The sequence below is a fragment of the Oncorhynchus tshawytscha genome, linkage group LG31 (assembly GCF_018296145.1).
Source record: "Oncorhynchus tshawytscha isolate Ot180627B linkage group LG31, Otsh_v2.0, whole genome shotgun sequence".
NCBI classification, from domain to species: Eukaryota; Metazoa; Chordata; class Actinopteri; order Salmoniformes; family Salmonidae; genus Oncorhynchus; species Oncorhynchus tshawytscha.
In genome coordinates, this window is record NC_056459.1 from 28,448,913 (window position 1) to 28,737,270 (window position 288,358).

The 288,358-nt window shown below is 44.9% G+C and overlaps 7 protein-coding genes across 13 annotated transcripts; 3 read left to right on the forward strand and 4 right to left on the reverse strand.

Moving 5' to 3' along the window:
- Window positions 1-38,180: 38,180 nt before the first annotated feature.
- On the reverse strand, window positions 38,181-46,177 carry LOC112229433 (trafficking protein particle complex subunit 3). The gene is made up of 5 exons (XM_024395257.2): window positions 46,019-46,177; window positions 43,483-43,580; window positions 42,018-42,117; window positions 40,573-40,755; window positions 38,181-39,454 (listed from the first exon to the last, which is right to left on the reverse strand). The coding sequence occupies exons 1-5, from the start codon at window positions 46,058-46,060 to the stop codon at window positions 39,335-39,337; spliced, it is 543 nt and encodes a 180-aa protein (XP_024251025.1). The 5' UTR covers window positions 46,061-46,177; the 3' UTR covers window positions 38,181-39,334.
- A 14-nt stretch (window positions 46,178-46,191) lies between these two features.
- On the forward strand, window positions 46,192-55,716 carry LOC112229432 (zinc finger protein 345). Its single transcript, XM_024395255.2, has 2 exons — window positions 46,192-46,491; window positions 53,174-55,716. Exons 1-2 carry the CDS (start codon window positions 46,317-46,319, stop codon window positions 55,366-55,368), a joined length of 2,370 nt encoding a protein of 789 aa, XP_024251023.2. The 5' UTR covers window positions 46,192-46,316; the 3' UTR covers window positions 55,369-55,716.
- A 5,384-nt stretch (window positions 55,717-61,100) lies between these two features.
- On the forward strand, window positions 61,101-67,722 carry LOC112229431 (geminin). Its single transcript, XM_024395254.2, has 6 exons — window positions 61,101-61,214; window positions 65,453-65,557; window positions 65,676-65,832; window positions 66,058-66,140; window positions 66,479-66,589; window positions 66,721-67,722. Exons 2-6 carry the CDS (start codon window positions 65,483-65,485, stop codon window positions 66,970-66,972), a joined length of 678 nt encoding a protein of 225 aa, XP_024251022.1. The 5' UTR covers window positions 61,101-61,214; window positions 65,453-65,482; the 3' UTR covers window positions 66,973-67,722.
- Window positions 67,723-75,924: 8,202 nt separating this feature from the next.
- On the reverse strand, window positions 75,925-209,397 carry LOC112229211 (rho family-interacting cell polarization regulator 2-like). 3 transcript variants are annotated; one of them, XM_042310415.1, is made up of 24 exons: window positions 208,984-209,397; window positions 121,575-121,695; window positions 112,432-112,587; window positions 110,573-110,651; window positions 106,744-106,767; window positions 106,398-106,451; window positions 94,289-94,438; window positions 94,041-94,104; window positions 93,845-93,888; window positions 93,043-93,168; window positions 92,595-92,743; window positions 91,553-91,682; window positions 90,943-91,221; window positions 88,366-88,799; window positions 87,999-88,263; window positions 86,308-86,477; window positions 83,442-83,610; window positions 83,121-83,253; window positions 82,185-82,349; window positions 77,746-78,012; window positions 76,691-76,893; window positions 76,428-76,511; window positions 76,194-76,284; window positions 75,925-76,099 (listed from the first exon to the last, which is right to left on the reverse strand). In XM_042310415.1, the coding sequence occupies exons 1-24, from the start codon at window positions 209,093-209,095 to the stop codon at window positions 75,999-76,001; spliced, it is 3,570 nt and encodes a 1,189-aa protein (XP_042166349.1). In that variant the 5' UTR covers window positions 209,096-209,397; the 3' UTR covers window positions 75,925-75,998. The 3 variants fall into 3 exon arrangements, with proteins under 3 accessions (XP_042166349.1, XP_042166350.1, XP_042166351.1); XM_042310416.1 differs by lacking the exon at window positions 208,984-209,397 and adding an exon at window positions 143,113-143,310; XM_042310417.1 differs by lacking the exon at window positions 90,943-91,221 and having other exon boundaries at window positions 208,984-209,393.
- Window positions 209,398-230,570: 21,173 nt separating this feature from the next.
- Window positions 230,571-253,623, reverse strand: LOC121841484 (Y+L amino acid transporter 2-like). Of its 4 annotated transcripts, none has more exons than XM_042310182.1 (11): window positions 253,500-253,616; window positions 248,383-248,495; window positions 242,067-242,404; window positions 241,770-241,912; window positions 239,619-239,744; window positions 236,642-236,786; window positions 236,255-236,378; window positions 235,522-235,722; window positions 233,450-233,599; window positions 232,816-232,999; window positions 230,571-232,351 (listed from the first exon to the last, which is right to left on the reverse strand). In XM_042310182.1, the coding sequence occupies exons 3-11, from the start codon at window positions 242,372-242,374 to the stop codon at window positions 232,257-232,259; spliced, it is 1,476 nt and encodes a 491-aa protein (XP_042166116.1). In that variant the 5' UTR covers window positions 242,375-242,404; window positions 248,383-248,495; window positions 253,500-253,616; the 3' UTR covers window positions 230,571-232,256. The 4 variants fall into 4 exon arrangements, with proteins under 4 accessions (XP_042166116.1, XP_042166114.1, XP_042166113.1 ...); XM_042310180.1 differs by having other exon boundaries at window positions 242,067-242,520; XM_042310179.1 differs by lacking the exon at window positions 248,383-248,495 and having other exon boundaries at window positions 253,500-253,623.
- A 2,530-nt stretch (window positions 253,624-256,153) lies between these two features.
- LOC112229430 (stathmin-2) lies at window positions 256,154-269,594 on the forward strand. Of its 2 annotated transcripts, none has more exons than XM_024395253.2 (5): window positions 256,154-256,508; window positions 266,924-267,019; window positions 267,201-267,376; window positions 267,695-267,886; window positions 268,133-269,594. In XM_024395253.2, the coding sequence occupies exons 1-5, from the start codon at window positions 256,490-256,492 to the stop codon at window positions 268,190-268,192; spliced, it is 543 nt and encodes a 180-aa protein (XP_024251021.1). In that variant the 5' UTR covers window positions 256,154-256,489; the 3' UTR covers window positions 268,193-269,594. The 2 variants fall into 2 exon arrangements, with proteins under 2 accessions (XP_024251021.1, XP_024251020.1); XM_024395252.2 differs by having other exon boundaries at window positions 256,158-256,508; window positions 267,198-267,376; window positions 268,133-269,593.
- A 6,832-nt stretch (window positions 269,595-276,426) lies between these two features.
- LOC112229429 (hairy/enhancer-of-split related with YRPW motif protein 1) lies at window positions 276,427-279,554 on the reverse strand. Its single transcript, XM_024395251.2, has 5 exons — window positions 278,999-279,554; window positions 278,533-278,608; window positions 278,321-278,404; window positions 278,038-278,119; window positions 276,427-277,628 (listed from the first exon to the last, which is right to left on the reverse strand). The coding sequence occupies exons 1-5, from the start codon at window positions 279,082-279,084 to the stop codon at window positions 276,904-276,906; spliced, it is 1,053 nt and encodes a 350-aa protein (XP_024251019.1). The 5' UTR covers window positions 279,085-279,554; the 3' UTR covers window positions 276,427-276,903.
- Window positions 279,555-288,358: the final 8,804 nt, after the last annotated feature.

Consider the following 288,358-nt stretch of genomic DNA (forward strand, 5'->3'; position numbering starts at 1 on the left):
ACAAACCACATTGCTACATAACGGCTTTTATTGGGTTAATGTTGCATAAGCTTACGTTTTTAGGTCATGTTTTTTTTTATTTAAATATGTGATGTAGATCTCTGCAATTGCATTTTGACTCAAAACACCCAGGGCATCTTTTGTTTTATGATTCTGGGGACCCTATTCCTTATATACTGCACTACTTTAGACCCTATTCCTTATATACTGAGTCACAAGTTCAATGTGAAGCTTTGAATTGATTTCACCAGTAAAGAGACTTACAGAGAGACACCCAGATTCACAGGCAACTATAGTCTCAGAAATTGTCCACAATGCAAATGGCACCCTATTCCTTATATACTGCACTACTTTAGACCCTATTCCTTATATACTGCACTACTTTAGACCCTATTCCTTATATACTGCACTACTTTAGACCCTATTCCTTATATACTGCACTACTTTAGACCCTATTCCTTATATACTGCACTACTTTAGACCCTATTCCCTATATAGTGCACTACTTTAGACCCTATTACCTATATAGTGCACTACTTTAGACCCTATTCCTTATATAGTGCACTACTTTACACCCTATTACCTATATAGTGCACTACTTTAGACCCTATTCCTTATATAGTGCACTACTTTACACCCTATTACCTATATAGTGCACTACTTTAGACCCTATTCCTTATATAGTGCACTACTTTACACCCTATTACCTATATAGTGCACTACTTTAGACCCTATTCCTTATATAGTGCACTACTTTAGACCCTATTACCTATATAGTGCATTACTTTAGACCCTATTCCCTATATAGTGCACTACTTTAGACCCTATTCCTTATATAGTGCACTACTTTAGACCCTATTACCTATATAGTGCATTACTTTAGACCCTATTCCCTATATAGTGCACTACTTTAGACCCTATTCCCTATATAGTGCACTACTTTAGACCCTTTTCCTTATATAGTGCACTACTTTACACCCTATTCCTTATATAGTGCACTACTTTAGACCTTATTCCTAGTAGTGCCCTACTTTTGATCTATGCAAATGGGCCTAAATCTGATGTCCCAATGTTTTGACCAGATCAGTCAAAACATTGGGACATCAGTTCAGACTACATTCAACATTACAGTGCATGTTAAGTCTGTTTTTGATACGGCAGTACCATGTATTCTCTGGTCTCGTCCTCCTGACTTTGTCAGGCGATGTTTGCAAAGGCTTCACTTGGAAATAATCACCATGGCAGAGTCTTACATCCTTTAATTCCAGATGTAACTATTTGTGTTGTTTTAATGTGCTGTTCAGTCTGTTTTGTTTTACCTCTATGTGTTTTCTTATTATTACCAACTCTAGTCCTTCTGACCAACTCTTACTAACTACTTATACAAACAACAATTACTAACTACTAATACAAACAACTATTACTACAAATTATTACTACCAACTATTACTACCAACTATTACTATCTACAACTACTATCTACTATTACGAACTACTATTTCTACCAACTATTACTACCTACAACTACTACCAACTATTACTACCTACAACTACTATCTACTATTACTACCTACAACTACTATCTACTATTACGAACTACTATTTCTACCAACTATTACTACCTACAACTACTAACTACTATTACGAACTACTATTTCTACCAACTATTACTTCCAACCATTACTATCTACTATTACTACCAACTATCACCAACTACTATTACTAACTACTATTACTAACTAGCATTACTACCAACTATTACCGACTGCTATTACTAACTGCTATTACTAACTACTATTACTACCATTACTATCTACTATTACTTCCAGCCATTACTAACACCTATTACTATCTACTATTACTACCAACTATTACCGACTGCTATTACTAACTGCTATTACTAACTACTATTACTACCATTACTAGCTACTATTACTTCCAGCCATTACTAACACCTATTACTATCTACTATTACTACCAACTATTACCGACTGCTATTACTAACTGCTATTACTAACTACTATTACTACCATTACTAGCTACTATTACTTCCAGCCATTACTAACACCTATTACTATCTACTATTACTACCAACTATTACCGACTGCTATTACTAACTGCTATTACTAACTACTATTACTACCATTACTATCTAGTATTACTTCCAAACAACTACTATTACTACCAACTATTACTACCATCTTTTACCAACTACTATTACTACCAACTATTACCGACTACTATTACTAACTACTATTACTAACTACTATTAATACCATTACTATCTACTATTACTTCCAACCATTACAAATTACTATTACTAACAACTATTACTACCATCTTTTACTAACTACTCTTACTACCAACTATTACTAACGCCTGTTACTACCTACTATTACTAACTACTATTACTACCAACTATTACTACCTACAACTACTAACTACTATTGCTAACTACTATTACTAACTACAACTACTAACTACTAATACAAACAACTATTACTACAAATTATTACTACCAACTATTACTACCTACAACTACTAACTACTATTACGAACTACTATTTCTACCAACTATTACTTCCAACCATTACTATCTACTATTACTACCAACTATCACCAACTACTATTACTAACTACTATTACTAACTAGCATTACTACCAACTATTACTACCTACAACTACTAACTACTATTACGAACTACTATTTCTACCAACTATTACTTCCAACCATTACTATCTACTATTACTACCAACTATCACCAACTACTATTACTAACTACTATTACTAACTAGCATTACTACCAACTATTACCGACTGCTATTACTAACTGCTATTACTAACTACTATTACTACCATTACTATCTACTATTACTTCCAACCATTACTAACACCTATTACTATCTACTATTACTACCAACTATTACCGACTGCTATTACTAACTGCTATAACTAACTACTATTACTACCATTACTATCTACTATTACTTCCAAACATTACTAACTACTATTACTAACAACTATTACTACCATCTTTTACCAACTACTATAACTACCAACTATTACCGACTACTATTACTAACTACTATTACTAACTACTATTAATACCATTACTATCTACTTATACTTCCAAACATTACAAATTACTATTACTAACAACTATTACTACCATCTTTTACTAACTACTATTACTACCAACTATTACTAACGCCTGTTACTACCTACTATTACTAACTACTATTACTACCAACTATTACTACCTACAACTACTAACTACTATTGCTAACTACTATTACTAACTACTATTACTAACTATTATTACTACCAACTATTACTACCAACTACTATTACGAACTAATATTACTAACTACTATTACTAACTACTATTACTAACTACTATTTATACCAACTATTACTACCACCTATTGCTACCTACAACTACTAACTACTATTGCTAACTACTATTACTAACTACTATTACTAACTATTATTACTACCAGCTATTACTACCAACTACTATTACGAACTAATATTACTAACTACTATTACTAACTACTATTACTAACTACTATTACCAACTACTATTACGAACTACTATTAATAACTACTATTACTAAATACTATTACTAACTAATATTACTACTACTATTACTACCAACTGTTACTACCAACTACTACTGACAGCTATTACTAACTAATATTACTAACTAATATTACTAACTACTATTACTACCAAATATTTTCTACCAACTATTACCAGCTGGTACATTTAGTCATAATAGCTGTAAAGAAATATCACGCTGTATATTTTAGCCACCGCCCTGGAGCAACCCACTATAAATAACAACATTTAAAATGTCTGTTAGCATTACATACTGACAGAAATGTTTGCCCCCATGTCGTGCCTGGTGCTTAGGAATCATAACAAAAAGAATCATAAAGAAAATCAAATGAAAACCGGTATTCAAATAGACACATGGCCAGAGGAAGGTAGACTTGTGTTTACAAGGCTGTGCTAAACACATATCGATTCAGCTTCTACTGGGAACGTTCCCCCAAATCTCCTTACCTTTCTGAAACCCAACGTACTCTACAAATAGGATCGGCTATCACAAACAATTATGTAAATATAGCAGATTCAGAGTCTTTCCAATTAGTGAATATAAAGCATGTGTATCTGAGGCCCTTTGCCAATATGAAAGTTGTACATTTGTAGACAGGCTTCCAGCTTCAAAGCCAACAGGACTGCAGTGCTAAACCTGTGTGTAATGTGAAAATCATGCAAAGATATTCATAGACACAATAATATTCCCTTGGACAGAAATGTTGCAACACGGTTAATCTTAACATCTCTGTTTCACTGTGTGCGTGTGGGTGTGGGCGTGCGTTTGTGTTGCCCTCACCCAATCAAAGCCAAATGTAGATGTGTTTAGTGCTCTGTCTAAACACAGCTTTAACACAAGTGTTCGTTGCCATGAGGACACTTGACGTCGTAAAGCAGCAGATCAGCAGGAAGTTTTAGATGTGTCAGTTTTGGATCACAGATGGTCCTCTCACTCATCCTCTTCCACTTCATCCACACACTCCCTCTTCCACTTCATCCACACACTCCCTCTTCCCCTTCATCCACACACTCCCTCTTCCCCTTCATCCACACACTCCCTCTTCCCTTCATCCACACACTCCCTCTTCCCTTTCATCCACACACTCCCTCTTCCCCTTCATCCACACTCCCTCTTCCCCTTCATCCACACACTCCCTCTTCCCTTTCATCCACACACTCCCTCTTCCCTTCATCCACACACTCCCTCTTCCCTTTCATCCACACACTCCCTCTTCCCTTTCATCCACACACTCCCTCTTCCCTTTCATCCACACACTCCCTCTTCCCCTTCATCCACACACTCCCTCTTCCCTTTCATCCACACTCCCTCTTCCCCTTCATCCACACACTCCCTCTTCCCCTTCATCCACACACTCCCTCTTCCCTTTCATCCACACACTCCCTCTTCCCCTTCATCCACACACTTTTCATCCACACACTCCCTCTTCCCCTTCATCCACCACTCCCTCTTCCCCTTCATCCACACTCCCTCTTCCCTTCATCCACACACTCCCTCTTCCCCTTCATCCACACTCCCTCTTCCCCTTCATCCACACACTCCCTCTTCCACTTCATCCACACACTCCCTCTTCCCCTTCATCCACACTCCCTCTTCCCCTTCATCCACACACTCCCTCTTCCCTTTCATCCACACACTCCCTCTTCCCCTTCATCCACACACTCCCTCTTCCCTTTCATCCACACACTCCCTCTTCCCTTTCATCCACACACTCCCTCTTCCCCTTCATCCACACACTCCCTCTTCCCCTTCATCCACACTCCCTCTTCCCCTTCATCCACACACTCCCTCTTCCCCTTCATCCACACACTCCCTCTTCCCCTTCATCCACATTCCCTCTTCCACTTCATCCACACACTCCCTCTTCCACTTCATCCACACACTCCCTCTTCCCCTTCATCCACACACTCCCTCTTCCCCTTCATCCACACACTCCCTCTTCCCTTTCATCCACACACTCCCTCTTCCACTTCATCCACACACTCCCTCTTCCCCTTCATCCACACACTCCCTCTTCCACTTCATCCACACTCCCTCTTCCCCTTCATCCACACTCCCTCTTCCCCTTCATCCACACACTCCCTCTTCCCTTTCATCCACACACTCCCTCTTCCCTTCATCCACACACTCCCTCTTCCCTTTCATCCACACACTCCCTCTTCCCTTTCATCCACACACTCCCTCTTCCCCTTCATCCACACACTCCCTCTTCCCCTTCATCCACACTCCCTCTTCCCCTTCATCCACACACTCCCTCTTCCCCTTCATCCACACACTCCCTCTTCCCTTTCATCCACACACTCCCTCTTCCCTTTCATCCACACACTCCCTCTTCCCCTTCATCCACACACTCCCTCTTCCCCTTCATCCACACTCCCTCTTCCCCTTCATCCACACACTCCCTCTTCCCCTTCATCCACACACTCCCTCTTCCCCTTCATCCACATTCCCTCTTCCACTTCATCCACACACTCCCTCTTCCCCTTCATCCACATTCCCTCTTCCCCTTCATCCACACACTCCCTCTTCCCCTTCATCCACATTCCCTCTTCCACTTCATCCACACACTCCCTCTTCCCCTTCATCCACACACTCCCTCTTCCCCGTCATCCACACACTCCCTCTTCCCTTTCATCCACACACTCCCTCTTCCCCTTCATCCACACTCCCTCTTCCCCTTCATCCACACTCCCTCTTCCCCTTCATCCACACACTCCCTCTTCCCCTTCATCCACACTCCCTCTTCCCCGTCATCCACACACTCCCTCTTCCCTTTCATCCACACATTCCCTCTTCCCCTTCATCCACACACTCCCTCTTCCCCTTCATCCTCACACTCCCTCTTCCCCTTCATCCACACACACCCTCTTCCCCTTCATCCACACCTCCTCTTCCCCTTCATCAACACACACCCTCTTCCCCTTCATCCACACACTCCCTCTTCCCCTTCATCCTCACACTCCCTCTTCCCCTTCATCAACACACACCCTCTTCCCCTTCATCCTCACACTCCCTCTTCCCCTTCATCCACACACTCCCTTTCTAAACACCAAGCTCAGCTGCCAACTCAGCATCTTTATAGAGTTCAGCAGGTGGGGAAAATACCCTGTCAGAATCCACGGCTGAAATCTCAGGGGCTTTGCAGAGCGCCATCCGCCCAGCCCTTAAAAACTCTCCCCCAAATCCCCTAGATCACCATGAGAGAGAACATCTGTGGGCAGAGAGAGGCTCCAGATGAGAACGGACTGGGCCCTGTGTCTCTCTGTCTGTCTGTCTGTGTGCGTATGTGAGCATGTGTGATCGTGTGTGAGCTTGTTTGTGTGTAATTCATTAGGAAGAGGCAGAGCGAGGCTGTTCACATGGCAGACTGCTGTAATTCATTAGGAAGAGGCAGAGCGAGGCTATTCACAGGGCAGACTGCTGTAATTCATTAGGAAGAGGCAGAGCGAGGCTATTCACAGGGCAGACTGCTGTAATTCATTATGAAGAGGCAGAGCGAGGCTGTTCACAGGGCAGACTGCTGAAATTAATTAGGAAGAGGCAGAGAGAGGCTGTTCACAGGGCAGACTGCTGTAATTCATTATGAAGAGGCAGAGCGATGCTGTTCACAGGGCAGACTGCTGTAATTCATTAGGAAGAGGCCGAGAGAGGCTGTTCACAAGGCAGACTGCTGTAATTCATTATGAAGAGGCAGAGCGATGCTGTTCACAGGGCAGACTGCTGTAATTCATTAGGAAGAGGCAGAGCGAGGCTGTTCACAGGGCAGACTGCTGTAATTCATTAGGAAGAGGCAGAGCGAGGCTGTTCACAGGGCAGACTGCTGTAATTCATTTGGAAGAGGCAGAGCGAGGCTGTTCACAGGTCAGACTGCTGTAATTCATTAGGAAGAGGCAGAGCGAGGCTGTTCACAGGGCAGACTGCCGTAATTCATTAGGAAGAGGCAGAGCGAGGCTGTTCACAGGGCAGACTGCCGTAATTCATTAGGAAGAGGCAGAGCGATGACAGGGCAGACTGCAATTCATTAGGAAGAGGCAGAGCGAGGCTGTTCACAGGGCAGACTGCTGTAATTCATTAGGAAGAGGCAGAGCGAGGCTGTTCACAGGGCAGACTGCTGTAATTCATTAGGAAGAGGCAGAGCGAGGCTGTTCACAGGGCAGACTGCTGTAATTCATTATGAAGAGGCAGAGCGATGCTGTTCACAGGGCAGACTGCTGTAATTCATTAGGAAGAGGCAGAGCGATGCTGTTCACAGGGCTGTTCTTTTGGAAGAGGCAGGGCAGACTGCTGTAATTCATTAGGAAGAGGCAGAGCGAGGCTGAAGGGCAGACTGCCGTAATTCATTAGGAAGAGGCAGAGCGATGCTGTTCACAGGGCAGACTGCTGTAATTCATTAGGAAGAGGCAGAGCGAGGCTGTTCACAGGGCAGACTGCTGTAATTCATTAGGAAGAGGCAGAGCGAGGCTGTTCACAGGGCAGACTGCTGTAATTCATTAGGAAGAGGCAGAGCGAGGCTATTCACAGGGCAGACTGCTGTAATTCATTATGAAGAGGCAGAGCGAGGCTGTTCAGGGCAGACTGCTGTAATTCATTAGGAAGAGGCAGAGAGAGGCTGTTCACAAGGCAGACTGCTGTAATTCATTATGAAGAGGCAGAGCGAGGCTGTTCACAGGGCAGACTGCTGTAATTCATTAGGAAGAGGCAGAGCGAGGCTATTCACAGGGCAGACTGCTGTAATTCATTATGAAGAGGCAGAGCGAGGCTGTTCACAGGGCAGATTGCTGTAATTCATTAGGAAGAGGCAGAGCGAGGCTGTTTTTAATTGGGATCATATGTGTGAAGGATGAGAAGGTTTGCTCCCTGCCATGAATTCCTCATTCTCCACCGACTAATCAATAGAACAATCACCTTGCAGCGAATTCCAGTGTGTGTCAATATCTGATTAGATCAAGATGCACTGACACGCCTAGTGGATATGTTTTGATTTGTTTTGGCTGTGTGGAATTGGCAGTATGCAGTGGTCTTCTGGTTTGATATTATTAGTGGAGGAACAGCATTCCATTAACTGTTGTTTTTTTTGTGTATGTGAAGTCACAGACGGAAAGACAGACACACACACACACACACACACACACACACACACACAGACCCTACACATCTACAAATTCAGTATTGAGTGAGAGTGTGACAGGATGCCTTCCATCTGTTTCTACAGGTCTGTGATGGTAGGCTGAACAATGGGTTAAATCTGTTCCTAAAGGTCTGTGATGATAGGCTGAATAAGTGGTTAAATCTGTTCCTAAAGGTCGGTGATGATAGGCTGAATAAGGGGTTAAATCTGTTCCTAAAGGTCGGTGGTGATAGGCTGAATCAGGGGTTAAATCTTAAACTCCTTTGCTAACAAAGGATTGGGTGTATATGTAGATCTCTTTCCTGCAGTCAAATGACCTCGTGTTCTCATGGATGGAATGTTATTATTATTTTTCATAGTTTCATAATGAATATATATATATATATATTTATGTAAACGTTGAAAACCTGTGTTTCTATGTCAAAAGGTTTTGTTATATTTCTGTCTTCTGTGATGTATATAAAGTGTAATATTGGGATACAAACTCAAAATGGAATACATTTCAACTCTATATCTGACATGGTACAGGTGTCTTCTTTATTTAAGCCCATAACCATGTGTGTGAGGTGTATACTTTTGTTTCAAAGTAGATTTGTTTAAGTCTACCACACTCTGTGTGACCCTGATGTAGACCACTGCAGTAAAAGGTTAAACAGGTTGTTGCCAAGTAGCCAAGGCAAGCAAGAATTTGTGGCCACCTCAGCAAACATCATGATTAGGCAGATTTGCCATTGAGTTCTGGGTTAAGATTACATTGGAAATATTTGTACAAAAGGCCGCTATCACAGTGAATTTCCTCTTACATGTTTGCAGTCAGGCAAAAAGGTGAAGTTGGGGGAAAGCCAAAGAAAAGGAAGATGACAGACAGACAGACAGACAGACAGACAGACAGACAGACAGACAGACAGACAGACAGACAGACAGACAGACAGACAGACAGGCAGGCAGGCAGGCAGGCAGGCAGGCAGGCAGGCAGGCAGGCAGGCAGGCAGGCAGGCAGACAGACAGGCAGACAGACAGACAGACAGACAGACAGACAGACAGACAGACAGACAGACAGACAGACAGACAGACAGACAGACAGACAGACAGACAGACAGACAGACAGACAGACGTTCTTAGATGTCGGCAAGCATGTAGAAGGTAGAGTACAGTGGGGTTTTCTCAAGGTCAAACCCAGACAGGACAGTCTACTTCTCTCTGCTCAGAGGGAGAGAAGGACAAACCGAAACAGGACAGTACACCTCTCTCTGCTCAGAGGGAGAGAAGGACAAACCGAGACAGGACAGTCCACCTCTCTCTGCTCAGAGGGACAGAAGGACAAACCGAGACAGGACAGTCCACCTCTCTCTGCTCAGAGGGAGAGATGGACAAACCGAGACAGGACAGCCCACCTCTCTCTGCTCAGAGGGAGAGATGGACAAACCCAGACAGGACAGTCCACCTCTCTCTGCTCAGAGGGAGAGAAGGACAAACCGAGACAGGACAGCCTACCTCTCTCTGCTCAGAGGGAGAGAAGGACAAACCGAGACAGGACAGCCCACCTCTCTCTGCTCAGAGGGAAGGAATACAGGAAGGAATGGAGGGAGGAATGGGTTGAGGTAACCCTAGCTGTCGAGGTGGCCCAAGGAGAAGGCCCAGGCCTGTTTCCAAATGGTGCCCTATTCCCTATATACTGTGGTGTGCTACTATTAACTATGTATGTGTGTCTCTGTGTGTATGTGAGCATGTGTGATCGTGTTTGATCTTGTTTGTGTGTAATTCATTAGGAACAGGCAGAGCGAGGCTCTTCACAGGGCAGACTGCTGTAATTCATTAGGAAGAGGCAGAGAGATGCTGTTCACAGGGCAGACTGCTGTAATTCATTAGGAAGAGGCAGAGCGAGGCTGTTCACAGGGCAGGCTGCTGTAATTCATTAGGAAGAGGCAGAGCGAGGCTGTTCACAGGGCAGACTGCTGTAATTCATTAAGAAGAGGCAGAGCGAGGCTGTTCACAGGGCAGACTGCTGTAATTCATTAGGAAGAGGCAGAGTGAGGCTGTTCACAGGGCAGACTGCTGTAATTCATTAGGAAGAGGCAGAGCGAGGCTGTTCACAGGGCAGACTGCTGTAATTCATTATGAAGAGGCAGAGCGATGCTGTTCACAGGGCAGACTGCTGTAATTCATTATGAAGAGGCAGAGCGAGGCTGTTCACAGGGCAGACTGCCGTAATTCATTAGGAAGAGGCAGAGCGAGGCTGTTCACAGGGCAGACTGCTGTAATTCATTAGGAAGAGGCAGAGCGAGGCTGTTCACAGGTCAGACTGCTGTAATTCATTAGGAAGAGGCAGAGCGAGGCTGTTCACAGGGCAGACTGCCGTAATTCATTAGGAAGAGGCAGAGCGAGGCTGTTCACAGGGCAGACTGCCGTAATTCATTAGGAAGAGGCAGAGCGAGGCTGTTCACAGGGCAGACTGCTGTAATTCATTAAGAAGAGGCAGAGCGAGGCTGTTCACAGGGCAGACTGCTGTAATTCATTAGGAAGAGGCAGAGTGAGGCTGTTCACAGGGCAGACTGCTGTAATTCATTAGGAAGAGGCAGAGCGAGGCTGTTCACAGGGCAGACTGCTGTAATTCATTATGAAGAGGCAGAGCGATGCTGTTCACAGGGCAGACTGCTGTAATTCATTAGGAAGAGGCAGAGCGAGGCTGTTCACAGGGCAGACTGCCGTAATTCATTAGGAAGAGGCAGAGCGAGGCTGTTCACAGGGCAGACTGCTGTAATTCATTAGGAAGAGGCAGAGCGAGGCTGTTCACAGGTCAGACTGCTGTAATTCATTAGGAAGAGGCAGAGCGAGGCTGTTCACAGGGCAGACTGCCGTAATTCATTAGGAAGAGGCAGAGCGAGGCTGTTCACAGGGCAGACTGCCGTAATTCATTAGGAAGAGGCAGAGCGATGCTGTTCACAGGGCAGACTGCCGTAATTCATTAGGAAGAGGCAGAGCGAGGCTGTTCACAGGGCAGACTGCTGTAATTCATTAGGAAGAGGCAGAGCGAGGCTGTTCACAGGGCAGACTGCTGTAATTCATTAGGAAGAGGCAGAGCGAGGCTGTTCACAGGGCAGACTGCTGTAATTCATTAGGAAGAGGCAGAGCGAGGCTGTTCACAGGGCAGACTGCTGTAATTCATTATGAAGAGGCAGAGCGATGCTGTTCACAGGGCAGACTGCTGTAATTCATTAGGAAGAGGCAGAGCGATGCTGTTCACAGGGCAGACTGCCGTAATTCTTTTGGAAGAGGCAGAGCGAGGCTGTTCACAGGGCAGACTGCTGTAATTCATTAGGAAGGGCAGAGCGAGGCTGTTCACAGGGCAGACTGCCGTAATTCATTAGGAAGAGGCAGAGCGATGCTGTTCACAGGGCAGACTGCTGTAATTCATTAGGAAGAGGCAGAGCGAGGCTGTTCACAGGGCAGACTGCTGTAATTCATTAGGAAGAGGCAGAGCGAGGCTGTTCACAGGGCAGACTGCTGTAATTCATTAGGAAGAGGCAGAGCGAGGCTATTCACAGGGCAGACTGCTGTAATTCATTATGAAGAGGCAGAGCGAGGCTGTTCACAGGGCAGACTGCTGTAATTCATTAGGAAGAGGCCGAGAGAGGCTGTTCACAGGGCAGACTGCTGTAATTCATTAGGAAGAGGCAGAGCGAGGCTGTTCACAGGGCAGACTGCTATAATTCATTAGGAAGAGGCAGAGCGAGGCTGTTTTTAATTGGGATCATATGTGTGAAGGATGAGAAGGTTTGCTCCCTGCCATGAATTCCTCATTCTCCACCGACTAATCAATAGAACAATCACCTTGCAGCGAATTCCAGTGTGTGTCAATATCTGATTAGATCAAGATGCACTGACACGCCTAGTGGATATGTTTTGATTTGTTTTGGCTGTGTGGAATTGGCAGTATGCAGTGGTCTTCTGGTTTGATATTATTAGTGGAGGAACAGCATTCCATTAACTGTTGTTTTTTTGTGTATGTGAAGTCACAGACGGAAAGACAGGAAAGACAGACACACACACACACACACACACACACACACACACACACACACACACACACACACACACACACACACACACACACACAGACCCTACACATCTACAAATTCAGTATTGAGTGAGAGTTTGACAGGATGCCTTCCATCTGTTTCTACAGGTCTGTGATGGTAGGCTGAACAATGGGTTAAATCTGTTCCTACAGGTCTGTGATGATAGGCTGAATAAGTGGTTAAATCTGTTCCTAAAGGTCGGTGATGATAGGCTGAATAAGGGGTTAAATCTGTTCCTACAGGTCTGTGACGATAGGCTGAATAAGGGGTTAGATCTGTTCCTAAAGGTCGGTGATGATAGGCTGAATAAGGGGTTAAATCTGTTCCTACAGGTCTGTGACGATAGGCTGAATAAGGGGTTAGATCTGTTCCTAAAGGTCGGTGATGATAGGCTGAATAAGGGGTTAAATCTGTTCCTACAGGTAGGTCTGTGACGATAGGCTGAATAAGGGGTTAGATCTGTTCCTAAAGGTCGGTGATGATAGGCTGAATCAGGGGTTAAATCTTAAACTCCTTTGCTAACAAAGGATTGGGTGTATATGTAGATCTCTTTCCTGCAGTCAAATGACCTCGTGTTCTCATGGGTGGAATGTTATTATTATTTTTCATAGTTTCATAATGAATATATATATATATATATTTATGTAAACGTTGAAAACCTGTGTTTCTATGTCAAAAGGTTTTGTTATATTTCTGTCTTCTGTGATGTATATAAAGTGTAATATTGGGATACAAACTCAAAATGGAATACATTTCAACTCTATATCCGACATGGTACAGGTGTCTTCTTTATTTAAGCCCATAACCATGTGTGTGAGGTGTAGACTTTTGTTTTAAAGTAGATTTGTTTAAGTCTACCACACTCTGTGTGACCCTGATTTAGACCACTGCAGTAAAAGGTTAAACAGGTTGTTGCCAAGTAGCCAAGGCAAGCAAGAATTTGTGGCCACCTCAGCAAACATCATGATTAGGCAGATTTGCCATTGAGTTCTGGGTTAAGATTACATTGGAAATATTTGTACAAAAGGCCGCTATCACAGTGAATTTCCTATTACATGTTTGCAGTCAGGCAAAAAGGTGAAGTTGGGGGAAAGCCAAAGAAAAGGAAGATGACAGACAGACAGACAGACAGACAGACAGACAGACGGACAGACGGACAGACGGACGGACGGACGGACGGACGGACGGACGGACGGACAGACGGACGGACGGACAGACGGACAGACGGACAGACGGACAGACGGACAGACGGACAGACGGACAGACGGACAGACAGACAGACACTTACAGGCATACAAAATCAGTCAGACAGAGAGACAGACATGAAATGACTGCAATGAACTGGCAATATTATCAGAAAAAGGCTGACGATTGATTTTACATTTGTATCTATAGATGATCTAACTAAGATTCCTCCTCAGATTGTTTCTCCTATCTCAGAAAGGGTGGGTCAATGGTTTCACTACAACTCAGTGGGGAAGCTCCCTTCTTGATTGGTCAATAGTAATCTATTATCTAATCAATTCTTAAAATGAGCTGTTTCGTTGACTCAAAGTGCTGTTGGATCCGGTTGTTGTCCTGTCTAACTGCCTAAAAACGAAGGTGGATATAATCTGATTTGTAGAAAATACAATTATGTTCTACGAATCGCTTATATGCAACTTAGGAACCAAGCACCTACAGAGAAATCATAGCAGGCAATGATGACAAGAAAAGAAACGCTTCGCTACCCAGTCATGACGTTTGTTCAGAGGAACTCTGTAGGCTACACTTCCCACTGAGCACAGACGTCAGTTCAACATCTAGTTTAGATTTACATTTGTTTGAGTTGACAATTAACGTTAATTCAATGCGAAATCAACCAAAAATGTCGGTCTGTCATTGGATTTAGGTAAACATTTTCATAACTCCAACAAAATAAAGTGTATTCTTAGATTGATGACTTCTTGCAAATCCAATCAGTTTGATTTGACCTCATAATTCTTGTTTTAAAAAAAACATGGAAACAACTTTGATTCAGCCATTTTTTTTTCAATTGGGTTTGTTGCTTGGACACTGATTTGAAAGGATGGATCTAAAATGGAGACAGGACTGGACAGGACTGTATGCTGTGCTCTGACCTGGACTGCTTTCCTCAGTTCACTGACAGTGATAGATAAGAAAAACAAAGGGGTGGGAGGGAGGTAGAGAATCCAAGAGGAAATGAATATGTCACAGTAACACATGGTCTCTCACAGACCTCCTTGTGTGTTTTACATTCTAGACACTTTTCCCCCTGTTCCTTCTTCCTCTCCTCCCTCTCTTCATGTCGATTGCAATATGCAAGCATAATAGTCTGGGAAATAGGATCAAGAGGTTTATGGGGGAAAATGGCTTGGGCTGGGTCTGTTCACAAATTACGGGGAGAGTGAGACAGAGAGTGAGAGAGAGAGTGAGAGAGAGTGAGAAAGAGAGTGAGAGAGAGTGAGTGAGAGAGAGTGAGAGAGAGTGAGAGAGAGTGAGTGAGAGAGAGTGTGAGAGAGAGAGAGTGAGAGAGAGAGAGAGAGAGAGAGGGAGAGGGAGAGAGAGAGAGAGAGAGAGAGAGAGAGAGAGAGAGAGAGAGAGAGAGAGAGAGAGAGAGAGAGAGAGAGAGAGAGATTGGGCTACAGTAACATGAGCTTCAGGAAACTAACAGAGATAGATATAATTGAGCCGTAGAGTGGAACTGGGAAGACAGACAGACAGACAGACAGACAGACAGACAGACAGACAGACAGACAGACAGACAGACAGACAGACAGACAGACAGACAGACAGACAGACAGACAGACAGACAGACAGACAGACAGACAGACAGACAGACAGACAGACAGACAGACAGACAGACGTAGTTTGTCAGCAAGAGAAAGCCCACAGTAGTTTGGAAAAGAGAACTTGAGATCCATAGTTAGAGGAGCAGTGAGTGCCCTGGAATGAAGGAACATCCTGTTTTCCTGGGGTTTTCCTAAGGTTCCACACACACACCAGGCCACCCCTAACCCCGTATCCTATCTCTGTACTCTTTCCATTGTAGGGTGCAATTGTCCGACCAGCTGTTTATAAACTGTGACACCTATCATCCTTCATCCAAACACAGTAAAGATGGTAAACAGTGCTGATGAGTCTCTCTCTCTCTCTACCTCATTCCTCTTTCTCTCTCTCTCTCTCTCTCTCTCTCTCTCTCTCTCTACCTCCCTCATTCCTCTTTCTCTCTCTCTCTCTCTCTCTCTCTCTCTCTCTCTCTCTCTCTCTCTCTCTCTCTACCTCCCTCATTCCTCTTTCTCTCTCTCTCTCTATCGCTCTCTCTCTCACAGACAGTCTCCTCCTCCTCCCCAACATCCTCCCCACCATCCCCTCCTCCCTCCTCCTCCCCACCATCCTCATCCTCCTTCGCCATTCTCCTCTTCCTCCCTCTCCTCTGCCTCACCATCCTCCTACCCCTCACCACTCGCCATCCTCCTTCCTCCCTTCTCCTCCTCCTCCTCCTCCCCACCATCCTCCTCCTCCCCCCCCACCATCCTCCTCCCCCTCCACCTCTTCCTCCCCAACATCCTCCCTCCTCTTCCTCCGAACCATCCTCCTTCTCCTCCTCTTTCTCCCCACCATCCTCCACTTCCTCCTCCCTTGTGTTTGAATGGTTATTGGGGGGGGGGGTTACAGTGAAGGAGGAAGAAGGTCATGCTTCTCAATGTTTTAGTCTGAAAAACGATATGTCCAAATACCTGGTACTCCAAGATCCAAGACTGACAACAAGGACAGGAGCCAAAATGCATTTGGGCCAGGATTTTCTTTCAACCCATAAGGAAACAACCTTATAATTGCTCCTTGGGGTCTTACGACAGACAGGCCACATAGCTGACAGACAGGCCACACAGCTGACAGACAGGCCACACAGCTGACAGACAGGCCACACAGCTGACAGACAGGCCACACAGCTGACAGACAGGCCACACAGCTGACAGACAGGCCACACAGCTGACAGACAGGCCACAGAGCTGACAGACAGGCCACAGAGCTGACAGACAGGCCACACAGCTCACAGACAGGCCACACAGCTGACAGACAGGCCACAGAGCTGACAGACAGGCCACACAGCTGACAGACAGGCCACACAGCTGACAGACAGGCCACACAGCTGACAGACAGGCCACACAGCTGACAGACAGGCCACACAGCTGACAGACAGGCCACACAGCTGACAGACAGGCCACACAGCCAGGCCCACCGCGCCCTCCACTTCCTTTTCCTATATGACCTCATCTTTCAGCTCCACAGTGGCTCAGCTCAAATCAAATCAAATCAAATCAAATCAAATCAGCTCTCTCACTTCCATCCGGTAGCGCCCCGACCGGATAGGTCGGACGGGAAATGTTCCAACCTTCCCAGTGTCCTGGGAAAAGGAGACTGGCTGAACATGGCTCCAATATAAAACATTTAAAAGTTTGAGGTGCAGTTATTACTATAAACATAAACTTTTCGGTGTGTGTGTGTATGTGGTTGTATGGCGTATGGCTGATTGGTCTGAGTGGTTGTATGGCGTATGGCTGATTGGTCTGAGTGGTTGTATGGCGTATGGCTGATTGGTCTGAGTGGTTGTATGGCGTATGGCTGATTGGTCTGAGTGGTTGTATGGCGTATGGCTGATTGGTCTGAGTGGTTGTATGACGTATGGCTGATTGGTCTGAGTGGTTGTATGACGTATGGCTGATTGGTCTGAGTGGTTGTATGGCGTATGGCTGATTGGTCTGAGTGGTTGTATGACGTATGGCTGATTGGTCTGAGTGGTTGTATGGCGTATGGCTGATTGGTCTGAGTGGTTGTATGGCGTATGGCTGATTGGTCTGAGTGGTTGTATGACGTATGGCTGATTGGTCTGAGTGGTTGTATGACGTATGGCTGATTGGTCTGAGTGGTTGTATGACGTATGGCTGATTGGTCTGAGTGGTTGTATGACGTATGGCTGATTGGTCTGAGTGGTTGTATGGCGTATGGCTGATTGGTCTGAGTGGTTGTATGACGTATGGCTGATTGGTCTGAGTGGTTGTATGGCGTATGGCTGATTGGTCTGAGTGGTTGTATGACGTATGGCTGATTGGTCTGAGTGGTTGTATGGCGTATGGCTGATTGGTCTGAGTGGTTGTATGACGTATGGCTGATTGGTCTGAGTGGTTGTATGGCGTATGGCTGATTGGTCTGAGTGGTTGTATGACGTGGTGAGGGGGGGCTGAGACATTGATTGATGGGGTCTTGTTATAATTCTCCCTGTGTTCGGAACATGTTCGGTCACCGGTATTATTCTGTGTCGTTTTTTTCTTACCACAAAGCCATTCTCAGTTAGAGGTGAAAAGGTGCCCATTGACATGCATGTTTTACGAGCGCTTGTGTTATTGCTAATAAGGTTACCTCTGGAAAAACAAATACACAGTGACACAGCACTCCATCACCTAGGCAAGGCCAGAACACGATGTCACCACTACCCAGACTCCCCAGGGGGCCTAGTGGCCACCCCACCCGGGTGAAAGAGTGATGTATCAAAGGTAGCTGTTGTGTTCCAACACGCGCACGCGTGTGTGTGTGTGTGTGTGTGTGAGGCAGCTTGTGACAGGGGAGTTGAAGAGTGACATGTATTTGGGACCTCGACATATTATAAACCAGCACCGGACCACCTTACACAAGGGCAAGGTGTGGATTGGGGTTCTGTGGCTGAACAGTCCAGCCTTTGAGTCCCTGACTGGGGGACCCTCCCGTCCAGAGGAGGTGCACGAGGGTGGAGGCATCACACAGAGGAGGGTGACTCCCTCTGGGCCTCAGGTGTTAATCCATCACCTTGCCTGCCTGGAGGTGCTCATTGTAAAGGTAAATTCCTCCATGTTTTTCAAAGAAGGTTATAAGGTAACACTTTACAACAAGATTCAATTTGAAAAGGGTAAAGAGATTATAATTACGTTATTAACGGTTATTTAGTCATTTGTAAATTACTTAATTAATTCATTAATAAACTGTTATATCATATTTGTCACGACTCCGACCGAAGGACACTCCCCTTCCCGTTCGGGTGGCGCTCGGCAGTCGTCGTCGCCGGCCTACTAGCTGCTACTGATTATTTCCTCCCCCTCCTTATGTGTTGATTGTGTGCACCTGTTTTGAGTTAGGTAGTAGGCTTTATTAGTCAGCCGGCCCGCAGGGTTCCTTGCGCGGGATTAATTATTGTGATCGTCTGTTTGGTGTACTTGTGTGCACGTCTATGGGTTTTGTGTTTTCCCATTTTGTGGGTTTTCCCTGGACAGTTTAAGTCCCCCTGTTTGGGGCATTTGTTTGTTCAGTACGCCCTGTGTTTTTGTGAGGGTTGGCTTATGTTCAGCGTTTCTCAGTGCATTAAAATAGCACTCCCTTGAACTCTCTGCTTCCTGCGCCTGACTCCTCACCCACTACACTCAGACCGTTGCAACATTGGTCAATATATTGCAATAACTGGTCAGTGTTTGCAAATAGTTAGCCAATATTTACCTCCAGTTATGAACCATTAATTGTATAAATGCACTTACAAAGCTTATAATGCAATCTTGCAATCTTATTTTCAATAGTTGCACAGTTGAACAATATTTATTTTCTCACTTTTGGGTGTGATGCATTCTTGCATGGTTTTCATGATGTGTTTTGACTAACCATTGAAACCCTGATGCCCTGGCCAAATGTACATCCAGGACATTATTCAATTATTATTACCCTTTACCAACTACCAGATTATAATAACACACATTTACCACTTCTCTGTGATAGTCCAAGTATGGTGAACGCTCTGGTGTGAAATGGTAACCGCAATCATTTTGGTTGGTGAAACAGTGGAGGAGGTGGCCTCTCACAACGTTTAATGTGTTGGTCTTCATACCCACCATTCATTGACTGAACATGTTTAACAAAGTGTGGAATCTTCTCTCACACTGTATGTATTGATGAGTACTGCCTATAAGTGTGTCTAAGCGCTGAGTGAACTCATCTATAAATTATTTACCCACATGTCAGCAGCATACAACCCTGCATCCCACTGCTGGCCTGCCTCTATAAGTAAGTATGTCTAACATAATTGTGTGTTAAATCAGCAAGCAGAATATCTATATTCAAAAATACGTTTCATCTAATGATAGCTAGCTGGCTAGCTAACTTTTCCTAGCTAGCTAGGTAAAACAGAGGTGCTAGCTAACCTTTCCTAGCTAGCTAGGTAAAACAGAGGTGCTAGCTAACGTTAGCTAGCTACTTAGCTAGCTGAGCGGAATGCTAAATCATCCAGCAGGAGGATCCTTTACCCTGGACCTACAGTATCTACCACTCTCTTCACTGCTTCTATAGCCCCATGGGTAACCCCATGTCAACGATTAGGTGAATGGATAAGGCGGAGTCAAGAGCAGGACACAGGTATGAGTAATAATCAGAGAATTTACCCAAAAATTAAGCAATGTTCCTACAAGGAAAAACACAAATATCCAGAGCACAAAATAACGAAACCACATGACAACGACAATCACGCACAAAACAGAAGGGGAAACCAGAGGGTTAAATAAGGAACATTGATTATGGAATGGAAACCAGGTGTGTATAATGAAGACAAAAACTAAACGAAAATGAAACATGGATCGGTGTTGACTAGAAAGCCGGTGACCGCCGAACGCCGCCGCCTGAACAAGGAGAGGGACCAACTTCCATGGAAGTCGTGACACCCCATAGCTAACACACACAACTTTCTCCACCGGTACTACACATTCCTTCGTCTCATACCCTCCTGCACACTTCTCACACCTAGGAATCTCCCTCCTGCACACTTCTCACACCTAGGAATCTCCCTCCTGCACACTTCTCACACCTAGGAATCTCCCTCCTGCACACTTCTCACACGTAGGAATCTCCCTCCTGCACACTTCTCACACCTAGGAATCTCCCTCCTGCACACTTCTCACACCTAGGAATCTCCCTCCTACACACTGCTTCAACATGACTGTAAGCTTGGCACCTAAAACACTGTTAGTACTTTCGTAACAAAAGCTCTCACGGGATAGCTGACACATCCTAACTTGATCTTGTCTGGCAATGACTCTGCATCAAAACTCAAAAGGACAGACAATGTTTTCTACGTTTCACAACGCTCTCCATCGGATCTGTGTCGCACCAAATGGCGGGCGTCTCAGACACCGGAGATCTTCATGGTCCTGAGCGCACCAACCCTCTGGACGGAAGAAACAAAATAATCATCATAATTCCACTTCAAGTTACTTTTACCAACTCTTACAGTCCCCCAACCTCTTGTCCACTCAACTTTCCAACACATATGGATCAGCCAGAATGCAAGGATCCATTCTCTCCACAAATCTCACTCCCATTGTGCCAGAATCCTCCTTATCATCACCAGACAACGCTCAAACTTGGCAGTCCTCACTGCAGGTACTTCATCCTCACTCATCTATGAACTACTGGAGCATCTTTTTGCACTTGACGCCAACCTTTCATCACCCATCTCCTTCTCTGCAGTCTTCAATGCACCTGCCACCGCAGATAATTAATCCTCACTCTCGTTACGTTCAATTTCCTTCTATCGCTCTCTCAAAAGTTCCATGTGATTTTATATTCCATATTCACTCAAAACATGTTCCGCCATCTTTTTTTCTTTCATCCGATCTTCCAGAAGCCTTGTGCAATCCCACACTCCATATTTACTCATAACACAGTATGTTCCAATTTCCTCTTTCTTTCCAGTCATCTCTTCTGTCTGGCCTTTGCACACTTCTCATAGCCACGTCCATCCTGATTCTTCACAAAGCACTGTCACATGATGTCACGTGTCATCACAACATTGTGGACTGGTTCCAGGTTGTCGTTATTTCAATCGCATTTCACAGATGGGCAGAGTTCACAAAGTAGTGGGAATGTTTCAGAAACCAGCGAACCACACCCATAATATGTCTTGAGATCTTATGATGAAGCCTTCATTCCTGGAAAAAAAATAAGTATACCAATGCATCATCAGGGTTTCAAACGTGGGGCATCATTTGAGTTGATCATTGGTCTGAAAACCAACCATTTCTGTTCCTGGGACAGAGCAACAATACATCACACCCAAAAGTTAGAAAAATAACTATAATTTAACTGTACAACCATTGTAAACGAGGTTGCATGATGATAAATAGTTAAAGGTTTCAATATTATACGCTTTTGTTTGTGCCTTTATAAATGGTTAATAGCTGGAGGTAAATAGTGGCTCACTATTTGGCAAGCACTTACTGGCTATTGGGTTATTAGATTCAAGAAATCCAGCATTGGCCAGGGTGGATCTATTTACTGTAAAATATATATATATATATTCCCATGAAATAAGTTATTCATCAAATGTATCAATTTGTTGCAGATATTTGAATTTGCTTGAGTGCGTGTGTAAATAGTCCCTGGTGATTTGGTCTGGATTCATGTTAGGTCCCGATCTTGTCTTGGGAACACATCTGGAATCAAATCCAGGTCATTGGCTTTTATGTCCACCATGGTTCTCCCTGATGCCTGCTGGAAAACAGACACTATGATTACATATCAGACACAGACAGATAGATACTTCTCTAGTCTCTTTGCATACTTGATGCAGATACTAGGCCCTTCCAGCCCTGCATGCTTCAGAATTTCCCATGCCAATAGCCCTTGAATTGAATTGAGACAGAGAGAGAGAAGGCCAGGGAGAGAGAAGGCGAGGGAGAGAGAAGGAGAAGGAGAGAGAGAGAAGGAGAGAAAGAGAGAGAGAGAGACAGAGAGAGAGACAGAGAGACAGACCAAGACAGAGCGACAGGGAGAGACAGAGAAAATTATAAGGTAACAGTCTCGTAGGTTATTAGCCATACTGAAACCGTATCATTGTCTTCTCTCTGGCCAATGAAGCCCAGATGTGTTTGTGTGAGTGACGACAGTCGGAGGACCAGACACCATGACCCTTGGCACGAGAGACCTGGCCACCATCCAACTATACGCCAAGCAGGCTTGGGCTGTCACCTGATCCATGGAACCAGGGCTGCTGTTCTTATGTCCGTCTGTCAATCAGTCTCTCTGTCTTAATCTTTATTTTCGTCACTTTCCCTCACTGTCTCTCACTGTCTCTCACTGTCTCTCTCTCTCTCTCTTGCTGTCCTTTATCTATCTCTCTCCATTCAATTCAAGGGGCTTTATTGGCATGGGAAACATGTGTTAACATTGCCAAAGCAAGTGAGGTATATAATATACAAAAGTGACATAAACAATAAAAATTAACAGTAAACATCTCTGTCTCTCTTTGCCTCTCTTTCTCTTTCTCTCTCTCGCTTTCCCTCACTCTCTCTCTCTCTCTTGCTGTCCTTCACCATCTCTTTCTGTCTCTTTCTCTGTCTTTCTCTCTCTCTCTCTCTTTCTATCTCTTTTCCTCTATCTGTCTCTCTCTCTTTCCCTCACCATCTCTCTCTCTCTTTCTATCTCTTTCCCTCTCTCTGTCTCTCCCTCACCATCTCTCTCTCTCCCTCTCTCTCGCTTTCCCTGACCATCTCTCTCTCTGTCTCTCTCTCTCTTTCCCTCACCAGCACTCTCTCTCTCTGTGTCTCTCCATCTCTCTCTCCCTCCCTCCTTCCTCAGTCCAGTGCCATTGTTGAAGTAGCAGCAGGCCCTACCAGGCAGGTTCATAGGAAAAAGGTCCAGTGCTTTATGAAGTCGGTGGCGAGAGCTTGTTATTTATCCACATGCATAAAACAGTCACACATATACATGTGCGTACACACGCAGGGGAATACGCCTACACGAGTTTCCATGCCAAAGCCATAGAGGAACACACGCACACAAACACACAAACACACGCATACAAACACACACACACAAACACAAACACTTATGCACACACACACTCCTTCCTACATACAGAGCCATAAAAATGTAGCAGGTTTTCAGAACAATGTTCACCTTAGGGTGAGGGTTAACAGGGTTAGGGTTAACAGGGTTAGGGTTAACAGGGTTAACAGGGTTAGGGTTAACAGGGTTAGGGTTAACAGGGTGAGGGTTAACAGGGTTAACAGGGTTAGGGTTAACAGGTTTAGGGTTAACAGGGTTATGGTTAACAGGGTTAGGGTTAACAGGGTTAGGGTTAACAGGGTTAGGGTTAACAGGGTTAGGGTTAACAGGGTGAGGGTTAACAGGGTTAGGGTTAACAGGGTTAGGGTTAACAGGGTTAGGGTTAACAGGGTGAGGGTTAACAGGGTTAGGGTTAACAGGGTTAACAGGGTTAGGGTTAACAGGGTTAGGGTTAACAGGGTTAACAGGGTTAGGGTTAACAGGGTTAGGGTTAACAGGGTTAGGGTTAACAGGGTTAACAGGGTTAGGGTTAACAGGGTTAACAGGGTTAGGGTTAAGAGGGTTAACAGGGTTAGGGTTAACAGGGTTAACAGGGTTAGGGTTAACAGGGTTAGGGTTAACAGGGTTAACAGGGTTAGGGTTAACAGGGTTAGGGTTAACAGGGTGAGGGTTAACAGGGTTAACAGGGTTAGGGTTAACAGGTTTAGGGTTAAGAGGGTTAACAGGGTTAACAGGGTGAGGGTTAACAGGGTTAGTGTTAAGAGGGTTAACAGGGTAAACAGGGTTAGGGTTAACAGGTTTAGTGTTAACAGGGTTAACAGGGTTAGGGTTAACAGGGTTAGGGTTAACAGGGTTAGGGTTAAGAGGGTTAACAGGGTTAGTGTTAATAGGGTTAGTGTTAAGAGGGTTAACAGGGTTAGGGTTAACAGGGCTAGTGTTAACAGGGTTAACAGGGTTAGGGTTAACAGGGTGAGGGTTAACAGGGTTAGGGTTAACAGGGTTAGGGTTAACAGGGTTAGTGTTAACAGGGTTAGGGTTAAGAGGGTTAACAGGGTTAGTGTTAAGAGGGTTAACAGGGTTAGGGTTAACAGGGTTAACAGGGTTAGGGTTAACAGGGTTAGTGTTAAGAGGGTTAACAGGGTTAGTGTTAACAGGGTTAGGGTTAACAGGGTTAACAGGGTTAGGGTTAACAGGGTTAGGGTTAAGAGGGTTAACAGGGTTAGTGTTAACAGGGTTAGGGTTAACAGGGTTAACAGGGTTAGGGTTAACAGGGTTAGGGTTAAGAGGGTTAACAGGGTTAGGGTTAACAGGGTTAACAGGGTTAGGGTTAACAGGGTTAACAGGGTTAGTGTTAACAGGGTTAGTGTTAAGAGGGTTAACAGGGTTAGTGTTAACAGGGTTAGTGTTAACAGGGTTAACAGGGTTAGGGTTAACAGGGTTAGTGTTAAGAGGGTTAGTGTTAAGAGGGTTAACAGGGTTAGTGTTAAGAGGGTTAACAGGGTTAGGGTTAACAGGGTTAGGGTTAACAGGGTTAGTGTTAAGAGGGTTAACAGCGTGAGGGTTAACAGGGTTAGGGTTAACAGGGTTAACAGGGTTAGGGTTAACAGGGTTAGGGTTAACAGGGTTAACAGGGTTAGGGTTAACAGGGTTAACAGGGTTAGGGTTAACAGGGTTAACAGGGTTAGGGTTAACAGGGTTAGTGTTAAGAGGGTTAACAGGGTTAGGGTTAACAGGGTGAGGGTTAACAGAGTTAGTGTTAAGAGGGTTAACAGGGTTAGGGTTAACAGGGTTAGGGTTAACAGGGTTAACATGGTTAGGGTTAACAGGGTTAACAGGGTTAGTGTTAAGAGGGTTAACAGGGTTAGGGTTAACAGGGTTAACAGGGTTAACATGTTTAACAGGGTTAACAGGGTTAACAGGGTTAGTGTTAATAGGGTTAACAGGGTTAACATGTTTAACAGGGTTAACAGGGTTAGTGTTAATAGGGTTAACAGGGTTTGTGTTAACAGGGTTAACAGGGTTAACAGGGTTAGTGTTAATAGGGTTAACAGGGTTAACAGGTTTAACAGGGTTAACAGGGTTAGTGTTAATAGGGTTAACAGGGTTAACATGGTTAGGGTTTACAGGGTTAACAGGGTTAGGGTTTACAGGGTTAGGGTTAACAGGGTTAGGGTTTACAGGGTTAGTGTTAATAGGGTTAACAGGGTTAGTGTTAATAGGGTTAACAGGGTTAGGGTTAACAGGGTTAACAGGGTTAGTGTTAATCATCCATATAAAAGATCATTTGACACAGTCCCTCAGTATTCAACCATATAAACAGATCAGTTGACACAGTCCCTCAGTATTCAACCATATAAACAGATCAGTTGACACAGTCCCTCAGTAATCCCATCCATATAAACAGATCAGTTGACACAGTCCCTCAGTAATCCCATCCATATAAACAGATCAGTTGACACAGTCCCTCAGTAATCCCGTCCATATAAACAGATCAGTTGACACAGTCCCTCTGTAATCCCGTCCATATAAACAGATCAGTTGACACAGTCCCTCAGATCAGGTAACACCTCTGATCTGTCTTAATGCAGCTGTAGTAGGGACCTCCTTTCATATGTGGAGAGAAATTACTGTGATACAGGGCCTCTCTCTAACTGTAACGTTGACGCAGGGAGTCAGGAAGCAGGTGCAGTTAGTGAGTTTTAATAATAATGAACGTAGAATGATACAAAACAAAAGTAGCATCTGGACATGAACACAGAACTGCCTGACGAGGGATGCTAGGGAGTGCTGGATAAAGGGGAAGTAATCAGAGTATTGATTGAGTCCAGGTGCGTTTAATGATGCAGCGCACGTGTGCCTAATGAGGGTTGCCAAGGGGTGTGTAAAAATGGGCTGCTAGGACCGGTGGTTAGAGAGGGGGAGTGGGAATAGACGTGACACTAACCCACAGTACCCTGGGGTAGAGCCCATCTACACACTCACATACACACGCATGCACACACACACTCACACACATGCACGCACACACACACGCACGTACACACACACATGCACGCACACACACACTCACAAAAGAGCGATTGAGGCATCTATGTCTCCAGTCACACATGTCTACCACATTCAGCATTGTTCAAATCCTCATCTCACCCGTTATATCCCTGTTTCCCTCCATTCTCCATCCGGACAGTTCAGGGTGTTTTATATGGAAAGTTACACTCACAGATGTAGGCTGTGTCCCAATTCCCACCCTATTCCTGACATAGTGCGCTACTTTTATGGGCTCTGTTCAAAAGTTGTGCACTTTCATAGAGTCTGGTTAAAAGTAGGGCATAGTAGCCTCACAAACGGCGCAGTGGCCTAAGGCACTGCACTGCAGTGCTATCTGTGCCACTAGAGATCCTGGTTCGAGTCCAGGCTCTGTCACAGCTGGCCGCGACCAGGAGACCCATGGGGCGGCACACAACCGGGAGACCCATGGGGCGTCGTCCGGGTTAGGGGAGGGATTGGCCGGCAGGGATGTTCTTGTCCCATGGCGCTCTAGCGACTCCTGTGCGGCTGACGCGGTTGCCAGCTGTAAGGTGTTTCCTCCGGCACATTGGTGTATCTGGCTTCCGGGTTAAACGGGCACTGTGTCAGGAGGCTGGGTCGTGTATCGGAGGACGCACGGATCTCGACCTTCGCCTCTCCTGAGTCCCGTATCTGAGTTGCAGTGATGGGACAAGCCTGTAGTGGAAATAGGGTATAGGGTATGATTTGGGATGCAAACATACTGACAGTCTCTAAAATACTAATAGTGTCTCCTTCAACCATACTGACATTCTCTAAAATAATAATAGTGTCTCCTTCAACCATACTGACAGTCTCTAAAATACAAATAGTGTCTCCTTCAACCATACTGACAGTCTCTAAAATACAAATAGTGTCTCCTTCAACCATACTGACAGTCTCTAAAATACTAGTAGTGTCTCCTTCAACCATACTGACTGTCTCTAAAATATGAATAGTGTCTCCTTCAACCATACTGACAGTCTCTAAAATACAAATAGTGTCTCCTTCAACCATACTGACTGTCTCTAAAATACTAGTAGTGTCTCCTTCAACCATGCTGACAGTCTCTAAAATACAAATAGTGTCTCCTTCAACCATACTGACAGTCTCTAAAATACAAATAGTGTCTCCTTCAACCATACTGACAGTCTCTAAAATACCAGTAGTGTCTCCTTCAACCATACTGACTGTCTCTAAAATACTAATAGTGTCTCCTTCAACCATACTGACTGTCTCTAAAATACTAATAGTGTCTCCTTCAACCATACTGACTGTCTCTAAAATACTAATAGTGTCTCCTTCAACCATACTGACAGTCTCTAAAATACAAATAGTGTCTCTTTCAACCATACTGACAGTCTCTAAAATACTAGTAGTGTCTCCTTCAACCATACTGACTGTCTCTAAAATACTAATAGTGTCTCCTTCAACCATACTGACTGTCTCTAAAATACTAATAGTGTCTCCTTCAACCATACTGACAGTCTAAGAAAAGAATAGTGTCTTCTTCAACCATACTGACAGTCTCTAAGATAATAACAGTGTCTCCTTCAATCATACTGACAGTCTCTAAAATACTAATAGTGTCTCCTTCAACCATACTGACAGTCTCTAAGAAAATAATAGTGTCTCTTTCAACCATATTAACAGTCTCTAAAATACTAATAGTGTCTCCTTCAACCATACTGACAGTCTCTAAGAAAATAATAGTGTCTCTTTCAACCATATTAACAGTGTCTAAAATACTAATAGTGTCTCTTTCAACCATATTAACAGTCTCTAAGATAATAACAGTGCCTCTTTCAACCATACTGACAGTCTCTCTGATACCAATAGTGTCTCCTTCAGCCATACTGACAGTCTCTCTGATACCAATAGTGTCTCCTTCAACCATACTGACAGTCTCTCTGATACCAATAGTGTCTCCTTCAACCATACTGACAGTCTCTCTGATACCAATAGTGTCTCCTTCAACCATACTGACAGTCTCTCTGATACCAATAGTGTGTCCTTCAACCATACTGACAGCCTCTAAAATACTAATAGTGTCCCATTCCCATTCTCTGTCAAGTGAGAGTGAGAGTGAGAGTGAGAGAGAGAGAAGATCAAATAAAGATATAAACCAAGGCGTTATGATAGAATGGGTCAAACCTGTATCATTATAGTCATGGTCATCAAAAGGAAACCTTTCACCAGAGACTCTGGGTTCGAGCCCAGGCTCTGTCGCAGTCGGCCGCGACCGGGAGGCCCATGGGGCGGCGTACAATTGGCGTAGCGTCGCCCGGGTTAGGGAGGGTTTGGCCTGTAGGGATATCCTTGTCTCATCGCGCACTAGCGACTCCTGTGGCGGGCCGGGCGCAGTGCACGCTGACCAGGACGCCAGGTGCACTGTGTTTCCTCCGACACATTGGTGCGGCTGGCTTCCGGGTTGGACGCGCGCTGTGTTAAGAAGCAGTGCGGCTTGGTTGGGTTGTGTTTCGGAGGACGCATGGCTCTCGACCTTCGCCTCTCCCGAGTCCGTGCGAGAGTTGTAGCGATGAGACAAGACAGTAACTACCAGCAATTGGATACCAGGAAATTGGGGAGAAAAAATACTACTAATAAAAAAGAGGAAAGAGGAGGAACAACAGATCAGGGGATATTGGAACCAAAGGGACGGCAGCTTAGCAGTGAGCATCCAAACAGCTGGGAAGAAAGAGAAAGAGGAGGAACAACAGATCAGGGGGATATTGGAACCAGAGGGACGGCAGCTTAGCAGTGAGCATCCAAACAGCTGGGAAGAAAGAGAAAGAGGAGGAACAACAGATCAGGGGGATATTGGAACCAGAGGGACGGCAGCTTAGCAGTGAGCATCCAAACAGCTGGGAAGAAAGAGAAAGAGGAGGAACAACAGATCAGGGGGATATTGGAACCAGAGGGACGGCAGCTTAGCAGTGAGCATCCAAACAGCTGGGAAGAAAGAGGAAACAACAGATCAGGGGGAACAGACAGATGAGCATCCAAACAGCTGGGAAGAAAGAGAAAGAGGAGGAACAACAGATCAGGGGGATATTGGAACCAGAGGGACGGCAGCTTAGCAGTGAGCATCCAAACAGCTGGGAAGAAAGAGAAAGAGGAGGAACAACAGATCAGGGGGATATTGGAACCAGAGGGACGGCAGCTTAGCAGTGAGCATCCAAACAGCTGGGAAGAAAGAGAAAGAGGAGGAACAACAGATCAGGGGATATTGGAACCAGAGGGACGGCAGCTTAGCAGTGAGCATCCAAACAGCTGGGAAGAAAGAGAAAGAGGAGGAACAACAGATCAGGGGGATATTGGAACCAGAGGGACGGCAGCTTAGCAGTGAGCATCCAAACAGCTGGGAAGAAAGAGGAAAGAGGAGGAACAACAGATCAGGGGGATATTGGAACCAGAGGGACGGCAGCTTAGCAGTGAGCATCCAAACAGCTGGGAAGAAAGAGGAAAGAGGAGGAACAACAGATCAGGGGGATATTGGAACCAGAGGGACGGCAGCTTAGCAGTGAGCATCCAAACAGCTGGGAAGAAAGAGAAAGAGGAGAAATATAAACAATGTATCAGACAGGTTGGCCTCTCGGCAGCTGTAGTCAAACCATGGATACATCCCGGAGATCACTCCTTATCTTACCTCTCACGCATACTAGATACAGTTTGATATATGATAACTTGGGGATATTTGTCTTTATTCACATATGAACACAAAATGGCAGCGTTTCAAATGTCACCCCATCATATAATTAGATATTAGTACATATTACACATGTATAATTGAATACCATCTCTGTGAAACCTGAATAATATCATTTTGGAAGCACACAATCACCTTCAAACACTGAACAATATTGAGTTGTTCCTAATCATGTGACCTCACCAGGGCAAACTCAGGACCCTACATTAGGTCCATCAGACATGGGTTTGGAGAAGGTCTCTATCAGGCTGTGGCCAACACTGAGGTTAACATAATGTGGGTTTTTTTAATGGAGAATCATGGCTGCTGTCTATCATCCGTCAACAGGTGACTCCCGTTGTGAAACCATTGGCACAATTGGTAATTTTCCAGACACAAAATCTCTGTCTGGCTTACTGGTCTTAGCCTTAGTCACCAAAGCAAGGTTGTACTTGGCCAGGATGTGGGTGATGATTCATCTCCTGAAAGGCCTTGCAGGTGGATCATACAGTAGCAGATGTCTGTTGTTATTTCAACACAGCCTCAGACCTTCCAATAAGCAACGCTTGTTCATAACATATGAATAAGTATCTATGACACCGCCAACTGGACAACATTCTCAGCAATGACTTCATTCTCACAGACAATTCTAGATCTGTAGACTTCATGTCATCTTGTAAGGTGTGAATTCTGCCCCACATGGTTTAGATGAGGAACTCTCACTGTTCACTAGCACAGCTCTGCAGGACGTACATATGCAAAGAAAGCCGTGAAGATGAGACGATGATGTTAAATCATGTTACCTATATACAGTGACAGACTGGGACCAGAAATCAGCCTACACATTTCTATGTTTCCCCTTGAGGCCTCGTTAGTAGACAAATAATGATCATTTTGTGCAAAGCCCCCAATTTAGACCGGTACACTGGGCTAAAGATGAATCAGGCCCATCTGGCATTTGCCCGACTGCCGTATGGCCAATCCGTTTCTGCCTATGTACTCCAACACACCTGCATCCCTTTCCAAGTGGACTGTATTTATCTCCTAAAATCAGAAGATGGTATCAGACATGCCTCTTCCTTCCACTTCCCTGCCAACTGCCTGAGATTCCTGGTCTGGGATTCCTTATTACTGGAAACAAGCTGTTCACTGTCTTAGTGCATAATCTCCTTCCCAGAAACACACGAAGCGTCATCCGGAAAAATGTCCATACGCCTATCATCTTCCACCTCTCTCCACTGTCCAGACACGAGACAGGCTCAAGAAAAGTCCAGAAAACCCGGGATGCTCCCAGCCTTACCTCACCTGAGAGAATGAGAGAACACTTCTCACCATGGAAGGATCTGCAGCGTTCCCAGAGCATGTCTGATATTCACGGTTTTCTGATATCCCCAAAGGTGGGGTTTTTAGAATGTTTCTCCATCTCTCATTTTGTCCATTTCTCATTTTGTCCATTTCTCATTTTGTCCATCTCTCATTTTGTCCATTTCTCATTTTGTCCATCTCTCATTTTGTCCATCTCTCATTTTGTCCATCTCTCATTTTGTCCATCTCTCATTTTGTCCATCTCTCATTTTGTCCATCTCTCATTTTGTCCATCTCTCATTTGACTCCCCTCATTCTTTGGCAAGGCTTGAAAGAAAAAGACCAAATAAAACAGTAAGATAGACAGGGTAGAATAGATCCAGAATAGAGGGGTGGATGGAGGGCCGGCTCCAGACAGATAAGTGGTCACTTAGGGCCCCATATACACACATACAGTACATTCAGAAAGTATTCAGACCCCTTGACTTTTTCCACATTTTGTTACGTTACAGTCTTATTCTAAAATGGATTAAATAGATTTTTCAATATACACAAAATACCCCATAATGACAACGTAAAAACAGGTTTTTAGAAATGTTTGCTAATTTATGAAAAACAAAAAACAGCAATATCACATTTTCATAAGTATTCAGACCCTTTCCTCAGTACTTTGTTGAAGCACCTTTGGCAGTGATTACAACCTTGAGTCATCTTTGGTATGACGCTAAAAGCTTGGCACACCTGTATTTGGGGAGTTTCTCCCATTCTTCTCTGCAGATCCTCTCAAGCTCTGTCAGTTTGGATGGGGAGTGTCGCTGCACAGCTATTTTCAGGTGTCTCCAGAGATGTTCGATCAAGTTCAAGTCCGGGATCTGGTTGGGCCACTCAAGAAAATTCAGAGACTTGTCCCGAAGCCACTCCTGCGTTGTCTTGGCTGTGTGCTTAGGGTTGTTGTCCTGTTGGAAGGTGAACCTTCGCCCCAGTCTGAGGTCCTGAATGCTCTGGAGCAGGTTTTCATCAAGGATCTCTCTGTACTTTTCTCCGTTCATCTTTCCCTTGATACTGACTAGTGTCCCAGTCCATGTTGCTGAAAAATATTTCCACAGCACGATGCTGCCACAACCATGCTTCACCATTGGGATGGTGCCAGGTTTCCTCCAGACGTGATGCTTGGCATTCAGGCCAAAGAGTTCAATCTTGGTTTCATCAGACCAGAGAATCTTGTTTCTCATGATCTGAGAGTCCTTTAGGTGCCTTTTGACAAACTCCAAGTGGGCCTTCATGTTCCTTTTACTGAGGAGTGGCTTGCGTCTGGCCAATCTACCACAAGGGCCTGATTGGTGGAGTGCTGCAGAGATGGTTGTCCTTCTGGAAAGTTCTCCCACCTCCATAGAGGAACTCTGGAGCTCTATCAGAGTGACAATCGGGTTCTTTGTCACCTCCCTGACCAAGGCCCTTCTCCCCCAATTGCTCAGTTTGGATGGGCAGCCAGCTGTAGGAAGAGTCTTGGTGGTTGCAAACTTCTTCCATTTAAGAATGATGGAGGCCACTGTGGTCTTGTAGACCTTCAATGCTGCACACATGTTTTGGTACCCTTCCCCAGATCTGTGTCTCGACACAATCCTGTCTCAGAGTTCTACGGACAATTCCTTCAGCTTGGTTTTTGCTCCCACAGCCAACTGTGAGACCTTATATAGACAGGTGTGTGCCTTTCCAAATCATGTCCAATCAATTTGATTTACCACAGGTGGACTCCAATCAAGTTGTAGAAACATCTCAAGGATGATCATTGGAAACAGCATGCACCTGAGCTCAATTTAAAGTCTCATAGCAAAGTGTCTGAATACTTATGTAACTAAGGTATTTTTTTATTTTATTTTATTTTTAAAAATTCTAAAAACCTGTTTTCGCTTTGTCATTATGGGGTATTGTGTGTAGATTGATGAGGAAAAAATATAATGTAATACATTTTAGAAAAAGACGAAATGTGAAAAATGGAAGAGGTCTGAATACTTTCCAAATGTAATGTGTATATATATATATAAAATTATTATTATTATTATTTTATCATTTTTTTAGGAACTCAGTCGGGGTCTCAACTTACTGTTGAGAGTTAGAATAGTAGAATACACAAAGTACAAGTTCGTAATGTGGCTGTGCATCAGCAAGATTTCTCTTGTTATGTCAGTCACTGACAGTGACTCAATTAGCCATGTCAGCGAGCAATGTTTAGATTGGTAAATTAGTCTAGCCAGCTATCTAACAGTAGCGATGTGTGGGCAAAATCACTGGGAAGACAGAAAAGTTATACTACAACCTATGTGTTGTGATCATCGTGTTGTTTGCTCTACAACCTGTTAGTTCATATGCCTTGACACCGTGATAAATAGGCCTAAAGGCCGAGACAATAAGACGACACAGTGGCAGAATAAACTCAACCACACCTTTGTTTCATCACAAAACAGAATGTCTGTAACAAACAGCTACATGACCAACAGCATGGTAAACCAAGGGAACACTTCCGACATTTTCAGACTATTAAACAACCATTGATTTATAATCACGGAAAGTTACCGCAAAGAAAACAGGAGCTGCCTCCACCATTCCAGCACCATTTCAACTTCAACATCATCAAATCACCTCTGCTTAGTCTAATACAGTGACAATTAAAAGATACCAAAAAGAATTTAGTCCAATCAACGTAAGCTGAAGAAGATGATGTCGCTGTCCATGGTACTGATGTGTGTGTGTGTGTGAGTGTGAGTGTGAGTGTGAGTGTGTGTGTGTGAGTGTGTGTGTGTGTGTGTGTGTGTGTGTGTGTGTGTGTGTGTGTGTGTGTGAGTGTGAGTGTGTGTGTGTGTGTGTGAGTGTGTGTGTGTGTGTGTGTGTGAGTGTGTGTGTGTGTGTGTGTGTGTGTGTGTGTGTGTGTGTGTGAGTGTGTGTGTGTGTGTGAGTGTGTGTGTGTGTGTGTGTGTGTGTGTGTGTGAGTGTGAGTGTGTGTGTGTGTGTGTGAGTGTGTGTGTGTGTGTGAGTGTGAGTGTGAGTGTGTGTGTGTGTGTGTGTGTGTGTGTGTGTGAGTGTGAGTGTGAGTGTGTGTGTGTGTGTGTGTGAGTGTGAGTGTGTGTGTGTGTGTGTGAGTGTGTGTGTGTGTGTGTGTGTGTGTGTGTGTGTGTGTGTGTGTGTGTGTGTGTGTGTGTGACAGTGCAAGTAGAAGAAACGTGTTGACTCACCATACTTGTAAAGAAACACCAATGTCATCGTCCTCATGTTTACATAACACTCTGTCATACAGTACGTGCTATTAGTATTTGTTGTCCTTGGCTAACTGGCTAAATTGCTTGCTCGCTAGCCTAACTTCCTTTCATGGGCAACAATGCGCCAGGCCAGCTAGTTAATATTAGCCTATTACATCTAGCTACTTTTTGAACTTCCATCCTCTCAGGCCAGGGGCACAATATATAAATCTATGGCTGGATCAGAATAGCCAGTATGAAGAATTATGTAAAACCACAAGTCCAAATCCCTATATCCACGCATGGCTGATTGAGGACAGGGAAGATTTTAGCTAGCTAGCTTGCCACCGAAGGACAATGACACACTGAGAAGCATTTTTTTCTGTAAATGACATTCAGCTTTGATGTGATTGGTGTGAAGCCAAATCCAAACTGGCTTCCCTTGACACTTTTTTTTGGTGCGCCAGGACCAATCACAGTTTAGCTCAACGCTGATTGGGTATTATTTTATACTTTTGTGTAGAATCTCGCATAGGACCCTCAAAAGGCTAGAGCCAGCCCTGGGTGAATGGACAGGTGATGGAAGAAGGATGGGGTATTCAATAAGAGTATAGGCCATCTCAGGGCCATCCATGCACTAGCTAAACCTTCTCTGTCACAGACTGTTATTCTCCATTTGTCTCCCATAAAGACCCTATGGAGGTGTTTAGCTGCTTTTATCAGCCTACATCCTCTCGGGTATATAACATTTGCTGCTTGCTTGCCGGAGCTGTCCTAATAAAGTTTATTGAAAAATATAGGGAGCCATATGTAGAGTGAAGTGTGACGATGGCAGACTGAACAAATTGTGTGTCTGGGATATGAATGATGGTGAGGCTCTCTCCCTCGTGTGTGTTTCTGTGTGCTGTTTAACAACCATGAGACAGACAGACACAGAGAGAGAGGGGGAGAGAGAATGATAGAGAGAGAGAGGGGGAGTGAGAGAGAGAGGGGGGGGGGGGGAGTGATAGAGAGATAGAGAGAGAGAGTGAGAGAGAGAGAGAGGGGGGGGGGGGGGGGGGGGAGTGATAGAGAGATAGAGAGAGAGAGTGATAGAGAGAGAGTGATAGAGAGAGAGAGAGGGGGAGAGAGAGTGATAGAGAGAGAGGGGGAGAGAGAGAGTGATAGAGTGAGGGGAGGGGGAGTGATAGAGAAAGAGAGAGAGAGGGGGAGAGAGAGTGATAGAGAGAGGGGGGTAGAGAGAGAGGGGGAGGGGGAGAGGGGGAGAGAGTGATAGAGAGAGAGAGGAGGGGGAGTGATAGAGAGAGAGAGCGAGAGAGAGAGAGGGGGAGAGAGAGATAGAGATAGAGAGGGGAGAGAGAGAGGGGGTGATAGAGAGAGAGAGGGGGTGATAGAGAGAGGGGGGGGAGTGATAGAGAGAGAGAGGGGGGGGAGTGATAGAGAGAGAGAGAGAGAGAGAGAGAGAGAGGGGGGGAGAGAAGGGGGAGATATACTCCTAACCCAGATACAGTTCTAAGACCTAATGATCTTCAAGTATGAATCGTAACACGTCCAATTGTTTTTCGAGTCAGGAAGTGAAGACAGGAGTGTGTGTGTTTGCTACTGTGTCCTGCGACCATGTGCATGTGCACTCCTAAATTCCTGGGCGCATGTGGAAGAGTGATACAGGTTTTCTCACAGCAACAGTCCACAGTATCCCAGCTGTATATCCCCCTGGTGCACGGCTCTAATTCTGCCAAATGATTTACATGGAACGACTGCACAAAACCATTTCCTCCCCTCTCACTGTCCAATGTGCACATTATCGGCCTACAGTGCATAGCACAGGAGGTTGGTGACATCTTATTTGAGGAGGACGGGCTCGTGGTAATGGCTGGAGTGGAATAGTATCACATACATCAAACACATGGTTTGTTGCCATCCCATTGGCTCCATTACAGACGTTATTATGAGCCTTCCTCCCCTCAGCAGCCTCCACTGATGCATAGACATACCTTATAGGCCTACAGAATGCATATATACTGTATGTGGGTGTAAACTAGAGCAGGAGCTCTTCTTGTCTCACGTTGACAGCCCTCACAGTGTGTCCACTTTCCTCTGTTTATCCTTTCAAATGTCTCTGATTTTACAGGCTGAGCAATGAGTGTCAGCCAGTTAGCAATGAGTGACCGCCCAGTCCCTGCAGGATGGAAAGCAGGCAGACATCATACACGCATTGATTGCATCAAACCTGTCTTGAACTGTGTCTGTCGAGGGGAGGTTGTTTTAGCATTATCATACGTTTCATTTGATGAAATAATGTGCAGTGTAACATACTTACCCACATATGTAAACCTTAATGTTTTTCAATGCCATAAATACCAACGCCACCAAAATCTGAGGATCACCACCCACCCCAAATCATAACCTTCACCATTAAAGGGGATAACACAAAACTGATCTTGGATCAGTGTCTAAGGGGAAACTTCATTTTACTCTCAAAACGGGAAAGCGACCTGAAGAGAGAAATGTTTTTGTAGAGAGTGTTGGGGAATTCAAAGCCCACAGTGACCTCTGGTGGCTACAGTCAGTAGTGCAATCTACTGATTATCTCAAATCATGGAACCGTGTGTGTGTGTGTGTGTGTGTGAGAGAGAGAGAGAAATGGCCAGCTCTGTGAGCTCAGCGGTGATTGACGAGGTGAGCGGTTGAGTTGGTGACTACCGGGTGACATCAGTTCATTCACAGGTGTTACGGACAGAATGGGCCTCTGGCTCAGGAACCAGAGACCTTTAACAACGTCTTGCCTTGCTAGCCCCTTCCAAACACCCTGCCCTCCCTCTCTCTCTCTCACACACACACACCTCTGTTCTTGGCACCCTGTTAAAAATGGCTGTTCCTAAAACATGGCTGTCAGACACACAGGCACATACTTCCACAGGTCCTGATTGCTTCTATGTAACCTGAACAAACCGCCGAGAGGCATTAGGTGTGTGTTATTGTTGCTTGACTGGACAAAGCTGCTCCAGAGGAACAATAGTCCCACAGTGCACTGGGGGGTGTACCCGGCGACCAGCCACAGGGGAGGAGTCTGCGTGACACTTCATTACATTCGTGTGAGGAGACCTGCAACAGGTTAACGAGGCACACAGGCCCTACTATGTTACTCACGGACAAAAGTGTTTTACCACTTGGGGGCCAGCTGAAGCTGTGATTACTGCAGTGATACAGCACACATTGGATATGTCATGATGACTTTATTATTAATGACATCAGCCTACTTCATATACCACTGCCATACAGTGTGACAGTATCTAGCATGACAACAGATAAATATCTTACACACATAGATATTAATAGAATCTTGACGATCTTTCATTTAAAAAAGGTGACAGACAAAAGTGAATATATATGTATGTTTTTATCACCGTGTACAACACAATAGAGACCATCAACTTTGACTTTATGAACTTAACAGAATTGCAAGTCAATCAAAAATCATTATGGTAAGACTCCTGGCCCTAGAAATTAACATATGAGATGAAGTATCCAAGGAGTGTCTCATCAAAGGAGCAGAGATGAACGTTGAATGGTTGGGGGAGGGAGGGGGGGTCAGATGAGCAGAAGGTCAGGAGTCATAGTTCTGCAGAAGGGTGCATCCGTAGAGAATGATAGAGCCCTTTAGTGGCCAAAAAGGCAGTTTTAGCAGGGGCAGCGTCATTGAGGGTGGCCAAAAAGGCAGTTTTAGCAGGGGCAGCGTCATTGAGGGCTTCCACCATGCTTCCGCCATTTCAAAGTAGTCAACTGGGTGGGGATTCCTATGGGTTGTCACAGACACTATAGTGGCAAAGATGAGTCCTCTACCCATCTCTATGGGTACATCTCAAAAACCACCTCTCCTTTACTTTATTTGCACTACTATCGCTGGTAGTTATGAAGCATTTAAAAGTTAATTCCACTCCGAACTATCTTTTGGTATTGTTTTCATTAGTCCACTGTTGACATAGTCTCACAGTGTTTTGCATGTCAGCAGTCAACTTTTCAAGATATTGGACTGTTAAGAAGCAGTGTCACCGGCCAAGTCATCCTGATGTAAAATGCATCATATATGGCAAAACGCATATAACTTCCACCTGTCAGACCTTTGTATTTAGACCAGTGCAGAGGAAGGAAAGGAGACATGGAGAGGAAGATGGATTTCAGACACGCCCAAGGACTTGATTTCTTGATTCTCGCTCTCTCTTTTCATTCAGTCTCTCAGTCAAGGGTTTATCATTATACATCTCTCTCTCGCTCTCTCTCTCCGTACCTCCTTGAGTGACATCAGATTGAGGATGGATGGAGAGCGGGAAGAGAAGAGTGGTGGAGGGTGGTGCTTTCTCCCTCTCTGTTTCTCTCACTCATCGCCAGCCGGAAGGTTCTCCTCCATCCTCTTGATGAACTTCATGCGGATCTCTGTGACATTGTCTCCTCTCAGGGTGTCCTGAGCAAACTTCACATCCACTGCCATCTGTACCTGGAGGAGAGAGGAAGATATTATTCACAACACGTGAACATAATAACATACACTGAGTGTACAAAACATGAAGAACACCTGCTCTTTCCAAGAACGACTGACCAGGTGAATCCAGGTTAAAAATATGATCCCTTATTGATGCCACTTGTTAAATCCACTTCAAATCAGTGTAGATGAAGGGGAGGAGACAGGTTAAAGAAGGATGTTTAAGCCTCGAGACAAATGAGACATGACTTGTGTGTGTGACATTCAGAGGCTCCCCGGTTTGTGTCAAGAACTGCAATGCTGTTGGGTTTTTCACACTCAACAGTTTGCGTGTATCAAGAATGGTCGACCACCCACAGGACAACCAGCAAACTTGACAACTGTGGGAAGCATTTCAATCAACATGGGCCAGCATCCCTGTGGAACGCTTTGGACACCTTGTAGAGTCCACATGGGCCAGCATCCCTGTGGAACGCTTTGGACACCTTGTAGAGTCCACATGGGCCAGCATCCCTGTGGAACGCTTTGGACACCTTGTAGAGTCCACATGGGCCAGCATCCCTGTGGAACGCTTTGGACACCTTGTAGAGTCCACATGGGCCAGCATCCCTGTGGAATGCTTTGGACACCTTGTAGAGTCCACATGGGCCAGCATCCCTGTGGAACGCTTTGGACACCTTGTAGAGTCCACATGGGCCAGCATCCCTGTGGAACGCTTTGGACACCTTGTAGAGTCCACATGGGCCAGCATCCCTGTGGAACGCTTTGGACACCTTGTAGAGTCCACATGGGCCAGCATCCCTGTGGAACGCTTTGGACACCTTGTCGAGTCCACATGGGCCAGCATCCCTGTGGAACGCTTTGGACACCTTGTAGAGTCCATGACCCAACGAATTGAGGTTGTTCTGAGGACAATGGGGGTGGGGGGCAACTCAATATTAAGAAGGTATTCCTACTGTTTGGTATACTCAGTGTAATTCACACTACCGTGCCAACACCCTGTGCAGGCTCTGTTATTGTCTTTTCACATTGTCCTTTTCTAGCACGGTTCCAACAGAGATGCTGGATACGTATCCAGACCAGCTTGGTTAGGCTAGTGTGAAAAGGCCTAAAGAAGCACCATCTATCTTTACCATCTCCAGAGCTCCTCGGAGTACCCCACACAGCAGGTTGGAGTAGACCAGGGAGCTGTGGTTGTCAGGCAGCTCTACAAAGTCCACAAGGGGGTTACTCTCCAGGATGAGGGACAACTCATCCCCTGCTGGGCTCCAGTTGGTCACACTGGGGGTGATGCCCAGGTACATCTTAAACGCCACCTAGTGGACAACACATGCAATCATACAATGGTGTTAGTGTTACAATGATGTTAGTACTGCATTTATAAATGGAACAGAGACTATCGCTCTCATAAGAGTCGTCACTGAATGCAGACACTGACATTGTCACATGAGTTGTACTGAGAGAGAGTTGAAGAGAGAGGACTAGGCCAGGGAGTGGACAATCTTTCTTTACCAGGGTCTCACAACAAGCGATCAAGTCGTTGAGATCTGCCCTTGTGAATGTCTCTTTTAAAAACTGTATGATGGAAGTTCGGTTGTTAGTCAATGTCAAAGCTTGCTAGCGAGAGCTGCCCCGTCTTGCGGTTGAGTTGCTGAAATGTGCATAAACATGGGGACATATGCAACTCTGGTCTCTAAACACTCTCGTCGCAGAGTGCGAAGTCGTCATGTGTCTCCTCCTTGAACATGACTGGTCGCTGGTAGCAAGTTGGCTGATTATCTCAGTCTAAACGGCAGTTGAGGCTACCAGTTCAATATCCAGCACAACATTCCATACTACTGCCTTCCCTATAACTGAACCTACAGTGAGAGGTTAGACCTGTGAAAGGACTTAGTAGCACTGTTAGAACAGAGTGCTGAGGGAGCCTGGATGTCAACCACCAGGTGAGACAAGTAGTGTTTGAGCTTGACAAGTCTACAGCGATTTAGTACTGGGCCTGATGCTCAGGAGTACAGCAGACTACTGTCTGACCACATAGACACAAGCACGAGTTTGTGTTTGTATGTGTGCATGGTCATTCCTTCAGTTTGAACTAAATGTACTTAGGCGAGGGGTGGTTTCACCCTGGGTGTAGGTTGATAATGCTGCCAGGACTATTGTATAACAAAGACAACAAGCAGTGAAGGACAATAGCCCACACACACACACACACAGGGGAAAGCGGCCAGTTGGCTTTGCGGTGGCATAGCTGAGATGCTTCCCTAGCTGAGTGAGTGCAGAAAAATGAAAAGCAGTAGAGAGAAGCTATGAAAGCTCAGAAACTACGCAGACTACTGCAGGTTGGAGTTCAAATTCCAGTCGCTGACTCCCTCGCTCTCTACTAACTCACTCATTCACTCGTTCATAGTCAACCTCCTTCCCTCAGTCTTTTTCCCAGCTCTCTCTCTCTCTCTCTCTCTCTCCTGTCCTTTTCGCTTTCCCTGTCTGCTTCTTTCTTCATATTTTCTTCCCCCTCGCCTCTCTTTTCTGGGAGGGTTCCATGGTCACGCTCTGATTGGCTCAGGGACGTTCCCGTTACCTTAGCGATGACATCGGCCGTTTCTCTGAAATCCTGACACCTCCCAATGCTGGATCGCGCCAAGAAGTCTTCGATGAGACGCACTCCGATATTATATCCCCTGGGAAAAAACAAGAGAGGGGAAAAAACAGTGAGTAAAGAATGGTGCCAAATACTCTACCACTTTAGAGCAGAGATTCACACCTCCCTTAAAGATGTCTTACTCTACCACTTTAGAGCAGAGATTCACACCTTCCTTAAAGATGTCTTACTCTACCACTTTAGAGCAGAGATTCCACACCTCCCTTAAAGATGTCTTACTCTACCACTTTAGAGCAGAGATTCCACACCTCCCTTAAAGATGTCTTACTCTACCACTTTAGAGCAGAGATTCCACACCTCCCTTAAAGATGTCTTACTCTACCACTTTAGAGCAGAGATTCCACACCTCCCTTAAAGATGTCTTACTCTACCACTTTAGAGCAGAGATTCCACACCTCCCTTAAAGATGTCTTACTCTACCACTTTAGAGCAGAGATTCACACCTCCCTTAAAGATGTCTTACTCTACCACTTTAGAGCAGAGATTCACACCTCCCTTAAAGATGTCTTACTCTACCACTTTAGAGCAGAGATTCACACCTCCCTTAAAGATGTCTTACTTTACCACTTTAGAGCAGAGATTCACACCTCCCTTAAAGATGTCTTACTTCTACCACTTTAGAGAGCAGAGATTCACACCTCCCTTAAAGATGTCTTACTTTACCACTTTAGAGCAGAGATTCACACCTCCCTTAAAGATGTCTTACTTTACCACTTTAGAGCAGAGATTCACACCTCCCTTAAAGATGTCTTACTCTACCACTTTAGAGCAGAGATTCACACCTTCCTTAAAGATGTCTCACATTAGAGCAGAGATTCCACACCTCCCTTAAAGATGTCTTACTTTACCACTGTAGAGCAGAGATTCACACCTCCCTTAAATATTTCAGACATGAACACTGGCTTAGTCAGACCTCAACGCTGAATTGAGCAAAGCTGAAAGAGGGAGAGAGCTATAGACAAACATCTGGACCCTATTAAGGAGTAAGATGAGATCGTCACCTGATTGAACCATATTTGGGACGTGCTACAGTAGGTGTATTAGTTAGGCAGAGCAGAAAACCTTTACAGACCCTTTCAGACCAACTCACACACTACATCATTGGTCTATTGGTTTCTAGGGTTAAGTTCAAGAGGGATGGAGAATTTGTCCGTGTGCTGCAGGTTAACGGGAAACTTCAGATGCCGAAAGCAGTAGCTCCACTTTATCCATTTGCAGAGTAAAGGATAAACTGAAAATGAAACGTTGAGGAGTGGCACATTTTACACGTTCACAACAAGCAGCACACTTCACACACACGTGACTCAATTACTCTCCTTGTCTCCTTTCCTTGATCAGTGAAAGGGCTAAGCAGAGTTTGTTGAGAAGAAGATAAGAGACTCACATCTTATCCAGTTGTTTGTTGACCTCCTCGTCGTTCTCATAGTCCTTACACAGCTGGGTTACCAGGGCTCCGTACGTCAGAGTGAACAGCTCAGAGTTCTACACAGAGAAACAGAGATCTATTGGGTGAAATTCCACAGTGTGCAATCACAGCCGCAAGATTTGTGACCTGTTGCCACAAGAAAAGGGCAACCAGTGAAAAACATACACCATTGTAAATACAACCCATATTTAAAAAGTTAGGACACACATTCAAGTTAGTTTGTTTTGTTTTAACCATTTTCTACATTGTAGAATAATAGTAAAGACATCAAAACTATGAAATAACATTTATTTATTTTACCTTTATTTAACTAGGCAAGTCAGTTAAGAACAAACTCTTATTTTCAATGACGGCCTAGGAACAGTGGGTTAACTGCCATGTTCAGGGGCAGAACGACAGATTTTTACCCTGTCAGCTCGGGGAATCGATCTTGTAACCTTTCAGTTACTAGTCCAATGCCCTAACCATTAGGCTACCTGCCGCCCCAATGCAATCATGTAGTAAACAAAAAAGTGTTTAACAATATTTGAGATTCTTCAAAGTAGCCACCCTTTGCCTTGATGACAGCTTGGCATTATCAGAAACCAGCTTCAGAAAGTAGTCAACGGGATGTTTTTCCAACAGTCTTCAAGGAGTTCCCACATATGCTGAGCACTTGTTGGCTGCTTTTCCTTCACTACTCCATGTCTCACAAAGACACGGTGGTTGGAACCAAACATCTCACATCTGGACTCATCAGAGCAAAGGCCAAATTTCCACCAGTCTAATGTCGATTGCTCGTGTTTCTTGGTCCAAGCAAGTCTCTTATTATTATTGGTGTCCTTTAGTAGTGGTTTCTTTGACGCCATTCGACCATGAAGGCCTGATTCACGTAGTCTCCTCTGAACAGTTGATGTTGAGATGTGTCTGTTACTTGAACTCTGTGAAGCATTTATTTGTGCTGAAATTTCAAAGGCTGGTAACTCTAATGAACATATCCTCAGCGGCAGACGTAACTCTGGGTCTTCCATTCCTGTGGCGGTCCTCATGAGAGCCAGTTAACTCTAATGAACGTATCCTCTGCAGCAGAGGTAACTCTGGGTCTTCCATTCCTGTGGCGGTCCTCATGAGAGCCAGTTTCATCATAGCGCTTGATGGATTTTGCGACTGCACTTTCAAAGTTTTTGAAATGTTCCGTTTTGACTGACCTTCACGTCTTAAAGTAAAAATGAACTGTTGTTTCTCTTTGCTTATTTGAGCTGTTCTGCCATAATATGGACTTGGGCTTTACCATTTAGGGCTATCATCTATATACCACCCCTACCATGTCACAACACAACCGATTGGCTCAAACGCATTAAGAAGGAAAGAAATTCCACAAATTAACAAGGCACACTTGTTAATATAAATGCATTCCAGGTGACTATCTCATGAAGCTGGTTGAGAGAATGCCAAGAGTGTGCAAAGTTGTCATCAAGGCAAAGGGTGGCTACTTATAAACTTAATATATATATTTAGATTTGTTTAATGCTTTTTTGGTTACTACATTATTCCATATGTGTTATTCCATAGTTGATGTTTTCACTATTATTCTACAATGTAGAAAACTGTAAAAACAAAGAAAAAAACATGAGTAGGTGTGTCCTAAATTGACTGGTACAGGAGTTACAACACTGTATATAGACATTTTAAATGTTATTTTGGAGCTGAGTGTAATGTTTACTGTTCATGTTTTATTGTTAATTTCACTTTTGTTTATTATCTATTTCACTTGCTTTGGCAATGTAAACATGTTTCCCATCCCAATAAAGCCCCTTATAATGAAATTGAATAGAGTAGGAGAAAACTTAGTTGCCAGCACCCCCTGGTGTAAAAACGTCAAAACTACAAACATCTTTAATTGATTCAAAGACAGTGAATGATTTATTATATTGTAGATAAGTCATTTTCACAAATTAATTCGGCCTTACTAAAGTACGTAGCGTAGACTTGGGTCGGGTACATGGGTCAGCTACCTACGATGAAGAACCAATATCATCGGGGCAAATTTTGATATGCCAATTGCCATCCATGCCAGGCTCATCCATGCCAGGCTAACAGCTCATGTTTAACAAATGCGAAAGGTAACTATGCCCGAATAAAACAATTATAAACACTTACTGGCATTTTAGTAACTAGCTAGCTGCAAACAAGCTGCAGTGACTTAGTGAGTGTGCCATGGTGCTAGAATAGCGAATTAAATGCTAGTTACAATAACTTGCTAGCCAGAATAGCTTCCTGTATTTGTCATTCATTAAATGATCACTGAATATCAAATTTGCACTACAGTTAAGCTGATGTGTCGGTAATACTTCATCAAAACGCGCATTGTTATATTAACACATTAAGCTGTTTTTGGCGGTTAATAAAAGGCAGTTTGTCGTCTAAATTAGCTACCGTTAGTTTAATTTAATACTGTAGCTAGCTAGCATTAATTGAGTATGCTAAGTAGCATTAGCATAACGCGACTCCTTACCATCTTCTTGCCGTCAGTGGTTCGGTTGGATTGCCTTGACATAGTGTATTGGGTTACAGGCTTGTACAGATGATTGAGTAGTTATCCTTTATTTATTCGTTTCTTTGAGAGCGGTCCCTGTGATCTATTTTCTGTCTCAGCTGTCAAACACCCAACTTCCTGAAAAACAGGAACCGGAATCAGCGGAGGATTGTGGGAAATAGCAGCACCATCATCTGGAATACATTTTCTTCCTCTGGCGTAAAAAAAATATAGCTGACAAAAACACAAAGAAACCTCGACTTTCATACCTCTCAAAATGTCAAAACTGGCGTTGTTCAATGTGTATATTACTGAACGGCTAACAGCGGCGGCTGTAGAGATAGCTGGAGTAGTAGAGAGAACAGTAACTGAGTACCAGGAGGAAATCTCTCGTTCAAAGGAGGAGAACGAACGTCTTCGACGTCTGCTGGATTTCAAACCGCACAGAACAGGTTTGTGTTGATTTAACGGTACATCGATCGAATCAAGTACCGATAGTTAATGATGTAAATACCCACTACTTGCTCTGTTCAACTTGAATCAGCAGTATTTGGGGATTTATTTATCAAACAGTAACTAACTAGCTAGGTAAACATCTTGTAAACAAAACATGAGCTAATGTTATTGCATGAGTTTCATAGGACTGGCGTTCTATAGCTCAGCGGGTCCCAAACTAGGGGTCGCGACCCCATGTTTAATTCCACAATATATATATATAACTCAGCAAAAAAAAAAAAAACAATGTCCCTTTTTCAGGACCCTGTCTTTCAAAGATAATTCGTAAAAATCCAAATAACTTCACAGATCTTCATTGTAAAGGGTTTAAACACTGTTTCCCATGCTTGTTCAATGAACCATAACAATTCCTGTGGAACGGTCGTTAAGACACTAACAGCTTACAGACCGTAGGCAATTAAGGTTACAGTTATGAACACTTCAGACACTACAGAGGCCTTTCTACTGACTGAAAAAAACACCAAAAGAAAGATGCCCAGGGTCCCTGCTCATCTGTGTGAATGTGCCTTAGGCATGCTGCAAGGAGGCATGAGGACTGCAGATGTGGCCAGGGCAATACATTTCAATGTCCGTACTGCGAGACGCCAAAGACAGCACTACAGGGAGACAGGACTGACAGCTGATCGTCCTCACAGTGGCAGACCATGTGTAACAACACCTGCACAGGATCGGTACATCCGTACATCACACCTGCAGGACAGGTACAGGGTGGCAACAACAACTGCCCGCGTTACACCAGGAATGCACAATCCCTCCATCAGTGCTCAGACTGTCCGCAATAGGCTGAGGCTGGACTGAGGGTTTGTAGGCCTGTTGTAAGGCAGGTCCTCACCAGACATCACCGGCAACAGCGCCGCCTATGGGCACAAACCCACCGTTGCTGGACCAGACAGGACAGGCAAAAAGTGCTCTTCACTGACAAGTCACGGTTTTGTCTCACCAGGGGTGATGGTCGGATTCGCGTTTATTGTTGAAGGAATGAGCGTTACACCGAGGCCTGTACTCTGGAGCGGTTTGGAGGTTGCGGGTCCGTCATAGTCTGGGGCGGTGTGTCACAGCATCATCGGACTGAGCTTGTTGTCATTGCAGGCAATCTCAGCGCTGTGCGTTACAGGGAAGACATCCTCCTCCCTCATGTGGTACCCTTCCTGCAGGCTCATCCTGACACGACCCTCCAGCATGACAATGCCACCAGCCATACTGCTTGTTCTGTGCGTGATTTCCTGCAAGACAGGAATGTCATTGTTCTGCCACGGCCTGCAACGAGCCCAGATCACGTCTGGGACCTATTGGATCGGAGGGTGAGGGCTAGGGCCACTCCCCCCAGAAATGTCCGGGAACTGGCAGGTGCCTTGGTGGAAGAGTGGGGTAACATCTCACAGCAGGAACTGGCAAATCTGGTGCAGTCCATGAGGAGGAGATGCACTGCAGTACTTAATGCAGCTGGTGGCCACACCAGATACATCATCTTTGTCACTCAATCATTGTAATGTGGCTAACCTTAAATCTAAATTAGAATTATTCAAATCTATTCAAATTCAACCAGAGAGCGCCCTTAAATCGTGGGAAAAGGCTATACTTGACCGTTGCACTTGAATCATTTCCATGGTGAATGGCTAAGCCTGCTATGCTATGAAACCACACACTATTGCAGAGACTTTGATGTTACTGGCCACAATTGATATGGTGAAAACAATGTGTGGGGAGGCAGAGGCACAAAAACTCACAGTACCTTTGTCAGATAACACTATGAAACTAAGAATTGATGCTATAGCTATCAGGCAAGAGGAAACTCTGACTGAATGACTAAAATGCTCTGCAAATTGATGTATGCTGTGAGGGCCGAGATGCATTGTCTTTGGTTCGCTTCATGTCGGGGATGCTATTTACGAGGACATATTCTTCTGTATTACGATTCCCGAGCATGAAACGGCACAGGGGATGTTAAGTGTGCTGCATGCGGCTTTCTTTTTCCCATGCAGTTAAGCAGAAACCACGCCCCGTTATTCAGAGGGGCATTCTACTACGCTCCCATTGGCTAGTTAGCGTTGTCTCACCCACAGGCAGTCAGTGCAGAGACAGTGACCTTCCAAAGTATTGATGGAAAGTGTAATTGAACAATTAGCTGCCTACCATAATGCAGGCCTATGACTATCATGTTTGGTAACATTTGCTCATGTATTTATTTTCAAAGTTTGAAAGAGTTGTACAAATGTCTCAGAGAAGCTGAATTCCCTCAATTGAAGGTCAGCTAAGTTAACCTAGGGTACTTAACGTTACTAGCTTGGTATTTGAAGTTATATTATCATTAGTAGTTTATTATTAGGTAAAAGCACATGCTTATTATTAATAATTTCTCAGATATTTTAGCAAATCATTCATTCGAATACACTATGCTACAGCCATTGAATCTGTCTGAGCATTAAGGGATGTTAATGGCTAGGTCGTGTTATTATATTTTCAATCTTGAAATTCAAGGAATAATGTTATTCATCAGTGACTAAAATTTCGCTCTACGTGATATTCACTTCCGGACTTGGAGAGCGCTCAAAGCATTGTAGAAAACCCCTCGGAATGGTTAGCTCTTTAAACAGGTCAACATTCACAAAGCTGCAGGGCCAGATGGATTACCAGGATGTGTACTCAAAGCATGAGCGGACCAACTGTCAAGTGTCTTCACTGACATTTTCAACCTCTCCCTGACTGAGCCTGTAATACCTACATGTTTCAAGCAGACCACAATAGTCCCTGTGCTCAAGGAAGTGAAGGTAACTTACCTAAATGATTACCGACCCGTAGCACTCACGTCTGTAGCCATGGAGGGCTTTGAAAGGCTGGTCATGGCTCACAACACCATCATCCCAGAAACCCTAGACCCACTCCAATTCGCATACCGTCCCAACAGATCCACAGATGACGCAATCTCAATCACACTCCACACTGCCCTTTCTCACCTGGACAAAAGGAATACCTATGTGAGAATGCTGTTCATTGAACACAGCTCAGCGTTCAACACCATAGTGCCCACAAAGCTCATCACTAAGGACCCTGCGGCTAAACACCTCCCTCTGCAACTGGATCCTGGACTTCCTGACGGGCCGCCCCCAGGTGGTAAGAGAAGGCAACAACACGTCTGCCACGCTGATCCTTAACACTGGGGCCCCTCAGGGGTGTGTACTTAGTCCCCTCCTGTATTCCCTGTTCACCCACGACTGCGTGGCCAAACACGACTCCCAACACCATCATTAAGTTTGCTGACGACACAACAGTGGTAGGCCTGATCACCGACAACGATGAGGAGGTCAGAGACCTGGCAGTGTGGTGCCATGACAACATCTCCCTCAATGTGAGCAAGACAAAGGAGCTGATCGTGGACTGCAGGAAAAGGGGGGCTGAACAGGCCCCCATTAACATCGACGGGGCTGTAGTGGAGCAGGTTGAGAGCTTCAAGTTCCATGGTGTCCACATCACCAACAAACTATCATGGTCCAAACATACCAAGACAGTCGTAAAAAGGGTACGACAAGACCTTTTCCCCCTCAGGAGACTGAAAAGATTTGGCATGGGTCCCCAGATCCTCAAAGTTCTACAGCTGCACCATTGAGAGCATCCTGACAGGTTGCATCCCCGCCTGGTATGGCATCGGACCATAAGGCGCTACAGAGGGTAGTGTGAATGGCCCAGTACATCACTGGGGTCAAACTTCCTGCCATCCAGGACCTATACAATAGGTAATGTCAAATGAAAGCCCATACAATTGTCAGAGACTCCAGTCACCCAAGTTAGGAAAGGCCATTTCTAAGTGACTCCAAACGTTTGAACTGTAGTGTGTGTGTGTGTGTGTGTGTGTGTGTGTGTGTGTGTGTGTGTATGTATATATGTATGTGTGTATATATATATATATATTAATATATTAATTATTTATATATAATTATTTATATATACACTGCTCAAAAAAATAAAGGGAACACTAAAATAACACATCCTAGATCTGAATGAATGAAATATTCTTATTAAATACTTTTTTCTTTACATAGTTGAATGTGCTGACAACAAAAATCACACAAAAATGATCAATGGAAATCAAATTGATCAGGAGTCCAGTCTAAATTAAAGTGGAAAACCACACTACAGGCTGATCCAACTTTGATGTAATGTCCTTAAAACAAGTCAAAATGAGGCTCCGTAGTGTGTGTGGCCTCCCTACAATGCCTGGACATGCTCCTGATGAGGTGGCGGATGGTCTCCTGAGGGATCTCCTCCCAGACCTGGACTAAAGCATCCGCCAACTCCTGGACAGTCTGTGGTGCAACGGCCTCCTCCACGGCCTCCTCCACGTCTCCTGATGTACTGGCATGTCTCCTGGTAGCGCCTCCATGCTCTGGACACTACGCTGACAGACACAGCAAACCTTCTTGCCACAGCTCGCATTGATGTGCCATCCTGGATGAGCTGCACTACCTGAGCCACTGAGTTGGTGGATGGAGCGGAACATGATGTCCCAGATGTGCTCAATTGGATTCAGGTCTGGGGAACGGGCGGGCCAGTCCATAGCATCAATGCCTTCCTCTTGCAGGAACTGCTGACACACTCCAGCCACATGAGGTCTAGCATTGTCTTGCATTAGGAGGAACCCAGGGCCAACCGCACCAGCATATGGTCTCACAAGGGATCTGAGGATCTCATCTCGATACCTAATGGCAGTCAGGCTACATGGAGGGCTGTGCGGCCCCCCCAAAGAAATGCCACCCCACACCATGACTGACCCACCACCAAACCGGTCATGCTGGAGGATGTTGCAGGCAGCAGAATGTTCTCCACGGCGTCTCCAGACTCTGTCAGACTCTACAAGCATTTCGCTACACCACAAGCATTTCGCTACACTCGCATTAACATCTGCTAACCATGTGTATGTGACAAATTAAAAAATTGATTTGTCACGTCTGTCACATGTGCTCAGTGTGAACCTGCTTTCATCTGTGAAGAGCACAGGGCGCCAGTGGCGAATTTGCCAATCTTGGTTTTCTCTGGCAAATTTCAATCGTCCTGCACGGTGTTGGGCTGTAAGCACAACCCTCACCTGTGGACTTCGGGCCCTCATACCACCCTCATGGAGTCTGTTTCTGACCGTTTGAGCAGACACATGCACATTTGTGGCCTGTTGGAGGTCATTTTGCAGGGCTCTGGCAGTGCTCCTCCTGCTCCTCCTTGCACAAAGGCAGAGGTAGCAGTCCTGCTGCTGGGTTGTTGCCCTCCTACGGCCTCCTCCACGTCTCCTGATGTACTGGCCTGTCTCCTGGTAGCGCCTCCATGCTCTGGACACTACGCTGACAGACACAGCAAACCTTCTTGCCACAGCTCGCATTGATGTGCCATCCTGGATGAGCTGCACTACCTGAGCCACTTGTGTGGGTTGTAGACTCTGTCTCATGCTACCACTAGAGTGAAAGCACCGCCAGCATTCAAAGGTGACCAAAACATCAGCCAGAAAGCATAGGAACTGAGAAGTGGTCTGTGGTACCCACCTGCAGAACAACTCCTTTATTGGGAGTGTCTTGCTAATTGCCTATAATTTCCACCTGTTGTCTATTCCATTTGCACAACAGCATGTGAAATTTATTGTCAATCAGTGTTGCTTCCTAAGTGGACAGTTTGATTTCACAGAAGTGTGATTGACTTGGAGTTACATAGTGTTGTTTAAATACACACACGTTATTTATATATATATATATATATATAGATGTAGATATTACTCCAAACGTCAACAGTGAAGAGACGACTCCGGGATGCTGGCCTTCTGAACTATACTGTACTGAACTCTACCTTACTCTGCTCTACTCTGCTGTGCTGCACTGAGGTGTCCAAACTTATGAAACATGAGAATGACATTCATATCCATAACTATGCATTTATGTGTAGTACAGATCAGGGACCCATGATGTAATTCTGTTACCGTAATGAACTTTTAAATCAATAGTTTTTGTTTGACATACATTTTTAAGGTGAAAAAACTCAAAGCGTAATTCTGATGCCATGAAATTTCTCATATATTGGTTGAATGCACGGACCGTAAATCACTCTGCATAAGAGCGTCCGCTGAATGACCCCTATTTGAATGTAAAAACAAACACTTGCAACCCATGCTGGGTATTATTCTAATGAGCTCTGCCCCCAAACAAGTAGAAATTTGGTCGGACCAGAGCGAATCATACACATCTAGGTACGACAAAGTTCAGTACAGTACAGCAGAGTAATTCAGTAGAGTACACTACATTGTACTGTACTTTACTTTGCTGTACTGTACTATACTTTACTGTATTTTACTGTGCTGTCCAAACTTGTGAAACATAGATGTCTATGATTGGTTCGGACGTCCGTGGATGTTGGAATAAAGGCCAATCTGGACCGCACCAAAGAAAGACTATCATGTTGAATAATGCAAGGGAGAGAGACATTCTGACATCAACGTTACCTGTCAAGGTCAGGTCTTGAGTCCGAGGAAAGTCAGAGTCCTGGACTCGGGTACTACCACACTGGATAGACATATGTTATTTACATTTTTTTAAAGTTCAATTATGTATTGATCTCTTAATGATCCCTTTCCTCCCCTTTTTCTAGACCCCCAGCAGCTTACTCTCCCAGTCTCTGAAGAAGAGGTTCCCCCTGAGCGGCAGCACTGTGAGCAGAAGTGGAGCCCCAGTCTGGAGAAGGACCCAGAGCCCACACAGATTAAAGATGAACAAGAGGAAATCAGGACCAATCAGGAGGAAGAGCAGCTTGAAGGGCTGGAGTCTGATACCAAAGACTCCATATTCACCGTCTGTGAGGAAAGTGACTGTGATCCGATGGATTTCTCGAGCCAAATTTCCGAGAGCAGAGAGGGGGATGTGTTATGTGTCCGCATTCCTCAAGAGATCAAAACCGAGCCTGATGGAGAGCTCTACACGGTATCAGAAGCAACCAGTGCATCACACTCCCTCTCAGAAGGATATCCAGGCTGTTCGGCAGCTCATAGTGAAAACAGTGGAAGTGGCAATGAGGTGGAGAGTGAGGGACTACCGTCAGGATCAAAGGCACTGAAATCACCCAGAAAACAAGCAAAGAAAAGACTAAGCTCCCATACCTCTGCTGGAAGCGGGGTGACCACAAATGCTGCTCCTCCGTATTGTTGCAAGTTGTGTGGAAGTACATTTGTATACATTGGTCCTTTAGTTAATCATGTGAAAAATGTGCACACAAAGCTTACTGCAGAATACCGTTGTGGTGTGTGTGAAGAAGTCTTTGAGTCCATAGCAAGTCTGACAGAGCACCTGCAAACCCACATTAAAGCAACACGCACTTGTAATGTTTGTGGCAAATGCTTCCCTAGTGATTCTAGTATGAGAACACACATGGTAACGCACACAGGAGAGAAACAGTATCAATGCAAAGAATGTGGAAAATGTTTCAAAAATAAGGGCTATATGCACTTGCATATGAGGCGTCACACAGGGGAGACACCATTTTGGTGCAAAGATTGTGGTGAAAGTTTCACTTGTAAGGGATACTTGAAAACGCATATGAAGTTCCACACAAGTGAGGAACCACAGCCCACACTGATTAAAGATAAACAACAGGAACTTGGGATCAGACGGGAGGAAGAGCAGCTTGAAGGGCTGGAGTCTGATACCAAAGACTCCATATTCACCGTCTGTGAGGAAAGTGACTGTGATCCGATGGATTTCTCCAGCCAAATTTCCGAGAGCAGAGAGGGGGATGTGTTATGTGTCCGCATTCCTCAAGAGATCAAAACCGAGCCTGATGGAGAGCTCTACACGGTATCAGAAGCAACCAGTGCCTCACACGCCCTCTCAGAAGGATATCCAGGCTGTTCGGCAGCTCACAGTGAAAACAGTGGAAGTGGCAATGAGGTGGAGAGCGAGGGACTACCGTCAGGATCAAAGGCACTGAAATCACCCAGAAAATGGGCAAGCACCCATAGCCGTGCTAGAGGCAAGGTGACCACAAATGCTTCTCCTTATTGTTGCAAGTTGTGTGGAAGTACATTTGTGTACATTGGTCCTTTAGTTAATCATGTGAAAAATGTGCACACAAAACATACGAAAATGTGTGGTGTGTGTGAGGAGGTATTCGAGTCCATAGCAAGTCTGACAGAGCACCTCCAATCCCACATTAAAGCAACACGCACTTGTAATGTTTGTGGCAAATGCTTCCCTAGTGATGCTAATCTGAGAACACACATGGTGTCTCACACAGGAGAGAAACAATATCAATGTAAGGAATGTGGGAAAAGTTTCAAAACTAAGGCATATATGAAATTGCATATGAGACTTCACACGGGGGAGAAACCATTTCAGTGCAAAGAATGTGGAGAAAGTTTCACTTGTAATGGATACTTGAGAGCACATATGAAGTTCCACACAGGGGAGAAATCATATCGGTGTAAGGACTGTGGGCAAGACTTCGACCAGAAGGAACAACTGGAAACGCACATGTGGACTCACCAAGGTCAGAAACCACATGGTTGCAAACAGTGTCCGAAAAGCTTCAAGCGCAAGGAAGAACTGACCAGACACACAGCGGTTCACACAGGAGAGAGACCTTTCAAGTGCACTGTGTGTGGACATTGCTTTGCCACCCCAGGCAACCTGACACAACACCTAACCACTCACTCTGGAGAGAAACCGTATCACTGCAAACTGTGCAGCAGATGCTTTAGAAACAATCCACTACTTAAAAGTCACCTGAGGAATCGTCACAAATGTTATGACAGTGCCATATTGTCAGAAGATGACTTAAGTTCCTCCGTATGATGTGGGAGTGCCCTGTAGTTAAATGCTTCTAGGACAAAGTTACAAAATTGATGTTGGCTCTTACATTGATGTCACCTCACTGTCTCCCATTTAACCAGTAGATACAGATACTATTAGGAGTTTTAACATCAGAATTATCGACAGTGAGAATGAATGGTGCTGGTCAAGGAACAACAGACCTGGACAAATATACTTGACTCTGTAAAGAATAATCTCAGCTAAAGCCCAACACATAGATAGATACATACAGTGCCTTGCGAAAGTATTCGGCCCCCTTGAACTTTGCGACCTTTTGCCACATTTCAGGCTTCAAACATAAAGATATAAAACTGTATTTTTTTGTGAAGAATCAACAACAAGTGGGACACAATCATGAAGTGGAACGACATTTATTGGATATTTCAAACTTTTTTAACAAATCAAAAACTGAAAAATTGGCCGTGCAAAATTATACAGCCCCCTTAAGTTAATACTTTGTAGCGCCACCTTTTGCTGCGATTACAGCTGTAAGTCGCTTGGGGTATGTCTCTATCAGTTTTGCACATCGAGATAAATTTTTTCCCATTCTTGCAAAACAGCTCGAGCTCAGTGAGGTTGGATGGAGAGCATTTGTGAACAGCAGTTTTCAGTTCTTTCCACAGATTCTCGATTGGATTCAGGTCTGGACTTTGACTTGGCCATTCTAACACCTGGATATGTTTATTTTTGAACCATTCCATTGTAGATTTTGCTTTATGTTTTGGATCATTGTCTTGTTGGAAGACAAATTTCATCCCAGTCTCAGGTCTTTTGCAGACTCCATCAGGTTTTCTTCCAGAATGGTCCTGTATTTGGCTCCATCCATCTTCCCATCAATTTTAACCATCTTCCCTGTCCCTGCTGAAGAAAAGCAGGCCCAAACCATGATGCTGCCACCACCATGTTTGACAGTGGGGATGGTGTGTTCAGGGTGATGGGCTGTGTTGCTTTTACGCCAAACATAACGTTTTGCATTGTTGCCAAAAAGTTCAATTTTGGTTTCATCTGACCAGAGCACCTTCTTCCACATGTTTGGTGTGTCTCCCAGGTGGCTTGTGGCAAACTTGAAACAACACTTATGGATATCTTTAAGAAATGGCTTTCTTCTTGCCACTCTTCCATAAAGGCCAGATTTGTGCAATATACGACTGATTGTTGTCCTATGGACAGAGTCTCCCACCTCAGCTGTAGATCTCTGCAGTTCATCCAGAGTGATCATGGGCCTCTTGGCTGCATCTCTGATCAGTCTTCTCCTTGTATGAGCTGAAAGTTTAGAGGGACGGCCAGGTCATGGTAGATTTGCAGTGGTCTGATACTCCTTCCATTTCAATATTATTGCTTGCACAGTGCTCCTTGGGATGTTAAAAGCTTGGGATATCTTTTTGTATCCAAATCCGGCTTTAAACTTCTTCACAACAGTATCTCGGACCTGCCTGGTTCTTCATGATGCTCTCTGCGCTTTTAACGGACCTCTGAGACTATCACAGTGCAGGTGCATTTATACGGAGACTTGATTACACACAGGTGGATTGTATTTATCATCATTAGTCATTTAGGTCAACATTGGATCATTCAGATATCCTCACTGGAGAGAGTTTGCTGCACTGAAAGTAAAGGGGCTGAATAATGTTTCACGCCCAATTTTTCAGTTTTTGATTTGTTAAAAATGTTTGAAATATCCAATAAATGTCCACTTCATGATTGTGTCCCACTTGTTGTTGATTCTTCACAAAAAAATACAGTTTTATATCTCTGTTTGAAGCCTGAAATGTGGCAAAAGGTCGCAAAGTTCAAGGGGGCCGAATACTTTCGCAAGGCACTGTACATACATACATACATACATACAAGTTATAAGCCCCATTACATGCATACATACAAGTTATAAGCCCCCATACATACATGCAAACTATAAGCCCCAATATATACAAACAAACTATAATCCCCAAGACATACATACGTTATAAGTTATAAGCCCCGATAGATAACATGAGGTGCGTTCAGTTCGCTTGAACGTTTGCTACGTTGTGAAACGGTTTGTACTGAAAAGACTGAGGTACATTTGATCCCGTTTTGTGGGTGTGGCTTGAAGCAATGAGTGACATATTTAAACGTCAGCGGCCATGCTGACAGCGTTCCCCAACACACAACCCAAACCCCTCCCAGTTTTTCAACTGGTTGTTCAGTACAGCACCGTTTCCTTCCAATTGAATGTAAAAGCGTACTGAACGCAGATGGTTTCAGGGGGCACGCTAGTTTTTTACGTTTCTGTTCCTGTACATACTGAATTGATATATTGAAATATACTTTGTTGTTATGTACCTTTTTTGTAGTTTTTTATTTAAAAAAAAAAAGTGTTGCAGCCAACAGGTAAAACCAAGAATATGTGTGAAATAATGAATAGATAATGATTTAAATATTGTACCTGTAATTCCCCCCCAAATGAAAAAATGCCAACAAAAATGGACCAGTTGTCTTTTGGTTTGTGGTGCTTTAGAACGTACAGTAGAATCGATAAAACAATATAGTATCTGCTCTCTTTCTCTCCTCTGTCACGCTATGTCTTCTTCCAGAGTTATTACATTTACATTTGAGCAGATGTAAATGGTATGTTATGAATGCTGATCTGCTTTTTACTATTAAATAAAGGCCTTCTTTTATAAATCCTCATGTGAGCATTCTATTTTTACTTTGAGAAGGATGTTAACACTTTGTAAATTACAAAACGGTTCCTGTACATTGTCTCTAAAAAAAATGTTTTAAAAAGGGGGTTCAGGGGGGAATAAACTATTTTGTTAAGGATATTATGTGGCTGCTACAGAGTAGAATGAACCTTCCTTTTATTGAGATAAAATGTATGATTATTACATTCCATTAGGAGTACACACAAAAACCTTCAACGGTAGACTCTGCTAAATGACGATCCCACAAAGCCTCACCACAGATATTGCAATGAGCGAGATGCACGACTTCTCAACACACCTGCAGGGTTGGGGAGTAACAGATTGCAAAAAAATGGTAACTGTGATCCGTCTCTATCAGTGATATAGAATCTAAACAGTGTGATGAACCCATCAAAGTTGAAGAGATTATAGTCTATCAAACATCTAAAGAACAATTAATCACCAGGTGTTGATGGGATTACATCAGAATTGTACTAATTATTTTCTGAACAAGTAGCTCCCTTCCTATTTGAAGTCTTTTTAGAGAGTATTAAAAACAATGTTCTCCCTCCTACAATGAGTCCGGGGTTAATAACACTGATACCTAAGCCTAAAAAAGAAGTGCTGCTCATCGATAACTGGCGTCCAATTTGTCTTCTTAATAATGACTATAAGATATTAGCCTCACTACTTGCAGAAAGAATTGAAGAAGTCCTGGATGCAATCATTGATGAAACACAGTCTGGCTTCATGAGGAACAGACATATTTCTAACATTATCAGACTAGTATTAGACATACTTGACTACTCAGACCTAATAACTGAGGATAGCTTCATATTATTTTTATATTTTTATAAAGCATTTGACACAGTAGAGCATCTGTTCCTCTTCCACTCCCTTGAGAGACTTGGCTTTGGGGATTTTTTCTGTAAGTCTATTAGGACTCTCTTTACAAATGGTAACAGCTCTATCAAATTGAAATATGGCACCTCACCTAGATTTGAGTTAAATAGAGGAATTAGGACAACCTTGCCTAGCTCCCCGTCCTGTTTTTATTAATCACCCAACTTCTTACAAATTCTTTAAATAATAGTCCTGTACAAGGTATTTCCATAGCTGGTAAATAAATTATTATAAGCCAGCTGGCTGACGATACTACACTTTTTCTGAAAGCTGCTAACCAAATTCCCATATCGATCAATGTGATACAATCCTTTTCCAAAGTGTCTGGTCTATTTCTTAACATTAATAAATGTGAACTTATGGCTGTCAAAGATTGTGTGACACCTTCATATTATAGTTTTCCAGTAAAAGAAGAACTTACATATTTAGGCATAACCATTACAAAGGATCAGAAGTCTAGAGGCTTACTAAATTTTAACCCTCTTATTTAAAAAAAACAGAAGAAGCTAAATCAATGGCTAGAGAGGGACTTATCTTGAAAAGGAAGAGACCTTCAGCCTTGGTTATTAGGACTCTCTAGACTAATATATGGTGCTCTGTCTTTATATCTTGACAGTAAAAAAGGCAAGGAGATAGACCAGATGCTTTTCAACTTTCTGTGGAGAAACCGTACCCAATACATTAGGAAAACTGTTGTAATGAACACTTATGAGAATGGTGGGCTGAATTTTCTGAACTTTACTACCTTAAATAATACTTTTATGATCTATTGGCTAAAACAAGAAGACCCACTTATATGTGGAATTTTATTCCTCATAATGTCTTCTCTACTCTCGGTGGCCTTAACTACATGTTGGTTTGCAATTATAATATTGACAAAGTTCCAGTGAAACTTTCTGCTTTTCATCGGCAGGTTTTCTTGTCATGGTCCTTAAGATAATTTAAAAGACAATCTGGGGAAAGAGGAGATCATTGTGCATATTGACTTTGCAGAGAACTACCTGTGTAAATGGCCAATGAGAGACGACATCATATGGTACAGACCACAGCATGTGCTTGGACTTGTCCCTGAGCCACATACAGTGACCAAAAGGCACATGGAGCTGGATGCCTTGGTTTCTATCTAAGCCTTAGATACACTTGGAAACTCACTATATAGTACACACAAAGCAGGCATAAAATCATATATTAAATAAAATTCAATTAACTCTCAATTAACTCTTCCCTTTATATATGTGCTAGAATTTATATTTGTAGCATCTAGTGTAGTCAAGGACAACACATTGTTCTCTTGTTTAAAAGGTGCTAGTTCCAGTGTTTTGGAATCTTACTTGGTCTTATATTAATCAAATGTTTAACAATGCTTGTTGTTCAAAAGGTTTGCAATAAAATATTGTTTTCATATTTTATTTTATTTTTATTTTTTACATAGATGTCATTTCCACCACACCTTGTCATTTCCATCACAACCCATATTTTTGAGGTAAATGAGTATATTATGTATAATTTACATGTATTCATTTGTTTTAGATATGGGAATCATATGGTTGTTGTCATAATCTCACAAAAAGGTTGGGTGGAAATATCTTATTTTTCCTGTTAAACAAATGTTTTCAGCTGTCACCAAGGCAAGATTATACATTCAGGCATCGGGTTGAATTATTCATATTAGGAAAACCTTAAAAATCACTTAAAATAATATTCAATAGAAGTTCATGTACAAATGTATAAGAAATCTGTTATAAATCAATTGTATGATATTTCATTTTCAACTAAAATGGATGTTTAATGACGTGATGGAAATTACATTTGTCTATGGCTGTCTGGGAAAAATGACAAAAATATATACGTTCTGGAATAGTACGATCGCAGCCATTATCAGATATTGTTTCTAGGCAAATCAAAAACAAGTACAATACTGGTAAAACGGTGTTTGAATAAGTTTTAATTTCTGAAAGTTTGCACTGCCAAAGTGCCCGAAGTTGCAGAATCACCCGATCATTAATTAGTGTACCAAGTTTGGTACTTGTATCATAAAGTTGAACGATCTCGGGTATGCTTGGTTCTTATGTGCTGGACAACAGAGGTCATGCCAAAACTCTTATTTTGAAGAATTGACTAAATCCGGAAGAAGCATCACATGTGTCACGTGATTTAACAGGATATTTAAGCTCCTGGCGCGAGGTGGCGAGAAAGAAACGTGACTCGGAGAATTAAAGAAGCAAAAACATCTTCGCTAAAACACTCGCGGAAGCTGCCAAAACAGTGAGTTACATTATTATATGGTTTTCCAAACTGTTTAATTTCACTCAAAGGTCAAATATTCTCAAGTCAGTGAGTGTTTCACACAGAGGATAGTGTGTTATTTATTTTTTAGAATTTGAATGTTAGCTTGGCTGTAGTTTACGTTACTGTACCAGATTATGCCCTACTGAAATTATTTTTGTTTTCTACTTTACTAATTTGGTCCACGTTCTTTTTGAGCAAGACATAGATTATGTTAACTATTTAGCCAGTTGCATTACCCGAAACCTGGTCATACCAAAGATTCAGTTGACTTTCACCTCTGGTCTGGCCATACCATGCCAGCCACCTCAATGCATTTTTGGCGGCTTCTTTCTATTGTTACAATGTTAAATAACCATTTATAGCACACTCTTTCCGTATCAAGACATTCTCGTCTGCATTCTAACGATATTATTTTGTCCTTCTCAAGCCACTGTTTCAACCGTAGTAAATCGACTTTTTAAGACTTTCTCCATTAGGAAAATGTAAACCTGGGAATAAATCCTGAGTAATTCAAGGTAAAAGCGGCAGGTAGCCTAGTGGTTAGATCATTGGATTTGTAACAATACAATTTAAAAAAAAGCTAATCTGACGTTAGGCCAGTGGATTCGGGTCTAATGCTGAGCAATCTGTTTTTGCTTTAATTTAGTTCAAAGGGGAATCTCAATGTAGTGATCGTCTTTTGGTCACAACGTCTAAAGTCCATTCTGACAATAACATGGTTTGTTACTATCAGGACAAATTAATTCAATCACAGCACGTTTTTGGGTTCTTTAAATCGCTTTTACAAATTTTTATTTTAAATATTCCGCAAGTAGAAAATGTTGTTGCTGCTTCCTGTTATGTATTTTAGAAATGGCATAGCTTCAAAACACTGGTATAAAATGACCGTAATCCATATGTTGAAGACTACGCATAAAAATTACTCCGTTAGTACCTTAAACGGCTCACTCATCAACATTTTACCAAGCGATCACTCCATAATGTAGTTGATGAACTTGTTTTACTGTGATCAATAGGCTCGCAGATTAATGACTCAAATTGACGTATGGTAATAGGCCAATTCACTGCTGCTACATGTGCCATTTACGCTCTACAAAGACAAACCACAATGAGCTTGGGTATACTACATATACCTGTCGATAAAATAACCTGTAGTAGCCTTATGGCAGCTCAGCTCCTTGTGGGCCAATACGAAAAGGTAAACGTAACACTTGACTGGATCATTTCAACGAATTATCTCCACATTTAGGCCTAAATGGATAAATGAGTTGGCTCTTATTTCAGTGATTTCTTGACTGCCAAATATCCATTTGTTTCTGGCCAGCGGCTTTAATAAAGAGCACCCCCCGCTGCGGTTTGAATTTCGTAGCTGCCTTCGACAGACTGTCCTTGCGTTTTTGGTACACCAGAAGTACATTCATTTCCAATGACTGTCTGATCGAGGTGTGAGGACGGGCAAGTATGATTAGACCGAAGATGCAAAATCTGTTTAGAGCAACGGACTTCTATATTAACATCACCAATCTGAAGTAAAAAATTAAGTAATTTCACTCAACCCATTGTATAATTTACCATGTCAATTTTGGGTGACACTTTTGTATGTGGAAACCCTATCAAATTAGTGGGTTGGGCTATTTCAGCCACACCTGCTGCTTACAGGTGCATAACATGGAGCACACAGCCATGCAATCTCCATAGACAAACATTGACAGTGGAATGGCTTTACTGAAGAGCTCAGTGACTTTCACCGTGGCACTGTCATAGGATGCCACTTTTCCAACAAGTCAGTTTGTCAATTTTCTGCCCTGATAGAGCTTCCCCGGTCAACTGTAAGTGCCGTCTAGGGGCAACAACTGAAGTTAAATCTAGAATTGGCTTCCTATTTCGCAACAAAGCATCCTTCACTCATGCTGCCAAACATACCCTTGTAAAACTGACCATCCTACTAATCCTCGACTTTGGCGATGCCATTTACAAAATAGCCTCCAATACCCTACTCAACAAATTGGATGCAGTCTATCACAGTGCAATCCGTTTTGTCACCAAAGCCCCATATACTACCCACCATTGCGACCTGTACGCTCTCGTTGGCTGGCCCTCGCTTCATACTCGTCGCCAAACCCACTGGCTCCATGTCATCTACAAGACCCTGCTAGGTAAAGTCCCCCCTTATCTCAGCTCGCTGGTCACATAGCATCTCCCACCTGTAGCACACGCTCCAGCAGGTATATCTCTCTAGTCACCCCCAAAACCAATTCTTTCTTTGGCCGCCTCTCCTTCCAGTTCTCTGCTGCCAATGACTGGAACGAACTACAAAAATCTCTGAAACTGGAAACGCTTATCTCCCTCACTAGCTTTAAGCACCAACTGTCAGAGCAGCTCACAGATTACTGCACCTGTACATATCCCACCTATAATTTAGCCCAAACAACTACCTCTTTCCCAACTGTATTTTATTTATTTTGCTCCCCATTTTTATTTCTACTTTGCACATTCTTCCATTGCAAAACTACCATTCCAGTGTTTTACTTGCTATATTGTATTTACTTTGCCAACATGGCCTCTTTTGCCTTTACCTCCCTTCTCACCTCATTTGCTCACATTGTATATAGACTTGTTTATACTGTATTATTGACTGTATGTTTGTTTTACAACGACAGAGTTTCACATGCAGTATCTGTCGAACTGCTTTGCTTTATCTTGGCCAGGTCTCAATTGTAAATGAGAACTTGTTCTCAACTTGCCTACCGGGTTAAATAAAGTGGTAGGCCACAAGCTCTCAGAACGGGACCTCTGAGTGCTGAAGCGTGTTAAAAAATATATATATAAAAAAATCATCTTTCCTGTGTAACATTCACTACGGAGTTCCAACTGCCTCGAAGCAACTTTATCGGGGGCTTCATAAAATGGGTTTCCTAAAGACTAAGAACTCCATGCGCAATGCCAAGCTTCGGCTGGAGAGGTGTAAAGCTCGCCGCCATTGGCCTCTGGAGCAGTGGAAATGTGTTGTCTGGAGTGGTGAATCACGCTTCACCATCTGGCAGTCCGACAGATGACTGGGTTTGGCGGATGCCAGGAGAACCCTACTTGCCCGACTGCGCAGTGCCGACTTTAAAATATAATGGAGGAATTAAGGTCTTGGCCTGTTTTACATGGTTCAATATAGGCCCCTTAGTTCCAGTGAAAGGGAGGTCAACGCTACAGCATAAAATGATATTCTAGCAGATTCTGTGCTTTCAATTTCATAGCCACAGTCTGCTTGTCAGCCAATATTACCTGACAGTCTGCTGCATGCTTGCTCTACTAATGCCAAGTTAACCAAGTATAATGTGCAAGGCACAAACCCTTTTGTATGACGAGACCTTACAAGTGGTTAACAGGCCTGGAACAGTGACCTCACATCCTTCAAACTAATTATTGTCTACCCGTCCACACCTCGGAATTAACTCTATATTTTCCATATTTGACGTCTGCCTCAATTCAACTTGCTTTGGTTTGTTTACACACTAACTTGTAGTTGTCCATAATGAGCTTTTTGAGAACAGTTCCCACGGTAATTATTTGTTCAAGAATGTCAGCGCGTAAGATGATGACTGAAGGCCAATCGCTGCCCGTGGGAATATAAGGCAGTCGCCCCATCAATGGTGCTCAGAGCAGGATGGACCTGCCCCTTTCCGTTGCCTGGCAGTCAGTTGGATACCAGACATGGGTTCAAATACTACTTAATCTTTCCAGGACTGAGTTTGCGTTAGCCTGTCTGGAGTGCCAGGTCGACTGGTTTTGGACTTTCAATTGGTTCTGTTGCAACAGTAGTTTAATCAAGCACATCTGTAGTACTGGAAATTATTTTGAGTAACTTTTGAACCTTCAGTCAGGCGCGTAGAGCCATTCAGTCACTTCACTTATTTTTGCCATCCCACAATGACAATAACGAGTGTAACCGGAGTAAGAGCAGTTGAATGGCACTATGCCCAGGTGAATGCTCACAATACTTGGGTCAGGGAGTGCAGATTGGGTTGTTTCCCACCAATGTTGTACCTTAATGGGTTCTCAAGGGTGGGGGTGTAACTAATGCCTCACAGACTATGTTTTGCGTGTAATCACATGAATGCTGACTTGTACAGTTTTATTAATTACTTTAAATGCCAAACTGTACAACTTTTCACATGTAACTATTTGAATGTGGATGTGACTTTATGCATGTTATTTTACAGCCTTGTTGTTGGGTGGATCCATTCAAGACCATGGGACCCACAAGGAAAACCCTGCAAGTCCTCCAGCCTTCTGCAGGCAATACAAACCTAGGCAAAGTAATACCGGTATGGGATTCGAATGTGTCACTGACATTGGTGTACTTGGTTAACTAAAGTGTTTTGGTCAAATGTCTACCACCTACCACTGACGTGCAGGTCAGGTAATTAGTTTACATGTGTTCAGACAGGAAAGGTGGCTTTCAAAAGGAAACGGTGGAACGCAGAACAAGCGACGGGCTCCAAGAGGGTGAAGGCTGAAGTTGCTGTCGCATCACCAAAAGCAGAGAATGACAATCGACCCGGCGGCGTTACCAAGGAGACCTACTCGCTAATGGTCAAAGGTATGTTGGTGTTCAAGGTGTTACAAGGACATATAGTTTTTATGGTTGATCGTTATGCTTAACCCATTTATCCCAACAATGTTTCATCAACGTGGACTTGGCTCACATTTTGTCTACATTTATAATGTCTATTATCATCATCCCAGAGCTGAATGTCTTTATTTTATTTATTGATGTATGTTTGTCCGGTAGTTTAATTGAAATGGCCTATCCCCTCTGTTTCAGAAACCCCTCCCTCTTCCTACTGGAAAGAGGTAGCCGAGGAGAGACGTAAAGCTCTCTACAACGTGCTCCAGGAGAATGAGGAGGTCAGTTAATCACTGAAGGCTGCTGACTAATGTTTAATGAACTTGTCCTGTTCCCACGGTTCAAAATGAGTCAATCACATAGTCTCTGGCAACACTCCAGCTGGAACAATGGGTGTTGGTCTGAACTATCCATATCTCTGAAACCATTAATCTCGTGGAATTCTGCCCCATGTTGTCTTTTGGGGCCTTGGCGCATAGTGGTATTTTAGCCATTGACCTTGAGCTGATAACGTTTAACATTTTAGTGGATGGTAAAGTCTGAAGCTACCTTAAAAAAATGTTTTTCTAAAAAAAAATAGTCTGCCACATTGAGTGACTTTATTACCATGTTTGCACAGTTGCACAAAGGCATCGAGACCAAGGATGAGCAGATAGCCCAGCTGAAGACTGAGAATGATGAGCTTCAGGAACTGGTCCAACATGTACAGCACATGGCTGACATGATAGAGGTAAGAGCTGGGACATTGATGGCCACAAACTCCTTTTTTAGTTTCCGTCTCGTTTAAGGTCTATGGTGGATGCTTTTAAATGTAAGGTATTGTGTGACGTTCAAAGCTAATATTCTGTTATCTATTCTCAGAGGTTAACTGGAAAGAGTCCGGAAAGTCTAGAGGACCTGCGACAGATTGCGCTTGGTGCCAATGACAATTTTGAGGGACTAGAAGAATCTGATGCCCCCAGTACCAACAGTGTTTTCACACCCAGGTCTGATGTCACAGAAGATGATGATGAATATGTCACAGAAGATGAGGTCACAGAAGATGATGATGATGTTACAGATGATGATGTCATAGAAGATGATGATGAGGTCACAGAACAAAAGGAAAATTAACCCTCAGGGGAGGATGATTGACTGAATGTACTGGTGAAATCCTTCAGGCGACGCCTGTGCTTCTCACTTAACATTCTGGCATTGATGCCTTTAATTAGTTTATATTTTCTTTGCGTAACATCTGAGGTAATTGCGCAAGATTTTTACTTTAACCATACCCTTTCTACAACGCGGCTATGAAAAGAGGCGCCTCCCTAGTTTTTATTTTACTTTGCTGTTGACTTTTTGAATGGTAATTGTTGGTGGTCAATTACACTTAGGATTTTGTTATAGTGCAGTTTTAATGCACACTGTACATATTCTTCAGGACTGTCCTGTGACGTAAACACTTCATCACTGGGGGCAAACTACCTGCCCTCCAGGACACATACAACACCCAATGTCACAGGAAGGCAAAAAAGATCATGAAGGACAATAACCACCCGAGCCACTACCTGTTCACCCCGCGTCTATCCTGAAGGTGAGGTGCATGAGTGCTTGAAACTTATCTCAAGGCCGTCATTGTTGAACAGCCATCACTAGCACAGAGGTGGCTGCCTACCTACAGACTTGGTATCATTGGCCACTAAGTGGAACACTAGTCACTTTAATGCCACATTTCACACTGCTCGTCTCATATGTATATACTGTATTCTTTACAATCTATTGCATTTTAACTGCTGTCATTGCTCATCCATATTTTGTACTTATATATTCTCATTCATTTACTAGATTGTGTGTATTAGGTTTTGTTGAGGAATTGTTAGATACTGCTGCACTGTCGGCTCTAGATGCATAAGCATTTTGCTACTCACAACACCTGCTAACTGTGACCAATAAAATTTTATTTGACATTTATTTTTACTGCTCTAATTACATTGGGAACCAGTTTATAACAGCAGTAAGTCAACTTGGGTTTGTGGTATATGGCCAATATGCTACAGTCTGTATCCGGGCACTCATCTTTGCAGCTTGACTATTGGCCATATACCACACTCCCTCGGGCCTTATTGCTTACATATACAGTAGTTTTCCAATGCCTTGCCATGAAGGGCACCAATTGGTAGATGGTTAAGAGTATCCCTTTGAGCATTGAAGTTAATTACACTTTGGCTGGTGTATCAATGCACCCAGTAACTAAATGGGGGGGGGTGGGTGGAATAGCGCTAAGCACAGGCAAAAGCCTGGCGGTACACCTGGTTCAGTCTGCTTTCCAACACACTGGAAGACGTATTCTACTTTTCAGCAGGACAATAACCTAAAACACAAAGTCAGAGCTAATGAGTTGCTTACCAAGGTGACAAGATATTTACGAGTAGCCTAGTTAGCTAATTTTCCCCCATCACCTTGAGGCAAACATCTTTAAATGGTCTGGAAAATAACGGTCATGTAAACCCACCCCATTCTGTACAAATGTGCAAAAACGAGGCTACAAAGAGAACTAATGGGGCTGTGACTTCAATCAGGGGTGTGAACAAGGTTTCTATTCAAGCGTTGGTCGACGTGGTAATGGCCCTATAGTATTGGAGTTGAGAGAACTGACCCTCCGTTACATCTTGGCGTGTCGCATGCGCTCATTCTCAAAACCGCTGTTTACTTCTAAGATCACTTCAGCACCGCCCTAAACCCGACTCAAATTCGACACAAACCTTCAAATCGGTATGTAATGACACACTCTTTAGTGTTTCATTTACATTTTAGAGGTGATAAGTTGGACAGATCGAGGGGGAAGCCATTTTTCCCACGACACCTCCTCACTATCACGCATTTAGTTTCGCTTCCGCACCCACCATTTTTTAAAAGACCCGACGGGGCTCATTGCCTGCTTGAATTATGCAGAAACGGGCAGTGTTTTATGTAATTGATTATGTTGGAAATGGGAGAAATTGTGCTTTAAAATGGTATTGACTTTAAGGTTGATCTGGAAGTATTACGTTTTTGGGGCGCTAAAATAAGGGCAATTGTACGGACCAAGGTGATGTAAGAGTTTACGTTTTACTGATCACCGATTTTTCATTGAAACGTAAGTTTTGAGCGTTTTCAAAAACTAATATATTTACACTGGGACACGCTGTATAGTAAAATTCGACTGCGCGACAGACCACCATTTAATATCCAACTTTTTACTTAATTTATTCATACTATTTTATGTTAGTATTAAACTGGTATCTACTTTCTCAAAGTAATCTGAAACAAATGAGACATTTGGTTACAACACGAAGATGTTGGTGAAGAACCATTTTTAAGAGTCTAGGGGTGGGGGGACTGGGCTACGCAATGAAAAGTTGACAGGCCGGTCATTTCTTTTCACTGGAAGGCTAGCCAACTAGTCAACTATCTAATAAACACTTAGGCTACAAGGTTTTTTTTTTTGTAAACAAAATTTAACGGATATCTTGCAATTGAACAAAATGGTAAGGTGGTAATTAACTGGGGACCGTATGCCGATTAATACGGGACGTATTTTTGCTAAGCCGCTTATAAAAAAAGCTGAGTATTTCTGCTGAAATGTCAAACATGCTAATTGCTAACATTTTTGCAACACCAATAATCACAAAACATTGATGGCCTGGTCACGATAACACTGAAGGTAAATTCTTAAACGCTGTTGAATATGCTGATAATACGGGGTGCCACGGTACAGTTTTGACTTAAATCGGCGTGGAAATTATACGGTAAGACTTGACAATGATCAAAAACCAACTGACAGAGCTTGAAGACTGTTTTTCTTTTGCAAACAATGTGGTGCACCGCCGGGACTCTTCTCCAGAGGCAGTTCTGAATAGCCTGGCCTGCTATCTTAGTGGTTTGAGTCAAAAATTTGAGTCTTTCACTCGCGCCAAAAAACACTTCTTCCTATAGTCATTTGATATAGGAGCTTTTATTTGAGTCGGTTTCTCTGGAGACACGAGTGATCCATACCACCAGAGGGTGGAGGGGGACCTGTATAAGTGATTTTGGCCAGACAGATCATCTGCAGAGATGTACTGTAGCTCTCCATGTACGATCCTAAGATTTTACTTTTCTATACCATGTATCACATGTACAAAATGACCTTATTTTTGTGCATATAAAAATCTGCCAATTGTATAAATACTTGATAGACATGTGAAACTAAACTCATATATGCTCTCAATCTACACAGCTGCATTGGTATGTATTACCCCCAAAAGTAGCTATTCTAGGGCAAATCTAAGTATTTGTTTGAATCCAGGTTTCTCTGGAGACCAGTTTTATTCACATCCTCAGAGGGTGGACGGGGACATGTATCAGTGATCTTGACTTGATAAACAGATCACCTGCAGAGATGGAGAACCTTGTGTACTCCCCTATGGTTATAACGGGTTACAAAATCATCATAGATTTATGCTTAGTTCAGGTCAAATCAGCTCATAAAAGTGTGTTTTTTGTGTGTGTGCATATACACACACACACACTACATTCGGAAAGTATTCAGACCCCTTGAATTTTTCCACATTTTGTTACATTACGGCCTTATTCTAAAATGGATTAAATCGTTTGTTTTCTTTCATCTACACAATACCACATTAATGAGAACAGATTATTGAAATGTACGCAAATGTATTAAACATTTAACTGATATCACATTTACATAAGTATTCAGACCGTTTACTCAGTACTTTGAAGCACCTTTGGCAGCGATTACAGCCTTGAGTCTTCCTGGGTATGATGCTACAAGCTTGGTACACCTGTATTTGGGGAGTTTCTCCCGTTCTTCTCTGCAGATCCTCTCAAGCTCTGTCAGGTTGGATGGGGAGCATCGCTGCACAGCTATTTTCAGGTCTCTACAGAGATGTTCGATCGGGTTCAAGTCCGGGCTCTGGCTGGGCCACTCAAGGACATTCAGAGACTTGCCCCAAAGCCACTCCTGCGCTGTCTTACCTGTGTGCTTAGGGTCTTTGTCCTGTTGGAAGGTAAACCTTAGCCCCAGTCTGAGATCCAGAGCAGGTTTTCATCAAGGATCTCGCTGTACTTTCCACTGTTCACCTTTGCCTCGATCCTGACTAGTCTCCCAGTCCCATGATGCTGCCACCACCATGCTACACCGTCGAGATGGTGACAGGTTTCCTTCAGACGTGATGCTTGTAATTCAGGCCAAATAGTTCAATCTTGGTTTCATCAGACCAGAGAATCTTGTTTCTCATGGTCTGAGAGTCTTTAGGTGCCTATTGGCAAACTCAAAGCGGGCTGTCATGTGACTTGTACTGAGGAGTGGCTTCTGTCTCGCCACTCTACCACAAATGCCTGATTTGTGGAGTGCTGCAGAGATGTTTGTCCTTCTGGAAGGTTCTCCCATCTCCACAGAGGAACTCTAGAGCTCTGTCAGTGACGATCGGTGACCGTCACCTCCCTGACCAAGGCCCTTCTCCCCCGATTGCTCAGTTTGGCCGGGCAGCCAGCTCTAGGAAGAGTCTTTGTGGTTTCAAACTTCTTCCATTTAAGAATGATGGAGACCACTGTGTTCTTGGGGACCCTCAATGCTGCACAAATGTTTTGGTACCCTTCCCAAGATCTGTCCCTCGACACAATCCTGTCTCAGAGCTCTAAGGCCAATTCCTTCGACCTTATGGCTTGGTTTTTGATATGCACTGTCAACTGTGGGACCTTATATAGACGTGTGTGTGTGTGTGTGTGTGTGTGTGTGTGTGCCTTTCCAAATCATATCCAATCAATTGATTTTACCACAGGTAGACTCTTAATAAAGTTGTAGAAGCAGCTCAAGCGTCACCAATGGAAACAGGATACACCTGAGCTCAATTTGATAGCAAAGGGTCTGAATATTTATGTAAATAAGGTATTTTCTGTTTATTTTTATAAATTTGCAACAATGTTTAAACCTGTTATGGGGTATTGTGTGTAGATTGCTGTGTGTATGTACAGTTGAAGTCAGAAGTTTACATACACCTCAGCCAAATACATTTAAACTCAGTTTTTCACAATTCCTGACATTTAATCAGAGTAAAAATTGGGTCAGTTAGGATCACCACTTTATTTTAAGAATGTGAAATGTCAGAATAATAGGAGAGAAAATGATTTTCAGCTTTTATTTCATTCATCACATTCCCAGTGGGTCAGAAGTTTACATACACTCAATTTGTATTTGGTAGCATTGCCTTTAAATTGTTTAACTTGGGTAAAACGTATTAGGTAGCCTTCCACAAGCTTCCCACAATATGTTGGGTGAATTTTGGCCCATTCCTCACGACAGAGCTGATGTAACTGAGTCAGGTTTGTAGGCCTCCTTGCTCGCACACACTTTTTCAGTTCTGTCCACAAATTTTCTATGGGATTGAGGACAGGGCTTTGTGATAGCCACTCCAATACCTTGACTTTGTTGTTCTTAAGCCATTTTACCACATCTTTGGGTGTATGCTTGGGGTCATTGTCCATTTGGAAGACCCATTTGCGACCAAGCTTTAACTTCCTGACTGATGTCTTGAGATGTTGCTTTAATATATCCACATTTTTCTCCCTCATGATGTCATCTATTTTGTGAAGTGCACCAGTCCCTCCTGCAGCAAAGCACTCCACAACATGATGCTGCCACCCCCGTGCTTCACGGTTGGGATGGTGTTTTTTGGCTTGCAAGCCTCCCCCTTTTTCCTCCAAACATAACGATGGTCATTTTGGCCAAACAGTTCTATTTTTGTTTCATCAGACCAGAGGACATTTCTCCAAAAAGTACGATCTTTGTCCCCCATGTGCAGTTGCAAACCGTAGTCTGGCTTTTTTATGGCGGTTTTTGGAGCAGTGGCTTTGTCCTTGCTGAGCGGCCTTTCAGGTTATGTCGATATAGGACTCCTTTTACTGTGGATATAAATACTTTTGTACCTGTTTCCTCCAGCATCTTCACAAGGTCCTTTGCTGTTGATCTGGGATTGATTTGCATTTTTCGCACCAAAGTTCGTTCATCTCTAGGAGACAGAACGCGTCTCCTTCCTGAGCGGTCTGACGGCTGAGTGGTCTCATGGTGTTCATACTTGCATACTATTGTTTGTACAGATGAACGTGATACCTTCAGGCGTTTGGAAATTGCTCCCAAGGATGAACCAGACTCGTGGAGGTCTACAATTCCTATGATGTCAAGCAAAGAGGAATGGAATTTTCCAAGCTGTTTAAAGGCACAGTCAACTTAGTGTTTGTAAACTTCTGACCCACTGGAATTGTGATACAGTGAATGATTAGTGAAATAATCTCTGTAAACAATTGTTGGGAAAATTACTTGTCATGCACAAAGTAGATGTCTTAATCGACTTGCCAAAACTATAGTTTGTTAACAAGACATTTGTGGAGTGGTTGAAAAACAAGTTTTAATGACTCCAATCTAAGTGTATGTAAACTTATATATATATATTGTAGAACTGTAATACAGAAGCCAGCTACTCTCAATTACAAGCCTGGACTGTATTAGTGTTTATACTCTGAAAAAAAATAGATTTGACGTAAAATGAATTAAATACCAGAATTCCTATAATATACTTGTTAGGGTGTTTTGGTCTCTACAGCATTTTGTTTGAAGTAACTTTGAAGATTTAGGCATTTTGAAGCATCCTGCCATAGTCCCTACAAAACCCATTGTTTCACTAACAGCGATTGTAATGGTGGCTAAATAAAGAACTCAGCCCTATTGTAGGTCGATGTCTCTCAGGATCAATGGATGAATCACTTTTTGTCAATACAATTAAGTATATTTAACTAAATGTAATATTTCTAAATTAAAATATATGATCAATTTATGGCAAATCAGATTTTTAGTACTAGTGGAATGTACTTTGGAGAAAAGCTGCACATTAAAGGAAATTTATATTTTTGTTTCACAGAATATGCAAATTAACACTTTTTTGCAGAATTAAGTCTGTTTTGGTTGTTTTCTGTTCCAGATGACATTATTTACATGTCTAAGGATGTTTTTTAGAAGAATAGAGTTTAATGAGCCGTCCTCCCCTCAGCAGCCTCCACTGGTTTTGATACTAGGCTAAAACATGAATTAAATCATTACTCTCCCAATAAATTAAACAATCGTCCAACTTATTTTCATAATTATGCAAAAATAAACTTTATTGCCACTTTAATTGAGCAGGGGAAATGAATGTAGTCAGTACTGGAGCAATGTAACATGTCCTTACTGTGTATTTACATGAAATATGATCAATGTCATAACGTTTCATTGTTCAGTCTGACTTGGGAGTTGAATAGAGGCAACATTAATTCATCACGGGTTACTTTTAGCACAAAGAAAGATGGAGACCGCTGCATCGTGGAGAAAAAAACCCCATATTAATTAGTTGTTGAAGTAACGAGTACCAAAATACTGTAATGCTATTCAAGTCATGGGAGAAAGGGGCATTGTTACTCAAAATATAGACCATCATCAACATACACCAGGCCAAACTCAAAGCCATCTTCAGTTTTAGTAACAACTTTCACACATTTCACAGCTTTAATATACAAAAGAACAAATATTATTTCACATATTACCGCCTAAAACACACCTTTTCGTATCGTTATGGCTTTAGGACAGTGCGGTTAGAAGCCGATCTCATGTCACAGGATTAAGATGATAATTCTGATGGTTGTTTATGGTTGTTCTTTGTAGGTGAGCCTGGGTGTAGTGGCCAGGTCAAAGATATCTTCAGAATAAATGTTCATTTTCAGGCTTTCCTTGCGTAATAAAGTAGCGGGGGAAATGCTCTCTGATTATGTTCGTAAATCCTCCAAATAATACCAGCCATCCATCTTACTTAATGTACAAATACATTTAAAAGAGTGGAAAATATATATATTTCCAGTAACATTTTATGTAAGCAAGATCATTCCCATGTTAATGAGTCCTTTTTTTAATGAAACTTTTAAATCAAACATGAGCAAAAAAAACACCAAATATACAATTTTTACATGTGAAATAGTATCTGCATTCTGCCCTCTTACTCAAAAGTAAATTAAATATTAGAATCACAAATGTGATGTAAATAAATTAAGTCGAGAAAAACACTGTCATGCTGAAGAAGCACCGGACTCAGTAGTATAGATGCAACTGGCATAAAAAGCTAGGCAGAGTGCTTATAGCCTCAGTCCTTGACGATTCGAAGCATCATCCACTTAGACAGGCCCTTGGTTCTGCACTGTATAGTTATGGAGAAAGTGCATTCTCCTTTCATACTAACTATCCCTGACTCACACTCACTCCTCGAGTCCAGTCGTACCTGCTTCCAATGAAATAAATCATGATCAAATCTCATCAGTTCCCAGCAAGCAGACATTCAATCTCTGAATGTAGATCCCAGGCATGTGTGAGTAGAGAACTTTGTTTGAAAGGCAGTCCAAGTATGTCTCTCTTCATGTTGTGCATGTTGGAGTGAGAACATTGCTTCCTGGTAACTACTATCTCTAGACTTCCTTCTTTATGCATGTTGACGAGGACCTGCGAGCGTTGCTTTTAACTACCTCCTTCCGAGCGATTTGACTGTCCATTTGTCCCCTAAATGATCTTCCATGGCTCTTGCTTACACCCTCTGACAGAAAGTGTTCAAATGGTCTGTAAAATCCCTGAATCTCAACAGTACATAAGACCAAATAAATCCAGTTCAGAGTATAATGCTATTATATTTACATGTCTGACACAGTGCAATTCGAAAAGCGCAAATAACCTTTTGTCTAATGAACGGCACCTCCTAAAACAAATGAGTTATATAAGGACATCATATATCAAACACAGCCGGGATAATCATCATAAGTTGTGATGGTAGAGATGCTCTGTCTGTGCAGTGAGAGATGGTTTAATAGTGGTGGTCAGAGAATGGACAGTTAGGATTTACACCAGTCTGTTGATAAGGATGAGACGTGGCCCTTCCATGTTTAGTTGGGCTCCTCTGCGTTGATGCGGCCACTCCCCCTAGCTGTGTCCATTTAAACGCATGTCTAGTCTGCATGGCTCAAAGCACAGTCGGGGCGGGGGGTTGTTCAAGGGGGTCGTCCCCCTCCTGTGGATGTGAGGCTCCTAGGTTCATTTAGTTAGTCCTGTGCTTTCAGAAGGCGGTGGTGACGGCGTTCCCTCGCCGCGTCCCCAGTCGTACCATCTCTCGGGGCATCGTGTCCAGCTGCTCATACGCCAGGCGGCCCTCTTCACCTGTATAAGTCAATTAAATTCATCTTTTGCTTAAAACAGACATTGATGGGTTCTAAAAATGGACAGAAGATTTTTTTGTCAAACTGTCACTCACCGAAAGTGAGCAGGGTTTCTATGGCAACATGGCGAAGCTCCTCATCTGCCGAGTTGCACAGTGACACCACCGCCCGGAGGCTCTCTACTGCCTGAGATGGAGAAAGAAACAGAGGGGTTTGATAACCGGTGTAACAGATCCTCTCGCTTCAGAGAGACGTCATAATAAGATGCATCATATGAATATGAAGGGGAAATGTCGGTTCTATAGCTAAAAGTGAAAAGCAACACTAACCTGTAGACAGCTAAGAGCAGCACAGGCAGACCTTTGGGTTTGAACTCCATCCTCCCACAAGGCCTGTGTGTAGCAATCCACCGCCTGTAAAGACACACAGAAACACAAATGAACAAACTCAAGTTACTGCCCAGTCATAGCACCTGTCCAGTATTCTAGGCAGGCTTCGTGACCTTGACAGACAAATGGTGTTTATATTAGGGCTGGGTTTACTTTAGCCTGAGTGGGTCAAGGATCAAGCCTACTGACACACACACACTGACCTTTGACCTGAAGGGTGTGTGTGAGGAAGCAGAGGTGATGTAGGCAGCTGCAGCCTCGCTGAGCTGGGGGTCTTGGTGGGAGAGGAGGGAAGCCAGCGCCCTGAGGGTCTGCTGCCGGGGACACAGGCCGGTGTGTGACACCTCTTCTAATTCCTTTAGACAACGCTCCGAGTCGCCACCGCTCAGGCCCTCCGCAAACACAGCTGAGGGGAGGACAAAATAACTAAATTAACTCACAGGTACTTACAAGCCTAGTTTTGTTCAGTGGACCCCCTCACATGCTGACTCCGCCAGGCAGACGTGTGTCCGCCATCGCACATGTTGATTTGGACCATCCACACCAGATGTGACCAGGACACGTAGGTAGAAATACCAAAAACTATGAACCAACTATTTTAATTTGGGGACAGTTCGAAAACACATGGCACATTCATGGCCATTTAGCTAGCTAGCTTACTGTTGCTAGACAACTTGTCCTGGGATATAAACACTGGGTTGTTAATTTACCTGAAAAACACTCTGACCTTTTTTTCTGGATCTTTGTAGAATTTTGAGCCATTTTGAGTCACACAAAATGGTGTGTTCTCTACTCTTGAGAATTAATCCACAGATAAAAGGGGAACCTAGTTAGGTTCTAGTAATTGTCCCAACGTCGTCCGGGTTAGGGGAGGGTTTGGCCGGGGTAGGCCATCATTGTAAAATAAGAATTTGTTCTTAACTGACTTGCCTAGTTACATCAAATCAAATAATCTCTCCTCCTTCAGTCTTCTTCTTTTGTGGACTTTATATATGGAGGTTGGCAACCAACTTGAAGGTGTATGGGACCTCTGGTATATTACCACCACCAACTATACTGGAGTATGGACCTTAGTTCATCTTTCAATCAACCACGTGGGTATGTACTCCTAAATACCAATGAGATGGAAGAGGCGGGACTTGTCAAAAATTGAACCCAGTTGTATTTTAGCACCTGGCTACGCAGAAGCACGTGAGCAGTTTGGATGAAATGATTGAATAACATGTACGTCAGAATGTGTGTTGGTCCTGCGTCTTACCTTCTCTGGCCACCTGCAATAGGTGTTCCTCCATGTCCTCCACGCTGTGCTCTGAGATGTAGCTGTGGAACTGAAACACTGTGACCATGTCCTGGGACCGGGCCGAAGGGGGGACCACGTCCTGGGACCGGGCCGAAGGGGGGACCACGTCCTGGGACCGGGCCGAAGGAGGGACCACGTCCTGGGACCGGGCCGAAGGGGGGTGGCAGGTAGGGGAGGAGGCCAGATCACTCCTGTCCACCATCTCACTCACCACCAGCCGGATCACTGGGGAGGGAAGAGAGAGGCATCCGTGTGAGATATATACAGTGACAGTGCTGAGACAGCTGTGTGAGATATATACAGTGACAGTGCTGAGACAGCTGTGTGAGATATATACAGTGACAGTACTGAGACAGCTGTGTGAGATATATACAGTGACAGTACTGAGACAGCTGTGTGAGATATATACAGTGACAGTACTGAGACAGCTGTGTGAGATTATAAACAGTGACTACTGCACTACACACCATGGTGTAATTATATATGCAGCATGGACTAAGTCGCTTTGGATAAAAACGTCTGCTAAATGACATTTATATTATATAAGCAATCAGACTTAATCACAAACACACCATACGTGTCATGCACTTTGTATAGAATATATATATATATATATATATATATACAGTGCCTTGCGAAAGTATTCGGCCCCCTTGAACTTTGCGACCTTTTGCCACATTTCAGGCTTCAAACATAAAGATATAAAACTGTATTTTTTTGTGAAGAATCAACAACAAGTGGGACACAATCATGAAGTGGAACGACATTTATTGGATATTTCAAACTTTTTTAACAAATCAAAAACTGAAAAATTGGGCATGCAAAATTATTCAGCCCCTTTACTTTCAGTGCAGCAAACTCTCTCCAGAAGTTCAGTGAGGATCTCTGAATGATCCAATGTTGACCTAAATGACTAATGATGATAAATACAATCCACCTGTGAGTAATCAAGTCTCCTTATAAATGCACCTGCACTGTGATAGTCTCAGAGGTCCGTTAAAAGCGCAGAGAGCATCATGAAGAACAAGGAACACACCAGGCAGGTCCGAGATACTGTTGTGAAGAAGTTTAAAGCCGGATTTGGATACAAAAAGATTTCGCAAAGTTCAAGGGGGCCGAATACTTTCGCAAGGCACTGTATATATATATATATATATATATATATATATATATACATACATACACACTGCTCAAAAAAAATAAAGGGAACACTTAAACAACACAATGTAACTCCAAGTCAATCACACTTCTGTGAAATCAAACTGTCCACTTAGGAAGCAACACTGATTGACAATAAATTTCACATGCTGTTGTGCAAATGGAATAGACAACAGGTGGAAATTATAGGCAATTAGCAAGACACCCCCAATAAAGGAGTGGCAGGTGATAACCACAGACCACTTCTCAGTTCCTATGCTTCCTGGCTGATGTTTTGGTCACTTTTGAATGCTGGCGGTGCTTTCACTCTAGTGGTAGCATGAGACGGAGTCTACAACCCACACAAGTGGCTCAGGTAGTGCTGCTCATTCAGGATGGCACATCAATGCGAGCTGTGGCAAGAAGGTTTGCGGTGTCTGTCAGCGTAGTGTCCAGAGCATGGAGGTGCTACCAGGAGACAGGCCAGTACATCAGGAGACGTGGAGGAGGCTGTAGGAGGGCAACAACCCAGCAGCAGGACCACTACCTCCGCCTTTGTGCAAGGAGGAGCAGGAGGAGCACTGCCAGAGCCCTGCAAAATGACCTCCAGCAGGCCACAAATGTGGATGTGTCTGTTTCTGACCGTTTGAGCAGACTCCATGAGGGTGGTATGAGGGCCCGACGTCCACAGGTGGGTGTTGTGCTTACAGCCCAACACCGTGCAGGACGTTTGGCATTTGCCAGAGAACACCAAGATTGGCAAATTCGCCACTGGCGCCCTGTGCTCTTCACAGATGAAAGCAGGTTCACACTGAGCACATGTGACAGCCTGGAGACGCCGTGGAGAACGTTCTGCTGCCTGCAACATCCTCCAGCATGACCGGTTTGGCGGTGGGTCAGTCATGGTGTGGGGTGGCATTTCTTTGGGGGACCGCACAGCCCTCCATGTGCTCGCCAGAGGTAGCCTGACTGCCATTAGGTACCGAGATGAGATCCTCAGACCCCTTGTGAGACCATATGCTGGTGCGGTTGGCCCTGGGTTCCTCCTAATGCAAGACAATGCTAGACCTCATGTGGCTGGAGTGTGTCAGCAGTTCCTGCAAGAGGAAGGCATTGATGCTATGGACTGGCCCGCCCGTTCCCCAGACCTGAATCCAATTGAGCACATCTGGGACCTCATGTCTCACTCCATCCACCAACGTTGCACCACAGACTGTCCAGGAGTTGGCGGATGCTTCAGTCCAGGTCTGGGAGGAGATCCCTCAGGAGGAGACCATCCACCACCTCATCAGGAGCATGCCCAGGCATTGTAGGGAGGTCATACAGGCACGTGGAGGCCACACACACTACTGAGCCTCATTTTGACTTGTTTTAAGGACATTACATCAAAGTTGGATCTGCCTGTAGTGTGGTTTTCCACTTTAATTTTGAGTGTGACTCCAAACCCAGACCTCCATGGGTTGATAAATTTGATTTCCATTGATAATTGTGTGATTTTGTTGTCAGCACATTCAACTATGCAAAGAAAAAAGTATTTAATAAGAATATTTTATTCATTCAGATCTAGGATGTGTTATTTTAGTGTTTCCTTTATTTTGTTGAGCAGTGTATATACAAAAGTATGTGCACACCCCTTCAAATGAGTTGATTCGGCTATTTCAGCCATACCTGTTGATTGATTGATTTAATTTATTAGAACATTTTTTAAATACACATAAGGGTCTCCAGCCGGTGACACCTCCACATACAATGTAAGAAAATCATCAAGGACAACCCAATGAAGCTTAAAGGTATATTTCCATTGGGGGGGGATGCAGCAAGGTTAGGCAGCAATTGTAGTGGAAACAAACAATGAGACAAAATGGTTGTTTATTTCATAAATTGAGCTAAATAGTTTCCTAATAAATGTCCTAATAAACAACTCTGGACAGGTACATCTCCCTGATCTCACATACCCTTATATACAGCAAGCGATCCCTAATATACAGTGCATTCCCAAAAGCATTCACAGCCCTTTGACGGTTTGTTATGTTACAGCCTTATTCTAAAAATGATTTTAAATTCCCCTCAATCTACACACAATACCCAATAATGACAAAGCAAAAACAGCTTTTCCATGTTAGCAAATTTATAAGAAATAAAAACAGAAATACCTTATTTACGTAAGTATTCAGACCCTTTGCTATGAGACTCAAAATTTAGATCAGGTGCATGCTGTTTCCATTGATCATCCTTGAGATGTTTCTACAACTTCATTGAAGTCCATCTGTGGTAAATTCAATTGATTGGACATGATTTGGAAAGGCACACACCTGTCTATATAAGGTCCAACAGTTGACAGTGCCTGTCAGAGCAAAAACCAAGCCATGAGGTCGAAAGAATTGTCCATAGCGCTCCGAGACAGGATTGTGTCAAGGCACAGATCTGGGGAAGGGTACACAAAAAAATTCCTTGAGTGACCCAGCCAGAGTCCGGACCTGAACCCTGAACTCGAACATCTGTTGAGAGAAATGAAAACACCTGTGCAGCGACGCTCCCCATCCAACCGGACAGAGCGACGCTCCCCATCCAACCGGACAGAGCGACGCTCCCCATCCAACCGGACAGAGCGACGCTCCCCATCCAACCGGACAGAGCGACGCTCCCCATCCAACCGGACAGAGCGACGCTCCCCATCCAACCGGACAGAGCGACGCTCCCCATCCAACCGGACAGAGCGACGCTCCCCATCCAACCGGACAGAGCGACGCTCCCCATCCAACCTGACAGAGCGACGCTCCCCATCCAACCGGACAGAGCGACGCTCCCCATCCAACCTGACAGAGCGACGCTCCCCATCCAACCTGACAGAGCGACGCTCCCCATCCAACCGGACAGAGCGACGCTCCCCATCCAACCGGACAGAGCGACGCTCCCCATCCAACCTGACAGAGCTTGTTCTCGCTTTGTCATTCAGGGGTATTGAGTATGGGTTGATGACAAAAAAATATCTATTTAATCAATTTTAGAATAAAGCTGTAACGTAACAAAATGTGGAAAATGGGAAGGGGTCTGATTACTTTCCTAATGTACTGTATAAAAATATTTTAAAAAAAAAATCACAATATGATACTCAATTGGCATACTAAAATGGAAAAAGGAATGAATAGACCATTTCAGTTTTCACATAGAAATAAGCTGCATTCGCATATGTTGGACACACATAGTTAAACACAACACAGTAGTTATACATTTTAAGACATATAACGAAGAGTGCCTACCTGTGTCAGCTGCGGTGTGTGGGTGTCTCTCCTGCAGTGGGCGAGTGTAGCAGTGGTGCATGTGTTTGAGCACCCGGTCCAGCGTAGCGTGGAACAGTGCACCAGAACCACTACACTCCGACCACAGAGCCATCCGAGCAGGCCGCTCCGACAGCCCTGGGAGCACTGAGAGAGAGAGGACAGACGGAGATTCATTATTAGGTTATAGATAAATGTGTAAGTCAGAAAGACGAAAACACACTGCTCAGTGAATTAGTCCCCTCAAGTCCCACTCCTCCTGTGGGCCTCCCGAGTGGCGCAGTGGTCTAAGGCTGTGCCACTAGAGATCCTGGTTCGAGTCCGGGCTCTGTCGCAGCCGGCTGCCACTGGGAGACCCATGGGGCGGTGCACAATAGGCCCAGCGTCGTTCGGGTTAGGGGAGGGTTTGGCCGGCAGGGATGTCCTTGTCCCATCGCACACCAGCGACTCCTGCCGGGCGCAGTGCATGCTGACACAGTGTTTCTTCTGACACATTGGTGCGGCTGGCTTTCGGGTTCAGTGGGCATTGTGTCAAGAAGCAGTGTGGCTTGGTTGGGTTGTGTTTCGGAGGACGCATGGCTCTCGACCTTCGTCTCTCCCGAGTCCGTACGGGAGTAGCAGCGATGAGACAAGACTGTAACTACCAATTGGATATCAGGAAAAAGGGGTAAAAAAAAAGGTCTCACTGCTCCCATGACTCTGTCCCCTGCTCCCATGACTCTGTCCCCTGCTCCCATGACTCTGTCCCCTGCTCCCATGACTCTGTCCCCTGCTCCCATGACTCTGTCCCCTGCTCCAATGACTCTGTCCCCTGCTCCAATGACTCTGTCCCCTGCTCCAATGACTCTGTCCCCTGCTCCAATGACTCTGTCCCCTGCTCCAATGACTCTGTCCCCTGCTCCAGAGTAGACTACTCACCGTCAGCAGCAGAGGTGATGCTCCCCAGGCGTTCTGTGCTGATCTCTCCCAGTTCCTCTAGCAGCTGAGTCTGAGCTGAGAGCTTCTGGAGCTGGGCTCGACGCTGCCAAGGGCTCCCCCCACTGGACAGGAGCTGTCATTACACACAGACACAGTCACACGTAGTTGTGGCCAATAAATGATGGGAGAGCTTCCACCCCGCACTATTAGATCGATGCAAATTACATTTTACTACAACCGCTTCATAATTCGTTTTCAGTCTGTTAAGTTAGATTGTTATCGATTAGAAATGTTTGAAATTACTGGAACATGTTAATTCACCTGGATGAGATGGTCGCAGTACTGCAGGTGAATTACGATGGCCACGTCCAGGTTCTCGTTGCCGGTAGTGAGAGGCAGGGGGCTGCCGGCCACACTGTTGCCCACCCCGGTGTCCTCCGTCAGGGCTTCACTCAGGTGACACCTGACCTCTGGGTGCGGGCCCCCAGGTCTGTTAAGACAGACAGGAGATACACACTGTCACCAGAAGGAAGCAGCAGAGTATAGAAGTGTAGAAGTATAGAAGTGTAGAAGTATAGAAGTGCACTACAATCACTACTAAAGCCATTAGAATATAACAGTATGTGAATCAGCATGATATGGGATGCTAGAGTTAAATGCAGTACGAATCCATTAATTTAAATCTACAATATGTAATTTTGGGGGGCGACCTGACCAAATTCACATAGATATGTCATTCTCATTGGAAGCAAGTCTAAGAAGCGGTTAGATATGTTCTATATATGCTATTTTTAAGCTTCCAGTTCTTAAGTTTCGGTTTTGCGTTTTTTACTTTCGGGTTTGTACACTAACTTCAAACAGACGAATATACAGGGGAGAGAGAGGGGGAGAGACAGATGGGAAGGGGGAGAGACAGATGGGAGGGGGAGAGACAGATGGGAGGGGGAGAGAGAGAGACAGGGGGAGAGACAGATGGGAGGGGGAGAGAGACAGATGGGGGAGAGAGATGGGAGGGGGAGAGACAGAGGGGGAGAGAGAGAGACAGAGGGGGAGAGAGAGAGACAGTGGGAGAGACAGATGGGAGGGGGAGAGACAGAGGGGGAGAGAGAGAGACAGAGGGGGAGAGAGAGAGACAGGGGGAGAGACAGATGGGAGGGGGAGAGACAGATTGGGGGAGAGAGAGACAGGGTGAGAGACAGATGGGAGGGGGAGAGACAGAGGAGGAGAGAGAGAGACAGAGGGGGAGAGAGAGAGAGACAGGGGGAGAGACAGATGGGAGGGGGAGAGACAGATAGAGGGGGAGTGAGACAGATGGGAGGGGGAGAGAGACAGGGGAGAGACAGATGGGGGAGAGACAGGGGGAGAGACAGAGGGGGAGAGACAGGGGAGAGAGACAGATGGGAGGGGGAGAGACAGGGGGAGAGACAGAGAGGGGGAGTGAGACAGATGGGAGGGGGAGAGAGACAGATAGGGGAGAGACAGGGGAGAGAGACAGGGGATGGAGACAGATGGGGGAGAGAGACAGATAGAGGGGAGAGACAGATAGAGGGGAGTGAGACAGATAGAGGGGGAGTGAGACAGATAGAGGGGGAGTGAGACAGATGGGAGGGGGAGTGAGACAGATGGGAGGGGGAGAGAGACAGATGGGGGAGAGACAGATAGAGGGGGAGAGACAGGGGGAGAGACAGAGGGAGGGGGAGAGACAGATGGGAGGGAGAGAGAGACAGGGGGAGAGACAGATGGGGGAGAGACAGGGGAGAGACAGAGGGGGAGAGACAGATAGAGGGGGAGTGAGACAGATGGGAGGGGGAGAGAGACAGATAGGGGAGAGACAGGGAGAGAGACAGATGGGGGAGAGAGACAGATAGAGGGGAGAGACAGATAGAGGGGGAGAGACAGATAGAGGGGGAGTGAGACAGATAGAGGGGGAGAGACAGATAGAGGGGGAGTGAGACAGATAGAGGGGGAGTGAGACAGATGGGAGGGGAGAGACAGATGGGAGGGGGAGAGAGACAGATGGGGAGAGACAGAGGGGAGTGAGACAGATGGGAGGGGGAGAGAGACAGATGGGAGGGAGAGAGAGACAGGGGGAGAGACAGATGGGGGGAGAGACAGGGGGAGAGACAGAGGGGGAGAGACAGGTAGAGGGGGAGAGAGACAGATGGGAGGGGGAGAGAGACAGATGGGGGAGAGACAGATAGAGGGGGAGAGAGACAGATGGGAGGGGGAGAGAGACAGATGGGAGGGGGAGAGAGACAGATGGGAGGGGGAGAGAGACAGATGGGAGGGGGAGAGAGACAGATGGGAGAGAGGGAGGGAGACAGATGAGAGAGAGACAGATGGGAGAGAGGGAGAGAGACAGATGGGAGAGAGGGAGAGAGGGAGAGAGACAGATGGGAGAGAGACAGAGACAGGTAGGGGGAGCGAGAGAGACAGAGAGAAGGGGAGAGAGAGGGGGAGAGAGAGAGAGACAGAGAGAGGGGGAGAGAGAGGGGGGAGAGAGGTGAGGGAGCAAGAGAGACAGAGAGGGGGGAGAGAGATGGAGGAGAGAGGTGAGGGGAGCGAGAGAGACCGAGGGGAGAGAGACAGAGAGGGGGGAGAGAGACGGAGAGAGGGGGAGAGAGAGGGGGAGAGAGACAGAGAGAGGCGGAGAGAGAGAGAGAGGGGGAGAGAGAGAGACAGAGGGGGAGAGAGAGACAGAGGGGGAGAGAGCGAGACAGAGAGGTGGGAGAGAGCGAGACAGAGAGGTGGGAGAGAGAGAGACAGAGGGGGAGAGAGGGAGTCAGATAGAGGTGGGAGAGAGTGAGACAGAGGGGGAGAGAGACAGATAGAGTTGGGGGAGAGAGAGAGAGAGTCAGATAGAGGTGGGAGAGAGACAGATAGAGGTGGGAGAGAGAGGTGGGAGAGAGACAGATAGAGGTGGGAGAGAGACAGATAGAGGGGGGGAGAGAGAGACAGATAGAGGGGAGAAAAACAGCCTGGGTTAGTCCCACACACATACACAGGCCCAGTAGAATCTCATTGGCTGTGGAGGGACAGTGGGGTTAGCAGACAGATGTTAGAGGCAGATGGAAGGAGACAGACATGGTCACCACCACCATCTCCTAGGCAGGGACAGAGGGGTAGTAGACTAGCGAGAGGACAGGGGAGAGGACTTGCCTCCTCCCATCCCTCCCTCCTGACTCACCCGATACTGTCCGCCTCCATGTCAAAGAACACGGAGCGCTGGAGGGAGTGGTCATCACCCGTGTCATCGTCGTCAAAGTCGGAGGTGTTGAGGAAGTCGAAGCTCTCCAGGGCGCTCTCAACCATCAGAGTGAGGCTGGACGACCTGCTCCTGTGGCCCGGGAGGCGGCACTGAGGGAGAGATCAGACCCTGAAGAACCCTGCAGGGTGTGGGTTGTCTGGTAATGCCAGACTAGGTTGGCCTACTACTGAGGGAGAGATCAGACCCTGAAGAACCCTGCAGGGTGTGGGTTGTCTGGTAATGCCAGACTAGGTTGGCCTACTACTGAGGGAGAGATCAGACCCTGAAGAACCCTGCAGGGTGTGGGTTGTCTGGTAATGCCAGACTAGGTTGGCCTACTACTGAGGGAGAGATCAGACCCTGAAGAACCCTGCAGGGTGTGGGTTGTCTGGTAATGCCAGACTAGATTGGCCTACTGCTGAGGGAGAGATCAGACCCTGAAGAACCCTGCAGGGTGTGGGTTGTCTGGTAATGCCAGACTAGGTTGGCCTACTACTGAGGGAGAGATCAGACCCTGAAGAACCCTGCAGGGTGTGGGTTGTCTGGTAATGCCAGACTAGGTTGGCCTACTACTGAGGGAGAGATCAGACCCTGAAGAACCCTGCAGGGTGTGGGTTGTCTGGTAATGCCAGACTAGGTTGGCCTACTACTGAGGGAGAGATCAGACCCTGAAGAATCCTGCAGGGTGTGGGTTGTCTGGTAATGCCAGACTAGGTTGGCCTACTACTGAGGGAGAGATCAGACCCTGAAGAACCCTGCAGGGTGTGGGTTGTCTGGTAATGCCAGACTAGGTTGGCCTACTACTGAGGGAGAGATCAGACCCTGAAGAACCCTGCAGGGTGTGGGTTGTCTGGTAATGCCAGACTAGGTTGGCCTACTACTGAGGGAGAGATCAGACCCTGAAGAACCCTGCAGGGTGTGGGTTGTCTGGTAATGCCAGACTAGGTTGGCCTACTACTGAGGGAGAGATCAGACCCTGAAGAACCCTGCAGGGTGTGGGTTGTCTGGTAATGCCAGACTAGGTTGGCCTACTACTGAGGGAGAGATCAGACCCTGAAGAACCCTGCAGGGTGTGGGTTGTCTGGTAATGCCAGACTAGGTTGGCCTACTACTGAGGGAGAGACGACCTGCAGTCATAGGAGATTAAACTGGATGTCAAGGCTACAATGAGGCTACAGTCACAATAAAACCTATGTACATAAAACAACTATCATAAACTACCGCTCTTACAAATATTTCAGCAGATAATACTTTTTCATAAAGGTCAACAGAAACAATGTAGCCTCAGCTTGAACTGAAGGTAGCGTAGCGGTTAAGGGGATTGGGTTAGTAACCGAAAGGTTGCTGGTTTGAATCCCCAAGTCGAGTAGGTGAAAAATCTGTCGATGTGCCCTTGAACAAGGCACTTACCCCTAATCGCTCCTGTTAGTCGCTTTGGATAAGAGCGTCTGCTAAATGACTCAAATGTAACAGGTAATGCACCAGGGTTGGGCTCAATTCTGTCTGAAGTCAATTCAGGATTTGAAATGAATTCCTACGGAGAAATGAAATGTCAAATTGAGCTAATATTGCATTGACCTCCAACCCTGTGATGCACACACAGTTGCTTGAGGAGAAAGTACAGGCCTCACCTTGAGTAGGTCCTCCAGGTGCATCACTTCCTGTTCCAGGTCCTGTAGCTCTCTACAGCGTTGTCCCAGTGACTCTAGCCTCAGTAGCAGACTCTGCAGGGTTTCTTCCAGGTTGCTCTCCAGGAAGGCCCGGCTCCCCTCCCCAGCCCAGCTCAGAACCCCCGCCTCGGGCAGAATGTCAGACGATGTCAGTCTCCTCACCAGTTGCCTGGTCAAGCTGCCTGGTTCTTCAGTGTCAAGTTCTACGGGCTTCAGTAGCTCCGAGCTGACAATAGAATACGTTACAATACAACACAATTTCATTGTCCCTCAAGGGGAGATTCGTTTGGCCTCTGCACATCATAAAGACAAAACATCCATCTATTACCTGTCATCTTCATCACCATCCCTGTCCGGCCGAGCGAGGTCCGGACACACACCCCCAGGAGCGGCCGCAGACAGCTGCCTCTCCGAGCAGAGAGAGACGGATCCTCCGTTACACTGGGACTCCGCCCTCTCCCACTCTGACTCCGCCTCCTCGCTGACCAGGCTGGTACTCACGCTGCCGCTGCTACTCTCCTCTTCCTCCTCACCTTCCTCTGCCTCTTCCACTACGTCTGCATGTATTCGAACGGTGACTTCAACGTTGGGGATTTGGGGCTGGGGGCAGGTTTCAGGGGGCGTGACGGTGATTTCGGGGTTGGACTGGCCGGGGGCGAGGCTGGGGGAGGAGACTGAAGTATCGGAGAAGGTGAAGGAGAGGCGCTTGCACTCGGTGTTACCACACCCACTGTTCTCAAAGACGTCATCAGGGAGGGTGGACTGGGGGGGAGAGAGAGAGAGAGAGATGGAGTGAGAGAGAGCGAGAGAGCGAGAGAGCGAGAGAGAGAGAGAGAGAGAGAGAGAGAGAGAGAGAGAGAGAGATGGAGTGAGAGAGAGTGAGAGAGAGAGAAGCATCACAGTTAACTCCTCTTTTCTAGTTCTACACAAGCTGACACATGCCACTCCATGCTAACAATAAGCAGGCACAGCCACAAAGACAGCATGCTAACTATAAGCAGGCACAGCCACACAGACAGCATGCTAACTATAAACAGGCACACAGACAGCATGCTAACTATCAGCAGGCACAGCCACACAGACAGCATGCTAACTATCAGCAGGCACAGCCACAAAGACAGCATGCTAACTATAAGCAGGTACAGCCACACAGACAGCATGCTAACTATAAGCAGGCACAGCCACACAGACAGCATGCTAACTATAAGCAGGTACAGCCACAAAGACAGCATGCTAACTATCAGCAGGCACAGCCACACAGACAGCATGCTAACTATAAGCAGGCACAGCCACAAAGACAGCATGCTAACTATAAGCAGGTACAGCCACAAAGACAGCATGCTAACTATAAGCAGGTACAGCCACAAAGACAGCATGCTAACTATCAGCAGGCACAGCCACACAGACAGCATGCTAACTATAAGCAGGCACAGCCACAAAGACAGCATGCTAACTATAAGCAGGTACAGCCACACAGACAGCATGCTAACTATAAGCAGGTACAGCCACACAGACAGCATGCTAACTATAAGCAGGCACAGCCACACAGACAGCATGCTAACTATAAGCAGGCACAGCCACACAGACAGCATGCTAACTATAAGCAGGCACAGCCACACAGACAGCATGCTAACTATAAACAGGCACAGCCACACAGACAGCATGCTAACAATAAGTAGGCACAGCCACACAGACAGCATGCTAACAATAAGCAGGCACAGCCACACAGACAGCATGCTAACAATAAGCAGCCACACAGACAGCATGCTAACTATCAGCAGGCACAGCCACACAGACAACATGCTAACAATAAGCAGGCACAGCCACACAGACAGCATGCTAACTATAAGCAGGCACAGCCACACAGACAGCATGCTAACTATAAACAGGCACACAGACAGCATGCTAACTATCAGCAGGCACAGCCACACAGACAGCATGCTAACAATAAGCAGCCACACAGACAGCATGCTAACTATCAGCAGGCACAGCCACACAGACAACATGCTAACAATAAGCAGGCACAGCCACACAGACAACATGCTAACAATAAGCAGGCACAGCCACACAGACAGCATGCTAACAATAAGCAGGCACAGCCACACAGACAGCATGCTAACAATAAGCAGCCACACAGACAGCATGCTAACTATCAGCAGGCACAGCCACACAGACAACATGCTAACAATAAGCAGGCACAGCCACACAGACAACATGCTAACAATAAGCAGGCACAGCCACACAGACAGCATGCTAACAATAAGCAGGCACAGCCACAAAGACAGCATGCTAACAATAAGTAGGCACAGCCACACAGACAGCATGCTAACTATAAGCAGGCACAGCCACAAAGACAGCATGCTAACAATAAGCAGCCACACAGACAGCATGCTAACTATCAGCAGGCACAGCCACACAGACAGCATGCTAACAATAAGCAGCCACACAGACAGCATGCTAACTATCAGCAGGCACAGCCACACAGACAGCATGCTAACAATAAGCAGCCACACAGAGAGCATGCTAACAATAAACACCCACACAGACAGCATGCTAAATATCAGCAGCCACACAGACAGCATGCTAACAATAAACACCCACACAGACAGCATGCTAAATATCAGCAGCCACACAGACAGCATGCTAACAATAAGCAGCCACACAGACAGCATGCTAACAATAAGCAGCCACACAGACAGCATGCTAACTATAAGCAGCCACAGCCACACAGACAGCATGCTAACAATAAGCAGGCACAGCCACACAGACAGCATGCTAACAATAAGCAGGCACAGCCACACAGACAGCATGCTAACAATAGGCAGGCACACAGACAGCATGCTAACTATCAGTAGGCACAGCCACACAGACAGGGGGAATCGGGTCTAGCCCTAACCTAGCACACCTCAGTCACATAACCCTCCAGGCTGGACTTGGGCCTGGGTTGGAGGGAGACCAGGTCGCCAAAGGAGCGACTGCGTCTCAGCTTCTCTAACAGGGAGTTCCTCAGACCGTGGAGGAAGGACAGGCGATGCTGGGTCGGGGACAGGCGATGCTGGGTCGGGGACAGGCGATGCTGGGTCGGGGACAGGCGATGCTGGGTCGGGGACAGGCGATGCAGGGTCGGGGACAGGCGATGCAGGGTCGGGGACAGGCGATGCTGGGTTGGGGAGGGGTGCCACTTCTTTACCACACACAAAGGGAGCAGGGGAGGGAGGAGAAACGGGTGAGTGGTGGGAGGGATGCGTGAGTGGTGGGAGGGATGGGTGAGTTAGTTAGCCTTAGCCATTGCATTCATAAACAGACACAAGCTGTTGGTTTCACAATCCAGTCAACACAAGGGCTGTGTTAGTGGGTTAGTGCAACGAGGAATCCTGTGTTGTGAGCAGGCTGGTGAGTGAGCAGTATGCTGCGTTATAAGACAGCAATGGGACTAGGAGTCATAGATCCTTAGATCCATACACCCACTCCCCTCCCCTATCCCACCCCAGGAGGAGGCTCTGTGTGGGACTCACAAAGAAGGACTGGTCCTGGAAGGTGGGTGTCTCTGGCGTGCCCTGGCTGTAGATAGACACTCGTCTCTGCAGGGCGGTGGCCTTGCTCACGTTCCCTGAAGACAGGGTCAGGTCTTCCACATCGAATGGACTGCATGGGGGGAGAGCAGAGAGACAGTCCATTAGAGAACTATAAACTACTAGGTGAATTCTGCTGTAACACTGGTGCAGACACCCAGGTTCTCCAGAAGAGGGCAGCGTTACAGTATAGCTTCATCACTTAGTCAACATTAACCGATGTAACTAACCACCGTAGCATAGTGTAGTTTATAATACTTTATACAACGGGTGGCTCTAAATCCTGAATGCTGATTGGTTAAAAGCGCATTCCAGCCGGTGCCTATTCCTCAAGTTTCCACCAATCTATGACGTTAAAATGCCTACTTATTCTGTTCCATCTGACTGTACAATCCACTGTCTCATCAGCCCAGGTAGGGAAGTTAGAAACTTGATCTTCACTATAAAAACCCTCCAGACATTCTCTTTATTTTAGACTAACATTTAGTTTAACAGCGGAGATTTGTATGAACCTTACTGTCTGTCTCGCTACGTCCTAAAGAATGTTGTGTTTCGGCTACAAAAACAATAGTTCTGACGTTGGTGTTGATGTTTTTCTGCTCCTTGAACACCAACAATAACTCCATGTGAACTTTAACCTCCTTTGATTCAGATTCAACAGTCACTAGTCACACCTTAAAAACATGTACCCCTGTCAAATAGACATTTAATTAAGTCCACTTACAACAGGGGACCCCAAACATTTTTCTTTCAGTGAAGGGGTCATAATATTTTGTAGCTTAAAAGTTAAAAACTATTTTTTTGCTGCATTTGTAGGTAGAAAACAGAAACTCTGTTAATTACAACCCATCTAGTGGCTACCAGAGGTTACTGACGTATCCCCGGTTCTATGAACCAAATGCGAGTTTCTCTCGCACAACCCCATTTTCAAATCAGGCGACCCCACGTGGGGTCATGACCCCTAATTTTGGAAATGCTGACTTACAACCATGTGACCTCCAGGTTGAGTTTGATGGTTCCCAGGTCATTAACGTCTACAGCCACCACCTGAGGCATGGCCGTGAACAGATCCTTGGTCTCACAGATCACACTGCCCACCAGGATGTGAGTGGCCAGGCCCTTCAGCTCCGTCACCTGATTTGACCACAGACAGGAAGTTAGAGGTCAGATCACACTGCCCACCAGGATGTGTGGCTAGACCCTTCAGCTCCGTCACCTGATTGGACCAAAGAGATAGTTGGGACCAGGGTTCAAAGGTAATTTGGCTTCAGAACCTTAGGAGGACTGTGGTTTGCCCTCAGAAATGGTTTGACAGGGGCAACATTCAAAATGAAATACATTGCAGATGCCTGTCAGATCCCCGCACGCCTGGATAGGTATTTAACATATCAGCTAACCAACCGCATCATATGATATAACATTCTCACGTGTACCTTGATGTTGATGAGGTCTGTGATGAGGGGCGTGAAGACCATCTCCTCTCCGTCCCAACTCTGTCTGGAGTTTACCTCTATCTTCCCCTTCAGCTTCCAGCGCTGACGCCCATACCGCATGAAGATCTGACAGAGGGAGGGAGAGAAACAGAGAGAGAGGGAAGGAGGGTGGAGAGGGAGAGAAACAGAGAGAGAGGGAAGGGGGTGGAGAGGGAGAGAAACAGAGAGAGAGGGAAGGAGGGTGGAGAGGGAGAGAAACAGAGAGAGAGGGAAGGAGGGTGGAGAGGGAGAGAAACAGAGAGAGAGGGAAGGAGGGTGGAGAGGGAGAGAAACAGAGAGAGAGGGAAGGAGGGTGGAGAGGGAGAGAAACAGAGAGAGAGGGAAGGAGGGTGGAGAGGGAGAGAAACAGAGAGAGAGGGAAGGAGGGTGGAGAGGGAGAGAAACAGAGAGAGAGGGAAGGAGGGTGGAGAGGGAGAGAAACAGAGAGAGAGGGAAGGAGGGTGGAGAGGGAGAGAAACAGAGAGAGAGGGAAGGAGGGTGGAGAGGGAGAGAAACAGAGAGAGAGGGAAGGAGGGTGGAGAGGGAGAGAAACAGAGAGAGAGGGAAGGAGGGTGGAGAGGGAGAAAGGAAGAGAGAGAGAAAGGAGTTAGAGATAGATGAAAGGCAAAGGAGACAGAAGTCAAGAGCCATGAAACAGTTGTTTTTATGTATTCATAATTGCCATTTTGGAGCCAGTCTGCAGATTGGGAAAGACACAGTTGTCTACTTCTGATGTAGAGAGGGCCTCATTCATATAACTCACCTCATACTGGTCTCCTGGACAGAGACGAGCAAAACCAGCAAGACCTGAAGTGAGAGAGGGATGGAGAGCGAGGGGGGGGGGCAGAGAGAGAGAGAGAGACAAAGAGAGATGAAGAGATACTCATTGCTTGTTTGTCTCCAGTTTTCCCTACCAGATACCTCTACTCTAATGGCTGTCCCACTGGCCGTAGTCTTACCTTTCATTTTGATATGGAACTCCCCCAGCATGTTCTCCAGCTCCCCCTCTAACGTGCTCATATTCTGGGGAGGAAGGGAGAATGATCAGCACAAAAACAAAAAAACAACAGGAGACAAACCAAACCCATTCATCAAACTTTGATATCAGGCACCAGAACTGTGTTTGATCTAAGTGGGTGATCCGTATGGTGCCGGTGAATGGCCTGATGATTACAGAGTATAGTTGTGTATGCGCGTGGATCCACACCTCTGTGTACTCCTTGTATCTGCGGTTGACCTCTGACATGCTCTCTCTGGTGGCCTTGGTGGAGGGAGATGCAGAGAAGGCCTGCTTCATCTTACTGGCTCCCTCCCTCAGCCTGCGCTGGATACAGAATGCCTCATACAGCTCATCCACCTACAGGAGACACAGAGGGTCATAGTTCAAATCGATACACCGTAGCATAGAGAGGGTTACACACTTAGACATGTAGAAAGTACAGAGAGCAGAGGGTTATAGTCTTAAAATACACAACAAAGAGAGGGCTACATATTTTTAACCTAGAATAAAGTATGCCTTTCACAAACACACATACTCTGCACGTTCTGTACCGATCGTGCAATAACGGTCTGGGAAGCTTGTGATGTTCCATTCAGTGTTAACAGACGCCCTGGGCCTGAAACAAGCCTGTGATGTTCCATTCAGTGTAAACAGAAGCCCTGGGCCTGAAACAAGCCTGTGATGTTCCATTCAGTGTAAACAGAAGCCCTGGGCCTGAAACAAGCCTGTGATGTTCCATTCAGTGTAAACAGAAGCCCTGGGCCTGAAACAAGCTTGTGATTTTACATTCAGTGTAAACCGAAGCCCTGGGCCTGAAACAAGCCTGTGATGTTCCAGTCAGTGTAAACAGAAGCCCTGGGCCTGAAACAAGCCTGTGATGTTCCACTCAGTGTAAACAGAAGCCCTGGGCCTGAAACAAGCCTGTGATGTTCCACTCAGTGTAAACAGAAGCCCTGGGCCTGAAACAAGCCTGTGATGTTACATTCAGTGTAAACCGAAGCCCTGGGCCTGAAACAAGCCTGTGATGTTCCACTCAGTGTAAACAGAAGCCCTGGGCCTGAAACAAGCGTACAAATCTAATCCACCCTCCCTTTTACATAAAGATACTAAATATTCAGCATGCAGATGAGTGATCATTTTCTAGAATGCTGCGGTGGCTACCTGAGGGACTCCGTCTGCTTCCGGGGAAGGCTGATTACCATGTCTGGCAGAATGATGTCTCAAACCCAACCCAGAGTCTCAAACCCTTTGTCATAGATTTACACATTTAGATCACAGCACACTGACCGACATCCCCCTGCATATGAACTATGCTAAACCCATGGACTGAGGAGAGAAAAGGGGATAGAGGGCTGGAGAACGACAGCTGGCAAGGACCTCAACATGACAGCAGAACATAATGCCCAGGCTGTGAGCAGAGCAACAACCCCCCCCAAGCCCCATCCTGTGACCTATGCGGTATGTATCAGATGCTCAACATGCTCTGTTCACACCTACTGTGATGGTCCGGGCCAAAACCACACGATAACAACACTAGACACTATGGAACACAAAGATTTTATCTCATCCTGGAAAATACAAGGACTGAGGTCACCTGCCTTTGGCCTAAAGAACCGGAACCCAGACTTCATCAAATGATTTGGAAATACAGACATTGTCATCCTACAAGAAACATGGTTTAAAGGAGATGGACCCACTGGTTGCCCTCTAGGTTACAGAGAGCTGGTAGTACCATCCACCAAACCTCCAGGTGTGAAACAGGGAAGAGACTCAGGGGGTATGCTACTTTGGTATAGAGCAGACCTGATACTCTATTAAATTAGTCAAAACAGGAATATTTTACATTTGGCTAGAAATTAATGAGGAAATGATCTCAACAGAGAAAAATGTCCTCGTGTGCTACCTATATCCCCCCAAAAGAATCCGCTTACTTTAACAATGACAGCTTCTCCATCCTAGAGGGGTAGATCAACCATTTCCAAGCCCAGGGACATGTACTAGTCTGTGGCGACCTAAATGCCAGAACCGGACAAGAACCTGACACCCTCAGCACACAGGGACAAACACCTACCTGGAGGTGACAGCATTCCCTCCCCCATATGCCCCCCTAGACACAGCTATGACAAAACAACCAACGAAAACAGGTCACAACTCCTGCAGCTCTGTCCTACGCTGGGTCTGTACATAGTCAAGGGTAGGCTTCGATGAGACTCCTTTAGTAGGTACCCACAGCTCATCCCTTGACAGTAATACAGTAGGTTACTTTATCACTGACCTCAACCCAGAGTCTCTCAGAGTGTTCACAGTCAGCCCACTGACACCCCTATTAGACCACAGAAAAATCACAGTCTACTTGAACAAAGCTGTTTGCTGATGACCTGGTGCTGCTGTCCCCAACCAAGGAGGGCCTACAGCAGCACCTACAGTGCCTTGCGAAAGTATTCGGCCCCCTTGAACTTTGCGACCTTTTGCCACATTTCAGGCTTCAAACAAAAAGATATAAAACTGTATTTTTTTGTGAAGAATCAACAACAAGTGGGACACAATCATGAAGTGGAACGACATTTATTGGATATTTCAAACTTCTTTAACAAATCAAAAACTGACAAATTGGGCGTGCAAAATTACCCCCTGTCCGGGGGTGTCCTCGGATGGGGCCACAGTGTCTCCTGACCCCTCCTGTCTCAGCCTCCAGTATTTATGCTGCAGTAGTTTATGTGTCGGGGGGCTAGGGTCAGTTTGTTATATCTGGAGTACTTCTCCTGTCCTATTTGGTGTCCTGTGTGAATCTAAGTGTGTGTTCTCTAATTCTCTCCTTCTCTCTTTCTTTCTCTCTCTCGGAGGACCTGAGCCCTAGGACCATGCCCCAGGACTACCTGACATGATGACTCCTTGCTGTCCCCAGTCCATCTGACCGTGCTGCTGCTCCAGTTTCAACTGTTCTGCCTTGTTATTATACGACCATGCTGGTCATTTATGAACATTTGAACATCTTGGCCATGTTCTGTTATAATCTCCACCCGGCACAGCCAGAAGAGGACTGGCCACCCCACATAGCCTGGTTCCTCTCTAGGTTCCTTTCTAGGGAGTTTTTCCTAGCCACCGTGCTTCTACACCTGCATTGCTTGCTGTTTGGGGTTTTAGGCTGGGTTTCTGTATAGCACTTTGAGATATCAGCTGATGTATGAAGGGCTATATAAATAAATTTGATTTGAAAGAGCTGATTCAGCGAGAGAGGAGAAAGGGCAGAGTCAGAGAGAGGAGAAAGGGCAGAGTCAGAGAGAGGAGAAAGAGCTGATTCAGCGAGAGAGGAGAAAGGGCTGAGTCAGAGAGAGGAGAAAGGGCTGAGTCAGAGAGAGGAGAAAGAGCTGATTCAGCGAGAGAGGAGAAAGGGCTGAGTCATACAGAGAGAGGAGAAAGAGCTGATTCAGCGAGAGAGGAGAAAGGGCTGAGTCATACAGAGAGGGAGAGGAGAAAGAGCTGATTCAGCGAGAGAGGAGAAAGGGCTGAGTCATACAGAGAGAGGAGAAAGGGCTGAGTCATACAGAGAGAGGAGAAAGGGCTGAGTCATACAGAGAGGGAGAGGAGAAAGAGCTGAGTCAGAGAGAGAGGAGAAAGGGCTGAGGCATAAAGAGAGATGAGAAAGAGCTGAGTCAGAGAGCGAGATGAGAAAGGGCTGAGTCAGAGAGAGAGGAGAAAGGGCTGAGTCAGAGAGAGAGGAGAAAGGGCTGAGTCAGAGAGAGAGGAGAAAGGGCTGAGTCAGAGCAATGAGGATTTGAAGATGACTCTGACATTTTGTATCAGATGGGGATGTGAAACGAACTCCTCAGCCTTAAGTGTCCCACTTGCGTCGCCTAATTAGCTAGCTTTTGAGGTGGCACGTTCGGCTAAGAGGATGGTTTGTTTGTGAGGCAGACGTCCTGAGTCCGCGCCATGTATGGGCCGAATCAGGAGAAAGTGGTACTCGCTAAGCAAGCAGCGTGACATCCTTCACAATTGCTTGTTCTGATATTTCCTTTAAAAAAAATGTAAAAATGAATATTACTGGACTGTTGGCGCTAAAAACACCAGCAATAACATCTGTAAATCTGTGTACGCGACCAATAAACTTTGATTTTTATCTACTTTCTCCTGAATCATGAGATTTATTCCATCAAAGAGTTTAATTCATTCTAACAATGAAGTCTCCATGTCAATTAACTCTCTATAACAATGTCAAATAAAGTTATTTGAGCTATATAAAGTTAAGCGATTGCAGAGGTGGAGAGTGCAGTAACCAGACCCTCTGTGCCAACTTTACCCTATAGGATTCAGGTCACCAAGTGGTATCTGATGAATGGGGACTTGGTGGAGTGGGCAGAGACAGACAGACAGCCGCTGGTGTCAGGCAGTCTAAGGTGGGATGCCTGCTGGTGTCAGTCAGTATAAGATGGGATGCCTGTACTGCTGTTGCAGGGGAGAAACAATGACACTGCATTACTCTAGTACCATTAGACTCTACCACCATTAGACTCTACCACCATTAGACTCTACCACCATTAGACTCTACCACCATTAGACTCTACCACCATTAGACTCTACCACCATTAGACTCTACCACCATTAGACTCTACCACCATTAGACTGTACATTAGACTGTAGTACCATTAGACTCTACCACCATTAGACTCTACCACCATTAGACTCTACTACCATTAGACTCTACTACCATTAGACTGTACATTAGACTCTACTACCATTAGACTCTACTACCATTAGACTCTACTACCATTAGACTGTACATTAGACTGTAGTACCATTAGACTCTACTACCATTAGACTGTACATTAGACTGTAGTACCATTAGACTCTACCACCATTAGACTCTACCACCATTAGACTCTACCACCATTAGACTCTACCACCATTAGACTCTACCACCATTAGACTCTACCACCATTAGACTCTACCACCATTAGACTGTACATTAGACTGTAGTACCATTAGACTCTACTACCATTAGACTCTACCACCATTAGACTCTACCACCATTAGACTGTACAACCATTAGACTCTACCACCATTAGACTGTACATTAGACTGTAGTACCATTAGACTCTACCACCATTAGACTCTACCACCATTACTGTACATTAGACTGTAGTACCATTAGACTCTACCACCATTAGACTGTAGTACCATTAGACTCTACCACCATTAGACTGTAGTACCATTAGACTCTACTACCATTAGACTCTACTACCATTAGACTGTAGTACCATTAGACTCTACTACCATTAGACTGTAGTACCATTAGACTCTACTACCATTAGACTGTAGTACCATTAGACTCTACTACCATTAGACTGTACATTAGACTCTACTACCATTAGACTCTACTACCATTAGACTCTACTACCATTAGACTGTACATTAGACTCTACTACCATTAGACTCTACTACCATTAGACTGTACATTAGACTGTAGTACCATTAGACTCTACTACCATTAGACTCTACTACCATTAGACTGTACATTAGACTCTACTACCATTAGACTCTACTACCATTAGACTCTACTACCATTAGACTCTACTACCATTAGACTGTACATTAGACTGTAGTACCATTAGACTCTACTACCATTAGACTGTAGTACCATTAGACTCTACTACCATTAGACTCTACTACCATTAGACTGTACATTAGACTGTAGTACCATTAGACTCTACCACCATTAGACTCTACTACCATTAGACTCTACTACCATTAGACTGTACATTAGACTGTAGTACCATTAGACTCTACCACCATTAGACTGTAGTACCATTAGACTCTACCACCATTAGACTGTAGTACCATTAGACTCTACTACCATTAGACTCTACTACCATTAGACTGTAGTACCATTAGACTCTACTACCATTAGACTGTAGTACCATTAGACTCTACTACCATTAGACTGTAGTACCATTAGACTCTACTACCATTAGACTGTACATTAGACTGTAGTACCATTAGACTCTACTACCATTAGACTCTACTACCATTAGACTGTACATTAGACTCTACTACCATTAGACTCTACTACCATTAGACTGTACATTAGACTGTACCATTAGACTCTACTACCATTAGACTCTACTACCATTAGACTGTACATTAGACTCTACTACCATTAGACTCTACTACCATTAGACTGTACATTAGACTCTACTACCATTAGACTCTACTACCATTAGACTCTACTACCATTAGACTCTACTACCATTAGACTGTACATTAGACTGTAGTACCATTAGACTCTACTACCATTAGACTGTAGTACCATTAGACTCTACTACCATTAGACTGTACATTAGACTGTAGTACCATTAGACTCTACCACCATTAGACTCTACCACCATTAGACTCTACCACCATTAGACTCTACCACCATTAGACTCTACCACCATTAGACTGTACATTAGACTGTAGTACCATTAGACTCTACTACCATTAGACTCTACTACCATTAGACTCTACTACCATTAGACTGTACATTAGACTGTAGTACCATTAGACTCTACCACCATTAGACTGTACATTAGACTGTAGTACCATTAGAGTCTACTACCATTAGACTGTACATTAGACTGTAGTACCATTAGACTCTACTACCATTAGACTGTACATTAGACTGTAGTACCATTAGACTCTACTACCATTAGACTCTACTACCATTAGACTCTACTACCATTAGACTCTACTACCATTAGACTGTACATTAGACTGTAGTACCATTAGACTCTACCACCATTAGACTCTACCACCATTAGACTCTACCACCATTAGACTCTACCACCATTAGACTCTACCACCATTAGACTGTACATTAGACTGTAGTACCATTAGACTCTACTACCATTAGACTCTACCACCATTAGACTCCACTACCATTAGACTGTACTATTCATTCTCCTGACCTAGACCAGACAGAGGAAGGCTAACATAGTATTGGCAGTTCACATGATTTTAGTTTGATTGATTTTCTTTTAAATCTGTGGTAATGTCACTTTAAGGAAGTTCTTTAAGTGTTTTTAAAGACTTCTCAGTGGGAAAGTCTCTCTAGAGATCGTGATAACGTATCACCATATTTCTGGGCCTGAGGATGTAGCTCTAAGTGTCACCCTCCTCCCCCCACCCATCGCCCCAGGAAATGAAGGACAGGGTGACTGGGCAGGCTTTTCTAAATGGAGACTGTAGTGAAAACACTGTGTTGGGCTGAGTAAGGAAACAACACATTCTGTGGGCTCCACTGCTCACACCCTGAAAGAGGGACACACACCCACGTAAACACACACTGTGCAACAGCAGCTGAGGCAGGCTGGCAGGCACGCACACACACACGCGCACACACACACACGCGCATGCACACACACACACGTAAACACACACACACGTAAACACACACACGTGCAAAACGTAAACACACACACACGCACACACACGGTGCAAAAGCAGCTGAGGCAGGCTGGCAGGCATACACGCACGCACACACACGCGCACGCACACACGCGCATGCACACACACACGCGCACACACACACACGCGCACACACACACACGCGCACACACACACAGCTAGCAATAGAGGGACGAGCTCTATTCACAAGTGTGTCTTTAATCTTCTGTGGCTTTCGTCCTCTTAGGTTTAAAGAGGAACTCACTAAAAGTAGATTTAACCCACAAACAAACACCAAACATCATCAAGAAAGAGAGAGGACCCAGAGATGACCCAGAGAATATGTCTTTAACCAACCAACATCCAAACCAAAATATAATTCTAATGTATCACACACACACATAAGTTGACCTGCATGTCATGGACTAAGAAAGACTAAAGGAAATCCTCTTAAGTTGTGTTTATCATCTGAGTGTGGATCTACTCTTACAATCTACATTACACCAGGGACTAGCAGAGATAAGGCCTGCAGACACGTCATGTAGTACTCCCTGAGGGGAGGGGACGATCAGAGAACAGGCGGATAGGCCCGGATCCCAAAAAAACAGACAACTTGAGGGACCTGAACTACTAGCATCATAGGGAACAGAAATTCACTTTGATAATGTATAATAATATCTATAAAACGCTCAATAAATTATTAGACAACTGCATCTCATGTGCATTGGCATAACCTTCACACATTTTCTCATGAATAATTTCTTATTAAAGACTTTAAAAGTATAATTTCATTTAAAGTGTGACCCTCTATATGCAAATAGTATGTCTGTCTGTGGGAAACAGTTTATTAATGAATAAGCCAACTCCAAGGGAGGAGGGGCTGTTCCAGGCCAGGCTGTCTGAGGTAGCTCGGGGCTATGTGGCACAGGCCAGGCTGTCTGAGGTAGCTCGGTGCCATGTGGCACAGGCCTCTGTCTGTGGAGGAGGGGACATGTGTTGGGTGACAGGGGGACAGAGACACCACGACATCAAACTGACCAGTGATGTAGTCCTCACACACACTAACAAATACGGACACACACATACTGGAAGAGAATAGGAGGTGCCTGGAAGTCCCAGCTTTTCTGGCCTTCAATATCTTGCCCTCATCGCTCTAATGAGGGCTAGGCAGTACCAGTGAGCAGACACAAGCACGCACACACACACACACACACACGCACGCACACACGCACGCACACACACATCTAAGCAAGGCAACATCACAGGGCTGATTCATACCACCTGCTCCCCAATTACACTTCTCATCTGCAGACAGGGCAGGCATCACTTTGGACTGCCTGGTGTGTTGAAGAAAGGACACAGGGATGGTTGTGCGTCATTCACAGCCTCTCATCTCTGATAGGCGATGGTTTAGTACCTCCTGGTACCAAGGCACCCTGAGGGGGGCCATTCTGTCTCCAACTGGGTAGGTCTTAGTCCAAGAGCAATTACACACACACACGCACGACACCCACGCACACACAGTGACACACACACACAGTGACACACACACACAGTGACACACACAGTCAGTCACACACACACACACACTTAACAATAACTATTTATCCATGTATAGTCCACTTTTCAGGCTGATTTCATGTATTTTCTTCAGAAGGACAAGATAAAGAGGTGACTGCTCTCCCCCCTCCCTCCCACCTGTTGCAATCACCACTTCCTGTTTGGCTCTGCGCTACTTCCTGTCAACACCCGCCGCGGGTGGTGTGTGTACACACACTGTGTGTGTGTGTGTGTGTATACTGCAGTGTGTATTGCAAAGCTCTCTGTATCACTGTTACTGCTGAGATTATAGTCCTGCACCGTTAGGCTGACACACAAGGGCTCACATCACATGTGTGTTAGGAGTGTGTTGACAAGTTGACAGACTGATAATGAGCATGCTGTTAGAAAACATTCAAGTGAAAATCCACAAAAAAAAACGATCTTTTGGTATTGTTTTCATTAGTCCACTGTTGACATAGTCTCACAGTGTTTTGCATGTCAGCAGTCAACATTTCAAGATATTGGACTGTTAAGAAGCAGTGTCACCGGCCAAGTCATCCTGATGGTGAGAAACTGCTGAAATGTGAAACATTTTGGGATTATATCAACAGTGGACTAATGACAAAAATAACAAAAAGATAGAATTTTGAGTGGATTTTCCCTTTAACCGTCTATAGAGTTTAAAGAAAATGAACATATGGAGCAACACAACACTTAAAATGTGAATTAATTTGAACTCCTTTTCTGCCTGTGATCTAATGAGATCAATCAGGCTTTGGATGTAGATTTTATGTTGAGGTAGGCTGTGGATGTAGATTAAATGATGAGGTAGGCTGTAGATGTAGATTAAATGATGAGGTAGGCTGTGGATGTAGATTAAATGATGAGGTAGGCTGTAGATGTAGATTAAATGATGAGGTAGGCTTTAGATGTAGATTAAATGATGAGGTAGGCTGTAGATGTAATTCCCTGACATCATCAGTGTTTCATAGGGCAGTCAGACCGTCTGGTGATTCTCCTAGCGGAGATCTTTATTCACATTGATCTGAGTAGATAGCTATCTGCTGACGGCTGGGCTGGGCTTGTGTTTGTGTGCGTGTGTGTGTGTGTGTGTGTCAGCAATCCGCCACCCAGAGCTAGGCATCAGCTGGCTGCCTACTTTAGAACACTCATGCTCCTAGCATGCATTGTCCCTTGTCAAATTATTTAAAAAATACAACAAAGTCATCTTACAACATTGGACAAAACTGTATATGAGAAATGTTTGTGTTGTTCTTCTTCAGAAAACACCCCAGTTTTCTCATAACTCCAAATTTAGTTCATTCATCACTAGCAATGACAATGTGTAATTCTTGTGTAGAAAGCACTTCTTATTAAATTCATACAATTCTCATACAGTTTACCGTTCACAGAGGACCAAATGATTAATGAATGGAGGAGAACATTGCTAGGTGTAACAATGCTAGGTGTGAGGGACAACAAAACAGCAGAAAATGGTAGCGCTCAACACTAATGAATCACGCAGGCAGCACACCTCTGTTGAAAGGCCTCAGAAACATTACATCATCTGAAGTAATGAAAGAAGAGATACCTTCTGCTTTTTCAAAAGTTGGAAGTACACAGAGTTCAAAAACCTGTTGCTGAGTGTGTAGATAGAGGAGTGTGTGTAAAAAGATTTAACGTCACACTATAATTGGCTCTTCAGAAACCTTAAAGCCAACGTCTCTGTTTCCATGGTTACCTTTGGCACAGGAGCTGTTTTTGGTTTGTGTGTTGTGCTGTGGTTGACTGGTGTTCGTCTGGAGGTTGGACACACAGCAGGGCTACTGGAGAGGAACCATAGAGAATCAGACGGTACATGATAGGGATGCCACCCAATCTGGCAACAACAGGGACACGGCATGGGAAAAATTCTACCCAATCTGGCAACAATAGGGACACGTCAGGGGAGAATTCTACCCAATCTGGCAACAATAGAGACACGTCAGGGGAGAATTCTACCCAATCTGGCAACAATAGGGACACGTCAGGGGAGAATTCCACCCAATCTGGCAACAATAGGGACACGGCATGGGAAAATTCCACCCAATCTGGCAACAATAGGGACACGTCAGGGGAGAATTCTACCCAATCTGGCAACAATAGGGACACGTCAGGGGAGAATTCTACCCAATCTGGCAACAATAGGGACACGTCAGGGGAGAATTCCACCCAATCTGGCAACAATAGGGACACGGCAGGGGAGAATTCCACCCAATCTGGCAACAATAGGGACACGGGATGGGAAAATTCCACCCAATCTGGCAACAATAGGGACACGGCAGGGGAGAATTCTACCCAATCTGGCAACAATAGGGACACGTCAGGGGAGAATTCTACCCAATCTGGCAACAATAGGGACACAGCAGGGGAGAATTCTACCCAATCTGGCAACAATAGGGACACGGCAGGGGAGAATTCTACCCAATCTGGCAACAATAGGGACACGTCAGGGGAGAATTCTACCCAATCTGGCAACAATAGGGACACGGCAGGGGAGAATTCTACCCAATCTGGCAACAATAGGGACACGGCAGGGGAGAATTCCACCCAATCTGGCAACAATAGGGACACGGGATGGGAAAATTCCACCCAATCTGGCAACAATAGGGACACGGCAGGGGAGAATTCTACCCAATCTGGCAACAATAGGGACACGGCAGGGGAGAATTTTACCCAATCTGGCAACAATAGGGACACGGCAGGGGAGAATTCTACCCAATCTGGCAACAATAGGGACACGGCAGGGGAGAATTCCACCCAATCTGGCAACCGCAAAAAGGAGTATAGCCAGGGGGACTCGGAGGTGCAGGCCGATTAACATTAAAGGACGTGTGTGTGTGTGTGTGTGTGTGCTCAAGGCCTTTGCTCTCAGAAAATACATTTGAGACCTCAGAGGTCAAAAGGTCAAACCAGAGTAGTTAACATTAAGGGCGGTGTCCACAACACTGACAATCTATCTACAACACTGACAATCTATCTACAACACTGGTTGATGGTTGGAGAGTATGGTTCAGCTTTGATGGAAGGGTCCATAGCAACACTCATTAGCTGCTGTTGCTAGTGCGTGGGGAGGCTGGCTGAGCTGTCACGGAGTGTGCTGGCATGTGGGGGTGGCACAGAGGGCACAAAGAGAGGAGGAAAAGTGGACGGGAGAGGGCACAGTTTTAACCCTCTCTGAAGCACTTCATGCTCTCGTAAGGCTCTCAGATGGAAGGGTTTTCACTCAGTATGCTGGCTCACAGATTGGGCTACAGCAGAATCTATCCAAGGCAGTGCAGGAACACAGTCTGCTCTGCTAGTATGGAAATACCTTGCTCATGTGAAACTCCAACCGCCTCATGTACCTCTCGATGGTTTTGATTTGCTGCAGACAGAAATAGAACAAGCTAGAGTTAAAATGTGTTGGTGACAAGAGAAGATATTGTCAGTAAATCACGCATCTACGCCTCTAAACCAAGACAGCAGTTAAAACAGAGGATAACATGATCAAAGAGGTTAGACTTTCAGCTGAGAGGAGCCTATGGTACGGTAATCTAATCCCTCCTCTGACTTTACCTGGCAGGGAACTTCATTAAATGTAAACACACACTTCAAAGATCCATCCCATCCCCACTCTGACAGAAAGGTTAGGCAGGCCCTACCCTCCACTCACTCACCTTGTCAAGGTCATACAGGACTCCCTGGGGGAAAAAACGCACACACACACACACACACACACACACACACACACACACACACACACACACACGTTAGTTACTGCACAGTATATGGAGGCACAGCTCACGTCTACACAATTAAACGCAAGGCATATTGTGGTTGTCTGACATCAAAAGGAATATGATTTCTATTAAAACAGCCTCCTCTCATGGAGAAGCTGTCTTCAGTTAGAAGAGCTGAAATGTGTTTGTTCTGTGACTAGTGTAGTAGCTACCAGCTTCAGAACCCAGGTGAGAGGCATCTTATGTGAAATGTCACGATGATGAAACAACACCATTATCATTAACAACATTATCATCAGACTCATTAGAATGAGGAGACAAATCAAATCAAATCAAATTTTATTTGTCACATACACATGGTTAGCAGATGTTAATGCGAGTGTAGCGAAATGCTTGTGCTTCTAGTTCCGACAATGCAGTAATAACGAGCAAGTAATCTAACTAACAATTCCAAAAACTACTGTCATACACAGTGTAAGGGGAGACATGAGGTTCGCTAGCAGTGTTAATCAACCCAGGCCTCTGGGACTACCGTTTCTCATATTGGATCCCAACACTAGCAGTGTTAATCAACCCAGGCCTCTGGGACTACCGTTTCTCATATCGGATCCCAACACTAGCAGTGTTAATCAACCCAGTCCTCTGGGACTACCGTTTCTCATATTGGATCCCAACACTAGCAGTGTTAATCAACCCAGTCCTCTGGGACTACCGTTTCTCATATCGGATCCCAACACTAGCAGTGTTAATCAACCCAGTCCTCTGGGACTACCGTTTCTCATATCGGATCCCAACACTAGCAGTGTTAACCAACCCAGTCCTCTGGGACTACCGTTACCCATATCCGATCCCAACACTAGCACATCTGATTCATATAATCAAGGGCTTGATGAATAGTAAACTAGTCAAGGGCTTGGTGAATAGTAGACTAGCCAAGGGCTTGATGAAAAGTAGACGAATTCAAGGGCTTGATGAATAGTAGACTAGCTCAAGGGCTTGATAAATAGTAGACTAGTCAAGGGTTTGATGAACAGTAGACTAGTCAAGGGTTTGATGAACAGTAGACTAGTCAAGGGCTTGATGAATAGTAGACTAGTTCAAAGGCTTGATGAATAGTAGACTAGCTTAATCAGATGTGCTAGCGGTTGGATAGATCCAACATGTGAAACAGCAGGTAGGTCCCTGAGGACTGGGTTGAGAACCACTATGCTACATAGAAGTGTATAGGACTGGGTTGAGAACCACTATGCTACATAGAAGTGTATAGGACTGGGTTGAGAACCACTATGCTACATAGAAGTGTATAGGACTGGGTTGAGAACCACTATGCTACATAGAAGTGTATAGGACTGGGTTGAGAACCACTATGCTACATAGAAGTGTATAGGACTGGGTTGGGGAACCACTATGCTACATAGAAGTGTATAGGACTGGGTTGAGAACCACTATGCTACATAGAAGTGTATAGGACTGGGTTGGGGAACCACTATGCTACATAGAAGTGTATAGGACTGGGTTGAGAACCACTATGCTACATAGAAGTGTATAGGACTGGGTTGAGAACCACTATGCTACATAGAAGTGTATAGGACTGGGTTGAGAACCACTATGCTACATAGACGTGTATAGGACTGGGTTGAGAACCACTATGCTACATAGAAGTGTATAGGACAGGGTTGGGGAACCACTATGCTACATAGAAGTGTATAGGACTGGGTTGAGAACCACTATGCTACATAGAAGTGTATAGGACTGGGTTGAGAACCACTATGCTACATAGAAGTGTATAGGACTGGGTTGAGAACCACTATGCTACATAGAAGTGTATAGGACTGGGTTGAGAACCACTATGCTACATAGAAGTGTATAGGACTGGGTTGAGAACCACTATGCTACATAGACGTGTATAGGACTGGGTTGAGAACCACTATGCTACATAGAAGTGTATAGGACTGGGTTGAGAACCACTATGCTACATAGAAGTGTATAGGACTGGGTTGGGAACCACTATGCTACATAGAAGTGTATAGGACTGGGTTGGGAACCACTATGCTACATAGAAGTGTATAGGACTGGGTTGGGAACCACTATGCTACATAGAAGTGTATAGGACTGGGTTGAGAACCACTATGCTACATAGAAGTGTATAGGACTGGGTTGAGAACCACTATGCTACATAGAAGTGTATAGGACTGGGTTGAGAACCACTATGCTACATAGAAGTGTATAGGACTGGGTTGAGAACCACTATGCTACATAGACGTGTATAGGACTGGGTTGGGGAACCACTATGCTACATAGAAGTGTATAGGACTGGGTTGAGAACCACTATGCTACATAGAAGTGTATAGGACTGGGTTGGGGAACCACTATGCTACATAGAAGTGTATAGGACTGGGTTGAGAACCACTATGCTACATAGAAGTGTATAGGACTGGGTTGGGGAACCACTATGCTACATAGAAGTGTATAGGACTGGGTTGAGAACCACTATGCTACATAGAAGTGTATAGGACTGGGTTGAGAACCACTATGCTACATAGACGTGTATAGGACTGGGTTGAGAACCACTATGCTACATAGAAGTGTATAGGACTGGGTTGAGAACCACTATGCTACATAGAAGTGTATAGGACAGGGTTGAGAACCACTATGCTACATAGAAGTGTATAGGACTGGGTTGGGGAACCACTATGCTACATAGAAGTGTATAGGACTGGGTTGAGAACCACTATGCTACATAGACGTGTATAGGACTGGGTTGAGAACCACTATGCTACATAGAAGTGTATAGGACTGGGTTGGGAACCACTATGCTACATAGAAGTGTATAGGACTGGGTTGAGAACCACTATGCTACATAGAAGTGTATAGGACTGGGTTGAGAACCACTATGCTACATAGAAGTGTATAGGACTGGGTTGAGAACCACTATGCTACATAGAAGTGTATAGGACTGGGTTGAGAACCACTATGCTACATAGAAGTGTATAGGACTGGGTTGAGAACCACTATGCTACATAGACGTGTATAGGACTGGGTTGAGAACCACTATGCTACATAGAAGTGTATAGGACTGGGTTGGGGAACCACTATGCTACATAGACGTGTATAGGACTGGGTTGGGAACCACTATGCTACATAGAAGTGTATAGGACTGGGTTGAGAACCACTATGCTACATAGAAGTGTATAGGACTGGGTTGGGAACCACTATGCTACATAGAAGTGTATAGGACTGGGTTGAGAACCACTATGCTACATAGAAGTGTATAGGACAGGGTTCCCCAACTGGCGGCTCGCGGGTCATTTTATTTTGTCCCCAAGTTTTCTGAGTCCCCCTCAAAACAAAAGTTGTTTTATTTGTATTTAGTTTTTCATTGTTGGACATAAAAGACTGATAAAACCCCAGCAAATCAGCTCCAAATTATTTACATTTTGTAAATCTGTCCCAAGGTATTCCCACGCATAACAGATACAAATAAAACATGCACAACGCATATAACATAATATGTGATATAAACAAGGTTTGAAATTATTATGTTTTAGTCAAATATTATATCTGTCTGGGCTTTGTGCGGTCAATTTGCAGTCTACAAATTACTTGTAATTACGCTCCTGCCCCCTGACCATCTTCTCAAAAAAAAAAACAGCCCGTGGCTGAATCTAGATGATGATCCCTGGTGTAGGGTGTAGGGCCTATGATGTATTTAGGATTGACATATACTACAGTTAGCGTTAGTGTTGTTGATGACATCCTGTCTCACCAGTCTGGAGTTCCTCTTCATGTCCTTCATCAGAGAGGTGAGTTTGTCCAGCCCTGTCTGGTGCACCTCCAGATACTCACTGAGGGAGAGAAAGGGGAGAGAGGGGAGAGTGGGAGGAGGGAGAGAGAGAGAGGGGGAAGGAGAGAGAGGTGACAAGAGGGAAAGAAAATAGAGAAAGGGAGAGGGGAAAACGAGAAGGGGAGAGGGGAAGAGAGGGAGAGACAAAAGAAAAGGGAGGAGGAGGGAGGGAGGGAGGGAGGAAGGGAGAGGAGAAGAGGAGGGAGGGGCAAGGGAGGGAGAAAGGGAGAGGAGGAGGAAGAGGGGCCATAACTTACTATACAGCTGTCAATACAGACATGTCACCAACGTTATCATATGGGCCATCTGTGTGTGTGTGTGTGTGTGTGTGTGTGTGTGTGTGTGTGTGTGTGTGTGTGTGTGTGTGTGTGTGTGTGTGTGTGTGTGTGTGTGTGTGTGTGTGTGTGTGTGTGTGTGTGTGCCCAAGGGATGGAATCTATGTGAGAGGCGAGGCAGCATGTTTGAGTGATGAGAGGGGGAGGGAAAGAGAATGTGTGTATTAGCAACAGCTTCTATCTCCAAGCCATTAGACTGCTGAACAGTTCATCAAATGGCTACCCGGAAACTGTTTTACGCTGCTGCTAATCTTTGTTTATCTATGCATAGTCACTTTACCCCTACCTACACGAACACATTATCTCAAGTACCTTAACTCTCCTGTACCACCTGTATATAGCCTCGTTATTGTTATTTTATTGGGTTACTTTTTTTATTTGAGTTTATTTAGTAAATATTTTCATAAAACTGCATTTTTGGTGAAGGGCTTGTAAGTAAGCATTTCACAGTAAGGTCTACACCTGTGACAAATAAAATGATTTGATTTGAAAAGAGGGAGAGGAGAAATAGGGGTGTCAGTGGTGTGTGTGTGTGTGTGTTAGGGCTGGGAAGTGTTAGGGCTGGGAAGTGTTAGGGCTGGGAAGTGTTAGGGCTGGGAAGTGTTAGGGCTGGGAAGTGTTAGGGCTGGGAAGTGTTAGGGCTGGGAAGTGTTAGGGCTGGGAAGTGTTAGGGCTGGGAAGTGTTAGGGCTGGGAAGTGTTAGGGCTGGGAAGTGTTAGGGCTGGGAAGTGTTAGGGCTGGGAAGTGTTAGGGCTGGGAAGTGTTAGGGCTGGGAAGTGTTAGGGCTGGGAATTGCCAGGAAACTCACGATACGATGTCATCACTATACTTAGGTGACAATTTTTTATAACCTTGTTTTAAATAGGGAGCCAATTTGTTTTAGGCACTTTTATTTCCATGGCTCTCTGGTCCCTCTGCATTAGACATATAGTATGGTGAGCAATATGTTTGGAACATCGAAACGCAATAAAATCCCAGTATCGAGTCACAATACATATAGATTTGGGAGAATAGTGAGAATTGCAATGCATATTGTATCTGGGGGACTGAGTGGCACAGCGGTCTAAGGCACTGCATCGCAGTGCTAGAGGCTTCACTACAGACCCGGATTCGATCCAGGATTGTATCACAACCGGCTGTGATTGGGAGTCCCATTGGGCAGCGCACAATTGGCACAGCGTCGTCTGGGTTAGGGGAGGGTTTGGCCGGGGTAGGCCGTCATTGCAATTAAGAATTTGTTCTTCACTGGCTTGCCTAGTTAAAAAGATGGAGAACAAGTTATGAAGGAAAAATACTGGAGTTTTGGTGCAGGTACAGCCAGCTAGCGCAAAATAATATTGTGATATTGTTAAAATTCTATGATATATCATCCAAAAATAATATCCCAATATGTAAATGTTTTTATTTTTTCTGTGTGTGTGTGTGTGTGTGTGTGTGTGTGCTTACTCCAAGCCTTGTTTAAGGGCCCCATACACCTCCTCCACCCTCTCGGGCTGGGGCTCTCTGGAGCCGCTGCTGGCCTTGTGCCCTGACAGATGGGGCTTCTTGGGCTTGGACGTGGGTTTCTTCTGCACTGCGGAGTTCCCCATGAATGAGTTACACCTGGACACACACACAGAAACAAACAAAATTGGACGGTTTTCTTTGGGTCCTCAACAAAAGAAATAGTCACAAAGGAGTTTTTTTTTTAAAGTCAATACAGCCATTTTGACTACTCACTCCATATGAGTCATGCAGTTGTCTTTTCATAACAGGATACAGAAAAAGCACACACACACACACATCGCCTAGCGACAGCCCAATCGTCTAGCGACAGCCCTCACGGCAACCTGGCCCCAGTATAGTAGGCGGAGGAATAGGAACCTTTTTATTTTTTATTTATTTAACCAGGTAGGTTAACCAGGTAGGTCAGTGGAGAACACCTTTATTTAACCAGGTAGGTCAGTGGAGAATAAGTTCTCATTTACAACTGCGACCTGGCAAAGATAAAGCAAAGCAGTGCGACAAAAACAACAACACAGAGTTACACATAAACAAACGTACAGTCAATAACACAATAGAAAAATCTATATACAGTGTGTACAAATGTAGAAGAGTAGGGAGGTGAGGCAATAAATAGGCCATAGAGGTGAAATAATTACAATTTAGCATTAAACACTGGAGTGATAGATGTGCAGATGATGATGTGCAAGTAGAGATACTGGGGTGCAAAAGAGCAAGAGGATAAGTAACAATATGGGGAAGAGGTAGTCGGGTGGGCTATTTACAGATGGGCTGTGTACAGGTACAGTGATGGGTAAGCTGCTCTGACAGCTGATGCTTAAAGTTAAAGAGGCAGATATAAGACTCCAGCTTCGGTGATTTTTGCAATTCGTTCCAGTCATTGGCAGCAGAGAACTGGAAGGAAAGGCGGCCAAAGTAAGTGTTGGCTTTGGGGGTGACCCGTGAAATATACCTGCTGGAGCGGGTTCTACGGGTGGGTGTTGCTATGGTGACCAGTGAGCTGAGATAAGGCGGGGCTTCAGCTAGCATAGACTTATAGATTAATTGTACTGGGGTCAGGGGTTAGTCTTCTTCAGAAGTCTACTAACTGCTCTAGTGGCGATGTGTGACATTCACCGACTCTTTATACTATTATCTACCCTACAGTGATGGAACTGGTTTGAATGAATGAAGTCCTCATGATTGACTCTTAAATCTCTAAGATTATGAACAAACCATGAGACAGGTTCATATTCATACATACTGGGTTTCCAATGCAAGTGCATCTCTACCTCTGTGTTTCGCTACTAATTGTATATAATGAAGTAAGGTCAAGAGCTTTAAGAACTAGTGTGTGATAGTGTGTAGTGTAGATGACAGGAACACAGCAGTGGTATCTTCACAATGAGAAACACAGTGACTTCAGGAAACGTTCACCTTGTTCCCTTGACTTTTTACACATCTTGTTGTGTTACAGCCTGAGTTAAAACTTGATTCAGTTGAGATTGTGTCACTGATCTATACACAGCATCCCATAATGTCAAAGTGGAATTTTGTTTGTAGATATATACATTTTTTATGAATAAATAAAAATGAAGCTGAAATGTCTTGAGTCAATAAGTATTCAACTCCTTTGTTATGCCAAGCTTAAATAACTTCAGGAGTAAAAAACGTTGGATGGACTTATTCCGTGTTTAATAATAGTGGTTGACATGATTTTTGAATGACAATCCCATCTCTGTACCCAACACATACAGATAATTGTAAGGTCCCTCAATCGAGTAGTGAATTTCAAGCATAGATTCAACCACAAAGTCCAGGGAGGTTTTCCAATGCCACGCAAAGAAGGGCACCTATTGGTAAAAAAAAAAAAAAGCAGATATCGAATATCCCTTTGAGCATGGTGAAGTTATTAATTACACTTTGGATGGTGTATCAATACACCCAGTCACTACAAAGATACAGGCGTCCTTCCTAACTCAGTTGCCGGAGAGGAAGAAACTGCTCAAGGATTTCGCCATGAAGCTGATGGTGATTTTATCACAGTTACAGTGTTTAATGGTTGCGATGTGAGGAAACTGAAGATGGATCAACCACATTGTAGTTACTCCACAATACTAACCTAAATGACAGAGTGAAAGGAAGGAAGACTGTGCAGAATAAAAGTATTCTAAAACATGCAACCAGTTTGAAACAAGGCACTAAAGTAATACTGCAAAAACATTTACAAAGAAAATAACTTTTTGTCCTGAATACAAAGTGTTATGTTTGGGGAAAATCCAACACAATATGAATACCACTCTTCATATTTTCAAGCATGGTGGTGGCTGCATCATGTTATTGGAATGCTTGTCATTGGCTAGGGAGTTTTTTTAGTATAAAAATAATCGGAATAGGGCCTCTCGAGTGGCACAGCAGTCTAAGGCACTGGATCACAGTGCTAGAGGCATCACTACAGACCAGGGTTCGATCCCAGGGTGTGTTACAACCAGCCGTGACCGGGAGACCCATGAAGCGGCACACAATTGGCTCAGCGTCATCCGGGTTAGAGGAGGGCTTGGCCGGCCGGGATTTCCTTGGCCCATTGCGCTCTAGCGACTCCTTGTGGCGGGTAGGGTGCATGCACACTGACACGGTCGCCAGCTGTATGGTGTTTCCTCCAACACATAGGTGTGGCTGGCTTCCGGGTTAAGTGAGCAGTGTGTCAAGAAGTAGTGCGGCTTGGCGGGGTCGTGTTTCGGAGGATGCACGGCTCTCGACCTTCACCTCTCCCAAGTCCATATGGGAGTTGCAGCGATGGGACAAGACTGACACTACTAATTGGATATCATGAAATTGGGGAGAAAAAGAGGTAAGTACAAAAAATGTAACTGAATACAAATCACAGGCAAAATCCTAGAGGAAAACCTGGTTCAGTCTGCTTTCCAACAGACACTGGGGAACAAATTCACCTTTCAGTAGGACAATAACCTGAAAAACAAAGCCAAAGCTACACTGGAGCTGCTTACCAAGGCGACATTGGATGTTCCTGAGTGGCGTTGTTACAGTTTTGACTTAAATTGGCTTGAAAATCTGTGGCAAGATTTGAAAATGGCTGTCTAGCAATGATCAACAACCACCTTGACAGAGCTTGAAGAATTTAAAAAATAATAATGGCCAAATAAAAAGTTTAAAAATCAGTATATTCATTAGGCCCTAATCTATGGATTTCACATGACTGGGCAGGGGTGCAGCCATGGGTGGGCCTGGGAGGGCATAGCCACACCCACTTGCGAGCCATGCCCAAGGCCAGCCGATCAGTTTTCCCCCACAAAGGGGCTTTATTACAGACAGAAATACTCATCAGTTTCATCAGCTGTCCGGGTGCCTGGTCTCATGATGATCCCGCAGGCACCCGAGTGACGCAGGGTCTAAGGCACTGCATCTCAGTGCTTGGGGCGTCACTACAGACCCTGGTTCAGCGGTCTAAGGCACTGCATCTCAGTGCTTGGGGCGTCACTACAGACACCCTGTTTCGAATCCAGGCTGTATCACATCCGGCCGTGATTGGGAGTCCCATAGGGTGGCGCACAAGTGGCCCAGCGTCGTCTTGGTTTGGCCGGGGTAGGCTGTCATTGTAAATAAGAATGTGTTCTTAACCGACTTGCCTAGTTAAATAAAGGTTAAATAAATATCAAATAAAAGGTGAAGAAGCAGGATGTCCTGGGCGTGGTCTGCGGTTGTGAGGCCAGTTGGATGTACTGCCAAATTCTCTCAAAGAACTTTGGAAGCAGCTTACGGTAGAGAAGTGAACATTAAAATCTCTGTCAACAGCTCTGGTCGACATTCCTGCAGTCAAATCAAATCTAAGTTTATTTGTCACATGCGCCGAATGCAACAAGTGCGCCGAATGCAACCTTACAGTGAAATGCTTACTTACAGGCTCTAACCAAAGGTGCAAAAAAAAGGTATCAGGTGAACAATATGTAAGCAAAGAAATAAAACAACCGTAAAAAGACAGGCTATATACAGTAGCGAGGCTATATACAGTAGCGAGGCTATAAAAGTAGCGAGGCTACATACAGATACCGGCTAGTCAGGCTGATTGAGGTAGTATGTACATGTAGATATGGTTAAAGTGACGATGCAAATAAGATAAACAGAGAGTAGCAGTAGCGTAAAAGAGGGGTTGGCGGGTGGAGGGACACAATGCAGATAGCCCGGGTAGTCAATGAGTGGGAGCACTGGTTGCCTCGGCCCAATTGAGGTAGTATGTACATGAATGTAGAGTTAAAGTGACTATGCATATAAGATCAACAGAGAGTAGCAGCAGCGTAAAGGAGGGGTTGGGGGGAGGCACACAATGCAAATAGTCCGGGTAACCATTTGACTACCTGTTCTGGAGTCTTAAGGCTTGGGGGTAAAAACTGTTGAGAAGCCTTTTTGTCCTAGACTTGGCGCTCCGGTACCGCTTGCCGTGCGGTAGTAGAGAGAACAGTCTATGACTGGGGTGGCTGGGGTCTTTGACAATTTTTAGGGCCTTCCTCTGACACCGCCTGGTGTAGAGGTCCTGCATGGCAGGCAGCTTAGCCCCAGTGATGTACTGGGCCGTACGCGCTACCCTCTGTAGTGCCTTGAGGTCAGAGGCAGCGCAATTGCCGTACCAGGCAGTGATGCAACCATGCTCTCGATGTTGCAGCTGTAGAACCTTTTGAGGATCTCAGGACCCATGCCAAATCTTTTTAGTTTCCTGAGGGGGAATAGGTTTTGTCGTACCCTGTTCACAACTGTCTTGGTGTGTTTGGACCATTCTAGTTTGTTGTTGATGTGGACACCAAGGAACTTGAAGCTCTCAACCTGCTCCACTACAGCCCCGTCGATGAGAATGGGGTAATGCTCGGTCCTCCTTTTCCCGTAGTCCAAAATCATCTCCTTAGTCTTGGTTACGTTGAGGGATAGGTTGTTATTCTGGCACCACACGGCCAGGTCTCTGACCTCCTCCCTATAGGCTGTCTCGTCGTTGTCGGTGATCAGGCCTAACACTGTTGTGTCGTCTGCAAACTTAATGATGGTGTTGGAGTTGTGCCTGGCCATGCAGTCGTGGGTGAACAGGGAGTACAGGAGGGGACTGAGCACACACCCCTGGGGAGCTCCAGTGTTGAGGATCAGCGTGGCAGATGTGTTGCTACCTACCCTCACCACCTGGGGGCAACCTGTCAGGAAGTCCAGGATCCAGTTGCAGAGGGAGGTGTTTAGTCCCAGAACCCTTAGCTTAGTGATGAGCTTTGAGGGTACTATGGTGTTGAACGCTGAGCTGTAGTCAATGAATAGCATTCTCACATAAGTGTTCCTTTTTTCCAGGTGGGAAAGGGCAGTGTGGAGTGCAATAGAGATTGCATCATCTGTGGATCTGTTTGGGCGGTATGCAAATTTGAGTGGGTCTAAGGTTTCTGGGGTAATGGTGTTGATGTGAGTCATGACCAGCCTTTCAAAGAACTTCATGGCTACGGATGTGAGTGCTACGGGTCTGTAGTCATTTAGGCAGGTTGCCTTCGTGTTCTTGGGCACAGGGACTATGGTGATCTGCTTGAAACATGCTGGTATTACAGACTCAATCAGGGACTTGTTGAAAATGTCAGTGAAGGCCTCCCGGGTGGCGCAGTGGTTAAGGGCGCTGTACTGCAGCCCCAGCTGTGCCACCAGAGACTCTGGGTTCGCGCACAGGCTCTGTCGTAGCCGGCTGCGACCGGGAGGTCTGTGGGGCGACACACAATTGGCATAGCGTCGTCCGGGTTAGGGAGGGTTTGGCTGGTAGGGATATCCTGGTCTCATCGCGCACCAGCGACTCCTGTGGCGGGCCGGGCGCAGTGCACGCTAACCAAGGTTGCCAGGTGCACAGTGTTTCCTCCGACACATTGGTGCGGCTGGCTTCCGGGTTGGATGCGCGCTGTGTTAAGAAGCAGTGCGGCTTGGATGGGTTGTGTATCGGAGGACGTATGACTTTCAACCTTCGTCTCTCCCGAGTCCGTACGGGAGTTGTAGTGATGAGACAAGATAGTAGCTACTAACAATTGGATACCACGAAATTGGGGAGAAAAAGGGGGGTAAAATAAAAGAAAAAATAGAAAAAAAGAAAATGTCAGTGAAGACACCTGCCAGTTCGTCAGCGCATGCCCGGAGCACACGACCTGGTCCATCTGGCCCCGCAGCCTTGTGAATGTTGACCTGTTTAAAGGTCTTACTCACGTCGGCTACAGAGAGCGCAATCACAGTCGTCCGGAACTGCATGCCTCAGTGTTGCTTGCCTCGAAGCGAGCATAGAAGTGATTTAGCTCATCTGGTAGGCTTGTGTCACTAGTCAGCTCGCAGCTGTGATTCCCTTTGTAGTCTGTAATAGTTTGCAAGCCCTGACACATAAGACGAGCGTCGGAGCTGGTGTAGTATGATTCAATCTTAGCCCTGTATTGGCGCTTTGCCTGTTTGATGGTTCGTCGCAGGGCATAGCTTCCGGGTTAGAGTCCCGCACCTTGAAAGCGGCATCTCTACCCTTTAGCACAGCGTGAATGTTGCCTGTAATCCATGGCTTCTGGTTGGGATATGTACGTACAGTCACTGTGGGGACGATGTCCTCGATGCACTTTTTGATAAAGCCAGTGACTGATGTGGTGTATTCCTCAATTCCATCAGAAGAATCCCGGAACATGTTCCAGTCTGTGACAGCAAAACAGTCCTGTAGTTTAGCATCTGCTTCATCTGACCACTTTTTTATAGACCGAGTCACTGGTGCTTCCTGCTTTAATTTTTGCTTGTAAGCAGGAATCAGGAGGATAGAGTTGTGGTTGGATATACCAAATGGAGCATGCCAATTGCACTCTCCCTAAAATCTTTAGACATCTGTGGCATTGTCTTGTGTGGCAAAACTGCACATTTTAGGATAGCTTTCATTGTCCCCAGCACAAAGTGCACCTGTGTAATGATCATGCTGTTTAATCAGCTTCTTGACATGTCACACCTGTCAGACAGATGGATTATCTTGGTAAAGTAGAAATACTCACTAACAGGGATGTAAACAAATGTGTGCACAACATTTGAACAAAATAAGCATTTTGTGCATATAGAACATTTCTGGAATCTTACATTTCAGCCCATGAAACATGGGACCAACACTTTACATGTTACGTTTATATTTCTGTTCAGTATAGAAGCCAGTAGTGGAAAGCGCTTACAGATTTACCCAAAAATACTCACAGCTGTAATCGACACCAAAAGGTGGTTCTACAAAGTATTAGATACATTAGATAATTAGGTTTTTCCTTTTCAATAAATGTGCAAATATTTCTAAAAACATATTTTCACTTTGTCATTATGGGGCATTGTGTGTCGTTGAGTGAGTTAAAACAGCTATATAATCCATGTTGAATTCAGGCTGTAACAACAGAATGTAGAATAAACCAAGCGGTATAAGTACTTTGTGAAGGCTCTGTAGCTACTTCCTTATAAACAGCAGGATTATGGGGACACAGTGACAGCAGATTCCTCTACAAGTCAGAACGTACCACATACTGCTGCCTGCCTGGAACCCAATACCGTAAGACGCTCTGGAAAAGCTAAATGACTAACATGTAATGTAGAGCTTCCACAAATCTAGGACAACGTGCAAAATGAGAGCACCGTGCTGCCTTGGGGTCACGCTATTGTAGCTGGCTATGTTACGTTCAGTAGGGCACCGTGCTGCCTTGGGGTCGCGCTAGTGTAGATAGCTATGCTACGTTCAGTAGGGCACCGCGCTGCCTTGGGGTCACGCTAGTGTAGATAGCTATGCTACGTTCAGTAGGGCACCGCGCATATACACACACTTTGATGTTCTAGCCCCATTCCCTTGAGCTCCCTCATTATCTATGTGAGACACTCGTCTGACAGTCGCTAAACGCTTACCCAACGAATTCATGCAACGAAATTACTACATCCACAGTCAGAGAGGGAAGTATCTTTACACTTTTAATGTCACAGGCACAAGTACAGTGAAATGCCTGTTCTTGCAAGCTCTATCGACAAGAATCAATAACAATGCAATACTAAAAATAACAAGGTAGAACAAAAACACACAAAATATAGATATTAAAAAAAGAAGAACATGATAAAGTAAGTAAGAATATGATATTCAGGGTCAGGCAGTTCCAGTGTCATATTTACAATGTGCAGGGAGTGTGCAGGGAGTGATATTAGGTAAATATGCTTCCAATGCTTCACTAAAGAAGACTAAGGTCTGAGTTGAAAGCAGATAACATCTCTCTTTCTCTCTCTCTATCACCATAGCTCTCTCTCTCACCATATCTCTCTCTCTATCACCATATCTTTCTCTCACCATATCTCTCTCTCTATCACCATATCTCTCTCTCACCATATCTCTATCACCATATCTTTCTCTCACCATATCTCTCTCTCTATCACCATATCTCTCTCTCACCATATCTCTATCACCATATCTCTATCACCATATCTCTCTCTCACTCTATCACCACATATATCTCACCCCATATCTCTCTCTATCATCATATCTCTATATCATCATATCTCTCTCTATCACCACATCTCTCTCTATCACCACATCTCTCTCTATCACCACATCTCTCTCTATCACCACATCTCTCTCTATCACCACATCTCTCTCTATCACCACATCTCTCTCTATCACCACATCTCTCTCTATCACCACATCTCTCTCTATCACCACATCTCTCTCTATCACCACATCTCTGTCTCTCTATGAATCACAACAGATGTCAGATAGTGAAGCAGAGGTCTGTGATATCCTCCTATTGTCCAGACTGATACATTCAGGACAAACAGAAATGTGGGAAAACGTGTGTATTTTTAACTTTTACACAAATCTCTGTTGACATCAACACATGATTTAAACCTACTTTCCAGGTTATACACACATGTGTCAGATAAGGATTCAGCCTTCTGTGTCTATGAAAAAAATGAGTTACGCTTAGGCAATGATCTAAGGTCAGCTTTGCATTTACTCCACTAAGAGCTAAGGTTAGAATTCGGGTACGACACACTGATCCTAAATCTGTGCCTAGAAAGCCTCCAGGCCAATATCCACCTCACTATTCCCTTACCGCGAGCGTCTCTCCTGCAATGTGCTGAAGCCGGCGAAGGATTGGCTCCGGATGATCCCATTGGGTCCCCCAGGGGAGTGTGTTCCGGCCGCCATGATCTCTGGGACGCGGGATGACACTCCTAGAAAGCGAGCGAGAGCAAAAGAGAGAGAGATTGGGCTACAGTAACATGAGCTTCAGGAAACGAACAGAGATAGATATAATTCAGACAGACAGACAGACAGACAGACAGACAGACAGACAGACAGACAGACAGACAGACAGACAGACAGACAGACAGACAGACAGACAGACAGACAGACAGACAGACAGACAGACAGACAGACAGACAGACAGACAGACAGACAGACAGACAGACAGACAGACAGACAGACAGACAGACAGACAGACAGACAGACAGACAGACAGACAGACAGACAGACAGACAGACAGACAGACAGACAGACAGACAGACAGACAGACAGACAGACAGACAGACAGACAGACAGACAGACAGACAGACAGACAGACAGACAGACAGACAGACAGACAGACAGACAGACAGACAGACAGACAGACAGACAGACAGACAGACAGACAGACAGACAGACAGACAGACAGACAGACAGACAGACAGACAGACAGACAGACAGACAGACAGACAGACAGACAGACAGACAGACAGACAGACAGACAGACAGACAGACAGACGTAAGAAACAGTAAAAAGATCAGTATGTATTTAAACTCTTCAGTGACCGGATAACAGAGGGAGACCTTTATGGGCCACACAGTGCAGAGGACACTGTAATAAGATTGGTATGTCAGAGAGAGGAGACAAACATGTCAATTCTGAACCTGAATGTTGCTAGTCTGCATCTCAGCCTGAAGTCATCATCTATTTACAGTAGATGGAAACCATTCTACCCTTTATGTAACATGTTGAGTAAACAGGAGCCCCTTCTGAATGACAAGCATTTTTCAAGTCTACATCTATAATCCTCCTGACTCCTGGAAGAGTGGCTACACATTCTCCTTTCTCTGGTCCTCTATTCATGCACCTCGGTTGGAGAGTGAGGGAGCAAAATACCATTGTTAGCTTTGCTCTGTCATTGTCCTTGTTAACACATTCTAGAGACAGGCTAGTACGAGTCTAGAATCTAGACAACTACTTTTATATGCCCTCCATTTCTATTTTTAGCCAACCTGTGCTGTCAGTTAAACTTCAAACTGTCAAGAAGACTATTTGTTAGAGACATTTAATGACTCACTAGAAACCTGGCTCAACATAGAACCACAGGAGAGAGGAGTGGACGCATGTAGCACACTGATAATGATGTTTAACAGCAAGCCCCAGAGGCAGATCCACAATGGACTAAGCACAGTGTTCTGTACAGTATCTTAGAGTCTGTCCTGTCCCCACACCCACACACACACACACACACACACACACACACACACACACACAGGCTGATTACAGGTGTGGGAAACAAACGCAGAACACTGAGAGCGACATGTCAGATCAGCGATGCGAGATTTAAACAGACCTTACAGTAAGAGTAGCAGCCCTCTCTGTCCCTGCCTCACCCAGAAACACAGCTGGATGAGAGATTTAAACAGACCTTACAGTAAGAGCAGCAGCCCTCTCTGTCCCTGCCTCACCCAGAAACACAGCTGGATGAGAGATTTAAACAGACCTTACAGTAAGAGTATCAGCCCTCTCTGTCCCTGCCTCACCCAGAAACACAGCTGGATGAGAGATTTAAACAGACCTTACAGTAAGAGTATCAGCCCTCTCTGTCCCTGCCTCACCCAGAAACACAGCTGGATGAGAGATTTAAACAGACCTTACAGTAAGAGCAGCAGCCCTCTCTGTCCCTGCCTCACCCAGAAACACAGCTGGATGAGAGATTTAAACAGACCTTACAGTAAGAGCAGCAGCCCTCTCTGTCCCTGCCTCACCCAGAAACACAGCTGGATGAGAGAGTGACTCTTTACAGTAAGAGTAGCAGCCCTCTCTGTCCCTGCCTCACCCAGAAACACAGCTGGATGAGAGAGTGACTCTTTACAGTAAGAGTAGCAGCCCTCTCTGTCCCTGCCTCACCCAGAAACACAGCTGGATGAGAGATTTAAACAGACCTTACAGTAAGAGCAGCAGCCCTCTCTGTCCCTGCCTCACCCAGAAACACAGCTGGATGAGAGAGTGACTCTTTACAGTAAGAGTAGCAGCCCTCTCTGTCCCTGCCTCACCCAGAAACACAGCTGGATGAGAGAGGGACACTTTACAGTAAGAGTAGCAGCCCTCTCTGTCCCTGCCTCACCCAGAAACACAGCTGGATGAGAGAGGGACACTTTACAGTAAGAGTAGCAGCCCTCTCTGTCCCTGCCTCACCCAGAAACACAGTGGATGAGAGAGTGACTCTTTACAGTAAGAGTAGCAGCCCTGGATGAGAGAGGGACACTTTACAGTAAGAGTAGCAGCTCTCTCTGTCCCTGCCTCACCCAGAAACACAGTAGGATGAGAGAGGGACACTTTACAGTAAGAGTAGCAGCTCTCTCTGTCCCTGCCTCACCCAGAAACACAGTTGGATGAGAGAGTGACTCTTTACAGTAAGAGCAGCAGCCCTCTCTGTCCCTGCCTCACCCAGAAACACAGTTGGATGAGAGAGGGACACTTTACAGTAAGAGTAGCAGCTCTCTCTGTCCCTGCCTCACCCAGAAACACAGTTGGATGAGAGAGGGACACTTTACAGTAAGAGCAGCAGCTCTCTCTGTCCCTGCCTCACCCAGAAACACAGTTGGATGAGAGAGGGACACTTTACAGTAAGAGCAGCAGCTCTCTCTGTCCCTGCCTCACCCAGAAACACAGTTGGATGAGAGAGTGACTCTTTACAGTAAGAGCAGCAGCCCTCTCTGTCCCTGCCTCACCCAGAAACACAGTTGGATGAGAGAGGGACACTTAACAGTAAGAGTAGCAGCTCTCTCTGTCCCTGCCTCACCCAGAAACACAGTTGGATGAGAGAGGGACACTTTACAGTAAGAGTAGCAGCTCTCTCTGTCCCTGCCTCACCCAGAAACACAGTTGGATGAGAGAGGGACACTTTACAGTAAGAGTAGCAGCTCTCCCTGTCCTTGTCTCACCCAAACAAAGCTGGAGTACAGTGGGAACATTCTCCTACAAGGTAAAGGCTAACAGCTAAACTCATAATATGTTTACAGTAAAAGGTTGTAACCTTGACCACCTCTGTGTTTGGAAGAGGGTAGGCTTTCCCTGGGTGAGTAGCAGCAATCCAGGCTGTATCACAACGGGTCGTGATTGGGAGTCCCATAGGGCGGCGCCCAATTGGCCCAGCGTCGTCTGGTGTAGTTCGTCATTGTAAATAAGAATTTGTTCTTAACTGACTTGCCTAGTTAAATAAAAGGTTAAATAAATATAAAATAATTATTGTAAAAAATCCACTACTCTCTCCAGTCAATAGAAGCTTATAGGGGGGTATTCAATCTGCAGTCCCCAGCAACATGACACCATGCCTGGGCCCAGCACGGAGAGATGTGACAGTGAGACGGAGAGACGTGACAGTGAGACGGAGAGATGTGACAGTGAGACGGAGAGACGTGACAGTGAGACGGAGAGACGTGACAGTGAGACGGAGAGACGTGACAGTGAGACGGAGAGACGTGACAGTGAGACGGAGAGAGACGTGACAGTGAGACGGAGAGACGTGACAGTGAGATGTGACAGTGAGACGGAGAGATGTGACAGTGAGACGGAGAGACGTGACAGTGAGACGGAGAGACGTGACAGTGAGACGGAGAGACGTGACAGTGAGACGGAGAGATGTGACAGTGAGACGGAGAGACGTGACAGTGAGACGGAGAGACGTGACAGTGAGACGGATATGTTCTCATCAGTCCTTCTGGTTGGTATCGATGGCTTTTTGTTGATGATGTGATGTCACACAAGAACCCAAACAGTTTGACCAGAGACTGACCCACTGTAGCCAACACCAGGAGATGTTGAGACAAGACATCTATAATGAGAAGAGAAAAGGTTACAAGTGTGTTAGTGTGTCTATTTGAGGGTACACATGGGTAGTGTGTCTATTTGAGGGTACACATGGGTAGTGTGTCTATTTGAGGGTGAAAGTGTGGGTCTAAAGTGAGAGTCTACAGGAGATTCTGGGCTGAATCTTTGCAGTTCTCATAGTACTCTGTTTCCACGCAACAATAGAAAATGGCTAAACGGGCATCTTCAGAAATAATTTGCAGGCTTGATGTTAAACAGCGTGCTGTTCTCTGTGGTTGACTCTGCTCTGTCTGAAAGCCTTGCTCCTAGACAGAGGGGGGGGCTGGGTAACTAAATGACAGAACCATCATCATCATCATCATCATTCAGTGTTCAGAGATCTGACTGAGCCTTTCTAACAGCCTTGTAGAAGTCGTTCATTTGAAAAACACTTGTAATTTCCGTGAGAAGGAGAACAAATTAAAGCCTGGTGAATGGATGTACAGAGACTAACGACGACTCAGAACTAAATTAATAGAATGGTTTCAGATTGAATTTCTTGGGGCTTCTTAACACTGGCATGGCATCTTTTGATACCACTTCCATTCAACCCCACATCTTGCCAAATGGCAAGGTCAAGAATGGAGAACAGAGCCTCCAGCTAACTCAGAGGCGGGCGTATATGGAGTGGTTAGCGTGTTAGGGTAGTCTAAGGATAGCCAACATTGAGGACTGGAGGGCAGAACTGTCCGAAGTATCTTAACCGAAAGTGACATGTAAGTTTCCACACCACGCCAAACACTTCTAGAACCCTGAATACATTGACTCATCTATTCTACAGATGATCTATTCTCCATCTACAAGTTTAAAACTAGTATGAGAGAGAAACTGGAGAGAAATAGGCCAGAATTCACTTCAAAGTTCAGTTTTAACATCAACCTGGAGAGAACATCTGGAAAGAATCGTATGCCTGTCATCCATCCAAATTCATGTCAAAGCAGTATTTCACATCCAATAAACATCACTACTCACTCTCACCTCAAAAACAAACTACAACTAACTATGTGTCAGGTCAGGAGCATAGACTAATCTAAACACATCCCCTCACACTGAACGATAAAACAGAGCAGAAAGTAACATTAGTTGAACCAACCAGTGAGAATATCCCTCAAAGCGTGGGGTCCTGTTCATAAGGACACACCGTAGCAAAACGTTCTGCAAGAGAAAAGTGTTTCTTATTGGAAGTTCAGGAAGTACTTATAGAACCTCCCCATTTCACTCTGTTTCAGATTGTTCTCTTCTGTTTTGTGCCTAGTGAACACGATCCAGCTTCAACCCTCTTCCCACCAATAGGGAGCAGCTTCATCCCTCTTCCCACCAATAGTGAGCAGCTTTACCCCTCTTCCCACCAATAGGGAGCAGCTTCATCCCTCTTCCCACCAATAGGGAGCAGCTTCAACCCTCTTCCCACCAATAGTGAGCAGCTTCATCCCTCTTCCCACCAATAGGGAGCAGCTTCATCCCTCTTCCCACCAATAGGGAGCAGCTTCATCCCTCTTCCCACCAATAGTGAGCAGCTTCATCCCTCTTCCCACCAATAGTGAGCAGCTTCATCCCTCTTCCCACCAATAGTGAGCAGCTTCATCCCTCTTCCCACCAATAGTGAGCAGCTTCATCCCTCTTCCCACCAATAGTGAGCAGCTTCATCCCTCTTCCCACCAATAGTGAGCAGCTTCAGTGAGCAGCTTCACCCCACCAATCTTCCCACCAATAGTGAGCAGCTTCATCCCCACCAATCTTCCCCCACCAATAGTGAGCAGCTTCACCCCTCTTCCCACCAATAGTGAGCAGCTTCATCCCTCTTCCCACCAATAGTGAGCAGCTTCATCCCTCTTCCCACCAATTGAGCCTTTACCCCTCTTCCCACCAATAGTGAGCAGCTTTACCCTCTTCCCACCAATAGGAGCAGCTTCATCCCTCTTCCCACCAATAGTGAGCAGCTTCATCCCTCTTCCCACCAATAGTGAGCAGCTTTACCCCTCTTCCCACCAATAGGGAGCAGCTTCATCCCTCTTCCCACCAATAGTGAGCAGCTTCACCCCTCTTCCCACCAATAGTGAGCAGCTTCATCCCTCTTCCCACCAATAGTGAGCAGCTTCATCCCTCTTCCCACCAATAGTGAGCAGCTTTACCCCTCTTCCCACCAATAGTGAGCAGCTTCATCCCTCTTCCCACCAATAGTGAGCAGCTTCATCCCTCTTCCCACCAATAGTGAGCAGCTTCACCCCTCTTCCCTTCAACAGAGAGCCTTTCATAAAACACAACGCATCTCTTCCTGAATCCTGATTCATTCCGGGACAGACACTGGGTGGCCCGGTTCAATGAGGCTGCCAGTCAGTCAGTAAGGCTATTGAGGGCTTCTCAGTCACACAACCCTGCATGCCCCATGAGGAGGGGGACTGGGGGGGGGACATCAGAGGGGTGACAGGGGCCTCTCATGGGCACAAGTCTGATCAGTATGTTAACCAGCAGCCTGGCACAAACCCTAGAAGAGACATGCATTGGGAGGGGGTGAAGCAATGGGCTGATGCAATGAGTCAAGGAGGGGCGTGAGGGAGGAGAGGAGGAAGAAGCAAATGGGGGGGCTGACATCCTGAGGACCAGACTCATCATGCACACAGATCTCCCTCTCCTCTTCTTCTCTCCCTTCCTCTCTTCTCTCACTCCATCAATTGCACTCCCCCTCCTCTCTCTCTCTCTCCCCTCTTCCTCCCTTTCAGTACTCAGACTGAAAATCAGACAATCATTCTCTTACACACTCACAGCCCTATTCGTTTCAGTATTCTAACCACAGTTCTCTCTTCCCTCTCCTTTCCTTTTCTTACATGTTAGTCATTTATCAGACGCTTTTCATCCAGAGCGTACATTTTCATTCTGTTTCCTTCTGGTCCCCCATGGGAATTAAACCCACAACCCTGGAGTTGCAAGCACCATGCTCTACCAACTGAGCCACATGGGATTCTAATAGAACTGTTTTTGTTACTCTCTGCCTCGCTCAGACACACACACACAAGCACACCACACACACACACACACACACACACAAATGATGCCGGCAGTGGTTGTGTGTGTGTGAGTAACGATAAAAACTCAGCCCACAGTGTTGGTTAACAACCGGAGGCAAATGTTATATGCCTGTATAAATGTGTATCTCCATAGCAACAGCAGACAATACGGGATGTGTTATGTAAAACAACATGGTTATTGTGGGTCTCACTCTGACAGTGAAGTGGGAGGCCACCTCTGGTCTGAGGCCTGAAGTCTTCCTCTTCTCCCTCTGTGTGTCGAACACACACACACACACACACACACACACACACACACACACACACACACACACACACACACACACACACAAAGCTGATGTATTCTGCATACCGCGCCATAACATGAGACAACCGTGTCGTCAACACCGGAAAAGATAAACGGTTGAGATTGAGAGCCTTGGAATCATTTAAATAATATCAAACTAGAACAATGGAATAAAGGTATACCCAAACGCGCTTCAGCCCAGCTTAAACAATAAGGGGGTGGTCCGGTGCTCAACTGAGGGACCTGAAAATCCCCCCAAAAACATTCCTTACCCCAGGACACTTCAACTGGTGACTATCAGGGAGAATAAAGAAACAGGAGCGCTCTGTTGCTGCATCAACCTGACAAATGTATTGACGGGAGAGACAACACAGTAGGTTTACGTTTCGCCGGGAATCGCCTTCATCAGAGCGTTGAGTAGGACAAAATGTGGGAGGCATCTATATACCCTCGCAGGGGAGTGTCCCACTCGTCATGTCAGTACTGTCAATACTGTCTGTAGTAGTAGCAACTACACAGGTTATTCACACACCAGTATGATCATTATTTAAGATTCCTACACATGCATTCCACTTGAATAACAAAAGACAGGAATAAACAAAGAAAAAGGTATTTACAAACAAATTAGAAATGAGAAATATCTCCGTAATAATTTCCTCACTATACTGCCAGCTCTGGAGGAAACAGAATGTTAAGGTGGAGGCTGAGCCATGATCTGTATTCACGTAATGCTGTGCGATCACATACTTCTGGTGCAGATAGCTATTTGTGTTCAACTAGTCTTCATTTGACCGCACATAGTTACAGAGAGAGGCACTTTGGATCGACTGCTTACAGTAGATTGCGTCAAGCCAAACGTTCTGAATGAACAGCTCTCTTTCTCATATTTCTTTGTAAATACCTTTATCTTTGTGATGTGGAATGTATGTGTAGGAATCTTAAATAATGAATAATAACCTCTGTTATTTACTTTATCATTTATGTTATTATTTATTTATAATTACATGTCATGTAGATCTTATGATCTGACTCAGAGACATCACTACCCATGGTGTGTCATTTGGTGCAGCAAGCCGAGCTTTTACCAATACTCAGTGAATTCCTGCAGTCTAGACTGACTGATGAGGTATACAACAGGGCAGATGGTAACTAACAGCAATCAGCTGAGGGTCAATTAAATAACATGATTCAATTGATCAATTTCAGGTGCCTTTGAAGGAGGGCTGGGAAAAACAATTGGAATTTCACAGGGAATGGAAGATCTAAACAAGTAGATACGGTTTGGAGTGTGGGAATGCCACAGGCTGTGTGTGTCTGGACGGCGGCGACCAAAGTCAGTGTGTGTCACAAGCGAGGCTCACATGAGAGATTCGGAGAGCGAGAGACTCAGAGAGAGACACACAAAGAGAGAAGAGACACAGAGAGAGGGAGGGAGACACAGATAGAGAGAGAGAGAGAGGAGAGACAGAGAGAGAGAGAGGAGAGAGAGAGAGAGAGAGAGAGGAGAGACAGAGAGAGAGACACAGAGAGGGAGACAGAGGAGAGACAGAGACACAGAGAGAGAGAGAGGAGAGACACACAGAGAGAGAGAGAGGAGAGACAGAGACACACAGAGAGAGGAGAGACAGAGACACACAGAGAGAGAGAGATGAGAGACACAGAGAGAGAGAGAGAGAGAGAGAGAGAGAGAGACACAGAGAGAGACACAGAGAGAGAGACAGAGAGAGAGAGAGTCAAACACAGAGAAGACAAAAGGCAACCCAAAAATGTGGACATGTCTTTTTAAAAAATATTCAAAATTATTCTAATTTGATAAAAAAAAATGTCTGAATTGAAATATCAAATGATAATTATGGTATGATATTTCAAGGAGGAACAAGCATGGCAACACTGGTGAACGTGGGGCACAACGTAGCATCACTATGACGACACAACGTAGCATCACTATGACGACACAACGTAGCATCACTATGACGACACAACGTAGCATCACTATGACGACACAATGTAGGAGATGAGTCGACCATTAGTATCTGCTGCCTTGGTTGGCACTGGGAGAGAGAGAGACATAGAGAGGGAGACACACAGAGAGAGAGAGAGAGAGAGAACCAACAAACACCAGCATCTCAGAGGATGACTGTTAAAGAGAGTCACACACGCACATATTTCGATCAAATCAAATCAAATGTTATTGGTCACATTCACATGGTTAGCAGGTGTTATTGTGAGTGTAGTGAAATGCTTCTAGATCCGCCAGTGCAGCAGTATCTAATAATTCCACAACAAAACCCAATACACACAATCTAGTAAAGGAATGGGATGAGAATATATAAGTATAAAACATATGGATGAGCAGTGACAGAGTGGCTAAGATGTAATAGATAGTAAGGAATATATAGTGAAGGATACAGTATACATTATATATGAGATAAGTAATGTGAGATATGTAAACATTCTAAAAGTGGCATCATTAAAGTGACTAGTTTTCCATTTATTAAAGCGGCCAATGACATCGAGTATGTAGGTAGGCAGTCACCGCTCTGTGCTGGTGATGGCTGTTTAACAATCTGATGGTCTTGAGATAGAAGCTGTTGTTCAATCTCTCTGTCCCAGCATTGATGCACCTGTACTGACCCCGCCTTCTGGATGGAAGCGGGGTGAACAGGTAGTGGCTCAGGTGGTTATTGTCCTTGCTTTCCTGTGACATCAGGTGTTGTAGGTGTCCTGGAGGGCAGATATTTGAGAACGCAACCTTAGCTTTGTTAAAATCCCCAGCTACAATTAATGCAGCTTCAGGATATATGGTTTCCAGTTTGCATAAAGTCCAGTGAAGTTCGTCTTGGTATCCGCTTGCGGGGGGATATACACGGCTGTGACGATAACTGAGGAGAGTTCTCTTGGGAGATAATACGGCCGGCATTTGATTGTGAGGAATTCTAGGTCAGGTGAGCAAAAGGACTTGAGTTCTTGGATATTGTTACAATTACACCATGAGTCGTTAATCATGAAACATACACCCCAGCCCTTCTTCTTACCAGAGAGATGTTTGTTCCTGTCGGCGCGATGCACCGAACATCCTGTTGGCTGTACGGACTCCGACAGCATGTCCCCTGCTAGCCATGTGTCCGTGAAACAGAGTATGTTACAATCCCGGATATTTCTTTGGAAAGCAACTCTTGACAAAATTTCCTCGACTTTGTTAACTAGGGACTGGACATTAGCGAGTAATGTACTGGGAAGCGGTGGGTGGTGTGCGCGCATCCGAAGGCTCACTAGAAGACTGCTCCGGCACCCTCTCCTTGTTTTGGGTCGGCCTCTGGAATCAGTTCAAATGCCCTGGGAGGTGCAGACAAAGGATCCGCTTTGGGAAAGTCGTATTCCTGGTCGTAATGCTGGTTGTACTGGCAAGTTGATGTCTCTCTGATATCCAATAGTTCTTCCCATCTGTATGTAAACAACACTTAAGGTTTTCTGGGCTAACAATGTAAGAAAAAATACATTTAAAAAAATACTGCACAGTTTCCTAAGGACTTGAAGCGAAGCTGCCATCTCTATCGGTGCCATCTTGTCATCTGATGCGATCTGGATAGTGTTAGGACAGCTTTTGTGACAGATAACCATTATTAAACACGAAACCAGACTTAAATGAATCGTGATATTTGATATTTTGGGGAATTTCAACAGCCTACTTTAGCCAAGGAAGTGAAATGCCAACTGCTCAAATTCAAATCACATGTCCACAGACCAACAGTAATCTGGTGACCTGGATGTTAAATGTCACGCCACATCCCAAATGCCGGACCACTACTGTTTTATATCTGAGAGGGTCCGACCCTCTGAGCCAGCATCATTCACAGCATCCGCCACATGCTGCCACTCTAACACCTTCTTGTCATTTGTAATGCCCACACTGTGTCAACCAAACAATATATTTTTTCTTCCTTCAACCTCCCCTACAATAACTTATTTTTCACAATGGGTGAAATTTCTTTTTTTAGCCTTCCTGTCAGGATTTGCCGTCATTGGGGTACCTGCCTTTTCTGCATTGCCAAACACTACATTTTCTTGCCAGATCAGACAACGGCAAGTTGGCTAAAGCAGAAACGGACAGACATGCAGGCTCAAGGTTTAGCAGGTTGTTTTCAGTCAATATGCAGTCAATATGGCTGAATATTAATTAGGGGCGTTTTCACTGACTATTTATAGGCAATTATGGGAGTTAAAAGGGTGGGACAAGACGCTGGCTCACGTGCGCAAATGTCGAGTTGATTGTGATTTATAAAGGGAAACTGGCGTGAGACACGTTCGCTCACTGTGTTATGAATCAGAATATTTTTTGGCGCAATCACTCTCTGTGTTTCGTCCATATGCCACCTTTTGATGTGAATCCTCCGCACAGTTTTATAAATGAGGCCCCTGGTCAAGAGAGACTTATTCCTTAGGGACCTGGTCAAGAGAGACTTATTCCCTACGGCCCTGGTCAAGGGAGACTTATTCCCTACAGCCCTGGTCAAGAGAGACTTATTCCTTAGGGAGACCTTATTCCTTAGGTCAAGAGAGACTTATTCCTTAGAGACCGGGTCAAGAGAGACTTATTCCCGGCCCTGGTCACGGCCCTGGTCAAGAGAGACTTATTCCTTCAGAGATTCCGGCCCTGGTCAATAGAGACTTATTCCCTACGGCCCTGGTCAAGAGAGACTTATTCCTTAGGGACCTGGTCAAGAGAGACTTATTCCCTACGGCCCTGGTCAAGAGAGACTTATTCCTTAGGGACCTGGTCAAGAGAGACTTATTCCTTAGAGACCGGGTCAATAGAGACTTATTCCTTAGGGACCTGGTCAAGAGACTTATTCCTACGGCCCTGGTCAAGAGAGACTTATTCCCTACGGCCCTGGTCAAGAGAGACTTATTCCCTACGGCCCTGGTCAAGAGAGACTTATTCCTTAGAGACAGGGTCAAGAGACTTATTCCCTACGGCCCTGGTCAAGAGAGACTTATTCCTTAGAGACCGGGTCAAGAGACTTATTCCCTACGGCCCTGGTCAAGAGAGACTTATTCCCTACTTGGGGACCTGGTCAAGAGAGACTTATTCTTATGGTCAAGAGAGACTTATTCCCTACGGCCCTGGTCAATAGAGACTTATTCCCTACGGCCCTGGTCAAGAGACACTTATTCCCTACGGCCCTGGTCAAGAGAGACTTATTCCTTAGGGACCTGGTCAAGAGAGACTTATTCCTTAGGGACCTGGTCAAGAGAGACTTATTCCTTAGGGACCTGGACCAAGAGAGACTTATTCCTTAGGGCCCTGGTCAAGAGAGACTTATTCCTTAGAGAGACTTATTCCTGGTCAAGGGACCTGGCCAAGAGAGACTTATTCCTTAGGGACCTGGCCAAGAGAGACTTATTCCTTAGGGACCTGGCCAAGAGAGACTTATTCCTTAGGGACCTGGCCAAGAGAGACTTATTCCTTAGGGACCTGGCCAAGAGAGACTTATTCCTTAGGGACCTGGCCAAGAGAGACTTATTCCTTAGGGACCTGGTCAAGAGAGACTTATTCCTTAGGGACCTGGCCAAGAGAGACTTATTCCTTAGGGACCTGGCCAAGAGAGATGTATTACCTAGGGCCCTGGTCAAAAGTAGTGGCGACATGTAGCCTAGTGGTTAGAGGGGACCTGACATGTAGCCTAGTGGTTAGAGGGGTCAAGACATGTAGCCTAGTGGTTAGAGGGGAGACGACATGTAGCCTAGTGGTTAGAGGGTTAGAGGGGCGACATGTAGCCTAGTGGTTAGAGGGGCGACATGTAGCCTAGTGGTTAGAGGGGCGACATGTAGCCTAGTGGTTAGAGGGGCGACATGTAGCCTAGTGGTTAGAGGGGTAACATGTAGCCTAGTGGTTAGAGGGGCGACATGTAGCCTAGTGGTTAGAGGGGCGACATGTAGCCTAGTGGTTAGAGGGGTGACATGTAGCCTAGTGGTTAGAGGGGTGACATGTAGCCTAGTGGTTAGAGGGGTAACATGTAGCCTAGTGGTTAGATGGGTAACATGTAGCCTAGTGGTTAGAGCGGTAACATGTAGCCTAGTGGTTAGAGCGGTGGACTTGTAACCACAAGGTTGTAAAATCGAATCCCTGAGCTGACAAGGTAAAAGTCTGTCATTCTGCCCCTGAACAAGGCAATTAATCCACTGTTCCTAGGCCTTCATTGAAAATAAGAATTTGTTCTTAACTGACTTGCATAGTTAAATAAAAGTAAACTTAAGTGGTGGTTGGCACTCAATGAAAAACAACTCATTTTCATGCACATTTTTTCGCTTGAGAAATACTGCACCAAACATTTTAGCTAGCTAAGACCTCCTCGGCAAAAACGTCAAAATTAATGACAGATTTCTTGATTTATCTTCAATTAATTCTGACTATTTTGAGGAGGTGTTACTGACTATGTATGGTGTCTCGAGAGGGACAAACAACAGCATAACTGTTATTATAAAGGTATTTTAAGGGCGTAAGCTAGCACATGCATTCACTTCCACATAGCCAAGATCTGCTAGGAGCAAACAGAACCTAGTCTGCCAGCACCGTTAGGTAACACAGGCCTGAGCAACAAATATCGCTGCTAAACAAATCACTGCTAAAAGAAACGGAGGAACTTGCCTTACTAAATATGTCCTTTCTGACAGAAAAATACCTACAAGGTACAGTTATGTTAACATTTCCTAGTTACTGTTTCATGTAAAATATATGCATGTATGTATGTATGTATATATATATATATATATATCTACTAGTTATGGTGATGCATTAGATTTATGGGGTGATGCAAATGACTCTTTAGCCCATGACTGAACCTAGAGTGACGTAAATAGAGCTTGACTGGATTGAACCGAATTACGAGCTGCTCGCTCTGTTAATACCACTACTCATCATTACCCTGTAGTGAACTGCTCCGTACATCAGCCTCCGCAGCGGGCCACACACACACACACACGTAGGTACAAACACACACACGCCATGCTTTGAAGTGCCGGAAATTAACAACATTCAATATTCAAAGTGGGAACCATGCTGTGGAGAGAGAGCGAGAGAACGAGAGAACTAGAGAGAGAGAGAGAGAATGAAAGAACTAGAGAGAGAGAGTATGAGAACTAGAGATTGAGAAACAGAGAACTAGAGAGAGAGAGAAAGAGAGAGAGAACAAGAGAAGAACAAGAAAGAGCACTAGAGAGAGAGAGAGAAAGACAGAACAAAAGAGAGTTAACGAGAGAGAGAACGAGTGAGAGAAAGACAGAATGAACAGATAAGTACAGTAGGTGATGAGACTAGGTGATACATTCTATCTGAGGAGGCTCTGGGCTCAGTGGGCCAGCTGTTCAGCTTCCTGCTGCTCAGGTTGAGGATCATCCATGTGGACCCAGTCACCTGCTGTTACAGCGGCTCACGCTTCTACCCAGTCAGCTGTACAGGAGGAGCAGCAGCACATCTGGCTCCAGTCAAGACAAAGACTGCTGCTGCTGCTGCTGCTGATATTAGATTATGAATGTACCGGTGCCACACATACGCAACAGCTATGATAATCACCATGAATGTGACGTAGCGACAGCTATGATAATCACCATGAATGTGACTTAGCGACAGCTATGATAATCACCATGAATGTGACGTAGCGACAGCTATGATAATCACCATGAATGTGACTTAGCGACAGCTATGATAATCACCATGAATGTGACTTAGCGACAGCTATGATAATCACCATGAATGTGACTTAGCGACAGCTGTGATAATCACCATGAATGTGACTTAGCGACAGCTATGATAATCACCATGAATGTGACTTAGCGACAGCTATGATAATCACCATGAATGTGACTTAGCGACAGCTGTGATAATCACCATGAATGTGACTTAGCGACAGCTATGATAATCACCATGAATGTGACTTAGCGACAGCTATGATAATCACCATGAATGTGACTTAGCGACAGCTATGATAATCACCATGAATGTGACTTAGCGACAGCTATGATAATCACCATGAATGCGACTTACAGTGAGGAGATAATGTATTGAAATGGCAGAGAGTGAAAGATTACTTCCCTGATTGAACAAGACTTATGGGTTGGGTGTTTTTGAGGAGGCAGGGACTGAAGATAAAGGGAAGCAACAAAAAAAAGTAGGATTTTGTTGTTTCACATTGGAGTCGTTTTAAAGTCAATATTGACACTTTGGGTGAGTTTAGTTTTGTCAGAGCGACCAGTGAAGAGTTTAAAAAGATAAAGAAGGCATTGAGTAGCCTAATAAACATGAGTGTGGAGTTTATTATTCATAATGCAGGCCACGTAGTTTGAAAATGAACAGTCATTCACCATGCTAGCTTTGCCTCAGGATAAACAAACAAACACAACACACACACACACACACACACACACTGTCAACACACACACACACACACACACACACACACACACACACACACACACACACACACACACACACACACACACACACACACACACACACACATCTGTCATAGTACAGCTGTGTGACAGCCTCCCTGAGGGAAACTTCTGGGGAAACTAGAACACAAGAGACAATGACAGTGTTCTAGAACCTCCACTCACACAGCAGTAGACAGTCTTCTAGAACCATCACTCACACAGCAGTAGACAGTCTTCTAGAACCATCACTCACACAGCAGTAGACAGTCTTCTAGAACCATCACTCACACAGCAGTAGAGTCTTCTAGAACCATCACTCACACAGCAGTAGACATTCTTCTAGAACCATCACTCACACAGCAGTAGACAGTCTTCTAGAACCATCACTCACACAGCAGTAGACAGTCTTCTAGAACCCACTGACAACACAGATCCGATGATCTGCTCAGAAACAAGGGAGGAATGGAGAGCGGGAGACCCCCTGTCCTTATCCCTCCATCTCCTTCCTCATCTAGGACCTAGAGAGAGGAGTGGGAGGAGGGGATAGAGGGATGGAGAGCCCTATGGTGGACCAGTAACCTTTCACCCCCAACACCTGCCACACCATCCTGTGAGGGAGTCCAAAAGCACGCACGCACACACACACACACACACTTTACTAGTTAATAGAAGACTTCCATTGCTCAGGCAATCCATTTAGTCACACATCATTGCTGCTTACTCATGTAGACTTTACACATCAATAAGCATTCTAAAGGCCCAGATTTACTGCAAATCATATAAAGATCACCGATGCAAAGACCAAGGCCCGTATTCATAAAGAGCCTCAGAGTAGGAGTAGTAACCTAGGATCCCCCCTGTCCATGTAATCTTATTCGTTATGCTCTGAAAGGCTAAACCAATCCTAGACCAGCACAGCTACTCTGAGACATTTTATGAATCAGGGTCCAAATTTCTGATTACTTACTAATGTATAAAGATTATTAATACTGACAGAAATACACGCAGTATGTCTCTCTGACCCAGTTGCCCAGCAAGCAACTACTGTAGTCCCTATCGAAGAGAGGGGGGGGGGTCTCAGCTTTCTGTAGGTATCATTTTATTTCTCATCTCTCAATATTGAGCTCAGTAGCAGCTATTTTACAAACAATATATTTGATATGGCTTTGAGATACAGAGTGGTGCAGCCAAAATGTGCATCGGTCATTGCAAGGGCATTGTAGGTCTCACTGGGTAAAATACAACCACTAACTTATTTTAGGACATTAAACGTACCGTTAGATTAATACATGGCTATTAGCAGTGGGTATTATATTTAGAGTTAGCGATCTAACAAATGTGTTTTGAGTTTCCACTTCCTCGGGTGTTGAATTAGCCCCAAATTAATTAGCCTATGATTAGTGTATCACAAGGAGGTTGGTGACACCTTAATTTGGGAGGGCGGGCTCGTGGTAATGGCCGGAGCGGAATCGGTGGAATGGTATCAAATACATCAAACACATGGTTTCCATGGTTTCCATGTGTTTGATGCCATTACATTCGCGCCGTTCCAGCCATTATTATGAGCCGTCCTCCCCTCACCAGCCTCCACTGTAATGCACATAACGGTACACTGGAGCCCTGACTTCTGTTTGAGGTTGAACACTAGCATCACTGTACTGCCATCCATGACTTTAAAAAAAGTCACTGACACACTCTGTTCTATAGCCCATGGCTGACGCTATCACTTGATGCTATCACTCGCAGATGGAAGACATCACAAGCTAGGCTGAACTATGGATGACTCAGTACATCCTCCCTTCTCTAGATGCTGGGAGACAAAGGGGAGGGGGATAGGAGGGCAGAGAGGGGGAGTGGAAGAGAAGGGGGAGATAATATATCACATGCCTTGTCTCGCCGGGCCTCGGGAGGGACAGCTGAGGAGAAGGAGTGAACAGTCTTTCATATCTAGGGCCTTTCTCTTTATCCTTCCACCTCCTCCCTCTCCTGATGTATCCTAGCAGCCCCTCCTTCATCTCCTCTCCTGCTGTATCATAGCAGCCCCTCCTTAGTTTCCTTTCCTTCTGTATCCTAGCCCCTCCTTAGCCCCTTCTGTATCCTAGCAGCCCCTCCTCCTTTCCTTCTGTATCCTAGCAGCCCCTCCTTAGTTTCCTTTCCTTCTGTATCCTAGCAGCCCCTCCTTAGTTTCCTTTCCTTCTGTATCCTAGCAGCCCCTCCTTAGTTTCCTTTCCTTCTGTATCATAGCAGCCCCTCCTTAGTTTCCTTTCCTTCTGTATCCTAGCAGCCCCTCCTTCATCTTCTCTCCTGATGTATCATAGCAGCCCCTCCTTCATCTCCTCTCCTGCTGTATCATAGCAGCCCCTCCTTCATCTCCTCTCCTGATGTATCCTAGCAGCCCCTCCTTCATCTCCTCTCCTGCTGTATCATAGCCCCTCCTTCATCTCCTCTCCTGCTGTATCATAGCAGCCCCTCCTTCATCTCCTCTCCTGCTGTATCATAGCAGCCCCTCCTTCATCTCCTCTCCTGATGTATCCTAGCAGCCCCTCCTTCATCTCCTCTCCTGCTGTATCATAGCAGCCCCTCCTTAGTTTCCTTTCCTTCTGTATCCTAGCAGCCCCTCCTTCATCTTCTCTCCTGATGTATCCTAGCAGCCCCTCCTTCATCTCCTCTCCTGCTGTATCATAGCAGCCCCTCCTTCATCTCCTCTCCTGATGTATCCTAGCAGCCCCTCCTTCATCTCCTCTCCTGCTGTATCATAGCAGCCCCTCCTTCATCTCCTCTCCTGCTGTATCATAGCAGCCCCTCCTTTATCCCCCCTGCTGTCTAATACTAGCCACTCCTGCAGGATATCATAAATTCTCTTTCTCATCCAACTCCCTAACCCCAATCCCAACATCCCCTTTTGCCTTTTCTAACTAGTTAAATAAAGGCTAAATAAAAATAAATAAAAACTATAAATTCCAACTCTCTTCTCCCCTTTCCTACCCACCTCACTCATTCTTCTGCTGTTTCATCACAGAAGCTCATGAAGAATATCAGAAATCCCCTTTCTCATTTTACTCCCACATCTATCCATTCTCTTCCCTCCCGATTTACAAGCTCCCCTCTTCCCCTCCCCAACTCAGATTTACATCCTTCCCCATTCCTCACCTACTGTCTAAGCAGCCCCTCCAGAGGAATGTAAAAAAATAAATCCTCTTCTCAATTTAACTCTCAACTCCACCCCTCCACTCCTCCTACCATCCCCAGAAATACCTCTTCCGCTTAAGGATGCCTCTGTCAGGGATGGACGTGTCAGGACACCAGAGACAGAGTCTGTCCGGAGGAAGGATAACATGACAGGGGTATCTCTAGAACAGATAACCCCAAGAGTCCAGCTCAGGTCACTAGATCCTGGTGAGACACTGACTGATTAAAACCTCAAATAAGCCTGGGAGAGGTCTGGATGAAACCTGGTTTACGGTATAGACTGTGGACTAAACAGAACAATACTATAGAGCTGTTGGTTTGAATAAAGAACAATGACTTTGATTCCTGTGGATTAATAACACAATGGAAGCTTGTTTCTCATTTGGGAAAGTAACTGTTAGGCTTTTTCAGGAACTAGAGATTTGCATGAAATTCTAAGAATCAGTGTTCTCTCTCCCAGCTGGGCGTCCTTACAACACTGCTGGCCACAACGTCTGCTACACTCCTTATGAAATGTTTATCAGCTGTGAAAACTAAAAGGCACACCATTTTAAAGATTGCAAGGCCAACATTTCTTAAGAAATTAGAACCACACACATATGGACACACACGGGCATGCGCACGCACACACACATAGTTCTCCATTCCGAGAAAATGAAATAGGGTGTTCTTGAAGAGCTCAGTACAAAAAGTCACATGTTATGATACAGAGTTTCTTAGACCACCTCAGCGTTAAAACACTGAGCGTTTTCAGTTTCCTCCTAACCTTAAGCCTTGACATTCATCTTTCCATTTTTGCTCTGTATTTAGTGTGGGCTGCAGATTACACACGCACAGCTTGGTGTGGGCTGCAGATTACAGCATTAGAGACCATACAAAAGACCTGAGGACTGACGTTCCCTGCAGCCTTCTATGGCGCCACATTTCATTGTGTTCAGGGGCCCTCCCTGTTGCATTGAGGAGAAGAACAATCAGCAAAGAACATGCCGTGTTTGTCTGAATTTACACCAGACCACAGTGCTATAATAATTTATTTAATGAGCCAGAGAGAGAGGGAATGAGAGAGAGGAGAAGAGAGAGAGAGGGGGAGAAAGAGAGCGAGTGTGAGAGACAAGGGGGCAGAGGGAGAGGAAAGAGCGAAAGAGAGAGAGGGAGAAAAAAGGAAAGAGCGAAAGAGAGAGGGAGAAAAAGGAAAGAGCGATATTGCTGGAAAGGCCGGTAGAAGGGGACTGGGAACTGGGACGGTGTCTGGCAGCAGCAATGCCAGCTGGTTTAGGCCTTGGCATCCTACTTCTAACCCCCGTCCTGAGTCTTACCATCAAAACGACTAACTAAACGAATATGGCCTGGCAATGGAGCAAAGCCCTTCAGTTAAACCATATCAAAGCAAGGCGTTTTCTACAGAGAAACATTTTACCCTTGAAGTGACCTTTTCTGAAAACAAAACATGCCGCTGGAGTGGAGTGGAGTGGAGTGGAGTGGAGGGCATAGCAGTGGTGTTTAGGATGGTGTTTGTAATGCATTAATGAGAACATTACATTTCCACTGATGTCTATACACTTCAGTAGCATAACAGGACAGGCAATAAGAGGAGGGGATGAAGTAACCTGTGTTATTGAGTGATACTGCTTTTCATTGTCAATTCTATTCTATCATGCTTATGTTGTGAGAGAATGCAAAGACTAAGATACTGAATCCTTCCAGAAACCATATTAAATTATGAATGGGCTGTGATCTCTGGCCTTACAACAGGTATAGGTAGTAAACTAAACCCAGTAACTGCATTTGAAATTGACAATAGCATAATGCCCCCTGACCTCTCCTAAACCTGCAGGGGAATTTCGCAAAATCCCTGCTTGCTGACCCAGTTCACTCTGTCCATGCGAGTTATGGTGAGTGTCCTTCTCCCCTGTCTACAACACTATGTGAACCAAACTCCCACACACACAAGTGCAGTTATTCTTCCAAACCTACAATCACAAGACTGACATTTACCATTTAACCCCCAATTTCCTAAACCCAAATCCCAACCACAGCGCAGCTCTGAAGAGTTATGGCATTAACATCACAACGGATCATGATGAAGCGACCGCTGTGGTCAGAAGCAAAGGAAAGTGGTCAACAAACTCACGAAGAAACATGTTCACCGACACCGAGACCTCAAGAGAAACTGTCAAGTATGATTGTGATCTGTCGATGATCAGTTTATCCTCACGATATAGGAGGCGGTATCTCGTCATAGCTAACCAATTATATGGGATCTGATGTTGACATCCACAATTGCAAAATAGTTTTGTAGTTGAATAAAATGCATCTGTTTTATGTATTGTTAAGGCAATAATCACACGTGTTTAGTTGTCTATTTCGTAAGTGTATATGGTTATAGTTTACTGACCCATTGCCCTACTAAAGCCCTTCTAATTTACGAATCTCTACTCAGTTACTCTTGTATAAAGACGCACAATTATCTACTCATCGAGCTCGCATCTTGCTCAAGCAATATAAGAAAAGTTCTTATTTAGTCTAAATGCAAGACAAGAGAGAAAATCTAGCAACTCACCTCTGAAAAACTTATCTCAACTAAATCATATGTATTGTCTGCTAACTGCGCCGCTCCATCCGTTTATAAAGGAGAAGCCCCGTCAATTCCTAACGGTCAATTCCTTCCCTCTTCTGAACGTTTATCTTTTCCCTTGATAAAACAGCCTACAAACCCCCGCTCCCTACCAAATTCATGTGTACGTTCCAGTTTGGGTTTGTAGCGCTTGCCCTGAGCAGCGTTGGACCAATGAACAAGCAGAGTTGTAACGGTAGGCGGGGCTGCTCATTTGACCTCACAACACAACAGGCGACGAGTTGGCGTCCCTGCAAAGACATCGGCAGTTCGGCACTATTCGGTCATTGCTGTTAGTGCATGCGGACCAGGGCGACGGACTGGGGTAAAGTAAACCCACTGTGTTTACACAGCTGTCACGGTATGGACTATCTCTTCATTTCCACTGCCCCTCCAGATAGGCTATGATTAAGCCGCTGCTGAGCCTGTAAAGGGGTAGCAGTCTATTTGTACATTTGGCTACACAGGCCCCTACACGTTATGAAGACTGGAGGATTTTATTGGCAAAAGCTTCATCTTTCTGTATGGATCAATAATCATATTAATATAATGCATAAACCATTACATTGCATAGATATTATATTTACTTTGAGCAACAATCCTCCTCAAGGACAACAAATATTATTTTCAGAACAGAAGTCAAGCTCAGGGACAGGGCCATGTCCAATTGGCCCCGGGCATCTCAAATACATTTTTCCTCAAGAGTGTTTACAGAAATGGCATTAGGCAAACAAATTAAATTGAACCAGGGACAGGACAAACAGTTTAATCCGTGGCTACCTTAACTGCATGTATGCCTAATAGGGTACAGCTCCACAGTACAGCGCCGCACCGACATGAAAATAGATTTCCACTTGGAGGATGGATGGAGGGATGGATGATGGAGGGATGGATGATGGAGGGAGGGAGGGATGGATGGAGGGAGGGATGGATGATGGAGGGATGGATGATGGAGGGAGGGATGGATGATGGAGGATGGAGGGATGGATGATGGAGGGATGGATGATGGAGGGATGGATGATGGAGGGATGGAGGGATGGAGGGATGGAAGGAGGGATGGAGGGATGGATGATGGAGGGATGGATGATGGAGGGATGGATGATGGGTGGATGGAGGGATGGATGATGGAGGGATGGAGGGATGGATGGATGATGGAGGGAGGGATGGAGGGATGGTTGATGGAGGGATGGTGGGATGGTGGAATGGAGGAATGATGGAGGGATGGATGGATGATGGAGGGATGGTGGGATGGTGGAATGATGGAGGGATGGATGGATGATGGAGGGATGGTGGGATGGAGGAATGATGAATGGATGATGGATGATGGAGGGATGGTGGGATGGAGGAATGATGGAGGGATGGATGGATGGAGGGACGGAGGGATGGATGATGGATAGAGTGAGGGATGGGGTGGAAAATGGGCTGTCTGATCAAATCAATCAGTCAAATTTTAATACAGAGGAAGGAACTTCGTAATGAACCCACTGGGCACAGACGTCAATTCAATGTCTTTTCCACATTGGTTCAACATCATTTCATTGAAATGACGTGGAAACAACGTTGATTCAACCAGTGTGTCCAGTGGGAAGTGACTGATAGCATGTGTTTGTACACATGCATATACACACACTCCTATTCAAATGCACACATGTGCACACACACGGACACACACACATGTAAATAGTGCCAGACATGCAGTCAAACATATTCAGTTGACCTTGATGTCTTCTGTTTTTTACATTGTTGTTTTCTGTTTTCCTTTTTTCTCTTTTGTTCATTTTGTTGGTTGTTTGCGCATTGGGGGACAGGGGCTTGGGGACAGGGGCTTGGGGACAGGGGCTTGGGGGACAGGGGCTTGGGGGACAGGGGCTTGGGGGACAGGGGCTTGGGGGACAGGGGCTTGGGGGACAGGGGCTTGGGGGGGCTTGGGGGACAGGGGCTTGGGGGACAGGGGCTTGGGGGACAGGGGCTTGGGGGACAGGGGCTTGGGGACAGGGGCTTGGGGGACAGGGGCTTGGGGGACAGGGACAGGGGCTTGGGGGACAGGGGCTTGGGGACAGGGGCTTGGGGGACAGGGGCTTGGGGGACAGGGGCTTGGGGACAGGGGCTTGGGGACAGGGGCTTGGGGGACAGGGGCTTGGGGACAGGGGCTTGGGGGGGGCTTGGGGACAGGGGCTTGGGGGACAGGGGCTTGGGGGACAGGGGCTTGGGGGACAGGGGCTTGGGGGACAGGGGCTTGGGGGACAGGGGGGGCTTGGGGGACAGGGGCTTGGGGGACAGGGGGCTTGGGGACAGGGGCTTGGGGACAGGGGCTTGGGGGACAGGGGCTTGGGGACTTGGGGCTTGGGGGACAGGGGCTTGGGGGACAGGGGCTTGGGGGACAGGGGCTTGGGGACAGGGGCTGGGGGGGCTTGGGGACAGGGCTTGGGGACAGGGGGGGCTTGGGGGGACAGGGGCTTGGGGGACAGGGGCTTGGGGACACAGGGGGACTTGGGGACAGGGGCTTGGGGGACAGGGGCTTGGGGGACAGGGGCTTGGGGGACAGGGGCTTGGGGGACAGGGGCTTGGGGGACAGGGGCTTGGGGACAGGGGCTTGGGGGACAGGGGCTTGGGGGACAGGGGCTTGGGGGGGGACAGGGGCTTGGGGACAGGGGGGGGACAGGGGCTTGGGGACAGGGGCTTGGGGGACAGGGGCTTGGGGGGGGCTTGGGGGACAGGGGCTTGGGGGGGGCTTGGGGGACAGGGGCTTGGGGACAGGGGGGGCTTGGGGGACAGGGGCTTGGGGGACAGGGGCTTGGGGGACAGGGGCTTGGGGGACAGGGGCTTGGGGGACAGGGGCTTGGGGGACAGGGGCTTGGGGACAGGGGCTTGGGGGACAGGGGCTTGGGGGACAGGGGCTTGGGGACAGGGGCTTGGGGGACAGGGGCTTGGGGGACAGGGGCTTGGGGACAGGGGCTTGGGGGACAGGGGCTTGGGGGACAGGGGCTTGGGGGACAGGGGCTTGGGGGACAGGGGCTTGGGGACAGGGGGGACAGGGGCTTGGGGGACAGGGGCTACAGGGGGACAGGGGCTTGGGGGACAGGGGCTTGGGGACAGGGGCTACAGGGGGACAGGGGCTTGGGGGACAGGGGCTTGGGGGACAGGGGCTAGGGGGACAGGGGCTACAGGGGGACAGGGGCTTGGGGAGGGGGACAGGGGCTAGGGGGACAGGGGCTACAGGGGGACAGGGGCTAGGGGGACAGGGGGGCTAGGGGGACAGGGGCTTGGGGGACAGGGGGGGACAGGGGCTTGGGGACAGGGGCTTGGGGACAGGGGCTTGGGGGACAGGGGCTTGGGGGGGGGCTTGGGGACAGGGGCTTGGGGGGACAGGGGCTTGGGGGACAGGGGCTTGGGGGACAGGGGCTTGGGGGACAGGGGCTTGGGGACAGGGGCTTGGGGGACAGGGGCTTGGGGGACAGGGGCTTGGGGGACAGGGGGACTTGGGGGGGGCTTGGGGGACAGGGGCTTGGGGGACAGGGGCTTGGGGGACAGGGGCTTGGGGACAGGGGCTTGGGGACAGGGGCTTGGGGGACAGGGGCTTGGGGACAGGGGCTTGGGGGACAGGGGCTTGGGGGACAGGGGCTTGGGGACTTGGGGGTGGGAAATTGAATTATTTAATTAAATATTTCTCGGCGGTGGGGACTGTGGGGGGAGTCTCAGATGGTTGAGCAGCTTCACTGTAACTAGATTGTATATTTTAATATTCAATATTAAAAAATTAAAAATTAAATGTAAAAAATTATTAATGTCGTCAAGGGTTACTGTAATGAAATTTGGGAATGTTTTATCTAAATCAACGTGTAATGTTTTATCTAAATCAACGTGTATTGTGCACATTATACAGCAGGTATGAACAGTTAAGTGTCAATATTATTATTTTTTATTTCTATATCATGATCATGATCTCAAAGATGAAACTTGATTTAGACTAAGCAAGTTTTGAGCATAAATTAATTGTGGCAACTACCAGCATTGTCCTGGCACAGTACAGCAACACAGTATTCCAAGTGTCACCGTGCAGCTCTGTTCTGTGTGATCAAGTTGTAGAATAAGGGATGAGAAGGTTAACAAGCAAATACACACACAACATACAACACACACAACACACAACAAAAGCAGTTGGTATCGTCCCAATTTCTGAAAAAGCCAGAAAAACATATATATTAGTAATGTCGCTGCTGGGAGGTGAATACTGTTCAGAGGTTATGCTGACGTAAATCTGTCAAGCTACTGTTCTGTTCATGAACACCGTATTGTGTAAACCTCTGTGGTTTCTCACTCAGGCAGGCAGTGTGTTTCAGCCTGCGGCTACAGGGCACAGACACCTACACAGTAACATCCTCTCCTCTCCTCTATCCTCTCCTCTATCCTCTCCCCTCTCCCCTCCTTTTCTCTCTCTCCTCTCCTCTCCTCTATCCTCTCCCCTCCCCTTCCTCTCTCCCCTCTCCTCTCCTCTCCTCTCCTCTCCTCTCCTCTCCTCCCTCTCCTCTCTCCTCCTCTCCTCTCCTCTCCTCTCCTCTCCTCTCCTCTCCTCTCCTCCTCCTCTCCTCTCCTCTCCTCTCCTCTCCCTCTCCTCTCCCTCTCCTCTCAGCTGGCGTACAGCTCATCCTGTAATTACGGCTAGCTGTCATCAACAGCCCCCGACCAGCAGCTATATTTACTGGAGAGCCAACAAACAGACCCAGCTCCCTGGTAGGATCACTTAAAAGAGCTGCTAAGCCATGGATAGAAGGATTAGCGGCTGGACTGATCCCAGATCAGTTTGTGTATTGGTAGAAGGATTAGATCCTTGACTGGTTCCAGCTCTGTTTGTGTAGCGAGCCATGGGTAGAAGGATTAGAGCCTGGATGGGTCCCAGATCAGTTTGTGTCATTGACCAATAGAAGATTAATTCACACAACAGGACGTAATGTTACGGGTCTGAATGGGACCACCTCTCTCAGACATCTCAGCCGACACCCCTCACACACACCCCTCTTTCAATCCCTCACCCCCGGAGCACTTGTGACCACTTACATGGAGAGAGCCACTCGGACATGCCATATGACAGGGGGAAAGGGCGAAGGGGGGCAAGAGATCAAGGGCAGTGACATCTGAGGGTGAGAGTGGAACAGGGAGGGTTAGGGTGGGAGGGGTCAGTGGAACAGGGAGGGTTAGGGTGGGAGGGGTCAGTGGAACAGGGAGGGTTAGTGTGGGAGGGGTCAGTGGAACAGGGAGGGTTAGGGTGGGAGGGGTCAGTATAACAGGGAGGGTTAGGGTGGGAGGGGTCAGTGGAACAGGGAGGGTTAGGGTGGGAGGGGTCAGTGGAACAGGGAGGGTTAGGGTGGGAGGGGTCAGTGGAACAGGGAGGGTTAGGGTGGGAGGGGTCAGTATAACAGGGAGGGTTAGGGTGGGAGGGGTCAGTGGAACAGGGAGGGTTAGGGTGGGAGGGGGTCAGTGGAACAGGGAGGGTTAGGGTGGGAGGGGTCAGTGGAACAGGGAGGGTTAGGGTGGGAGGGGTCAGTAGAACAGGGAGGGTTAGGGTGGGATGGGTCAGTGGTGTCTATTCTCTGGTTACCTGTTTACATCCTACTAGACACCATAGTGATGTTTTACATCCTACTAGACACCATAGTGATGTTTTACATCCTACTAGACACCATAGTAATGTTGTACATCCTACTAGACACCATAGTAATGTTGTACATCCTACTAGACACCATAGTAATGTTTTACATCCTACTAGACACCATAGTAATGTTTTACATCCTACCAGACACCATAGTGATGTTTTACATCCTACTAGACACCATAGTAATGTTTTACATCCTACTAGACACCATAGTGATGTTTTACATCCTACTAGACACCATAGTAATGTTTTACATCCTACTTGACACCATAGTAATGTTTTACATCCTACTTGACACCATAGTGATGTTTTACATCCTACTTGACACCATAGTAATGTTTTACATCCTACTAGACACCATAGTAATGTTTTACATCCTACTAGACACCATAGTAATGTTTTACATCCTACTAGACACCATAGTAATGGAGGCCATGTACAGCCATGTCTCAGGGCTCGTTACCACCCTGGAAATAGCCTGGTTCATTGTATGTTTGAGAGAATGCCTCCGTGAGTCCTCCAAACACTGAACCACTTTAACTGTATAGACTGAAGTGTACTGTATGTGATCACCCTATGATCACTCGGCTACACAGCTGATGCCTGCCGTACCCTCATCCTACTCCTCCTCTGTTCCTCTGGTGATGTAGAGGTTAACCCCTGCAGCCCCCAGTATCACTCCCGATCCCCAGGCACTCTCATTTGTTGACTTCTGCAACTGTAAAAGCCTTGGGTTCATGCATGTTAACATCAGAAGCATCCTCCCTAAGTTTGCTTTATTCACTGCTTTAGCACACTCCGCCAACCCAGATGTCCTAGTCGTGTCTGAATCCTGGCTTAGGAAGAAAAACATCTGAAATTTCCATCCCCAATACAGCCTTTCCCGTCCAGACAGAACTGCTAAAGGGGGCGGAATTGCAATCTACTGTAGAGCTCTGTCATACTATCCAGAACTATGCCCAAACAGTTTGAGCTTCTACTTTTAAAGATCCATCTCTCCAGAAATAGGTCCCTCACTGTTGTTGCTTGTTATAGACCCCCCTCAGCTCCCAGCTGTGCCCTGGACACCATATGTGAATTGAATGCCAACCATCTATCGTCAGAGTTCATACTACTAGGTGACCTAAATTGGGATATGCTTAACATCCCGGCCGTCCTACAATCTAAGCTAGATGCCCTCAATCTCACACAAATTATCAAGGAACCTACCAGGTACAACCCCAAATCCGTAAACATGGGCACCCATATAGATATCATCCTGACCAACTTGCCCTCTAAATACACCACAGCTGTTTTCAACCAGGATCTCAGCGATCACTGCCTCATTGCCTGCGTCCGTTATTTGTCCCCGGTCAAACGACCACCACTGTCATCACTGTCAAACGCTCTCTAAAACACGTATGCGAGCAGGCCTTTCTAATCAACCTGGCCCGGGTATCCTGGAAGGATATTGACCTCATCCCGTCAGTAGAGGATGCCTGGTTGTTCTTTAAAAGTGCTTTCCTCACCATCTTAAATAAGCAAAAAAAAGTTTAACTAAGAGCGGTTATAGCCCTTGGTTCACTCCAGACTTGACTGCCCTTGACCAGCACAAAAACACCCTGTGGCGTACTGCAATAGCATTGAATTGTCCCCGCAATATGCAACTTTTCAGGGAAGTCAGGAACCAATACACATAGTCTGTCACGGCTGGCTGAAGGACTGGACGAAGGTGCAGCATGGTAAGCATACATTTGAACTTTATTTTAAAATGACGCCGACAAAACGAAGGACAAAATAACAAACCGTGACGCTTTGTGCTATGTGCCCTGAAGAACCACAAAGTTAACTTCCCACAAAACAGGTGGGGGAAAAGGGTACCTAAGTATGGTTCCCAATCAGAGACAACGATAGACAGCTGTCCCTGATTGAGAACCATTCCAGGCCAAGACATAGAAATACAAAACATAGAAAAAAGGACATAGAATGCCCACCTTAGTCACACCCTGGCCTAACCAAAATAGAGAATAAAAAGCCTCTCTATGGTCAGGGTGTGACACAGTCAGTTAGGAAAGCAAAGGCTAGCTTTTTCAAACAGATATTTGCATCCTGCAGCACTAATTCCAAAAAGTTTTGGAACACTGTAAAGTCCATGGAGAATAAGAGCACCTCCTCCCAGTGTTTCCTAGTCTCCCAGAGACTAGGAAACACTGTCACCACTGCTAAATCCACGATAATCGAGAAATTCAATAAGCATTTCTCTATGGCTGGGCATGCTTTCCAGCTGGCTAACCCAACCCTGGCCAACAGCTCTGCACCCCCCGCAGCAACTGGCCCAAGCCCCCCTCCGTTTCTCCTTCACCCAAATCCAGACAGCTGATGTTCTGAAAGAGCTGCAAAATCCACAGTCATGCCAATCTTCAAAAAGGGAGACACTCTAGACCCAAACAGTTACAGACCTATATCCATCCTGCCCTGCCTTTCTAAAGTCTTCGAAAGCGAAGTGAACAAACAGATTACCGACCATTTCGAATCCCACCGTACCTTCTCCGCTACGCAATCTGGTTTCCGAGCTGGTCACGGGTGCACCTCAGCCATGCTCAAGGTCCTAAACAATATCATAACCGCCATCGATAAAAGACAGTACTGTGCAGCCGTCTTCATCAACCTGGCCAGGGCTTTCAACTCTGCCAATCACCGTAATCTTATTGGTAGACTCAACAGCCTTGGTTTCTCTAATGACTGCCTCGCCTGGTTCGCTCAGATAGAGTTCAGTGTGTCAAATCGGAGGGCCTGTTGTTCGGATCTCTGGCAGTCTCTATGGGGGTGCCACAAGGTTCAATTCTCGGGCCGACTCTTTTCTCTGTATACATCAATGATGGCGCTCTTGCTGCTGGTGGTTCTTTGATCCACCTCTACGCAGATTACACCATTCTGTATACATCTGGCTCATCTCTGGACACTGTGTTAACAAACCTCCAAACGAGCTTCAACGTCATACAACACTCCTTCCTTTGCCTCCAACTGCTCTTAAATGCTAGTAAAACAAAATGCATGCTCTTCAACCGATCGCTGCCCGCACCTGCTCGGCCAACTAGCATCACTACTCTGGACAGTTCTGACTTAGAATATGTGGACAACTATAAATACCTAGGTATCTGGCTAGACTGTAAACTCTCCTTCCAGACTCACATTAAGCAGCTCCAATCCAAAGTTAAATCTAGAATTGGCTTCCTATTTCACAACAAAGCCTCCTTCACTCATTCTGCCAAACATACCCTCGTAAAACTGACTATCCTACCGATCCTTGACTTTGGCGATGTCATTTACAAAATAGCCTCCAACACTCTACTCAGCAAATTGGATGCAGTCTATCACAGTGCCATCCGTTTTGTCACCAAAGTCCCATATACTACCCACCGCTGCAACCTGTATCCTCTCGTTGGCTGGTCCTCGCTACATATTAGTCGCCAAACCCACTGGCTCCAGGTCAGCTATAAGTCTTTGTTAGGTAACGCTCCACCTTATCTCAGCTCACTGGTCATCATAGCAACATCCACCCGTAGCACACGCTCCAGCAGGTATATTTCACTGGTCATCCCCAAAGCCAACACCTCCTTTGGCTGCCTTTCCTTCCAGTTCCCTGCTGCCAATGACTGGAACGAATGGCAAACATTACTGAAGCTGGAGACTTATATCGCACTCACTAACATTAAGCGTCAGCTGTCAGAGCAGCTTACCGATCGCTGCAGCTGTACACAGCCCATCTGTAAATAACCCATCCAACCAACTACCTACCTCATCCCCATATTTGTTTTCATTTTTCTGCTCTTTTGCACAGAAGTATTTTCAACTTGCACATCCTCTGTATTACTCTAGTGTAAATTGCTTAATTGTAATGAATCACTATTGGCCTATTTATTGCCTTACCTCCTTTCTTCATTTTGCACACACTGTATACAGACTTTTCTATTGTGTTATTGACTGTATGTTTGTTTATTCCATGTGTAACTCTGTGCTGTTGTTTTTGTCTCACTGCTTTGCTTTATCTTGCCCAGGTCACAGTTATAAATGAGAACTTGTTCTCAACTGGCCTACCTGGTTAAATAAATAGGTTTCGGCTACTATATGATACTCAAATTTTCTCTATACCCATCATGAGGTTGCTACAACCTAGCTTATGAATGAAAGTTTACAACTCAGATGCACACAGGTCGGGCAAAAAATGTGAGATGACAGATAGTGACACATGGACAGACAGTGACACATTTAATAAATTGCACACTCTTGCCTGCATCTAGCTGATCTAGGGTGTAATCATTAGTCCAACAGTTGCAAACAAGAGTTTCTATTGGACAAATTCAGGTACTCAACAGAACGAACCCCCGATCACGCATAAACACAGTTTGCTTTCATAACAGCCACCTTGTATTCCTTCTAGCCTCTATGCGCTCTCCTCCTCTCACCTTTGCTCTTCATTTGAACAACACATCAGCTGTATGTGACAACAACAAAAAATTCCAAGCCAAACCATATCATAACCGCTACACACAGCCTGCATCATTGTCCCCATATTAGCTAAAGTAACATCATAATCAACATAGCTAAAATAACTCATGTGTTAGTAAAACCGCTACAATCATGCAGTAACATTACAGTGGATAGTCAGTAAGCAGTTACACCGGTGGGCCCCGGTGGCAATAAATTAATAAAACCAAAACTTGGAAGAGTTCCAGTTTTGTGTTGGATAGTCATAGCCAGCTGGCTAACATAGCATCCCTCTGTTTGAGCCAGGTATTTGAGTAACTAAACTAGCCAGCTGCATTTGCTAGCTAAGTAAGTGAAACTGAAAGTGTAAAAAATGACAGTCTCTCTCTCTCTTGCTTCTCCTTCCTTTTTGAATAAATGAATTCATTCAAAACTGTTCAACTATTGTCTTTCTCTCTCTTTGAATCAACTACTCACCACATTTTATGCACTGCAGTGCTAGCTAGCTCTAGCTTATGCTTTCAGTACTAGATTCATTCTCTGATACTTGATTGGGTGAACAAAATGTCAGCTCATGCTGCAAGAGCTCTGATAGGTTGGAGGACGTCCTCCGGAAGTTGTCATAATTACTGTGTAAGTCTATGGAAGGGGGAGAGAACCAAGAGCCTCCTAGGTTTTGTATTGAAGTCAATGTACCAAGAGGAGGACGGAAGCTAGCTGTCCTCCGGCTACATCATGGGGCGGCAGGGTAGCCTAGTGTTTAGAGCTTTCGACTAGTAACCGGAAGGTTGCAAGTTCAAACCCCCGAGCTGACAAGGTACAAATCTGTCGTTCTGCCCCTGAACAGGCAGTTAACCCACTGTTCCTAGGAAGTTAATCCACTGTTCCTAGGCCGTCATTGAAAATTAGAATTTGTTCTTAACTGACTTGCCTAGTTAAATAAAGGTAAAATAAAATAAATAAATAAATGGTGCTACCCTACAGAGTGCTGTTGAGACTACTGTAGACCTGCATTGCCAAACAGTGTGTTTTAATCAATTATTTGGTGACTATATTTAGTAAAGTTTTATCTAAAACTGATAACTTTTACAAATTTAATTTTATGAAATTCACTGAGGAGGATGGTCCTCCCTTTGATCCTCTGAGGAACCTCCACTGATGTGGACGGTGGGGGGGACTAGCACTTACAGCCTTCAAAATGGCTTTGAAAGTTCACTCAACCATGTGGCTGTTCTGTGAATGTTTACTGGTGGGTGGGTAGCAGTGAGACAGGCAGTGCTGCTCAGCCTCAGATGTGGGCAGATTATAGCGCTGTCATGCCCTGTAGCATGGTTAATGACAGGGCTTTGACTGCTGCAGGTAGGCCTAAGCCCAGCCTCCAAGAACCAGCTTTATTGTGGGCTGGAAGGAAAGGAGCCTACTTGCAATAGGATCCACCCATCACAGAACGTTCTACCCATCATAGTAGGGAAACTCTATCTCTCTCCATCTCATACCAACGTCATTCTCAGAAACAAATGACATAACAAATGTCATAAACTGTCGTGATGTTTTGTGTCATTGAAACCGTCTCTAGGCAACATTTCTAATATCTCTGTGAACCCAATATTGTGACTTACAATTCCATAGATTATTAACCCTTCTCCTGCCGATTTCATAAACCTTTCACCTGCCCACTTTATAAACCCTTCACCTGCCCACTTTATAAACCCTTCTCCTGCCCACTTTATAAACCCTTCACTTGCCCACTTTATAAACCCTTCACCTGCCCACTTTATAAACCCTTCACCTGCCCACTTTATAAACCCTTCACCTGCCCACTTTATAAACCCTTCACCTGCCCACTTTACAAACCCTTCACCTGCCCACTTTATAAACCCTTCACCTGCCCACTTTATAAACCCTTCACCTGCCCACTTTATAAACCCTTCACCTGCCCACTTTATAAACCCTTCACCTGCCCACTTTATAAACCCTTCACCTGCCCACTTTATAAACCCTTCACCTGCCCACTTTACAAACCCTTCACCTGCCCACTTTACAAACCCTTCACCTGCCCACTTTACAAACCCTTCACCTGCCCACTTTATAAACCCTTCACCTGCCCACTTCATAAACCCTTCACCTGCCCACTTTATAAACCCTTCACCTGCCCACTTTATAAACCCTTCACCTTCTCACTTTATAAACCCTTCACCTGCCCACTTTATAAACCCTTCACCTTCTCACTTTATAAACCCTTCACCTGCCCACTTTATAAACCCTTCACCTGCCCACTTTATAAACCCTTCACCTGCCCACTTCATAAACCCTTCACCTGCCCACTTTATAAACCCTTCACCTGCCCACTTTATAAACCCTTCACCTTCTCACTTTATAAACCCTTCACCTGCCCACTTTATAAACCCTTCACCTTCTCACTTTATAAACCCTTCACCTGCCCACTTTATAAACCCTTCACCTGCCCACTTTATAAACCCTTCACCTGCCCACTTTATAAACCCTTCACCTGCCCACTTCATAAACCCTTCACCTGCCCACTTTATAAACCCTTCACCTGCCCACTTCATAAACCCTTCACCTGCCCACTTTATAAACCCTTCACCTGCCCACTTTATAAACCCTTCACCTGCCCACTTTATAAACCCTTCACCTGCCCACTTTATAAACCCTTCACCTGCCCACTTTATAAACCCTTCACCTGCCCACTTTATAAACCCTTCACCTGCCCACTTTATAAACCCTTCACCTGCCCACTTTATAAACCCTTCACCTGCCCACTTTATAAACCCTTCACCTGCCCATTTTGCCATTCCAGTTTCTCTCTCTACTTGTTCTGCTTCTGTAGAAAGAAAAAACAGACAGAGACGTGTGTTTGTGGAAGCTTGTTCAGGCTAAATTAGGTCAATGGATGCAACTGTCAGAAAGAGGAAAAAGCAGACTAACAAGCCAGCTAGGGCTAGGCTTCCCCTCTAGGGTGAACACAAGGCAATGTTTCTCATTCCCCAGTCTCCGTACACAGTACAGACAGTCATAGTCTTTATCCGATTATTTTGACCATGAAGGTAGGTCAGAGTCTGTTGGTTGGAGGCTGTCAGTTAGAGGCTCGCAGTTAGAGCCTGTCGGGTAGAGGCAACATTTTAGCGTGTGTACGTTAGAGTCTGTCGGGTAGAACCTGTCCCGGGTAGAGATTGTTGGTTAAAAACTGTATGTTAGAGCCTGTTAGTTAGAGGATGCTGTTTAGAGGTTGACGGTTAGAGGCTGTTAGTTAGAGGATGTTGTTTAGAGATTGACAATTAGAGGCTGTTAGTTAGAGGATGTCGTTTAGAGGTTGATGGTTAGAGGCTGTTAGTTAGAGGATGTCGTTTAGAGGTTGATGGTTGGAGGCTGTTAGTTTGCGAATGTTGTTTAGAGGCTGTATGTCGGTTAGAGGCTGTCGGTTAGAGGCTGTATGTTAAAGTTTAGCTCTGTTGAAGTTTAGCTCTGCCCAACTCCAGAGAGAAAGACAGACAGTGTGTGTGAGTGTTTTTACTTGGTTACCAGAGAATCTTCACATTGTGTGTGTTTAAACAGTGTGTGAGTTGTGTGTTTAAACAGTGTGTGAGTTGTGTGTTTAAACGGTGTGTGAGTTGTGTGTTTAAATGGTGTGTGAGTTGTGTGTTTAAACAGTGTGTGAGTTGTGTGTTTAAACAGTGTGTGAGTTGTGTGTTTAAACAGTGTGTGAGTTGTGTGTTTAAATGGTGTGTGAGTTGTGTGTTTAAATGGTGTGTGAGTCTCCCGGCAGACTAGATTCAGCCTGAGTGCAGGGGTCAGGCCTGTCTGTTTGTAAGCTCTGTTGCGGTCGGAAAAGAGGAGGAGGAGGAGAGGAGTGGTGTGTGTGTGTGTGTTCTCTGGGCCTGGAGTGGTGTGTCAATGTTCCCTCTGATTTTTTGGGCTACTGAACTAATTTCAGGTCTGCTGAGCGCAAACTTGAACGTTATGAAGTTTCTGTGTAACTTCCTGTGTGCGTGTACTGGGAAGATGTCATGAATTTATCAGTTCTATGACATTACTCATCTTGTACTAATTTCACCCTTCAACAGTAATCATCCACCATTGTTCCTCTGACAGTGTTGGGATATTGGTACTAGTTGTGACAGGCAGTGTCACACAAAACCATAATTGTTCCTCTCAGTTGTCAGACGGCCAAAACATCAGCACTCTCTGATTCATTTCCACGGCAAAGCTAACCATGCCACTCGGAGGCACAATATGATGACTGAACACATTGTGTTGAGACACGGGCAGACTTCGTAATGTTGAGATCCCGCTTAAGATCAAGACTTCGTAATGTTGAGAACCCGCTTCAGATCCATATCAACTGATACCATCTCAACACTGAGCCTGTCAAACCCTGAGTCTGTTGAGATGAATCATCTGTCACTCCCTCCTCCTTCAACTCATCAATCATTACACAGAGAGAGGGATAAAGAAAGAGAGAGTGTGTGTGTGTGTGTCTCCTGTGTAATACAGTACAACCTCAGTAGGCTCCACGAGGCCCCTGTCAGGATCTAGTTTCCTGGGTTGCAGTAGCACAAGACAACAAGACATGTCTAGACCAGGAGAGAGAATATATGGATTTCTGGAACCTGATACTGCTTCTTGTATCGGTCATTCTGCCTGGGTCACTACATATTACAGGTTCTAACACACAGTACACGTACACACACACACACACACACACACACACACACACACACACACACACACACACACACACACACACACACACACACACACACATACACACACACATACACACACACACATACACACACACACACACACACACACACACACACACACACACACACACACACACACACACACACACACACACACACACACACACACACACTCCTTTCTGGCTCTTGCTGGCTACAGTAGTACACACTGAGCTGCCTTGTGGTTCAGCGAAAAGTCAGAGATACATTTGTCCTCTGTTTCACCCTGGGGCTGTAGTAACATTTTCTATAGATGACAACATGGCGGTGCCCTAGGGTCACGTGGTGTAGTGTGTCACAGGTGCACCGCAGAAGGAGTTGAGTTCATTGAACTTCATTCTAGCTATGCTTTCTGGCAAGTGTAGAGGGGGCTTATAGGCCACAGGTGCATTGGATTACACAAAATGTCTATGAAATGTGCTAAATAAATAAAGATTGATGTGATTTGAACTGTGTGGTGCTGTATAGTTTCGGTATCACTGTGGCTCTTCAAGCAACAGCCTGCAATGGTGTGCTAAATGCTGCACCACTCTGACTGATCAAGCCCATAGGAAGGGAGGAGCGTGTATCACAACCAGGGATCTGATTGGAGGAGAGGCTCCTAGACCAGGTAGTGTAACAGTACTATACAGGACTCAGGTACACTACTATTATATAGGCCTACAAGTACAGGTACACTACTATTATATGGGCCTACAAGTACGGGTACACTACTATTATATAGGCCTACAAGTACAGGTACACTACTATTATATAGGCCTACAAGTACAGGTACACTACTATTATATAGGCCTACAAGGAGCTTTCAGAAACATCTCTCCTCTTGCTGAAGTGGCACCTTTCTTTGGGTTTTTCTGTCCCTACTGACCCAGTTCACCAAACACTGGTTTATTTAAACTCTCCTTCCCTGCTAACACTAGTGCTTAATGTCTTTCTTGAACCACATCGGACCCCGTTTCCTGTCAGAACTCACAACCAATGCTCTTTGGGATGTACAGACTCACCACTTTCCTGGTTTCTTCCGCAGGCTGCTGGGCCCCTGCCAATGTAGTCCTTTATATAACTTAAGGAGTTCACGCAATTACACCGCCTTTCTCCTTTTCTTATTTATATCACATTTGATTTGCTTGATTAAATAAAAACATACTACTAATACTACTACTACTAATAATAATATGAATAATACAAATACTACTACTACTACTACTAATAATAATATGAATAATACAAATACTACTACTACTACTAATACTAATAATAATATGAATAATACAAATACTACTACTAATACTAATAATAATATGAATAATACAAATACTACTACTACTACTACTACTAACAATAATAATAATCATAATACTACTAATATTAATCAAAATACTAATAATACTACAACTAATAAGAACAATAATAACAATAATATTAATATTAAAATACTACTACTACGACTACTACTACTAATAATAATACAAATAATAATAATCATCATAATAATAATAATCATAATACTAATAGTACTACTACTAATAAGAAAATAATAACAATAATATTAATAATAAAAATAATACTACAAATACTACTAACAATAGTAATACTAATACTACCAATATCAGTAATACTAATAATACTACTGATAATAATACTCACCCGTACTAGTAATACTACTACTACTACTACTACTACTACTACTACTACTACTACTACTACTACTACTACTAATAATAATAATAATACTACTACTACTACTACTACTACTAATAATAATAATAATAATAATAATAATAATAATACTACTACCAATGATAATACTACAAATACTTATACTACTACTACTACTAATAATAATAATAATAATAATAATAATAATACTACTACAACTACTACTAATAATAATAATGATAGTAATAGCCTAAGCCTCCTGAGTGGTGCAGTGTTCTAAGGCACTGTATCGCAGTGCTAGCTGTGCCACTAGAGATTCTGGGTTCGAGTCCAGGCTCTGTCACAATCTGCCCGGGAGACCCATTGGGCATCGCACAATTGGCCCAGCATCGACCGGGTTAGGGGAGGCAGGGATGGCGGTAGGGATGTCCTTGTCACATCACGCACTAGCGACTCCTGTGGTGGGCCGGGCGTAGTAGATGCTGGCACGTTCACCAGGTGTACTGTGTTTCCTCCGAAACGTTCGTGTGGCTGGCATTCGGGTTCAGTGGGCATTGTGTCAAGAAGCAGTGTGGCTTGGTTGGGTTGTGTTCCAGAGGACGCACGGCTCTCGACCTTCGCCTCTCCCGAGTCCGTACGGGAGTTGCAGCGATAAGACAAGACTGTAACTACCAATTGGGGAGAAAAAGGGCAACAACAAAAAAGTTTTCTTAAAACAAAATAATAATAATAATAATAATAATAATAATAATAATAGCCTAATAAGTCATTGAGGGAAGTGTCTTGTTCTTTATCCACTGTCGCACCATTACCAGTCAGGATTCAGGAAATAAGATTGAAAACAACTGCAGGGCCTGCGTGTGCTGTCTTCTGTCTCTGAGGAAATAGTGGACTGATTTAGGAAACTTTGAGAAGGTTCAAGGTCTGTTTGAAGTCTGTCATCATCACAGTTTCATAAAGTACAGTAAACCGCAGTTGCAGACTCTACCATGAGAGACATATTGCCACTGTATCAGCATAATTATTTGTTTTAGAGTATCAAAGCCTTTTCAGTGTCATTGGTTCATCATACATGAACTACTCCAAAGAGAGAGAGAAAATGGGAGAGAGAGAGAAAATGGGAGAGAGAAAACGGGGGAGAGAGAGAAAATGGGAGAGAGAAAACGGGGAGAGAGAGAAAACGGGGAGAGAGAGAAAACGGGGAGAGAGAGAAAATGGGAGAGAGAAAACGGGGAGAGAGAGAAAACGGGGAGAGAGAGAAAACGGGGGAGAGAGAGAAAACGGGGAGAGAGAGAAAACGGGGAGAGAGAGAAAATGGGAGAGAGAAAATGGGAGAGAAAATGGGAGAGAGAGAGAAAACGGGGGAGAGAAAATGGGAGAGAGAGAGAAAATGGGAGAGAGAAAACAGGAGAGAGAGAGAAAACGGGGGAGAGAGAGAAAATAGTATGAAAGAGAGCTCTGAGCCGATCTCCACCCCTCTATAGTGCTACAGCACTGTGCTATTTCTGCTGCCACAATTAACTGCAGGGAAACGTGCCACCTAGTTATAATTGACTCTATGGCAGCCTAACATGCTGACCACACTGCCCGCGTCGCGTGCGTGATCGTTGCAAAATAATTTTTAAATTGTTGCACCCACACTGCTCATGCATGTCAACAAGTGTCTGCGTAGCCTGCCGCTAAAATAGAACTTGGTTCTATTTGTGACGATTGACAAGTTGGAAGTCACGCTTCTCCCATCTCCTCATTGGTTTTTAGGAGCATACACCCACGTGGGTGATTGAAAGATGAACTGAGGTCCACACTCCAGTCCAGTTGGTGGTGGTAATGCACCTTACAGTTGGTGGCCAACCGCCATATAAAGTCCAAAGAAGAAGAAGAAGCCTGAAGGAGGAGAGAGTACTAGAAACAGACTCGGTTTACCATTTTATCTGTGGATTAATTGTCAGAGTAGAGGACCTTGTGCATTTCAGGTAAAATAACAACACAATGTTTATATCCCAGGACAAATTAGCTAGCAACAGCAAGCTAGCTAGCTAAATTGCTATAAATGTTTAATGCTCTCCGACTTGTCCCCAAATGAATATAGTTAGTTCAGAGTTCGTTTTGATATTTCAACCGGGGTGTCCTGATCACGTCTGGTGTGGATGGACAAAATCAACATGCGCACGAGCGGTATGCTCAGCATGTAAGCAGGACTGTCAAACTCAACTCCTCTGTCCTCTCCCTCCCTCTCACCCTCCTTCTCCCTGTCCCCCTCCTTCTCTCTCTCACCCTCCTTCTCCCTCTCACCCTCCTCTCCCACCCTCATCCTTCTTCCTCTTAGGGGTGCAAATTTTGGTCAATTTTGCTGCCGACTAACTGATCAACATTAAACTAACTGGTCAACATTAGACTAACTGGTCAACATTAAACTAACTGGTCAACATTAGACTAACTGGTCAACATTAGACTAACTGGTCAACATTAAACAAGTGGACATTAAACTAAGTGGTCAACATTAAACCAGCTGGTCAACATTAGACTAACTGGTCAACATTAGACTAACTGGCCAACATTAGACTAACTGGTCAACATTAAACCAACTGGTCAACATTAAACCAACTGGTCAACATTAAACCAACTGGTCAACATTAGACTAACTGGTCAACATTAGACTAACTGGTCAACATTAGACTAACTGGTCAACATTAAACTAACTGGTCAACATTAGACTAACTGGTCAACATTAAACAAGTGGACATTAAACTAACTGGTCAACATTAAACTAACTGGTCAACATTAGACTAACTCGTCAACATTAAACAAGTGGACATTAAACTAACTGGTCAACATTAGACTAACTGGTCAACATTAGACTAACTGGTCAACATTAAACAAGTGGACATTAAACTAACTGGTCAACATTAGACTAACTGGTCAACATTAAACTAAGTGGTCAACATTAAACTAACTGGTCAACATTAAACTATGTGGCCAACATTAAACTAACTGGTCAACATTAGACTAACTGGTCAACATTAAACTAACTGGTCAACATTAGACTAACTGGTCAACATTAAACTAACTGGTCAACATTAAACGGTCAACAAATGTTACAAAAAAATCCAAACAGTAAAATGACCTGACCAACATAAAATACTATGTTTCGTCCTTAACAATGGGAGTCGTCCCAGGGCGGGAAGGAAGGTGACAAGAATAAACTGCAAAATAAGCCCATAGCAATTTTGGTCACTTCATCTCTTAGTCTGATACTATGCATGCATTTTTTTTAACTAGGCAAGTCAGTTAAGAACCAATTCTAATTTACAATGACGGCCTAGGAACAGTGGATTAACAGCCTTGTTCAGGGGCAGAATGACAGATTTTTACCTTGTCAGGTCAGGGATTTGATCTTACAACCTTGCGGTTACTGGCCCAACGCTCTAACCACCTGTTCCTAGGCCGTCATTGAAAATAAGAATTTGTTCTTAACTGACTTGCCTAGTTAAATAAAGGTAAATAAAAATATAGCCTATGCATCTGAATGGCGTATGGGAGACACACTTTACCAGTTGAGATGGAGAAATAAAATAACTCCTTTTTAATCGTGGCCACCAAAGTTTTAACATGCGACTGAATTTACAATTGTTGTTTGTTGTGCAATGACTGGGCTGACCAATGACTGGGCTGACCAATGACTGGGCTGACCAATGACTGGGCTGACCAATGACTGGGCTTCCAAAAGCAGGTTTCACCCCAGTAGCCTACATGCTTTTTGAGGAGCTACTCTTAGCTGCCTGACAGGTGGTAGGCTATTCCGCTCAAACTAGGCTCTCTGTATGCTGTAGGCATGACGACTAACGAAAATACAAACGAGCTAACCGGTTGGCGGTTAACTGTAAGCCTGTGTGTATACCTCCTGGCTGTGTTTTCGCTCACAAGGACAGAAGTGACATTACTATTGGCTCATTTAATTTACTGCAAAGTGGGTCAACCAACCTAGGCATTGTCATACATTACAGGACCAACATGGGGCATGAATCTGAATCTAGGAATACCCTGCATATTGTTTATTATGGGAAGGGGAAGGGAAAGGGGGATACCCAGTCAGTTGTACAACTGAATGCATTCAACTGAAATGTGTCTTCCGCGTTGATTGTATGTATGTTTCACTAGAGACATTATTGTAACTGAACTGACATTATAATGTTGTTTTTATATATTACCATAATAAGTATTGTAATAGCAAGCTAGTTTGCATATTGAGTTTTCAACAGTTGAAGTGGAATGGTTCATATATAATGGGTGGAAGACTTGTGCAGGAGAAAATGATTTCACCAGCTGTCAGTAGTTGTACTTTCCCTTGATACTGTCCAAAATGCTACGTCCCAAAACATTCACTTCATCATTCAATTCTCCTACGTCACAGTGGAAAATGCAATGCACATTATGATTATATTGGGTTAAAATACTCTCTTGTGGTACATAATGTTTGGTTTAAAACATCTGCCAGTTATACAAGAACACCCACACAAGGCTCTCTTCTCTGCTGCCTTCTAAAACGTCGATCAACAAGCAGCACAGAGACAGCAGAAAGGGAATTGTGCAAAACTAATGTAATCTTTAAATATGTAATTCTCGGGTAGCACAAAGTCAATCACTGGTCAATATGGTCATGATGTCACTTCAGCTCTGTCTAAACGCACACTGGTCAATATGGTGATGAGGTCACCTCAGCTCTGTCTAAACCCACACTGGGAACCTTTTCCACACTACATTTGACATGTTTTGTTATTTTAGCAGACGCTCTTATCCAGAACGACTTACAGGAGGAATTAGGGTTAAATGCCTTGCTCGAGGGCACAATGGCAGAAATTTCGGTTACTGGCCCAACGCTCTTAACCGTTAGGCTACCTGCTGCCTTGACACCACACATGTCTTCAGTATCAGTCATCCCCTCATCACCTGTCTTTAGTACCAGTCATCCCCTCATCACCTGTCTTTAGTATCAGTCATCCCCTCATCACCTGTCTTTAGTGTCAGTCATCCCCTCATCACCTGTCTTCAGTATCAGTCATCCCCTCATCACCTGTCTTTAGTATCAGTCATCCCCTCATCACCTGTCTTTTGTATCAGTCATCCCCTCATCACCTGTCATCCATCCCCTCATCACCTGTCTTTCGTATCAGTCATCCCCTCATCACCTGTCTTTAGTGTCAGTCATCCCCTCATCACCTGTCTTTAGTATCAGTCATCCCCTCATCACCTGTCTTTAGTATCAGTCATCCCCTCATCACCTGTCTTTAGTATCAGTCATCCCCTCATCACCTGTCTTTTAGTATCAGTCATCCCCTCATCACCTGTCTTTAGTATCAGTCATCCCCTCATCACCTGTCTTTTGTATCAGTCATCCCCTCATCACCTGTCTTTCGTATCAGTCATCCCCTCATCACCTGTCTTTCGTATCAGTCATCCCCTCATCACCTGTCTTTAGTGTCAGTCATCCCCTCATCACCTGTCTTTAGTATCAGTCATCCCCTCATCACCAGTCTTTAGTATCAGTCATCCCCTCATCACCTGTCTTTAGTATCAGTCATCCCCTCATCACCTGTCTTTAGTATCAGTCATCCCCTCATCACCTGTCTTTAGTGTTAGTCATCCCCTCATCACCTGTCTTTAGTGTCAGTCATACCCTCATCACCTGTCTTTACTATCAGTCATCCCCTCATCACCTGTCTTTAATATCAGTCATCCCCTCATCACCTGTCTTTAATGTCAGTCATCACCTCATCACCTGTCTTTAGTGCCAGTCATCACATCATCATCTATCTTTAGTATGAGTTATCACCTCATTCTGTCTTTAATATCAGTCATCCCCTCATCACCTGTCTTTAGTATCAGTCATCCCCTCATCACCTGTCTTTAGTATCAGTCATCCCCTCATCACCAGTCTTTAGTATCAGTCATCCCCTCATCACCTGTCTTTAATATCAGTCATCCCCTCATCACCTGTCTTTAGTGTCAGTCATCACCTCATCACCTGTCTTTAGTGCCAGTCATCACATCATCATCTATCTTTAGTATGAGTTATCACCTCATTCTCTGTCTTTAATATCAGTCATCCCCTCATCACCTGTCTTTTGTATCAGTCATCCCCTCATCACCTGTTTTTATCAGTCATCATGTCATCACCTGTCTTTCGTATCAGTCATCCCCTCATCACCTGTCTTTAGTATCAGTCATCCCCTCATCACCTATCTTTAATATCAGTCATCACCTCATCACCTGTCTTTAGTATCAGTCATCACCTCATCACCTGTCTTTAGTGCCAGTCATCACATCATCATCTATCTTTAGTATCAGTCATCCCCTCATCACCTGTCTTAATCAGTCATCACCTCATCACCTGTCTTTAGTATCAGTCATCACCTCATCACCTGTCTTTAGTATCAGTCATCATCTCATCACCTGTCTTTAGTGTCAGTCATCACCTCATCACCAGTCTTTAGTATCAGTCATCCCTCATCACCTGTCTTTAGTGTCAGTCATCCCCTCATCACCTGTCTTTAGTATCAGTCATCCCCTCATCACCAGTCTTTAGTATCAGTCATCCCCTCATCACCTGTCTTTAGTATCAGTCATCCCCTCATCACCTGTCTTTAGTATCAGTCATCCCCTCATCACCTGTCTTTAGTATCAGTCATCCCCTCATCACCTGTCTTTAGTGTTAGTCATCCCCTCATCACCTGTCTTTAGTGTTAGTCATCCCCTCATCACCTGTCTTTAATATCAGCCATCCACTCATCACCTGTCTTTAATATCAGTCATCACCTCATCACCTGTCTTTAGTGCCAGTCATCACATCATCATCTATCTTTAGTATGAGTTATCACCTCATTCTCTGTCTTTAATATCAGTCATCCCCTCATCACCTGTCTTTCAGTATCCCCTCAGTCATCCCCTCATCACCTGTCTTTAGTATCAGTCATCCCCTCATCACCTGTCTTTAGTATCAGTCATCCCCTCATCACCTGTCTTTAGTGTCAGTCATCCCCTCATCACCTGTCTTTAGTATCAGTCATCCCCTCATCACCTGTCTTTAGTATCAGTCATCCCCTCATCACCTGTCTTTCACCTGTCTTTATGCCAGTCATCACCATCATCTATCTTTAGTATGAGTTATCACCTCATTCTGTCTTTAATATCAGTCATCCCCTCATCACCTGTCTTTAATATCAGTCATCCCTCATCACCTGTCTTTAGTGTCATCAGTCTTTAGTCAGTCATCCCCTCATCACCTGTCTTTATCTTCCCCTATCACCTGTCTTTATATTATCACCTCATCACCTGTCTTTAGTCTTTAATCTATCTTTAGTCATCCCTCATCATCACCTGTCTTTAGTATCAGTCATCCCCTCATCACCTGTCTTTTGTATCAGTCATCCCCTCATCACCTGTTTTTATCAGTCATCATGTCATCACCTGTCTTTAGTATCAGTCATCCCCTCATCACCTGTCTTTAGTATCAGTCATCCCCTCATCACCTGTCTTTAATATCAGTCATCACCTCATCACCTGTCTTTAGTATCAGTCATCACCTCATCACCTGTCTTTAGTGCCAGTCATCACATCATCATCTATCTTTAGTATCAGTCATCCCCTCATCACCTGTCTTAATCAGTCATCACCTCATCACCTGTCTTTAGTATCAGTCATCACCTCATCACCTGTCTTTAGTATCAGTCATCATCTCATCACCTGTCTTTAGTGTCAGTCATCACCTCATCACCAGTCTTTAGTTTATCAGTCATCCCCTCATCACCTGTCTTTAGTGTCAGTCATCCCCTCATCACCTGTCTTTAGTATCAGTCATCCCCTCATCACCAGTCTTTAGTATCAGTCATCCCCTCATCACCTGTCTTTAGTATCAGTCATCCCCTCATCACCTGTCTTTAGTATCAGTCATCCCCTCATCACCTGTCTTTAGTATCAGTCATCCCCTCATCACCTGTCTTTAGTGTTAGTCATCCCCTCATCACCTGTCTTTCACCTGTCTTTAATATCAGTCATCCCCTCATCACCTGTCTTTAATATCAGTCATCCCCTCATCACCTGTCTTTAATATCAGTCATCACCTCATCACCTGTCTTTAGTATGAGTTATCCAGTCATCAGTCATCCCCTCATCATCATCTATCTTTAGTATCAGTCATCCCCTCATCACCTTTCATCCCCTATCATCCCTCATCACCTGTCTTTAGTGTCAGTCAGTCATCCCCCTCATCACCTGTCTTTAGTATCAGTCATCCCCTCATCACCTGTCTTTAGTATCAGTCATCCCCTCATCACCTGTCTTTAGTATCAGTCATCCCCTCATCACCTGTCTTTAGTATCAGTCATCCCCTCATCACCTGTCTTTAGTATCAGTCATCCCCTCATCACCAGTCTTTAGTATCAGTCATCCCCTCATCACCTGTCTTTAGTATCAGTCATCCCCTCATCACCTGTCTTTAGTATCAGTCATCCCCTCATCACCTGTCTTTAGTGTTCAGTCATCCCCTCATCACCTGTCTTTAGTATCAGTCATCCCCTCATCACCTGTCTTTAGTATCCATCACCTCATCACCTGTCTTTAGTATCAGTCATCACCTCATCATCTTTAGTGCCAGTCATCACATCTTTATCTTTAGTATCAGTCATCCCCTCATCACCTGTCTTTATCACCTATCAGTCATCACCTCATCACCTGTCTTTAGTATCAGTCATCATCTCATCACCTGTCTTTAGTGTCAGTCATCTCATCACCAGTCTTTAGTATCAGTCATCCCCTCATCACCTGTCTTTATCATCCCCTCATCACCTGTCTTTAGTCTTTCATCACCAGTCTTTAGTATCAGTCATCCCCTCATCACCTGTCTTTAGTATCAGTCATCCCCTCATCACCTGTCTTTAGTATCATCATCCCCTCATCACCTGTCTTTAGTATCAGTCATCCCCTCATCACCTGTCTTTAGTGTTAGTCATCCCCTCATCACCTGTCTTTAGTGTTAGTCATCCCCTCATCACCTGTCTTTAATATCAGTCATCCCCTCATCACCTGTCTTTAGTATCAGTCATCACCTCATCACCTGTCTTTAGTGCCAGTCATCACATCATCATCTATCTTTAGTATGAGTTATCACCTCATTCTCTGTCTTTAATATCAGTCATCCCCTCATCACCTGTCTTTTGTATCAGTCATCCCCTCATCACCTGTCTTTTGTATCAGTCATCCCCTCATCACCTGTCTTTCGTATCAGTCATCCCCTCATCACCTGTCTTTAGTGTCAGTCATCCCCTCATCACCTGTCTTTAGTATCAGTCATCCCCTCCTCACCAGTCTTTAGTATCAGTCATCCCCTCATCACCTGTCTTTAGTATCAGTCATCCCCTCATCACCTGTCTTTAGTATCAGTCATCCATCACCTCATCAGTCATCCTGTCTTTAGTGTCAGTCATCACCTGTCTTTAGTATCATCACCTGTCTTTAGTATCAGTCATCCCCTCATCACCTTTAGTCTTTAATATCAGTCATCCCCTCACCTGTCTTTACCAGTGTCTTTAGTATCAGTCATCCCTCATCACCTGTCTTTAGTATCAGTCATCACCTCATCACCTGTCTTTAGTGCAGTCATCACATCATCATCTTCTTTAGTATGAGTTATCACCTCATTCTGTCTTTAATATCAGTCATCCCCTCATCATGTCTTTAGTGTCAGTCATCCCCTCATCACCTGTCTTTAGTATCAGTCATCCCCTCATCACCTGTCTTTAATATCAGTCATCACCTCATCACCTGTCTTTAGTGCCAGTCATCAGTATCATCATCCCTCATCACCTGTCTTTATCAGTCATCCTTTAGTATCAGTCATCACCTCACCTGTCTTTAGTATCAGTCATCAGTCATCATCACCTGTCTTTGTATCAGTCATCCCCTCATCACCTGTCTTTAGTATCAGTCATCCCCTCATCACCTGTCTTTAGTGTCAGTCATCCCCTCATCACCTGTCTTTAGTATCAGTCATCCCTCATCACCAGTCTTTAGTATCAGTCATCCCCTCATCACCTGTCTTTAGTATCAGTCATCATCACCTGTCTTTAGTATCAGTCATCCCCTCATCACCTGTCTTTAGTGTTAGTCATCCCTCATCACCTGTCTTTAGTGTCAGTCATCCCTCATCACCTGTCTTTAGTATCAGTCATCCCCTCATCACCTGTCTTAATCAGTCATCACCTCATCACCTGTCTTTAGTATCAGTCATCATCTCATCACCTGTCTTTAGTGTCAGTCATCACCTCATCACCAGTCTTTAGTATCAGTCATCACCTCATCACCTGTCTTTAGTATCAGTTATCACCTCATCACCTGTCTTTAGTATCAGTCATCACCTCATCCCCTGTCTTTAGTATCAGTTATCACCACATCACGTTTTTAGTATCAGTCATCACCTCGACGCCAGTGTGTCCTTCTCACGCATCCATAGCCCCGATGCCCCTCCTTCAGCCTCCCCTCATGATGCCATCCATAGCCCCTCAATAAAGTGCAGTACATTGATTCCATGGAGCACCCATCCATAACAAGTAAAAATGTCTACAGGTGTAATGCATTGTAAGACGTGTCATGAGTACATATGACCACCTTAAAATGACTAAATAGCAGCCATTGACACAAGGAGCATCGTCCTGGGGCTCCCATCTATCCTGCTATCATAGAAGATACCCACTGAACACAGACTTCATTTCAACATTTAGATTTGATTTATATTTGAGTTGTCAACTAATGTGAATTCAACATGAACTCAACAAACATTTGAAGCACGTTATTGGATTTAGGTTAAAAGTTGGGTGAAAAAATGACAAGCATTACTGAAATTCCTTTAAGTTGATGACTTGTTACAAAATCAAATCACTTTTCCACAAATTATTCAAAATCATCTCATAATTTTTTTGTGGTTTAAATTACATGTATGTGGAAACAACATTGATTCAACCACTTTGTGCCCAGTGGGTTCAGGGCCAGCTAAACACACACCCAAAGCCTCTACACCCGTCTCCATCCCCAAACACGTAAAGCAGTCATCTTACCATCATAGATGATGACATCCTCCATTTCCTCACGCATCACTTCATTTAGGTCATCTTGATCCTCGCCGATGTCGGCCATAGCCATCACTTCTTTACCCCTTCTTTCCCCTCTCTGGGTGGTTAAACGTTGGTGGGTTTGTTTCTGTGCGACCTGGTGATTCGAGTGTAAAAATTGAATCAGAGCTGTGTTGGCCTCTTCTTCCTGCTCTGGGCGATGGATGGCCGCTCCCCGTCAGGAATCAGATCCAGTCTGAGCAGAGAAGCTAGGCAGACAATGACTGAGAGCTGCTCTTCGTCTGCCTGATCACTCCCTGCACCAGGCCTGTGTGTGTGGGGATGGATAGATGGACGGGAGTGTGTGTGTGTGTGTGTGTGTGTGTGTGTGTGTGTGTGTGTGTGTGTGTGTGTGTGTGTGTGTGTGTGTGTGTGTGTGTGTGTGTGTGTGTGTGTGTGGGGTAGCCCTCACTACTACAACCACCGAGTAATACCAACACAGATTATTTCATAATTTCCTGTGTGAAAGCTAGAGAATTCAAGTACACTTGATGTGTGTGTGTGTGTGTGTGTGTGTGTGTGTGTGTGTGTGCGCGTGTGAACATTTAGGAGCACTATTCAGTGAGTCAGCCCAAGTGGCTGCTGATTAGCTGGCATAATTAACTGCTTTATTTTGGGACAGTAGGGACTTGAGGTGCTAGGTCCCTTTGCCGTGTGTGTGTGTGTGTGTGTGTGTGTGTGTGTGTGTGTGTGTGTGTGTGTATGTGTGTGTGTGTGTGTGTGTGTGTGTGTGTGTGTGTGTGTGTGTGTGTATGTGTGTGTGTGTGTGTGTGCGTGTGATGGGATGTATAGACAATATGGACAGTATTTGTATGTGTACCGCAATAGTTAAATAGGATAGGCCTTGACTAGAATACAGTATATACATATGAAATGGGTAAAACAGTATGTCAACAAGTGACCAGTGTTCCATGTCTATGTACATAGGGCAGCAGCCTCTAAGGTGTAGGGTAGTTAGCGTTTCCGGGTGGTTGCCGGCTAGTAACAGTGACTAAAGTTCAGAGCAGGGTACTGGGCGGAGGCTGGCTAGTGGTGACCATTTGACAGTCTGATGGCCTTGAGATAGAAGCTGTTTTTCAGTCTCTTGGTCCCAGCTTTGATGCACCTGTACTGACGTCGCCTTTTGGATGATAGCGGGGTGAACAAGCTGTTGCTCAGGTGGTTGAGGTCTTTGATGATCTTTTTGTCCTTCCTGTGACATCGGGTGTTGTAGATGTCCTGGAGGGCAGGTAGGGTGCCCCCGGTGATGCGTTGGGCAGACCGCTCTACCCTCTGGAGAGCCCTGCGGTTGCAGACTGTGCAGTTGCCAGACCAGGCAGTAATACAGCCCGACAAGATGCTCTCAGTGGTGCATCTGTAAAAGTTTGTGAAGGTCTTATGGGCCAAAACACATTTTTTCAGCCTCCTGAGGTTGAAGAGGCGCTGTTGTGCCTTCTTCACCACACTGTCTGTGAGGGTGGACCATTTCAAATGACCAATTATGTGTACGCCGAGGAACTTGAAGCTTTTCACCTCCTCCACTGCGGCCCGTCGATGTGGATAGGGCACGCTGAAGTCCATGATCAGCTCCTTCGTTTTGTTGACTTTGAGGGAGAGGTTATTTTCTTTGAGGGAGAGGTTGTTAATCAGGCCTACTACTGTTGTGTCGTCTGCAAACTTGGTGATTGAGTTGGAGACGTGGCCACGCAATCGTGGGTGAACACGGAGCACAGGAGGGGGCTGAGCACTCACCCTTGTGGGGTCCCTGTGTTGAGGATCAGCGTAGTGGAGGTGTTGTTGCCTACCTTCACCACATGGGGCGGCCCGTCAGGAAGTCCAAGACCCATTGGCACAGAGCGGGGTTCAGACCCAGGGCCCTGAGCTTAGTGATGAGCTTGGAGGGCACTATGTTGTTGAATGCTGAGCTGTAGTTGATGAACAGCATTCTTACATACTGCAGGTGTTCCTCTTGTCCAAATTGGATAGGGCAGTATGCAGTGTGAAAGGGATAGCATCATCTGTCGATCTATTGGGGAGGATGTGTGTGCGCGTGCACGCCCTTGTGCGGGTGTCTGTCTCGGCTTGTCATTCCTTCACAGCTCGCAGCAGGGGATCATGGGATTGCTAACTGTACGTCTTCATTCGGCCCTCTGTGTCAATAAGGATCATAGAGACGGTGGTGACTGCTAGTAATGTTAGTATATTTCCATCATGCATATTCAAATCAACAGATGCTGTGCTGTGATTACCTAAGGTCCTAGACTATGCAAATCATCAGTAACACAGATGTAAGGCTAAGCAGAACATTTATTTGAACATGAATAAACTCAGGTGCAAAAGGTGAAACTATTAGACCCGCACAAAATAGTATTGTTGGTAAAGTATTGTGTGTGCTGTAGATAGGAGCAGTATATAGTAGTTATAGAGAGAAGCGTTAGCAGCTGTAGAGAGTAGTTGTAGATAGTAGCTGTAGAGAGTAGCTTTAGATAGCAGCTGTAGAGAGTAGCTGTAGATAGTAGCTGCAGATAGCAGCTGTAGAAAGTAGTTGTAGATAGTAGCTGTAGATAGTAGCAGTATATCCATCTGCATATAGTAGCTGTAGAGAGTAGTTGTAGATAGTAGCAGTATATCCATCTGCATATAGTAGCTGTAGAGAGTAGTTGCAGATAGCAGCTGCAGAGAGTAGTTGTAGATAGTAGCTGTAGATAGTAGCAGTATATCCATCTGCATATAGTAGCTGTAGAGAGTAGCTTTAGATAGAAGCTGTAGATAGTAACTGTAGATAGTCGCAGTATATCCATCTGTATATAGCATCTGTAGAGAGCTGTAGAGTAGCTGTAGAGAGTAGCTGTAGAGTAGCTGTAGAGAGTAGCTGTAGAGAGTAGCTTTGGAGCGCAGCTATAGAGAGTAGCTGTAGAGTAGCTGTAGAGAGTAGCTTTAGAGCGCAGCTGTAGAGAGTAGCTGTAGATAGTAGCTGCAGATAGCAGCTGTAGAAAGTAGTTGTAGATAGTAGCTGTAGATAGTAGCAGTATATCCATCTGCATATAGTAGCTGTAGAGAGTAGTTGTAGATAGTAGCAGTATATCCATCTGCATATAGTAGCTGTAGAGAGTAGTTGCAGATAGCAGCTGCAGAGAGTAGTTGTAGATAGTAGCTGTAGATAGTAGCAGTATATCCATCTGCATATAGTAGCTGTAGAGAGTAGCTTTAGATAGAAGCTGTAGATAGTAACTGTAGATAGTCGCAGTATATCCATCTGTATATAGCATCTGTAGAGAGCTGTAGAGTAGCTGTAGAGAGTAGCTGTAGAGTAGCTGTAGAGAGTAGCTGTAGAGAGTAGCTTTGGAGCGCAGCTATAGAGAGTAGCTGTAGAGTAGCTGTAGAGAGTAGCTTTAGAGCGCAGCCGTAGAGAGTAGCTGTAGATCGTAGCTGTAGATAGTAGCAGTATATCCAGCTGTAGAGAGTAGCTTTAGATAGCAGCTGTAGAGAGTAGCTGTAGAGTAGCTGTAGATAGTTGCAGTATGTCCAGCTCTTTCTCTTATTCTTCCTCCTCGTTCTCCTCATCTTCCCCCTCCTCCTCTTCCTTAGAGCCGACCAGGGTATCCAGTGTCCCAGGTAAGGTGACATGACTCACTTCAACACAAAACCAATTCCCCAAAAATAGTAACTAGGCTGTTGCCTGTGAATTGATGTAACTTTACTCTCTGCAAGAGTTTTGCGCACCTCACTTTGAAGCCCCCTGGAATAGACCTGACGACAAACTCATTATCAGAGGCCAGTCCAGACAAGAGGAGTCCATGTAACAGCTATTATAACAGCTATTATAACAGCTATTAGGGACTAAAACGCTTTCCAAATAAGGGACCAGAAATAGACGCATCAAATAGAAGTGCTCATTTGTCAAGAGTCGGTTTGTCTGTCAGACAATGAGTGACGCAGGTACGCTTGGCACCCAATATTAATTCAATGTCTGGTGTGTGGGTAACTACGACAGTCTTTGAGTGGCTAAATCTGGGGGGGAGAGAGAGAGAGAGAGAGGGAGAGAGAGAGAGCTTGAGTGTGTCTGCGTATTTATTAAACTTTTAATTAACTAGTCAAGTCAGTTAAGAACAAATTCTTATTTACAGTGACGGCCTAGCCCGGCCAAACCATGCCCTAACCCGAACTATGTTAGGCCAATTGTGCGCCGACCTATGGGACACCCGATCACAGCCATTTGTGATACTGCCTGGGATCGAACCAAGGTCTGTAGCGACGCCTCTAGCACGGCGATGCAGTGCCTTAGACCGCTGCGCCACTCGGGAGTCTACATGGTTTGTCTATATCCTGGCTTGAGCAACAGGACGTGAACACGACATGGCAGGGGATGTACAGGACATCTCTCTTTCCCTCTCTATCTCCATGAATTATGAAGGAGCAGCAGGAAACAGGAGCTGTGTGACGCAGCAGCCTGAAGAACCAGTCTGTTAGATTATAGGCCTGTTTACCACACTTTACTGCAGGGCCAGGCAGCACAGAACAGCTCCAAGGCGACAGACTCCTGATAGGTTCATTTGGTTCCCTGATTTGCATACTGCTACTGCTTTTTACAGGCCATCTAATAATTAGGCCATGGTAAAAATGTATTTGAACGCGCGTTTCACGATCCGACAATGGTAGCCTAGTTTTTGGGCTTTACATTAGAGATTTGGATTATTTGTCATGGTTCTAGGTCAATTTGTAAGCTTGTTGAACGAAGAGCCATTTGGGAACCAAATGAGCCGGCTCGACGAAAAGACTGAATTCCCATCATTAGGATGGTCCAGAGAGAGAGACAGAACGAGAGAGAGAGAGAGAGAGAGACCTACAGATCCCAGTCAGAGACCATTTCCTCAGGTTCCTACCTCAGATGTATCCAAAACAACTAACAAACATAGGGGTCTTGGTGGGATTTTATGTTCATAACTGTATTTGTAACCATTTAGCATGAAAGGGAAGCCATTTGTGGTGGTGATTCAGACGCCACAGAGACGCCACGGAGATGGATACATGGATACAAAATGGATACAATGTTCCAGTTCTCCTCTTATCCATGATCCTCGACAGACGTGACGATTATGAGACCCATTAGTCACGCAAACAACTAAACACACACACACAGGGAAGCACACACACACACACACACACATACAAGCACACAGACATACACACACTCTTTCGCTCTCATAAATACGCCCGCTCTTCCCTAACCATCCCACCCCCATCTGTTCACTGTATTAACACACACTGTATTTTGATCCTGTATAATGATACATGATTTCTGTGCAAAAGACTACTGACATTACAGAGTCAGAGGTAGAGGTGTATCATCATGAGCAGACACAGAGACAACTACTGTACTGTATCGAGGCCTTTGAATATAAGCAGTTGTCATGTATATTACAGTAACAACTAGTTTGTTTCAGAGAAAAGCTGTAGTTAGCTGTGGGCTCGATTATCAATACACTAGAGTCATGTTGGTTTGTCCTGTATCTATTCTGCCTGCCGAATGTCAATGACTGGATAGATGGTTTGTCCTGTATCTATTCTGCCTGCTGAATGTCAATGACTGGATAGATGGTTTGTCCTGTATCTATTCTGCCTGCTGAATGTCAATGACTGGATAGATGGTTTGTCCTGTATCTATTCTGCCTGCCGAATGTCAATGACTGGATAGATGGTTTGTCCTGTATCTATTCTGCCTGCTGAATGTAAATGACTGGATAGATGGTTTGTCCTGTATCTGTTCTGCCTGCTGAATGTCAATGACTGGAGAGATGGTTTGTCCTGTATCTATTCTGCCGGCTGAATGTCAATGACTGGAGAGATGGTTTGTCCTGTATCTGTTCTGCCTGCTGAATGTCAATGACTGGAGAGATGGTTTGTCCTGTATCTGTTCTGCCTGCTGAATGTCAATGACTGGATAGATGGTTTGTCCTGTATCTGTTCTGCCTGCTGAATGTCAATGACTGGAGAGATGGTTTGTCCTGTATCTGTTCTGCCTGCTGAATGTCAATGACTGGATAGATGGTTTGTCCTGTATCTGTTCTGCCTGCTGAATGTCAATGACTGGAGAGATGGTTTGTCCTGTATCTATTCTGCCTGCTGAATGTCAATGACTGGAGAGATGGTTTGTCCTGTATCTATTCTGCCTGCTGAATGTCAATGACTGGATAGATGGTTTGTCCTGTATCTGTTCTGCCTGCTGAATGTCAATGACTGGAGAGATGGTTTGTCCTGTATCTGTTCTGCCTGCTGAATGTCAATGACTGGATAGATGGTTTGTCCTGTATCTGTTCTGCCTGCTGAATGTCAATGACTGGATAGATGGTTTGTCCTGTATCTATTCTGCCTGCTGAATGTCAATGACTGGATAGATGGTTTGTCCTGTATCTATTCTGCCTGCTGAATGTCAATGACTGGATAGATGGTTTGTCCTGTATCTATTCTGCCTGCTGAATGTCAATGACTGGATAGATGGTTTGTCCTGTATCTGTTCTGCCTGCTGAATGTCAATGACTGGATAGATGGTTTGTCCTGTATCTGTTCTGCCTGCTGAATGTCAATGACTGGATAGATGGTTTGTCCTGTATCTGTTCTGCCTGCTGAATGTCAATGACTGGATAGATGGTTTGTCCTGTATCTGTTCTGCCTGCTGAATGTCAATGACTGGATGCACTGTCTTCAACAGCACAGAGAAAACCCCGCCTCCAGAAACACAAACACACATGGCTGGGCACACACACACACACACACACACACACAACCAGTCAAAAGTTTGGACACACCTACTCATTCCAGGATTTTTCTTTATTTTTACTATATAGTGAATAATAGTGAAGACATCAAAACTATGAAATAACACATACTATGAAATCATGTAGTAACCAAAAAAAAAGTGTTAAACAAATCAAAACATATTTTATATTTGAGATTCTTCAAAGTAGCCACCCTTTGCCTTGATGACAGCTTTGCACACCCTTATCATTCTCTCTTTGTTTAACACTTTTCTGGCTACTACATGATTCCATGTGTTATTTCATAGTTTTGATGTCTTCACTATTATTCTACAATGTAGAAAATAGTACAAATAAAGAAAAACCCTTGAACGAGTAGGTGTGTCCAAACTTTTGACTGGTACTGTACATACATACGCACAGCAGCACAATTGCAGTGACTAATCCTCCCCGGACCGGGACCCGCTCTGCTGTACAATGGACCTTTTTTGAACGGGTTAAACAATGGCTCTCAGTGCCATATGGAAAAGACACAAATGATTAGTAACCCAGATGGCTGAATAGGACTCTTCAGCATCCTACATTCTGCATTCTGTCCTTAACAATGTGACAATAAGGTTCAGTGTGTAGTCTGTCACTGTGTGTTGAAATGCAGCTTATTAGCATGGGCGGATACTAGGGCCAGGAAGGCTAATTCAGATCACTGATGGTTAACTCTCTCTCTTTCTGAGCCTAGGCCCTAAAAGAACATTGTGGAAGAATGTGCAACACTGTATTCACCGCAGGCACATGCTGCACTGAGATATCAAATAGAGGGCAAGTGAAATGAGGAAGGAAGTCAGAAGCAGAGATAAGTTTAGTGCACAGATCCTCCATTCATGTCAGTGTTTCTTTCTACCCTGGAGAAACAGGACAGAGCAGCCATCATAGGTGGACGTGAAGAGAGTGGGTACTGGCAGTCAGAGACCGGCAATATTGCCTTCTGGGTAAAAGTGAGCAAGAAGTTTCCAACTACACACCCCTACGTATTTATTTGGACAGTAAAACTAAATGGTTTTCTTGCTGCTGTGATGTCACACTGTGGGATTTCACCCAATAGGTATGGGCGTTTATCAAAATTGGGTTTGTTTTCGAATTCTTTGTGGGTCTATGTATCTGAGAGAAAGATGTGTCTCTAATATGGTCAAACATTTGGCAGGAGGTTAGGAAGTGCAGCTCAGTTTCCACCATTTTGTGGGCAGTGTGCACATAGCCTGTCTTCTCTTGAGAGCCAGGTCTGCCTTCAGTGGTCTTTCTCAATTGCAGGCTATGCTCACTGAGCATACTGCTACAGTGACTTTCCCCACCCAGATATCACCTTCCCTACTCAGATATCACCTTCCCTACTCAGATATCACCTTTCCTACCCAGATATCACCTTCCCTACTCAGATCTCACCTTCCCTACTCAGATATCACCTTTTCCCACCCAAATATCACCTTTCCCCACCCAGATATCACCTTTCCCCACCAAGATATCACCTTTCCCCACCAAGATATCACCTTTCCCCATCCAGATATCACCTTTTCCCACCCAAATATCACCTTTCCCCACCCAGATGTCACCTTTCCCAACCCAGATATCACCTTTCCCCACCCAGATATCACCTTTCCCCACCCAGATATCACCTTTCCCCATCCAGATATCACCTTTCCCCACCCAGATATCACCTTTCTCCACCCAGATATCCCCTTTCCCCACCCAGATATCACATTTGAACCCAGAGAGAGAAAGGGAGGATGGAGGAAGAGGAGGAGCGAAATAGGGTGGCGAGGGGCAGATGGAGGGGGAGGGACCTCCCAGTAATATCTCTCGGCGTATCATGTTGGTTCAGATGAGGTCACACACTCCCTGCTGCACATGTGTAGAGAGATCAAGTAGACACAGCCTACGTCCCAGAATAAGGGCAGTGGGGCAGAACTAGGAACTATGGGTTTGATAATAAGCCTGAAAACACGGAGGAGGTTGGCATTTACATAGGGTATATTCCTGGATTCTGAAAGAAAATACACACGTGACCCACAATCACAATAATGGGTGTCACAACTAAGGGCTTGGTAGAGACCACATTGGTCAACCGAGGGTGACAGAGCTGCCCCGTGTTATATCCCTCCTCTGCCTCAGTGGTCTGTGAAATGACTGGAGAGTTACTGGAGCCAGAGTCTGTCAGTGACAGCTCCTCATTCCGCATGAGACTCTGTGTGTGTGTGTGTGTGTGTGTGTGTGTGTGTGTGTGTGTGTGTGTGTGTGTGTGTGTGTGTGTGTGTGTGTGTGTGTGTGTGTGTGTGTGTGTGTGTGTGTGTGTGTGTGTGTGTGTGTGTGTGTGTGTATGTGTGTGTGTGTGTGTGTGTGTGTGTGTGTGTGTGTGTGTGTGTGTGTGTGTGTGTGTGTGTGTGTGTGTGTGTGTGTGTGTGTGTGTGAGCACCAGCCTTGCCAGCTTGGCATCAGTCTGAGGGCATCCTCTCAATAGAGCCACATCCTGCCTTTCCATGAGAACCATGTGTCTCATGGAGAAGTGGTCCCAGGCAGCCATCACAGAGAAAACAGGAGATGGCATCCAGACTCACACTGACTTCAGCCAATGAGGTTTAAGATAGCTTTAAAGGGGGCTCTAAGTGGATGTTATGTTGCTCCATTACGACATGCTCTGGCCTAATGCTGAAAGTGGCACATAATGGCCCATAATTATACATTCACTCCCGCTGTCACGAACGTTGTTGTAAGAATCGGACCAAAATGCAGCGTGGTTTGGGGTCATCATCTTTATTTAACGTGAACCGGCAAAAAGCAATAAAGAAGACCGAAACAAACGTGAAGCTATACAGTGCTCAAGGCAACTATACACAAACAAGATCCCACAAACAACAGGTGGGAAAAGGCTGCCTAAATATGATCCCCAATCAGAGACAAACGTAGACAGCTGCCTCTGATTGGGAACCATACCAGGCCAACATAGAAACGAAAAACTAGAATACCCACCCTAATCACACCCAGACCTAACCAAATAGAGAAATAAAAGGATATCTAAGGTCAGGGTGTGACACCCGCAATGAATGTCGATTCAAATTGAATTGACTTTAAATTGAATTGACCCAGATCTGTTTCACTTCTATTACAATTCATGTATTACAAACAAAGCAAATGTGATCAAGCTGCTTGACAACTTGTCTGACTAATCGTTTTGATTGTTTACCTAGACAACGAGACAACAACAAGTCCATGAGGTAAATCTGAGGATAGAACTAATCTGAATACACTGTGGGTTGTTTTGATTCATCCAGGAACAGAGTAGGGTTATTTGGAGGCGTTGTATGGGGCAGCAGGTAGCCTGTTGGTTAGGAGTGTTGGGCCAGTAACCAAAAGGTAGCCGGATTGAATCCCCGAGCCGACAAGGTAAACATATGTTATTCTTCCCTTGAGCAATGGAGTTAACCCCTAATTTCTCCAGGGTCACCGTCAGTAATGTCTGATCCCCCCTGACTGTGACCCCCTCAGGGGGGTAGCGGGATATACAAAAAAATAAACATTTATACTTCACACTATTAAAGGTTACCCGCTTGTACATACAGTGACACAGGACTATAGAAGCACCCCCTAATGAGTATTATTATTATTATATTATATTCATGAGAAACAACATGTATTCATCATCAGACCGCATTCAGCATCTTAAAATCAACCACAACAGAAAGGGTTTAAAGAGACCAGATCAATATAATATATTTTATCAGGATGAAGAAGAACAAATGTATAATCGTACTCTAAATGTATAGACGCAATGATATACTGACAAAATCAGAGATATTATGTGTCTGTAATGTAAGCTAGGCTCTCATACAGTACAGCTATAGCCACACAGCGTATTCTCAGTCCAGGTTGGAGTCCGTACAGGCTGCCGTTTCTTCTGTTATTTCTCAGAATAACGTCACAAGCCAAAGCCTGCATGTATGAATGGGCTGCTCATACACTCAGAGAGAGAGAACAGAAGCCTGTATTTCACCTGGAACAGAACATCATGTATTGTACGCTACTTCACATTCCGTTTGGCAGATAGTAACTTTCTCTTCTCTTTTTTTGGTCTTTCAATTGTCACTCTGCCTTTCCCTTGACCCTTATGTTTAACCTTGTGTGCCAGTCAGACTTCAGACTGTTTAGCCTGTGTCTAGTCTACAGGCTGTGTCTATAGGCTGTGTCTAGTCTATAGGCTGTGTCTGTGTCTGCAGGCTGTGTCTAGTCTATAGGCTGTGTCTAGTCTATAGGCTGGGTCTGTGTCTACAGGCTGTGTCTAGTCTATAGGCTGTGTCTACAGGCTGTGTCTATAGGCTGTGTCTAGTCTATAGGCTGTGTCTGTGTCTGCAGGCTGTGTCTAGTCTATAGGCTGTGTCTAGTCTATAGGCTGGGTCTGTGTCTACAGGCTGTGTCTAGTCTAGAGGCTGTGTCTGTCTATAGGCTGTGTCTGTGTCTATAGGCTGTGTCTGTGTCTATAGGCTGTGTCTAGTCTATAGACTGTGTCTAGTCTATAGGCTGTGTCTAGTCTATAGGCTGTGTCTGTGTCTACAGGCTGTGTCTAGTCTATAGGCTGTGTCTAGTCTATAGGCTGTGTCTAGTCTATAGGCTGGGTCTGTGTCTACAGGCTGTGTCTAGTCTATAGGCTGTGTCTGTCTATAGGCTGTGTCTGTGTCTATAGGCTGTGTCTAGTCTATAGGCTGTGTCTGTGTCTGCAGGCTGTGTCTAGTCTATAGGCTGTGTCTAGTCTATAGGCTGTGTCTAGTCTAGAGGCTGTGTCTAGTCTATAGGCTGTGTCTGTCTATAGGCTGTGTCTAGTCTACAGGCTGTGTCTAGTCTTTAGCCTGTGTCTAGTCTACAGGCTGTGTCTATAGGCTGTGTCTAGTCTACAGGCTGTGTCTAGTCTATAGGCTGTGTCTAGTCTATAGGCTGTGTCTAGTCTAGAGGCTGTGTCTAGTCTATAGGCTGTGTCTGTCTATAGGCTGTGTCTAGTCTACAGGCTGTGTCTAGTCTTTAGCCTGTGTCTAGTCTACAGGCTGTGTCTATAGGCTGTGTCTAGTCTACAGGCTGTGTCTAGTCTACAGGCTGTGTCTAGTCTATAGGCTGTGTCTGTGTCTACAGGCTGTGTCTAGTCTATAGGCTGTGTCTAGTCTACAGGATGTGTCTGTGTCTACAGGCTGTGTCTAGTCTATAGGCTGTGTCTAGTCTATAGGCTGTGTCTGTGTCTATAGGCTGTGTCTAGTCTAGAGGCTGTGTCTGTGTCTACAGGCTGTGTCTAGTCTATAGGCTGTGTCTAGTCTATATGCTGTGTCTGTGTCTATAGGCTGTGTCTGTGTCTACAGGCTGTGTCTACAGGCTGTGTCTAGTCTATAGGCTGTGTCTGTGTCTACAGGCTGTGTCTAGTCTATAGGCTGTGTCTGTGTCTATAGGCTGTGTCTAGTCTATAGGCTGTGTCTGTGTCTATAGGCTGTGTCTGTGTCTATAGGCTGTGTCTACTCTATAGCCTGTGTCTAGTCTACAGGCTGTGTCTATAGGCTGTGTCTAGTCTATATGCTGTGTCTGTGTCTATAGGCTGTGTCTGTGTCTATAGGCTGTGTCTAGTCTACAGGCTGTGTCTATAGGCTGTGTCTAGTCTATATGCTGTGCCTGTGTCTATAGGCTGTGTCTGTGTCTATAGGCTGTGTCTAGTCTATAGGCTGTGTCTGTGTCTATAGGCTGTGTCTAGTCTATAGGCTGTGTCTATAGGCTGTGTCTAGTCTACAGGCTGTGTCTATAGGCTGTGTCTAGTCTATAGGCTGTGTCTGTGTCTACAGGCTGTGTCTAGTCTATAGGCTGTGTCTGTGTCTATAGGCTGTGTCTAGTCTATAGCCTGTGTCTAGTCTACAGGCTGTGTCTATAGGCTGTGTCTAGTCTATAGGCTGTGTCTGTGTCTATAGGCTGTGTCTAGTCTATAGGCTGTGTCTGTGTCTACAGGCTGTGTCTAGTCTAGAGGCTGTGTCTGTGTCTATAGGCTGTGTCTAGTCTAGAGGCTGTGTCTGTGTCTACAGGCTGTGTCTAGTCTATAGGCTGTGTCTGTGTCTATAGGCTGTGTCTAGTCTATAGGCTGTGTCTGTGTCTATAGGCTGTGTCTGTGTCTATAGGCTGTGTCTGTGTCTACATGATGTGTCTACAGGCTGTGTCTAGTCTATAGGCTGTGTCTGTGTCTACAGGCTGTGTCTAGTCTATAGGCTGTGTCTGTGTCTATAGGCTGTGTCTGTGTCTATAGGCTGTGTCTGTGTCTACAGGCTGTGTCTAGTCTATAGGCTGTGTCTACAGGCTGTGTCTAGTCTAGAGGCTGTGTCTGTGTCTATAGGCTGTGTCTGTGTCTATAGGCTGTGTCTAGTCTATAGGCTGTGTCTAGTCTATAGGCTGTGTCTGTGTCTATAGGCTGTGTCTGTGTCTATAGGCTGTGTCTGTGTCTACAGGCTGTGTCTAGTCTATAGGCTGTGTCTAGTCTATAGGCTGTGCCTAGTCTATAGGCTGTGTCTATAGGCTGTGTCTAGTCTATAGACTGTGTCTAGTCTATAGGCTGTGTCTAGTCTATAGGCTGTGTCTGTGTCTACAGGCTGTGTCTATAGGCTGTGTCTGTGTCTACAGGCTGTGTCTAATCTAAAGGTGGTGTCTGTGTCTATAGGCTGTGTCTGTGTCTACAGGCTGTGTCTGTGTCTACAGGCTGTGTCTAATCTAAAGGTGGTGTCTGTGTCTATAGGCTGTGCCTAGTCTATAGGCTGTGTCTGTGTCTATAGGCTGTGCCTAGTCTATAGGCTGTGTCTATAGGCTGTGCCTAGTCTATAGGCTGTGTCTGTGTCTATAGGCAGTGTCTAGTCTAGTTTATACTCTCTCCCACCCTCACTCTGAATCTGACTCTCACTATGATTCTCACTTTCTCTCTCTGACTCTCCTTCTGACTCTCACTCTGACCCTGACTCTCACTCTCACTCTGACCCTGACTCTCCCTCTCCCTCTGACCCTGACCCTTGACTCTCACTGTCTCTCTGACCCTGACCCGGACTCTCACTCTGACCCTGACTCTCACTCTGACCCTGATTCTCACTCTGACTCTGACTCTCCCTCTCCCTCTCACTCTGAGCCTGACCCTTGACTCTCACTGTCACTCTGACCCTGACTCTGACTTTCACTCTGACTCTCACTCTGACTCTCCCCCTCACTCTGACTCTCACTCTGTAGATGACTCTCACTGTCACTCTGACCCTGACGCTCACTCTGACTCTCACTCTGACCTTGACTCTCACACTCCCCCTCCCTCTCACTCTGACCCTGACCCTGACTCTCACTCTGACCCTGATTCTCACTCTGACCCTGACCCTGACTCTGACTCTGACCCTGACCCTGACTCTGACTCTCACTCTCCCTGTCACTCTGACTTTCCCTCCCCCTCTCACTCTGACCCTGACTCTCATTGTCACTCTGACCCTGACTCTGACTCTCACTTTGACTATCACTCGGACTCTCACTCCTGCTGTAACACATGGGAGGCGTGTTGCTATGGTGGGGGAAGATGATCACCTTTCCCCACCCAGATGTCACCTTTCCCCAACCCAGATATCACCTTTCCCCAACCCAGATATCACCTGTCCCTACCCAGATATCACCTTTTCCTACCCAAATATCATCTGTCCCTACCCAGATATCACCTTTTCCTACCCAGATATCACCTTTCCCTACCCACATTTAACCTTTCCCCGCCCAGATATCATCTTTACCTACCCAGACTTCCCCTTCCCCTACCCAGATATCACCTTCCCCTACCCAGACTTCCCCTTCCCCTACCCAGATATCACCTTCCCCTACCCAGACTTCCCCTTCCCCTACCCAGATATCACCTTCCCCTACCCAGACTTCCCCTACCCAGATATCACCTTCCCCTACCCAGACTTCCCCTTCCCCTACCCAGATATCACCTTCCCCTACCCAGACTTCCCTACCCAGATATCACCTTCCCCTACCCAGACTTCCCTACCCAGATATCACCTTCCCCTACCCAGACTTCCCCTACCCAGATATCACCTTCCCCTACCCAGACTCCCCCTACCCAGACTTCCCTACCCAGATATCACCTTCCCCTACCCAGACTTCCCTACCCCTACCCAGATATCACCTTCCCCTACCCAGACTTCCCCTACCCAGATATCACCTTCCCCTACCCAGACTTCCCCTTCCCCTACCCAGATATCACCTTCCCCTACCCAGACCTCCCCTACCCAGATATCACCTTCCCCTACCCAGACTTCCCTACCCAGATATCACCTTCCCCTACCCAGACTTCCTCTACCCAGATATCACCTTCCCCTACCCAGACTTCCTCTACCCAGATATCACCTTCCCCTACCCAGACTTCCTCTACCCAGATATCACCTTCCCTTACCCAGACTTCCTCTACCCAGATATCACCTTCCCCTACCCAGACTTCCTCTACCCAGATATCACCTTCCCCTACCCAGACTTCCCCTTCCCCTACCCAGATATCACCTTCCCTACCCAGACTTCCCCTTCCCCTACCCAGATATCACCTTCCCCTACCCAGACTTCCCCTTCCCCTACCCAGATATCACCTTCCCCTACCCAGACTTCCCTTCCCCTACCCAGATATCACCTTCCCCTACCCAGACTTCCCCTTCCCCTACCCAGATATCACCTTCCCCTACCCAGACTTCCCCTTCCCCTACCCAGATATCACCTTCCCCTACCCAGACTTCCCCTTCCCCTACCCAGATATCACCTTCCCCTACCCAGACTTCCCCTTCCCCTACCCAGATATCACCTTCCCCTACCCAGACTTCCCCTTCCCCTACCCAGATATCACCTTCCCCTACCCAGACTTCCCCTTCCCCTACCCAGATATCACCTTCCCCTACCCAGACTTCCCCTACCCAGATATCACCTTCCCCTACCCAGACTTCCCCTACCCAGATATCACCTTCCCCTACCCAGACTTCCTCTACTCAGATATCATGTAAAACGTTTTGGTGGTTCCATGTAGAATCCTCTGTGTAAAGGGTTCCACATGGAACTCAAAAGGGTTCTACCTGGAACCAAAAAGGGTTATTCAAAGGGTTCTCCTATGAGGACAGCCAAGAACCCTTTTAGGTTCTAGATAGTACCTTTTTTTGTAAGAATGCCCTGGTAGTGTTTACAGAGCTGGTCTTACAGCTGCAGACCAATAGTGTTACATTCACTACAAATGGTTGAAACTCCGGCAGGGTGCTGTGTGTTGCAAAGACCTCAGAACTAAGAATGGGTTGCATTTCATCTGAGACCAGGAACAGATCACAAGCAACAGTACTTTCAGCATTTCCACGTAGACCACTGTTAAAGAAAACAAAGTGTGGAAGTTCCTTTTGCGAAACATCCCTTTCTGGGTGTGACTGACAGTCATTCTCAGAGATGAATTAGATAGGGACACACGCTGAAGAGAGGATGCTGTAGGATAGGCCTACGTCTTTTGTTTCATATGAAAACCAAAATAATACAAGTATGTTTACCATAGTAATTTAAGTTTGGCAGTGGCGGAAACAGAAATATACACCCATTCTTTGTTGTTTTGATAATCATCATGCAAACTGGTCCACAGGGTGTATGTGTGTGTCTGATTGTGACACTAAAGCGGACGCCCTGGGGGCGTATTCATTACAGCCATTCTACTGCAAAATGTTTCTTAAACAGAACCAAATTGAACAAAACTGTGAGGCACCTACCTGAATTTGTTATCGTTTTTTTGTGTTTTTAGTTTGAAAATGTTTGGAATGGTGATTACACCCCTGCTATTTGCTAGCTGCTGTTAGATGCCATCCAAACTACATACCCCTGGTGGTCATACTTGAAAACACCACAATGAAGACGGCAACTTCGAAAAATCTAAGTGGGATACTTGGGACATCCAACTCTGACGTCACACCATTACATTTTACAATTTAAACGGGTAAAATAAGGTTTAAGGTTAAAGTTGGGGTAAGGGATGAGGTTAGGGTAAGGGTTGAGGTTGAGGTTCGGGTTAGGGTTGAGGTTGGGGTAAGGGTTGAGGTAAGGGTGGAGGTTGGTGTAAGGGTTGAGGTTGGGGTAAGGGTTGAGGTTGGGGTAAGGGTTGAGGTTGGGGTAAGGTTTGAGGTTAGGGTAAGGGTTGAGGTTAGGGTAAGGGTTGAGGTTAGGGTTGGGGTTAGGGTAAGGTTTGAGGTTAGGGTAAGGGTTGAGGTCAGGGTAAGGGTTGAGGTTAGGGTAAGGGTTGAGGTTGGGGTAAGGGTTGAGGTTAGGGGAAGGGTTGAGGTTAGGGTTGAGGTTAGGGTAAGGTTTGAGGTTAGGGTAAGGGTTGAGGTCAGGGTAAGGGTTGAGGTTAGGGTAAGGGTTGAGGTTAGGGTAAGTTTGAGGTTAGGGTAAGGGTTGAGGTCAGGGTAAGGGTTGAGGTTAGGGTAAGGGTTGAGGTTGGGTAAGGGTTGAGGTTAGGGTAAGGGTTGAGGTTAGGGTAAGGTTGAGGTTGGGGTAAGGTTTGAGGTTGGGGTAAGGTTTGAGGTTAGGGTAAGGGTTGAGGTTAGGGTAAGGGTTGAGGTTAGGGTAAGGTTGAGGTTGGGGTAAGGATTGAGGTTGGGGTAAGGTTTGAGGTTAGGGTAAGGGTTGAGGTTAGGGTAAGGGTTGAGGTTAGGGTTGGGGTTAGGGTAAGGTTTGAGGTTAGGGTAAGGGTTGAGGTTGGGGTAAGGGTTGAGGTTAGGGTAAGGGTTGAGGTTAGGGTTGAGGTTAGGGTAAGGTTTGAGGTTAGGGTAAGGGTTGAGGTCAGGGTAAGGGTTGAGGTCAGGGTAAGGGTTGAGGTTAGGGTAAGGTTGAGGTCATGGTAAGGGTTGAGGTTAGGGTAAGGGTTGAGGTTGGGTAAGGGTTGAGGTTAGGGTAAGGGTTGAGGTTAGGGTAAGGGTTGAGGTTAGGGTAAGGGTTGAGGTTAGGGTAAGGGTTGAGGTTAGGGTAAGGCTTGAGGTTAGGGTAAGGCTTGAGGTTAGGGTAAGGCTTGAGGTTAGGGTAAGGGTTGAGGTTAGGGTAAGGGTTGAGGTCAGGGTAAGGGTTGAGGTTAGGGTAAGGTTGAGGTTGGGGTAAGGGTTGAGGTTAGGGTAAGGGTTGAGGTTAGGGTAAGGCTTGAGGTTAGGGTAAGGGTTGAGGTTAGGGTAAGGGTTGAGGTTAGGGTAAGGGCTTGGCTTGGGGTTTATTAACATTTTTGAACCTTTATTTAACTAGGCAAGTCAGTTAAGAACACATTCTTATTGACAATTGACTTATTGACTTTACTACTATAGCCCATAGAAATGCATTGAATAACACATTTATAAACGGCAAAAAAAGACAGTCAAAAAATGTGTCATGAGAATAAGGTTTTGAAGTGTCTGTCCTATATATAGGAGATATAAAGAAAGCTTTAAAAATGTTTTTGTGAGAAGACCGGGATGTCTCCTGGTCTGACCAACAACGCTGTAGCTCTGCCACTTTCCACCACAGATGCGGAAGAGCGACATAGAAGGATGCGGTGGATTGAAACGCACCCATGCAAAAAACGGATACCTCTAGTTTAAACTGACATTTTGATGGGGATTTTTTATTTATTATGTTCATTAGATTGAATGATTGAATGATGTCAATAGACTCTTATTAAGGGTTGCAACCCTGGGGCGGGACTAACTGGGTTAGGAAGGACAGGAGAGATTACTGATCATAACAGCAGACATGTATCTCTCTCCAGTCTCTCAATTGGACTAAGAATAGCATAGAGCCACTCACTCCCCTGGGAGACAGGGATGTCTCCTCTAATGGGAGACAGGGATGTCTCCTCTCCTGGGAGACAGGGATGTCTCCTCTCCTGGGAGACAGGGATGTCTCCTCTCCTGGGAGACAGGGATTACTCCTCTCCTGGGAGACAGGGATGTCTCCTCTCCTGGGAGACATGGATGTCTCCTCTCCTGGGAGACAGGGATGTCTCCTCTCCTGGGAGACAGGGATGTCTCCTCCCCTGTGAGACAGGGATGTCTCCTCTAATGGGAGACAGGGATATCTCCTCCCCTGGGAGACAGGGATGTCTCCTCTAATGGGAGACATGGATGTCTCCTCTCCTGGGAGACAGGGATGTCTCCTCTCCTGGGAGACAGGGATTACTCCTCTCCTGGGAAACAGGGTTTACTCCTCTCCTGGGAGACAGGGATTACTCCTCTCCTGGGAGACAGGGATTACTCCTCTCCTGGGAGACAGGGATGTCTCCTCTCCTGGGAGACAGGGATGTCTCCTCTCCTGGGAGACAGGGATTACTCCTCTCCTGGGAGACAGGGATGTCTCCTCTCCTGGGAGACAGGGATTACTCCTCTCCTGGGAGACAGGGATTACTCCTCTCCTGGGAGACAGGGATATCTCCTCTCCTGGGAGACAGGGATGTCTCCTCTCCTGGGAGACAGGGATGTCTCCTCTCCTGGGAGACAGGGATGTCTCCTCTCCTGGGAGACAGGGATGTCTCCTCTCCTGGGAGACAGGGATTACTCCTCTCCTGGGAGACAGGGATGTCTCCTCTCCTGGGAGACAGGGATGTCTCCTCTCCTGGGAGACAGGGATTACTCCTCTCCTGGGAGACAGGGATGTCTCCTCTCCTGGGAGACAGGGATTACTCCTCTCCTGGGAGACAGGGATTACTCCTCTCCTGGGAGACAGGGATTACTCCTCTCCTGGGAGACAGGGCTGGTGGTAGGGAAGTGGGTTGTCAAAGGAAAACACTTTATTTTTGATGAATCCTAATCAATTCCTTATTGACACGTATGCATTCCTTAAGTGAAACTCATGTATCTAACGACTCAATTGCATAATATGAATCAATAAAATAGGGAAGGGTATTGTCTGACTGTCTTTAATTTAAAACACGAGGAAGCATCTGCTAGTTATCAAACAGTCCTAATTCAAGTCTAATCCATCCTTGATGAAGGGGTCCTTACTCAATTATACAGGGACTTGCCTAGCTAAATAAAGGTTCCATAAAAACATGTTTTAAAGTGTTAATGTGCAAATCAATTATGAGCACACACACTACAAATCACCACAGTTTTTAGTCAGGCATCTAGGAGGATGTCCAAGATCCTTGCTGGAGGGCCTTGAATCACACAAAGCTCTCTCTTTGAGAAACGTTTGATAATCTGCCTTTATCTTCATACTTTTACTTTGAACTGGGGCTTCAAAGGAAATTGATGTTTCATTGCTGAAGCTTGAAAACGTGTGTGATAGGAACAGACAGAAAAAGACCATATTTTTCTGGAAACAATGGCTGCATGAGTATCAGAGTGATTATGTAGGAGTCATGATATTCCTCCTATCATTTCTTATGTAGGAGTCATGATATTCCTCCTATCATTTCTTATGTAGGAGTCATGGTATTCATCATATCATTTCTTATGTAGGAGTCATGGTATTCCTCCTATCATTTCTTATGTAGGAGTCATGGTATTCCTCCTATCATTTCTTATGTAGGAGTCATGGTATTCCTCCTATAATTTCTTATGTAGGACTCATGGTATTCCTGCTATCCTTTCTTATGTAGGAGTCATGATATTCCTCCTATAATTTCTTATGTAGGAGTCATGATATTCCTCTTATCGTTTCCAATCCCTTTCATCCTTCCTCTTTTCATGTTCGGTTTCCTGGAGTGAGTGTGATCAGACTCATGGGTCAGCTGTTCCTATTTGGATTCAGACCATACAACTGATTCCCCTGAAAGCTATTCTCTCTCTCTCTCTCTCTCTCTCTCTCTCTCTCTCTCTCTCTCGCTGCCTCTCTCTCTCGCTCTCACTCTCTCTCCCCCCTCCTTCCCCCGCCTCTCCCTCCCTCCCCTCCCCCCCTCCCCCCAGACCAAACAGCTGATTCCCCTGAAAGCTATTCCCTCTCTCTCTCTGAAAATGTGGAATATAGGGGTCTCTCTCTCTCTCTCTCTCTCTCTCTCTCTCTCTCTCTCTCTCGCTGCCTCTCTCTCTTGCTCTCACTCTCTCTTCCCCCGCCTCTCTCTCCCTCCCCTCCCTTCCCCCTCCCCAGACCAAACAGCTGATTCCCCTGAAAGCTATTCTCTCTCTCTCTCTCTCTGCTCTCTCTCTCTCTCTCTCTCTCTCTCTCTCCTCTCTCTCTCTCTCTCTCTCTCTCTCTCTCTCTTCCCCCACCCCTCTCTCCCTCCCCTCCCCCTCCCCAGACCAAACAGCTGATTCCCCTGAAAGCTATTCTCTCTCTCTCTCTCTCTTCCCCCCCCCCCTCTCCCCTCCCCCTCCCCAGACCAGACAGGTGATTCCCCTGAAAGCTATTCATATATTCTCTCTCTCTGCACATGGGAGGCATTTGAGAATAAGGCCGTAATGTAACAAAATGTGGAATAAAATAGGGGTCTGAATACTTTCTGAATTCTCTGTATACTGGATTCTGGACATGGCTCACTCTAATATATCTACTGGTGTACATAGCATTCAATGAGTAGCTTTTGGATATCTGTATAGATTGCATTTTGATTACTGCTACAGTGACTTTCCCCACACAGATATTGCCTTCAACACCCAGATATCACCTTCCCCTACCCAGATATCACCTTCCCCTACCCAGATATCACCTTCCCTACCCAGATATCACCTTCCCTACCCAGATATCATCTTCCCCTACATCACCTTCTCCTACCCACATATCACCTTCTCCTACCCAGATATCACCCTCCCCTACCCAGACTTCCCCATTTCCCTACCCAGATATCACCTTCCCCTTCCCAGACTTCCTCCTTTCCCACCCACATATCACCTTCCCCTACCCAGATATCACCCTCCCCTACCCAGATATCACATTCTCCTACCCAGACTTCCCCTTTTCCCACCCAGATATAACCTTCCCCTACCCAGATATCACCCTCCCCTACCCAGATATCACCCTCCCCTACCCAGATATCACATTCTCCTACTCAGATATAACCTTCTCCTACCCAGATATAACCTTTACCTTCCCCTACCCAGATATAACCTTTACCTACCCAGATATAACCTTTCACCTACCCCTACCCAGATATAACCTTTACCCACCCCTACCCAGATATAACCTTTACCTACCCAGATATAACCTTTCCCTACCCAGATATAACCTTTACCCACCCAGATATAACCTTTACCTACCCAGATATAACCTTTCCCTACCCAGATATATCCTTTACCCACCCCTACCCAGATATAACCTATATCTACCCAGATATAACCTTCCCCTACCCAGATATAACCTTTACCTACCCAGATATCACCCTCCCCCACCCAGATATAACCTTTACCTTCCCCTACCCAGATGTAACTTTTATCTTCCCAGATATAACCTTTACCTACCCCTACCCAGATATAACCTACCCCTACCCTGGTATAACCTTTACCTTCCCCTACCCAGATATAACCTTTACCTACCCAGATATAACCTTTACCTACCCCTACCCAGATATATCCTTTACCTACCCCTACCCAGATATAACCTTTACCTACCCAGATATAACCTTTTATCTTCCCAGATATAACCTTTACCTTCCCCTACCCAGATATAACCTTTACCTACCCTACCCAGATATAACCTTTACCTACCCCTACCCAGATATAACCTTTACCTACCCAGATATAACTTTGATATAACCTTTACCTACCTACCCAGATATAACCTTTACCTACCCAGATATAACCTTTACCTACCCAGATATAACCTTTACCTTCCCCTACCCAGATATAACCTTTACCTTCCCCTACCCAGATATAACCTTTACCTACCCTGATATAACCTTTACCTACCCAGATATAACCTTTACCTTCCCCTACCCAGATATAACCTTTACCTACCCCTACCCAGATATAACCTTTACCTACCCTGATATAACCTTTACCTACCCAGATATAACCTTTACCTTCCCCTACCCAGATATAACCTTTACCTACCCCTACCCAGATACCCAGATTCCCTACCCAGATATAACCTTTACCCCTACCCAGATATAACCTTTACCTTTATAACCTTATAACCCCAGATATAACCTTTACCCCTACCCAGATATAACCTTTACCTACCCCTACCCAGATATAACCTTTACCTACCCAGATATAACCTTTACCTACCCAGATATAACCTTTACCTACCCCTACCCAGATATAACCTTTACCTACCCAGATATAACCTTTACCTACCCCTACCCAGATATAACCTTTATCTACCCAGATATAACCTTTACCTTCCCTACCCAGATATAACCTTTACCTACCCAGATACCCAGATATAACCTTTACCTTTATAACCTCTTCCCAGATATAACCTTTACCTATAACCCCTACCCAGATATAACCTTTACCTACCCTACCCAGATATAACCCCTACCCAGATATAACCTTTACCTACCCAGATATAACCTACCTGATATAACCTTTACCTACCCAGATATAACCTTTACCTACCCAGATATAACCTTTACCTACCCAGATATAACCTTTACCTATAACCTTTACCCTACCCAGATATAACCTTTACCTACCCCTACCTGATATAACCTTTACCTACCCAGATATAACCTTTACCTACCCAGATATAACCTTTACCTTCCCTACCCAGATATAACCTTTACCTATAACCCCCTTTACCTACCCAGATATAACCTTTACCTACCCAGATATAACCTTTACCTACCTACCCAGATATAACCTTTACCTACCCAGATATAACCTTTACCTTCCCCTACCCAGATATAACCTTTACCTACCCCTACCCAGATATAACCTTTACCTACCCTGATATAACCTTTACCTACCCAGATATAACCTTTACTTCCCCTACCCAGATATAACCTTTACCTACCCCTACCCAGATATAACCTTTACCTACCCTGGTATAACCTTTACCTACCCAGATATAACCTTTACCTTCCCCTACCCAGATATAACCTTTACCTTCCCTGATATAACCTTTACCTACCCAGATATAACCTTTACCTTCCCTACCCAGATATAACCTTTACCTACCCCTACCCAGATATAACCTTTACCTTCCCCCTACCCAGATATAACCTTTACCTACCCCTACCCAGATATAACCTTTATATAACCTTTACCTACCCAGATATAACCTTTACCTACCCAGATATAACCTTTACCTTCCCCTACCCAGATATAACCTTTACCTACCCTGATATAACCTTTACCTACCCAGATATAACCTTTACCTACCCCTACCCAGATATAACCTTTACCTACCCTGATATAACCTTTACCTACCCAGATATAACCTTTACCTTCCCCTACCCAGATATAACCTTTACCTTCCCCTACCCAGATATAACCTTTACCTACCCCTACCCAGATATAACCTTTACCTTCCCCTACCCAGATATAACCTTTACCTACCCCTACCCAGATATAACCTTTACCTACCCAGATATAACCTTTACCTACCCAGATATAACCTTTACCTTCCCCTACCCAGATATAACCTTTACCTTCCCCTACCCAGATATAACCTTTACCTACCCCTACCCAGATATAACCTTTACCTACCCTGATATAACCTTTACCTACCCAGATATAACCTTTACCTTCCCCTACCCAGATATAACCTTTACTTACCCCTACCCAGATATAACCTTTACCTACCCTGATATAACCTTTACCTACCCAGATATAACCTTTACCTTCCCCTACCCAGATATAACATTTACCTACCCCTACCCAGATATAACCTTTTCCTACCCTGGTATAACCTTTACCTACCCAGATATAACCTTTACCTACCCAGATATAACCTTTACCTACCCAGATACACCTTTACCTACCCAGATATAACCTTTACCTACCCAGATATAACCTTTCCCTCCCTTACCCTGACTGACTGAAGAAGATCAAGCACACTCCCATCACCTCCACCTTTCCTGTCCGGTTGCCTTTGTCTTACTGGTAAAAATATATTTGCAACAACATTAGACAGCAGCATTAGCAGCACTGCAGTCCACCACCGAGATGAAGGAGAGCTTTGAAATTAAATGTCCTACAGAGCCTGTAGTTTTTTGTGTGTGTTTGTGTCTGTCTTAGCGTGCGTGTTTGTCTGTGTGCGTGTTTGTCTGTGTGTGTCTGTGTGTGTGTGTGTTTCTGTGTGTGTGTGTGTGTGTGTCTGTGTGTCTGTGTGTGTGTGTGTGTGTCTGTGTGTGTGTGTGTCTGTGTGTCTGTGTGTGTGTGTGTCTGTGTGTGTGATAAATTGAGTCTCACACTCTTCCTCACTGCGGGGTGTCTCTAACAGGTGTTTTTTAATACGAGGTGGAGATTCAGTTCTTAGAGATGATCCTTTTAACCACAGCCTCAGACACCAATGCTCCCACAGCTTACTGTACACTCCGATACCGTCTGATGTAGCTTATTGTTTTGTACTCTGAATGTGTGTTTGGCAGGCATGCCTTATTGCCTTGCCACTTACAGTAATACTGCTGGAGAGAAGGGGCAGTTTGATCTTGAACAACCCTGTGTAGTGTTCACACTCCATGTGCTAATTACGAGTGTTGGAAAACATTACCCTCAAGTCTTACTCTGTTGATTTCAAACAGTCGGCATCATCTTAACTCCCTGAATGAATGATCATACAGCAATTGTAATCTGAATGACATGGTTTCTTTCGGTACTTGAATTAGGGAAATATCTGGATCTTGAATGTACAGTATTCAGCTGGTATATCCTACAAACATAATGTAGCAAGTGCACACTGAAAGATAAGATCTGAATGTGAATTTAATACACACTAAATACACAGTTTTAAAGATGCAGAGACTGTATTAGAGACAGCAGTAGAGACAGTAGTAAAGACAGTAGTAAAGACAGCAGTGAAGACAGTATTAGAGACAGCAGTGAATAAAGTAGTAGACAGCAGTGAAGACAGCAGTAGAGACAGCAGTAGAGACAGTAGTAAAGACAGTAGTAAAGACAGCAGTGAAGACAGTATTAGAGACAGCAGTAGACAGTAGTAGAGACAGCAGTAGACAGTATTAGAGACAGCAGTGAAGACAGTATTAGAGACAGCAGTAGACAGTAGTAGAGACAGCAGTAGTAGACAGTAGTAGACAGTAGACAGTATTAGAGACAGCAGTAGACAGTATTAGAGACAGCAGTGAAGACAGTATTAGAGACAGCAGTGAAGACAGTATTAGAAACAGCAGTGAAGAGAGTATTAGAGACAGCAGTGAAGACAGCAGTAGAGACAGCAGTAGACTGTAGTAGAGACAGCAGTAGAGACATGTGTAGAGACAGCAGTAGAGACAGCAATAGAGACAGCATTAGAGACAGTAGTGGAGACAGCAGTAAACTGCAATAGAGACAACAGTAGAGACAGCGGTAGAGACTGAAGTAGACTGTAGTAGAGACAGCAGTAGAGACAGTAGCAGAGACAGCAGTAGAGACAGCAGTAGAGACAGCGCTAGACTCTAGTAGAGACAGAAGTAGAATGTAGAAGAGACAGTAGTAGAGACAGCAGTAGACTGTAATAGAGACAGCAGTAAAGACAGCAGTAGACTGTAATAGAGACAGCAGTAGAGACAAAAGTAGACTGTAGTAGAGACAGCAGTAGAGACAGCAACAGAGACAGTAGCAGAGACAGAAATAGAGACAGCAGTGGAATGTAGTAGAGACAGCAGCAGAGACAGTAGTAGAGACAGCAGTAGAGACTGAAGTATACTGTAGCAGAGACAGCAGTAGAGACAGCAGTAGAGACAGCACTAGACTGTAGTAGAGATAGCAGTAGAGACTGAAGTAGACTGTAGTAGAGACAGCAGTAGAGACAACAGTAGAGACAGCAGTAGACTTTAATAGAGACAGCAGTAGAGACAGAAGTAGAGACAGCAGTAGACTGTAGTAGAGACAGAAGTAGAGACAGCAGTGGAGACAGAAGTAGACTGTAGTAGAGACAGCAGTAGAGACAGCAGTAGAGACAGCAGCAGAGACAGCAGTAGAGGCAGCAGTAGAGGCAGCAGTAGAGGCAGCAGTAGAGACAGTGCAAGACTGTAGTGGAGACAGCAGAAGAGACTGTAGCAGAAACAGCAGTAGAGGCAGCAGTAGAGGCAGCAGTAGAGACAGAAGTAGACTGTAGTAGAGACAGCAGTAGAGACAGCAGCAGAGACAGCAGTAGAGACAGCAGTAGAGGCAGCAGTAGAGGCAGCAGTAGAGACAGTGCAAGACTGTAGTGGAGACAGCAGTAGAGACTGAAGTAAACTGTAGTAGAGACAGCAGTAAAGACTGAAGTAGACTGTAGTAGAGACAGCAGTAGAGACAGAAGTAGACTGTAGTAGAGACAGCAGTAGACTGTAGTAGAGACAACAGTATACTGTAGTAGAGACAGCAGTAGAGACAACAGTAGACTGTAGTAGAGACAGCAGTAGAGACAGCAGTAGACTGTAGTATAGACAGTAGAGAGACAGCAGTGGAGACAGCAATAGACTGTAGTAGAGACAGCAGTAGAGACTGAAGTAGACTGTAGTAGAGACAGCAGTAGAGACAACAGTAGAGACAGCAGTAGACTTTAGTAGAGACAGCAGTAGAGACAGAAGTAGAGACAGCAGTAGACTGTAGTAGAGACAGAAGTAGAGGCAGCAGTAGAGGCAGCAGTAGAGACAGAAGTAGACTGTAGTAGAGACAGCAGTAGAGACAGCAGTAGAGGCAGCAGTAGAGGCAGCAGTAGAGGCAGCGCAAGACTGTAGTGGAGACAGCAGTAGAGACTGAAGTAAACTGTAGTAGAGACAGCAGTAGAGACTGAAGCAGACTGTAGTAGAGACAGCAGTAGAGACAGAAGTAGACTGTAGTAGAGACAGAAGTAGACTGTAGTAGAGATAACAATATACTGTAGTAGAGACAGCAGTAGACTGTAGTAGAGACGGTAGAGAGACAGCAGTAGAGACAGCAATATACTGTAGTAGAGACAACAATAGACTGTAGTAGAGACAGCAGTAGACTGTAGTAGAGACGGTAGAGAGACAGCAGTAGAGACAGCAATATACTGTAGTAGAGACAGCAGTAGACTGTAGTAGAGACAGCAGTAGAGATAGCAGTAGAGACAGCACTAGACTGTAGTAGAGACAGCAGTAGAGACAGCAGTAGAGACAGTAGCAGAGACAGCAGTAGAGACAGTAGCAGAGACAGCAGTAGAGGCAGCAGTAGAGAGAGACAGCGCTAGACTGTAGTAGAGACAACAGTAGACTAGTAGAGACAGCAGTAGAGACAGCAGTAGAGATAGCAGTAGAGACAGAAGTAGACTGTAGTAGATACAACAGTAGAGACAGCGGTAGAGACAACAGTAGATACAGCAGTAGAGAGTCAAATATACAGCAGTAGAGTGTAGAGGAGACAGCAGTAGAGACAGCAGTAGACTGTAGTAGAGACAGCAGTAGAGACAGCAGTAGACTGTAGTAGAGACAGTAGACTGTAGTAGAGACAGCAGTAGACTGTAGTAGAGACAGCAGTAGACTGTAGTAGAGACAGCAGTAGAGACAGCAGTAGACTGTAGTAGAGACAGCAGTAGACTGTAGTAGAGACAGCACTAGACTGTAGTAGAGACAGCACCAGAGACAGCAGTAGACTGTAGTAGATACATTAGTAGAGACAGCAGTAGAGACAGCAGTAGACTGTAGTAGAGACAGCACTAGACTGTGACAGCAGTAGCACTAGAGACAGCACTAGACTGTAGTAGAGACAGCACTAGACTGTAGTAGAGACAGCAGTACAGACAGCAGTAGACTGTAGTAGAGACAGCAGTAGACTGTAGTAGAGACAGCAGTAGACTGTAGTAGAGACAGCAGTAGACTGTAGTAGAGACAGCACTAGACTGTAGTAGAGACAGCACTAGACTGTAGTAGATACATTAGTAGAGACAGCAGTAGAGACAGCAGAAGAATGTAGTAGAGACAACACTAGACTGTCGTAGAGACAGCAGTAGACTGTAGTAGAGACAGCACTAGACTGTAGTAGAGACAGCACTAGACTGTAGTAGATACATTAGTAGAGACAGCAGTAGAGACAGCAGAAGAATGTAGTAGAGACAGCACTAGACTGTAGTAGAGACAGCACTAGACTGTGACAGCACTAGACTGTCGTAGAGACAGCACTAGACTGTAGTAGATACATTAGTAGAGACAGCAGTAGAGACAGCAGAAGAATGTCGTAGAGACAGCACTAGACTGTAGTAGAGACAGCACAAGACTGTGACAGCACTAGGCTGTCGTAGAGACAGCACTAGACTGTGACAGCACTAGGCTGTCGTAGAGACAGCACTAGACTGTAGTAAAGACAGCACTAGACTGTCGTAGAGACAGCACTAGACTGTAGTAGAGACAGCACTAGACTGTGACAGCACTAGGCTGTCGTAGAGACAGCACTAGACTGTAGTAAAGACAGCACTAGACTGTCGTAGAGACAGCACTAGACTGTAGTAGAGACAGCACTAGACTGTGACAGCACTAGGCTGTCGTAGAGACAGCACTAGAGACAGCAGTAGAGTTTATGGGAGAGGCTCTGTGCTGCTCTAAGGTCATTAATTAGCTACAGTACGTGAGGGGGCTTTTGGAGCACAGTGTTCTCTCTGCTGTCACTGGGCATTCAGCTGATAAGCTTGAACTAAATCCTCTCTGTCACACATACAGTACAACAGGATTGCACCCCCCTTCTCTCTAGCCCTCTCCCTGTCAAACAACCCTGTGTTGTGTTAAGAGTGTTGGAAAACATTACCCTCAAGTCTTACTCTGTTGAGTTCAAACAGGCTGCATCATTTCAACTCACTGAATGAATGACATACAACAATTGTCATTTGCTCTCTTTCTCCTCCCCTCTCTCTCCCTCTACCCTCCCTGCCCCTTTCTCAATCTTTGGCATTCAGGTCTCTCCGGCTGAGAGGGCAGAATCATGGTAGAACGTGAGCGCGTTCAGCTCTGTAGTCAATTTGGGCTCGCAGGCGTGAGATTGAGACAACGCGTTAGTCCCAATCAGTATTCTGTGTCCTACTTCATACAGTTCTGACTAATTCCACAGGGATGCGTGTTTCCGGTGCCTGAAGCCTTGGCCTAGTTCAGCTGAACTGCTTCAGCACACACTTCTCTGTTTGTCTGTCCAGTTCTACGGAGAGCCAGACCCCGTAATATCACAGTATTGGTCTACTGTACATGCAATGAGGTAACAGCCAGGTGAGGTGACAGCCAGGTCACGGAGAGACCGTAGAGGGTCACCTAAAGGTCACAGACCACCACATCTCATAGATCCATACTATAGCCATACTATAGCCAGGCTGTTGACCAGTCAAACCACCACATCACATAGCCAGGGTCAGAGACAGGGTCAGAGACAGGCTATTGATGAGTCAAACCACCACATCACATAGCCAGGGTCAGAGACAGGGTGTTGACCTTTCTCTCTCTCTTTTAATAATAGGTCTTTTAATAATAAGGGGCAGAGTGTTCGATTTGACTGCTGGGGGGCAGGGAGACCAAAACCACTGACAACTACCTTCCATTTTCAAGGGATTTTTAAATAGATTATGATTATTTGGTTTTAATATCGTCACATCTTTAAGAGCGAAGTGAAATTATTTTGATGTGATATGAAAGTAGCAGTGTTGTAGCCAGGCATCCCCAACAAAATGTCCCAAGAAAAAAATTAAACATTTATAAATCATTTATCTTTTGTCTCTTTGTTTCATAAATTTCCTTAAATTCGCAAGAGGCTGAATGTATCTCACAGGAGAAAGCACCCGAGCAAGCATTCTGAGCGAGCGAGAAATCCGATGCTGTCTGGTCCAAACGAGTATGACATTGTTGCCGCCTGTAGCATTGAACACAAGGGAAGCCAGCAAGATTTTGGCCTCCCTTGATTAAAAAAAAGTATAAAATTAGCCAATCAGTGTTGAGCTAAACTGAGCGAGCTCAACTGTGATTGGTCCTGGCTCACCAAAAAAAAAGTGTCAATGGAAGCCGGCTTGGATTTTGGCTTCACTCCTATCAAATCGCCTTGAGAGCATATGTCATTGACGGAAATAACTTGAATTGTTGCATCTTGTTGTATTGTTGTCCTCTGGTGGCTGGCTAGCTAGCTAGCTAAAATTGACACTTTCCTAATTTAGCCATGGATGGAAATAGGGATTTGGACTTGTGGTATTACTTAATTTTTCATACTGCCCATTGATTATAACGACCATTCTGATCCAACTATTAATTCATACATTGTTGTGCCACTGGCCTGAGAGGATGGAAGTTCAATATGTAGCTAGATGTAGAAGGCTAATGTTAACTAGCTAACGTTGCCAATGAAAGGAAGTTAGGCTAGCGAGCAAGCATTTTTTAGTCAGGTAGCCTAGGACAACAACAACAAAAAGTGTGTACTGTATGACAGAGTGATAGACCGTTTCGTCCACATGAAAGAGAGGAGGATGGCACTGGCGTCGGGTGAGTTGACATGTTTTTCAACTTGCACGAACGTGCACAGCAAAATCTGCCCTGGCCCAGCCCTTACAAAAATGTACCATCGTACTACTATGGTACTTTCATTCATACCATGGTATAGTCTGAATCATGGAAATGTACCATGGGTTTAGCCTTGAAGTATGATGGTACTACCATGGTACTGCTATTGTGCCTAAATATTACCATGATATGGCATCACTCATACCATGGTATAGATCTGAAACATGGAAATGTACCATGGTTTTAGCTTTGAAGTATGACTTTGATGAGTGATGGCGCAGGAGGGGTTGCTTGCCGTCTTATTGGGTCTTAACCAACCATCCTATTTTGCCTTTGCCTTCCGTCCTGCTAGCTAACGTTCAACCGCTGGAAAATAAATGGGATGAACTGAAAGTACGTTTATCCTATCAACGGGACATAAGAGCAACGTCAACTCACCATCATTATGACCTTATCTCTTTCCGGGGCCGACAGAGATGGATGCAGTATTTTATTTTTTTACGTGTTATTTCTTACATTGGTACCCCAGGTAATCGTAGGTTTCATTACATACAGTCGGGAGGAACTACTGAATATAAGAGCAACGTCAACTCACCATCATTACGACCAGGAATAACACTATGGCCACGTTTCTGATAAAGTCAGAGGCAGGCTACTATTGTTGGTCCTAGTTTGTCTGTAACATCACAGAAAAGGGGAAATAATGAAATTAATAGTGCAGTTTTTTTGCTCATGTTTGAGTTCCCTGTGTTGGTAACCTGAAATGTGGGAGAATGTGAGGTACAGCACCTGTCAAGAGTTTGGACACACCTCCTTCAAGTTTTTACATTTTTGTAACCTATTTTCTACATTGTAGAATAATAGTGAAGACTTCAAAACTATGAATGAACACAAAAGGAATCATGAAAGTACAGTGAAAATGGTACTATGGTACTATCATTGTTTTTCGTCACTACCATGGCAGGAAAATACTATGATATTTGCACCAGTAACATGGTATTTTCCTGGTATTTTCCTGGCAAAACTATAGTTTTGGCAAGTCGGTTAGGACATCTACTTTGTGCATGACACAAGTCATTTTTCCAACAATTGTTTACAGACAGATTATTTCACTTATAATTCACTGTATCACAATTCCAGTGGGTCAGAAGTTTACATACACTAAGTTGACTGTGCCTTTAAACAACTTGGAAAATTCCAGAAAATTATGTCATGGCTTTAGAAGCTTCTGATAGGCTAATTTACATCATTTGAGTCTATTGGAGGTGTACCTGTGGATGTATTTCAAGGCCTACCTTCAAACTCAGTGCCTCCTTGTTTGACATCATGGGAAAATCAATAAGAAATCAGCCAAGACCTCAGAAAAAGAATTGTAGACCTTCACAAGTCTGGTTCATCCTTGGGAGCAATTTCCAAACGCCTGAAGGTACCACGTTCATCTGTACAACCAATAGTACGCAAGTACTGTATAAACACCATGGGACCACGCAGCCGTCATACCGCTCAGGAAGAAGACGCATTCTGTTCGGTCTCTTAGAGATGAATGTACTTTGGTGCTAAAAGTGCAAATCAATCCCAGAACAACAGCAAAGGACCTTGTGAAGATGCTGGAGGAAACAGGTACAAAATGATCTATATCCACAGTAGAAGGAGTCCTATATCGACATAACCTGAAAGGCCGCTCAGCAAGGAAGAAGCCACTGCTCCTTCACAAAGCCCTGACATCAATCCAATTGAAAATTTGTGGGCAGAACTGAAAAAGTGTGTGCGAGCAAGGAGGCCTACAAACCTGACTCAGTTACACCAGCTCTGTCAGGAGGAATGTGCCAAAATTCACCCAACTTATTGTGGGAAGCTTGTGGAAGGCTACCCGAAACGTTTGACCCAAGTTAAACAATTTACAGGCAATGCTACCAAATACTAATTCAGTGTATGTAAACTTCTGACCCACTGGGATTGTGATGAAGGAAATAATAACTGAAATAAATCATTCTCTCTACCAATATTCTGACATTTCACATTCTTAAAATAAAATGGTGATCCTAACTAACCTAAAACAGGGATTTTTTTCTTGGATTAAATGTCAGGAATTGTGAAAAACTGGAGTTTAAATGTATTTGGCTAAGGTGTATGTAAACTTCCGACTTCAACTGTAAGTATCAAAAGTACATGTAATTGCAAAAATGTACTTACGTAAGTATCAAAAGTAAAAGTGTACATTTATTTCAAATTCCTTATATTAACCTTATTTTTCGGATAGCCAAGGGCACACTCCAACACTAATTTACAAACTAAGTATTTGTGTTTCGTCGTGAGTCTGCCAGATCAGAGGCAGTGGATAAACAGGGATGTTTTCTTGATAACTGTGTGAATTTGACAATTTTTCTGTCCTGCTAAGCATTCAAAATGTAACGAGTACTTTTGGGTGTCAGGGGAAATTAATGGAGTAAAAATGACTTTATTTTCTTTAGGAATGTAGTGAAGTGAAAGTAAAAGTTGTCAAAAAAATATAAATAGTATAGTGAAGTACAGACACCCCAAAAAACTAGTAGTACTTTAAAGTATTTTTACTTAAGTACTTTACACCACTGACAGCCCTACTTGGCAGTGCCATATTCAGTAGAGTGGTGTAATCCACTCTCTTTACTACATGATCCTCTACCATTTCAATTAAACCTTCACAGATCTCCCCACGTGATAGAAGTCTGATTAAATAGCACTGCTGGTCAACTGGCTCCGACAGACACTGACACCGAATGTCATTCCAACTGCCTTTAGTTTTAGATATGACATTGGTTTCACTAACTAACCTGGCACTAACAGTACCTGTCAGCTGTATAAAGGTTCTCACTAACTAACCTGGCACTAACCTTCTAGCTGTTCAATGATTCTGACTAACTAACTTCTACCTTGAATGTTAGGATATGGGGTGGGTACACTGATCCAAGACCTGTTTGAGGGTAACTTCTACCCGGAGCAGGGCACGTGCCACAGCGGTGTGCCTCTGAGTGGAGGTCGTTGAAGTGACACTACACTGCGGTTGTTGCCATGGCATCGTCCCCCATGGAGGCACCCTGGGTATCAGAGCTCTGTGTGGATCTGTTCCAGGACCACTTCCTTCCTCACAGTCACATCACAGCATACACCAACAAGCAGCCAGCAGCCCTGTGCCTAAGCCAATCAGCTGGCTGCAGCCATGGACCTAAGCCAATAAGCTGGATTCGTGACTTGATCCCAGACTCTCCTTCAGTTCTAGCTCCTCCCTCCAGCAGAGATAATCAAGTTCTAACATTCCAATGCAATCACAGCACTCTACTCTATCAACATATCCACACACACACACACACACACACACACACACACACACACACACACACACACACACACACACACACACACACACACACACACACACACACACACACACACACACACACACACACACACACACACACACACACACAGGTATGTAAACATAGCCTGAAAGTACATCTCTATATTAATGTGAAGGAGAAAGAGTGACACAAAAACACACTCAACATGGATGGCCATCAGAACATTACATATATCCAACAACAGTCCAGTCTGAGTCACAGTGGGGGTGAAAGGAAGGCAGAACAACAGATGTATATATAGAGCACCTCTAACTGCGCTTTATTAGAAAAGACAGCAGACTCCCCCACTACATCCCTGTACAACCAGACTCCACCACTATATCCCTGTACAACCAGACTCCCCCACTACATCCCTGTACAACCAGACTCCACCACTACATCCCTGTACAACCAGACTCCCCACTACATCCCTGTACAACCAGACTCCCCCACTACATCCCTGTACAACCAGACTCCACCACTACATCCCTGTACAACCAGACTCCCCCACTACATCCCTGTACAACCAGACTCCACCACTACATCACAGTACAACCAGACTCCACCACTTCATCCCTGTACAACCAGACTCCACCACTACATCCCTGTATAACCAGACTCCACCACTACATCCCTTTATCTCCAGACTCCACCACTACATCCCTGTACAACCAGACTCCACCACTACATCCCTGTATAACCAGACTCCACCACTACACTACATCCCTATATCTTCAGACTACACCACTATATCCCTTTATCTCCAGACTCCACCACTACATCCCTTTATCTCCAGACTCCACCACTACATTCCTTTATCTCCGACTCCACCACTATACCCCTTTATCTCCAGACTCCGCCACTACATCCCTGTACAACCAGACTCCACCACTACGTCCCTGTACAACCAGACTCCACCACTACATCCCTGTACAACCAGACTCCACCACTACATCCCTGTATAACCAGACTCCACCACTACACTACATCCCTATATCTCCAGACTCCACCACTACATTCCTTTATCTCCAGACTCCACCACTACACCCCTTTATCACCAGACTCCACCACTGCATCCCTTTATAACCAGACTCCACCACTACATCCCTTTATAACCAGACTCCACCACTATACCCCTTTATCTCCAGACTCCACCACTACATCCCTGTATAACCAGACTCCACCACTACATCACAGTACAACTAGACTCCCCCACTACATCCCTGTACTACCAGACTCCACCACTACATCCCTTTATCTCCAGACTCCACCATTACATCCCTGTATAACCAGACTCCACCACTACATCCCTTTATAACCAGACTCCACCACTATACCCCTTTATCTCCAGACTCCACCACTACATCCCTGTATAACCAGACTACACCACTACACTACATCCCTATATCTTCAGACTACACCACTATATCCCTGTACAACCAGACTCCACCACTACATCCCTTTATCTCCAGACTCCACCACTACATCCCTGTATAACCAGACTCCACCACTACATCCCTTTATAACCAGACTCCACCACTATACCCCTTTATCTCCAGACTCCACCACTACATCCCTTTATAACCAGACTCCACCACTATACCCTTTTATCTCCAGACTCCACCACTACATCCCTTTATCTCCAGACTCCACCACTACACCCCTGTATAACCAGACTCCACCACTACATCCCTGTATAACCAGACTCCACACTATACCCCTTTATCTCCAGACTCCACCACTACATCCCTTTATAACCAGACTCCACCACTATACCCTTTTATCTCCAGACTCCACCACTACATCCCTTTATCTCCAGACTCCACCACTACACCCCTTTATCACCAGACTCCACCACTGCATCCCTTTATAACCAGACTCCACCACTATACCCCTTTATCTCCTCCACCACTACATCCCTTTATAACCAGACTCCACCACTATACCCTTTTATCTCCAGACTCCACCACTACATCCCTTTATCTCCAGACTCCAACACTACATCCCTGTACAACCAAACTCCACCCCTGCATCCCTGTACAACCAGACTCCACCACTACATCCCTGTATAACCAGACTCCACCACTACACTACATCCCTATATCTTCAGACTACACCACTATATCCCTGTAAATCCAGACTCCACCACTACATCCCTTTATCTCCAGACTCCACCACTACATTCCTTTATCTCCAGACTCCACCCCTTTATCACCAGACTCCACCACTGCATCCCTTTATCACCAGACTCCACCACTGCATCCCTTTATAACCAGACTCCACCACTATACCCCTTTATCTCCAGACTCCACCACTACATCACAGTACAACTAGACTCCCCCACTACATCCCTGTACTACCAGACTCCACCACTACATGCCTTTATCTCCAGACTCCACCACTACATTCCTTTATCTCCGACTCCACCACTACACCCCTGTACAACCAGACTCCACCACTACATCCCTGTATAACCAGACTCCACCACTACACTACATCCCTATATCTTCAGACTACACCACTATATCCCTGTAAATCCAGACTCCACCACTACATCCCTTTATCTCCAGACTCCACCACTACATTCCTTTATCTCCAGACTCCACCACTACATGCCTTTATCTCCAGACTCCACCACTACATTCCTTTATCTCCGACTCCACCACTACACCCCTGTATCACCAGACTCCACCACTACATCCCTTTATCTCCAGACTCCACCACTACATCCCTGTATCTCCAGACTACACCACTACATCCCTTTATAACCAGACTCCACCACTATACCCCTTTATCTCCAGACTCCACCACTACATCCCTGTATAACCAGACTACACCACTACATCCCTTTATAACCAGACTCCACCACTACATCCCTTTATAACCAGACTCCACCACTATACCCTTTTATCTCCAGACTCCACCACTACATCCCTTTATCTCCAGACTCCACCACTACATCCCTGTATAACCAGACTCCACCACTACATCCCTTTATCTCCAGACTCCACCACTACATCCCTGTACAACCAGACTCCACCACTACATCCCTGTACAACCAGACTCCACCACTACATCCCTGTATAACCAGACTCCACCACTACATCCCTTTATCTCTAGCTCTCAGGGGACATCTAATGGCTGGGTATGTCTAACACAAGGCTCCATGACAGAATATATGAGCTATACCCATTAACATGGACTATAACTCCTGACTGTTCGTGTCTCCAGAACTATTTCACAGCACTGTATCTCCAGCTACAGCACTCAATCTGCTGACTGACTGACTCATGACTTCATCTGTGTGCTCCGTTTCACAGGAAGTGCATACACAGTGCATACTAAACAAGCAGCAAGAAGCCTCTCTCTACTCACTCAGAGGCCATAGACACAGTCACACACACACACACACACACACACACACACACACACACACACACACACACACTACTACTCACTGCTGAACTCCCTGCGGCGGGCCCGGGCCCTCCAGGGCCGGTTGCGGATCCAGTGCAGCCGTCTAGACAGTTCCATGGCCTGGTGCCAGCAGTGTGCCGTGGTTCTAGTCATTCACCATCACGCGGTGCTCCACGCTGCCTCATCCCAGAGACAGGAGCTCATCCCTGGGATGTAGTGGACCGTTTCAGAGCAGTCTCTGGTGCTGGAAAAGCTACCTGCTAGGATATGAAGCTGATATGGATCAGCTTCTTCAGCTGGTCGGTCTGCTTGTTTACAGACAGTTCTGGCGCTACCAGGGAGTCTAGTGAGAACACTGTGATGGTGTGGATGGTCTCTCAGCTCTGTCTTTAATTTATGAGTCAGTGGAACCCAATTCCCTGGGCTGGGCGGGAGGCTCAGGGACACAGAGAGAAACACACACACTCCCCAGGCCTCAGCACCTATCGACGGGCTGTATCTGAGACAAGGAGAGGAGTTGCACACCCTGCTGAAACGTGACCCGCTACCATCCTGTACAAACCTGAAGGGAGGGGTGAGGACAAGAGAAACAGCAGTCGTGCAAACACACTCATACTGACTCATACACACAAACACACTCATACTAACTCATACACACAAACACTCTCATACTGACTCACACACACAAACACCTCATACTGACTCATACACACAAACACACTCATACTGACTCATACACACAAACACACTCATACTGACTCATACACACATTCACACTCATACTAACTCATACACACAAACACACTCATACTAACTCATACACACAAACACACTCATAATGACTCATACACACATTCACACTCATACTAACTCATACACACAAACACACTCATACTAACTCATACACACAAACACACTCATACTGACTCATACACACATACACACTATACAGGACCTACATCACAAATAAACACAGAAGATCATCTTCAAGGCTGAATAACAACAGACGAGTTGACATTTACCTTGCCTACAACCCAATGACCATGCAAATCCATCATGTGCTTGCTTTGAGATGTATGTTGCACTAGAGGGACCTCTAGAGGATGACCCTGTCATTGCATGTTATGTATCATCACTTCTTATACTGTAACTAAGCCTAGTTTTGCAAGCCATACTCAGAGGCTCCATATGTCTGGCTGGAGAGACTAAAATAGAAAGTTGGTATCAATATCAAAAAGCATGACACTTCCAGTGTCTCTGCTCAGCTTCAAGTCATTCAAACATCTCTAAAACACATCTCAGAACTGTCTATTTTCACATCTTTATTTCATTTGAATTCCACGTCACATATCTGAATTATTTAACACAACAAAGTATATCCCTTTTCATTGTAAAGCTTGTTTGTCATTTGGTGCACTGTACATTTCTCCATCATAAAATCTAACTAATACAAATGGAACAAAGCAGACTGACAGTAAGACTCAAACTGGAATAAATGACTCAACATGTACACATCAACAGGACCATTACAGAACCTCTACTAGGAGTGACTAGAACTTGACCGTCAATGGACCATATACTGTAGATAGATACAATAAGCTACAACATATTGACCACAACCAGCTGTATAGGATTGAATGGCAAGACCGTAACATGGACAACTTGAACAAACGGAATTGGAATGCAATGAAAGAATGGAATGAGAACGCTTCAGTGAAATGATCTGAAGGATGAGGTGATAGGTATATAAGGGACTGGTATGAGGAGAACAACTTCAAGGACACACCACCATAACCTGGTTTCATAAGAGCTGGAAAGACACCACAAACAGATCTGGGACCAGGCTAACACAACCATTCTGCATCTTCCACATAATACATCTTGTGCATTACAACCACATAGAAGGCTGCACAATAATATATTTTTTTAAATAGCCTCCATTTGGTCTGACAGATCACACATTTACAAAAGGTGCAAACCAATCTCTGTCTATTATATACAGTATAGTATTATATACAGTATAGTATTATACACAGTATAGTACTATATACAGTATAGTATTATATACAGTATAGTATTATAAACAGTATAGTACTTAGAAAGGTGAACCAGTGACAAGCTGTACACCACTGATTCCCCCATGTTAGAGATTCAATTAAAATCGAATTGAAATTCAGAAGTTTTCAAACACCCAAATGTAACATTCCTACTAAACGATACCAGTGCACCAGTACTAAAGATTGAGGCAGAAATGCCTATGTTGTTCTGTAAAGTGATGGTCCTTTTAAAGTGATGATCGATCATTGTGAAGTTAAACTTTAGACATGCAAAGGAACATGCATTACACATACAGTGCATTCGGAAAGTATTCAGACCCCTTGACCATTTCGACATTTTGTTACGTACCAACCGTATTCTAAAAAGGATTAAATAAATTAAAAAATCCTCATCTATCTACACACAATACATTTTTGCAAATGTATTAATTTTTATTTTTACTTAACCTTTATTTATCTAAGCAAGTCAGTCAAGAACAAATTCTTATTTACAATGACGGCCTACCAAAAGGCAAACGGCCTCCTGTGGGAACGGGGGCTGGGATTAAAAAGTCTAATATAGGACAAAACACACATCATGACAAGAGAGACACCACCACACTACATAAAGAGAGACCTAAGAAAACGACATAGCATGGCAGCAACACATGACAACACAGCATGGTAGCAACACATGACAACACAGCATGGCAGCAACACATGACAACACAGCATGGTAGCAACACATGACAACACAGCATGGCAGCAACACATGACAACACAGCTTGGTAGCAACACATGACAACACAGCATGGCAGCAACACATGACAACACACCATGGTAGCAACACATGACAACACACCATGGTAGCAACACATGACAACACACCATGGTAGCAACACATGACAACACAGCATGGTAGCAACACATGACAACACAGCATGGTAGCAACACATGACAACACAGCATGGTAGCAACACATGACAACACAGCATGGCAGCAACACATGACAACACAGCATGGTAGCAACACATGACAACACAGCATGGCAGCAACACATGACAACACAGCATGGTAGCAACACATGACAACACAGCATGGTAGCAACACATGACAATCTGATAGCTGAATGGTAAAGAACATCTAGCCGCTCGAGAGCACTCTTACCTGCTGATCTAGAAAATAATTTTCCATAATCTAGCATGGGTAGGATGGTCATCTGAATCAGGGTTAGTTTGGCAGCTGGGGTGAAAGAGGAGCGATTACAATAGAGGAAACCAAGTCTAGATTTAACTTTAGCCTGCAGCTTTGATATGTGCTGAGAGAAGGACAGTGTACCATCTAGCCATACTCCCAAATACTTGTATGAGGTGACGACCTCAAGCTCTAAACCCTCAGAGGTAGTAGTCACACCTATGGGGAGAGGGGCATTCTTCTTACCAAACCACATGACCTTTGTGTTTTGGAGGTGTTCAGAACAAGGTTAAGGACAGAGAAAGCTTGTTGGACACTAAGAAAGCTTCATTGTAGAGCGTTTAACACACAATCCAGGGAGGGGCCAGCTGAGTATAAGACTGTATCATCTGCATATAAATGGATGAGAGAGCTTCCTACTGCCTGAGCTATGTTGTTTATGTAAATTGAGAAGAGTTTGCGGCCTAGGATTGAGCCTTGGGGTACTCCCTTGGTGACAGGCAGTGGCTGAGACAGCAGATGTTCTGACTTCATACACTGCACTCTTTGATAGAGGTAGTTAGCAAACCAGGCCAAAGACCCCTCAGAGACACCAATACTCCTTAGCCAGCCCACAAGAATGGAATGGTCTACCATATCAAAACTTTGGCCAAGTCAATAAGAATAGCTGCACATTATTGTTTAGAATCAAGGGCAATGGTGACATCATTGAGGACCTTTAAGGTTGCAGTGACGCATGCATAACCTGAGCCGAAACCAGACTGAAAACTACAGACATCAAGAAAGCCAGTCAGTTGATTATTGACTAGTTTTCCAACACTTTTGATAAACAGGGCATAATAGACATTGTCCTGTAACAGTTAGGATCAGCTTGATTTCTCCCTTTAAATAAAGGACGCACGATGGCTGCCTTCCAAGCAATGAGAACTTCCCCATGGAGGAGAGAGGTTAAAAAGGTCAGAGACAGGCTAGGCAATGATAGGGGCTGCAACCTTATAGAAGAAAGGGTCTAAACCATCTGACCCAGATGTTTTTTGGGGGTCAAGTTTAAGGAGCTCCTTTAACACCTCAGACTCAGAGACTGGCTACAGAGAGAAACAGGGGGAAAAGAGGGAGGAGCATCGGGGATAGTCGCATTAGAAGGGGTGTGAGATGAGGAAATGTTGGATGGGCAATGAGGCTGAGTCAAATAGGAATCCGGACTTAATGAAGCGGTGATTAAAGAGCTCAGCCATGTGCTCCTTGTCAGTAACAACCACATCAACATTAAGAGACATGGGCAGCTGTGAGGAGAATTGTTTATTCTCCAGGTCTTTAACCATTTTCCAGAACTTCTTTGTGTTAGAAAATACAAATAAAAAACAGAAATACCTTATTTGCATAAGTGTACAGACCCTTTGCTATGAGACTCGAATTTGAGCTCAGGAACATCCTGTTTCCATGGAACATCTTTGAGATGTTTCTACAACTTGAATCCACGTGGTAAATTCAATTGATTGGACATGATTTGGAAAGGTACAACCTGTCTATGTACGGTCCCACAGTTGTCAGAGCAAAATCCAAGCCATGAGGTTGAAGGAATTGTCCGCTCCGAGACAGGATTGTGTCGAGGCACAGACCTGGGGAAGGGTATCAACAAATGTCTGCAGCATTGAATGTCCCCAAGAACACAGTGGCCTCCATCATTCTTAAATGGAGGAAGTTTGGAACCACCAAGTCTCTTCCTAGAGCTGGCCGCCCAGCCAAACTGAGCAATCGGGGGAGAAGGGCCTTGGTCAGGGAGGTGACCAGGAACCGAATGGTCACTCTGACAGAGTTCCAGAGTTCCTCTGTGGAGATGGGAGAACCTTCCAGATAGACAATCATCTTTGCAGCACTCCGCCAATCAGGCCTTTATGGTGGAGTGGCCAGATGTAAGCTTCCCCTCAGTAAAAGGCGCATGACAGCCCACTTGGAGTTTACCAAAAGGCACCTAAAGGACTCTCAGGTCATGAGAAACAAGATTCTCTGATGAAACCAAGATTGAACTCTTTGCCCTGAATGCCAAGCTTCACGTCTAGAGGAAACCTGGCACCATCCCTACGGTGAAGCATGGTGGTGGCAGCATCATGCTGTGGGGATGTTTTTCAGCGGCAAGGATAGGGAGACTAATCTGGATCGAGAGAAAGATGAACAGAGCAAAGTACAGAGAGATCCTTGATGAAAAACAGCTCCAGAGTGGAACAATGACCCGAAACAGGTGGCTTCAGGACAAGTCTCTGAATATCCTTGAGTGGCCCAACCAGAGCTTGGGTGTGAACCCTATCGAATGTCTCTGGAGAGACCTGAAAATAGCTGTTCAGCGATGCTCCCCATTCAACCTGGCAGAGCTTGAGAGGCTCTTCAGAGGAGAATGGGAGAAACTCCCCAAATACAGGTGTGGCAAGCTTGTACCATACCCAAGAAGACTCGAGGCTGTAATCGCTGCCAAAGTTTCTTCAACACAGTACTGAGTAAAGCGTCTGAATGCTTATGTAAATGTGATATTTCAGTATTTTCTAAGTATAGTTTATGCTTTGTCATTAAAGGGGTATGATGTGTAGATTGATGAGGGGGAAATAAACTATTTAATCCATTTTAAAATAAGGATGTACTGTAACAAAATGTGGAAAAAGTCAAGGGGTCTGAATACTTTCCGAATGTACTGTAGATGTATACATCCTGTAAGCTACGAACGAAGGTAGGAAACACCAACAAGGATGACCTTTCAAAAACCCTCAACTCAGTCCTGTGGTTGGACTGTACCAAGTTGGTCAGTTTATTTGTCAAAATGTCACTGGATTGGAATCAGTTATCTTGAGTAAAAAAGGCAAAAAGTCGAAGATTAAGTGACTTCACCAAGAGTGACATAAATAATGCGAGGGAAAGAGGTCTAATCTGTCCAGAAGAATTCATAAATGTCAAAGGTGTATAGCATATCTGCTTTATACCTGCCCATTGACAACAATCAAAAGTTGCATTAAAAGACTCCAAACACATTAGTGGAATTGTTTATGCTTCACAATCACTTCATGTAAGACAAACGAATGAATTTGATTGGAAGGTGAAGGGACTTGGTAAACAGCTCTGGATGGAATAAGAGAGAGATCTTTAAATTAAAGCAAATAGCAAGTTGCCATGACACCAACAAAAAAGAGAGAGAATACAGAACAAAAACTTTTGGATGACATTTACTGATAGTTTGGGCTTTTCAAATCACCTGAATGCAGACAGTACTCCACAGCATTGACTGACTCGTCCCTCAACAAACTGAACTTCTTATAAACTACCTCTAGATGGTGCAAAGAAATGAAATATGGCCCAGCCAGTAGCTGTAATATTTGGTTTGTCTTCTCAGGGAGTTGAACTGTAAAGATGTTGCATTTGTCTAACGGGATGCAGCCGGCAGGATGTTTATCTAAATGGTTTTGTATCAAATTCACCTTGTAGGATTTCTAGGTCTAAAACAAGATGACAAAATAACAATCGAATGTATTATAAACTTGACCAGACTCAAAGCCAGGCACATGTACTCCCTCTCAATGTGAATCTGAACGGCTTCATTTAGTGTTTTAGTGTTGAGTCTCTTACAGCTGCATCGGCAGCTCCATCTAGAACTAACCCATCACTCAGGTTACCACATCCCTCCAGCAGTAGTCCAAACAGACTTAACTGAGCCCAAAGAAACATCAACTCCATCTAGAACTGACCCATCACTCAGGTTACCACATCCCTCCAGCCATAGTCCAAACAGACTTAACTGAGCCCAAAGAAACATCAACTCCATCTAGAACTAACCCATCACTCAGGTTACCACATCCCTCCAGCAGTAGTCCAAACAGACTTAACTGAGCCCAAAGAAACATCAACTCCATCTAGAACTGACCCATCACTCAGGTTACCACATCCCTCCAGCCATAGTCCAAACAGACTTAACTGAGCCCAAAGAAACATCAACTCCATCTAGAACTGACCCATCACTCAGGTTACCACATCCCTCCAGCCATAGTCCAAACAGACTTAACTGAGCCCAAAGAAACATCAACCAGCCCACATCAACCTACTCAGACCCATCACTCAGGTTACCACATCCCTCCAGCCATAGTCCAAACAGACTTAACTGAGCCCAAAGAAACATCAACTCCATCTAGAACTGACCCATCACTCAGGTTACCACATCCCTCCAGCCATAGTCCAAACAGACTTAACTGAGCCCAAAGAAACATCAACCAGGGGGGATATCTTTTTGAACTAATCAGTCAAAAACGGTGGAAACAACCAGTTCGGGTAGGAATGGGGCAGCAGTGTACTGCCCAGTAACTAACTATAAGTCAATTATTTCTGGGGTTTTGCAGGCTTTGTCTGAGCGTCAGACAATGTCTGTCTTTGCGTCCCTCACAGCAGGCAATTGAGCTGCCTGTGGAATGGCAACAGATATATGGAGCTGCCCTATGGCCACTCCATCATCGTCCCAGCCCAGATGGGAGGCTGACCTGGGGCTCAGCCCCTGACCAGTGACTCAGCCCCTGTAATAGGGTTAGAGGGAGAGAATCCCAGTGGAGAGAGGAGAACCGGCTAGGCAGGGACAGCCATGGCGGTTCGTTGCTCCAGAGCCTTTCCGTTCACCTTCACACTCCTGGGCCAGACTACACTCAATCATAGGACGGACTGAAGAGATGAGTCTTCAATAAAGACTTCAAGATTGAGACCGAGTCTGCGTCTCTCATATGAATAGGCCGACCATTCCATACAAATGGAGCTCTATAGGTGAAAGCCCTGCCTCTAACTGTTTGCTTAGAAATTCTAGGGACAGTAAGGAGACCTGCGTCTTGTGACCGTAGCGTACGTGTAGGTATGTACGGCAGGACCAAATCGGAAAGATAGGTAAGAGCAAGTCCATGTAATGCTTTGTAAGTTAGCAGTAAAACCTTGAAATCAGCCCTTGCCTTAACAGGAAGCCAATGTAGAGAGGCTAGCACTGGAGTAATATGATCAAATGTTTTGGTTCTAGTCAAGATTCTAGCAGCCGTGTTTAGCACTAACTGAAGTTTATTTAGTACTTTATCCGGGTAGCCGGAAAGTAGAGCATTGCAGTAGTCTAACCTAGAAGTGACAAAAGCATGGATTAATTTTTCTGCATCATTTTTGGACAGAACTTTTCTGATTTTTGCAATGTTACGTAGATGGAAAAAGCTGTCCTTGAAACAGTCTTGATATGTTCGGCAAAAGAGAGATCAGGGTCCAGAGTAACGCTGAGGTCTTTAACGGTTTTATTTGTGTAAGGGGTGCATAACTGGTGGCAGAGAAGTCAGACACAGGAGAGCAGAACTAGGTAATAGCCGGAGCAGTTTAATAGCAAAACCAATGCCATACGAATGACAAAATATGGGTACAAAACCCGTCGCGCACCAGTCAAACATGTCACAAGCACTTACAACAAACAATTTCACACACAGACATGAGGGGAACAGAGGGTTAAATACACAACACGTAATGAGGGAATGTAAACCAGGTGTGTGGGAAAACAAGACAAAACAAATGGAAAATGAAAAATGGATCGGCGATGGCTAGAAGACAGGTGACGTCGACCGCCGAACACCGCCCGAACAAGTAGAGGAACCGACTTCGGCGGAAGTCGTGACAATTTGAGAGGACTGTACAACCATCAAGATTAATTGTCAGATCCAACAGAAGACCTCTCTGTTTCTTGGGACCTAGAACAAGCATCTCTGTTTTGTCCGAGTTTAAAAGTAGAACATTTGCCGCCATCCACTTCCTTATGTCTGAAACACAGGCTTCCAGTGAGGGCAATTTTGGGGCTTCACCATGTTTCATCAAAATGTACAGCTGTGTGTCATCCGCATAGCAGTGAAAGTTAACATTATGTTTCCGATTGACATCACCAAGAGGTAAAATATATAGTGAAAACAATAGTGGTCCTGAAACGGAGCCTTGTGGAACACCGAAATTTACAGTTGATTTGTCAGAGGGCAAACCATCCACAGAGACAAACTGATATCTTTCCGACAGACAAGATCTAAACCAGGCCAGAACTTGTCCGTGTAGACCAATTTGGATTTCCAATCTCTCCAAAAGAATGTGGTGATCGATGGTATCAAAAGCAGCACTAAGGTCTAGGAGCACGAGGACAGATGCAGAGCTTCGGTCTGACGCCATTAAAAGGTCATTTACCACCTTCACAAGTGCAGTCTCAGTGCTATAATGGGGTCTAAAACCAGACTGAAGTGTTTTGTATACATTGTTTGTCTTCATGAAGGCAGTGAGTTGCTGCCACATAGCTTTTAAAAATATTTTTCAGAGGAATGGGAGTTTCGATATAGGCCTATAATTTTTTATATTTTCTGGGTCAAGGTTTGGCTTTTTCAAGAGGCTTTATTACTGCCACTTTTAGTGAGTTTGGTACACATCCGGTGGATAGAGAGCTGTTTACTATGTTCAACATAGGAGGGCCAAGCACAGGAAGCAGCTCTTTCAGTAGTTTAGTTTGAATAGGGTCCAGTATGCAGCTTGAAGGTTTAGAGGACATGATTGTTTCAAGAGATATAGTACTAAAAAACTTGAGTGTCTCCCTTGATCCTAGGTCCTGGCAGAGTTGTGCAGACTCAGGACAACTGAGCTTTGGAGGAATACGCAGATTTAAAGAGTCTGTAATTTGCTTTCCAATGATCATGATCTTTTCCTCAAAGAAGTCCATGAAGTTATCACTGCTGAAGTGAAAGCCATCCTCTTTTGGCTGATGCTTCTTTTTAGTAAGCTTTGCGACAGTATCAAAAATAAATGTTGTATTGTTCTTATTTTCCTCAATTAAGTTTGTAAAATAGGATGATCGAGCAGCAGTGAGGGCTCTTCAATACTGCACTGTACTGTCTAGTCGGAAGACTTCCAGTTTAGTGTAGCGCCATTTCCGTTCCAATTTTCTGGAAGCTTGCTTCAGAGCTCGGGTATTTTCTGTATACCAGGGAGCTAGTTTCTTATGACAAATGTTTTTTGTTTTTAGGGATGCGACTGCATCTAGGGTATTACGCAATGTTAAATTTAGTTCCTCAGTTAGGTGGTAAACTGATGTTTGTACTCTAATTAAGATTCCCAACATTTATTCCACGGGACAAAACTAGGTCCAGAGTATGACTGTGGCAGTGAGTAGGTTTTTTACTTTACCTTTATTTAACTAGGCAAGTCAGTTAAGAACAAATTCTTATTTTCAATGACGGCCTAGGAACAGTGGGTTTAACTGCCTGTTCAGGGGTAGAACAACAGATTTGTACCTTGTCAGCTCGGGGATTTGAACTTGCAACCTTTCAGTTACTAGTCCAACGCTCTAACCACTAGGCTACCCTGTCCGGAGACATGTTGGACAAAACCCGCTGAGTCGATGATGGCTACGAAAGCCTTTTGGATTGGGACTGTGGACTCAGGGAACTCAGTGAGGAATGCTGTATATGGCCCAGGAGGCCTGTAAACAGTAGCTATAAAATGTGATTGAGTAGGCTGCATAGATTTCATGACTAGAAGCTCAAAACACGAAAACAGTATTTTTTTTAAATTTAAATTTGCTATAGTAAATGTTATCAACACCTCCGCCTTTGCGGGATGCGCAGGGAATATGGTCACTAGTGTAACCAGGAGGTGAGGCCTCATTTAACACAGTAAATTCATCAGACTTAAGCCATGTTTCAGTCAGGCCAATCACATCAAGATTATGATCAGTGATTAGTTCATTGACTATAACTGCCTTGGAAGTGATTAGTTCATTGGAAGTGATTAGTTCATTGACGACAACAGCACAAAGGTGAAGAAGGTAGAAACAACAATACATCACACAAAGCAGCCACAACTGTCTGTAAGAGTATCCATGATTTAATCTTTGAATGAAGAGATTGAGATAAAACTGTCCAGTTTGAGTTTTTGTTGCAGCTCGTCCCAGTTGCTAGCTGCAGCGAACTGAAAAGAGGAGCGACCTAGGGATGTGTGCGCTTTGGGGACCTTTAACAGAATCTGACTGGCAGAACGGGGGTTGTATGTGAAGGATGAGGGCTGCAGTAGATATCTCAGATAGGGGGGAGTGAGGCCTAAGAAGGTTTTATAAATAAGCATCAGCCAGTGGGTCTTGTGATGGGTATACAGAGATGACCAGTTTACAGAGGAGTGCAGTGATGTGTCCTATAAGGAGCCTTGGAGGCAAAATGGCCGAATGGTAAAGAACATCTAGCTGCTCGAGAGCACCCTTACCTGCCGATCTATAAACAATGTCTCTGTAATCTAGCATGGGTGGGATGGTCATCTGAAACAGGGTTAGTTTGGCAGCTGGGGTGAAAGAGGGGAAATTACGATATAGGAAATCAAGTCTAGATTTAACTTTAGCCTGCAGCTTTGATATGTGCTGAGAGAAGGACAGTGTACCGTCTAGCCATACTCCCAAGTACTTGTATGAGGTGACTACCTCAAGCTCTAAACCCTCAGAGGTAGTAATCACACCTGTGGGGAGAGGGGCATTCTTCTTACCAAACCACATGACCTTTGTTTTGGAGGTGTTCAGAACAAGGTTAAGGGTAGAGAAAGCTTGTTGAACTTTGCAGAGAAGAGGGTCTCACAGTTCATTTCTTCAGTTGCCAATGGAGCTGTTTGGATCTGTTTCAGCGAGCACAACAATTCAGGGGGACTTTTGTGGTGTTTGGGAATGTCTGGGAGTGGCAGCATGCTGAGACCATTAGTGTTAGAGATGGGGGGCCCGGTCTGTACATCAACTCATATTGGTATTGCGCTAACATGAGGGCCCATCTTTGCAGTCGCCCGGAGGGGGATGGGTGTATGGTCTTCAGCTCACCCAGGAGTCCTAACAGGGGCTTATGGTCCGTTTGGATGGTGAAGTGACATCCCTGCGGATACTGGTGAAATGTTGTAATGCACAAGTAGTGCTGAAGACGACAGCAAGTCCTTGGATTTCTGGGAATCTGTTTTCTGGGGTGTGAAAGCGACCGTAGTAGTTTAACACCCCAAGGTAGACTCGTAGCTCACAAACATCCTTGGGTTCTGTGGCCTCTTTGATTGCTCTCACTTTCTTGTCTAAGGGCTGAAGCTGGTTGGCTGTGCCCCCAAGTACTCCACTTCGGGGGCCAGGAAAACACACTTGGATTTCTTCAAATCAAATCAAAATCAAATCCAATGTATTTATATAGCCCTTCGTACATCAGCTGATATCTCAAAGTGCTGTACAGAAACCCAGCCTAAAACCCCAAACAGCAAGCAATGCAGGTGTAGAAGCACGTTGGCTAGGAAAAACTCCCTAGAAAGGCCAAAACCTAGGAAGAAATCTAGAGAGGAACCAGGCTATGAGGGGTGGCCAGTCCTCTTATGGCTGTGCCGGGTGGAGATTATAACAGAACATGGCCAAGATGTTCAAATGTTCATAAATGACCAGCAGGGTCAAATAATAGGTCTGGGACAGGTAGCACGTCCGGTGAACAGGTCAGGATTCCATTGCCACAGGTAGAACAGTTGAAACTGGAGCAGCAGCACGGCCAGGTGGACTGGGGACAGCAAGGAGTCATCATGCCAGGTAGTCCTGAGGCATGGTCCTAGGGCTCAGGTCCTCCGAGAGAGAGAAAGAAAGAGAGAAAGAGAGAATTAGAGAGAGTATACTTAAATTCACACAGGACACCGGATAGAACAGGAGAAGTACTCCAGATATAACAAACTGACCCTAGCCCCCCGACACATAAACTACTGCAGCATAAATACTGGAGGCTGAGTCAGGAGGGGTCAGGAGACACTGTGGCCCCATCCGAAAGAATGGCCACATTTGTGTCCCCATTTCTTAAAGCGAAGCCTTGCACTCTCCAGTCTTGATAGCACTGTTTCAAGTTTTTTTAGATGGTCTTCCTCAGTGACACCGGTGATAAACATATCATCCATATGTACAGTAGGGTGCCCACTAACAGATTCTCCATTGTTCTTTGAAAGATCGCAAAGGCAGAGGAAACTCCAAACGGGTGGTTGTGTACTGAAACAGCCCCTTGTGGGTGTTTATCGTAACCACTTTGCGTGATTCTTCAGCCAGCACCAACTAGTGGTATGCCTTTGCGAATAGCTCCTCTATCCATTGCAATGGGTACTGATCCAGTCTGTAAGCTACATTGGCAGTAGTGGAGGCTGCTGAGGGGAGGACGGCTCATAATAATGGCTGGAACAGAGCTAATGGAATGGCACCATAGTACCCTGTGTTTGATGTATTTGATACCATTCCACTTATTCCACTCCAACCATTACCACGAGCCTGTCCTCCACAATTAAGGTGCCACCAACCTTCTGTAACTGGCAGTTAGCTTGTAATCTCCACAAATCCTGATATTTCCACCAGGCTTCACTACTGGGACAATGAGGGCAGCACACTCAGAGTAGGTGATTGGTTCCAGTATTCCAGTGGTCTGGAGCCTGTCTAGCTCTGCCTCGACCTTCTGTTTCTAGTGCGAACGGCACTTGGCGGGCTTTGCAGAAGCGTGGAGGGAACGGATGGGTCCACCTGAATTCGCACTTCAGTCTCTTTTAGTTTTCCAACTTGATCTTGGAATACATCTGCGTGCCTGTTTAGCGTAGTGGACAACTCGCTCTCTGAGACCTTCGTGATTGTTTTGAACATCCCTCGCCAGTCCAGTTGTAACACTGCCATCCACCTCTTCACAGCAGATTGGGACCCTGTCATCAACCCACTGACATCTTCAGTCGTGTACCTTTGTACTGGACGTTGACGCTCTGCTCTTCTGTGTATGACTTCAGCACTATAGCCGAGGGCCCTAGCTTCAACTGGGGTGCTTTGGCTTTTAGGTCATGTTGTGGACATTGTTACACAGGGACACTCAAAGTCAATCTTAAATGAATCATTGTTCATGTTTCAGCTCACTGGAAAGGTTCCAACCATCTCAATGCAGCATAGTACACATGTCTGTCAGAAAACTCTGCCAGGACAGTCCCAACAGTTGTCTGATATACAGCTATACACAGACAAGTTATATTTGCATGATTTAGCATCATTAACTAATCATTACTGGTTTGTTCTATTTATGTGACTGACCAATACTGGTTCATAACATGTGACAGACCAATTCTGTTTCAGAACATGTGACAGACCAATACTGGTTCATAACATGTGACAGACCAATACTGGTTCATAACATGAGACAGACCAATACTGGTTCATAACATGTGACAGCCCAATACTGGTTCATAACATGTGACAGACCAATACTGGTTCAGAACATGTGACAGCCCAATACTGGTTCATAACATGTGACAGCCCAATACTGGTTCATAACATGTGACAGACCAATACTGGTTCATAACATGTGACAGACCAATACTGGTTCATAACATGTGACAGGCCAATACTGGTTCAGAACATGTGACAGACCAATACTGGTTCATAACATGTGACAGACCCAATACTGGTTCATAACATGTGACAGACCAATACTGGTTCATAACATGTGACAGACCAATACTGGTTCATAACATGTGACAGACCAATACTGGTTCATAACATGTGACAGACCAATACTGGTTCATAACATGTGACAGACCAATACTGGTTCATAACATGTGACAGACCAATACTGGTTCATAACATGTGACAGACCAATACTGGTTCATAACATGTGACAGACCAATACTGGTTCATAACATGTGACAGGCCAATACTGGTTCATAACATGTGACAGACCAATACAGGTTCATAACATGTGACAGACCAATACTGGTTCATAACATGTGACAGACCAATTCTGTTTCAGAACATGTGACAGACCAATACTGGTTCATAACATGTGACAGACCAATACCTCATGAGGCTTCTCCTCTCTAAGCTGAGACCTTGAAACTGACGGCAGCTACTGATAGGTGTGATTTGTGTGACCTGCATGAACATAGAAATTGGTTAATAGAACAGCACATGAATAGAACATAGAATTTGGTTAATAGAATAGCACATGAATAGAACACAGAAATTGGTCAATAGAACAGCACATGAATAGAACACAGAAATTGGTTAATAGAACAGAACATGAATAGAACACAGAAATGAGTCATAAGAATATTATTAGTTATAAGAATAGCACAGTCAGCAAAAGCATGTTCTCCCAAACTGTACGGGCTTGAACACGGCTGGGCAGTTATCCAACTCCACCGTAGTCCACAGGGGGCTTGTGGGTTTCTCTTGAATCACCATTATATAGGCTGCGTCCTCAACCACCACCTCCTCTTCTTCCTCAGATGAAGGGGATCGGGGTTCGGCGACTTGGTGGGCTTGGGGTCCTGACTGTCTTTTAGTAGTCTGGAGTGGGTATCTCGTCTCCCTAGACTGGTGACGCTCGCGCAATATGGTCTCACTTTTTTTGTTGTTGCAAAGGTGACATTCTGCTCCTTAAAGCGTCAATTATCAGTTGAGTGGTTGTCTTTGCAACAGTAACAGACTGTTACATAAGAACGTGGCTGCTGAGACAGGGCCAGTGACAGCTTGTTTAGGCTCTTGGTACTTTGTAGGGTCTGTGACCCCTGGTCTGCTACCTCTAATGCTATTACCTTTTCCAGGGCTGTTTTCCGTGATAACTCTGCAATAGCTAGTAGTCGACATTGTGTCTGCTCACATCCTACGCCCCGTACTAGCTGATCTCTGAAACGCCCCTCCAAACTCACAGCGTGATGCTTGATGCTTTAGACTGGCCACATACGCTACTACTGATTCACCTGGTCTTCTGCCACAGGACTTGAAACCTCTCTACTATCACGTTGGGTTTGAGATCAAAGTGTTCTCCAACACGCTGTATCAGGTTTGCATAAGTTATAAGCTGTGGTGCTACCAAGTCCATCACTAAACCATATATTGTGCTTCTACATGCTGATAGTAATATTGCCCTTTTTGTATTGTCCTCATTCACATCGTTTGCTTCAAAAAATTCAGTCTCTCAATGTATTTGGACCATGTCTCTGAATTGAGATGAAACACATTCACAATATGCCATAACTTCTCAGGTTAAAAGTATATATTTTTGTGTGTTCCGCTATGAGACTCCGTTAGCAGTGTACTTCTGTCTAACCAGCGATATTTAGCTTTCAGTGATTTCTTCGCGTTCTGTTTGCGCTCCGCACTACTCAACACTGTGTGCATCTTGCACAGCGAACATCGCGTCGCTTACTTCACTCACAAACTCACGAGCTGTCGAAACTGTGACTCCGCCTCAACGTTGTCTCTAAAGTCTGCTATGCGGAAGGAGTTGTAACCCCGAATCATCAGATGACTTTTGTTCTTGTGAGAATTTAGCTTTGTTCTGGTCACCAAATATTATAAACTTGACCAGACTCAAAGCTAGGCACATGTACTCCCTGTCAAGGTGAATCTGAACGGCTTTATTTCCTGTTTTAGTGTTAAGTCGCATCGGCAACTCCATCTAGAACTAACCCATCACTCAGGGTACCACAGAAAGTGAGACATGCATGACCAGTCTATGGCTGAGATTATGTATAGGATAACCATCTAATTGCAAAAAAAAGTGTATATTTTCTTATACAAAACACAATTGAGAACATTCCTTTTTACATTTTCCCATTTCGATGTCAGCAACTGTCAGTTTGGTTCTTCAGATAGGCTTGAAAGAAAATGTCACTAAATGTAGCTAAATTCATCGAGTGCTGCTAAACGGGTCACTGCTGGTGATTTCAAAGCAGTCTTAGAGATTTAACTTGGTGTAGGTCGTCATTGTAAATAAGAATGTTTCCTTAACGGACTTGCCTAGTTAAATAAAAGGTTAAACAAAGTGCATAGGCTGAACTTCAAGATCTATGGGCCTACGCCCATTCTTTTCTGGACGCCAAAAGAGCAACCATGGTAACAGTTGTAACAATGTCAGTAACCCGTGATGTTGTAACATATCCTGTGTGTGTGTGTGTGTCAAAAGTGGCCTAAATGCAACAGTAACTAAATGCCATCAGTCCATCAAGGTCAGATTACATTGATGAAAAATAACACTAACAAAAGGCAAGGCAGAAAATGCAACATAAACATCAAAGTTCAGAATTGTATTTATTACATTTTAATTCCACGTCACATATCTGAATCATTTAAAATACCAAAGTATATCTCTTTGCATTATAAAGCTTGTCTGTCATTTGGTGCACTGTAAATTTCTCCATCATAAAATCTAACTAATACAAATGGAACAAAGCAGACTGACAGTAAGACTCAAACTGGAATAAATGACTCAACATGTACACATCAACAGGACCATTACAGAACCTCTACTAGGAGTGACTAGAACTTGACCGTCAATGGACCATATACTGTAGATAGATACAATAAGCCACAACATATTGACCACAACCAGCTGTATAGGATTGAATGGCAAGACCGTAACATGGACAACTTGAACAAACGGAATTGGAATGCAATGAAAGAATGGAATGAGAACGCTTCAGTGAAATGATCTGAAGGATGAGGTGATAGGTATATAAGGGACTGGTATGAGGAGAACAACTTCAAGGACACACCACCATAACCTGGTTTCATAAGAGCTGGAAAGACACCACAAACAGATCTGGGACCAGGCTAACACAACCATTCTGCATCTTCCACATAATACATCTTGTGCATTACAACCACATAGAAGGCTGCACCCCCTGCACTCTACAAGGTGTCAAAAGCGTTCCACAGGGAGGGTGGACAATGTTGACTCCAACGCTTCCCACAGCTGTGTCAAGTTGACTGGATGTCCTCTGGGTGCTGGACCATTCTTGATACACACGGGAAACAGTTGAGCTTGAAAACCCCAGAAACGTTGCAGTTGACACAAACCAATAGGCCTGGCGCCTACTAGCAGAGCCCATTCTAAAAGGAACTTAATGTTTTGTCTCGCCCATTCACCCTCTGAATGGCACACATACACAATCCATGTCTCAAGGCTTAAAAATCCCTCTTTAACCTGTCTCCTCCCCTTGATCTACACTGAATGAAGTGTATTTAACAAGTGACATCAATAAGGGATCATAGCTTTCACCTGGTCAGTCTGCCATGGGAAGTTCTTCATGGTAATGAATTTGCACCACACTTAGTGTGTATATATATATAATATATAGTACTCCAAAAAGAAGAACCAGAGAAACTGTACACCACTGATTGATTAGTCCCCCCCCCCACACAATAAATAAAATTCAAAGTTCAGACATCCAAATATAACATTCCTACTAAAAGATCCCAGTACTAAAGATCGAGGCAGAAATGCCTATGTTGTTCTGTAAAGTGATGGTCCTTTTGAAGTGATGATCGATCATTGTGAAGTTAGCATGTTTCTTTACAAGTCTTTCTGTATACAACCCTGTGAGTCAGGAATGATGGTAGGAAATACAGTCCTATGGATGGACTGTATCAAGTTGGTGAGTTCCTTTTTAAAAATGTCCCCAGTTTTGAATACAGTCATGCAGACATTGAGTTAAAAAAAAACACATTTTTAAAAAAAGGCACAAAGTTGCCAAACCCACCAGCAGTGGAAGATATGTGACGTCACCAAGAGTAACATATAATGCAAGGCAGATGGGTCTAACATTCCACTTGTTTTGTTCTGCCCACTGACAACAATCAAGTTACATCAAAAAGACTCTAGAGACATTAAAATGGCAGCCATACATCCGTGGAATTCTTTACGTTGCACAAATCAGTTCATGTAAGACAAATTCATTTGATTCCCCAAGTCTCTTAACCTGTCAACAGCTCTGGATGGAATAAGAGAAAAAGTTACATTAAAGCAAAATGTCAAGATGCCATTGACCACATATGTACACTGAAAAATATAAAAATGCAATATGTAAAGTGTTGGTCCCATGTTTCATAAACTGAAATAAAAGATTACAGAACTTTTCCATACACACACAACCTCTCAAATGTTGAACATATTTGGTTTACATCCTTGTTAGTGAGCATTTCTCCATTGCCAAGATAATCCATCCACCCGACAGGTGTGGCATATTAAGAAGTTGATTAAACAGAATGATTGTTACACAGGTGTACCTTGTGCTGGGGATAATAAAAAGAACACAAATGTGCAGTTACGTTACAACACAATACCACAGCTGTCTTAAGTCGAGGGAGTGTGCAATTAGCATGCTGACTGCAGGAATGTCCATGAGAGCTGTTACCAGAGAATTGAACATTCATTTCTACCATAGGCCGCCTCCATCATTTTAGAGAATTTTGCAGTATGTCTAACCGGCCTCAACACCGCAGACCACGTGTATGGCGTCGCGTGGGTGAGCGGATTGCTGATGTCAACGTTGTGAACAGAGTGCCCCATGGTGACGGTGGGGGTTAAGGTATGGGTAGGCATAAGCTACGGACAATGAACACAATTGCATTTTATCAATGGCAATTTAATTGCAGAGATACCATGACGAGATCCTGAGGCCAATTGTCGTGCCATTCACTGTCCCTCAACCACCTCTGATAGGAGTTCATGTAACACTATATAATGCATATTAGTCCAATATGTCCCGGCCAGTAGCTGTAATATTTGGTCAATTGTCTTAACGAATTGGACCGTAAAGAAGATGTTGCGTTCTTCTTAAAGAACACAGCTGACAGAATGTTCAATTAAAATGACATGAATGCACATATGGCATTGAATCCTACCAAAAATACAGTTGAAGTTAGACGTTTACATAAATGAGTTTTCATGACTCCAACCGAAGTGTTTCAACCACTCCACAAAATTCTTGTTGATAAACTATAGTCTTGGGAAGTTGTACATGACAAATCATTTTTCCAACAATTGTTTAGAGATTATTTCACTGTAAGTTTACATACACTAATGTTGGACTGTGCCTTTAAACAGCTTGGAAAATTCCAGAAAATTATGTCATGGCTTTAGAAGCTTCTGATTGACTCAAATGATGCCAATTAGCCTATTGGAGGTGTACCTGTGGATGTATTTCAAGGCCTACCTTCAAACTCAATGCCTCTTTGCTTGACATCATGGGAAAAATCAAAAAGAAATCAGCCAAGACCTCAGAAAAAAATTATTGTAGACCTCCACAAGTCTGGTTCATCCCTGTGAGCAATTTCCAAATGCCTGAAGGTACCACGTTCATCTGTACAAACAATAGTACGCAAGTATAAACACCATGGGACCATGCAGCCGTCATACCACTCAGAAAGGAGATGCGTTCTGTCTCCTAGAGATGAACGTACTTTGCTGCGAAAAGTGCAAATCAACCCCAGAACAACAGCAAAGGACCATGTGAAGATGCTGGAGGAAACAGGTACAAAAAGTATCTATATCCACAGTAGAACGAGTCCTATATCGACATAACCTGAAAGGCCACTCCGCAAGGAAGAAGCCACTGCTCCAAAACCACCATAAAGCCAGACTACGGTTTGCAACTGCACATGGGGGACAAAGATCGTACTTTTCAGGGTTAATGTCCTCTAGTCTGATGAAACAAAATTAGAACTGTTTGGCCATAATGACCGTATGTTTGGAGGAAAAAGGGGGAGGCTTGCAAGCCAAAGAACACCATCGCAACTGTGAAGCAGGGGTGGCAGCATCATGTTGTGGGGGTGCTTTGCTGCAGGAAGGACTGGTGCACTTCCCAAAATAGGTGGCATCATGAGGGAGGAAAATTCTGTGGATATATTGAAGCAACATGTCAAGACATCAGTCAGGAAGTTAAAGCTTGGTTGCAAATAAGTCTTCCAAATGGACAATGACCCCAAGCATACTTCCAAAGTTGTGGCAAAATGGCTTATGTACAACAAAGTCAAGGTATTGGGTGGCCATCACAAAAGCCTGACCTAAAAAAAAACGTGTGCGAGCAAGGAGGCCAACAAACCTGACTCAGTTACACCAACTCTGTCTGGAGGAATGGACCAAAATTCACCCAACTTATTCTGGGAAGCTTGTGGAAGGCTACCCGAAACGTTTGACCCAAGTTAAACAACTTAAAGACAATGCTATCCAATACTAATTGAGTGTATGTAAACTCCTGACCCACTGGGAATGTGATGAAAGAAATAAAAGCTGAAAGAAATAACTATTATTCCGACATTTCACATTCTTAATAAAAGTGGTGATCCTAACTGAGCCAAGACAGGGAATTTTTACTAGGATTAAATGTCAGGAATTGTGAAAAACTGAGTTTAAATGTATTTGGCTAAGGTGTATGTAAACTTCCAACTTCAACTGTATGTTGTAGGATTTCTAGGTCTAAAACAAGATGAGAAAAAACAATTGAAAGTGAGACATGCATGACAAGTCTATGGCTGAGATTTAATAGGATAACCATCTAAAATTGTAAAAAACGCTTGTTTTGTATTTTTTTTAAAAACATTGGGAAACTGTATGAAGGATATGTCCATTTCTGCATCAGTAACGGTCAGTTTGGTTCTTCAGAAAGGCTTATGGTTTGAAATGTGTCAGTAAAATTGTACTAATTTGAATATCGAGTGCCGTTAACATGTCGCTGTAGGTGACTTCAACGCTGACTGAGAAAGCTAACTAGATTTGTGTACTAAGTGTATTGCTCCGATGTTTGCAAATTGAGCATTACTAAGCCCAAAGAGATTTTATTTTCAAATAAGAATTAAAAACCTAAATTTGATGAATTCCAGATTCAGTATTTTTACTTTTTCCCCTTCACCAAAAAGTAAAGTCCTAAAAAAAAGACTAAAAAAAGTTGGCAACCCTTGGAATAGGATAAAAAGGTGCTATGAACTGGGTGGTTTGAGCTCTGAATGCTGATGGTATATCAGACCGTACACCACGGGTATCAAAAAAAAGTTTATTTTTATGTTGGTAGCCAGTTGGCAATAATGCCCCTCGGGGGTTTGTGGTATATGGCCGCGTTGCATCGTGCCTATGAACAGTCCTAAGCCGTGGTAGATTGGCCATATACCACACCCGCTCGGGCTGTATTGCTTAGAGCGCTACCTTAGCGTAATAACGGCATAGGCTAAATATCTAAAGAATCCATGGGCCTACGTGTTACTTTCTGGACATCAATAGGACAACCATGGTAACAGTAACAATGTGAATAACTGGTGATGTCATATAGAATGATGGCATCCAAGTGAGATCAAAAGTGGCCTAAAGGCAACAGTAACTAAATGACTGTCGTCAGTCCGTCAAGGACAAACTGGTCATAAATAACGCTTTAAAACAAACGGCAGGACGGAAAAGGCAACAAACAGTAATCTCATCATGGGAAGGAGTGAGTTATCAGGGAGAATAGCGTAGCTTGGTAGAGACAACTAAAGAACCATTTTGTTCTAATTCAGTCGGTTCACCAATAAACATTACTTCAACTCCATAATGGCTCAACCCATGCCAGTTTCCATACAGTACATAAGTCACTTTATTCTTCAGTGACCCTTGTATAGGAGAGTACGGACCTAAAACTGTCAAAGACAGGTCATTGATAAGCAATTTGCGAGCACACACACACACACACACACCTGGCCTAAGGAAAGTACAGTTGGGTTAGAACAGGTATCTTTGATTAACCCCTCCCAACTTAAATAAAAAATCATGACTTTCATATCCAACTCATTCAATATCTAGACAAAGCAACAAACACTTCAATCTCCACTAACTTCAAACCCAATCTTTGGTCAGTAGGAGGTTCTAAATGGTCAGGAGGAGGTCCTAAATGGTCAGTAGGAGGTCCTGTTGAAATCTCCATTTCTTGCTTTTTTTGAATTGTTCAACTTCCATAATTGACAGTGTCCATAGGTGTAACCTGTAGGAGTGAACTACATTGTGCTGTTTTGCATGTGGCAGGTCACCAGCACTAGAAAGTGGCTTCCCTCAGGCCAACCATAGCACTGAACACAACACACTCACTGTGCAGTCCCATAGGAAATCAATTCACATCAATTAAATAAAATTAAAATAAAAAAAAAAGGAAAAAAAGAGAATAAACTGCTTCATCGATAAGCCTTGTGGAGGAGGAGGGCGGTGGAGTGTAGCTGTGATGGTGGGCTGTATGTTCCACCTATGGCTTAGTCTCTCCTGCCTTTACTCCAGCTTCTCCTCAGGGATGTTGTCCAGGTCTAGGTCAGGTGAGACCACACAGCACAGACACAGCTTCTGGGTGTTCAGGGAGATCATGTCTGAGTAAAGGAAATACAACCAGGAAGGTGTCAAAACCAAGCTTCCCCAGAGCTACAAAGTGTGACAACTTTTATAGTGCCCCCAACTACCGCATAGTAGCTCTACATTTGGTTATCCTAGTCTAATATTACGCCAATTCAAAAAGGTAACTACGATAGGAAACATTTCTTTCCACCATGTATATGCTGGCGTTAAACTCATTTCACCTATTATTCCCCTTAAATATTAAATCTTTCCTGTTGAAGCACGCTAGCTCTAATCATTATAATTCAACCTGAAACATTTGTAATCTCAAACTATCTTTTGGTATTGTTTTCAATAGTCCACTGTTGATACAGTCCCACAATGTTTTACAGGTCAGCAGTCCAGTTTTAGACATTGGACTTTCAAGAAGAAAAGTGTCCCTTGATCATGTGACGCTAGAGGGGCTATAGGAGGGGTACAGAATTGCTAGAGGTCTCACCGAGCATCCTGCCCAGGAAGGCAGGTCTGGAGGAGGGGGGCAGGTGGATACAGATGTAGTAGACTGGCGCTCCAGAAAGAGCCACCCCGATACCCACCAGAGAGTTGATGGTATCACTGTAGAGAGGTACTACCACCAGGAACACACTACATAGACAGTACACTATGGGGAAGAAGAGGGAGAGCTGGAGAGAGAGGGAGAGAGAGAAAACATGCTCACAAAAGAGATAGAGGGGAAATCTACACTTATACATTTAGTTGTTTAAGCAAGTCAGTTAAGAACAAATTCTTATTTTATAATGACGGCCTACCATGGCCAAACCCTAACGCGGACGACGCTGGGCCAATTGTGCGCCGCCCTATGAGACTCCCATTCACGGCTGGTTGTGATACAGTCTAGAATCGAACCAGGGTCTGTAGTGGCGCCTCTAGAACTGAGATGCAGTGCCTTAGACCGCTGCGCCACTCAGGAGCCATCATGCTTCCACAAATTCACCAAAGCAGTTGATAAAATTAACTGAAAAGGTCATTTCAAGGATTTGAGCCATATCCTAACACAGTTAAAATATAATACAACTTAATCGTCCATCCAGAAGGAACATTTTGCTTTCACCTTACAAGTATTAAAACCCTACCTTGACGGGCCGGTGCATGTCCGGAGCTTTGACCCGGAGGTAGATCTGGCTGGCGATGGACAGACCAATGAACAGCCAGTAGTTAAAGCTGAAGTAGTTGATGAGCTGGAACACGTCCTTCACACACAGGTAGATCAGAGACATGCCACCCTACAGAACACACACAGGACACACGTCACCGATCTGATCCTAGATCAGAGACATGCCACCCTACAGAACACACACAGGACACAGGACACCGATCTGATCCTAGATCAGAGACATGCCACCCTACAGAACACACACAGGACACAGGACACACGTCACCGATCTGATCCTAGATCAGAGACATGCCACCCTACAGAACACACACAGGACACACGTCACCGATCTGATCCTAGATCAGAGACATGCCACCCTACAGAACACACACAGGACACAAGTCACCGATCTGATCCTAGATCAGAGACATGCCACCCTACAGAACACACAGGACACAGGACACCGATCTGATCCTAGATCAGAGACATGCCACCCTACAGAACACACACAGGACACACGTCACCGATCTGATCCTAGATCAGAGACATGCCACCCTACAGAACACACACAGGACACAGGTCACCGATCTGATCCTAGATCAGAGACATGCCACCCTACAGAACACACACAGGACACACGTCACCGATCTGATCCTAGATCAGAGACATGCCACCCTACAGAACACACACAGGACACAGGACACCGATCTGATCCTAGATCAGAGACATGCCACCCTACAGAACACACACAGGACACACGTCACATCTGATCCTAGATCAGAGACATGCCACCCTACAGAACACACACAGGACACACGATCTGATCCTAGATCAGAGACATGCCACCCTACAGAACACACACAGGACACACGTCACCGATCTGATCCTAGATCAGAGACATGCCGCCCTACAGAACACACACAGGACACAGGACACACGTCACCGATCTGATCCTAGATCAGAAACATGGACACAGGTCACCGATCTGATCCTAGATCAGAGACATGCCGCCCTACAGAACACACACAGGACACAGGACATCTGATCCTAGATCAGAGACATGCCGCCCTCAGAACACACACAGGACACAGGACACACGTCATCTGATCCTAGATCAGAGACATGCCGCCCTGCAAAGACACACGTCACCGATCTGATCCTAGATCAGAGACATGCCGCCCTGCAAAGACACAGGACGTCACCTAGATCTGATCCTAGATCAGAGACATGCCGCCCTGCAAAGGACACACGTCACCTGATCTGATCCTAGATCAGAGACATGCCGCCCTGCAAAGACACACGTCACCGATCTGATCCTAGATCAGAGACATGCCGCCCTGCAAAGACACACGTCACCGATCTGATCCTAGATCAGAGACATGCCGCCCTGCAAAGACACACGTCACCGATCTGATCCTAGATCAGAGACATGCCGCCCTGCAAAGACACACGTCACCGATCTGATCCTAGATCAGAGACATGCCGCCCTGCAAAGACACACGTCACCGATCTGATCCTAGATCAGAGACATGCCGCCCTGCAAAGACACACGTCACCGATCTGATCCTAGATCAGAGACATGCCGCCCTGCAGGACACACGTCACCGATCTGATCCTAGATCAGAGACATGCCGCCCTGCAGGACACACGTCACCGATCTGATCCTAGATCAGAGACATGCCGCCCTGCAGGACACACGTCACCGATCTGATCCTAGATCAGAGACATGCCGCCCTACAGGACACACGTCACCGATCTGATCCTAGATCAGAGACATGCCGCCCTGCAAGACACACGTCACCGATCTGATCCTAGATCAGAGACATGCCGCCCTGCAGGACACACATTGGCCATGGACTTTGCAGGGAGGAGCCATGTTTGATTATGTGTAGTCTTGGAGCCGTTGTTCCCGGGTCCATACACGTTCAGACTAGCAGGATAGAACCTGAACCAGGAGATTTACACGAGAGAAGTATTAGAAAACTACATGCAACGTCACACTACCCATCCATCAATGTGTGACGTGACTGATTTAAGTCATCATTCACTTACGTTGAAGAGCAGTGCTGGGATGGGAGTGTAGCGCTTGACGTGGATCATGCAGAGGACGTTGGGTAAATGACCCTCCCTGGAGCCCACGAAGAACAGCCTGGAGGCAGCGATGATGGAGGAGTTGAGTCCTCCGTAACAGGAGATGGCCACTGACAGGGGGATCAGCCACCGAGCCCAGCCCAGCATCTCATCAGCAAACGTCTGAAGAGAAAGACCACAGCATCGGTTCTCGTCTGGGGTTTGTATACAACAACCAGAGTCCATTCATTGTCTTTCCATGGAGAAAATAGGAAAAGGGATTTTTCAGTTTACTTCCTGAATGGTAATGGAACTGACCCCATCTTTGCTAGCTACTGTCAACGCTCCTGAAAAGGTCCCTTACTCAGGGCCTTCTGTAATTACATGAACACAGGACAATGATGCTCAAGCCAACCTCATCAACTAGATTACTTCCTGAACCTGGTTATCATCTCATCTAGCCCCACTAGGGAGTTGTGCATCTGGTACAGACAGAGCCTCAGAGGAACCAGAGAACACAACAACAGCTGGTCAATTAGCTACACTGAACAGATGCTTTCAATAAGACCTACCTCGTGACCTGCATATGGTTTAACCATTATGTGTGCGTGTGTACATCTATAAGCAGTCCTTTGAAGTGAGAAAACCTTTATAATTCTTGATCATGATTGACTTTACATGGCAGTTGCCAACTCATCCATAACCTCAAACTCACCACAGCCACAGCCTCACTGGCCAGCACGGTTTCAGCATTCATCACGGTGTAGTAGGCAACGTTAGTCAGGATGTAGATCACCGTGACGATGGGCATTGAGATCCCTATGGCCAACGGGAGGTTCCTGGAAGGAATCGATAAAGAAATTGCTAGAACCCTATATAAAAACAACAAGGACAAACTTTGTGGGGAGAGAAACCTTGAGAGGAACCAGACGGGTAGGGCAGGGCTTATGCTCCTTGTCTATATTCCACCAACACAGTCAGACAGAATCAGTCAAGGAAGACAAGGTTTTGCAGTGTAGGGATGGTGGAGCCAACAACTTGGGCCATTTTCCATTGTGTCATTTAATTTATTTTTACATCATGGGAGGGGGGACTGCCTCACCTCTCCGGGTTCTTAATCTCCTCTGTGATAAAGTTGAGTGTGTCCCAGCCGGAATAAGAGTAGAGAGCAGCGTACAGAGCCAGAGCCATGTCCCCAGGGTTCACTTTAGAACCCTTAAACGAATCCTCAAAGTTCTGCGTCTGGCCTGAAGTATGCAGAGGAGAGGGGGTAATAGTGAATTATAGTCATTAATTGGGTATACTGTTGTTTAATGAGTTGTGTGTGTGTGTGTGTGTGTATATATATATAGAATCCTGATAGGCTGGAATGAGCTTTTAACCAGTGTCTATTCCACAAGTTTCCACCAATCTATGACGTTAAAATGCCTACTTACTCTGTTCCATCTGACTGTACAATCCACTGTCTCATCAGCCCAGGTAGGGAAGTTAGAAACTTGATGTCCACTATAAAAACCCTCCAGACTTTCTCTTTATTTTAGACTAACGTTTAGTTTAACAGCAGAGTTTGTATAAACCTTACTGTCTGTATCTCCAACATTGTTTCAATATTCAAATTCGATCACAAACTGTCCCATAGTAATGAACGTGTCGGGGGCGGTACGAGAGAGAGAGAGGCAGGCACCATTTCTCAACCAGTCGAAATCATGAATCAGCATCATTTTATGGATATACACAAAGGAATGTCAATTGAGAAAAGGTAAAACAAAATGAAGTGCGGCTGGTTCGCAGTCTTTCCAGCGTCAGTTTGAAGTTAAGAGTTAGCTGTGTTGTTGGCTAGCTCCTCTGAACAACAGTGTCCTGACGAGAGAGCACATTTTACATGTCAGGCGAAATCTCGCCTCATTAGCTCATTGTTATGTATCCAGATAAAATGTCATTAGAAAAGAGCGTAAACAAAATGCAGCTACTGTTTTTCTGTCTGCACTGTTTGATGTGAATAAGTTAGCCATAGTTGGCTAGTTAGCAAGAGATAAGAATGTTGCCATGGAACATGTGGGACGAACAACTGGGTCGCGGCCAGAGAAACAAAAAGACAACTGGCAACCGAACCAATAGAACGAACGACCAGCCGGCTTGGTCAGCAACCCTAGATGTGTCGGGACTATGTCTTATGGGAGGATGAAATAGAATTAATAAATTCATCAAAACAACATTTTTTATGAAAATATGTCAATCATTATTTGAATATATATCCTCCAAACACCAGCTTCTCGGGCATTATCACTTAAATAGAATTGGGCTATATAGCCTAGCTTTTTTCCAGTGGTACTATTCTCTTTACCATATGACCGGTTGTCAATAATGGCACACCCATATGACCGGTTGTCAATAATGGCACACCCATATGACCGGTTGTCAATAATGGCACACCCACACCCATATGACCGGTTGTCAATAATGGCACACCCACACCCATATGACCGGTTGTCAATAATGGCACACCCACACCCATATGACCGGTTGTCAATAATGGCACACCCACATGACCCAATAATGGCACACCCACATGACCGGTTGTCAATAATGGCACACCCATATGACCGGTTGTCAATAATGGCACACCCACATGACCGGTTGTCAATAATGGCACACCCACACCCATATGACCGGTTGTCAATAATGGCACACCCACATGACCGGTTGTCAATAATGGCACACCCACACCCATATGACCAGTTGTCAATAATGGCACACCCACACCCACATGACCGGTTGTCAATATGGCACACCCACACCCATATGACCGGTTGTCAATAATGGCACACCCACACCCACATGACCGGTTGTCAATAATGGCACACCCACATGACCGGTTGTCAATAATGGCACACCCACATGACCGGTTGTCAATAATGGCACACCCACATGACCGGTTGTCAATAATGGCACACCCACATGACCGGTTGTCAATAATGGCACACCCACATGACCTTGTCAATAATGGCACACCCCATGACCGGTTGTCAATAATGGCACACCCAGGACCGGTTGTCAATAATGGCACACCCACATGACCGGTTGTCAATAATGGCACACCCATGACCGGTTGTCAATAATGGCACACCCACATGACCGGTTGTCAATAATGGCACACCCAGGACCGGTTGTCAATAATGGCACACCCACATGACCGTTGTCAATAATGGCACACCCACATGACCGGTTGTCAATAATGGCACACCCACATGACCGGTTGTCAATAATGGCACACCCACATGACCGGTTGTCAATAATGGCACACCCACATGACCGGTTGTCAATAATGGCACACCCACATGACCGGTTAGCCAATAATGGCACACCCACATGACCGGTTGTCAATAATGGCACACCCACATGACCGGTTGTCAATAATGGCACACCCACATGACCGGTTGTCAATAATGGCACACCCAGACCGGTTGTCAATAATGGCACACCCACATGACCGGTTGTCAATAATGGCACACCCACATGACCGGCTGTCAATAATGGCACACCCACATGACCGTTGTCAATAATGGCACACCCACATGACCGGCTGTCAATAATGGCACACCCACATGACCGGTTGTCAATAATGGCACACCCACATGACCGGTTGTCAATAATGGCACACCCACATGACCGGTTGTCAATAATGGCACACCCACATGACCGAGTTGTCAATAATGGCACACCCACACCCACATGACCGGTTGTCAATAATGGCACACCCATCCCATATGACCGGTTGTCAATAATGGCACACCCACAGACCGTTGTCAATAATGGCACACCCACACCCATATGACCAGTTGTCAATAATGGCACACCCACCCATATGACCGGTTGGCAATATGGCACACCCACACCCATATGACCGGTTGGCAATATGGCACACCCACACGACCGGTTGTCAATATGGCACACCCACACCCATATGACCGATTAGCAATATGGCACAACCCACATAGCCGATTAGCAAGTAAAGCTCCATCTTGACAATGCATCAGGACATTATCATGGTTACATTGGTGCATCCCCAGGGAACATACCTTGTCCTAGCTTGACCATCCCAGCGATGATGATGACGATGAGAGCCAGGACCTTAGCTACTGTAGAGACCACCTGGAGGATGGCCCCCCATTTCACCTTCATACAGTTCACACACGTCAGGAGACCTAGGAGGAGGAGAGATCAGTGTGTGTTCCACAGCGGAGTCCTCCGGTATAGAGAAGACCTGAAATTGACCTTGGCAATCCTGGTTAAAAATCAGTTAGCCATGAGTACAACAACTTGCGGACTCACCAAGCTAGTGGAACTAGAAATGGATAGAGATTCAGACCTGATAAAGTCGGCCTTGATAGTGGAACTAGAAATGCTACCAATAAAGCAGAGTACAAGTCTGATAAGGCTAATGGCTTAGGAATGATTCCAGATAGAGTGTCTGATAAACCCATCTCTATCCACCACTACAGAGAGAGTTGATAACATTACAGTCCAGGAGGACAGGCTGCTCTCCATCATGTAAAGTCATCTGCAGGACAGTGTGCACCTGCAGGCAGAGAGAGTGTGATTTGACTCCATTTCCTCTCCACTGGTATGTACCCTGGTCCCAGAGGAGAGGTGTATGGGTTTGCATGGTCATGCCAGAAAGAAAAATAAGCCTGAAGCCTCTTACTGTATTTTCAAGTTTTGAATAGCTATCCTTATTTTGTTGGTCTAGGGTTTCTCAAAACTTAAACTTCATTGTTTCCCACTAAAATCAGGGACTGATTTAGACCTGGGACACCAGGTGTGGGTAATTAATTATCATAAGGTAGACCAGAAAAGCAGCAGGCTCCGGACCCCGTAGGGTCAGAGTTGAATACCCCTGTTCTATGATAATAGCTGCATGCATGCACACGCGAAGCAGGAATGTGGCCTTGGCCACACCACATCCAAGGTTAATGGAAGGATAGTGTAAAGAGAACATTTGCAAATTCGATGTGGAGAGAGGCTGTTCTTACGACACATATTTTACTCATGTTAAGACGGCTTACAGCACAGGAGGTTGGTGGTACCTTAATTGGGGAGGACGGTCTGGTGGTAATAGGTGGAATGGTATGAAATACGTTATGGTTTCCAGGTGTTTGATACCATTCCATTTGTGCCGTTCTCCCCTCAGCAGCCTCCTGTGGCCTACAGTGTACTATGATCAAGAGATTACCAGTTGTGTGTGAATAGTTACATTGAAAATTAATCAAGGGTTTGAACAAGGACCTAATGTCGCTGGTCAGCGTTTTTATGCTTCAGGGAGAATTTCTACAGTGGTTTCACACGACAACCAAATGCTTCCATGACAAGATGATCCTGCTGTTGTTATGGCCTGTGGCATTTATGTACCAAGTCCTGTGTTTTGGCAACATGGATTCTTTGACATATAGGGTACTGTTATACCCGGGCCTTCTCTGAAACCTGTCACCAATGCCTAGCATATACCATTACAATATACACTCAAAATCACCAAAACTAAATCTAACCTTTAGTATAGCAACTATATTTCCCTAAAACACCAAGGATAAATACATAAAAGTAGGTTTTCCGTTCACTATAATAGGATGTCAGGTTGCCTCAGCATAGACCTCAGCCTCTTACACTAACCAGAGAATCACTTCTCTTTTACTCACACATCATTGATGAAGGTAGGAAAGCGTTTGAATGTGAATGTCTCCCGGTGCCCATAGAGAGAAAGAGAACGGACAATATGGCCGAATTCCTGAGGGGATTCAACTAAACGTCAGGCTGCTTTAGTTTGTTCTGTTCCATCTGTCTGACTCAACAGAATACCTTCTCTGAGCTTTCTCCATGTTTGTCAGACAAACTCATATCGGACCTTGAGGGGCTCCAACTGAACACAAACACACGCACATTTATATCCCCCTTTCAAACATAGAGATGACGCAGGATATGAAAGCAACTACTAAGTAAACACACAGGTGCACTTCACAGGGGCACCTGCAAGGCATGTAAGCCTTAGGAGGAGAGACATCAAAATAAACAGAGTAGTGATATCAAACCTCTGGGTTGAGTTCAGTAGCACGAAGTAGAAAAACATTTTGCAACAGCGAATGTAAATCTGTGTTCTTATTGGACAAGTTCAGGTAGTATCTCCGTATTTCAAAACAGGCAGAGGGAAGAAAAGTAGTGAGCTCAGCTCATCTTACCGATGATGGCTGCTGCTATGAGTCTCACAGCATCGTAAGGGGCTGTGCAGGTGGGGTAGAAGGGCTGCACCAGGTAGTTAGAGAAGGTGAGGGCTATGACAGCCTGGCAGGCTGGCTCCACGATCATCAGGGACGTCCACAGCCTGGTAATTAAAAACAAGAACTAATTCAAATTGGAGCATAAACAAGGATTTGTATAGAACTTATAGTTGCTCAAATCACTTTCTATGTAATAGATTATCTCAATGAGAGAAACCTATATAAAAATATAAAAAGTGGAATAAGGGGGAACCTGACCTAATAAAAGCCAGAAAGCCTCCAAAGGACTCCAGGATATATGCGTAACTGGCCCCAGACTTGTGGATGGTGGTTCCCAGCTCGGCGTAGCACAGAGCCCCGAACACGGAGAAGACCCCGCCGATGGCCCACACCACGAGAGACAGGCCGAAGGAGCCGGTGTAGAGGAGAACCCCTTTGGGAGACACGAAGATGCCCGAGCCGATCATGTTGCCCACGATGAGACAGACCCCGTGGAGCAGGGAGATCTCCTGCTTCAAACGCATGGAGCCAGTCGACAAGGTGTCGGCGTCTTTCTTAATCCCCATGGTGATGGTTCGGTTTGGGTGGAGGCAGGGCTGGAGACAGGGACAAGGACAGAGGGAGCAGCACGTCACCAAGCAAGGCCACGATGTCTATCGCTCTCAACGGATGGTCATCATGTTGTCTTTAAAATCAGCTGGACACAACAAGGCTGTAGGGAAATTAAGACAGTAAAATGTTAGCGCAGGAGGCAAGACAATATAAAAAGCAATGCGAAACTGTTATGCGTCAGGCAACAACTGATTGTATTAGGTAAGTAAACTGCAGCATTTGAGGGAGACACTGGAATACCTAGCTAAACCTATGTAGGTGATAACTATTTCATTTAACTAGGCAAGTCAGCTATCAACAAATTCTTATTTACAATGACGGCCTACAAAAAGGCCTCCTGGGGACGGGGATTCAAAAACATACATCACGACAAGAGAGACAACGCTACATAAAGAGAGACCTAAGACAACACAGCAACACAACATGGTAGCAACAACACACTAGCAGCACAAAACATGTTACAAACATTGGGCACAGACAACAGCACAAAGGCAAGAAGGTAGAGACAACTATACATCACGCAAAGCAGCCACAACCGTCAGTAAGAGTGTTTGTTGCAGCTCGTTCCAGTCGCTAGCTGCAGCGAACTGAAAAGATGAGCGACCCAGGGATGTGTGTGCTTTGGGGACCTTTACCAGAATGTGACTGGCAGAACGGGTGTTGTATGTGGAGGATGAGGGCTGCAGTAGATATCTCAGATAACTAGGGGTGCATATTTTGGGGGTATATTCAGAGGTGGAAACTTTGTGGGAATTAACGGAAATATATGCAAATTAATACAATTTAAAATGTAGATGTTTTTTGCATTGGATAAAAACTCAGCAAAAAAAAAACATCCCCTATTCAGGACCCTGTCTTTCAAAGACAACTTGTAAAAATCCAAATAACTTCACAGATCTTCATTGTAAAGGGTTTAATCACTGTTTCCCATGCTTGTTCAATGAACCATAATTAATGAACATGCACCTGTGGAACGGTCGTTAAGACAGTAACAGCGTACAGTAGGCAATTAAGGTCAGTTATGAAAACTTAGGACACCAAAGAGGACTTTCTACTGACTCTGAAAAACACCAAAAGAAAGATACCCAAGGTCCCTGCTCATCTGCGTGAACGTGCCTTAGGCATGAGGACTGCAGATGTGGCCAGGGGAATAAATTGCAATGTCCGTACTGTGAGACGCCTAAGACAGCGCTACAGGGGGACAGGACGGACAGCTGATCGTCCTCGCAGTGGCAGACCACGTGTAACACCAGCACAGCATCGGTACATCCGAACATCACACCTATGGGACAGGATGGCAAGAACTTCCCGAGTTACACCAGGAACGCACAATCCCCCCGATCAGTGCTCAGACTCTCAGCCTATTGCTGACAGAGGCTGGACTGATGGCTTGTTGTAAGGCAGGTCCTCACCAGACATCACCGGCAACAACGTCACCTATGGGAAGAAACCCACCGTCGCAGGACCAGACTGACAAGTGCTCATCACTGACGAGTCACAGTTTTGTCTCGCGGTGATGGTCGGATTCGCATTTATCACCGAAGAAATGAGCGTTACACCGAGGCCTGTACTCTGGAGCGGGATCGATTTGGAGGTGGAGGGTCCGTCATGGTCTGGGGAGGTGTGTCACAGCATCATCGGACTGAGCTTGTTGTCATTGCAGGAAATCGCAACGCTGTGTGTTACAGGGAAGACATCCTCCTCCCTCATGTGGTACCCTTCCTGCAGGCTCAGCCTGACATGACCCTACAGTATGACAATGCCACCAGCCATACTGCTCGTTCTGTGCGTGATTTCCTGCAAGACAGGAATATCAGTGTTCTGCCATGGCCAGTGAAGAGCCCAGATCTAATTCCCATTGAGCACGTCTGGGACCTGTTGGATCGGAGGGTGAGGGCTAGGGCCATTCCCCCCAGAAATGTCTGGGAACTTGCAGGTGCCTTGGTGGAAGAGTGGGGTAACATCTCACAGCAAGAACTGGCAAATCTGGTGCAGTCCATGAGGAAGAGATGTACTGCAGTACTTAATGCAGCTGGTGGCCACACCAGATACTGACTGTTACTTTTGATTTTGTTCAGGGACACATTCAATTTATGTTAGTCAAATGTCTGTGGAACCTGTTCAGTTTGTCTCAGGTTGTTGAATATTGTTATGTTCGACAAATATTTGTATGCATGTTAAATTTGATGAAAATAAACGCAGTTGACAGTTGAAAATACATCACTCTACTATTATTCTGACATTTCACATTCTTAAAATAAAGTGGTGATCCTAACTGACCTAAGACAGGGAATTTTAACTAGGATTAAATGTCAGGAATTTTGAAAAACTGGGTTTAAATATATTTGGCTAAATTGTATGTTAACCTCCGACTTCAACTGTAAATAGTTAAGCAATTAGATTAAACATCTTTCTAAGAAATGTTTTAAAATGCAACATGTATGGAAACAGGTGACATGGCAGCAAAAACAAACTAGCATAACTTGTTAACAAGTTAAAATTATTTAAACCCACTGTGGTAGGATACCATTTACTAGTTAACAAAAAACATAACGTATGTCATAAAATATATTCACCCCACCCAGTAACTTACCAGAAAGCATGTAGTCCTTGGCTCAGACAGTGTAGTAGTGTGGGCTCAATAGCATCTCATTTAGTGGGCAAGATCTTGAGAATCAGCTGCACATGTGATGGAAGAGTGCACTGTGCATGCAGAGGGTTGCAATTCCATTGAATTGGGGATAGTTTAACCAAAATATGCCAAAAGGCCTAGAATTGGCTTATGTGTATCCCACAAAAAAAAGTTAACTTTTTTGAAGAATTTAAGCAACATCTCCGGGTTTAAACTTCCCATGGAAAATGTCCGACCCTTTGCAACTCTACAGATAACATGTATGAAGTCTACAGTCGGTATGCACCACAAGCAGCAGAGGAGGAGGAGTTCAATCATTATGCATTTCTGGGTATTTGTATGCATTATGGATCCCCATTAGCCAAGGTAGCAGCTACTTTTCCTGGGGTCCAGCTAAATTCAGGCAGTTATACAATTTAAGATATTACAATACGTTCACAACACATTAAGTGTGTGACCTCAGGACTCTACGACAACAAAATCCACGTGTACGTGTGTGTAGAGTGCGTATTATATAGTGTGTTTGTATGCGTCGGTCTGTGCCAGTTTGTGTTGTGTCACAGTCCCTGCTGTACGGTGCATATTTAATCTAATTCTACTGCTTGCATGAGCTACTTGATGTGGAATAGAGTTGCATGTAGTCATGACTACGTAGTACTGTGCTCCTCCCGTAGTCTGTTCTGGACCTGGGGACTATGAAGAGATCTCTGGTGGCAGGTCTTGTGGGGCGTGGCATGCATGCGTGTCTGAGCGATGTGCCAAGAGTTCATAAACAGACTAACTCTGTGCATTCAACATTCAACAATACCTCTCACAAACACAACTAGTGATGAAGTCAATCTCTCCTCCACTTTGAGTCTGGAGAGATTGACATGCATATTATTAGTGTTCTGCTCGTTGTTGCACCTGACCACATGTCTGAACAGTAGTCCAGGTGTGACAAAACTAGGGCCTGTAGGACCTGCCTTGTTGATAGTGTTGTTAAGAAGGTAGAGTAAAGCTTTATTATGGACAGACTTGTCCACAACTTAGCTACCGTTGTATCAATAGGATTTTGACCATGACCGTTAACAATCCAGGGTTACTCCAAGTAGTTTAGTCACCTCAACTTGCTCAATTTCCACATTATTTATTACAAGGATTTAGGTGAGGTATAGGGTTTAGTGAATTGTCCCAAATACAATGCTTTTATTTATTTTTTAATATTTAGGACAAATGTATTCCTTGCCACCCATTCTGAAACTAACTGCAGCTCTTAAGTGTTGCAGTCATTTCACTCGCTGTAGTAGCTGACATGTAATGTGGTGTTGTGTCAACCGCATACATAGACACACTGACTTTACTCAAGGCCAGTGGCATGTCATTAGTAAAGATAGATAAAAGTAAGGGGCCTAGACAGCTACCCTGGGGAATTCCTGATTCTACCTGGATTACATTGGAGAGGCTTCCATTAAAGAACACCCTCTATGTTCTGTTAGACAGGTAACTCTTTATCCACAATATAAAGCCAGAACAAGTTTCCAGCAGCAGACTATGATAGATAATGTCAAACGCCGCACTGGAGTCCAACAAAACAGCCCCCATACACAATCGTTTTCATAAATTTCACTCAGGGAGCCTGTAGGACCTGCCAATCAGTCAATTGGCAGGTCCTACAGTCAATTGTGTAAGTGCTGTGCTTGTTGAATGTCCTTCCCTATAAATGTGCTGAAGGTCTGTGGTCAATTTGTTTACTATAAAATAGCATTGTATCTGGTCAAACACCATTTTTCCCCTAAGTCTACTCAGGGTTGGTAACAGGCTGATTGCTCCGCTATTTGAGCCAGTAAAGGGGCTTTACTATTCTTAGGTAGGGGAATAAGGTTTGCTTCCCTCCAGGCCTGAGGCACACACTTTCTAGTAGGCTTAAAATTGAAGATATGGCAAATAGGAGTGGCAATATCGTTCGCCATTATCCTCAGTAACTTTCCATCCAAGTTGTCAGACCCCAGTGGCTTGATTGTCCTTCATAATTTAGTCAGATATACTTGGATGTGTAGTGTCAGCGTTTGTTGCTGGCATGTCATGCCCAAGTTCGCTAATCTTGCCAAATAAAAAAAAATATTAAAGTAGTTGGCAATATCAGTGGGTTTTGTGGTGAACGAGCCATCAGTGAATGGAGTTTTCTTTTTTGCCCAAAATGTAATTGTAAAATGTAACGCATCAAAGCGTTTCAATATAATTTATTTGTTTCAGTGTAATTTCTTATTTTTAATTCAGTTTAGTCACATGACTTCTCAATTTGCAGTACTTTTGCCCATCAGTCTTGCAGCCAGACCTTTAGCGTCAGAACAACAGATTTGTACCTTGTCAGCTCAGGGGTTTGAACTTGCAACCTTCCGGTTACTAGTCCAACGCTCTAACCACTAGGCTACCCTACCGCCCCATACATACTAACAAATATTATTTGCATCAACATGGGAATCACTACTAAATGTATTGTATGGCCTCTTATGCACTATATTAGGCCCAGCCTTTGGAACTTTGGTTTTCCTAGATATGGCTACAATACCAAGTTAATTTCTGAAGCAATACTAAAGACGTGTTCAAAACATGAGGATTTCATTCCTGTGCTGTTTGTAAATACCCTGGTACAAGTAGGTTGACTGAACCTGAACCAGGATGCAGGCACTACTTAGTTTGAAGCTCTTGAGTGAGCAGCCTGATGCTTGATAACGTATGTGATATCATGTCACATGTTATCCAGATACTGACTGTTAACACCTGGTGGTCTATAGCAGCTTCCCACCAGAATGGGCTTTTAGGTGAGGCAGATGAACCTGTAGCCATATTAACTTCAACAGTATTTAAAATTAGATCCTCAAAGCTTTATAGGAATGTGGTTCTGAATATAAAAAAGACCAGACCAGCTTTGGCATATCTGTCTTTTCTTTAGACCTTAGAACCAGCAGTTACAGTGGAGTAGTGCTGGTGAACGCTACAGCACGGTCTGTTTTCCCACTAACAGGCATTGTGCCTGGCTAGTGGAACAAAGTAGTGGGTGCCTTAGCAAAAGCCCTGTTCTGCATTCCAGTGGAACAAAGTAGTGGGTGCCTTAGCAAAAGCCCTGTTCTGCATTCCAGTGGAACAAAGTAGTGGGTGCCTTAGCAAAAGCCCTGTTCTGCATTCCAGTGGAACAAAGTAGTGGGTGCCTTAGCAAAAGCCCTGTTCTGCATTCCAGTGGAACAAAGTAGTGGGTGCCTTAGCAAAAGCCCTGTTCTGCATTCCAGTGGAACAAAGTAGTGGGTGCCTTAGCAAAAGCCTTGTTCTACATTCTATTGGAACACTCACCTCACTGATTCTAATCTCTTCTTCTCCGCTCTCTGAAGTGTAAATAAAATGACGTAGAGGAGAGGCCCAGCTCAACTCGCCTGAGATTCAAGTCGCTGTTCTTTACTCGACCTCTGGAGCAAAGAGAAGAAGGCGTGAATTTTTATTTTAATCTTTGTTCAAATACCTGGTATTGCTATGGGAGGATTTCCCATGGCTGCGTTTGGTTTGTTTACCGACTAGAATATCAACGTGACTGTGGAACATTTGGCATTTCAAGGTAGATAGATGGTTATTAGAATGCAGTAATGGCGCACTATAGCTTGAACATGCACTTGCAGGATATAGCCTAATTTGTTTTTTATCCAAGGAAAAATACATTTGTTCTCTTTGAACTTTCCCTAAATGTCTGGCCTAAAACACACAGTTTAGACAAGCTCGATTTCACTGAAAATGTACTTTGCATTTATCAACCGTGTCATCAAGTTAGGACATTCTACACAGCCGAGCAAGGCCTCCAAAACAGCAAGGGGGGAAACATGTACCTGCTCCAGAACATCGTCGGTCTCCGTTTAGCTCTGTTCTTGAGCGAAGAACAGAGAAGCTTAATTCATTGTAGGACATCACATGGACTCCTATGGTTGCAGTCTACTCCAGCACAAACAACTATGGGACCAGGCTACCCTTATCAAGGAAATCCCTTATCAAACAAACATAATGGTCATGTTGCGTTTGTAATTCCTCTGTGTGTGTGTATATATTTATAATAACTGAGTGTTTAATGCCTTTCTCCATTTGTGTTTGCAGTACCACCGTTTGTGTGTCTTTATAATACCTCTGTTTGTAAAGCCTGTGTGTTTAATGCCTCAGGCGTTACGAACACAAACAGCCTCTCAGGAAGAGGCTTCCTCTTCTCCTTTACTAGTTCCTCTCTCTCTCTCTCATCTCCATTAATATGAAATCAGAGGGACGCCAGTCATGCAGACATGCCTATTAGATTCCAACAGCATCTGGTCTGATGGTCTGCCTTTATGCTTTGAAATACACTGCCTTCAATTAAAAAAGTATTCAGAATGCCTGGCAGTACAACATTAGGCTACGGCATGCATATGGGTTCTAGGAATGACTCCTAGCATAGACTACTCACTGATTCAACAAGAATATATCAGTAGTGCCACAGCACAAGGAAGGCCATGTGGGAATTGCTTTTCCTCGCCTGTCAACATCAGCTTGTAGCAAGGGATGCAATAGTTTAATTAATCTGGCTTTAATATACAATTAAAACAGGTAAATAAAGCCTAAAACTAGGCCAGAATGTTTAATAAAATTATATTTAAACTTGCTCTACCTGTTGTCTTTGCACTTTGTCCTTCAGCTGCTCTAATTGATGAGAGTAATGTTTACCCGACTTTTGGTTCAGTACCAAAGTCAAGTTAGTCCAATATAAAACTCTCATCAATAGCTTTTGAACCAACCATGCCATGAAAATTGTATATTCTACACACAATACCCCCATAATGACGAGGCAACAACAGGTTTATACCCCGACTACACTGCTCGTTTCGCAAAATACATTTAGGAGTCGATGTTATTCAATTATTGCGTGTGCCAACGAGCGTCTGTGTTGCCAAGGGCTAAAATAGAAGTCATTCCTATTTCTGACACAGATCACGCACAGATCCTGCCTCTCCCATCTCCTCATTGGTTTATAGAAGCAGGGAGCCACGTGCCATCTCCTCATTGGTTATACCCACGTGGGTGATTGAAAGACGAACTATTGCCGGTAAGTGCCATGTAAGAAAGCTAACGTTTCAGTTCCTTGCTCAGAACATGAGAACATATGAAAGCTGGTGGTTCCTTTTAACATGAGTCTTCAATATTCCCAGGTAAGAAGTTTTAGGTTGTAGTTAATATAGGAATTATAGGACTATTTCCCTCTATACCATTTGTATTTCATTAACCTTTGACTATTGGATGTTCTTATAGGCACTTTAGTATTGCCAGTGTAACAGTATAGCTTCCGTCCCTCTCCTCGCTCCTCCCTGGGTTCGAACCAGGAACACAATGACAACAGTCACCCTCGAAGCAGCGTTACCCATGCAGAGCAAGGGAAACAACCACAGGCTCAGAGTGAGTGACGTTTGAAATGCTATTATGGCTAGCTAGTTAGCGCGCTTTCACATCGGTTACACCAGCCTCATCTCGGGAGTTGATAGGCTTGAAGTCATAAACAGCGCAATGCTTGACGCACAATGAAGAGCTGCTGGCAAAACGCACGAAAGTGCTGTTTGAATGAATGTTTACGAGCCTGCTTCTGCCTACCACCGCTCAGTCAGATACTTGTATGCTCAGTCAGATTATATGCAATGCAGGACACGCTAGATAATATCTAGTAATATCATCAACCATGTGTAGTTAACTAGCGATTATGATTGATTGTTTTTATAAGATAAGTTTAACGCTAGCTAGCAACTTACCTTGGCTTACTGCATTTGCGTAACAGGCAGTCTCCTTGTGGAGTGCACAGGGACTAGTTAATTGTAAGGTTGCAAGATTATATCCCCCGAACTGACCAGGTGAAAATCTGTCGTTCTGCAGCTGAACGAGGCAGTTAACCCACCGTTCCTAGGCCGTCATTGAAAATAAGAATGTTTTAAGCTAACTGTTCTGTTGCATGGGGAATAACTATTTTTTATGTAACCTAGGCCTACTGGTTGTATGAATTTTGGATGCATCGTTCCACAACTGTCCCAGAGTCTGTTTGGACCATTTCTTTCTCAACAAGGTAAACTTTCTGGGGGCGGCCCGTCAGAGTCCAGGACACAGTTGCACAGGGCGGGGTTGAGACCCAGGGCCTCCAGTTTGATGATGGGCTTGGAGAGTACAATGGTGTTGCATGCTGAGCTGTTTTTTGTACAGATGGGATAAGGCAGTGTGCAGTGTAATGGCGATTGCGTCATCTGTGGACCTGTTTGGGCAGTATGCAAACTGAAGTGAGTCTAGGGTGACATGATCCTTGACTAGCCTCTCAAAGCTAGTCATGATGACAGAAGTGAGTGTTATGGTAATTTAGTTCAGCCTACTTTTGTCTATACAGATTTTTTTAAATTTTATTTAACTAGGCAAGTCAGTTAAGAACAAATTATTATTTACAATGACGGCCTAACCCGGCCAAACCCGGACGACGCTGGGCCAATTGTGCACCACCCTATGGGACTCCCAATCACGGCTGGATGCGATACACCCGTGTTTCGAACCATCAACTGTAGTGACGCATCTTGCACTGACGCATCAAGCAGTTCGTATTATTCTGTACCAGGGTTTCCTTTATGAAAATGTGGCACTGGACATTTGACTAGCAGCATTTAATTAAAACATGATTTGGTCACAGAGGATCATTAGCTTCCCCTAGCCTTAAAAAAATAATAATTGTGCATTGCCTACAGTCGGAAGGAAAGGCAGCACGTACTGCAAATGCCAAATACAGGAGGACAGAAACTAGCTGTCTTCCGGCTACACATGGTGCTTCCCTACAGACTGCTGCGGAGGCTACTGTAGAACATTGCAAAATTGTGTGTTTTAATCAAGTATTTGGTGACATTAATCTGTAGTAGTTTTAATTTTTTTTTAAAAGCTAACTTTGAAATGTTTCACAATTTTTTTAAACGAAATTCACTGAGGATGGTCCTCCCCGTCCTCTTCTGAGGAGACTTCACTGATGCATATGGGTCCGGTACATTTCTCCAATGTCAGATCAATTAAAATGCTGCCAGTCAAAATGTCCAGTGCCACATGTTTATAAAGGAAACCCTGGTACAGAATAATAGGAACTGCTCTGAGACCAGGTTTTCCACAAGGACAACAGGTAGAGTAAGTTTAAAGGTAATGCATTTAAACATTCTGGCTTCTAAGAAACAGTAACACGATTTTTTGAGGGGGTAGCATTAGTTTCAAGCTGTATATAGGATACCAATTAATTGTGTAGTACAGCATGATCACATGAAGTAATTTTACTTGCTTGAAAGTCAGATATCACTGACCATATGTTCTGGATAGATAAACTGGGAAAACGTGCGCAGGTTACATTCTTTATGCAACAATTCTCCACCACCGCTCGCGTATTTTTTTGTGACAATTTTGGATGTTGGGACCCTCCATGTCTTAACGCGGTGTGTAACATCCTAAATTGTCCGAAAGTACGACAACGGTGGTGGAAAATTGTGTTTCATTATTTAAAATGACGCATATTTTCCACACAATTATATTTAGTTATGGAGGAAAATGGCCTTTGCAGTCTGAATGGAGGACACTTTATGTACGAGCCGATCCACGGGTGACACGAGTGCATTAGTCGGAAATGCACATCAAGCCTTAGTGGACTAAACTCGCCATGGAGTGGATTTTAGTCCGCCAATCAAGCCATGTGGATGGATCGGAACTATCGGCTGCCTATAAGCAAAACCTACGTTTCAAGGGAAACGAATATACTTTGTTTTTTTTGCCCACATCGGTCCAAAGTGCAAAACATTTCGCCCACGTCCCCAAAGTACCATACTAGGCAGTCAAGCAGCAAAACGTGGACAGAGTCGCACAAACTGGCATGCGCAAAAATTGACAAGCATAACTTAGCCAGCCGTTTTTTGTTTTGTTTGATGCTTTATTTAGCCACACAGACTCCAGTCCGTTGAGCTGAAACTAGCTAAATAATTTACTGTAAACTGTATTGTTTTGCTAACGTTAGTAGTCACGGCAAAAGTTAGCTAGCTAGTTATAGTAGCTAAAGCTAGCAACGCTATCGTTTTTTTCGGTAGCTATCTAAATGTAATAATACTTGCAGCTAGAGAACTCTCAAAAACGTACAAATGATAAATATTTTCCAGGTAGTTCGAGTAAATACCATAAAGTACCAGATAGTAGCTAGTTAGATGAAACGAACCACGTTTGGACCCTGTCCAACCACGACACATGCTGATGATGCTGAACTGCCGCATGTGCGTGGCAGTTCAACCCAGAAACGTTTCGCTAGCTAGCAAGTTGAGCTAAACAACTGAGTAGTCAAACATCTGAAAGTGAATAAAAATGTAGGTAAGAAGCAAAAATCTAATTTTCTCTCAAAATACTTAGATATAAAGCCTTACCTTGAGAACTTCTTTCAATGAGACTGAAACACCATGTGCAAGCTTACTCAATGCTGGATGTTTGATTATCGTTGCTGGCTGCCTCTTCGTCATCACTTACTTTTTCCCCGCTCCTCCTTCACTTGGAGGAGGAGGTGATTTTATTTGTATTTTATTAATGCGATACCCTGTGATGAAAATAGATGCTTCATCCTCCTCCTATCTAAAGTCAGGTTGAAGTCAGTTGTTGAGTTTAGTTAGGATGAAATGCTTTAACTACACTGAACAAAAATATAAACGCAACATGTAAAGTGTTGGTCCATGTTTCATGAGCTGAAATAAAAGATTTCAGAAATTTTCCATACACACAAAAAGCTTATTTCTCTCAAATTTTGTGCACAAATTTGTTTACATCCCTGTTAGTGAGCATTTCTCCTTTGCCAACATAATCCATCCACCTTACATATGCCGCATAGCAAGAATATCAAGAAGCTGATTAAACTGCATGATCATTACAAAGGTGCACTTTGTGCTGGGGACAATAAAAGGCCACTTTAAAATGTGCAGTTTTGTCACACAACACAAGGCCACAGATGGCTCAAGTTTTGAGGGAGCATGAAATGTTCATGCTGACTGCAGCAATGTCCATCAGAGCTGTTGCCAGATAATTGTTTGTTAATTTCTCTACCATAAGCCGCCTCTAACATCATTTTAGAGAATTTGGCAGTACGTCCAACCGGCCTCACAACCACAGACACGTGTAGGGCGTTGTGTGGACGAGCAGTTTGCTGATGTCAACGCGAGCAGAATTCCCCATGGTGGCGGTGTGGTTAAGGTATGGGTAGGCATAAGCTACGAACAACAAACACAATTGCATTTTATCGATGAGATTCTGAGGCCCATTGTCGTGCCATTCATCTGCCGTCATCACCTCATGTTTCAGCATGATAATGCACAGCCCCATGTCGCAAGGACTTGTACACAATCCCTGGAAGCTGAAAATATCCCAGTTCTTCCATGGCCTGCATACTCACCAGGCATGTCACTCGTTGAGCATGTTTGGGATGCTCTGGATCGACATGTGCAACAGCATGTTCTAGTTCCCACCATTATCCAGCAACTTCTCACAGCCATTGAAGAGAAGTGAGACAACATTTCACAGGCCACAATCAACATGCTGATCAACTCTATGCGAATGAGATGTGTTGTGCTGCTTGAGGCAAATGGTGGCCACATCAGATACTGACTGGTTTTGGGATCCACGCCTTTTTTTAAGGTACCTGTGGCCAACAGATGCATATCTGTATTACCAGTCATGTGAAAACCATACATTAGGGCCTAATGAATTCATTTACATTGACTGATTTCCTTAGGGTAGCCTAGTGGTTAGAGCGTTGGACTAGTAACTTAAAGGTTGCAAGTTCATATCCCTGAGCTGACAAGGTACAAATCTGTCATTCTGCCCCTGAACAGGCAGTTAACCCACTGTTCCTAGACTGTCATTGAAAATAAGAATTTGTTCTTAATTGACTTGCCTAGTTAAATAAAGGTCAAATAAAAAACTCAGTAAAATCTTCGAAATTGTTGTATTGCATTTATATTTGTGTTCAATATATTCAACCATCTAACAAGGGAACCTTAGCTCATTGATTCCCTTTTCTGTGAGAAGGGGAAACCTGTGTGCCTGTGAACACTCCTGAAAATTGCCATTTCAAAAGTTTAGTTCACAATCTCACTGGATGATGATGAGGTATGAGACCAGAGTGTGTGAACTGTGAAGTGCATCTACTTCAGTTCCCCTAAATGAGTGTGTGATGCTCATTCAGACAGTCCTAAAGAGGCACATTATGGTTAATCAGTACCTCTTGGGTTGAACCAGTATCTGGGCAAAGGAGAATATGATGAGCCTTTGCCCAGATACTGGTTCACTCTTGGGTGTGATGTGGCTGGGTCTTTCTTGTTATTTTGTTGATTATTAACTTGAGATAGTAGTGCCATAGCCTCTTTAATGGGAATACCAACACTTTTTCATAAAATACTTTTTTAATATTTGGAAAAGTCACACTAATGTCTTATGTGAAATGAATGTGATCCCATGTGATCACACATGAAATAGAGTGTACCCATTCATTATAACGGTTTATTTGTCTAATAACCCACTCTGGTCGATGGCTGAAAATCTAGTAAAGAAGATCTGGGAACTAGTAATGTAACTAACTACTGCCATCTACTGGTTGGAGAAGGAACATTGTAGAGAGAGCATTCATAGTAAGATTTTTGCAGATACCATTTCAGGTTTAAATTTTGGATAGGCTATATTTTCAGCCAGCCTTTTATCATGCAAACGTATGAATAAGACGTGTTACTTTTAAGTAAAAGGCCATTTAGTGCTTTACCATTTAAATAAATAATTGTATACAAATGAAATATGCTATAGACTAGAGAAGGTATTTGTCTGCATTGATACATCAATTTTAAGATTTCACTGCAGTCCTATTTGTTACTTTGTGGTAACAAGCCTTATATATTGTGGTCAAATGATGTTTCATTTACTTTCAACTTTTATTTCCATTAAGTTGAGCCTATTATTAGCCTGCCTGTCTCCCTGATGCCTTTTCAGCACCATGGACAAGAGCCATTAGGAGTGGTTCAGCTCTGCCAAGCCTTTTTCGCGGGCGTCACCCTAAAAACAACAGAGGGGCAACAGCCACCTCGTCTCCTTTAATAGGGGTGACTGAACACTCCAATACAAAGGGACATTAGAGGGAAAAGCGACCGTCTCTTGCTTTGGGGATGCGCGTCAGGGGACCACCGTAGCCAATCTGCTTGAGCACGTAGATGCTCGTAATTCACGACCCCCCTTTGCTGTCTCGCGCAGTGTTCTTGCTGACTCAGTGCCTTACAGCAGTGCTCCCTGTTCTCTCCACGCATCGACCAGAAACTGCGACGCAGGCTCCCTCCAGTAGCCTAGCCCACTTCTTTCACCACCAACGCCGCACAAACTGACAGACATGGCTAAAACAGCAATTGGTAAGCTAACGGTTTACCGTTATTTGTCTGTGTTTTTGGGATGGGTTGATAGCCGTGGTGGTTTTGGTGGTTTTGCTTGACTGTGTGTGAGGATGCTGCCTGTGTGAGATAACAGCGGCGACACCTTGGCACAAAAGACTGCCAAGCATTGAATCAGGGGAGCGGTCAAAGTCTGTCGCATGTCAAACAATATTCTTGTTTTCTACTTGTGAGTGGTGCAATCATCTTGCTTTTGTCTTCCTTGAGCCTGAACTGCATGCATTCGTTTTTGTTTTATTCCTATATCAACAGGGTTGGATGATGATTGTGGGCTACACTTTATGATTAAATAGCCTAGCCCAATAATATTGTATTATATATAGATTCAATCTCCAATGTTACAGTGTGCATAAAGCGAATAAATAGCCTAGATTGAAGAAATACAATGGCACATTAGCGATAGGTTATTCGAACGCGATAGGGAATCCATGGATGGATGTTGGATGCCGCACCTGCCGCTCTAGCCCCCGACACATGCTCATACAGCAACATAATGCAGACAGAGCGACCGCACCCAACATCCCGGTCTCTCTCCCTCACATCATGAGCGCAGAGCAGCTCTTCAAGGTTCTAAATTAATCTAACCCGTTACAAATCCTATTATAGAGACTGGACTAGCGTTTATTAGAATGTTATGCTCAATCCATTTGAATGATGAGAGGAATTGTTGAGAATAAATTCATCTTTGTTCGTGCACTTTATATCCAAGCTAAAGCTGTCAGGTGAAGAATTACGAATTGCAATGAAAATTAATGGATGGAAGTTGAAATGTGGCATCATATTCCAGCAATTTCATGCCTGGTTTTGATATCATTTTTATTGCATGGGCTGGGCCTGATTTGCATATACAGTATGTGCATCTATTATATTGCTGCGTCAGTCACAATAAATGCTTAAAGACATGTTCGAGTTTAAAGTGTAAAAGCTTATCCAATATTCGGTAATGCGTAATGGAGCACATTCGTGCGCATTTAGGGCCCTTTTGAGTGAGGCCCGTCTCTATGGTGACGGTCAAGCGTTTACTTTTATTCTGGATGAATATGTCTGTGATGCGCCGGCAGACAGACAGCAATAAATGGAAGTGTGTCAGGTCCTGAAGTCTGTCTGCATCAGCAGCGGGCTTGTTCATCATGACCCGGCCTGGCCGCGTCGCTGTTATGTTTTTATTTATTATTGAGTTGTAGACCTACACAGGGCGAGTGGGGTGGGCCAAACACCCCGGGGTACATCATCGTCATAGACGTTGTCAGTGGGTGCAAGGGCAGGTAGGTCGGCAGGCAGGATCAGCTGTGGGTTGGTTGTGTACCAAATAAATAACAATGACTGGAATAGAAATGGACATTAATATGGGAATATGTACAGTCTGAGATCAATGCACTTTTTGCAAGGGGGCAAGCAAACAGACAGGCAGGAAGACAGACAGACTTTGAATACAGACAGACAGGAAGACAGACAGGCAGGAAGACAGATTGACAGGAAGACAGATAGGCAGGAAGACAGATTGACATGCAGGCAGACAGGAAGACAGATAGGCAGGAAGACAGACAGACAGACAGGAAGACAGACAGGCAGACAGGAAGACAGACAGACAGACAGGAAGACAGATAGACATGCAGGAAGACAGATAGACATGCAGGTAGACAGGAAGACAGATAGACATGCAGGCAGACAGGAAGACAGATAGACATGCAGGAAGACAGATAGACATGCAGGCAGACAGGAAGACAGATAGACATGCAGGCAGACAGGAAGGCAGACAGACAGGCAGGATATTTGAGAGATGTGGCATACACAGCCTTCTCCCAATTGCATATAGCTGCAGGCCTATTGACCACAAGCCAAAATGCATGTTCTCGGCCCACTTGGCTTCTGATTTGTCTATTGACGTCAAACATGCTTCCATTAACATACAGATCCTCAGATCTGTTAACATAACACATCCATTAACATACAGATACTCAGATCTGTTAACATAACACATCCATTAACATAACAGATCCTCATTAATTTATAATATATATTATAGGGATTTAATACATTTTCTCAGATCCTGATTATTAGGTTGTATGTGTAGGGTACAGCCTACGGTCTGATCTCTCAGGCAAGCCCATTAGTTAGGTGTGGCCACCAGATTTCTCCTCTCCAGTCTTTGTGTTCAGGGGCCAAAGCTTTCTGGGAGAATGGCGCCACCCAGAGTTCGTCATGCACAGCCTCTGCAGTGTCACTGAGTGCATCCCTGAACCAGTTCTGCCAGACTCATTCTTGTGCCTGTTGTTGCCATAGAGCTGTATTCATCACTTCTCAAGACCAATCGATAGTTGGAGAAGAAAATGTATACGACTGAAGCAAAAGATGAAATCCAATATCCCAGCCAGAGAGGAGAGGCTATCGTTAGGAACCTGATGAATGCACCTTGGTTAAACTAGTCATTATACCTTAATATATGTCCAGGTCTATGACATAACACCAAAAGGGAACATTAGTCTTTGGGTGTGGTATGAAACATAGAAACCGTTTGGGATTAGGCGTGTAAGGCCTCTTGTCTGCATTTCAGTGTTCAACAATGCATACTAATGTCTGAAACCTCCCTTGTTGGTAATATTCTCCACCTACCGTCCCACTCAGTAGCCCATTTTCACTCTAACCCCTCATGAATGCTGTAATTACACTACTGATTATATTGTAGAGTAAAGGCTGGGTTGTAAACTAACTGATGAGCTTTATCCACCACACGCACACGCACACGCACACACACACACACACACACACACACACACACACACACACACACACACACACACACACACACACACACACACACACACACACACACACACACACACACACACACTCATGCAAATGCACACACACTCATGCACACACACAAACACACACACACAGACACACGCACACACACACACAAACACACACACACATACACACGCACACACAGTGCACTCAGGCTGCTGTTTGGGCTTATTGGGCTCTGGAAACCTGTAAGGCCCCAGTATTGACGGGAACAACAGGACAGTATTGGGTTGGGTTGGCAGGACGGGAACAACAGGACAGTATTGAGTTGGGGTGGAGGGACAGGGGACAACAGGACAGTATTGAGTTGGGGTGGAGGGAGGGACAGGGGACAACAGGACAGTATTGGGTTGGGGTGGAGGGATAGGTGACAACAGGACAGTATTCGGTTGGGGTGGAGGGATGGGGGACAACAGGACAGTATTGGGTTGGGGTGGAGGGACAGGAGACAACAGGACAGTATTGGGTTTGGGTGGAGGGACAGGGGACAACAGGACAGTATTGGGTTGGGGGGTGGAGGGACAGGGGACAACAGGACAGTATTGGGTTTGGGTGGAGGGACAGGTGACAACAGGACAGTATTGAGTTGGGGTGGAGGGTGATAGGTAACAACAGGACAGTATTGAGTTGGGGTGGAGGGACAGGAGACAACAGGACAGTATTGGGGTGGAGGGACGGGGGACAACAGGACAGTATTGAGTTGGGGTGGAGTGATAGGTAACAACAGGACAGTATTGAGTTGGGGAGGAGGGACAGGGGACAACAGGACAGTTTTGGGTTGGGGTGGAGGGATGGGGAACAACAGCATAGGACCGGAGGGGTTATTGATTATCTGTGGTCTCATGCTAAAGGATTACAGCAGGAAGCACGCTAACTGCCTCTGTTTCCGTGGTGAGGAGGAGATCTCTATGGGAATGGAAGAGGATGCTCAGTGTAAAACTTGCTGAAAAGATGACTAAATGATTTCTCTTCGCACAGTAGAATTGTGTGTTTTTAGTGCACCCTAATAGAATAACATGTTGTTTAGAATTGGGTCAAACCGTTGAACAAATTAATTTAATGTACATATCTTTTCCAGTATAAATCTGTTGACAACAATTCCCTAAATACCAAAACACACAGCTGGCCAGGGCGAGAACAGGCTGACAGCTACCAGCCACAGTCTGACCTGCTCAATAAGCACTTAACCTGCATGATCTGCTCCACTGAACCACCAATTGTTCACATCACTGACATCACTGACAAGCTGAGTTGTCCTGAAGGGAAAATGGCTGCTGCCTGTGGTTCCCAGGCACGCACAGGTCTGTTAGTGTGGTGTGTGTGTGTGTGAATCTACTCACACCACACACATGCATGCACTTGTATGCACACACACACACACACACACACACACACACACACACACACACACACACACACACACACACACACACACACACACACACACACACACACACACACACACAGACACACATACTTAAGCACAGATGTGCACACACACACACACACTCACACGCCTACACACACTTCCACCACCCACCAGTAGAGATGGTCTGGTCCGTTAATTACAACTTAAAATCCCCTCCACCGCTCCACTGAACGCAGCAGCCTCCATTTGCCTTCCCTGAGGACCCTCGATCACCTGTGGGAGTTAGCCAGCCCAAATCAGCCTCCTCCTCTTCACATCCCCCTTTTCCCCTTTCTTTTTCTCCTCTATGGGAGGAGTTAACCCAGTCCCCCCTTTCTCCTCTATGGGAGGGGTTAACCCAGTCCCCCTTTTCTCCTCTATGGGAGGGGTTAACCCAGTCCCCCTTTTCTCCTCTATGGGAGGAGTTAACCCAGTCCCCCTTTTCTCCTCTATGGGAGGAGTTAACCCAGTCCCCCTTTTCTCCTCTATGGGAGGGGTTAACCCAGTCCCCTTTTCTCCTCTATGGGAGGGGTTAACCCAGTCCCCCTTTTCTCCTCTATGGGAGGGGTTAACCCAGTCCCCCTTTTCTCCTCTATGGGAGGAGTTAACCCAGTCCCCCTTTTCTCCTCTATGGGAGGAGTTAACCCAGTCCCCTTTTCTCCTCTATGGGAGGGGTTAACCCAGTCCCCTTTTCTCCTCTATGGGAGGGGTTAACCCAGTCCCCCTTTTCTCCTCTATGGGAGGGGTTAACCCAGTCCCCCTTTTCTCCTCCACATCTTCTGGAAAGGAGTTGTTAAAACGCCTATCATAGAGAGCTAACCCAGTCCTCCTCTCTGCTCTCTCCTCTCATTCTCTTCCCTCTCTTCTAGGAGGGGTTAACAAGCCCATCGGAGAGTCAGAGAGACAACGCTACATGTGAGAGTTCATCTGATGCACCGTGGCGTCTGCTAGGCTGAGAGCTGGCTGTTGTGGCAGACAGAAAGAGACAGGGAGAGGAGAGGGGTAGAGACAGGGAGAGGAGAGGGGTAGTCTGGTGGTGCAGCACCACTGCTGTAGGTGCTAGAATACACTTCATTCGAACAGACAGAAAGACAGGGAGAGGGGTAGAGACAGGGAGAGGAGAGGGGTAGTCTGGTGGTGCAGCACCACTGCTGTAGGTGCTAGAATACACTTCATTCGAACAGACAGAAAGACAGGGAGAGGGGTAGAGACAGGGAGAGGAGAGGGGTAGTCTGGTGGTGCAGCACCACTGCTGTAGGTGCTAGAATACACTTCATTCGAACAGACAGAAAGACAGGGAGATGGTTTTGCCCGGTGTGTAACAGCAGAACGTCCATGGGCACTAGCTACACTTCTCTCCTCCATGGGCACTAGCTACACTTCTCTCCTCCATGGGCACTAGCTACACTTCTCTCCTCCATGGGCACTAGCTACACTTCTCTCCTCCATGGGCACTAGCTACACTTCTCTCCTCCATGGGCACTAGCTACACTTCTCTCCTCCATGGGCACTAGCTACACTTCTCTCCTCCATGGGCACTAGCTACACTTCTCTCCTCCATGTCGAACTGTAAATCTTAGAGCTTTACTTTTCTCAGTGTTGACTCCCAGCCAGGGACATCAGTGTAGCACATTTCAGCCCTGCAGCCCACAGCGTGTGATCATATAAACTGGGTTCTACTTGGCACGTCGAGGTGCCCAGACGGTACACTGTGCCTTCAGACACTGTACTGTACACTATAAACAGCAGCCAGGAGAGGTAGAGGACATAGCCAGACTGTCTGTGGCAGTACAATATGATGGAGTAGATGTCTTCTTTCTGCCGGCTCCCTGATGGGATGCTACAGTAGGTTCACATCCCACTTTGGGTGCCAGTACAGCTCTGTAACATTCTAACCTGGAATCACTATTGATTCACTTAATAGTCATGATGGCACTGTTGGTCCCCTACCTTATGGAGGTACTTCAAAAAGCCGGGGAAGACAACTGCTTTCCAGAGTCTTTCTCTCAAGCAGTGATTACTGTAATCCACAAGAAAGGGAAAAACCGCTAAAGTCCGCCTCCTATAGACCAATCTCTCTCCTTAACGCCGATTGTAAACTGGTCACCAAGATGCTATCTAAGAGACTGGAGTCATGTCTTCCCCTGTTGGTCAACCCAGATCAGACTGGCTTCATAATTAATAGATTGTCCTCCAATAATTTTAGAAGGTTCTTTGATATAATTCACCTTGCTAAAAAAAAAAAAAATACCTAGTGTCGCAGTCTCCCTCGACGCAGAAAAGGCCTTTGATAGGGTTGAATGGCCATACCTCTTTCGCGTCTTGGAAAAGTTTGGTTTAGGTAACGTGTTTGTAAACTTGATAAAATCACTCTACAAATCTCCTAAAGCTAGGATTGCTACCAATGGGATTACTTCCTCCTCTTCCTCTCTCTATAGGGGGAACAGACAAGGTTGCCCAATTAGCCCCCACCTCTTTGCCCTCGCCATCGAACCGTTGGCTGAGGCTATTAGACATACATGGCTTTAAGGTGGGCCCCCATACCCATAAGTTATCCCTCTTTGCGGATGACCTTATCTTATTTCTAACGAACCCAGAACATTCCCTCTCTCACTCAGTTACAGAACCTATTACAGTGTTATAGTTCTTTCTCTGGATATAAGGTCAATTTACCGTTGTCTGTCTTTGACCATCACACCATCAAGCACAAGTTTCCTTTGAGATGGTCGCCTATGGGCTTCACATATTTGGGCATAATGGTGGATGGTAATCTGAACAACCTCTATAAACTCAATCTGGCAAGTTTGTTGCAAAAGTTGGAGGGTGACCTATGTAAATGGATGGACTTACCTCTCACTCTACTGGGTAGAATTAATATAATTAAAATGAATGTCCTGCCCAGATCTCTATATCTGTTTCAATCTCTCCCTATCCCTGTTCCCACAGCATTCTTTTCCTCTCTCGACAAGCTGACCAGACGGTTTATCTGGCACGGCAAAACCCCTAGGGATGGCCTGGATAAACTGACCCTTGATTACGGTCAAGGGGGCTTAAACCTCCCCAATTTTAGAATGTACTATTGGACTGCACAGTCTAGGTTTCTGGCTCAGAGGTTTGACAATGGTCCCTCTCTCTCATGGTTGAACATTGAAAAGCTTGAGGTAAATGATGACACTGGGGCAGAATTGTTTTACAAATGGGACAGAAAATCTATAAGAACCATCACAGACAACCCTTTAATCATACATTCTGTCCTGGCATGGTGCAAACTGTATGAGCTGTTCGGACGAGGGGGATTCCTTTCCCCTAAAACCCCTCTATGGAACAATAGATTGACCCCTATGTTTTTCCAGAATAGTAACTTAAGACCATGTTCTGATAAGGGGATCACTCTTCTGGAACATTGTTATGAGGAGGGAGTTCTTATGTCTTTTGATCAGCTGAAACAGAAATACCACTTGTCTAACAGGGACTTCTTTATCTACCTACAACTACGAAACTTTATTAGGGTGACTCTCAAGGGACAATGGAACCTACCTAAGATGTCACCTATTGAACAACTCTGCCACGCAGACCAACCACTGTTCAAGACCATTTCCCGTGTATACGATGCTCTTATGTCAGGACTAACACTGCCTGGGCTAGATAAACCCCGACTTAGATGGGGAAAAGATCTGGGTATTGATCTTGATGAGGGTCTATGGAGTGACCTATGCAGGGATGATGTTACATCCACATTGAACTCCAGATACAGACTGATCCAGTTTAATTTCCTCCATCAGCTCTATATCACCATCTAGACTGCACAAGTTCAACCCTGATATCTCCTCTCTATGTTTGAGATGTGGCTCAGATGAAGGAACATTCCTCCATTCCACTTGGCAGTGTTGAAAACTACACGGTTTCTGGCAGGGGGTCTGTGATACCATATCCTCAATTCACGGGGTTGCATTCCCTTTAGACCCGGAGGTCTGTCTACTGGGCAACTTTACTAACACCAATCTTAGGAAAAACAGTACTATAAAGCTAACAGATATATTGCTAGCGATTGCCAAGAAATGTATTGCCTTGAAATGGAAATGGGATTCCTCCCTGCCAGTTGCAATGTGGCTATCGGAAGTTAATAGTTGTATCCCTTTGGAGAAAATCACTTACTGCTTGAGGAATAAGTTAAAGACATTTTACAGAATTTGTCAACCTTTTATTGACTATATGGAGAATCTCCTCTCACAGCACATTGGTTGAATCTCTATATAATCCTTATATAATGTTTCACACGTAATGTATAATATGTAGCTTACGGCAGGTGACCATATGATCCAATGTCTCATTATTATTATTTTTTATTTTACTCTTTATTATGACTTATTTATTGTATGTTTGTATATATAATTATTATTATTAATTTTTTTGTTACACTTGTCTGTTACTGTCACTTAGTCCTAATGTTGTCTAATATCTTCTCACTTTTGTTTTGAATGTTCTTAATTGGAAAATGCAAAAATAAAATATTTAAAAAAAAGTAATGATGGCAGAACAATTCAATTTGGATTCCGGAACAGGCTAGTAGCGTTCAGCAACATCAGCCATAATCAGTATGCCTGCTGGTGCTATCCCTACTGTTAAATGGCTGTTGGATGTTACCAGTGTTAGCAACAGACTCTGCTAGCTAAGTGAATAAATAATAATAGGCTAAAATTAAATGCATAGCTGATGATGAATGAATCCTGTGGGGAGGTGGTCGACCACTGTGGAGAATGAATCCTGTGGGGAGGTGGTCGACCACTGTAGAGAATGAATCCTGTGGGGAGGTGGTCGACCACTGTAGAGAATGAATCCTGTGGGGAGGTAGTCGACCACTGTGGAGAATGAATCCTGTGGGGAGGTAGTCGACCACTGTGGAGAATGAATCCTGTGGGGAGGTAGTCGACCACTGTGGGGAATGAATCCTGTGGGGAGGTGGTCGACCACTGTGGGGAATGAATCCTGTGGGGAGGTAGTCGACCACTGTGGAGAATGAATCCTGTGGGGAGGTGGTCGACCACTGTGGGGAATGAATCCTGTGGGGAGGTGGTCGACCACTGTAGAGAATGAATCCTGTGGGGAGGTAGTCAACCACTGTGGAGAATGAATCCTGTGGGGAGGTGGTCGACCACTGTGGAGAATGAATCCTGTGGGGAGGTGGTCGACCACTGTAGAGAATGAATCCTGTGGGGAGGTAGTCGACCACTGTGGAGAATGAATCCTGTGGGGAGGTAGTCGACCACTGTGGAGAATGAATCCTGTGGGGAGGTAGTCGACCACTGTGGAGAATGAATCCTGTGGGGAGGTAGTCGACCACTGTGGAGAATGAATCCTGTGGGGAGGTGGTCGACCAATTTGGAGAATGAATCCTGTGGGGAGGTAGTCAACCACTGTAGAGAATGAATCCTGTGGGGAGGTGGTCGAGGTGGTCGAGGTGGTCGACCGCTGTGGAGAATGAATCCTGTGGGGAGGTGGTCGACCGCTGTGGAGAATGAATCCTGTGGGGAGGTGGTCGACCGCTGTGGAGAATGAATCCTGTGGGGAGCAGGTCGACCGCTGTGGAGAATGAATCCTGTGGGGAGGTGGTCGACCGCTGTGGAGAATGAATCCTGTGGGGAGCAGGTCGACCGCTGTGGAGAATGAATCCTGTGGGGAGGTGGTCGACCGCTGTGGAGAATGAATCCTGTGGGGAGCAGGTCGACCGCTGTGGAGAATGAATCCTGTGGGGAGGTGGTCGACCACTGTGGAGAATGAATCCTGTGGGGAGGTGGTCGACCGCTGTGGAGAATGAATCCTGTGGGGAGGTGGTCGACCGCTGTGGAGAATGAATCCTGTGGGGAGCAGGTCGACCGCTGTGGCGATCAGAACATAGGAGGAGACACACACACACACACACACATCCCACTTCCCTTCACAGTCTACACAAACAAAGCCCAATGAAATGGGGCTTAGAAACCTCAAGCTCATTCTTCTCACCAGACTAGACCGCCTTTGATGATCATGCGTTCTTTTATTTTTAACGATTTGCTGAATATTTATTTTCCTAAACATCTAAAGATGGCGATGCAATGTGATATGATAATTTATGAGGAGGAGAAAATAGGATAATCTGCGTGCGTGCGTGTGTTCTCCACAGCGTACAAAGAGAAGATGAAGGAGATGTCTGTCCTGTCTCTCCTCTGCTCCTGCCTGTACCCAGAGACACGCAAGAACCTGGTAGGAGAGTTCCAAGGTAAACAGAAATATCACCTGACTTTAAAAAAATATATAATAATTCAACTTACAGCAAAGCCAACCAAGAGGCAATTAAAAACAAAAGTGAAAGTTTGATTTGCGGTAATATTATCACTACAAAGGCAGGATTTAGAGTTTCCCTCTGTGGTTTTCCTCTGTCCATCCTCTTCTTCTAGTAGCAGGCATGGAGGTGAAGCCCATCAACAAGCGCGCCTCTGGCCAGGCCTTCGAGGTGATCCTGAAGCCCCCCTCTCCGGTGTCAGACGCAGCCCACTGTGTCACCTCGCCCCCTAAGAAGGATGTCTCTCTGGAGGACATCCAGAAGAAGCTGGAGGCCGCTGAGGACCGGAGGAGAGTGAGTCCGTTAGCATAAGCGGACAACTTAATTCCGTCACTGTATCACACTGAATCATGCTAGCATATGACACTTTGTCCTATCCTTCTTAGCCTATACGTTGGCTTGGCTTAGACTTTGACTGTTATACTTACTTACTTACTAAGCAACGATCATATTCATCAGGCAAAGGAATGACACTAAAACAAATTATTACCCTTGTATCTTGTATTGTTCCCACCTTGTATCTTGGATTATCCTGCATTCTACTCTATTCTGTTCTATTCTACTTTTTTTCCCGATTATATTCTACTCTATTCTATTCTATCACCGCTTCAGTCCCAGGAGGCCCAGGTTCTCAGGGCCCTGGCAGAAAAGCGGGAGCACGAGAGAGACGTGGTGATGAAGGCCATGGAGGAGAACAGCAACTTCAGCAAGATGGCAGAGGAGAAGCTGACCATGAAGATGGAGCAGATCAAGGAGAACCGCCAGGCCTACCTGGCCTCCATCATGGAGCGCCTGCAGGAGAAGGTGAGAATAGAGTTTGGTGGGAAAGATGGTAGGTGGAGACAGCAAGACCAGGGGAGTGGACAAGAGGTTGATATTTTTCGGTAGGTGCTTCGAGCATCATTCACGGATGAAAAACTGGCCATTGTAGTTGAATATGTCAGCTGAAAGGGAAGTGTAAATTGACAGACTTGAACCAGAGAGTCTCAGGGCCGGGTCAGTATTGAGAGGTGTCCAACATGGCAGCATCTCTCTCTGTGTTGTCCTCAGGAGAGGCATGCCCAGGTGGTGCGCAGGAACAAAGAGCTGAGGGAAGAGCTGACAGCGTGAGCAGGCGAGGGGCGCCACAAACCATCGTACCCCCCTACAGCCACCCTCCTGTACCCTGTACTCCTCCGCCCCCTCCCAAGGGACTCCCCTGACAACCCCACTTCTACAGCACCCCCAGCGTCAGAAGACCTCCCCAGAGTGAGGAGGAGGACCCACCGGCACCCCACACCAACAGCATTAGCAAATGGGGGGATTGCAAAAAAAATGACCAAAATGTCACCCACTCCTCCCTCATAAATCAGGCTTTTGCTCGATTTCAAATGCTGAAAAAAGAAAAGATGAAAAGCCAACCAAGTTATAGTGGGTATTGTTTTTTGTAAATACTTATTTTTTTGTTATATACAGTAGGATAGTACAGCAGAAGTATTGCAGTGTGCCATTTTAGCATTTTCTCTATCTATGGATGTACTTTTATTTTTATTTTTTTCTCAAACAAAAATCGTTTGCAGTTTCTCTCGTACTATAAGGCTTCTGTGTTGTTGTGAGTTCGCCAGCTAGCCGACGTGCGTTTGCGCTGGTTATTTTCTGACCATGTCTGTTTCTGTGTCAGTCAGTTAGTGTGGGGATGATGATAATACAGGCTGCTCATTGACTTCCAGGAGAGAGACTAGCTAGACATTAGGAGAATACTATAGCTTTTATGAGCCGATTCTCTCCTGTCTGTCTGTCTGATCTCCCACTCTCTTGCATAGAGTAGTTCATTCACACACATGCACATACACAGACTGAGGAATTTGGCAAACGTGACATGTCGTTTAAGAGGAGCTTGCTAAATTCTGTCAGTTGGGCATCGCAGAAGTCACATGACATCCTTGGTTCATACCGTGATGTCACAGAGGGGTGTTATGGTCCTTTCTCGTTCCCAAGACCCCCTGCGTCATCTGTCAATCACTCTCTCAGCATGTACTGTATGTACCATCTTAGACGTGTAGATAATGTAATCGTGCCTAGAATGCTACAAGCTCATATAGCGGTTAACGCTTAAGCAATGGTAGATCACTAAGTAACATCCATGTCCCTAAATAGGCTAATGAGCCCTCTCAGCTCTTTCATGTTGTGCCACAGAGGAACCGAGCCAAATGCTACTACGGAGGTTTCACTCTCTATGGAGAATCATAGTTTGACTCTCTCACTATTGAGAATGAGTCATTATACCGTCGTCTCTTAACTGTGTACGGCAAACTATGGCACAGGAGAACAAGTAGGCAACATTAAGACATAAGAAAACAACCAACACACAGACATATAATAACATCTAGAAGATCCTGACATGACAATGGAAGACAAAGTGTGCATGTTTCAGTAGGGGTGGGTGGATGTGTGTGAGAGAGTGTGTATGTTTCAGTAAGGTTGGGTGGATGTGTGTGAGAGAGTGTGTATGTTTCAGTAAGGGTGGGTGGATGTGTGTGAGAGAGTGTATATGTTTCAGTAAGGGTGTGTGAGAGAGTGTGTATGTTTCAGTAAGGGTGGGTGGATGTGTGTGAGAGAGTGTATATGTTTCAGTAAGGGTGTGTGAGAGAGTGTGTATGTTTCAGTAGGGGTGGGTGGATGTGTGTGAGAGAGTGTGTATGTTTCAGTAAGGGTGGGTGGATGTGTGTGAGAGAGTGTGTATGTTTCAGTAAGGGTGTGTGAGAGAGTGTGTATGTTTCAGTAAGGGTGTGTGAGAGAGTGTGTATGTTTCAGTAAGGTTGGGTGGATGTGTGTGAGAGAGTGTATATGTTTCAGTAAGGGTGTGTGAGAGAGTGTGTATGTTTCAGTAAGGTTGGGTGGATGTGTGTGAGAGAGTGTATATGTTTCAGTAAGGGTGTGTGAGAGAGTGTGTATGTTTCAGTAGGGGTGGGTGGATGTGTGTGAGAGAGTGTATATGTTTCAGTAGGGGTGGGTGGATGTGTGTGAGAGAGTGTGTATGTTTCAGTAAGGTTGGGTGGATGTGCGTGCGCATGTGCTGTTTCTCTGGTTTAGAGCTTAATTATACCAGCCAGGAGGTTGGAGCTGTATATCCAACCGTCCGTCACATACTAATGACATCATAGCGTCCTGTCTGAGACATCGCAACATCCTGTCTGTGACATCACACCGTCCTGTCTGAGACATCACAGGGTCCTGTCTGGGACATCACAGGGTCCTGTCTGCGACTTCACAGCCTCCTGTCTGTGACATCACAGCCTCCTGTCTGTGACACCACAGCGTCCTGTCTGTGGTGATGAACCTGGCTGTCTCTCTCTCTTCCTGTTTGTGTGTTTTCCCCCTCCACATATATCTTTGTGAGCAAGCTGTGGTAATTAAAGGTTTGGGGTTCTGTGAATGATATTGGCTTTGTTTGTTCTTATTCTTTTTTGTTTTATTGCCTTTGAATATGACAAAAATAATTCAAAGGACCAATGAAAAAAAAAATGTATATCTGTATTATCCTAGAATGTTTATTTCTGTCTCTGAATTAGTTTTGAGAAATAAAACAAAATATGGAAGAGACAAAGGAGAATAGGTGGTCTCCCACAGTTGTAGAGTCACATATGACCAGCAGGTGGGGACAAAAGATCACAGTTGGCAGTGCTGTAACAACTTGACCCCCGTACAAGAAGGCAAATTACAGACTTCTCTTTGAATCTGCGTATTTCTCCAAAGCTCAGTTGTCCAGTTGACGGCACAACACTACCAGGACCTAGAATCAATGGAGACACTCAAGTTTTTTAATCATATATCTCTTGACACATTCATGAAAATAGTCAAGGCCTCTAAACCTGCATACTGGAACCTAATTCCAACTAAACTACTGAAAGAGCTGCTTCCTGTGCTTGGCCCTCCTATGTTGAAAATAATAAATGTCTCTCTATCCACTGGATGTGTACCAAACCCACTAAAAGTGGCAGTAATAAAGCCTCTCTTGAAAAAGGTCAAATCTCCCATTCCTCTCAAGCTGTTGAGCAGCAACCCACTGCCTTCCTGAAGACAAACAATGTATAAGAAACGCTTCAGTCTGGTTTTAGACCCCATCACAGCACTGAGGCTGCACTCGTGAAGGTGGTAAATTACCTTTAATGGTGTCAGACCTCGTGCTCCTAGACCTTGTGCTGCTTTTGTTACCATCGATCACCATTCTTTTGGAGAGATTGGAAACCCAAATCGGTCTACACAGACAAGTTCAAATCTTATCTGTCGGAAAGATATCAGTTTATCTCTGTGGATGTTTTGTCCCCTGACAAATCAACTGTACGTTTCTGTGTTCCGTTTCAGGACCACTATTGTTTTCACTATATTTTTCACCTCTTGGTGATGCCATTCAGAAACATCATGTTAACTTCCACTGCTATGTGGATGACACACAGCTGTACATTTCGATGAAACATGGTGAAGCCCCAAAATTTCCCTCCCTGGAAGCCTGTGTTTCAGACAGGAAGTTGATGGCGGCAAATGTTTTACTTTTAAACTCGGACCAAACACAGATGCTAGTTCTAGGTCCCAAAAAAACAAAGCGATCTTCTGTCAAATCTGAAAATCCATCTTGATGGTTGTACAGTCGTCTCAAATAAAACTGTGAAGGACCTCGGCGTTACTCTGGACCCTGATCTCTCTTTTGACGAACATATCAAGAATATTTCAAGGATATTCTTGAAATATCTTCGTAACATTGCAAAAATCTGAAACTTTTTGTCCACAAATGATGCAGAAAAGGTAATCTATGCATTTGTCACTTCTAGATTGGACTACTGCAATGCCCTACTTTCTGGCTGCCTGGATAAAGCACTAAATAAATGTAAGTTAGTGCTAAACATAGCTGCTAGAATCCTGACTAGAACCCAAAAATGTAATCATATTACTCAAGTGCTAGCCTCTCTACACTGACTTCCTGTTAAGGCAAGGGCTGATTTCAAGGTTTTACTGCTAAAATACAAAGCATTACATGGACTTGCTCCTAGCTATCTCTCTGATTTGGTCCTGCCGTACATACCTACACGTACGCTACGGTCACAAGACGCAGGCCTCCTTACTGTCCCTAGAATTCCTAAGCAAACAGCTGGAAGCAGGGCTTTCTCCTATAGAGCTTGATTTTTATGGAATGGTCTGCCTATCCATGTGAGAGACGCTGACTCGGTCTCAACCTTTAAGTCTTTACTGAAAACAAATCTCTTCAGTGGGTCATATGATTGAGTGTAGTCTGGCCCAGGAGTGGGAAGGTGAACGGAAGGGCACTGGAGCAACGAACCGCCCTTGCTGTCTCTGCCTGGCCGGTTCCCCTCTCTCCGCTTGGATTCTCTGCCTCTGACCCTATTACAGGGGCTGAGGCACTGGCTTAATAGTGCTCTTCCATGCCATGCCTAGGAGGGGTACGTCACTTAAGTGGGTTGAGTCACTGACGTGATCTTCCTGTCCGGTTTTGCGCCCCCTCGGTCTCGTGCAGTGGAGAAGATCTTCGTGGGCTACACTCAGCCTTGTCTCAGGGTAGTAGGTCTTGCTGCTGCTCCAGTTTCAACTGTTCTGCCTGCGGCTTTGGAACCCTGACCTGTTCACCGGATGTGCTACCTTGTCCCAGACCTGCTGTTTTCTACTCTCTCTCTACCGCACCTGATGTCTAAGACTCTGAATGCTCAGCTATGAAAATCCAACTGACATTTACTCCTGAGGTGCTGACCTGTTGCTCCATCTACAACCACTGTGATTATTATTATTTGACCCTGCTGGTCATCTATGAACGTTTGAACATCTTGGCCATGTTCTGCTATAATCTCCACCCGGCACAGCCAGAAGAGGACTGGCCACCCCACATAGCCTGGTTCCTCTCTAGGTTTCTTCTTAGGTTCTGGCCTTTCTAGGGAGTTTTTCCTCGCCACTGTGCTTCTACATCTGCATTACTTGCTGTTTGGGGTTTTAGGCTGGGTGTCTGTATAGCACTTTGTGACATCAGCTGATGTAAAAAGGGATTTATAAATAAATGTGATTGATTGATTGAAGTCCATCATTGGTTTGAGGGATTACATAAGAAGACACCAGACTGTAGTGTAGACTCTTCCCCCATAGTTATTGGTGAGAATCACCTTTCAAGTCTGGCAAACGAAACACAGGAAAAACTATAATGAGGATAGATTGAGACAGAAAGAGCAAAAGAGGGAGGGAAAGGGTGTGGGAGAGAGAGAGAGGATAATTTGGCTGAGCGTCGATGAAAGGAGGAAGCTGTTTTATCATTCCTCTGACGGGCAGCCCAGCACAAGTAACTTAGCGTGGGAGTCAAGCACACCGGGAGGAGAGTGGGCTGTAATCGTGGCTCTGGGACAAAGCAGCACTGTCTGCTCTCTCTCTCCTACCTCTCCCCTCTCTCGTCTCTCCATCTCGCCATTCCCTGCCTCCCACACTACCCTCTGTCTCTCCTCTCTCTCTATGTCCTCCTCCCTCCTCCCCTCCCTCTCTCCCCCTGCTCCCTCTCTTCCCACACTACCCTCTGTTTCCCCTCTCTCTCTCTGTCCTCCTCTCTCCCCCTCTTCCCACTCCCACCCGGTAGGGCCCGCCAGGCTGCCATTGTTCAGGATATCCCCTCGTTGTTAATAGCTTCCTGTACACTCAGAGAGGCCACAGAGAGAGACCCAGAGGCTGTGGTTGATGCTGGGCGTTGACTGTCACAGCACAGCAGAGAACACCACAGGGACAGAGCCAGAGATAGAGACAGGAACAGGGATTATTCCCACTGGGCACACCACATCATTTCTACGTGGAAAATTGGGTAATATTTGGTTGAGACGTTGATCAATGAGATTACAACCTATAGTCACATACTCAAAAACACAGCCCAAAGTTAGTTGAATTGACAATGTGTTATCACTATGCTTTTAAGCATCTAAAAGCACAACCAAATTCCAATGGAAAAACAATGTAGGATTTTTGGTATAGTCGTCACCCAAATGTCTATCACTGCGCTTTAAACCATTAAAAAGCACAGCAAAAGTTCAAATTGGAATAAAATGTCAGGTATTTTGTTTATTTATACAACTGATTAATCTGTTATCACTGTGATTCCTCTAATAAGAGAGACAAATATCAACATTTAAAGGAGATGTATGTACTGCTTGCATAGTTCCATCTGAGCCACTTACTTAATCCCATTCTTTAACTTTGATTTTTGGTTGAGTTGGAGACGTGAACCCAACCTATCATTTGTTAACTTGTAAGTTATCAGGATATTTACTGTATTTCAAAAGTTATATTTAATTGTGTTTGGTTGGTAACGCAACCAAAAACCAACATTTGAAGGGGATTTATCTTCTGCTTGGATAGTTCCATCTGTGCCACTGACTTAGTCTGGGTTTAATTCCAGTTTGTCTAACAAATGAATCATTTATATGTTGGATTAAAGTCTCCATCTCAACCAAAAATCTAACTAAAAGATTAGGACTGAATCAAATCAAACTTTAAATGCTCTTTAAATAAAGTTTAATTTGATTTACTCCTATTGTTTAACTTACATTTTTGGTTGAGATGGAGGTGTGAATTCAACATATCAGTTATTAAATTGTAGACCAAATGGAATTAAAGGCAAACTAAGTCAGTGGCACAAATGGAGCTATCCAAGCAGAATGTAAATTATATTTTGGTCGTCAACTAAAGATAATTCAATATTACTTTTGTAATAAAGTAAATAGCCTGAAGTTAAGTTACATTAAAGTTAATGTAACATTCAACCTTTAAATGAGTAACACGGCCACATTCTGAGGTTATTGTAACTATATATTGTCTTGTGTAATCATATAAAGTCAGCATGTTCACAATAATCTGTGCAGAATCTCGAACAGCACTGATCACTTGCACCATGACATTTTAATGTCTACTCAAAATTGGAATGTAATATATAGTCTATATACTGTATCTCTGAGCAAAGATACAGGGTCACTGCAGTGTGTTTGAGGGATTGTTACCATATGTTGAAGATTATATATTATTCATTAATTAATTCACAATCAAAATGTTTTAATGGAGAAGAGTGTCGTGCCTCCACCACTTTTTATGGGTCATTTAATATCATAGAATGTAAAAAGTGAACAGCCCGCTATACAAGCATTTAGCTAGGTATTACTGTTGGAGCTAGAAACACAAGCATTTAGCTAGGTATTACTGTTGGAGCTAGAAACACAAGCATTTAGCTAGGTATTACTGTTGGAGCTAGAAACACAAGCATTTAGCTAGGTATTACAGTACTGTTGGAGCTAGAAACACAAGCATTTAGCTAGGTATTACAGTACTGTTGGAGCTCGAAACACAAGAATTTATCTAGGTATTACTGTTGGAGCTAGAAACACAAGCATTTGGCTAGGTATTACAGTACTGTTGGAGCTAGAAACACAAGCATTTAGCTAGGTATTACTGTTGGAGCTAGAAACACAAGCATTTAGCTAGGTATTACTGTTGGAGCTAGAAACACAAGCATTTAGCTAGGTATTACTGTTGGAGCTAGAAACACAAGCATTTACTGTTGGAGCTAGAAACACAAGCATTTATTACTGTTGGAGCTAGAAACACAAGCATTTAGCTAGGTATTACAGTACTGTTGGAGCTAAACACAAGCATTTATCTAGGTATTACTGTTGGAGCTAGAAACACAAGCATTTGGCTAGGTATTACAGTACTATTGGAGCTAGAAACACAAGCATTTAGCTAGGTATTACTGTTTGAGCTAGAAACACAGAAACACAGTTTACTGTTGGAGCTAATGTTGGAGCTAGAAACACAAGCATTTAGCTAGGTATTACAGTACTGTTGGAAACACAAGCATTTAGCTCAGTACTGTTGGAACACACAGAATTTATCTAGGTATTACTGTTGGAGCTAGAAACACAAGCATTTGGCTAGGTATTACAGTACTATTGGAGCTAGAAACACAAGCATTTAGCTAGGTATTACTGTTTGAGCTAGAAACACAAGCATTTAGCTAGGTATTAATGTTGGAGCTAGAAACACAAGCATTTGGCTAGGTATTACAGTACTGTTGGAGCTCGAAACAAGCATTTAGCTAGGTATTACTGTTGGAGCTCGAAACATAAGCATTTAGCTAGGTATTACAGTACTGTTGGAGCTCGAAACAAGCATTTAGCTAGGTATTACTGTTGGAGCTTGAAACATAAGCATTTAGCTAGGTATTACTGTTGGAGCTAGAAACATAAGCATTTAGCTAGGTATTACTGTTGGAGCTCGAAACATAAGCATTTAGCTAGGTATTACAGTACTGTTGGAGCTAGAAACAAGCATTTAGCTAGGTATTACTGTTGGAGCTAGAAACACAAGCATTTAGCTAGGTATTACTGTTGGAGCTAGAAACACAAGCATTTAGCTAGATATTACAGTAATGTTGGAGCTAGAAACACAAGCATGTTGCTACACCCACGATAACATCGGCAAAATATGTGTGTGACCAACAAACTTTGATTTGAAACACAATTTCTAAGAAATCCTCTATAGGATGTGAGATAGAAAAACTTCATCTTGTCTTGGCCATGGAAGAGTCTAGAAAAACATAATCTTGTCTTGGCCATGGGAAGGTCTAGAAAAACATTGTCTTGGCCATGGAAAGGTCTAGAAAAACATTGTCTTGGCCATGGAAAGGTCTAGAAAAACATTGTCTTGGAAAGGTCCTTCTCAGCTGGTGAACTGAGTTGAGTTCATAGTGATGGTGAGACCTCTATTGATCTATATGGTCAGTTTAGTCTGTGTGGAGGGGGGTTAAAGATTGTTCAGAAAGCCCCTATCTCCATGCCCCAGGGCCGGTAGGGCTGCTTCCCCAAGCTGGCCTGGCTGGAGGGGGTGTAGGCAGGGGAGCTGAGGGTGCTGGGGGACAGCAGGGGGAAGGCACTGAAGGGGAAGGGGAACGCTGACAGGGTGGAGAGGGAGGACAGAGAGAGGGGAGGGGAGAGCTTGGCGGTCACGGCGGCTGAGGAGGTCATGGTGAGGTTCAGTCCTGGGGGGAGGGGGGCAGCGCTGGGGGGGACGTGGCGAGGGCCACCCTGGGAGTGGCTGTGCTCAGAGAGGGGGGTGGCACCGCTAAGCCTGCTGGGAGCATGGCCATGGGGCGAGGAACGTGGCGCTCTCTCAATCGGAGAGGAGGAGGATGAAGGAGTAGAAGAGGAGGATGACGGAGGGCTGTTGGAGGCGCTCCGTGGTAACTGTAACGTCGCCCCCTGCTGATGTTGATGGTGCTGCTGCCGGAGGAGAAGGTGGGCCAGGTGGGCGGAGGGGGGCGACGCAAAGGCAGAGCCCCAGGCCAGGTGCCCTATCCCAGAGATGGAGAGGGCCTCTCTCTGGGACGTGTAGCTATTCAGGTGGGAAACCAGGCGGATCCTCAGGGGGTCAGCGCTGTCCAGCCCCTCGATGATGCTCAGGTAGCGGGCTGTCTCAGCCAGACACTCCCTGAAACCCAGACCTCGGTAGTCCGTGGCCAGAGCACGGGCATCAAAGTAACCTAGAAGGGAGAGGGAAACAAGAATGGTTAATGAGGTGTTTTCAGCGAATAACACCAAACAAGTAGAGCTGGAATAGCAGATGTCTAAGGAAGTGTACAGAAGTCTACTAATAACAATCAATTGGCCCCAGGGTGTGTGTGTCAAGCCAGGGAGAGAGTTCAAGTAAGGCTGCCTGACCTGTTTTGACTATTGTAGACCTATTGATGTGTTATTCAACATCTAAATAATTAAAATATTTAAATAGATGTGCATACAGTAGCTTGTGTTTCCAGAACAACTCAGTGAAATATATTATCCATATCACTAACCTTATAGTCAATCAATATTATGGCACTTCAAAAACATGTTACTGTAATAATGAATTTATTATGGTTATTTATTCTAGTATTTAAAAAATATATAGTGTACCTTTTCCTCCAGCAGCATGAAGCATCTTCACATGTTCCACCGTCATCTGCAGAATCTCTGCTTTCTCCAGTTTAGCTGAACCCTGCAGGATTGCAGAATGCACATTAATTAAACAAATTAAACGGCATTGAATATCTTTAAATCATTGAATATATAAACGGGACATTTTTTATTCGTTATTTTCTAAAAACGTGCAGAAAATGTATGAACATGATTTTTCTCTACGAGTTCAAAGTGTTGATGGGGCGTTGGTTTTATGAATGACCCGCGGTTCGGATCTCACCTGCTTCTCAAACGCGCTGGGGACCAGTCTACGCAGCTCCGTGAGGCTGTTGTTGATTCTGTCGCGGCGCCGTTTTTCAATGATCTGTAAGAGAGATTGGAACATCTAGTCATTGCAGAAAGAGAACATTTAGCTAGTGTAAAAACATGCGTATTACACACTTTTATGCACAACAATTCAAATGAGATATTGGGGAAATGTAGGTTACTCACTCCTCGACGGCGCTTCCTCGCATTCACTTGAGTTTTTGTTGATGGAGACATCGGCCCAAGGGGTGAAATCACGTTCCTGAAAGAAAAACACATACAATTATTATATTAATGTGTATTATTTTTCAGTGGTTCCCAACCTTTTTTAATTACTGTACCACCAAATACATTTAGCTTTGTCTGGAGTACCCCTGAAGTACCCCCTCATGTGCATTTTAACAGTAAGTCTATGGTCTCATGAGTCTTCAAGTACCCCCTGTTGATAGGCCAAGTACCTAGTACCCCTGGTTGGGATCCACTTCGATAATGCCACGAAAATGACCAAATTGCGCAATTCAGTTTCTGCTTTTCACACGTCTTTTCTTAAACAGCACCAAAGCAAGGGGTGAGATACTTGTAACAGGATTCGGAACGTATAATAGTAACGCAGTAAAAACGCAAATGACCCAAATATTGGACACAAACGTACCCATTTTCATCGGCACTCTCCTTCTCAACCTCAATGTTCTCGTCCAGCTCGCTGTCCGATGAGCTAAAATCGTGATTCCGTTTCATTTTAATCCGCTGCTGTTTTTCCCTCGTTCAGAGTACAGTACAGTGTATATATATATATAAAGTCCAAGTCTCCCAATTCTCCGACTCTCTGTGCGTCTGTCAGATAGACCTCGAGTTGATCCGTTTGAAGGACCAAGCCTTCCCACCGTATCATTTCTACACGACTGCCACCCAGGAGGGGCGGGACATGGCACCATAACTTGCCAATTACGAGACAGCCATGAATTTGAGTGACAGCACAGTTGCAAGCAAACTCTATGGCCCAGACACACCCCGTTCTATGAATAAGTTTGTCAGGGGTCCAATAGACTTTCGGTTCGTGACACACTCGCTCCAGTGTCCGTCCGTCCATCCGCAAGCACTGTGGCTGTCTGTCCCGGTTGTGAGGAGTGGCTGGCGGGCTGTCAGCACGCGCTGGTCGTGGGAAAGTTTCTTAGCCCAAGGCTGATAACCAATCAGGGGCGACGCCGTCTCCGGCGTTTGGAATGAATGGGGCAATTGGTCGGGGCGACGGGCGGTCTAGAGGCTAGCGTGTGAACCTGTAATCCAATACTAACTCATCAAAAAGAGAGCCAGTGTACAAGAGAAAACTATGAAGTCTAATCCTACCCACCACGGAGCGGAGGGAGCGACGTAATGTGTTGTAAAGGCGCTTTAGGGACTGGGGAGGATGGGGACTGTGCCACAAAAAAGTTATAACGCTTCTCCAAGTGTGTCACCGCTACACCACATCCCCTGTGGGTCCCAATAATGGCCACGCTCCCAAATCAATTGACAGACATTGTTGTGCGTTTGTATATCCCCTCTCATCATGTTACAATCAGATATAACTCTTACTGTTGAAGTGTTTTCATGTCACACACATTCATACTCACTCTCTCACACACATGCCGTTACTGTGCTGCTGGTGAGAGTTCTCTGTAAGGATCTTAGTGTAGGGAAGAAAGCTGGGTTTATTGACCTGGTGTAAAAGAAGACAGGTGGGTCTGGAATCTCTCACTTGCAGACATCTTCAAAATCCTTCAAAAATATATTTTGAAAAGATTATGTCTACATGCAGCGACTTGTTGATTCATTCAGGTATTAGACATAGAAATCAGTTGAAATATGAATTTTTTAAAAATGTGTCTGAAAACATAGGGTTTTATTTCCATGTTTGAAGGCTTTCTATTACGCTACAATAAGAGGAACAATGGAGTGATGCTAATATGTTCTGCTGGTCTTTTCCAAGAGTGACAGCCTGGCACGTTTCTCCGCCTCCTGCCACTGTGACCCGACCACACACATATTATAATACAAGGAGGAAACGTGAGAGGGTCACAGCTGTATGACCCCTGTCCATATGATCTTAGTCATTATGATCTGAAAGGTAAAACTGATCCTAGAACAGCACTCCTACTCTGAGACTCTATATAAATGGTTGATCCATATCTCTGTGAGTGACTGTACTAACCCCCAGGCGGCTGTACTAACCCCCAGGCAGCTGTACTAACCCCCAGGCAGCTGTACTAACCCCCAGGCAGCTGTACTAACCCCCAGGCAGCTGTACTAACCCCCAGGCGGCTGGACTAACCCCCAGGCAGCTGTAGTAACCCCAGGTGGCTGGACTAACCCCCAGGCAGCTGGACTAACCCCCAGGCAGCTGTACTAACCCCCAGGCAGCTGTACTAACCCCCAGGCAGCTGTACTAACCCCCAGACGGCTGGACTAACCCACAGGCAGCTGTAGTAACCCCAGGCAGCTGTACTAACCCCGGACGGCTGTACTAACCCCCAGGCGGCTTTACGAAGAGAGGAGCTGCCTTGTTTAGAAACATGAATGAGAGGAAGCTCTTAGGGCTGTTTTCATGTTGTTATTGCTGCCTGCTACCAGCTAGTCTCAGGTTCAAACATGACACAGGCACTCCCACAAACTCCCATATTCTGCTGCCTGCCGATTGTTAGTGGCTTGGCGGGCTGCGAGTCGGATGCTGGGTTCCCACGCTGCTGTTATTTTCTGCTCTGTTGTCTCTGTACTCCAGGCTCATCACATGTTGTGATTTCAGAGTGCTGCCTTTGAAGGTGACCGAGGAACACACACATGAGCGCACACACACACGAACTCACTCGTACACGCACGCCCACACATCCAAATCAAATCAGATGTTATTGGTCACATACACGTGATTAGCAGATGTTATTGAGGGTGTAGTGAAATGCTTGTGCTTCTAGCTCCGGCAGTGCAGTAATATCTAACAAGTAATATCTAACAAATTACACAATATACACCCAATACACACAAATCTAAGTAGGAATGAATTAAGACTATATACATACTACAGTTCAAAAGTTTGGGGTCACTTAGAAATGTCCTTGTTTTTGAAAGAAAAGCATAAAGCACATGACTATTGTAACTGGAAATGGCTGATTTTTAATGGAATATCTACGTACATAGGCGTACAGAGGCCCATTATCAGCAACCATTGCTCCTCTGTTCCAATGGCATGTTGTGTTAGCTAAGTTTATCATTTTAAAAGGCTAATTGATCATTAGAAAACCCTTTTGCAATTATGTTAGTACAGCTGAAAACTGCTGATTAAAGAAGCAATAAAACTGGTCTTCTTTAGACTAGTTAAGTATCTGGTGCATCAGCATTTGTGGGTTCGATTACAGGCTCAAAATGGCCAGAAACAAAGGACTTTCTTCTGAAACTTTCTGGCCATTTTGAGTCTGTAATCAAACCCACATATGCTGATGCTCCACATACTCAACTAGATACTCGACCAGTTGTATTTCTTCTTTAATCAGAACAACAGTTTTCAGCTGTGCTAACATAATTGCAAAAGGGTTTCTAATGGTCAATTACCCTTTTAAAATTAAAACTTAGATTAGCTAACATAACGTACCATTGGAACAGAGGAATGATGGTTGCTGATAATGGGCCTATGCCATTTACAACATTAACAATGTCTACACTGTATTTCTGATCAATTTGATGTTATTTTAACTCCCAATCAGACTGAAGCTCAGACAGTCATATCCCATGGTTGGCTTGGGGTCTTGGTCCTGTGACTGTCTGCCACACGTAGGCCCTGTGTAGTCTACTGCAGAAGTTCATTACTCAAATTTTGTCATGCCAAACCCTCTTATTCCCTGCCAAGCAAAGGGGGGAATACTCTGTCTACTGATTGATTGATGAAGTAAAGGATCAGTTGAAAGGGAAAGAGTTTGGGAAACCTTGCTCTAACCAACATGGGATAAGTTGGCGACTAAAGGCGTGAGCCTTGTCGCCATCCATGCCTTGTAGACAAAGGAAAGGCTAGCTTTGTCTCCACTCACTTGGAGAGGAAAAGCTAGGACTCAGCACCGGCTAATTCTCCCTGAGACGTGTGTGACACCCGCTCATTGTGAGGGGGTGACATTGTTTGTTTGGCCGTGTTCGGTGGTCTGTACACACACACACACACACACACACACACACACACACACACACACACACACACACACACACACACACACACACACACACACACACACTGCCCATCCATCATCCTCCTGGGTTTGTTTCTGGCGGTCTCTCTCTCTCTCACACTGTGCTTGACTCCATTCTTCACCCCTGTCCAAAGTGATTACACACAGTGCATGTGTGTGTGTGTGAGCGTGTGTGTGTATATGGAGTAAGTGTTCAAGTGGTAACTGACCTCCATGCCTATTATTACTTTGTCCCATCCCCCAAGGGAAGTGCTCTAGGGCCCCTCTGTCTCTCACGGTCAATCTACCACAGCCAGGTTTGATTGACTGAAGTCAGGAGGGTCACTTCCCATTGCCATGTATATTCAATGCATAATCATAATGCCCACTTGTTGAATCCACTTGTTGGATGGAACTATGTTAGACATTATAAGACATTTAACACGACCAAAAATGGTGCCAACGTTCATCCCAAGGGAACACACTAGTGTACTTCTTACATCTTCATTATTTCCCAGCAATATTGGACTGTGCTTGTTGATTTTAGAATGGCACCCTCTTGTAAATATGCAACTGCAGTAGCTATATGTGTTGTGCTGGAGGGAGTTTCTAGATTAGGAAATGGGCCGACAGGTTTAACGTGAGTCAATTTTTACTCCCGGTGGGTAGCATTGACACCTAGAGACCACAGACTCATCCCTGGGGAGGGAAGGATGGTGTACTTTCATCTAAATTCGGGTTTGGGGGACTGGATGTATGCTTGAGGGCAAGAACAACGAGCAAAAGATCGGATTGTCCGTGTTCATTTTAGCACTTTGAATGGTATGTTGACGCAAGTCAAACTGTGATGTATTGCTGGTGAAATCATTTGAGGCAAATGCATATTCAGAATACAGTGTAAAATGTATACTAAACAAAAATATAAACGCAACATGTAAAGTATATGTTCCATGTTTCATGAGCTAAAATAAAAGATAATTGAAATTTTCCATACTCTCAAATTTGTTTACATCCCTGTTAATGAGCATTTCTTATTTGTCAAGATAGTCCATCCACCTGACAGGTGTTGCATATAAAGAAGCTGATTAAACAGTATGATCATTACACAGGTGTACCTCGTGTTGGGGACAATAAGATGCCACTAAAATGTGCAGTGTTCTCAAACAACACAATGCCACAGATGGCTCAAGTTTTGAGGGAGCGTGCAATTTGCATGCTGGCTGCAGCAATGTCCACCAGAGCTGTTGCCAGAGAATGTTATGTTAATTTCTCTACCATAAGCCGCATCCAACGTCATTTTAGAGAATTTATATGACGTCCAAACAGCCTCACACTGTAGACCACGTGTAACCACACCAGCCCAGGACCTCCGCATCCAGATTATTCACCTGCAGGATCATCTGAGACCAACCACCCAGGCAGCTGATAAAACTGTGGGTTTGCATAACCTAATAATTATTGCAAAAAACTGTCAGAAACCGTCTCAGGGAAGCTCATCTGCGTGCTTGTCGTCCTCACCAGGGTCTTGTCCTCCTCACCAGGGTCTTGTCGTCCTCACTAGGGTCTTGGCCTGACTGCAGTTTGCCATCATAACCAACTTCAATGTGCAAATTGCTCACCTTTGATGGCCACTGGTATGCTGGAGAAGTGTGCTCTTCACTGATGAATCCTAGTTTGAACTGTACCGGGCAGATGGCAGACAGCATGAATGTCTTGCGGGCGAGCGGTTTGCCGATGTCAACGTTGTGAACAGAGTGCCCCATGGTGGCAGTGGGGTTATGGTATGTTATGGTAATGGTATGGGTAGGCTTAGGCTATGGACAACGAACACCATTGCATTTTATCAATGGCAATTTGAATGCACAGAGATACCATGACAAGATCCTGAGGCCCATTGTCGTGCCATTCATCCGCCGCAATCACCTCATGTTTCAGCATGATAATGCATGGCCCCATGTGGCAAAGAACTGTACTCAATCCCTAGAAGCTGAAAATATCCCAGTTCTTCCATTGCCTGCATACCAGACATGTCACCCATTGAGCACGTTTGGAATGCTCTGGATCGACAGGTACGACAGCATGTTCTGTACAATATCCAGCAACTTCTCACAGCCATTAAAGAGGAGTGAGACAACATTCCATAGGCCACAATCAACAGCCTGATCGACTCTATACAAAGGAGATGTGTTGCGCTACATAAGGCAGGTGGTGGTCACACCAGATACTGACTGGTTTTCTGATTCACGCCCCTACTTTTTTTTAAGGTATCTGTGATGAACAGGTGCATATCTGTATTCCCAGTCATGTGAAATCCATAGATTATGGCCTAATTAATTTATTTCAAGTGACTGATTTCCATATATGAACTGTAACTCAGTAAAATCTTTGAAATTGTATATATTTTGGCTCAGTACTGAATGTTTGACTACATTCATTGTGTTATATTTACTGCACTTTTACAATTACATTTCCTGAAACATTGCTGATGTTACCAGTTCTGTATTCAGGTGTATTAGTGTCTGAGTTCATTGTTACCCCCTCTGACAAAACACACACACACACACACACACACACACACACACACACACACTCCAGCCAACCCTGCACACACACGTCAGAAAGCTGCCCCCCTGAATCTCCTTGACCCTGGCAATGATGGGAGGTCAGAAGCCTCTCCACATCCTCCAAGTCTCTCCACATCCTCCAAGTCTCTCCACATCCTCCACATCCTCCAAGCTCCTACACATCCTACACATCCTCAACATCCTCAAACCCCCTCCACATGCGCCAGCTGTGCCATCAGAGTCCCTGGGTTCGCGCCCAGGCTCTGTCGTAACCGGCCGCGACCGGGAGGTCCGTGGGGCGACGCACAATTGGCCTAGCGTCGCCCGGGTTAGGGAGGGCTTGGTCAGTAGGGATGTCCTTGTCTCATCGCGCACCAGCGACTCCGACACCCTCCGACACATTGGTGCGGCTGGCTTCCGGGTTGGATGCGCGGTGTGTTAAGAAGCAGTACGGCTGGTTGGGTTGTGTATCGGAGGGCGCATGACTTTCAACCTTCGTCTCTCCCGAGCCCGTACGGGAGTTGTAGCGATGAGACAAGATAGTAGCTACTACAACAATTGGATACCACGAAATTGGGGAGAAAAAGGGGTAAAAAAATAAATAAAAAAACTCCACATCCTCCAAACCCCTACACATCCTACACATCCTCCAAGCTCCTCCACATCCTCCAAGCCCCTACACATCCTACACATCCTCCAAGCTCCTCCACATCCTCCAAGCTCCTCCACATCCTCCAAGCCCCTACACATCCTCCACGCCCCTACACATCCTCCACATCCTCCACATCCTCAAAGCCCCTCCACATCCTCCAAGCTCCTCCACATCCTCCAAGCCCCTACACATCCTACACATCCTACACATCCTCAAAGCCCCTCTACACCCTCCAAGCCTCTCCACATCCTTCAAGCTCCTCCAAGTCTCTCCACATCCTCCAAGCTCCTCCACATCCGCCAAGTCTCTCGACATCCTCCACATCCTCCAAGTCTCTCCACATCCTCCAAGCTCCTCCAAGTCTCTCCACATCTGCCAAGTCTCTCGACATCCTCCACATCCTCCAAGCTCCTCCAAGGCTCTCCACATCCTCTAAGCTCCTCTACACCCTCCAAGTCTCTCCACATCCTATAAGCTCCTCTACACCCTCCAAGTCTCTCCACATCCTCCAAGGCTCTCCACACCCTCCAAGTTTCTCCACATCCTCCACATCCTCTAAGCTCCTCTATATCCTCCAAATCTCTCCACATCCTCTAAGCTCCTCCACACCTTCCAAATCTCTCTACATCCTCCAAATCCTCCAAGCACCTCCACATCCTCCAAGCCCCTACACATCCTACACATCCTCCACATCCTACACATCCTCCAAGCCCCTACACATCCTACACATCCTCCACATCCTCCACATCCGCACATCCGCCAAGCCCCTACACATCCTACACATCCGCCAAGCCCCTACACATCCTACACATCCTCCAAGCCCCTACACATCCTACACATCCTCCAAGCCCCTACACATCCTACACATCCTCCAAGCCCCTACACATCCTACACATCCTACACATCCTACAAGCCCATACACATCCTACACATCCTACAAGCCCCTACACATCCTCCACATCCTCCATATCCTCCAATCCCCTCCACATCCTCCAATCCCCTCCACATCCTCCAAGTCTCTCTTGCAGCTGAGAACCAGCACTGCTTGTGATATCCTGTGAAATTGACAGGGTCATGACAGGGGCAGGACAGGGGCAGGATTGAGGCAGGACTGGGGCATGGCCGGGTTAGGACTGGGGCAGAACCGGGGCATGGCGGGGTTAGGACTGGGGCAGGACCGGGCCATGGCCGGGTTAGGACTGGGGCAGGACCGGGGCATGGCGGGGTTAGGACTGGGGCAGGTCCGGGGCATGGCCAGGTTAGGACTGGGGCAGGACCGGGCCATGGCCAGGTTAGGACTGGGGTAGGACCGGGGCATGGCGGGGTTAGGACTGGGGCAGGACCGGGGCATGGGGGGATTAGGACTGGGGCAGGACCGGGGCATGGCGGGATTAGGACTGGGGCAGGACCGGGCCATGGCCGGGCTAGGACTGGGGCATGCTGTGAGCCGCCGCCTTGAGAGGACTGTCTGTCTGGAGGAGACACTGACGGAGGGGAGGAAGCAGCGACGAGGAGAGAGAGAATCAGAGAGAATCAGAGAGAGAAAGAAAGAGATAAAGAGAGAGAGTGAGAAAGAGAGAAAGAGAGAGAGGGAAAGAGAGATAAAGAGAGAGAAAGAGAGAAAGAGAGAGAGAGAAAGAGAGAGAAAGACAGAGACAGAGAGAGAGAAAGACAGAGAGAGAGAGAGAAAGAGAAAGACAGAGACATAGAGAGAGAGAGAAAGACAGAGAGTCTAAAGGGAAGGCACTCTTCTTTCATCTTGTTCTGTCTGTCTAGTGATCTCCTGGTGCTCCCGTCTATAAACCATGACTGTCTGCTAGGCTTGTTATAATACAACCACATCAATGTCACTATCCTGACCCTAATTACAGTAGCTTCAGACCAGAACGTCTAGTCAATCACTCTGGAATCTATTCTACGCTTCTTTGTCTGCCTCCCCCTCTAAGACTGTTTATAGGAACATTCTGGAACAATCATTCATTTAAATTTGTTTTGTAGTTAATCGAATGCCTGTTGGCCTCATAGAGAGCTGTACTGTATATTAAACCACTGCTTTTGGCATAATAAAATGTCCTTCTTGTCTAATGTAAAGTGCATTACTTCAACCTGGACTCAGGGGTAGACATAACATAGTAAAAGTAAAATAGAGACACTCCAATTAATGTTTTACATGTTTTCTATGGTATGTATTCATTTTGGGATGTCCATTATACATTTAGTTTGATATGTTACGAATTACAATTCATATGATATGTTAATGCAATACATACAATATGTTACGAATTGCAATTTGCACAAAATTATATCAATTTGCTATGATTTGTCTGATGTCTTACTAATTCCAATTTGTTGTGGCTAATGTTAGCTAGGTGGAAAACATTAGCTTGGCTAGGGGTTAGGGGTTAGGGGTTAAGGTTAGGTGAAGGGTTAGCTAACATGCTATGTGGTTGCAAAGTAGCAAGTAGGTGTAAAGTTGCTAATTAGCTAAAATGCTAAAGTTGTCCATGATGAGAATCGAACACGCAACCTTTGGGTTGCTAGACGTTCGTGTTATATGCCTACACATCCACCCTGACCAACCACCCTACTTTTTTCCTTAAGTAACCGTC

Coding starts and splice junctions, on each gene's coding strand:
- LOC112229433 (XM_024395257.2), bottom strand. CDS start 46,060: ATGTCAAGGCAATCCAACCGAACCACTGACGGCAAGAAGATG. Junction 42,118..43,482: donor AACAAACAACTGGATAAGAT/GTGAGTCTCTTA, acceptor GTTTTTTCCCAG/GGGATATAATATCGGAGTGC. Junction 39,455..40,572: donor TCCGAGGAGCTCTGGAGATG/GTAAAGATAGAT, acceptor TCTCTCCTCCAG/GTACAGATGGCAGTGGATGT.
- LOC112229432 (XM_024395255.2), top strand. CDS start 46,317: ATGTCAAAACTGGCGTTGTTCAATGTGTATATTACTGAACGGCTAACA. Junction 46,492..53,173: donor TTTCAAACCGCACAGAACAG/GTTTGTGTTGAT, acceptor CCCTTTTTCTAG/ACCCCCAGCAGCTTACTCTC.
- LOC112229431 (XM_024395254.2), top strand. CDS start 65,483: ATGGGACCCACAAGGAAAACCCTGCAAGTCCTCCAGCCTTCTGCAGGC. Junction 65,558..65,675: donor ACCTAGGCAAAGTAATACCG/GTATGGGATTCG, acceptor ACATGTGTTCAG/ACAGGAAAGGTGGCTTTCAA. Junction 66,141..66,478: donor TGCTCCAGGAGAATGAGGAG/GTCAGTTAATCA, acceptor ATGTTTGCACAG/TTGCACAAAGGCATCGAGAC.
- LOC112229211 (XM_042310415.1), bottom strand. CDS start 209,095: ATGACTAGAACCACGGCACACTGCTGGCACCAGGCCATGGAACTGTCT. Junction 112,588..121,574: donor TTGCAGGAGAGACGCTCGCG/GTAAGGGAATAG, acceptor GTGTGTGTCCAG/GTGTAACTCATTCATGGGGA. Junction 76,894..77,745: donor ATTGCAGGTGGCCAGAGAAG/GTAAGACGCAGG, acceptor TCCTCCCCTCAG/CTGTGTTTGCGGAGGGCCTG.
- LOC121841484 (XM_042310179.1), bottom strand. CDS start 253,592: ATGACGAAGAGGCAGCCAGCAACGATAATCAAACATCCAGCATTGAGT. Junction 236,379..236,641: donor GAGATTAAGAACCCGGAGAG/GTGAGGCAGTCC, acceptor GATTCCTTCCAG/GAACCTCCCGTTGGCCATAG. Junction 233,000..233,449: donor ACATGCACCGGCCCGTCAAG/GTAGGGTTTTAA, acceptor CTCTCTCTCCAG/CTCTCCCTCTTCTTCCCCAT.
- LOC112229430 (XM_024395252.2), top strand. Junction 267,020..267,197: donor CCTGGTAGGAGAGTTCCAAG/GTAAACAGAAAT, acceptor CTCTTCTTCTAG/TAGCAGGCATGGAGGTGAAG. Junction 267,887..268,132: donor TGGAGCGCCTGCAGGAGAAG/GTGAGAATAGAG, acceptor TGTTGTCCTCAG/GAGAGGCATGCCCAGGTGGT.
- LOC112229429 (XM_024395251.2), bottom strand. CDS start 279,084: ATGAAACGGAATCACGATTTTAGCTCATCGGACAGCGAGCTGGACGAG. Junction 278,120..278,320: donor CCAGCGCGTTTGAGAAGCAG/GTGAGATCCGAA, acceptor GCAATCCTGCAG/GGTTCAGCTAAACTGGAGAA. Junction 277,629..278,037: donor TCATGCTGCTGGAGGAAAAG/GTACACTATATA, acceptor TCTCCCTTCTAG/GTTACTTTGATGCCCGTGCT.